Source organism: Pezoporus flaviventris, unplaced genomic scaffold (assembly GCF_033815535.1).
Source record: "Pezoporus flaviventris isolate CSIRO_AGI_PZ_B2104156 unplaced genomic scaffold, CSIRO_AGI_Pfla_v1 ptg000036l, whole genome shotgun sequence".
Lineage (NCBI taxonomy): Eukaryota > Metazoa > Chordata > Aves > Psittaciformes > Psittacidae > Pezoporus > Pezoporus flaviventris.
This window is the reverse complement of record NW_026892584.1, coordinates 26812329-27059214: the sequence shown is the minus strand read 5'-3', so window position 1 is coordinate 27059214 and position 246886 is coordinate 26812329. Positions and strand designations below refer to the sequence as shown.

The following is a 246886-nucleotide window of genomic DNA, read 5'->3' as shown; positions in this document are numbered from 1 at the left end:
CTTCAGTGTGCACTTGCAGCCCAGAAAGCCAACCATATCCTGGGCTGCATCAGGAGGAGAGTGACCAGCAGGTTGAAGGTGATCCAGCCCCTCTACTCTGCTCTTGTGAGACCTCACTTGGAGTATTGTGTGCAGTTCTGGTGTCCTCAACATAAAAAGGACATGGAACTGTTGGAACAAGTCCAGAGGAGGAGCATGAGGATGATCAGGGAACTGGAGCACCTCCTGTATGAAGATAGGCTGAGAAAGTTGGGGCTGTTCAGCCTGGAGAAGAGAAGGCTGCGTGGAGACCTCATAGCAGCCTTCCAGTATCTGAAGGGGGCTATAGGGATGCTGGGGAGGGACTCTGCATCAGGGACTGTAGAGATAGGACAAGGGGTAATGGGTTTAAACTCACACAGGGGAAGTTCAGTTTAGATATAAGGAAGTAGTTCTTTACTGTGAGGGTAGTGAGGCTCTGGAACAGGTTGCTCGAAGACACGGTAAATGCTCCATTCCTGGCAGTGTTCAAGGCAAGGTTGGACAGAGCCTTGGGTGACATGGTTTAGTGTGAGATGTCCCTGCCCATAGCAGGGAGTTGGAACTAGATGATCTTGAGGTCCTTTCCAACCCTAACTATTCTGTAATTCTATGAAATTTAGTTTCAGTTCTCTAACAGGTAGCCTAAAATGTATGCCTATTGTATTATAACTTTGGCACATGTTTTTCAAGTATATGTGATATGACAGCAACTACAGGTGAAGCCATACTGGCTCTTTTTCGTGAAGTGTGTCAGGCCTTTTAGGCCTACATTGTCAGTGACCTTTCTCTAGCCATGGCTTCATGCATAAAAGCATAAGAAATGCCTTATTGTGCACCTATGGCCTAACTGGACTGGTATTTCTGTCTCAGACAGTAACAGCAGGCAATGCTAGATGGGAAAGGGACATGGTCCTGACCATTTCATGTTGTGCATTCTCCTCATTCCTTCCCAGTGTCCACAGTCATTGGATTAGGATCATAAGGAGGTACACTTGTGCCCATTCCCTTACCTGTTTTGGAACTGTTGTCCATACATTAATCATCTTTGCATAGCATGCTCTTTTCATCTAGCCTGCTGATATTATTGGTCTCTTCAGTCCTACATGACCAGAAATTCACTACTTGCTGTGTTTGTAAAGGAAAGTTACTGCTTTTTTCTGTTTCAAACCTTGCACATACTTTGAGTGCGTGCCCAAACCTGTAGTATTGCAAGGTTTGGTGAGTAACAGTTCTGCTCCCACTTTCTCCACTGCCTTTGTGATTTCGTGGTTCTTAATTGTATCTCACCTACCCTGCCTGTCTCCAAATTAAGGAGAGAAATCTCTTCTTCTAATGCAGCTGCTCCATCCCCCAATTCCTGTTGTACAATTCATGTGCTTGCATGAAACAGCAGTGCTTAAATGTGGATACAAATCAGTCCCTCACTAGCTGCATTTCCCAGCTGTCTGTCACAAGGCAGAGTTGGCTGCCCAGTTAAAGCAGCCATAGCGATCACAGCATAACTTTTTCTTTTTTTTTTTTTTTTTAGCACCTTCTATTTGACCCTTTTTAAAGCTGTAGCAAGCAGATTCCAAGAACACTTGTGGGTTGAACTGCAGCAGCTCTCTGTATTTGTGGATGGAGACTGGCCAAGTCACAGCCATCCCCTGAAACCAGCTGTTACAAAGGGCCAGGTCCTCACTAGTTACATGTGCAGTTTCTGGTCATTTGGGTTATGGTGCTGTTCAGTCAACCTGTGCTTTTTGTGCTGATTGTTGCTTGTCTCAGTGCTGAATGTGTAGAGTCATTTCTTATTTCTTGGTAGTTAGTGTCCTTGCTGTATGTGACAGCATATACAGGGTGAGAATGTGGCCAGCTGCAGGGCAGATAGAAGTAGCACCCACACTGATTTAGGCTATGGCAGTGATGCACTCCATCTTGAGAAGAGGATCTTTAGAGGAATTTGGTGCTGCAGGGAGCATATATCATATCACCTATCTCTAAAAAGGGTGGAGGCCCCCTTCAAGTTGTGTGGTTATCATAAAATTGTCTCTTATATGTTACTCTTCTTGACTTCTGGAAGCTTACTATAGGTTAAGTTGTCTTGGTTTATTAAAAATAATGCAGAGACTCTTTTTAATCCTAAATTGATGAGTTATTTCTTTCACAGATGACTGAGTAGCTCTTCTTGAGACCCATGTTGAACAAAGATCCCTTTCCCAGTTTTAAGTCCTGTAACTGATTTAACAGGATAATGAAGGGAAGGCTAAAATGTTAAATTTTAATATATTGGTAAGAATTAAAGGGTGTAAAATAAAACATAAATAATACTTGGTCTAACTAAACATGTATGACTGTAGTGTCTGGTAAGCAGAAGACAGTGAACAGAAAATTTGCTATATTTTGTCTGTTTTAGAAAAGTAAAGACTTAAAAAATGGAGTGAGAGCAAGTGTTGTTTTTGGCTATTAATAAAAATCACTGAATGTGCCCATGTACTCTGAGCACTGATTTTGGCATAATCGTGTGGGAATAGTGTGAGTTACCATAGTTTTGTGTTGCAGTGCCCCAAATTGTGTAAGGTATGTGCCCCATTTTCTCTTGCAGGTTCTATACACAGAATGCTATGAAACCTGCAGCACTTTCTCAATACATTCTGTATTAGAGTGTCTTTCTCTCTCTTAATAAGAATGATACTTCCCACAGTTGATCTTCCATGTCTCTAGCTGCTGCATTTTCATTGCCAAGAATGTAACCTTGTTCATCCTTTGCATCAAATGGTGTCCTGAAAACTTCATAGGTCAAACTGAGTAATGACTGTATACCAGAATAAACTCTCACAGGCACCTAGTGAAGAACAAACACATACATGGTTGGTCCACTCTTGATCTCTCATCTCTTGTTCTCAAAACACTTTCTACAGACAATCTGAGGAACTAAAATTGTCACCATAAATAGTGGACTCAGCAGAGATACTGTTTTTATGGTGAATGATAATCTTTTTTCCCACTGTTGTGGTTTAAGCCCAGTCAGCAACTCAGCCATGCAGCCCTCGCTCACTCCCCCCCTTCCTCCCCCTGCTCCTGGATGGATGGGGAGGAGAATCGAACGAATGTAACTCCCACAGGTTGAGATAAGAGCAGTCCGGTAACTAAGGTATAACACAAATCACTACTGCTACCACCAATAATAATAATGATAAGGGAAATAACAAGGGAAGAGAATACAACCGCTCAGCACCCGCCGACTGATACCCAGCCCGACTGAGCAGTGATCTATCCCTTCTGGACAACTCCCCCAGTTGCTGTGGTATGGAATACCTCTTTGGTCAGGTGTCCTGCTCTGCTTCCTCCCAGCATCCCCTCCTCCCTGGCAGAGCATGAGACTCAGAAAGTCCTTGGTCAGACTAAACATTACTGGGCAACAACTAAAAACATCCATGTTATCAGTGCTATTCCCAGGCTGAAAGTCAAAACCACAGCACTGCACCAGCTACTAAGAAGGAGAAAAATGACTGCTACTGCTGAACGCACGACACACACTCTTACTGTTTCACACTAGAAATTATCTATCTCTTTTTGTGTAAAAAAAGCACACAACATTCTCCTTCACAGGTACCAGCTGCTTTTTCTCCTGGATGCTTTACCAGTGCCTATCTAAGTAAGCACAGAGATTTTGTTCTCAATATGTACTCAGGAAGGATTCCTGTTCTTGAAAGCTTTTTTTTTTTTTCCAATCATCATATTCAGGCTAATAAAAACTACTTTACACTGCTTTACAAACTCCTTTTACCATAATTTGCTGCTACAGCAATGCTAATGCTGGAAGGAAAAAAAGGTGACTCAGGGCAACTGCTCCCTCTGCTGAGTAATCCTCCTGCCAGAAGCTCTGCCCTTGCAGTATTCATTCAACTCTGCTTTCCCTGCAACACAGTTATGTTGTTGACTCTTGCTTCCTTGTGCATAGTAAAAAAGTCTCTGGGCTTTCAACAACAAAACACTGATTTCTTGGTCACACCAGTGAAAAAGAATAACATTTTAGTATTTATAAATATTAGCATGGAATTTGAGATTTCTTATAGTTATTTTGTTACAAAAGTGGTTTGAGTTTTCTGCATTTTGGTTTATAATAGCTGTGCTTGATGGGAAAAGGAAAAGTGAAAATGAAGGAAAAGGAAAAGGAAAAGGTCAGTTAGTGAAAATACTAACCCATGTCCCTGAGAATGTTGTTTTAGATTTACAGTGGTAAAATAACTTGTCAAGGTAGCTGAAAGGCTATTTTTACTCTATTTAAAAACTACAGTCTGATTTAAAGATTCTTTTATTGTTGTATCTGCCTCTTTCTGTTTCTGAATAACACCATTAGTGCCAGGCCTCCAGCTGGACTTTGTGCCATTGATCACAACCCTTTGAGCCTGACAGTTCAGCAAGTATTCAGTGCACCTCACAGTCCATTTATCTAGCCCATGCTTCATCAGATTCTGAGGCATTTTGAAGACTTGGTAAACACATGCCAATAGGAAAGCAAATCCTTGTTCTTGTAAGATCTATAATGTGTGTATTGTATATTATAGATCTTACAAAGTGTTTCTGCTGAATTAGTTTGATTTTCAGTTTGCAGAGGAATTCACAACTCCTGCTTTGCTATTTCTGCATGGATGAGGGCAGTGTCAGGTTTATTTTCTTATGAAGAGGAAAGTGATCCCTATTCCTTGCATAGCTGATTCAGTGAGTATTAATTCTACTGTTATATAAATTATTTGTACTTTGGGTAGCTAGGCCATCTCTAGAAATGTGTATAAACAATATTAATAGATCAATTTTGTGAGGATTTTGTCTCTACCTGTGAAAAACTTTTGTTTTGAACAGTTGCCCTTTTTGCCAGGATGGATTATGAGTGTATTCATGTGAGTGAACTCATATTACTGTATCACCCTGGTACAGTAGGGGCAGAGAGTTTTGCACATGCTCTTTCTGCAGAATAAATAGCACAAACTGAATTAGTTCAAGGTCCTGAACCTTTCTGAAGGTTCTTGCTTGGTGTCCTATCAATAGCACAAACTGAATTAGTTCAAGGTCCTGAAACTTTCTGAAGGTTCTCTCTTGGTGTCCTAATCTCTGTCTGGCGGAATTAAGAGCTGTTTCTGTGACCAGTATAACTAAGCAACAGTTAGATCTCAAAGAACCAGCTCATCCAGAATGTGTGTGGACTGTCCACACAGTTTGATGTTTTCCAAATGAATTTTTTATCATTTGCCCTGGTCCAGTCGATGAGATCATGCAGGTTGTCTCCAAAAGCCCTCACTGCTGCTTCTTAAGAGATTCTGAGGATTAAGTACACTGAATTGAGGTTTTCCATCTCCTTATCAGGGCTAGACGTGTGAAGTGTCTGGGCTTGAATTGACGCCTCAGGTCCACTTAACCCTTCTTTGTAGTTAGCAAAGTATTTGCCTGCCTTTGAGTGGTGCCCAACAAAACCAGGACCAGAAAGAACACCTTTCTGCCTGTTGTAACGTGCATTTCTTTGTCTCCAGGCTCTCCTCGCCCCCTTTTACATACTAATCTTAATCCTGAAGTTTTTGTCCTTTATGAACTTCATTATAAAACTACTTTATTCTTGAAATTATTTGTATTACAGTTGTGATTGTTTTAATTATGGAAAGCAGTGGACTAAGAGAAAATTGTGAGATTATAAGTGGTGGCCTAAAGCCAGAGAAGGAACTTTTCATTGGGAAGATTTGTACTGAAGGTTTCTATCACTTGTGACCAAGAATTGGTTTAGGAAAAAGTTAGGGTGAGTGGAATACTGAAGAAAATAAGGGAATTTGGGAAGGATTAGTAGTTTTCTTGTCAAAAGGGAGCTGAGAAATATGCAGCCTTAACTTTCTAGTCCTCCATATCAAGAAAAGAAAAATTTACTAATTTTTTCCAGGGAAAATATAAGCAGGACTATCCTGATTCTGCCCCCAAAATCAAACAACTTATCTTTATGTTTCAGTTTTTTCTCTGCAGTATGAGGATAGAGATATTGAGCAGTTTTTGTGAGGTGGTTTGAGAGCTGTAACTGTAAGTGCAAGCTAACACAGCAGTGCTTTCCTTTGATGCTGAATGCTGAGAGCATGATGCAGGACTAAGAAGTTGCTGGATAAATAATAGCATATGATGGTCACAGATAATGACATTTGTGATTTTATGCAATGTGATGTGATTTGTTTTCTTCTATGTTTTTTTTCCCATGGGGGAAAGCAGGCAACTGTTTTTTCCAGTGCTGAGATGTAATCTACAAAGCTGATTCTGACGAAAAATTAGCCCATGATCTCTTGATGAATGATCAAAACAGGTAACAAAATTCAGGTTATTTTCAAAGTTGTTTCTGTGGAATGATTTAAAAATGCCGGATTTTGAACTTGTTTTTAATCTCTTATTTAAATAATGAACTAAATAAAACCCCAATTGATTGACTTTACCTTTGTTTTCCTTTTATTATTAGTTGTTTTCCTAAAACAACAACAACAAAACAAAAAAACAAAGCAGACAAAACAACAGCAAACAAATCCACTGTAAACAATTCAATTTTTAGCTTTTACTCTGATATTCACAGGTCTGTTAGTACCTCTTGTCTCCTTGAGCTACTGCATGTAACAGTACAGTTCACATGGTATCATCTAATAGCTCTGCTTTTTCCTGGAAGTGTCAGATGTCCTGTGTGTTGGAAAAGCCCTTCCATGTGCGTGGATTCTGTAGGTATTTATGGATGTGGAGGTAGAAGTAGACACCAGAGACAGCAAGTCAAAGGGTAAAAGTATGTGCTGAGAGGTCATGTCTGAAAGTCTCCCAAAACCCGATAAACTCCAGAGATTAGTAATCCACAAGCATGGATAAATTAGCATGTGAGTCAGCCAAATCTGTTGAAAACCACCAGCAAACATCAGGATCCACAGTGGGATGTGTGACTCACACCACATCTGAGACGGCGTTGGCTGCTATCTGCAGACAGGAATTAGAGGTGTATATATGTACACACCAGTTGAAACAAGGGATGGCTTGAAGCACTTTCTGAATGTTTGCCTGGAAGACCTTGTTGTATCAATGCAATCTTCTGCTTCTGATGAAATGGCTGGGGTTGGCCTCTCAGCTGTTGCTCTAATCTGGTAACAACAACTTGGTGTGTTGGTGTGCACGTGACTGAGCTGCGTGAAGTAGATGTGTGTAGTAGTACACACTGTGTAGTTCTCTGCTATTAAAGTTAACAGCTTGATTTTATAATTCATAACAGATTTATTAACAAAAAAGTGTTGTAAATAGGAGTTGTGATCTCTGACTTCTTCCAGCTTGAAGCTCTGGCAGGGAAAGGAAAACTTTCAACATGTGCACTGAATAATCCAGAAACACAGATAAATCTGTGTAAGTTCCTCAACAATTCCTGGCAGGTAATGAGGCCAGACGCAGCCTGGAGGACTGGTCAGGGAACTTCAGCTGGCACAGACAGGGTCTGTATGTCATGGGTGAGGCCTGCCTGTACTTCATATATATTCATAAAATTAATTGTATACGCTTATTTATACTAGTCAGGTTACTTTCATGGGTGATACATTTCTTAGGTGCTCTGTGTATGTGTGGTTGGATTTGGCAATCTGAATTTTGGATAAAAAATACGTTAAAAATCTACGATAAAGTATTAATTTTTTCTTAAAATCTTAGTTTTATATTTTATTTATATATATTTATATATTTATATATTTATATGTTTATATTTATTATTATACCTGAAATATATTTGGCACAGGGTTTGCATATTCAAACTTTAAATAATTTATTAAAATACAGGCATTTTATTACTATTTAAAAATTTGATTATTGGATACCTAAATTGTGAGGACAAGAAGCAAGAATGATGTATTGGAAGACAGAAAGTTTTATATGAAAGGAAAGATACCATGAAGTGAAAATAGTGTTGGAATATGTATGAGAATAGACTGGAAGACATGGGCCTAAGCTGGCCACATTTGGGCAGTGGTAGATACTGTTCTCTTTTTCTCTGACTCTTACAGAGAAAACAGGAATTTTTTTTTCTGGAAACATGGAAACAGGAATATTAGACTGGAAACAGGAATATTAGATGCCTTCTTTCTCAGTTCCCAGGTGAGTTTCAACTGTCATTGTGTTAATGCATATGAAGAAAATAATCTCTCTTCACTTTCTGGCTAGCAATAGCAGGAGTAATTAAGGCATGAGGTTTTGTACAACAAATGCTAAAAATACTGGGTCAATGAAAATAGAAGGTTTTGTTCTTTTGTGAAGACTGGCAATATGCTTGTCATGAATAATGGTGTTTTACAGAAATGAAGGATTATTATGTAAATTTGTATTTGTCAGAGCTGCAAAATGGAGACTAAGTACCAACTATGCTGGCAGTGTTATACAGACCTTTGATTATAAAAGAAAGAATTCTGTAGAGCACACCAGTGCACAAGAGACAGGCTGGTTGGAGGAAAAGCTCAAGACTTTTATTAGCTGTAAAGGCAGTTTATTCAAAGAGGTGTTCAGCCTGCTGGGAATATCTATTTCACCCTAGGCATGCTTTTACTGTGTGCTTCACATAGGGCATAGTTTTAGCGGTCCCCTGAAAATTTTAAATCTGCATGAAACATGGCACAAGCTTGCAATGACAATAGGATGGCTTTTGGGAGATCATAGAGCAGCTTTTAATATTCAAGTGCTGTGACTGTGTATTCATCAAAAGAAAAAAATCTGTGGTGAAATCATTAGCCCTAACTTTTAATGGAAAAAGTAAAACCTGTTAGTTCTCGAGATCTTTACAGAAAGATTTGCATTGACTTTGAGGCAAGGATTTTGCTCAGTAATAAAACTAGTAACTAATTCAGGCTTTACTTTTGCTCAAAGGTGATCTAGCAAAGTAGAACACATCTCTCTACAATTCTCAGTATGATGCTTATAAAAAGCCATTTATGGGTTACCCTAAAATTTCAGGGAAACCAAAAAAGATCTGTTTTGTTTGCTAAAGATTTAATTTTCCTTTTACCATTACCAGCATAAATGTAAACACCTTTTGATTAGTGAATAAAGGAAAAGCTGATTTTCTTATTAGCTGTTTCTCTCTTCTTCAGTTCACCCTTTCGTGGATTAATCTAACACTAGAACCCAAAGCATCAAATGTGATATTAACTGGGGGAGGATGCTGTTTTCCTCATATTGCTCATTTATTGTAAACGTCAATGAAAAAGCCCTTATAGAATCCAGCTCTCAAGAAAAAGCCTTTCATTGACAAAAAGTCTAAGTTATTTCAGGATCTTCCCCCTGACTGATCAAGCCACTGCAGGAAATTGAGCAGGGATAAAACTCCTCACAGTGAGGAAGTACTTCCCTTGCTGTGTTCACCAGCTCAAAGACATTTAATGTGCGGCAGAACAGTGAGAAAGATAATGGTGTCTAAGAAAATCAAGTTAACTTCGTAAAGGGGCTCTAGGACAATCACGGGTTGCGTTGCCTTCTGTGATTGCTGCAGCTGACCTTCTCCTGGCCCTTACCTTATGCACTTCCTCCTTGAATAAAAAAATATCAGCTGCATACATATTCAAGAGAAAGGGTTAAATGTTTGTGCTACATTGTTTTTATTACCTAATATAAAATCTTCATAATCTACTTGAGACATAAGGGTCTAATATACTGTACTCATTAGAAGCAGAAAAAACCATATTTTTTCAACATTTGTTTCTGAATTCAAGTTCCTTGTCTTCCATGCTTGCAGGTTGAGTGTGCTAGTCCAAGAAATACGTGATGAGCACAAGGGAGGAAGAAGAGAACCGTTGACACCAAAATCACTGATTTGTTCCCTTCTCTTTGTTCCAGACCAAGCTTCATATCTAGAGAAATAATTTCTCTTCTGTCTTCCTTTGCAAATCAGATTCATACACGAAGCATTCTTTACTGATGCTCTTATCCTATCAGCTTCTCATCTGTAAGTTTGTGGTCCCCAAGACAGATGAGGATCTCGGTGCTGTGCATGTTGTTATGAATCAAAAGAACTTAAGGTCTGTAGGGGGTTAACCTGCTTTTACTAAAGGGAGGTGTTGTGGCAAATGTATGTTGGGTTTTTCCCATGTATTTCCCACATGATTGTGCTTTGATACTGGATACAAGCCCATGAAGAGCTAGGAAGGGTGGGAATTTGGTGACTTGATGATTTTTAATTTCTTCTGCTGTTGTGTGGGTCTGCAAAAAGAGAAAATCTCAGCAGAGCATGCTGGTCAGTAGCAAGGTGAAGTTTGGATAGGGTGAGGGGGCCCTTCCAAGTCTTGTGCTACCTGCTTGTCTGAGTTAAATGACACCTAACCTTGGTCAGGCCTGGAAGGACACTTTTTGTTCAAAAAAAGAAAAAAATGTACACGGTGATAAGACCATTTCCTTTCTCACAGCGTCTCCTTTAATGTCAGGCCTGAAATATGAAGTCATTAGGGGATATTAAAACAGTGCTGACAAACTAATTAACAAAAGACATTACGCCGGATGGGCTCAATTTATCCTTTTTAATGGTTCTTATAAATGGGTGCCGCCAATTAAAATTAATAAAGATTTACCAGCGATTGCCCAGCATACACTGTTAAGAAGCTTCACTGAAGGTCGCCTTAAAGTCAGCCTTGTCAAAGCTGCAAGTTCAGCTCCCAGTACTAAGCCATGCTGAGTTACTTTCGGTTATGTTTTCCCAGGCAGTTTCTCTTTCTTTACATTTGGCTGAAGTTTATATGTTTCTGTCTCTGCCTCTCTAAAACCTCATCCATCTGTTGGCTCTATTAAAAAATATCCCCCCGTGCACTATTAGATTTGTCACAGTTTTACAAAGAAGAATCTCAACAGACAGTATAATGAGAACTTTGTTCTTTCCAAAAAATCTGTCTGTTATGAAGAAATTCTTGACATATAGCTTTCTTTTTAAATGCCCCTTTATTTTATTGCTGTCGAATTAAAGTACAACAGTGTCCCTGCTTAGGGGCAGAGTACAGATGATCAAGAGTGCCCTGTGTGGCTGAAGCTTTGTTCAGCCTGAACCAGACTGAATTCTGCCAGGCCATGCTCTTATGGCTGCTGCGTTCCACCATGTTTGTTGCTCATGTTATGTGAACAAGTAAGTTTAGAGAGAGAGAGCCTTCATGTTGAAAGAATTTCATCCAGCTATGTGGGAAATTAAAACTCTAGCCTTTGATTGGACATTAAAAATATGAATTAGAATTACATCAAGGAAGAAGCCTGTTAATACTGCAGTGGTTAAGAATTGATGACAAATAGTAACTTCTTTGCAATTGGTGCACTAACATGAAAACAGCTTCATAGGCTAACTGTGCAGCCACTAGCCTTAGGTCATCTCTGAGGTTCTGCCCTCCATTTCCATTTTGTAAGGCTGTGGGACTTGTAAAGTGGCTGAATGCTATTATTTTCTCTTAGTTTCCTTGAAACAAATGCTGTCAGAAAGACTGCTGTTAAGTGGCTAGATGATGCAGCTGTAGCTTGTGCTGGGCTGTGTTGGCAGGTCTGTGCTGATTTCTCTCATGGGAATGTATTGACTGTAAGGGGCTGGAAACAGATTCTTTGGGAGGAGGTGGTAAATGTCCCCTTAAGAATGGAATGATTTGGCACAGTCTTTTGGTGTTGCTGCTGCTGTTTAAGGATTCCCCAGAAAGCAGCACTAAGGGACACCTACTATTGTCTTTTCATGCACATTCAGAACTAGCTCTCCAGTGTGAGATGGCAAGAACATGCTCACACTTTTGGAGAGTAGCAAACAGCTCCAGATTCATTAATCTTCAGTGCCTGGTAAATATGACTGCTGTATGCTGGAAAGGGGACACATGGTACCCTCTGTTCTGTTCTGTCATTTCTTTGTAAAAATACTGATGAAGTACAGTAAATTAACTGTTCAAAAAAGGAAAGAGATCCATGAGAGCAATGGTGAAGGCAGTGTTATGTGAGCTAGAGAAACAGCTCAACTGATTTTGTGGGGAACCACCTCTGATTGCCCACAACTGGGGCAAAGTGACCCTGCTGGGTCAGCTGATGAAACTCCAGGGAAATGAAAAGGATTAAATATGTAAGAACTTCAAGAGAGCTGAAACTTCATGTTGTCGTATAGCTGTAACTACTTCATTGGAGGTAGCTTCTTACTTTCTTTAATGTTGCCACCTCACTCCCCCACTTTTGAGTATACTAAGCACTTAGAGGAGATCTATGTAGTATATTCCAGAGGTGAACATGTTCTCCTTGTGAAGCTTAAAGGACAAGGTGAAAGCGAAAAGATTTTCAGATTTTCCAAAGGGGAAGAGAGGGAGGAGGTAGGAAGGAAAGAAAGAAGGAGAAACAAAAGGAATACATTGTAGGGAAGAATTGGAGAGAAAGCTAAACCAAAACGTTGTTACTGAGTAGAGGCTTTCAAATTGCTCTCAATCCCTGGTGGAATTTTAGTAACTCCTCTAGGTGAACTTTTTTTTTTTCCCTTCCCTCATTTACATGCAGTGTTCTTTGGCAGAAAGATACTTTATTTTTTCTGGTTAGAAGTATGACTTTGGATCTTGGAAGCAAGTTCTCTGCTCTATTGAAATATGTCAACTGCAAGATTATAGGTTTAGGAATGTGAATCTACCCAGGCGTTTTCCAGGAATGACTTGTGTGTTCATCCCGGCTCAATTTCCATATTTGTTATACTTGCTGTGTGAAAAGACATGAGACGTAAGTTTGGAGCACAGGCGAGATACAGTGGTATGGCAGCTGATGGAATCTGTGAAGTTGCGTATTCTGAGTAGAGAAAGACTAAATCTGTTACAGAGCCCTCAGAACTCCTCTTGAGTTGTCTGAATGCCTAAGAGCCCCTGTAACAGCAACATCTATGAGACCAGTTGCCCAAGGTAAATTCTCTGTTGGCTTGCCTGATAAGCTGATATTTAAGTTGATGACAAGAAGGTATTTTCACACCACTTCAGCACTGATTTTAGTAGTGTGCTGAGTCTGTTCTCTTCCCATTCCTCTTGGTTAAAGTCTTATTTTCTGTAGTGTTGAAAATATCCTTGGAATAAGTCTTTTGTTGAATCCAGTTCCTACTGTGTGTCATAGTACACTTAATGTCACAGGACTATAAATTGTTTACTGTCCCACAGGAAAATTTTGGCACAGCTATTAATGGCCGAGATCACAATCTTTGTAAATCTCCTTAAATGTCTTCTGCACCACCCTGTTGGATGGTAGAAAACCTTTATGCCTGTCATAGCTTTGTACTGTTTAAGGGTATTGTCCCCACATTTTTCAAGTACTGCTGCCAGTTGCCCCTCTTAATAGAAGATATTGGTAAATCTGTTTGGTACACCACTGAAGTTTGTCTGTGTAAGTTTGGGTATGAGTTCTGATCCTCCCATATGCCAATCAGACTTATGCACGATATGGTAAAGGAGTGTATCGGGGTGTATGTGTTGCAACCTGATTGCAGGCTACTAAGCTTTGCAGTTTCCTCAAACATTGCAGAGCTTTTGCCTGCACTCCTGATGTACAGTGCATTAATCGTGCCCTCCCTAATTTCTACTTCAAGATAAATCTCTTGCACTCCCATTATTTGGCTAATTGTCGTGGATTATGTGGCAGTCAGGTGCTCTTTGGCAGGGAAAGATTAATGGAGGACATTTCCTTTGTTTTGATTTCATTTGCTAATTGCTGTGTGGAGAGCTGGTTATGTTAATTCATCCTCTCTCCCTGTTAGATAGCAGGGTTTTGTTTAGCATGTGCTGGGGAAGAAGTAGGTTGTCAGGAGCCCTGAATGTTTCTTTGTCTTGCTCTGTAGATTCAGGGAGGGGGAAGAGGTCTTCAGGCAGTAGGCTGGTTTTGCCACTGGGTAGATGAAGTGCTTGTATGATTATGTGCTTTTCTATGTTTCCATGCACAGGAAGTACTAATTATAGGTGCACAAAATGAGTAATTTTCTGCGTTTTTGCTGGAGGCTGACTCATCTAGATGTTGGTCTCTTTGTATGTCTGTCAGACCTGTGGTAGAAAGTCAGAACTGTACTGAAAAACCTGCACCTTTTAACTGAGCATGTACATCACCACTCTGGCCACTGGACAAGGTGCAGGGTCAGAGCTTGTGAGCAGCTAAGGATCCGTGCTTCTCCGTCTCTGAACTGAATGGGTATTGAGTGCTGTTATTAGCTGTGTTTTTATTAGCTGATTTTAAAACCAACTGTGACCAAGTGTGCAGTTCTCTCAACTTCAGGTAGATGCTGAAGTCTGAGGGAACTTGCCAGGTAATTGAGCCATTCACACTTGTTAGCCAGAAAGGAACCCAAGCCAGTCACTGGTGACTGAAAATTGCTGCCATCTGTTGCTTGTTCTCTGACTTTTGCAAATTGTCTTGGATGTCAGTCTTTCCTGCTGAGACAGATGTTCCCATAGCACATATGTAGTCAGGGATTTGCAATAATTGCCTCTTTCCATTGACAGGTTCATCCAAAGCCACAAAAAAATCCACCTACACCATAGCATAGATGCCTCAGAACAGAGATTTTTATTGAAGTAATACCTGAAAGGCATAGTTGAGAGGAATCTGCCCAGTGTCTTCTATAACTTAATTGTTCTGTGAATAAATGAGACACCTCAGTCTCCAGAGTTGTCAGCTTGACAGTTTTTACTAGAACAAAATCCTTTTGGTTCAGTGGCTACAGCTATTAATACAGGGTCCAGACATAAACTCTTTATTATGGAAGACTGCCAGTCTTTCTACCAAGAAGGCTGTCAGCCGGTCCTTTTAGTCTGGGGAAGATGAGCAATCTGACCATCTTTAGGTCTGGTTGTTTCAAAGAACTTTAAATTGAGAACCAGAAAATCAACCCTGGATAGTGATAGAAATAATTGTGCTGAGATGTTTATGTTTCTGATAGTTTGCAGCAAAATAAAGGGGCGGGGTTTAGTTGTCTTTGGATTTATTAGCTCTAATTATTATTTACTTTTTAAATTCCTATTGAAGGCTTTCTCTTTTCACTTTATGAGAATATAGACAGGACCTCACTTTCCTGCTCTATACTAGTCATTATTTTTCTATTACCATGAGAGTATCTTGTCTCTTTGGTAAACTCCTCAGAAGGAAACAATTTGGGCCCTCTCACATTTTTTTTACTCTGTTGTTACTGCTGTTGTTTCAAGATAGGCTCCTCACACTAAGGTACCATCTATTTGTGCTCTGCATGCATATTTACATTTTTCTTTTTTGCATCCTTTTTCTTTTCCTTCCCACTGCTGTGAGCTTAGTGGTAAGATGTGCCTACAGCAGATCATCTTGGCTGACCAGTAAAATTATACCTCCTATAATGCCCATACTTGAAGCTAAATAACCATGTAATGTCCTATATGATTTTGGGCATCACTGGATTATAAACTAGGACTCTTCAAGCATTTCCTTAATCTTCTTTAGGAAAACCAGAATTTAGTGTTCAGAGTGCATGCTATATGCAAGCTGTCAAAGTTGCTTTGTGTAGCTCTCCAAACTCTATTTCATGTCTCCCAGAAGGATGCAGATTTTCAGGAGGCTGCCAGGAGGTTTTAAGATGCTGCCCTGTTCCAGGTCTCCCAGAAAATGGCTGGGCAGGCTCAGCTCGACTTTGTTATAAGTGGTTCCATGTGGAGCACTTGAACTCCTCTCATGTCAGGTTGACAAACTTCATCCTTGAGCAGGACTCTTGGTGTGAGGTCATTGCCTGGCATATGGAAAGTGGTCTTCACAAATCTCTTCATAGCTGCTGAGAGCTTTAGAAGTTACTGCTCATGGTCTAGCAGGCAAAATTGCTCTATTTTGCCGTATGTGTCACTGTTAGAATGTCTCTCTAATTGTAGATGAGGGTGGTGGAAACACAAAACGTTACAGGATGTTTCATGTTGGAAATTGAGATAGGTTGTGACTGAGTATGTTTTACAGTAAGTGTCTGAAAGAAGGCCCACTGTGAACCAAGTCATGTGGAAATTATTCCAAAACTTAATGTATTTTGCAATTCATAGTACTTATTATCAATGTCTCTCAAAGCACTTTCAGGAAAGGTTAATGTTGTGAGAAGTCTTTAACACAGAGGCTATTGTTTTGCATGGAATAAGCTCACAAAACCAGGGTAGGATGCTGAATTGGGCAAGGTGACTGGGAAATCCAGAGAAAAAAGTTGCTTAGGAAAAGGATGAGGCTCAGATCCTCAGATGATTAAACAGCCTATAAATGCATGGGGTATTCATTGCTCCAAGTAAACTGCCTGAACTTTGCCTGGCTCTTAATTCATGTCTAAACCCTGGCTATTGCTCCCTACTGTGATACCATCAATGAAGCAATCGCCAGGCTGGATAGGGAGGCTCTGTTCAGTATGAGAGAGCAATAGCATCAGCAGACCAGGATTTCTCTAGTGCTGAGTGTTAGAACAGTCAGAGGCCCATGAGGTCTCTTTTATAGCACTAGGAAATGACAATATTGCCATCATGATACTGAAGCCATCAGGGCTAAACATATGGTGGCTAGTGCTGCCTTGAAAAAGCAAAGTAAAAATGTGTCATGGGGTAACATGTTACTGCCAAGCAGTGACCTACCTCTTAGGCAGAAGTGACCTTTATTGTGCATGTGTATGTCCCCTGAAGATTGAGATGATAATATTTTTAGTGGGCATTAAGAGGTTGTTACTGGAAACAAGGGCTTGCATACAACAGTCATTTGGAAAGCTGTTCTTTGTGAAACATCAGTAGCAGCAGATTCACCAGAAGAGTGGAAATGAATTTCATAGGCCATAGAACTAAAAAGGACTGTGCTAAATATTGGGTCCAGTCCCTTGAAATTTCTGATAAACTTGAAAGCTGTGCAAAGAGAAAGGGGTCGGGACATTCAGCCACATGTCACTACTTTGCCAGCTGTTGTTAGTGCTAGTAATAGCTGAGTCCTCAGAATGACTTTCCTGAACTCTTAATCTTTTAATTAGCAGGAATTGATAACAAGGAGGTGACCTCCACAGACAGGGCAATAGAAATTATATTGAATACCAAGCAGAGAGGAGACTCATACACTATTTTAGAGTTGAATACTATTATTTAACAAATTTTCCATGCTGCAACGTTGTTCAGGCTGTGTCATTTCTCCTCTTAAAAAAAAAAACAACAGGTGGAGGACACTGGACTGCAGCCTTGAAATCCATCTATTGTATTATTAACACATTTGCTACAGGAACAGAGAATGATAACACCTGCGTACCCAAACTACACAGCCCTTTTATTTCTGCCCTGACCAGGAGAAATACTATCTGTAGCAATGGCAGGATGGAGTTGGCACGATCCCTCAGGCTCTTAGCAATGTCTGCTAACTGCACTGGATCTGTGGACCTCCTCTGCCTTCCTTCCTGATTCTGTGCTAAAATCTGCCTCTTCATTTCATGTAGAGATGACTCGCAGTAGTTGTTGAGAAGTCACTTGCATCTAAGCTTATGCCTTTGATGAAGTCAGTGCTGATTACCTAAAAATAAAATCCTGCTTCATCCATGATGGTTTGGACTGCCTTATCTTCCAAGCCTACTTTGGAAATAAATTGCTGAATAGAATGAAAGACTCATTTTCCTGTTGCTTGGCCCTTCTGATTTTCAGGTAGTCAGCAGATGTCAACAGCATTTGTATTGTCTTAGTCGTGATATCTCTTGAGTGTCTTCTGTCCAAGTGTGCATTCACTCCAATAAGCTTGTATTAAATAGTTTGCTCTGCTGTTTCCCAGAGGTGTCAGTCTGCCTAAGACTGGGGCTTTCTTCGTTACATGTGTGGCATGTAAGTCTGTGCAGTTTCTCTAGTGTTGCACCCTCTGGCAGCACAGAGGCACTGAGCTTTTTCGCAGGAAGTGAACTGGACATTCCGCTTCCCAAGTCAAAGAGGCCAGAGAGATTGGTATCTGCTGTTGCATCCTTGGAGATCATTGTAAACTAGCAACTTTGTAAAGCAGGCACCAGCTGATATTCCCTCAGAAAGGAAGGTAACCTATAGCTTTTTGACCAGTAGGAGGTACTGGCATTTATCTATTGATCCATGCTACTTCATCTGTAAGAGAACGTAGCAGAAAGAGATGTATTTTGCCTATCTTTCCCTCATCGAAAAGAAAAATCTGGGCAAGGAAACACAGGAATTATTATTGGGAATTATTATCAGGAAGTCTCCTCACTGGCAAAAGACCAGATATGGGGTCATGTGAAGTCATTCTATTTCCCAAACAGTGCTACTGTACCTACAGCTTTGTCTTAACGTGGCTATATATGGTTGTACAGCTGCTTAGTTCACACCACATCTCACTGGCTGCTGTCAGAGGGTGAGCTGATTCCTAAGGCTCAGTAGTATCTGTGCCTTGTAAGGCCAGAAGTGGAGAATGTATGGAAGGCTCCTTTATGTCATGGTATAGTGCCTTCCAAGGAATGTTGGCACTGAGAAGGCAGAAGGCTGACAGGGAGCTTGGTGATGTGTCTTTCATGGCAGGGTGTGAGGATGCTGGGTTGGAGTCCTGAAATGGATCTGTGGAGCCCTTGCTTTGCTGCCAACCCTATCAACCTGTGTTTTAAACAATTTTTAAAGCTGTGTTGCCTGCTTGTTTTTAGAAGAGAAAGCTAATTCCTCATCCTTCCTCCAGTGAGGTGAAAATGTGTGTGTTAGTTTTTCTTTTGATTTACTTATGCATAGCAGGTGAAACCACAAGGATGAGCCATGACCACATGGGGTCAGTCACTGCAGAACCACAGAAGATACTGACCCTTACTCTGAAAACTGTTACAGCTTACATGTAACTGAGCTGAGTCCTGTGAGAAAAGGATGATTTGCCACAAATTGTTTAAAGCACTTGAAGTTCCTTCCAGATCTATAAAAATATACAGAATTATCAATGGAGAATATGATGCCTATCTGTGCAAAGCCCAAGGTGATTAATACAGCCTGTGAGAAATAAATTAGAATGTGGCAGCTCAGCCTGAGATCCCCAAGGGGGAATAAGCAAAGCAGTCCCATAATTCCCCATAGTCTAAGAAGGAATTGCATTAAAAAACTAACTTTTTTGCAAATGAAATTTGAAATTCAGAATGCAGCCAGGCAGTGTCCTTAATAGGGACCAGAATGGTCATATCCATAGATTTTTATTTTTCTCCATGGGATGTTGCTGTCTGAGAATACTGTCATGTCCCAAGCTGAATTCTGAAATAGGGAGTTTGCAAGTGCATTTACTCAATCTGTAATTATTGATTTGGTTTCAGAGAGGAAAGTATGGTCAGTTAAATGACAGGCTGCATATACTTTCTATGACCTAAGGAAAGGCCATAGTAGCCCAAGCTCATTTCCTGAGTCTGTCCCCGGAAGGCTTTTTTTAATGACTGCCCTATCTTTGATGATTTCTGTGTTGTAATAAGGGACAAAAATGATTTCTTGTTGTCATACATGTTTTGTTAAGTTGCTTGAATCCTCAGAGAGAAAATTCCTCCAGTTGAGCAGCTGGCAGGTATCCAAATACAGACTGTAGCCAGAAGCACCACCCCAAGAACAGTACCTGTTCTTTCTGGGAAATGACAAATGCACATCCATCAGAACAGTGCATACAAAAGGCAGCCTGGAAAAAGTTAAGATCTGACTATAGCTGAAGCTTCCTTGCCCTTCAACAATTCTAAATGTATCATGCAAAATCAATTCTTCAACTTCCAATTCATCATAACCAACAAATTTTCTCTTGGGTAGATGCACCTCTTCCAGCTGGTTCAACAAACCCTACTGTTTGTAAACTGTTTATGGGTCATTTCCTTGACAGATCAATGTTCCTGTCATCAGTCCAGTGGAACAGGTTTACAGAAATAAAATATATGAACTGAAAAAAATTTAGTGATGACAGAGTAGGAAGAAGTACAAACTTATCTGAATGAGTCAAGAGAATCCCACAGACCTGTCAAACTAAGACTGGATGGATCAGCTATACCCTGAGAGAGAGAGTGCAAAGGAGCATAAAATATTCAGCAGAATTTTGCTCACAGACTTTAAGCCTAAAATTGAGAAATTGCTGCTGAAATATGTAGTGAAATGTTGAAACTTGTAAACATGTGGAATGGGGGTAAAGAGCAGGAGGAAAATAAGCCCTCTTATACTGTAAGAGGGTTATAAGGGAAAGAAACAGTAGATTATTCAGTAGGTGAGAAGGATGGTATTAGCTGAAGTTATCGCTATACCTAGTCAGTTTTTCCACTCACTTGGACAAAACATTGAAGAGAGAAAACCGTCTTTAAGGCTAACAGCATGACCTCAGTCTTCAGAAAAGACAGTGAAGAGCTCCCTGCAATCATGCTCTCAATGCACTTACTAATAAAGTAGCACAAACAAACATATTTAGGCTTAAGTTAAGCATTGGCTTGTGTTTGCATACAGATAATATGGGCAAAGGGCTCCCTAGATGAAGAATGTGGGGTATGCAGTAAAAGTAAATGGCTTCAACGTGGGATACTGGGTGTCTCTTTTTATAGAGCAAACTGTTTTGATTGGACAGCACTATCAGTAAAATATTTTTGACCTTGCTCCTTCAAACCTGGGCCCTCGGAGTCAGTTCTTGACTGTACTAGGCTCTGAAGAAGTTGCCTGATTTTCTGTGCTGATGTGCACCTGTTGTTTCAGCTGGGATAAAACGCAAGGTGGGCCACTGCTGGAAGCACCATAAGGCCTGCCATGAACCAATCCAACTAAACACTTCATTGTCATGAGCTCAGACAAAGAATGATGTAAAATCCAATATGTCTGCAGAGTAGCTACTGTATGATATTGTTTCTCTAGCACATTGATGCTCAGATGTCTCTGTTGCTGATTTGAACAGATTCAAAACAAAGCTTTTTCTCTAGAGCAGATACAGCACACTAAGGAATGAGTAAACTAGTAAGGTTGATATCTTCAGCCAAAATCAAACTTTCAGTGCTTAGATGCCCACTAAGTGAATTGATCCTTAAATTAGGGCAGATGTTTGCTAGAACGTATTCTCACTGTTGTTGGAGTCTATGGAGAAATGAAGATGGTTTCTGCTAACAGTTTGGGCACAAAAATAACAGTTCTTTGAAAGTAGTATTTCCGTCTGCTTGTAAATGAGGTATTGAACCTTTCATTAGAACACTATTTATGATCTAAAATATTAAATCCTTAACTGAGCAAAAATAGCACTACTTAGCCTGTTCAAATGTTTGACAGTTTAGGATTCAGAATCAAGAAATTTTTGGCAGCTGGAAGTTCTCCTCTGTATCCCGTTCTTGGAAGTGTATCAATTATACCTTTTCAGTGGATTTGAAAAATGCAGTACCTCACATTTTTTTCTTTGCTTAATCAAAATCATGTCTTTGAGTTGTATGATGGTATTTTTAATATTTAGAACTAATAAGTTCCTTTCAAAAGCCAGCTGTCTTAAAAGTGCATTTAATTGATTTCAAGGAATCCTTTTTAGTTTTAGCAGTCTTGTAAATCAGCCTGTCAGGTAGCAGAAGCTTAATTTCCAATGTGTTTATGTGCATAGATCTAAGGCCAAGAAGTTTTTCCTTGTCTTTCCTATGTGCCAGGGATTAGGAAGAATGTTGGTACTCAGTAAGATTTCTCATCTCTCTGCATTAAGGGAAGGAAATGGCCTCAGTATTTGCTTTTGTAACTAAACTTGTTTTTCTGTGTAGGAGTTTGAAAATCCATTGCAAATCAAGAATTTTCTCAGTGTTGAGCACCATTGTAACTCCAGGGAGATATATGTGATCCATCAGCTTCTTTCTCTGGTTCTTTGGGTTAACAAATTTCGCTAAAATCCAATTTCTTTGTTAAATTTTATTTCCACTCCAGGGGTTTGCAAAGGTACATGGATTCAAAGGTACATGGATTGAAGACAAACTGAGAAACAGGAGATGCGATTTTTAAATCTGGTTTAATCTTGTCATGGGCTTTTACATTTTTTACAAGGAAATACTAATTTTATTTTCATGTTCACCCTTGCCCTCTTTTTTTTTGGCAAACACATACAGGCTGGTATGCTACGTATGATACTACTCATGACCAGGAAGATTTACTATACCTGAACCAGTTTGAATTAAGCAGTGGTATAGTTTAATGTACAAACATTTAGGATCCTAATTTGTACTTTTTATTGTACTAGAAAATCATGGGTTCATTTTTGTCAGAAGATTAATTTGTGTCAGGATCTAATTGGACTGAAATTGGAATTCAATTACAATGCACAAATAGCTTTACTTTTTTTAATTAGCTATATATCCAGACTGTTGGAAGTAGTTTTACTTAAAGCTTAAGTAAATATGTTTTATTGAAATCTGGGTCTAAAAAAATCTATCTATGCCTAAGGAATTGAACAGTTTGTTTCTGTTTGTTAATATATCTCAGTGTTTTATACTAGTTTGATTTATACTCTCACACCTTATTTTTCCTTAATGTTTTGTAAAAGTAAAATGAGCTTTCCTGTTTTATCAGCTGTGGGTTGGTTTCTCAGCTTTCAGTGAACAAGTCTTTGAACTAGTTCAATAAACCAAAACATCTCCCTACACTAAGAAAAAAAGGGTCCTGTTGTCAAAATAAGGTTCTTGTTTAAACGAGCCATGAATGCAGAGGTTTGGGTAGTAGGTTATCTGGATTTAGTGGTTCCACTTAAAATGCCAAGTGAGAACTTGTACTGCTTGCTCTTTTCAAGTTGAATTTGAAGCAAATTATTTTTTAAAAACCAAAAGGGAATCTGCTTCTGCACGTCAGCTGCTGTAGTTTACAGTCCAACAGACATTTAAAGTGCGGAAATCGGTAGGTCATTCTACATGTCCTGTGACAAAAGCAGTGGCTGTTGGCAGGAGGAGCAGGTACAGAGTAGGTTACTTGTATATATGTTACTCTGAAAATGGTAAAAATGTAATCTCCTTCCTACTATTGCTGGAAGGTAGGTGTTCATGATTTCATTCTGTTCTTTCTGCCTGGGGGTGAGTGTATTTTCTTCTTAGCTACTTTTGCTTCTTTTTGTTATTTTGTTTGTTTGTTGTTTGTTTGGTTTGTTGGTTTTTTTTTTTTTTCTTGTAGAGCATGAGAACAGATTTAGGAATCCCACTGCACAATAGAAGTCTTGGTCTGGCCAAAAATTAGATTAGAATTCGGGGGTAGGGATTCAGGTAATAAATGGTATAAATGCTGCAAAACCCCAGCTTACAAACCAGCCCAGGACTGTTTTCTCCAGTGTCTCTTTAGCTACTGATAAAGAGTATTAAACTGATCCATACCAAGGGAGAGAGCCTGCTCAGATTTTCGTAATACGCGGTCTGCATTCTCTTTGTTTTGTGTCACCTGCCTGGTCGTCCTCTTGTGTTGTCTTAATACAACTAGCTCAACTTCGCTTTATTCTCGTTCTTCATAAATGTGTACTGCCAAACAGTTGATATCAGGTCCCAAAAGTGAATAGGCATGGACTAACCCCAGCAGATGGATGGCTGTCCCTCTGCTTCACACTAAAGTGCCTGGACCTCTGTCCTTGGGGTGCCTGCATTGTACTGTGAACCTACTCTTCCTTCTTTCTGTGCTCCACTTCTGTCCAGGCAGTGTCTTAGTTAGTGTGTCTAACTTTTTTTCCTCAGCTCCCTTTGAACTGTCTTATTTAATGTCTGGGGTCTATTTTCAGGTTGCTGTTCAGTCAGCAAAATTAATGAATTCATCCCGCTTTCCTTCCAGTTTGTCTTCGGTGTGTTCAAAGAGGAGGTTGAAGAAAACTGGTGGCTGGTGGCTTTTGCTCTTTCTATGACAAATAAATGCCTCCCATTTGCAAAAACATGTTCTCCTCTCCCTCTCTGCTCCCAGGGAAAAAGCGTGCTTCCTTTGCTGTGCTTCCTATGGGAGGGCAATTTGGAGGAGTCCACCCAAGACAGGATTTAGTTGTTGAAGCCTTTTCTCTTAAGTATTCCTTATTGCCATTTTTACTCTTGCCTGTGCTTAGAAACGGAGCAATCTTGTAGTTCTATACTTCTGCTCCTGGGGAGAAGCTGGAGGTCTCACTTTCCCAAAAGCTCCTAAATGACCTTAAAGAGTCCAAAGCGGCTGTTCCTAACAGACAGCTCTCGGGGCCAAAAGAGCTCTCCCGTCCGGGCAGGGAGGCTGGATCCTGCCGTTCAACATGGTGCCCACAGGGGGGCACCAAAACCTCACGGTTGGGGCGGCAGGGCTCGGCTCGGCGGGAGAGTTCGGAGGGCTGCTGCTGCTCTTTCCAGGAAGAGCTGCGGGGAGCGGGGTCCTTCCCTCAGTGCCGATGCCCCGGTGGAGCTTTACTTCCCTTGCTGGGGAGCTGTTAGAGGGTAGGAGGCCGGGCTGGTGGCAGGGAACACCTGGAGCACCTGGGGGTTTGTCACCTCCTAGGACGGTGGCTCATGCTCTGTTCGTGCCGCCCTGCTCCCTGCAGCCATCGAACCCGGGCTGCATTCGGATTTTGTTACTTACCTGGTGACAGGGAGGAGAGAAGCTGAGACAGGTGTCTTCCTTCCTTCCTGGTTTCTCATATGACTCCACACGGTACTTGGGTTCTGCCCTCTGTCACCATCATTCCACAGGGTACCGCAGCCTCCTGCCAATTGTTTTTGATGCATACTTGGTTTGATGCCACATTTAAAAACTCCTCTGAGATCTGGAAAAGCCTTTCAAAGTCCCATATTTTAACATTCCTATTCACCTAAGAATGGCAGAAACTCAGTGGAGCTGTCCCGGCTTTCAAGGGTATGAAACACAACTATTACATGTCAGTCATGGCACAGACTCATAGAAATATATGTGCTGGTCCTGATAGAAGTCTGTCCCATGTCACTCGTGTAGCTTAACAGGAAGACAGTTGGGAGAGCCTGATTCTGCACTGTCTCTGAATTTGGCAGGACAAATGAATTCACTACTCCAGGGACCAGTGAACACTGAAAGGTGCAGTGGAGACCTTTGAAAATCACTGTCTTGTGGTTTGCCTCCATTAAAGACCACCATTTTGCTAACTAAAGATGTAGGAAGTCCTTTCTGCCATCAGCTTAACATATAGCGCTAGCTGCATGGCAAGGTAGGATGAGTTACTGGTGGATGGTCATGTTAAAGGTGATAAAGGAATCCCTGAATACAGTTTGATCTTTCGCCTGTGTAACTGAGGGGGGAACTGATTATACCTTTACTTCACAGCAGAGATATTATATGGAAGACAAGCTAACATAAAATGTATTGATAAAAGGTCTTCTTGCATGAAAAAGTGTTGGGTGCTTAGGCTCCACAACTGATGCTCTGTCTTCAGTGATGTTGACCAGATAGTGCAGCTCGAAGCACTGACATTCCTACTTGTGCTGTGGAAAGGGCTAAGCTTGGAGCCGGCTTTAGTTGTGTGTACTCTTTGGCTTCTCAGATCTGAGCAGCTCTGTGGTTCATGAGAAAGCCTGGAGACACAAACGCATCTCTGGACACTAGCAGAGGGTGTAAAAAATAGCTGGCATGTTAGAAAGAGGCTTGGCAGTTGTGGTTATTTTGTGCATTGAAGAATATGTACTCATAGGTGCTTACAGAGAAGTTGCTAGCTCAAGTGATATTGTGAATGACCTCCTGTAACTTGTCAAAGTAGCCCTGACAGCTATTTGCTTTGCTTTCTGCCTCAGTGGAAGGTTTTGTTCCTGAACCCTTACTGTATAGACAGATAGTTACAGATGGACATGAAAACTATGAGTACTCAGCTGCAGCAGAGTGGATAGGGATCCTGAATTCCTTCTTTTCTGAGGAAAACGCCAAAAGAGCAGAGACTACGGCACTGAGAAGTGCGAAGGACCGGCTGTGGCTTCAGGCTTCCTATGGGAGCCACCTGATGACACCAGTTTTCATAGTTTTGAGGCTCCCATGGAACCAGAAAATTGGGAAACATGGTGAGAGTTTAGAGTGCAGAGCATAGGTCTGTGTTCAGGGGATGAATCTGACAGCAAACTATTTGGCAGCCTGGTGCATGAACCCTGACACTCTGCAGTCCTATAGTATCTTTCTCAGAGCACCGCAAATAGCTATGTTTTTAAATGTGCACTGCCCTATCAGCAGGTTCAGTCTTAAGTTTCAAATTGTTCGATGGGGGCCCCAAGACATAGAACTGGGTTGCATGATTGTTGTGAGGTCATACTAGTTTATGAGCTTCCATTTACTGGCTTAAAACTTTAAAGGTTTTACAAAGCTTCAGAGCTGAAATCCCTTTTCAGTTCTCTGGCTCTGTGATTTTTTGCCTTTACTTCTTTTTATGTAAACCAATTAAATCTCTAATGGGCACGTTTCTCTGTTTGTAGAAGATCACATAATCTAACCCATGGTGGGAAGAGACTTCCAAAGCTGTGCAAGCTAGACAAAATTCCTGCCGAGTCTTGTGTAGTTTGTTTAACCTCTGCAGAACCTGACACGTGCAAGAAATATTTTTGTCCTATATATGAAAAGGACAAAGTGCTTGTGTGTCACATGAAGATCCACAGGCTTTTTGAGTCCATTAGTTATCACATGGGAGTATTAAACAACATCCAAAACGAGAAAACCCTTTGAAATGAGCAAGTCAAAGGTCTCAGAAAATCTCTAAATTACTGATATTAGGTTTTGTTCCGTTTGGGAATTTCTTCACTATTTCAAAGACTGTGAGATCACCTGGAGAAGATTCACTCTGGTTATGCAATGGAAGCCAGCTAAAAGTGCTGTAATTTTCTATTAGTACTGTTTGGTGGTGCCTTGGGAGTGACTACATCATTACACATCTCTTCTCCTGTGCTTCTCCCATTCCCACCATGCTGCAACTGCATCCTGCCCTGCTTTTGTATGCCAGAAGTCAAAAAAGAACAAGGGAGTAATGGAAAATCTGATATGGAAGTCAGTTGCTAAAGAGTAGGGATATAATTAATGCCAGTCGGCACAGCTTTATGGAAACTAGGTCTTGTCAAACAAATTTGATCTCAAGAATGTAATCTCAAAGAATGGGTTGTTAAAGGCAATTGTGTAGATATGATGTACTTATACTTTCATAAGGTGTTTGATTTTGTACTGCATGATAGTCTGGCTAAAATCTTAGTGTTACATGATATCAGTAAAGTGCTTGTTAAATGGATTAAGAACTGGTTAGCCAAGAGCTCAAAGGCATCATTTGTGGGAAGTATCGCTGAATAAGAGAGTGTCCAGGGGATTTGGCAAGAACTGATATCAAGTTCAGTGCTATTCAACAGGTTTGTCTGTGATTTGGAAGGAACTAAAAACCATAGCTGAGTTTTAAGGTTTGCTGTGTCACCAGATAGGGTAATAAATAATGAGAAAAACTTTATATAAGGTGATTAGCATAACAAGGAAATCTAATTCTAAGCAAACATGTATTAGCAATCATGTACAATGTAAGACACTTGGGAGGAAGGACTGTACCTCAGTCCTCCATTCTGAAGCTATATATTAAAAAAAGGCTATTGCATTCCTTAGAGGTGACCACAGGAGCAGGAAGCGGGAGTGATTTTTAACCTACATGTATGGCATTGATGGAATAGTAGAATATAGCAGGTAGCTCTAGTACAGAGTTTTAAAAGGAAGTTGTAAAAAGTGAAGAGAGCACAGCAGAGGGATGCAGATGACTTGAAATAAGCAAATAGAGTTCAGTTTGTTGCATTTTTAAAAACATTGAGAATTGGCTTAGTGTAGAAGTACCTTCCTGGGGAAAAAGATGCCAGGTGAGCTTCTTCCCCACCACCATGATCAGAGGACCCTTTCACAACAACAGGAACCAACATCATCTGGAACCTAGGGCAGTTTATATTAAAAGTGCTAGTGTAGTTTATATGAAAAATAAGGCACATTTCTTTCAAAAGAACTATTTAATTTTGGGAAAACTTTAGGGATTTTTTTTGTTTTGCATATGCTCAGCAATTTATCCAGTGCATGAATGAATGAGTAAAATGATAAAGAGTTAAAATTACTCTAAGTGCTATTTTGTGGCCTCAAATATAAAGGAGGACATCCACCTGGCCTTCTGCCCTCAATTATGACTCTGAAGCAAACAACATGCTGAAGCATGTTGACTTAGTATCATATTTGTCCTCGCATCATACTGAGGTCTTAAGCAACCCTGCTGTGTCTCTGCCAGTATTAAAAAAGAACAATCTGGATGATGAGATGATGCACTCGTGTGTATGTATACATTCTCTCACTCTTTATATATGTAAATAACTTGCAAAAAACTATCATTCTTACATCTTGTCCTTCCAAGCCATGAGTGTGTTTCTGACCATGAGAAGAAGCCATCTGTTAGCAGCTTAGGCCATATTTCCAACTTGCAACCTTCAGTCAGCTAGCCAAGTCAGGCCAGCCTGCTGTGCTCTGCTGTATCTCAATCTCATTTTCTTGCCCCTCAACCTACACCTAGAGCTCTTGAACGTTCTGAAGAGTTTGTGTGTGGTCCATACTGCTCTAGATCCCTCTTCCTCAACCTTGAATGAAGGTAGGCTATCTCTAGCCTACCTGAAGTAGGCCTTCTCTACTGTGAGGAATCAATATGGGAAACTGTGGGAAAAGAGTGCCAAGGAAGTCTTAGTAGGTCCAAGTAGCAAAACGTCTGCTGTGTCCCCTTTCTTCACACCTATGGGTTTGCAGATTCAGGGGAGGGGAAAATACTGGAAACACTCAGAGGCTTTGGATGAAAATTAATTGGCAAAAGATGGGGAACAGCCAAACAGGCACAAGAAGATATAAGACACAGGGAGCAGAAAGAAGAGTACTAAGAGCTGAGGGGAGGGCCTTAGAGTAAGATTTCCTATGAGAAGATTTCAGGAGACTAAGCAAACCCATTTGCAACCAATGCTGCTGTTTTGGAAACCTGGGGGCTTACGTGTCCCCCTCATGAAAGGATTGCATAACCATCCCATTTCTTTCTCCTAATAGACAAGGGGTTATGTTCTCTCCTCCTTTTCTGTGCTTCCAATGGAGTTGGATTTGCTGAGCTGAGGCAACAGCCGATCCTGTTGTAAATACTAGACTGCTTTCCTGGCAGCACCCCTGCATTCCCACAGTGGTTATGGCCGGGGTCAGTGACCCTTGCAACCTCTTTGTGCCCTTTACCCTTGCCTTCTTTCTCTGTAATGGCACTACCACTGATTTAATAGCATTAATGTTTAAGCCTTTCTCCAATCATTCTGCTTCCATTGGCCCTCCTCTTTCATCTTAATTTGGCTGGAAGAAATGGCAGCTCCTTCTTGCTGTTTGCTAATGAACCTGCCTAGAGCAAATTTACAATTGGCAAGGAAAGTGATGCGTCTGTGGCAGAAAGCAAAACCTACCAGAGCCTCTGTAGTCCAAGACTTTTTCTCAGATTTCATTTTCTCAAATACAGTGAATTATTTTGTGATTCATATTTTTTTTTCTGTTCCATGTGTGATTAAATCAGCACTCTGTGAAGCTTTATCAGAGGAAAAGAAAATTCTCTAGCTTCTAAGATAGGCAGTATCCAGGTGGTCATGATTCTTATGTGGGGTCTGCAAATATTTGCTGGAGCAAATCTGAGCTGTACTTTTCTACAGGCTAGTGCTGTAGCAGCTGTAGGACTGAGTGCTTGCCAAAGGAGCACTTATTAATTCACAGAGTGAAAAAGTTCCAACAGGAAAGACTGTTCCCAGAAGAAGAAATTACATCAATCAAGGCATTTAGCTATGCTGGGGAAGAGCCAAGTTCAAGTCTTAGGTCCAGAAAAGTAGACCAGGATCTTGAGCCCAAATCTCTCATATCCCGTGTAGGTTTCCTTCTACACGCAGGCTTCTGTGTTGCCTAATGCAATTTAGGGAACTTTTCTATTGAAGGTTTCCTCATGACAGTGAGTTCCTGCAAAACATGCAAATTTCAACAAATTGAGCATTTCCCAACAAAGCTGGCTATGCCAAGGATAGAAAGGAAAACAAACAAACAAACATGAGCAGTTCTATGGACTAGGTGATGACAAGTAGGTAGAGAGGGCGATCATTTAATAGTTGCCCAAGCATGTGCAGACTTATGGTAGTTGCTTACGCTATGTCTCTCTTCAGTTCCTGCAGGTGTCTTCTGTCGTTGAGCTGCAGTGTGTGGGAAATGAAGACATTTTACTTGGAACCATAGGGAGGATTAACAGGGTCTCATCATTCTTTCCTGCACTGCAAAATGCCCCGCACCCTTTCCTTTGCCTGTTTCCTTTCTGAGTAGAGGAGGAATTGAGCTGTTGTTTGATGTGTGGTACTTTCATGTGTAGGCATGAACTTGTGGAGTTTGGCCTGTACGGCAGCAAGTACTGCCATTACATTTGCTCTGCTTTTTTCTGTTTTCAGTGCCATTGCTTTGGAGCAACTCCTGGGGCTGATTGTTTCAGATACATGGCCATCTCCCCTCTGTGCTCAGTTGGACCAGGGCTGTTAATCAGTGTTATCAAAAGACAGCTGAGTAGATCTTTAATTTACCACCTTTCACTTCCTAGAATTATTGTTATGCTTGCATGTAGCTGGAAGGATTTGTTTCCTCCAGATATTTGGTATTACTTCATGTAAGTGCAAGGTCAATTCTACACCCCTGGTTTTCATCCAGCTCCGCTATTGCTTCGAAAGCATTCTCAAATAGCTGTTTGCCCTTTGGAATGAGTTTGGCCCAGTCTATTGCTAGTGGACCTCTGGATCAGAATCACGGCTAGCACTGACAGGCCCCCTGGTCTTGGCAAAGAAGCCAGGGCTTGAACAGACCATCAGATAATTAGAAGCTACTGCAGTGACTTGCAATCAAAGAGCCTAAAGAAATGGATGCAGAGGGTCCTCTTGTACTCCTGGAAGTAATAACTCCAGAGGAGAGAAACTGGCTCTGAAGATGTTTCCTTTTCTGTGAGAGACACCCTTTGGCGTATTGTGTAGATCCTTCTGCCTAGAAGGTTGTCCTTGCTAGAAGACTTCATTGTATTGTAACCTATTTGTGTTTTATGCAAGAGAAATTTTTATAAAAATGTGAGAAATAGCACTATCCTGACTATGGGTTTAGGCCGCTGTTATGCAGAAAAGCGGGATGTGGCAATAAAAAACTTATTTTTTCTGCTATAAATGAGTGTGTCTGCAATCTTTAGCTATGTGTCTATTAAGCTTGGCATTGGCTGTAGAAATGGAATAGCACCTTGTCACTATGGTTGTTCTGCCTTTCAAGGGGGAAGATGATAGTAATTACCTGGTGATACATGATTCATTATGTGGAAGTAGGTGTTTCAAAACATTACGTGTTTGCTTCATCAATTGAGAAACACTGTGTTTGGCTGACACCAGTTGTACTGTACACTCTAGTAGCTCCTGATCATTCCTCCAAGCATGGAGTATCTGTGATAATCTTTTTGTTTCATTCTACCTTCTTTCAGCTTCTCAGCCTCCAAATACTCGTGCCTTTCTACATGGTGTGCTGGAAATGCTCTTTCCAAACTTCTTTACTAAACTCTTTAGGATGTTTGGGATCACTGTCAACACTCATGTCTTCTTATGAAGCCGTTAATGTAGGATTTTGAAGTTCAACAAGGACGTGGCATGGCATGACTCAACTGCAGTTTATTACTGCTTTCCAAATCTTCATTCTGACCCTCTTTTTTTTTATCTTTCCCATCATTTTGTATGTGTTCATGAGTTGAAAAGCTGTGCTTCTACCTGGAGAAAGATTGCACCTTTGCTTGGTTCAGTGGCAAAGCTAGAAAGCATAATGCCCAAGATGAGATTATAACTAATAATAAGTTCCTTCTTAGCTGCTTCAGCATTCTTTTCTTTGGGCTTCCACAGGATGTTCCGAGATGTCAAAGGTCAGGTATCAGTTCTCACAAAATAATGCTGCCAACCATAACTTTACCACTCCCTCTTAAAACTCAGTCTAAAGCCAGCTAAGAAAGGGTGTTTTGGGGCTATGAAAACAAAGTTCTTGTGCCTTCTTCTACTAATACTCTCATCTCCCCTGGCTAATCAGCTTTAAACAGCCAACTTAGCATATTCCTCCCTTGCTGAATTCCTGCACGATCTTTCTTTTTCTCCTGTTTTTATCTCACTCTCCTCATACTGCTGCTTCAGTGCAGTGCCATGGAGAGAGGTTTCTGGTGCTATTTGGAGCACTTCTTGGCCAGTTGCAGCCTTTTAAAGGCAGTTAAAGTGGCCTATAAATCATATATTGAAAGGTGTCTTCATAAATTGTACGTTTTGTTAATCCCATAGCCTCTAGCATGATCTGAGCTTCATATAGAGATCACAAATTATATAGTAAAGGTAAAAAGGATGATGTTGGTCTTGAAATATTCTGTCTACATGGTTGTTTCTTCCCCAATTCTTTTTAGAGTTCCTTGTACCTGAAAAATATTTATTAACATAATCACCTCCTCCTGTTTGTTAGTAGTTTGTAGTGCAGTTTGTTATCTGCAGCAGTCCTGTGCTACATTATTTCCTTTGCTGATAGTTTTGATTGAAATAGAAACTGCTGATGGATTTCTGCAAAGGGAAGACCTTTCCTCCCAAATAATGAGTATCACCTATGATAGAGACTTTGTTTTTACTTTAATTGGTGGTCTGTGACAAGGGAGTTAAACAGATTTCAGAACTGTAGTTCAAACAGGTATCTGAGTGATGAAAATTCAATGAGAAACTGGCTGTTGGTGAGTTACTGGGGAAAGGTCACTGTTGGCATTACTTCCTTCAGTACTCAGAGGACCACAGTGACAGAGCTTGGCAGACTTCAGGATTCTAGTTTAGATAAAATATGGACCTTTGCTCAGGAATGGTGTATCTAAATCAGCCAAGCAAGTCAGAGTAGTTTACTGCACTTGCCTGAGGTCACAAAGAAAGTCAGTATCGGAGATGGAGTATTGCAACTGCAGGCCTTTGCTCAGGCTGTGTGCCTCCAGTATAGAAACGTATAACCTGTCCAATCTTGTCTCCATGGGACAGTGTTAATATGATTAGCGAATGCTTCAGCTTTCCCATCAAACTGCTAGTGGGGACCTCTAACAGGGCAAAATCTGCACCATCCAACTCTATAGAAATTAACTGCAAGTTGAAAGATTAGATGATCATATTGTTATCTATCTTACATTCCACCATGAAAGGCATTAAGATACTAACACATCTCATCCTCTGAAATGCCACCTGGCATTTGAACAACATCATTCTTTGTGCATGTAGAATATTTTTCTCACATGGATCTTGCTGATTTCCTCTCATTCTCAATTCTCTCTGCTGATTGTCACATATCATTTCAAGAGCTAACCCCATCTCTGACTGCAGCTATTTGTTATCAGCTCCTTTGCCTTTACCACTTCCATTTGTAATTTAAACACCCTAATTTAATAGGTTTGTCTCATTATTTTGATTAATCATATTAACTCCTATTAATTAAGAGATGGATTTAGGTAATGACAGAGGTTAATATAGTCAGTTTTCTTTTTCCCTGGTTTTCCAGGGAAGGGGGGACATAGGGGTAGGAACAGAAAATCGAAAGACTAGAAAGAGTGAAAAAGAGAAACTGTTGGGGGAAGGGGGAATCTCAGTCAGCAATCAGAAATTCCCTGCTAATTGAATGTCTGATTTTATTAATGATGAAATTTATAAAGGTCCTTAAGAAAAGAAAAGAATTTAGCCAGTTCAGCAGTTAAGTGTGAATATTAACTAACTCCAAGATAAAAGTTAAAATATCCATTTTCTTTTCTCTAGTTCTTTAAATAAAAAGCTCTCTTTGACACTTCATCCCATTAGAGCTTTAGCTTCTTTTGCTATCCATTGCTAAATGCCTAGAGACTGTGCAGAGAATGTAATGTCCTGGATGGTTTAAGAAATGCTGACCTTGGAGGGCAGGAAGTTAATACATGGATCACCATAGTGCTTATTTTCCTTGATGCCTGCTCCCTAATACTGCTTTAGTAAGTGGAATAAGGGTTCCAGCTCTGCCCTATGCTCTGTATCTACTCCATCACTCTTGTTCCCTGAGGCTCAAGAAAAAATGAACTGCAAACAATGTCAGATTCAGACTGAACTTTGTGTAGTGTTCTGGGTTGCATTTCCATCTCAACAAAGGCATGGTGAATCCTTTGCTTACCGAAGTCCCTCCATGACAAGATCTCATGGTTATTACTCTTGGGCATGTCCAGCAGCAGACTGTTCCTAATTTGTCTCTTTCTTTTTCCTTAGTTGTACCAACTCTATAAAGGCATAATATCCCATTTGAGGAGGGGAAGCCTCCCAAAGCCTAGCCTATAGCCTAGCCCAATTGCCCTCATGCAAACTACAGTATGAGGGCAATCAGTGGAAAACACTATTATCCTGTGCTCCATGACATTTAAATCAACCTGCTTCAATGAACATTTGAACCAAAAGCCATTTTGGAGCTGAAGCTGGTTCGTAGTGAATTGTGGGGTAACTGTGCAAGACCCCAGAGTAAGCAGTTAACCTTTCTCCTTACCAGAAAAGAGGATTTTTCTGACAATGGTATACAAAATAAAGGGAGGTAACTGTATAGGTAGAAAAAAAACATTATTCAAACCCTAAATTAACAAATATGAGCAAAGAGTTTGTATAAATTGTCTCAAATCTAAGTAAAAAATAATTAGAACAAACTGTTACCAAAGAAGAACTTAACTGTGAGAGAACTTGACATCATTGTATATACTTTTCCAGTAAGTGTTGCTGTTGAAAAGTATTGCTCACATTCTGCCTTGTGAAAGACCGCCAGTAAGGTTTATAAGACCTTCTAGTTTAAAGTGCAATAAATAGGTTTAAAGACCTTCTAGTTTAAAGTGTAATAAATAAATAAATTACAAAAAGAAGCACCAAGAACATGTGGAACATTTCCTGTGAGGTCTTTGGAGAAATACTTTTTAAGTATGATCAATTGTAGTCATTGTATTTATGTTAACTCAGTAGAATATGTTGTCTGTGGAAGGACAGACAGTACCCATTGACTATCCAGATTTTGTGACTTCAGTACCTTCCCTTGCTCTCAGGTAAAAGTTTTACCTTGCTTTACCTTGCTTTAAGGTAAAGTTTGCAATGTAAACACTCATGTGAGTTTTTAATTTCACCCAGCTGGAGTCCTTATACCTAGCTTGACTGCCACTCAGGAGAAATTTTAATATAAATTCCAGAAGATGATTACTTTTCGGTGATCTGTGATGAAAATAGCAGAAGTCTAAAGCAGAATTTTTCCATAATCAGTATTTCAGTGTGGATGAATGAAACAGATTTCAGTTCAAAAGCCACTAGAGCAGTTGAAGTCTCATAAGACTGACTGACCTTTTTGTGACTTTGGTGAGAACATCAAAAAACAATTTTGTTTTTTCCATGATGTTTCATAACAGGTGAAAATATTCCACATTTAAGATTGTTGGCAGCTTGAGAATGCTGTCAGTCTGTTTCTATGATGTCAGAAAATGCTATAAAATTAACATCTTTTTTATTGTTGCTTTTTTTTTTCATCTCTGCTTAATATAAGCATGAGTCAACTAGGGAATCATTTCTATGCAAAATGACAGTTGACCTGAGCAGTGGATAACCACGAGTGAAAAATCCAGTTGGTGTTCCCAGTCTAGTATCTTTTGGCTTGTATACAGAAGTATAAATATGTAGGACTTGAATTAAAAAAGTACAAGGCTCAGAAGAGAGAAAATTCTAGGCATGTAACATTAAGGGACTTCAGAAATAGATGACTGGAAGCGTCTAAATGCAGTCTGACGTTATGAAATGACCCAACAAAATTTCTCTAAATTGGGAATTGGAACAATTCAGCTGGCAGTGTGTTTTTGTTCAGAGAGCTAAGGTCTTGTTCAAGTAGGGAAAGCCTCACAGGCAGACTTTGTCCCTCTGGAGTTTCCCTGCATGATTACCGACCCAATCACAGCTGCCTCTTTACCTGAGAGTATTCCTAAAACTCCAGCCTCTGAAATCCTACTTTTCCTGGAAGAATTCTCATTTTATTAAAAGCATGCAAATCTTTTATCTCTACAGAAGAGCTTGAAACAGTGGAATGTTAAAAGTTCAGAAAATGTAAAAGCCTGGTAGAAAAATCCCATGCTTGTATATGCATATATATAAAAATAAAATTTATATATAAAATACAACAGTACCTCATGATTTTTTAAGACAGTTTTGAGATTACTTTCAAACTATCAGTGATTTCAGTGGGGGTTTAGGTGGACAGACGATACAAGATAGAACATTTTCATTGTGGGATTGGGAGGACTGGACTGGCTCCTTTTTGGAGACTTTTAGTGGATAGAGTTTGAATTAGCATGTGTCTAAAGGGCAAGTTTGAATAAAAGAGTTTGACTTTAATGTTTTTGATTTTTTTCTCATACTTTTTTAAGTTTGAGGTATAGATCTTTTTAATTAACAGTAGACACACAAGCAGAGATTTGCATAGTACAAGTACTGAATAGGGAACAGCAGGTTGCAATACTAGCCTCTGACAAAAAATAAAGATAAAAAAATAGCATTACATAAAGATATGATACTTTTTTCAAAAAAAGCTGTGGTAGTTTAATTCTGATTTTACTTCTGTTGTATTATGCCAGACAAAAGTCAGTAGAATCGCTTTACAATGTACGGTAGCATGGGTTTGGAACTGTATCTTAAAATATTACATGCAAGTGTATACACACATCTTTGTGGGTGCACTGCATCTCTTTGTCTATGTATATTCAAGTGTATATATTTCATGGTTGCTGTCTGCATCATTCACTTCCAAACCCAGCATGCGTTCATTTTCATAACTTTTTGTTCTATTACAATATTAATGGGACTATCAATGGGAAAGGACAAGAGAAGCATTTTTAATGTTTATCTGACAGTTGCAAATTTCACTTGAGGTTGTTTACTGGGATCTGATTGTTGGCAAAGAGAAGTAGGAAAGGCAGCAAGATGAATGGGATCACAGAAAAAAGAGATGTATTTATGGGTCCTCTTAGCACCATCTAAGAGTAATAAAAAGTCCTGTCTTACCCCTCCTTTACTAAGTCTTAAGTTTTAAACAGCAAAAAAAAAAAAACAAACCAGGGATTGCTATTAACTTCTGTTTAATCCAGGCGGTCTGTTCAAACTGAATCACATTGCATTTAGATATGTGAAAGTTAGATGAAGGTCTCAGTGTATATATTTATTCTCATCCAGCGTATTTTCTCTAGTGGGGGAAATGACTGGGAATGAGAGCATTCATGGACTTGTGGGTGAACCTGCAATGTGATGACAAACTGTATACCAAATTGCTGTGGGAGCTTGCCTTGTTGTCCTTCAGTTCTAGGACTATCCCAGGTGAGGTTTATTTGTTATGGGTAGAGCTCAACCTCTTCTCAGTTTTGTTCTGCAGTTTTACAGACCCTAAGTTTTACAGATCCAGGCACTGCACCTCCAAATTTTCGGTGCTGTAAACATCACATCTGACAAAAAAAAAGACCCAACAAAACAAACAAAACCAAAAAGTCTTGGAATTCCGCTTGTATTTTTAGTTCATACTTCAAAAAATTTAAGTGCCAGTTTTTCAACTGGAAGTGTAGAGAGCCTAACTTTACCCCAGCCAGTGTTCAAGAAGAGAAAAAATTATAGACTATAAATACTACAAAAATGGTAGAATGATTGCATAAGAGTACTGTGTTCAGCTCTGGTTGGTTGCCTCTGTTACAGATTACTGCAGAAATACACAAATTTTAGAACTAGGTAGCAGGCTGAGTTTGGAAAAACAGGCTGTTTCATCTGAGGGAAAATCTTTGGAGAAGAGCATGGAAGTGTGAGGGGAAGGTTTAATTTTCCATGCAAACTGAAATGCAAAATAACTGGCTATGTAAATTTGAACTGTGAAATGCTTCTTACTGGGAATTGCAGCTCATGTTCCTCTCACTAGGCTGGGCTTTTTTTTGTGGATTAGGTGTGTAAGTTGACCAGCCCCTGAGAACCTTTGGTGAGAACTTAGACCCCCACTACAGAGCACTGTGGCAGATCTTTTTTTCTTTTTTTTTTTTTAATTAAAAAGTTTCCACAGGAAGCAAAAGCACTCCCAAAATTGTAATTGTGGCAAAGGTAATTGATTTGGGGGAAGGCTTGCAAGAGCTTTCAGTTGTCAGTATGTAAAATAGTTATTGTCACAGTTCATGAATTCTTACTGTGTTTTGAAATATCAGAATAAGAAAACAATAAATCTGTAAAGGAGCAGATATAAAACCCTTTGAAAAGAAATCAAACAGCTACACAACATGGGGCTCTTGGCTGTAATGGATGGGTTCTATCATTTGCTGTCTTTTGGCAAAGCAGTTCTCAGCCAGAGCTAGACTGTTTCGTCATGTGCTGAAATAGTGTGTTTGAAATATACATTTCACAGGTAGTGCACAGGAAAGCAGCTTTTGGATGGCTAAAGAGGGAATTTGACAATGAACCAGTCAACCAAACCAGTGACCTCCCTGAGATGCTTTTGTGAGCCTGCCTGATCTGTGAGCATTTGGGCTCGATGGTTTTGGTAGTGGCTTTCTTTTCTAGCATATGGTCCTGCTTTTTCTGGATCTCTCTCTTCCCTTTTCTATAGTTGGGAAGAGCTGTGCAGGCAGGTTGCATATAGTCATCCCTGCAGTCCAGCTGCTTTGAAAGCTGCCTTGTGGAAGCGAGGGAGGAGATTAGAAAATGCTTCATTGCTGCTTATGCCAGGGATCCCAGAGAGACACAGGCATTGGTGGAGTCCACACATCACTGCCCAGTAGCTACACTCACTGTTTATCAATTACAAGGACTAATTTCTATTTGGTGTTAGGTTTGGATTAATTACAGTGAGGTTCCTTTCAGTAGTTAGGTTAATTACAGCTGGGTATTCCCTGTTGTCACTGTCCCCAGAAGAGGGATCTGATCCTAGCTGTGTTTCCTGCCTGCAGAATTCAAATTTGAACCAGGACCAGGGCAGTCTGGACCAATGGTTTTATTTAGAAGCCGGTGGAGCAGCAACCATGTTGCACACATCTTTGTTACCTCAGGCTTCCCCATCGCCTTTAAAACAATCTAGATTTGGTGCATCCCTCTTTGGAGACACTCCTAATGCACTTTACACAACAGGCACTATAGGCTTAGCTATTCCCTTGCTTCTGGGCTCCACATGTAACTCTCGCCTACAGCGCCACTGCTGCTGGCTGCCTTAAAGGCTGGAGGCTCCATACTTGGAAGAGTCCTATACTTAAATAGTGAAATTGCTGTACAGTATCTGCACATCTATTAACTGACTGCTGGGGCCAAAACCACTGTAACTTCTCACAATTTTGCTGCAAACTGGCCTTTGGATTCCAGTTCTGTGTAGTATAACAGCCTCAGCAAGCTACCATCATAAAAGCAGTGTCAGCAGGGCCTTTATCTCTGGCATGCATCTGCCTACATCTTCAGTCCCGGTCATTGCATCTTTCTAAGCTGGTACCTCTGGGAAGGAGCTAGTGTGTCCTTTGGCCATGAACACAGCCGTATGCACAGGGTACAGCCCCATCTATTGGGCTAAGCACTAAACTGAAAGCCCAGAGTCTTTAGATACCCCTTTTAGTGCAGCTAAGTCACTTCACTGTCCAGCTTCTTACTCTAGGGAATGGAATTCAGCACCCTCTTGCAAAGCAAGGGCAAATGAGTGCAGCTGTTAGACTGGCAGAGTGAGAGGGAAAGGAGGATGTTGTGGGTGACCAAGAATATAAATGAGATTAGGTATTCAAATCCATTGATGGCTAATAAATGGAATGTTTTAAATGCAGACTTTGGCCTTATGAATTCTTTAAAGGACTGGGTGCTAGAAGAGTATACCTGGAGAAGGTGGCCTATTTTTCCTAAATATCTGGTGCTAGCTGTTGCTGTGACAGAATATCTGGTGTGATGGACTTTTGGTCTGTCTTTTAGTATGGACTCAATAATGCACATTTTGCTATGACAATCAATATGAACTCCAATCTTGAGAATGATGGTTAGTTAATAATGTTTAAAGCTATGAAAAGATCCTTCAGCAACTCTTCACTCCAGTTGTCTTTGCTCTGTCCTTGCAGCACTTCTACAAGTCTGTTTTCCTGCATTCCAACAAGTTAACAAGTACCAGGGCCTACATGGGGAGCCCAGGTCCTGCTCTCAGAATTGCTGGTAGGGACTTGCTTAACCTCTGATTATGCAATTCTGTTCTGAACCAATATCCTGCACTGATCTCTGATTATGCTGTGCTTTTGAGATTGCTGTGTTTCAGAGGCAGTTTAAGGCAGAGGTCCTTTTGTGCTGATACAAGAGCTGTTCTACAGCTCAACATCGTTGTTCTAGAATTTGACAGATGTGTTAATTATATTCTGTGTTCTCTAAGAGCTGTTACTGCAATACTCTTCACTTTCTGTCCTGACTGTTGCTGCCTGAGTTGTGAAGTAACCTGACACATATCTGTTTTAGAGGTGATAGTGTTTTAAAGGGAGGTGAAATGATTTTCATATGTGAACTCCAATGTATTTTTGAAATGAAACACTACATGTGCCTAGCAGTAGTAGATAATAGGACTTCTTTCAACCTCCATCTGAGCAACAAAGCTGCTGCCATTTTGGTGTTTTGTGTACAGCTGTGAAGTAAAACAGTATTTAGAAAAAACATGTATCCTGTATCAAAACTGTTAAGACATAAAATTAAGCAACTGGGGGCAAAGCTTCCCCAGAACTCCTCCCTGTTTTCAAAAATCCTAAGTAAGTTTAAATTTGAGCTATGGTGGTTGCTGATGGGTTAGGCTGGTAATATTCAGACTTGCTCCTGTGACTTTATGTGGCTGAGAAAGGAAGAAATTTTGAAGCTTAGAGAAGTTTTTTCCAGAAATCACATGCCTCTTTTGCCTTTCTGCTTGGGAAGAATGTAAATGTGAGTGTGTTTCCTGGTGATTGTCCAGGTGAGAGCCTCTTCGGCATTCCACCGAACGGCCACCTGTCTGCCTGTAATAAATGATGGCTATAAAGGGAAGTGATCGCAGCCATGATACAGCCAGAGGCATTTGTTTATATTCTTATAATATGTATCAGATTGAATGGAAATTATCATTTACAATTGACAAATGGAGAGTGGAGATAGTTGGTGGGTTTGAGGAAGCTTAGACAGATCTGGGCCAGCTGCAAACTTTCTTCAGTGAAGGCTGTCTGCAGAATGCAGGTGTCAAGCCAGCCAGTGATTAAAGATGAAGCCGGAGGCTTGCTTGTGTTAATGATACGCATAGCTTTTCATAGCAGCGCATAGTCAGTAAAGCCTCTTGCTGGTTTCTCAGAAAGGATCTTGATGGGTAGAGGCTACCATTTTGCCAAGGGAATGTGTAATTAAATGGGGGCCAAACCAGAGAAGTATGGGCTTGTCCCCAGCATCATAGTTCTGACATGTTCTGTTGCCCCTCACAGTCTGAGTGGTGTACAAGACCAGGATTGCTGAACCTAAGGAGAGCACGTCTGGCTGGGTGCAGAAGTGCTAGTATATGTTACAGTGACCATAATACTTTTGCGTGTACAGGGGAAAGGGGTATTCCTTGGATCTCTTTCAGATCAACTCCGCCTTATATGACTACTTTCCTGAATGGCTGCTACTACTTCTCCCTCTTGTCTGCATGTAGAATGGACAGAAGGCGAAGAACTGATCGGTGGCTTGAGAGAGAAAGTGCATTCAATCTGCAAGCAAGCTTAATGTTTTAAGCTCCCACTAACATTTGATCCTTTCTGGCAAGTTTTGGGAGAGATACTGGAACTAAAGAAAAATCTTGGACTGAAGATAGTAAAACAGTTTCTCAAGACAAATGACACTATCTCTGCTGCTTGGCATAAATATAAAACTAGACTGGACAAATCTCTAGAAAATATGCAGCTGGTAGAAGTGGTGAACTGTGTGCCCTTTATGAACTAGTTGTGGGAAGATCTTTCTGGATTCTACATGTGAAGACCTATTCCTGCAAATATCTGTAGTGATTTGCCATGTTCTTATTTCCTGTGTGAAGCTATTTGGAGGTGGGTTTGTTGAAAAAAATGAAGTGGGAGTGGCAATGGAAGAGAAGTGCAGATGAGAGTGCTCCCCTCTGAAGATATTCCATATAGGCCCAGCCACCAAGGGTGTTTAACCTTGAGTCTATGGCATACAGAACTGTCTTGAGTGAAAGCTCCATATAAAAGGGCCATCACATAGCAACTGCTAGAAGTGGGAATAGATCTGGTTATAAGTTGCCTTTCTGTTTGCCTTTCCCTTTCTGTGCTCTGCTTCCTGTTTACTGAAGTGCTGCCTTGTGCCTTGTAAGGGAGGCTACCCTCTAATTCTTGGAATCTTGCCCTAAATCTGACTTTTCAGTTTGGTAGAAAACATATGTCCCAGATCTCTGAGAACTCATTATTTCTGCTGGATGGTTAGTTCAGGGAGTGCTGCAGTCAACCCTGTGCGAGGACTTTCGACTTGGCAAGGAATGCTTGCTCTCTTAATTTTCTGCCCAGATACTGAATATTACTAGGGAAAGGGCTGCGTGAGTTAGGTAGCTCAAAACAAGGTTACAAAAAAACTTTTAAAAGAAGCCTCAGTTTCTTCCTAATGCCTTTGCTCTAGTGATGGCTGTTACTTTAGGTTTCCCCACCAGCAGAGGAAGCTATTAGATACAAATGAACTTTCATTTTTCTTAAGCTGCTACCAACTAAGATGCAAATGGTGTTTTGTCTGACTTGCATGGGACAGCAAACTGTTCTGACTGTAGACCCACTGGCTCTGGCTTGCTTCCCTGTCTTAGATTTTGTTTTACACCTCATATTTGTGCACTGTGAAGGCTCCTCTCCAGAGATCTGGCTTAGATAGAGCATACTACTCTTCTCACTGTTGCCCGCTCTTGCTAGGACAGACAGTTCCTTGCATAAGTTCATAAATCACATTATGTGATCAATACATCCTTTCCATATTAAAATTCCAATAATCAGCTTGCCTGAGCAAGTAGGAGACCAAACCTGGTCATACATACCTCAAATCCTGTTACATCTATCAACATGTTTAAGAATTTTGTCACAGATGCATTGTAAATTCTTTAGAGCAGTAATTCTGATGTGTTTCTGCTTGCAAAGCATCAGTCAACAGTAGGACATTGTGTTTATCCCTGTGCTCAGAATTATGTGTTTGTTTTAGCTTTAATGTCACAGCTGTGGGCTTGTATTCCTAGTTCTGTCACTGACTTCTGTGCCCTGGAGAACTCACTATTGGTCTCTGTACTGTACTTTTTGATGGGACAGCAATACTTTCTTCTGGAACCATTCAAAGTCTTCAGGCAAGAAGAACCACTCAATCAATGCTTTGTGAGTAAAACTGCTAGGCTCTATGATAAAGGAAAAACTCAAAAATCCTTTTGCTATTTTCTTAATATATTTTTATTTGGAAAAATTAAACTGTCTTTATTGTACAGCTTGCAACAGCAGAACTTCAACACCTGTTTTAAACCTGAAAGTTCTTACAGTAAAGGAAAAAAAAAAAGAACAACCAAACAACCCTCTTGGTTTTCTGTAGGGTTTTGTTGGTTTTGGTTTTGGTTTTTCTTTCCTCCTTAGCTTTACCACATTGTGTGTTTTACACTGACCAATTCTTGTCCTCTTTTTATCCAGAAAAGCACAGAATGATGTTTTGAGGGGAAATCTAAGGCAGTTTGAATTTATCCACTCAGTTCTGGTATTGAGAAGAGGCGGTGATGAGTAAAGAGTTAAGTTTGCTTAGATAAATGCAACTTTTGTCATGCTATCATAAATTAAGTCTGTTCAAATGTAACAATTAAATCAGGTATTGGCAGCAATTAGGTGTTATCTCCTAAATATATTTGTTGGGAGGTGCTGACATATACCTGTAATTGCAATGTGTGATGGGGTGGAGAAGAATGCCTTTTAAAAAACCTCCTAAAACAACAAAAACACGTAACAAAACAACCAACTCCTCCTGTTCTTTGGTGGTTCACTTGCTGATGTCTGATGGGACTTTATTCATCTGAAGGGCAGTGGTGTCGCATTTGACTGATATTTAAGTAATAAATTAATTTGCTGCAGCTTCAGTATAGCTGTGCTTATCTGCTTTAAAGTTTAGCTGAGCTTTGTCTTGTATGTGCTCACTTCATTCTCTTCTCCTAACTTAAGTTGAAAATGTCTACTACCATGTTCATTTGGGCATTCTGACTTTCATTCAGAGCGACACTGAGCTACAGAAACATCAAAAATGAAAGAGGTAATAGGCAATGACAGTACATCACAACAAAGTTATTTCATTAAATACTGAACTCATATTATTAAAGTTATGTGGGATACAGGAGGCTGATTATGTAGCTGCAACCTGGGTATTTTCACAGCTGCAAAGGTTTCCCCCTTGTATGAACTGCTCTGTCCTGGGTGGGGGCTTTCTTTTTCCAACCAGGACTTCTGTATACAGAATCCTGACCTTTACACCAGTCTGGGAGGTCCTTACTATTTCATAATCACATATGTACGAAAAGTGTTGTGGAGTATGCGGGGAATTGAAAAGGATCAAATTAGTGTATAGGGGATACAGTCAGTGAAGCTAAAAAATAAGTGTGAGCTTTTACAGTGCTAGTGAGAAGAGGCTGAGCATGGTTCTTCAGCATGCTTCCTAGAGGAAAGTATCTTAACTCTGCCCTTGGTAGGGAAAGTCCATCTCTGTCCTCTCTAGCCTCATTGACAAAATTAGTGGGAACTATGGCAGCATGCAGCAGCTGTAAAAGTCTGAATGAGAATTTACATAGCTTGGTGTCCTGTTTGACAATGGCACTATTGCATACTTCTGGGAGAACAGCAGTGCTTAGTAAGGCAGTAGTTTAGAGGCTTCCTGAGCCAAATGTTTCATGTTAACCACGGTGATGAAAGGTCCATACAAAGACCTCTCTCTGTAAGCACAGGCTGAACTGTATTTAGCAAAGCAAGAGGCAGAGCAATATGAATTAAATCTTTTTGTGATCCCTGAAACATACACAGAAGTGTAACCATAATACCTTCATCCAGCCCCAGAGCAGCTTGCTGTACAGCAGCAGTGCTCTGGCTGTTTTGGTGAACACGGATTAAAAATTCAAAGCTCATCTTCAAAATAGATGGGAAGGAGTTAGGTGAAACACTGTGACCTGGAAAAGGGAGGACCAGAAAATGCCATCTGTATGGGGCATTGTTCCAGACCAGAAGAGTTCTTGTTTGTTTGGTATAGGATTTGAATCACAGAAGGTACTTGATCTCACTCCATGAATGATTATTTGTCTTGTTATGGAGAGAAAAGGTAGCCTTGTTAATAAGGCTGCAGAGAGCCCTGCCATCATCTTCATCAAAAGTTTGGAGTTAATTATATCAGAGACCCTCCAAATTTTCTAGCTTTCTCAGAGCCCATGGCACTCATAGTTCCTATATGAAGCAGAACTAATTGTATATACCTGCCTTCCTTGCTCAGTACAGGGCTGTGGGGCCTGGAGTATGAAGGAACGTTTGTGTGTAGGCGGCTGGGCTGAAGATGTACAGTGGAGAAGGGATAATGCCTTAGATGCAGTACAGGAGCCTGCAGACTGGTCATGGTTGTGTAAGTTATAAGCCCAAATAGGAACAGGCTGTGTATAATCTCACCAACTCTCGGCAAGCTCAGTCGCAAATTCCTAGCAAGCCAGTGTTATTTAGAAAGAACACCAGCATCTATTTTGAAGAAAATAATACATCAGCCATTGCTTGTTAGACAAAGTGATAAAAACCCTACCGTAGCGTATGGGATTTCCTTTCTAACAGGTTTACTGCTTGCTGGCGTTCCCTTACCTTTTAAGGAGAATCAGGGCTTTGAGCTGTTTGTTGGATTTTGCATGTGTGCTATTGTCCTCTTCTTGCCCTTTTCCCACCTGCTGGTTTCTCTTCTCTGTATCTGGGCCTTCCAGGCTGATATATACCTGCAGCATGGATGTGGACACGTGCAGGTCTGGTATAAAGCTATCCCCTTTCCTCTCGACTCCTATAGCATGTGCCAAATATGTTAAGAATCAGTCGAGAAGACTGCTACAAAAATAATAGCACTGGTATTATCTCTGCTCCTCCTGCTCCTGTAGGGCTCCCTATGCAGCATTTATGCATTGTTGATAACAGGGTGGTGATCGCAAATCCTTCTATGATCCTTGGAAGAAGAGTCCCACTATGTGATGTTAGACATTTATCTTACTCTTGAGGATTTTTTCTGCCCTCTTACTGTCTCAGCTGTGTACTTATTCTCAGATTTCAGTCTAGAAGGTGACCTCTGCATTTTGCTCCATTGGTGGGTAGGGCACAAAGGGACCCTAGAGCACTGATGTCTCTTCCCTTTCTTTGCCTGGAGGTCCTGCATGCAGGTGACTCTTCTTCCTATACAGGACTGATGGCAGTTCCCTCTGGAATACATCAGTGCTGCCTCCATCCTGCATTGCTTGATATGAATGAGAGGTATAACATCTCTGGTCCTCCTTCTGTAACAGCTTTGCCCCATGTGAGGGGTGCGTCCCAGGGCAGTATCTCTCAACATATCCTTTGTGTTCTGGAACTGGCTTTTAGCAGTGCTAATTACCTTCCCTGTACTTTTCTGCTTTGGAACCACCACATGCCTTATATGGGTTAATGAATGAAGTACCCCATAACATCAATTTCTCTCATTATGCTTGTGCCAGGGAGATGAAGGAAACTAAACGTTATGATGGGAACTGACAACAACTAGTTGAAGTTGCATGCAGACAGCCAGCTCCATCTGCTATACAAAAGTGTACATTCAATCAGAGCTGGATAGCTTTTGGGTCCTGACTTCCAAACACTAGGTAATGCTTCCTGTTCTTGCCTCTTTTCACTTTGGCTCTTCCTTCTGCCCACCTGAACCAATTCCAAGAGGAGAGAGCTAATAACACAATAACTTGGGGTGGGACTCTTTCCACTGCAGCCTCTCCCCACCCCCACTCCTGTCCATACAAGATTGATAATGAAACCGATACCTTTCACCGGCATAATTTTCATATTTAATGAGCGTGACTCAGAAACTATTACATTAATTAGTCAAATCCCACAAACCGTTAATGGTGCACGCAGTAATTAATATTGTATTCAATTAAAAGCTGACCTGTTTCAGGTGCTTTCCCCTGGTTTGGGGGACTCTTTGCAGACAGCGTATGTTTCAGTGCCTGAGGCCAAGCCTTTTATTTTGTTCCAGTGGTGGGCAAGGGAGGTATTCTTTTTTTCCTGTTTTGTTTTTATAGGCTTTTTCTCCATGAACATATGTTGGTTCCTCCACCTCCCCACCCCCCATCTCTGAACGTGGCTGAGCTCACTATACAGACAACCTGCTTGCTGTGATTTATGGGTTAGCACAGTGCGGGGCTCACAGACTGGAAAATTTCCAGTTTACACAAGAATTCCCTGAAAAATGAGCTTGGTTAATTTCTTTCTTTCATTAATGAGTTTGAACTGTGGGATAATCTTTCTGAAACCCGCTACCCTTGCCTTCACAAACCCTGAGAAGCAAAAAAGGCTCCTGTTCTGCTTCCACAGGGCTCAAAATCGCATCTTTTAACTAGCTGTGGACAAAAATGTGTGATCAAAACTTACTTCTGAAACTTCTTTAAAGAGGTGGGGTTATTCTTACCTGAAGGTGAGGGGTGGAGGGCCTAGGTCCTAATATTAATATTTCAGACCTGCACATCTGAGTTAGCTCACTGCTGTATCCTGTGGAAGCCTGCAAGGTTGCGGCTTGTTGGATGTGCAGGAGCAGGGTGCAGTCTTTGAGATAAACCTTTGTGTCATAATGGCACCCTCCTATTCAGGTCTAGTTCAGTGGTCACCTAAGATCCACAGACGATATCCAGTAGTTTTCTGCGGTATTTCTTCTTGTTCAGTAGGAGGTGAGGATTTGTACATAGGTCCAGTCACAATGCCCCTGTCTGCTGATGTGATTTGAGGAGCACTGTATAGAGAGACCTCACAGCTGGGAGTTGTTGCTTGAAATCAGTTTGGGCCATTCCACCAGAATTATTAACAAACTTTTGTAAGACTTGTTTTTCAGTCATCTTTTTTCCCCCTGTTGCCCTGATCAAAGTAATGGTCTATTTCCAGGTGCTCTGCAGTGCCTCTATTCCCTGTTGAAGGGCTTGGAATAAGGTAGCTAATCCCTTCAGCAGATTTAGAGACCTTGTCTGGACTCTGTTCTGATATCCTCTCCCTATGTATTGACGTGCAAGGGGGTAGTACTTAATGCAGCCTTCGATCTTCTCACTAGAATTGAATAAAGAGGAGGTGTTATCACCCATCTGTGTCACAAAAGGAGGTATTGTCACCCATGTGTCTCACAAAAGTGGTGTCTTTAAATAAATATTAAAACAGGATTTGTAATAAAATCACTCTGCTTGCTTTGGAGCAATTTGGTATCTGCTCTGACCAAAGGCTTTTTCACTGAATCACTGCTCTCTGATCTCTTGGTTTCTGATGCCATGTTGCATTATTTTCACCAATAAATATGTTGCTATTCATACGAAGTTTCTGCAGAACAGAAGGGAAAAATACGCTTCTATTGAAAATATGCTATTGCTACAAAGACTTTGAGAAACCCATGAAACATCAGTGTGATTTCTTCCTAAATAAGTTGTCATCTTTTAAGAAAATAAGAAATTCTTTGAAACAAAATAATACAGATGCTTTATAAACAACTATTATCTTAAGTCAATAAAATGTACTGAGAAGAAATTTCATGTACTATCATTAAAGACTTTCACAGCAAATCTAGTAATGGTGTCCGCATACCAATGCCTCTTCATTAGTCCAGCTAAAATATTTATGTATCATTTGCCACACTTATGATGTCTCTCAGTCATTTTTTTGTTTGTTTGGGTTTGGTTTTTCGTTTGTTTGTGGACCTCTGAAGCACTTTTCCATGGTTGCGTGCACTCCTGTATACTGAGCCTTCTGACAATGACACTGCTTCTTGTAGATTTCTTTTGTGATTCTCTTGCGAGGATTTTGAGGGATCACGGCTGTCTGCAGACTGTAAGCTGAAAACTGTTAGTGTGGATGATGCAGGCATGCAGTATTTGACTTTAATGTTGTGTAGAGCAGGGAGAATGTTGCTTTCTGTTCATTGTCACGAATTATTATATACTATATTAAATACCTCAGAAGTACCAGCTGAGGAAAGTATTGCTAATCTTTTAAAGCCTGCACATGCTTCCTTTGGAAGGGCAGGTATCAAGTGGGGATGATTATGAAAATGAATGAAATGGCTGACTGGAAGTGCTGACATGAATACTTGTGTACTCTGAGCCAGTACCACTCAATTTTCACTGGGGGCCTGGAAATTTTAATGAGACCCATTCAACAAGGGTCAGTGGGCTGTTCACTGTTCTGCTCAGTTGGTTGCACACTGCATGTCACTGCTGTGGCTGTCACTGCAACACAGTGAGCACCTTGGGGCTGTGCTGGTGCTGAAAAGCATGGAAGCTCCCACAGGACCATGGTAAACATCCTGTGATTTTGAGATTGCAAGGGTCAGGCAAAACTTACTTGCAAAGTCCTTTCCCTTGTCATTGCTCTGAGTTATGTAAACAAGGAATGGACTGTTCAAATGACTGAAGAGAAGGTGGTTTGGAAATTCTTATCTAACTTCCAAAAGGCCTCTGCAAATCTCTGCTTGGAAAGCTGATGGGACTTGCTGAGTATTTGAAAAAATATAGGCTGTATTCTTGTACCACTGCTGGCAAGTACCTTGACAAGCATTTTGCCAGCCACAAAACATAAGTTGCCCGAGAAGCTGCAGGTTTAAGTGCTGCTAACATTCATACAGCAGGCAAAGGAAGAGCATGCTTGTTAATTCCTGAATACCTTTTTGTCATGGTTTAACCCCAGGTGGCAGCTGCTCAGTTACTCCCCCTTTGTTGAGATCGGGGAGAGACTTGGAAGAGTCAAAGTGGGAAAACTCATGTGTTAAGATCAAGACAGTTTAATAGGTAAAGCAAAAGCCATGCGTGCAAGCAAAGCAAAACATGGAATTCATTCATTCTTTTCCGTTGGCAGGCAGGTGTTCAGCCGTCTCAAGGAAAGCAGTGCTCCATCACCTGTAATGGTTACTTCAGAAGACAAATGCCATCACTCCAAACACCTGTCCCTTCCTCCTCCTTCCCCCAGCATTATATGGTGAGCGTGATATCATATGTTATGGAATATCTCTTTGGTCAACTGGGTTGAGCTGTCCTGGCTGCATCGCCTCCCAGTGTGTCTTTGTGCACTCCAGCCTACTTGGTGGGGTGGTGTGAAAAGCACTGTAATATAATGACCACATTGTTCATAGAATCTGCAATGCTTTGTGTTAAGCAGAGAGATCTTTAGCTTGGAAGGTTAGCTTACTTTGCCCTGATTTTTCTTAGTCAACATCACCAGTTCCTCAGGGAAAAACTCCAGCTCCTGAAAATAACACAAAATTCACTTGGTTTCCTCTAACCACATGGTCCAGCATAGTGACATAAGGAAGCAAAGTTGAGCGCATATTGAAGCGCTCCTGTCTTTCCTCTAGAGACCGAAGTTAATGGGGTGGCTTGTGGAATCCTCCTGGTGCACAGCAACACAGTCACTGAGTTGGCAGTTGTTTTTCTCCCATTATTAGGAAGTTTATTGTGCCTAAATGAAGGAAAAACTGATTTTTTTTTTTTGGGGGGGTGGGGAATGTAAAAAGTGCACATACTTCTTAACAGGAGTTCTCTAAATCTTGGTCACTGTACTTAAGTAGATTCAGCCTAAGTGTAAGCTCTAAGATAGGGGAGCAATATGCCTTTGAACATGTGCTAAAGCATTGAAGGTAAGGCAGCTAAACAGAGAGGAGAAACCGTGGCCTGAGTATTGCTTGATAAAATTGGGATGCAAGAAGAGAGAGAGTACTCTGCATATGGTCTTCTTTTCTTATCCTCATTTAGAAATAACCCAAAAAATAAGTAGGGGAATGTTTCTTCTGCCTAGATTCCTAGGACAGTCCTACTCCTTTAACTTGATTTGCAAATAAGAATAAATTCAAGTTAAACTGATTGACAATCTCTAGGGAGAATCAGAGAAATAAAATGTGATTCATCTCTTTTCCTGCCTAACAAAAAGACACTTTTAGATCAAATTACATTAGGACAGTAGCTGTCTGCATATTTTTTTTCTTTCTTTGTAGAAACACCCTCATTGAGGCTGCAAAAATATTGCAGTAAAGAGCTGAGAATATTACTTTGGTGAGTAACTAATTTGAAGAAATAATGAAAGCAGATGAAAACAAATAATCTGGATGTTTCTAGCTTTTAGTTTTTTGAATCTTTATCAGTTAGTCAACCACAAGTGATTTGGGTTGATATATTTATAAAAATGGGAAGGAACAAAGAATCTCACCTTAGGACATGGTACCACACCAAAGCAATTGTCTGCTATATCTGTTTGCAAATATGATGCTATTTTTTAGCAATGATGCTATTTTTTAGCAGCTCTACCAAAAATGCTTCTTAGAAAATCCTAAGGGGTAAAGCCCATGTACAGTTCCTAGCCTCAGTGCTTATCCATTGGAAAGGCAACAGGATTTTAAAAATTATTCAGATCTGAATATTATCCTTCTCCTTAAATCTATTTGCCTTGACATTTCTTTTTCTTCATACTAACTTTCTCTTGTAAGTGGCTGTTCTTGCTCCTACATCCATTGAGGTCTAGCTGGTCTAGGACTGCTGATTTATACCCAACAAGTTCTTCAGAGACCTGTGTGTCTTCACTGGTTCTGTCTGTAGGGAAAAGGGCATTTTTCTTTGCCACTATAATATCATGCTGAGCCCATTGTAGTTGAGCTTCTAGGGAGTTTCACGGGCATAATCAGACCTGTAAATCTGCTTATAATACATCCATACTGACAGTTATATAAATACAGACATGACTGCCAAAATGTGGTCATGCACAACCATAATGACACTTTAAGACCATAATGTTTCTATTACTAGTTAGCTATTTTCAGTAAAGCAAATCTATAGCTAAAGAACTTAATACTTTCTCATTCCTTTGCCTTATCTTTTCTGTTCTAGCTCCAGCCATTTGTTCCCTGGCTTCTTATAAAGCATAGTTCATTTTATCAGTGGATTCTTCATCACTTCTGTGGCTCACAGCCTTTTGCCTGATATCTGCTGAATCTTCTAGCCTGGAGCCCAGAGACTGCTCATTTTACTTTCTTACCAAGACTCCTGCAGGCCAAGTTCTGGCCTAATGGAAGATACCTGAATGTGCCCTATCTGTCAACATTCATGTACACCATGCTTCACTTGTTAGGAAAGTTACCCTTTCCTTCTGTTCCAGTTGAGGCTCTTCTCCATCATTTCTGTTGCTACACTTACATCATGCCATAGAGCAGCTGCTCTTGTTTCATTATGTACTCCTCTGGGACATTGCCTGTCCATTCTGCTTGCAATGGAAGTCACTGAAGTCTTGTCCCTGTTTGGGACTGAGCCAGGATTGTCAAGATGAGAGCAGTAGCTGTGATTCTCTTAGTTCACATTAAAAATAGCTGGGGAATTGCTATATTTTGATTATTTTTTTTCTTGTTCATAAAGAAGGTGCATAAAGCCTTATTTCTTGAATATAGAAAGGGCAAACAAAATGTAGGGGTTTTTTTTTGTCCTGGTAGGACTGGATAAATCCCAGCCCAGGTCAAAGCCATCTCACATCTTCATCCTGGCTCCCTCACCCTTTGCTTCCATGATTACCTTCAGCTGCTGCCATATATATCTCCACCAATGCAGTTTTTTACTACTGCATTTCATTTCCCTTGGAGACCTAAGCAAGAAGTAAACCAGATTCAAAAGATTGCCCTTTGTCACCTTGGATAGACATCTAAAGGTGCCAAATGTAGTGTCATCCAAGGTTAGTCTTGGAAAGTGACATTTGCCAGCAGCCTCAAGTACTGCCTAATATGTTGTATTCTTAAACTTTCTAGGAACTTTTTGGTACCGTAACATAAGAATCTTCATGTTGCCTCCATTTAGTCAGTGGAGATTGGATTAAAGAGCATAAGATTTGGCTTGTTGGTCATAGATACCTTTCAGAAAGCAGGAGATACCTGCACTTTTCTGTTCATAATGCCAGAGAGCTGCTTGTGAGGACAGTAGTGTTCATGCCTAAGGAAGGCAGTTGTGAACTCTGTGCATCTGTGTTTCTGTATATATGTGTGTGTGTCTCCATTTCCAGCACAGGAAAGAATCCAACAATATTTCACCTAAATGAGAAATGTTATTCTGCAGATTAAAGCCACGCAATGCCTGGTTTTGTCTTTATTTATGCCTTTCTATTTCCTTCTCTGCTGACATGGGTGCACATGCCGGGAAGCACTGAAGGACATAATTGGTGTTGTGAAAAATTATTGGGAAGCCAGGACGTTCCCTTGCAGTGATCCCCCCCTTCTCTTCCCCATCTGTCACCATCTAATGTGACAAAGTTTTTATCGGGCATTGAGGCAGAGGAGATTAAAAGTAAATACTGCAATCAGGAAGCAGCTGGGGGGAAAATGTAACACATTTCACACTAAGCTGAACCAGCTCATCAACTTAGCCTTGTATATCTATGGTGGAGGAGAGGGAGGGAGGGCTTGCAGGGGGATGGTGTGGTTCAACATCCTCCTCCACACTGGGAGTCTGAAGGGAATGGTGTGTTTTCCTATACAAATAGGACTCATGGCTTCTGGCACTTGCTTGCCTTGGTAAGGTAAATGCCCCAGGAGCACAGCAGTTTTCCACTTTCTTTTGTAACAGGCTTCTGTATAACACTGATTTCCCAGGCCCTGATTCATATATTTTTTGGACTCCCTTCCTGCTTTAATAGGGTCCTGGGTACTGTTATGTCTTATTTAGCTAGGAGGGCTTTAAAAGACATGTATCTCTGGATGTTGTGCGCTCCTATCACACCATCTCTGGGGAGCTGCAGGGTGTTGGCTGAATGAGAGGCACTGTCTACAGGCAGATACAATAATGTTTTAGACTCATGAAGCTGGATATTGAAATCTTTGATACACACTGGCCTAGGCACTGTTATCTTCTATCCTATGGTAGGATAGAATTATGATTTAATGATTATATGATCCAAACTGATCTGCTTGCAAAGACCAAGAAGCCTGAAAGTTTTGAGCCACATTGATTTATTCTTACTTGTGTCTGCAAAAAATTAAGGTCTTTGAGCCCTGGCAGTCATCATCTTCTTGCAAAGATTTAAAAATGCTTTATTTTCATTTCCAAAACTGCTGCCTATGTCTTCTTCCTTTTTTATAGTGCTGATGTGATGTGAGCTCAGAGCTGGTGAACAAGAGTAGACTGATGCATGCAGACAGCTGCCAGAATCTTCTCTTTATACTTGGGATAAATAAAGCTTTGGAAAGTGATGCAGGCTTCCCTGGCATCCCTGCCTCTGTGCATGTATCTCCTGCTATGGAGAGATGGGAAACTCCTAGATCAGGAGGATCTCAGTCTGTGGCAATTTTTGGTCCTTGGCTTTGCAGCTGAGTGACAGTAAAGGTCCTATCTATATCATTTATGCTGGCATTTTTGTAAGGTGGAAAGTTATTTTGCCAGGAAAGGAACTCTGACGCTGTTGCTTTCATTAATTTGACGTCATTTCCTTATTTTGCCATTACTTTTTGGCTTTCTTGTCACCTGTTTGTTAATGTTGATGAGATGTCCTGTTATCTTCAGTAAGTTTTCTAAGGCTCAAATATCATAAAATCTTTCCAGCTATTTGCTGAACTGTTAGATTGAACAGTGTCTTCTCAACTGGGATGAATTCCTTTTCCTGCGCTTGGTAATCTGTCAGGATTTCTGAAAGTATGGAGTTTGTTTCCAATCTAGTCTGATACTCATGTTGGCTTCGATCTCATGACTTAGTAATTCTTTGTTGGTTACAAACCCCACCAAATAGGACCGTTACAGAAGTGCATACTTTCTAAACACTGTTGGTAACAAAAGTGGAACCTGCAACATCTTCCAGTGTTAACTTAAAAAAATAATAATCCTGCCATTGGACTACTGGCAATGTGTATTTTGTCTGTACAACAGCCTGTACATTATTGGCTATGGAACTCCATTATCTCCATACTATGAAGGGAATGAGTGAAGGATTTAAAATAGGCAAAGGGTCATTACTATACTTTTCCCAGTATCAATGCATTCTGAAAAATAGGGAAGTTATGGAGACTCAATAACTGCTTGCTAGTGCTTGGCAGCTAAATTCTGATAACACTGTCTGCATCAAGCAAGTACCTACCCTCATTATGGAACTGCTTATTTGCCCTCCTCTTAATGCATTTACATGCTTTATCTTAGGTCTGTGGGCTTTGATCCAGTCTTCTGTGTCATTGTTTCTCCAAACATCTGAAGGCCATGGTCATCCTACAGACCAAAACTGTGAATCTTGCTCCTATTCTCACTCCCCTCCTATTGAAATCAAAGCCAGAAGGAGAAAAAGGACCCACACTGGCATGCAGAAAATAAGACACAAGAAGAATTAAATGAGGGAGGGGCTTGGGAAAAGTCCTAAATGGGTAGAGGAGGGTGTGCTGGAAATATCATGCTGGCCCTTGAAAACCTCCAAGGATGGAAATTTCAGTCTTTCTGGGTAACATTTTTCTCTGATTATTTATGATAAGAACTTTTTTCCTTATATGCAGTCAGAATCTCCCTTCTTGCAGTTAATTCCACAGTCTCTTGTTCTCCTGCCTCGTGCATTCATAAAGATCCTTGCTGCATTGTAACAGCCTCCTTTCAGGTGTCAGAAGGCTGTTTAGGGTTCCCCTCTTGCTAGGCAAGCCATTTGTATGAAAATGGTCTTAATTTTCTCACTTTGTGCAAAGACAAAGCATCTACTGTAAAGTTGAAGGTAAAATTGAAGTATTTGAAGTAAAAATGAGCTGAAATATAGCCACCACAAGGTATGAAAGCTATGCTGCTAAAACATGCTTGCATCACACCTTAGTGGTCCCATAAAATTAAAGAATATTTGATGTAGACTTCAGGCTGTAGTCCTCATCTTGCAGTTCTTTAACACCATGAGCGTCAGTGCATATGTCTTGAAGGGAAATGTCTTAGTGTTTGTGACATTTCTAGGTATTAGGAGGGAGATGTCTAAGAAAAAAATATACTCCATTTAAACCACATGCCAAATGCAGCTGTGTCAAATATAACTGAGGTCCCCACTTAAAATGTAGATGACTAATGCATTTAGAGAACTTCTGTCCTGTTCACTGAAGTGGGAGAGCAGTCTTCAGAGAGAGAAGACTATGGTTAGTGGGGTCTCATGCCCTAGGTTAGCATGCACCTGCCCCGCATCTGGCTGGCTTCAGCATTTACTGTCACATTCTCTATGTCTATACCACAAGAAATTCATAAGGCTTTTTGTGCTTCAACATCCCATTTGCCATCACGTTCACTGTAACCAGCTTACACTGAGATGAAATGGGCAGGATATTCACAATACAGGGAGAGATGAGGACATCTCTACTATAGCCTCATTAAAACCTCACGCACTTATTGTCCAGAATATTTTACTGGTATCAGGCAAGCTGCTCGAACTGACTGCAGCTATACAGGCCTGAACGTGTTATGAAACTTTTGGATAAATCCTCCCATGTTTTCTGTGTGATTCCCCCTACCCTTGCCTCAGGAATACAGGTTACGTGGAGTCTTTCAGGCTGATACTGTCAATCCTGCTGCTGGGTTTATTTTTCAAAATACTTTCAAAAAAGAAGGAATATTTTTTTCCTGTCTTAACTTTTGCCATCTTTTTTTTTATCTGATGTTAATAAAGAATCTAGCAAACAGTCCATAATGTAATAAAGGAGGAAAGTTTTTGTTCTCTCTCTTTTAATTTCTAACTATACTTATTGCTGCAGTATGTCAGCATGGTAAGTCAGACATGCCATGAAAGAAAAGGCAGTGTTCAAACCCTGAATTTTATATGTAATTCTAGCACTAAATTGATACCTTTTACCTTCAAATATCTATGAGCTATTTCCTTTTGAGTTCCCAGAGAAAAATTTCGTTTAAAATCCCATAGGAAACAGGTCTTCCACACAACTATTGGATAACTTGATGTGATTTTGTCTTTGATCAAAGTTATTTCAGAATTTCAGCCATTTAAGAAGTAATATGGCAGGGGAAAAAAGGGAACTTGGGAGCTTGTTCAGCCTCCACCCATTACATTGTGCCACTATATTTATTTGAGAATTTCTGCACTTGTTTTTATGCTTCTCATTTAACTCTCTTCCAAAGTCATGGAGCTCCTTTGAAGGTTTCAGACTGAGTAGAGAATGTGGAAAAAATACTTGAGGTGGTTACCTTTTGCATCAGTCATGAGTTCCCCACATCACTATAGCCCCCAGGCTTGGAAAATGTGGAGGCTAGGTTCCAGGAATCCTTTTTGCTAGTCGTCAAGGTGAGAACAACAGCAGCTGCTGAAGCCAGACACATATCTGGTGTATTTCCTTCCCCACCCTAAGTTAAATAGAGGAGAAGGCAACTGGGTAATTTGTTTCAAATCATTAGTGCAGAGCATTATGCAGTGGCTAAATATGTGCTCAAAATTATTGCCAGGAAGGTTGCTTGAGCCTTCCTCCTGTTTCATTCTTCTGCAACCCAGAAGAAACTCATGCAGCTTGTATTGATGGCTCTTGATGTTCAATTGCTAGTAGCTTTCTGTTTAATAGTGGGTTTTTTTAGTGGAAGTAACCAATTGTTTTTATCAGATTCTGCCTCGGGGTGCAGTCGTGAGCAATCAGGTTCACCTCTTACTTGTGTCCTCTCCAAGGCATGCTTTGCTGCAGGAAGCCCTGGTAGTAGTGCAAAAAGTAGATCTTTCCCAGGGTTAGGTGCTTGCTTTGCTACTAAAGATTCTGCCTTTTGGATAAGACGTAAAACTGAGGTTCTGAAGACTTGCATATTTTCATAAGTGCTCCCTGACTCTCTCCTAGGTGTATTAGAAAGAGTGCTTCTGCTTTGTTTGGGCAATACCAAGTACTGTGATGAAGTGCAAGTAACTCAATGGGATTTATACGAGCTTATGAAGCGGAGAATAAACCCCATAGTTTGCACAGTAAATCAATTTGTAAAGTGCTTTGGGATCTTTCTGGATGAAAGGCGCTATATAAATGTAAGCCATGACCATTCATCATTATTGAATATGAAATAGAGATATACACTCTATCAAGCTAGCAGCAATAGGCTTGGGCTCATGATTGCTCACAGGACCCAATCAGTCATCAGATCACGACATAATGCAGCTAGAATAAAAAAAGAAAACCCACAGCAAATCATTCCAAGCAATGCAATTAATGGACATCCAGTATAAATAGTGATCGCAGGCAGGGAGACTGGGCTTTTCCTGAGCAGTAGAGTTGATGCCAGAGCCATCCAGTGTGAAAGGGAATGACTTATCTAGTGTTAGCAGGGAAAGGAAAGACTCCTCTCCAGCAGTACACCATACAGATACTCACTTGAGCTAGACTAAAAAGACATTGTGTCTGTGCTTTCCAGAATTGGCTTTTCTTTTTTCCATTTGGGAAATGGAACAGAAAATGTTGGTTTTTTTTTCATAGAAGATGTTAGCCTTTGTTCTACATCACAGAGATGCTGTTCAGTTTTTACACCAAGATGCAGCCCAGCCACCTAACCCTGTCACATAACCTTGGCTGTCATCTGTAGCACATATGGCTCTTGCAATGCAATATGCAGAAAAATATGCAAGAATGCATAGGTTGCAAAGGTTGGGACCAGCCTGTCCCTTGCATGCCAGGATGTATAATGTGTTTCTGCTGCTCATCCTTGGTGACACTGACTGCCATAATGTACTCCATTTTATGCCAATTAAGTTGAAGTGTAGGCTGCTCCAGTACTGTGCCTCAAGAGCAGAGCAAACTGAGGGCTGTCTTCACTTGTGCAAGAGCTCTTTCTGTCTATATATTTGTCTTATGAGGAAAGACAATACCTGGTATGAGATTCCCCTCCTCCCCTCTTGAACTGTACTAATGTGTCTGTCTCTCAAGCAGCTGTGATGCTATGGGATATAATATTCTGCTATCATTTTCTGTTTGTTTGCTATTACCAAAGAGAGATTGAAATTTAATAAAATATAAGGTAGGGGGGTGAAAATTGGAATAATAAAGTGGGGGAGGGTATCGGTGATCCCATTACATAAAATCTGTCTTACTGCAGGTCAGCTTAAGAATGGGAAACTCCCCTCAGCTATTCTACTGCCATGGTCACCAAGCAGCAGTCTGCAGATTACATATGATCTATATATAGTGGGCTATATACAGGGCCCTATATCATCACCTGCAGCAGTCTTAATCTTGAGAGGTGTAGCCTGACATGTTCTGGAATCACTAGGTGGAGCAGATCCGGTGTCTCAGACACCCCTTCTGTCAGAGGTGCTGCTATTGCAATTCAATATCCCATCAGAAGTATGACTGTAGGATTGGGAGATGAAGGATCCTGAACAATCAGCCTGTAGTTCTGGTAAACCTTGTGCACAAGACCCTTTGTCAGTCATCAGCGTAGATGTTTTCACTCACACTTTCCCATAGCTTTAGAATCATGCGTGTGCTAATAGCAGATGAAACTCAGCTACTGCTTGGCCTGGTCAAAGTGAGGCAAAACCCCCAGCAATTAGAAGGATCATATCAGAGAAGTTACGGAAATTAGCTGCAGTCTGGCAGTGTATAGCTTGATGAGGTGCTTGGCTTGTAAAATAGGTAGCTTGGTTATAAGTGGGAAACAGCAAGTAGATCTCTAACCCATCTGACCACAGGGGAAATTGTATTCCTGCCCCTTCCACACCATGCCTGTCAGTGGAGATGGGAAGGGTGTCTGTGCTGCTTCTATTTTATTCATATGTGGGTGAATCTCTTGGTCTCCCCTGTCTCTGAAGGTTATGTCACAGGCTAATGGCAAAGCTCTTGCAAAGCCTTCTCAGACTGAATTGAGTCATGATCACAATGAGCAGTGTGTATTGAGCAAGCCATTAGCATTTTCTCTTCAGAGTTAATTAATTGGCAAATACCCATTCTAAGAGTATGTTTTCTCTTAATTTTTCCTACCTTCCTCAGGATGGAAATAACTTGCAAAGATCTTAGCCATAGCTATTTCTCTTGTGCTTGAAAGTGGTGTCATGTCAAATAATTCCAAGAACTTATGTTTGACAATAGATATTCTAGCTCTTTTCTGGTTTCCCATGCCACACACCTTTAAGATGCATCTCATATCCGTGCTCCATGCATGAAAATCCTCATAGATCTGCAGACTGTTGTTTTTCACCTCTGAAATTCTTGTCTTAGCATCACAATATTGCAATTGTTATTTCTAGCAGCAATCAATATCCTTTCAGTCAGGCTTTTAATAACTTCTTGATTAATTAATTAGTTAATGCAGCTAATTTTATAGGTTCTTGATTAAGTGATTAATCAAGTAATGTTTTTTTGCAGTACTTCTAAAAGTAAAGTGTGGTGTAAGTACTAAGCAATAGGTTATTACTAATTATTGGTTTTGTTTTAATACCGTCCTGATCAGCCAAATCCTACCAAATAGATTATTCAGACTGAATAATGCTAGATCTCCAAATGGAATTCTTTCCGTTTGCATGAGTGTTTGAGTGTGTTCTTCCTTTGAGTGGATGTTAGTTATATCTAAGGTCAGAACAAACAGAATAGATACCACAAATATATTTTGTTATTACACAGAGATAGTAGGTACAAGATAGAGTAACATAAAAAGTGAAAGAGGTAAAATTATCAACTCTCCATTAAAACTGCTATGTTACAGAAGCCTGTTGGCAGTATCTGCTTCTACAGTTTGTACATCTGTTGTTTAGGTTGTGTCCTCTTTCTTCGCCTTCTCTCTCTGTTCATTCAAACTCAGAGTGAGAAGATGGGGGGAGGAGGGTGCACCCATGCACACTCAACTCCTGGTCTTTCATCCACCCTTCAGACCCTGGCCTCTGCTCTGGACCAGGCACTTGGAACCAGATAACTTTCTTTTGCCCAGAGTTAGAGATTGTGGTGCAAGGATAAGTTCCTTACGGTTCCTTTGACTCTGACAATAGATACTTGTTCCTTGTTCACTTACCCCGCTAGACACCAGATAGTCAGTCTGTCCTTCTACATCTGGTGCATGAGGCTTCAGAGAAAGCAAAAGTTGTGGTATCTTACACAAATGTGTAAGCCACAGATACTGAGCTGGGAAAAAAAGTAAAGTAGGAGGTGGAGGAATACGATTATGCCTAAATACCTCCTAAATTGTTAGTTGCAAGCAAATTCAGGCACCCCCACAAACTGTCTATTTTCTGTTCTGCTCACAAGATATATTTACTGCCCTTGAATTACAAACTGCATGCTATTTGGTGATGTTGCTAAGGCGTATTGGAAAGTGAATGTTGGTTTTGAAAGAATTGTGGGCTAGAATCCACGTGACTAGAGAGCACTGCTGCAGAATAGGACCTGGGAGTCCTGACAGACAAGGTGAAGATCATTCAGTGGCTTGACTTTGAGGCAGTGAAGGTTGAGTGCATGCTAGGTTGAGTTGTCAGAATTGTGTTGAGCAAGTTGAGGACTGATTATTCCCCTCTATTTAGCAATTGTACACCTGTACCTGGAGTCCTGTGCCCATTTTTGGGCTGCCTAGTATAGGGAAGATATTGACAAACTGGAGCAAGTCCAGTGTACAGTTAAGGGACTGAAGCACATGAAATAAAAGGAGAAAGACCCCAGTTTATTCAGCTGAGGAAGAAAAAGCTAAGGGAGATCTAATAGCCTTCAACTGCCAAAGAGGTAGTTAAAAAGTAGACAGAGACAGTTTCTATTTGGAGGAGCGCAACAGAAGGATGAGAGGCAATGAATACAATCTGCAACAGGGGCGTTATAACAGTGTGGACAGAGAGGCTGTCTTCTTCACAATTTGCCCTGAACAGTCTGATCTATGTTCAAAGTTGGGCTTACTTTGAGCAGGGACTTGGACCAGATGACCTCCAGGATTCCTTTCCAATCTTAATTTTGTGATTCTAAGTGTGATCTGTAAGACAGCTAACACTATATTATGCAGTGAGTTAACCTGGAATGTAGCAGTCCAGAATAAAACTAGTTCCTTGCTTTAGCATAGAATTGGGCAAAGAACTGGATGAGGTACATGAGTTTTGGTGCTTTAGCCTTCTTTTGAACTGAATCAGAAGCATCTCCTGAAGAAAAGGCTCCCTTCACACAGCAGACCTTTTGTTTGGTATTATACGGTAGGTGTTTCCTGATAGATGATTACATGTGTATGAGCTGCCCTTATACATCTAGCTAATGATGAGTTTCAGTGGCATTAATTTAGGTCTAGAGGAGGCAAGTGTTCCTCTGTGGGTTTATTTGCACTTGATAACTACCTTGGAGAACTGAGCAGCATAAACGGGGGAGGGAGGGAGGGCATAATCAGAGATTGAAGTCCCTGCTCTGTAAACTGTCCTGCTGAACAGAGATTGCTGTGGATGTTGGGCTTGCAGTCAAACATTGTTTAATGTCTTGATTGTTTTCATGCAGCTTTATTCTGTCAGAGGGAGTATCAGTGTACCATAATCTTTCTTTAGTTCTCTGACTGAGAGAGCTTTTAGAAACAGAAATCCTGAAGGATTTCCTGTAGTTAGTGCTTAGTTTCAGGTAGCATGAGAAATGCATTTGTACTCTATTTTTGTGAGCCTATTTCCAAATGTCTGCTTATTTTTTCCTCATTTTATGCTTACCATTTTTAGAATAGTCTAGGTAAGACTTGATCTTCTGTCAGCTATGGCAAGCAGTACATACTGTGTCTTGGAATATTCAAATACTCATTGGTAAAACTTCCGGATGGGAGCCTGTGCTTCAGTGAAACAAGTTACCCATAGATACTGTAGAACTTCTATCCTTGGAAGTTGCCAAGAGTCAGCTAGACAAAGGCACAGCTGACATGTTCTAGTGGTAGTAGTAGTGCCTGTACATGTCCGGACTAGGTGTCCTCCAAGGGTCCCTTCCAAATGAGTTGATGGCTCACTGCGTCAGGACAAATCTTCCTCTCTCAAGACGTCTCTTCTCACAGGAGCAGCAGATCTGTGCACAGGGTAGTCAGGCATCTTCCATCAAACACAAGCTGCAAGGACCTCTTGAGCTGAGGCAGGCTCATTGTGCTGCCCCTTGAGACTGGGCTAGGCTTGCTTGAGAAGATGTAGTGTGCAGGGACTTCTATCTGCTTTCTGCTGTGAAGCTGGTGACTTGGTGCATCTACATATGGAGTCCATGAGGATGTCAAATGCTGACATGAGCATATTATGGCCGTGGGATTTGACTCAGGTTGGCTGGGGTGATCCTGTTGTGATATGTAAGTATATGTACACTGGCATGGCAGAGTTATGAGGCAATCAGTTTGCATTGAAATACATGCCAAGCAACCATATTGGGAAGCTCCCTCCAGGTAATCAGTTCAAAATAGTCTGGAATAAATTGCTACCTGTATGTCCACACTCCACCCTCACCCCTCAGCTGGAAATCATCTTGTATCACATTTTAAGGGAAAAGGTCTGACTTAGGCATTGCGCAGAAGCCAAAGCTTTTCTATGGCACATAGTATTTCTGGAATAATGAAGTTATTGGTCATAACTCAGAACCTTTTCCATTTATACCACAGCTCTTCCAACATTGATAGCAGGTAAGTTTTATGCCCACTTCGCATATTCCTTGGCCATGCTCTGAATGATCCTTGAAATGAAGTCCTGGGGCACCCCATACCCTAACAGGCTGTGTACACTGTTCCAGGATCTGCCCTGGGCTTTTGGAACTTTCTTCACTGGCATTCTCTTGTCTCTTTCAGAAGCTTGCCATGGGTGATGGTAGGGTCTGTTCTTGGTGTAGTGTGATAGATGCATCCAATTTGTTGCCCTCTGCTCTATACCACTAAGATTATTTTATATCTATTGCAAATATGTCCAATTGCAAATTGTAGTTACAGTTATATACAGGAAAGCCGAACATACTACAGTATACTACATTCTGTGATGTACAGGTATCTCAGAACATCCTGCATTAGCCCACTTCTCAGGGGCACTTCACTGTTGTGAAAGTTTTGGGAATGTTTGTGTTTCCTTTATAAAATTAATCTTTTTTTAAAAAAGAACCTAATTTTCCTGTGATATTGTCACAAGAGGGCAGAATAGGAGTTTGCACATCCAGTAACTTTTAGCGCAACTGAACAAATTGCTATGTTCCAGCTGAGCTGTGGTAAGAGCTGTGTGCACAACTAGCCTGCAGGAGACACGGGGTAATTTCACTTAACATTGCCTTCTGCTAGGTTAAGTCAAATGACTTTGTATTTATCACATGCCAGGAGCATGCATGTGATCAATTATCACAGTAAGATTATAAGCCTTTACTTCTTAAAGCTCAGTAACTTAATCCTCTATGTGAGCCCTAAAAGCTGTTTTCGTACCTTGAATAGGTATCTTCCTAGGTATTTTTAGAAAGCCGGAGTGCACTGGTAGTCAGAGTAGCACACTGCGCTCTCTGGAATGCTCTGAAGAGCCTGCAGCTCATTCCTCTGCTAAAAAAAGCTGCCTTTGGAAATCTGTGTGAGAGCAGTCCAGGCCTCTGAAAGTTCCCGAACATGAGTTACCTCCTCACAGCAGCTGGGTTACCTCTGCCATTGCAACAATCTCAGTTTAAGGGTGACTAGAGCTGTTGACTTAGATCTGTCTGGCTTTTTTTTTGATAATTGCAGAGTTTATTTTGAAATAGCTCACTTGCAAATGCATTCTGTCTCACTTAGATACTTAAAATGTTACAGAATTTTAATTACTAGGGAATTCAGTAATTGTCATTCAAAATAATTGTTGTGCTTTGGTTTTCCATTGATAGTGGACTTTGAAATGGTCTTTAATTTATGAAGAAACCAGTCAGAGGATTGGGATTAGTAAAGCACTCAGTGAGAAGTGCCTACTGAATGAGTCTGCATCAATTTGACCAACTTTTAAGATAGCTAAGTTAAATGGATACACATTTGTCTGTATATAGACAAGGCCTCAGACATGGTAGAGTTCATTTTAGAGTTAATTCTAGAGGTAGTTCAAAAAAGTGGACAACCCTGCAAGAGAATAAAGTTTCTCACCTTCTAACTGACTCTGCTAAAAAAAATCATCAGTGGCAGCACAGAATTGCATATCCTCTGCTTTCTGGGTGAGAGCTACGAGCATGCAGTCCAGTCAGGACATAAAATGTGCCCTGTGATGGCTGAGTCTTTACCAGCAGGTGACGCAGCTACAGGAAGTGCTGGATTTCATGGTTTCCTCGGTAAATACGCATGAAAGGGAGAACAAACAAAAAAGTGATTCAGTTTGTGAGCACACATCATGCCTGAGCCATTCAGGCTCCCAAATAACCACATCATAATGGATCAAATACAGCCTTCCTAAATTAACACCTCTTCGAGTTTGCTAAGCAGAACTGTAAGGCTCTAATATTAGCAGATTCTACAGTGCTACACGCACAACAGCTGTAAACATCTTTGGTCAAGAAGCATCTCTATGGAGACTACAAGTTCCACCATGAAATAGGGAAGACTGTTCAAAGAAAGGTGACTTGTTTGGTGGGATTTGTAGTGTCCGGGAACTGTGCCACGGTACAGAAGAGGAGTGTGTGAAGGCCACACTCCACTAATGGGAATCAGTCTTGAGCTCCCAGCAAGTTGCCCTAATTTGGGCAAAGTCTGGATGACCTCAGTCTGAATTGTTGAAATAGTTCAGCCTGTTTTCCCTTTCTCCTAGCTACTGCTGAGTACTTGAGGTGGCTCTGGCTTCCCTTCATAAGGACAGAGGAACCTGTGCTCTGTGTGTGTGAGCATGCATATGTGTGTGTCTGGCTGCCTGTCATTACAGCAGTAATGGAAATACTGCACGGATCACAACTCTCAATTAGCTCCTCAGGAGATTGCTGTGACAGCCAGTTACTGAACAGCAAAGCCTGAAGGAATGAATTAATTTGTAGTACACGGCAGTTAGAGTCATAGTGTTAGCAATGGAATAAGACAGCAGTAGACCCTTATTAGGCTCAGACTGTGTGATGCAAGAGACTGTTACCTGGGGGATGTCTCTCTTTTCTCTGTCACACCCCTCTAGGGTTAGGAAGGATCTTGGCCCATGAGTGAATGAGTTTAGAGCTCTCAGTTCAGTCCTTGGAGTCCCTGTCTGCCTGAGGCTGTTTGGCAGCCAGCAATGGGCTTTCATTCAACACAGACAAGGGCATGCTGCTCTCCTCCTGGCTTGGAGCCAGGCCAAAACCACTAAGTGAATGGTATTCAGGGGAGGTAAGGCTATCTTTCTGTCCTCTTCAAACAGCATCTCTCTTCCTTATTAGTTCACATAGCTGTATATCACAGAGGGTATCCTAAGGCTGCTGCACCAGGGGATACTAGTGTCTTGCCTTTGCAGTGTGACATTTATACACAGACATAGAGGAGCAAAATGTGCTCAGTAAAGTGTTCCTAGAAAAACTGGGAATCTTCACAGATGGCCTGAAGTTTGCTTCTGCCCACAAACAGCCACACATTCCCTGTACCCTGAAGTACCACACTATGGCCCAGCAATACAAATTTGGCTTTCCACTTTCTCATTTTTCAGATCTGCTGTCCAAAGTTTCAAAGGTCTGCAGTCTCTTATCTTGACATTCACAAAGCTGAATACAAAGCTAAGTCTTGTCTTTTATCAATTACATAATGACTTTTTCTTAAAACTTGTTTTAACATATTTTATAGAGATGGCTTCTTCGTGTGCAGAGTGGATTTGTCACAGTGGGACACCAGCCTTTCTCTCCCTTTGATCAACCACCTACTGAGAAGCAGTGCGAAGTCAATAGTTTTGGGCATGCTGCTTGTTTTAACTGGGACAGATCTGATCTCCAGAACTGTGATGTGCAGAGCTGGGAAGGAGTAACATGGAAAGCGAGGAATGTTCTCAGGGTAATCCTTGCAGAAGGTAAGAAACAAGAAAGGAATATTTCCTATGGACTGTTCCTCCAGTGACCAGGTGCTTGAGAACAGAACTTTACTGTGCTGATCTGGTAGGCTGAGGAATATGCTGAGTTCCACGTGGGAATAAATTACCTGTGTCTCAAGTTTTTTATGTTCTGGAAAGAAAGATGTCCGAGTGGGAAAGAAAAATAGTTTCAAGAGGAAAAGAGGAATAGTTCACTGACAATAAAATCCCTAAAGGTGGTTGTCCTCTGTTTATCTGCTAAAAAGGAGCAGCGCCAGCAAAGCCTTTTTATGCCATCCTGGTCTTCAGGCACAAGAGAAGTCTTTTCTTTTGAAGGAATTCCTGAGAGAGTAATTCAGTCTGTGGACCCTGCTTTGTCAACCAACAAATGGAGCAGTTAAGTTACCTTTGTTGACAGAAAGAAGGAAATCAAGAAGTCAAGTCCAGGCTCCTCTTAGCACTGGTATCCTCATAACATGAGATTCAGCAAAGTGGTTGTAAAAGGTTTTGCAGCTCTGGCAGTGCTTCTTGTCTGGGCAGCATTGCCTTGGTGTGCTTTTATTTTTCTTCACATTGGAGTGTGAACAGAAGCTGTTGTCTAAACAGTTGACATTTTCCTTTTTTGCAGTCTGTGGCTCTTCCTTGATCTTTGTGTCTGCTGCTTGTATTAACTGTCTTCTTGTCCCTCGCTGCACATTCTGGTCAGTAAGTGGTGCTCCCCCCTTCCTTCCTGCAGCTTCATTCTTTGTGCAGAGCTAAGAAGTGCTGACATACATTGCTGTGGCTTTCAGGTATGCCTCACCCAGACAGTATGTCATTCTTTGATGTAGTGTATTGATACAATAATGCTATTTCTAACTTGAACCCTAATGGTGTGGTTTTAATTACAACTTCCTGGTATTGTCCATACTGGAGATTTTATGTACTGCTACAGAGCTCCTTGAATAGGATCCTCTGTTGCAGGCCACCAGATGAGATGGGCCCCAGTTGGGTTTTCATGCATAATGTTGAAAGTGAAGAGGAGGAAGTTTATGTGGCTGGCATGGCTATAAGGAAACTAGAAATCTGAAGAAAATGAGACCTTGGGGTACAGCACTTTTGTTTGGATCTACACATCCTAGTGCAGTATTCTTGCCAACTAAAGAAGCATGTTTCTTTGCAGCGATATGTGAATTTGTTGGGATATGGGATGGACCTTTTCCACTGGCCCTTTACAGCCAGGCTCTTTTTAGCAATGTAATTCCACTGTGAATTCTGATGGCCATAGTCCAGATTTTTCCGCTCTTGATCGCTACTCTGCTGGGTTTTTTTGCCTGTATATAAATGATGGCACAGGGACCAAGGCAGAAGAAAATCTAGTCTTCTGTTTTGTCCTTAAGTGATGGTACAGTTTTTAGAAGTAGCAAATAGCTACCCAAATGGTTTTGTTACAGAGACAGGGAGTAAAACAAATGTGAAGAATAGGGGGGAAGAAATGGACCAAAGGAGGTGAGGCAAAGAAGATGGGAGTACAGAAAGACAGGAAAATTGATAAATAAAAAAAAAAGAGAAGTGACTAAAGCAAGAGAGGAGAGAAGGAGATTCTCTCCTGATTAGAATTCATGAACTCCATTCTTACATTAAGTCTATATATGACACCTGGCCTTTAATGTGAAGCTGCCTACGAGCATTAAAAATTAAAAGCAGAAGGTAGGATCCATCCATCTCGGGCAGCGCTGCTCCCCTCCTATCTGAGCTCTGCACAAAGCTATTACACATTGATAAATTATTTTGGGTAATAGCTGAGATATTACATTGTTTCTGAGTGAAGGTAAAATCTCTCCATGACATGGGCATTTATCAGGAGTGCATTTCATCCTATTTATTATGGCTGAGACGAGATCGCAGGCTGCGGGCAGAGCTGGCATGTCGTGCTGATCACCTCCCCCATCGCCTCCCTTCCCTCTGTCACTTGGATGATGGGATATTGATGGAGCTCATGACAAGTTAATTATTAACTAAAGATATGCAGTTCACCTCTGCCAGGGGAGGGGGCATAGAAGAGAGCAATGATAGTTCTTAAAAAAATAAATATATCCATAGTATCTCAGGATTCTTCTCTCCACCTTTATCTCACTTCTATCTGTGATATTTTACAACCCCCCAAATACATCAGGTAGGTTATTTGAATTCCAGTATGGTCTAGAAGGCCAACAGAAATGGAAGAACCTCTAAAAACTTAAGATCTTGTTCAAGAAAAGTTTCCACAGAAGTTTCTCTCCATTGGCTTGGCATTGGAAGTAAGTAGGGGCAAATTTTCACTGTCCACTGAGTAACAATGACTTCTCTGCCTCTTGAAAGGGCCAGAAAGCAGACCCACGGAATTTTGATTCAGGCCCATAAATGAATGCTTGCTTTCTTTGTAAAGAAGGGATATCCTGACATCCTCTGAATATTTTAGCTATTCCTTTCCATTGAGCGCTGGATGTTCCCCTGAAGGTCAGCTGGTTTTGCGGGACAGAGGGAAGAGGGCAATGGTCATAAAAACAATGCTTGCTTGCTTCTTCGTCTGAGCTTCTAGGCTAAACAAAATGAGTTTGCACCGAATGATGGACTGTGTCATATTTGCATCCTGGTAATCTTGCTCATTGAGAGAGACAGCTGCTGTATGTGAACCTTTGGGTTATAGTATCAGATACACTTAGGTATAACAAATGAGTTACTCAGTTGATTGGCTGCTGACTGAGTAGTCCTTCAGTCAGCAGCATTCACTTTGCAGTAACAGAGACAGTCAGTACTACCTCATGGCTGTGTACAAGGAGCTAGTGTCTCAGCCAAACTAGTGCCTTACTTATTTTGCAGAGAAAATGGCGGAGCATTGCATTGGGAAGTTTTCCTGTTGGCAGTCTCATCAGCAAGGCTGAGGTGTAAACGGTCCTCTGACTAATTCTGCAGTTTGTTGACTAGGTTGGAGACAAGTCAGTAAAAAAGCATTCAGATGACAGAGGCAACTAGTGTACCATTATAGGCTAAGCTGCTTCTGGTTTGTCCATAAGCTATCTTAGCAATTATGTTGGTCAGGTAGTTCTAGAAGAAAGAAGCCACTGCTGTAAGCCACCCTGACAGTGGCCATTTAGAAGATAATTGCAACGGAAGAAATCACAGTCTAACAAAGGAGTTATACTCTCCATATGGTCTATAGCAAGACCTGCCTAGTGAATTTTCACCACTTCAGAGTCCTTCAGGAAAAACTAAGTGTGTTTGGTTTTTAAAACCCAAGATGCTCTAGATGCCAGTTTAAAACTACAAGTGTGCTAAATTTCATGCAGGTTGGATTTGAAGCATTTAGCTCATTTAAGCCCCGTCTACCTCACTTCCCTGAAGAAAGCATAAGATTATTACTTCAGGATTATGGCCTGTAACCTTTGAAATTTTTCATAAAATGAAGTTTCTGCTTTTGTCCTGCTTATGTTTTCAAGTGCCATATCTGAAATGCCAAGTCAGCCGGGACCCAAAGGTAAAAGCAATAGGTCTCCCGTGGGCTTAAAAAAACTCCCACAAGATTGGTGTTTCTGCAACAAATTGGTCTCCCCAGAGAAAAACTTCAAATACTTCATTTTTTTCAACCTGAAGTATTCTGGAACTTGTGAAAGCTGCTGTGTGTTCTCTATTCTATTCTATTTCAATGCTCTCGTATTGAAATTGCTCTGTATAAAAGTAAAACTTTCAGTTTTCATTTACTTCAACCTTGGCTTTCTGAAATCTCTGAAGATCTAGCTGCTTGCTATCAAAGGTATGAGAAGAAGAGATGGGACTGGAATCGCAGGTACAGATAAAGTGAGCACAGTCTGAAACATGGTGGGTAGATCAACTACCTAAACTCCAAGTAAGAAACTGCCCATGACTCCAGTAAGGCTAATCTCTCTGTCCTTGTCTGGTCATAGTGATCAGTTTGCCCTCTACTTAATATAATGAAATATATAATAAAAATGTATTAACAACTGTGAACCACCCTCATCCCCTCTCCAAACCCCCCCCCGGGATCTTCCAAGGTTAGAGGATGTGCAGTATACTCACCTCAAAGAAAATGCACATTCACTACCTTTAAACTTTTATTGCACACCTTGTCTTTGCCTGTTGCTTCTCTTGTAGCTGCTTTTTAGTCTGGGCTTTGGACTGCAGTCCCTGCCTGCACATAGTAGCTGTGTTGACATCCCTAGAAAAATACTAATGGTGTAATACCTGGTGGACCTATTTGTCTTCCAAAAACACTTTTCTGGTGAATTTTATGATAAACACATCAGGCTTGTAAATTTGTGTTCAGGAGGTCTGGGCACTTACACTGTCTGTGACTCCTTCAAGGCAGAGACTCCATCATTGTTTCCAAGCAGCCTGCCCACCTACTGGTTTTGGTAATGACAGTGCTTATAGCTTTTCTCTAGTTTTTTACCTTACCTGGACTTTCCTCCTAAACACCTCATAACTCAAGCTGTAGTTATCTATTCAAAGAATGCCTCTTACACTAACAAAGGTAGTAACAGGAGTCCAGTGCTACCAGGTTGTTCATGTAGCGCACAGTTCTGTAGTAGTATGAATAAGGAGGCAATGGAGATGGGATTGCTCTGCTTGAACTTGGAGATCTTTACGTTTATAGAAGAAGCATTGAAAGCCCATACGAAAAAGGACTGTACTGAGAGACTGTAATATGAATAACTTTTGTTGAGGTCCATCTTCTCATTTGGAAAAGTACCTATCCATAACATTCATGTCCTCTGGCATAAAGATGATGATGTGTGGTTATACTACCTGCTGGCTACAGAAATGTAAGAAATATGAGTTATATTTACGTTAGCTTTACTATAATTAGCTCAATCTTGAATGTGGGTCAGTGTGATTTAACTGAACTGTACCTAGGAGAGTGTACTCAGGATGGTTGTAGAGGAGTGTCACAGAGCACACAGTAGCAGCAAATCAGACAGATACCATTCATCAGAATATGGCTCCTTCACAAGAGCTAGAGCTGAATGTGTGGTTTAACCAATGTTGTGTCCTGTAATATGTGATAGAATTTACACTGAGTGTAAGCTGCGTCAGGCAAGCAGCCTATTTGTTCAGCAAGGCTTTATGGCTGTGCTGCCCTATATGGGAGGTCATGTGTTGCTGTGATGTGTCAGATCTGGTGTCCTTTACTAACCTGATACCTTGTCTTTTGCTGTGACTGACACAACATGAGTTGAGAAGGTGCAGGGACTCCTGGCAGGGCATAGTTAAGAAACAGATGGACTGTGGGGTCACATCTGCTGAGACTGTATTCGTAGAAATTGACTTCTTGTTCGGGTGTGTGTCCACACCAACCAACATAAGTCTAGATATGTCCTTATACCTGCCTTATCCTTTTCAATTGTGCCTAGCTCCTGGCATTAGTAACAGCTGAGGTGAAGGTTGCACCAGCTAATTACTTTGTCAACTTTTAATTTCAGTGAATAACCCTTTCTTTTTATATTCTAGTTCTAGACTATTGTCGATAACAGGCCAACTCCTGGCTTGTCTGTTCTTATATTTTATTTCTCAGAATTCTCAGCAATTTGCTCTGCAAGTTTTTCTCACGTATAAAGGGAGGGAGCAGAAACCTAGCTGGTCTGTCTACTGTGGTACCTTTTGTCTTTTGTATTCCCTGAACAGACTGGCAAAACCACTTAATTCTTCAAATCTTTCCCTGTGATTCACTTCAGTATTCTGATGCTTTTAGGAGAAAAAAAAACAAAACAGGTGTCAATAGGAAACCTGATACTTATTAGTACTTATTTGTCCTGCAAGTTTTTATTGAAAGCGTGTCTTTATATGAGTTTATCTTAAAATCATCTACTCACTTGTGGCAAGTCTGTCTCTGTATGTCACCTCCTTTCTGTCACTTGCTTCAGTCTTGCCTGTTGTCTCACCTGAGTCTTCGTATGGATTTGAGTGGTAAACTGAATAGTGAGACCTTGAGCCTCTGGGAGGTGTGGTGGCTTTGGGTGGTACTGTAAAATAAATCATTCCTAGTCATAACCGAATGTGCTCTAGGCCAGAAATGTTGCTGCTTTCCGAATGTGGCAAACACATGCGCAAACGCTGGAAGCCAGGACATACCACTGTGCTCGTTCCGTATGCATGCAAGCACTGCACACACATGCACCTTCCCCCACCATAGCATAAATGGAAGATCATATTCCATATGCTCCCAGGTCAACCCTGAGAAACAGTTGAAGCAGCTCAGAGAAGCACACAGAAACTTAAAGAGTTAATCCCACAGTAATTGGAAGAGGGGGGGTGTGAACAGTGTAATGGAGGGGTGAAGAGTTCCCATAAACCCATTGCCTCAGCTCAGAGAACCTGCTAAGGGGCAGTGGTCAGAGAGAAACAGAAGGAGAGAGAGAGATATCAAGTGTAGTAATCAGAATGAAAAATGGAGCTCCGGTTACTTTAAACAAGAGCTAATTTATCACGAGAACGAGTGGATAAGTAGCTGAGTTTCAGGCGTTCAGTAAGTTCCCCGTTCTGCTCCAAAAATTATTCCACCCCTGTCTCCATGCTCCCATAAATCATCCCCTTCTTCACTTCTGCTCCGATTACCCATTACTCCTGCCTACTACACGCTTTCCCCTGCCCGACATAATCTGATGGGGCCCTGCCTTTTAATTTTACGAATGCTTTTTTTCTTCTTGCTTCTCAGCTTCCCGTCCCTGCTCCTCCCCTCCCCAGCTTCTTTCTACATCTTTGTTTCCCTTTTACCTCCTCACCTACTTTTTTCTTTTTTTAATGTGAAGAACAGGAGGGCAGTAATGCTTTCTGGCATCTCCCCCCATGAGGTTGACTGAGCTGAAGGAGAGGAATAGAAATTAATTATTTTCCCCAAGCTGAGCTCTCTTTGGATTTGTGAGTCCTGTCCCTAAGCACATGACAAATTCTAGATCCAGTACAGCTGTACCAAAGGTGAAAGTCTTGTTCTTGAGAGGATGTGTTGCTTTTTGTTGAGTCTTTGAAGCTAAACATTGTGTTTTACCATTTTCCCCTTTATCTTTATTGTACACAGAGCTTTTTTGAGCTGCACAGCTGCAGGCAGGAGAACTTTAATTTCTACTGCAGTGTGTTCTTTTTCTTCATATGCTTCACTAGTGCTAATGTTTGCACTGGAGCAGTTCTAGCCTGGCTGTCACACAAATATGGAGGCGCTGATATGGGCCCCAACCCTGAGAATTTAGACTAGATGCACAAAAGAAACTTTTGTTGCCTTCATTGATTCCATACACCAAACCAGCTTAAACCAAGCTTGCTGTAACAAGCAAATATCAGCATTAGGAGAATGTGTTGATTTTACTGATATAGCTATACCTTTCTAATATAAAAACCTTTGATACTACTTAAGGACTACTACGTAAGTCTGGTGAAGTATTTAGATGCTGTATGGATGTGCACATGGATTGCATATGCAAGAATCCTGAAACTGTATTTCAAGCTCAAAGAATTGACATGCAATAATACATTGTTTTGCTTATATATTGTTTCACAATATAAATTATTGCTGAATAATTGTACTAGCTGCAGTTCGAGCACTTGAAATCACTGTTTGTCATGTTTATCAGTTCAGCATAGAGGCAACAGATCTGTTTGATTTCAGTAAAATAGTTTTTGTAGGCTTCATTAATTGATTCTTAAATAGCCTGTGGATATTAAAAAAGGTTCAGGAGTGCTAACTTGCACAAATCTAATAGATGCTGGCAAATCCTAAGTTGGAAGAGCTATCCCAGCTGAAGAGAAAGGTTTACGCAGGTCATCAGTCTAATCTAATGTGCACAGAGCTGTTATTTCTACCTGTAAGATATTCAACCAAATTGTCATGAGGCTTACTGAATCTAAAAAGACAAAACTCCCTTGCCCTGCTGAGAACAGGGTAGGCAAAGTGACAGCTCTGCAGAGAAAGCAGCTGTCCAGAGCTGGGTTTTGTGCAGGATAATGGATGGAGGAGATGGATTACCAGGTGATAAATCACACAATGGAATTGGCTGGTGCCAGAACCCATGAGCAAGGAGATAGCTGGCATGCTCTGCAGTGGGTATGGCCATCTCCATCTGAGGAGCAGTAGCCTTTATGTATGAGTTAACAGGAGTTAATTATAGTGCAGCTTCTTGACATAAGGCCTTTAAAGCAAAACAAGGGTGGCAAAGGGAACACGTGAGTTTGTTTATTTGGTAGTTTATCATTTTTCTTTTCAGGGAAAGGGTAAAGGAAATCATCTGTGTTCTCATTTCCCCTCTTCATTCTCATTTTATCTTTATTTTCATTCTTTGAAGCCCTTAGTGTTATTTTCTGACCAAGAAGTATCACAGGCATCTTTCAGTAAAGAAATAAAGGAGCTAACTGAGCATGACACAAGTCATTCCTATCCCACATGATTCATATACACTCCTTCTGTCCTGTCAGGCAAAGAATGGTTGCTGGCACTCACTAAGTAACTCAGTAATCAATAATACTACTCCACATCACCCTAAGGACCAATGATACTCTGAGCTCTGTGTACACTGGGCTGGGCAATCTATACATAAGAGAGTGACTTGGAGTGGGTGGAAAATTGGCTTCATCCTACAGCATCTTCCTGTGGACCAAAAGACATTATGTTGGGCACTGTTAAGTGCATCCAAAAAAGTGTGCAGTGGTGGACTCCACATTTGAAATAATTTTCTAGGAAGAGCAATACAAGGCAATTCTTAATCCTACATGAAAATAAAGCCTAAAAAGAAAACCATGCTTCTGAGATGCAGGGGAAGCTGCTGGCTCAAGGTCAAAACTTGTCAAGGATGAAGTGTATTTTGTTTGCCTGTCTTTAATAATACTACTTTTTATCATTAAAAAAACAATGAAGAAAGAAGAATCTGTGCCATAAGGAAGGATACGTTGTTTTCAGGTGTTCAGCAGTGGGCTGACATAGCAGTGGAAACTGTTATAACAGAAACTGAATTATTCCTGACTTGGGAGTATCCCATTCTCTGCTGTGTACATCCTGTCTGTGTAGTCATGAAGATGACTGTGGTGATCCTCTTTTGCTAGAGCTGTGGAGGAAAGTTGCTGGCAAAGAATCAGAAAGGGAAGTTACACAAATGGTTCTTGTGCAAGGTGTTTCCAACATGTCCTATTTTCTGTAGCAAAAGTAGAGCTTGTGCAGCTCTCTAGCAGGCTCAGGAGGGGCTGGGAGCCCCCAGATTGTTAGTGAGAGCAAACCTTTCAATTCATTTTTTTTCAGGACAATAGTCCATAGACACATAAACTTCATCCCAAAGTTTTGGGTATAATCTCTAAAGCCTTGTGTGACTTGGGACTTCTTTAGTAATTGTAACCTGACACTGATGTTTTTAATAATGTAAAGGATTTTACTGAACATTGGCAAAGTCATCCATTATTTGTGGAATTAGCCCATAACTTGTTTCATGACTTGTAGGGCAACTGAGATTTCATGCATGTAGGGCAACTCTGTAATATGGTCACTGGGTTAGCATCTGAAACACCAGGGGCCTTGTTAGGCTCAACCTATATTTTTTAATATCATTTTGAAAAGGTAGTTCAATAGTAGACTAATCTTCCAGCTGGCTCCTCCCAGGCACCTGGCATATACCAAACCCGGACATGTCAGATCCGCTACCTTGCTATGCTATCACATTGTTAAAAACTCAGAGTGAGTGATTTAATGTTCAGAGATTTCTCTAGAAAACCCTACTATTTCACAGAAGTCTCTTTCTAGAGAAAGAGGCAGTCACCTTAGCTTGCCTTGAATCAGGCTTTTTTAAACTTACATTTTTAGATGCTCTGACAGCTCCACTGGCAGGCAAAGAGCTTTTAAAGATTTTCTTGTTGTTGGTTTCAGGCTTTGGATGCTAGAAATCACTGTTTGCTTCCTGCTTGTGTTTTTCTGGAAAAATACTGATATGGTATCAAGGCAGTAAGTAAACATGCATGGTCTGAGTCCAAGCAGAGGCACAGAATAGTCTGAAACCTGGCAGAGTTGTATAAGACTGCAAGCTGAGACTTCTGGGTTTGCCCTAAGTCATCTTTCTTTGAATCTTGTTAGGTAGCTTCCCCAGGGACCCCCTTACAAGAAACAAGGGCCCTGTATTCTCTTTACTACCTCCCAACCGTCTATGTGACACCAGCTGTCCTTTCCCTACTTGAAACAGTACTGACTGTTAGCTGGGAGCAAGAGCAAATCTGGGAGCTTTAGTGGTAGATTCCTACTGAGTCTGAGGTAGAATAATTTTTGTTTTTTTTTAACTCACAATTGATGTGGGGGAATGGTTGTAGCTGAGGCTTCCTTTGCAGAGCAACTATGGCAAGAGCAGCAGCCATCAATGCTTCTCCGTGCTGCCTGCTCTCCCTACTGTCACCCTGACTGTGACACCCCTTTTCTCAGGAGTTTGGAGAGAAGTTTTCTCCCTCCCAACCCATATGGGTGCATGTCTGTGCTCCAGAAACAGCTCTGAGAGTTTCCTATTTGGTCCACAGAAGGATGGTAGACCTTGCTGAAGTGACTGGATGTTTATGATACTATCACTGTGAGAAAGGATCCTTCCTATATCAAGGGATCTTCAGGCTATATTAATGTTTCATGCCACATCCTCTGTGTCTTGAAAGCAGTCTTAGTGAGGAAGGTTATCATGGGGCTTTTTAACCGATCCCCTCATATGTCCGTCACATCAAAGAAACCAATTAGGCTGTGCTGCCTGCTTGCCTAAACCTCCCTTAGAAGAGAAAGGAGCTGGCAGGTTTAGGGATGCACTGGGAGAGAGGGATTTCAGAATCCCTGCCTGGAAGACACTAGTATCCTTTTCAGTTCTGTTGTTTTTCAGTGACAGTGTCATTAGTGTAAAGGAACAGGAAGGACTTAACACTTGAGCTGCCTAAAGCATTCAGTTTGAATGACTCATATAATGCATTCAGTCTTTTCCTAACCCAGCACTTGTCAATTATTAATTAGCTGTCATTGAATTTTCCAAATAATACTGTATACTTCTGATTTTTCTGTGAGAAACTTCTATAGAGAAGCACACTTCAGTCCCCTGCAGGGGGAAGTGGAGTTAATGTGGGTTCTGAGGAAAGAGTTTCTTCAAGCATAGAGCAAGATGTGTGCTTGCAGAAGGTTTTAGGACAGTGAGGCACAGAGGGGCAAGTGGATTTCAGAAGTAATACTCTATTTTATTAAATTTTTTTCATTTAGCATTTTCTGGAAGTTGATTCTGGGATTTCTTACTTGTGTGACATGATGAATGCAAGTGTAACACTGACCTTTCTAGAGCAGCAGAGTTTGGCTCTGTTCTGAAAAGTGATGACAGTCTTTTATTAAAGGAGAGTACTGGGTTGCCCCAGATAATGGGGAAAATGGAAAATACATTTCTGAAAACTGTCTTTGAATATGTTACCTTCTTGTTAGCAGTTAGGTAGAGTTAACCTTACTCGCTCTGGAATCAAAAAGAAGCATTTGTGATCTTTTACTTTGTAATTCAATTGAGGCAGCAGGGCTGTAGGGAAGGGTGCAGGATTCTGTTCCTCCCTTACCAACTGAATGGGTCCAATCTGTGACTTCCCAGAACACACGTGGAGAGAGGCAGGAGAAGAATTGCATTATGTCTGTAGCGTTAGTCCAGGTGAGGCATTATTTAAGCAGTAGAACTTCTGTTACTGACAAAGCACAAGGAATCAGAATACAGCATAATTTTGTGAGACCTGGTAGAGTTTACTCATGACAAGTAAGGATAGCCTTATAAAACCAAGCACATTATGTTTGGAGTCATTTATTTCATTTATGGAAGTACAGGAGAGGCAAATAGATACGTGTTTACATTGCAGTATGTACATATATACATGCACTGATGGGCAAATATTTTCAATAGAAACCATTCACATGGTGCATCAGAGCCCAGCTATAGAGACCTTACAGGTCCTAAGGGGCTCATCTGTATCTTCTGCAGTAAAAGCCTTCTGGGCTTATGGCAACAGGCTTTCAACTTCTGGCAAGGAAAGATTTTAAGCCTGTGTAGCTTCCAGGGAAGTAGCTGGTACTCGATACTATTTTGCATTGAACCTTAGCTAGATTTTGGAGTACCCAGGCTATTTTTATTTATGTGCTTATTAATGAGGATGTTCTGGGTAGGTCTTTTTCATTCCTCTTAATGGATGTGCCTGGATTTTTATGGTAAAATATATCCTGTAGATTAACAGATGAATGTTTACTGCAATTACTTCAAATACTCCTTGTGATTCACAGTACAAAAATGTGATGATTTGGTTTACCAACAGTGTACCTAATTCAGCTTGCTTTCTTGAGTCTTTCCTGCTGTGTTAGGGCATTTCTCAGACCACCTACCAAGCTGCATTTTTATTAAATGCCTCCATCCCTAAGTGCTAGAAATCTGTCCTTTTTAATTCCAGGCACTAATATCTCTGGAGAATGCTTTTTTGTATTAGTTCAAAACAAGAAGAGGCTGGATTAAAAAAAAAAAATGGAGGAATACAAAGAGTCTGGTTATGCTGTTGAGGCCCTGAAGAGTGTGGAAGAAAATATAATATTGTAGTAAAGAGAGCACTGCATATCACCAGTGCTCTCTCCAACAAGGGGACAGAATTACCTACCTTTGTGCCATAAACCATACACTATTAGCAGGCAAGAGGGATTTTTCTCTAGCTTGTACAGTACGTTCGTTCTCTTAAAGGAAAAAGACCTGCACAACTGGAAAAGAAGATGGGATAAAAAGCAATGAGATAGCTGTCTCTGATAAGATAACTGGCTAGAGCTTGTTTATCACAAGCTCAGAAAATCATTAGATAAGGTGCCGCATGGTGATTAGCGGAGGAATCATAAGGGAGACTAAAGGCGGGGACAGCAACAGGTAGTGCTGAAAGTGGAAGTATTATGCTGAAAGGAGGCTTTTCTCAGGTCTTGTCTTCACCATTAATGACCTTGGCCAAATGACCAGTATGGTGCTGACGAAAGGTCCAAAACCAGGAGACATTTCCAGCATATAGATGCTTCCAGTAAAGAAATGGAACTATTGTACAATAGTCCAAAAGCCTGGTATGACCACTCCTGAAATAGCACATACAATTCACCAGTATCCCAGAAATACAGGTATGAATTGGAAGAGAACACAGAAAGGTACTAGGATGACCAGTGATATGGGGAATCTGCTTTACAGGGTATTAAGAGCTTTGCTAGTTCAGTCAGGCAAAATAAGGAAAGAGGGATATGATTTCTGTCTATAAATACATCAAACCACAAAACCCTCAAGAGAGAGAACAGCTATTTAAGCTTAAGGACAATGTTGGCACAAGAACAAATGGGTATAAATTGGCTGAGAATAAATTAGTCTGGAAATTAAATGAAGGTTTCTAACCATCAGAAAGAGAAGTGAGATTCTGTAACATCCTTCCAAGGGAAAAGAAACAGAATGGATTTTAAGATGGAGCCTGACCTTTTATGAAAGGACTTCTGCAATTATGCTGGTAGCAGGAAGAGAGTGGACTACATTACCAAGGAGTCTGTTCCAGTCTGTGCTCCCACCTTGCTCCCCTTCTCTCACCCTATGCCATGCCTCTTCTCTCTCTTGGTACTCTGAGTTCCACCTGCTCCTGCTCTAAAGGCACCATGGACCCCTTATCAGAATTCTGCATTGCAATAGGTTGTTTTTAATCCTCCCCATATCTCCCCTATTTTTTTTTCTTGCCAAGCTTGCTGGGCTGTAATGTTTCCCTTCGTGTAATCCATCACAGACACAATGTCGCTTGTGCAAATTAAAATGCACCTTGGAATAATAAAAAAGGGGCTTTTTTTTTTTTTTTCTTCCCAGCAGCAGTTCCTCAACACAAACCATTTGTCTCTGGGAAGAAATTCAAGAATGTTAACCCTGTGTGTGCTCCTGTGGGGTACCCAGCACCTCCTGTGGGAACAACACTTTATGGAGTGCTGTTCAGTGGAGCAAGCTGCCTTGAGCTGTGGACCTTGTAGACAGTTGGAACTGAAACCCACTTCTTTCCTCATGAACACATTGATGATAGGGTCCAGTGCAATAAATGAAAGGTCCTCTGTGTCTGGACAAAGAGGTGCAACTCAGGAAAACTACATAGCAAACCATGTGGTGATCCACAGAACTCGAACAAATAGTCTGAGTTGAGCATTGCACAGTGGGTCCTTTAGAAAGAATCTCTAGGAACTATTTGAGTGATAAAAGAGTCAGCAGGCTATTCCATACTGCTGTACAGTTATGGAGGCTATAATTGGCCTTTAGGTCAGGCACTGGTCACTTGTGATTTAGAAATAAAGCTACAATGAACTATTACCAAATGAATCCCATCCTTGCTGAGACAGTGCATGTAAAAGGTTAAGTCAAGGACAGGATTTTATTTCTTCCTTCTTTCATTTGGGAGGAGGGTGTGAATTTCTCCTCAGTGGCACATAAATTCTGTGAAGTTAAATATGCATTTTAAAAATCTGTTGTATGTGACAAGAAAGGTCCAGAATTGGACTGAGAGGAACTAGAGGAGATGAGTGCTTGGCTGTAGAGGATGGGGAATTGCACAGCTATCCTAGCTGGAATGACATGGGAATAGCAGTGGGGATGGTAGACCAAGACCAGCTGCATTCCCTGTGGAGGAGCACTGGTGCTTGGGTAGAAAATGCTTCCATAAGATCATCATTGAGGGACAAGACGTCTTTATGATTTGTGGTATAGGCTTTTGGCTTATGGCTTAGGCTTTCATATATCCTAGATTTTTCATATATCCTAGATTTTTCTCAGACACAGCTGGATATTTTTCTTACTTCCCTAACAACTGCTTCACCCAGACATTCACTCCCATCATGGGTGTTGTTTTATTTACAACCAGTAAAGATCTCAGTGGGTCACCTGAGATCCAACAGGACCAGTATTCCTTACTTTCAAACTCCTCTTTTGCTCCCAGTTTTCCAGTTCAGGAGCCTGCTAGGCTGTTCAGTGCATGACTTTATTGGGAATTAATGTTAGCATTGCTGCAGTAAGACTCATGTTGCTTTCCATATCAGGCATAGGTCTTGAAACATCCACTTTGACTTGGGGAGAAATCATGTCCCCAGACCCAGAGCTAGAGTAAGCCATGCAGAATGCAGAAAGACAGCTGATGTGTGAGGGGGAAAAAGGGCCAAGCCCACCATGAAAAATGCAATTCAAAGCTTCAGGTATCTGGCAGACAAGGTATCTTCGTTGTTATTAATCCTTATTTGAAATAGAAGGCCAGGAGTGGTTAAACAAATGGTCACATATCCAGCAGTGGAGAAATGCACAGACATGCTGAATATCATTAGTTAGGTTACCAGAGGAAGCTCTTTTTTCTTTGTGTGGCCTGATTTTGCCCTGACTAATTCCAGCAACCTCAGCCATTTTACTGTGCTATAGAGGCTGGGTGGGTGTCTGGAATTTACTTTGTAGAGCAGCAAATTCTACTTCTATAATGGGCTGCTCTACTCTTCATTTTCTTCAGGGGTCCCAAACAAATCACAAAATCCTAGGAGACTATTTCTTTTCAGTTTATTATTTTTTCCAGTTCTTCCTACTTTGAGCCTTGCTGTTTCCAAGCTTCATCCTTATCATCTGAAAAGAATTAATTCCAAGTTTGATCTCTGCTCAAAATTATTGGTGCCAAAGAAGTGGTGCTCTTTTCTTAGTGTCATTGTCTTCTTTAATCTCCTTCTTTTAATACAAATATAATTCAAGACCCATAATTTTTCTGGTAAACTTTCTATTTCCAGTAGGTGCATAGAAGATTTTAATTCCTTCAAGCCTCATTTCCAAATGAAACAAGGCTTGGGTGATCGCACTGTCTGTGACTGTACATATTTTTTCACTCATTCCTCACAATAACTTTTGAACCTCCCACCCCCAGTTTAATTTACCTGAAAGAGATGCAGAGATCTTAAATGTGCCAGTTCCCAACAGTTTCCCTGGACAGAGAAAACAGTTTTTCAGTGTCTGCACTAAAGGTTTCCTAACCTCATTCCTTGTTAGATGGACAAGACAGTGCTGCAAAAAGAGTGCCTAGCTGTGGGGAAAACTGAGTGGAGTTCACCTGTTTCTATGTGCAGCATAGTAAATTCAGCACAAGGCATAAATACATAGTGGGATTCATTCATTCTACTTCCCACAAAGGTACTTTTAATGGGTTCAGTGGATGGTTTCAGGATTCCCCAGACCTCTCATTTCTACCTGGTGTGTGAATTTGTACGTTCCTTTTTGCTGCCTTCTTCCAGGTTGGACTTAGATTTTCTACTGCATTTTGTCACATGAGACATCTCATTCATGCCTGACTGCAAAGGCCTTTTCCATTGAACTTTCCCATTTTCCCCATTTTGATGTGTTCTTCAGCATAGGGTGTATTTAGCAAAGCAATTAATTTTGTTTAAATTTCTGTGTCCGTGGCCACCCTTCATGGCAGGAGGGAATGCAGCCAGCAGTCCTCACAGCCAAAAGAAGACAAGCTCAAGCTGGTGTCGCAGAGCCTTCTTGCTTGATGTGGCCTACAGAGCTGTTTGCAGTGAGATGGGGAGGATGCCTACCTAGTTCATGGACAGCGTGGTGGTTAAGTATGTGAGTTGCTAGAGGGTTTAGATCATCTTGAGAGAGGACACTTCTTACAAAACAAAGAGATTGCAAACAATATGGAGAGTAGGGACTTGTGAAAGCCTGTTTGAATCTTTGCTGTGTTTGACCTTGGAAGTCAAATACACTTCCCTTACAGTGTCTCAATTTCCCCAGATGCAAGCCCAGAACAGTTAACAGCCGTCTATGTCCCTTGCCATTAGCAGAGGAAGATAGCAAGTGTTTGTCAGGGGAAGAATCATCAAGTATTATTACTCTTCTGTTAAGGAGAACTGGAGTTTAACAGGAATGATTTGCCAGCACCACTTAATATTGAGAAGAATGGTCTGCCAAGCCAGTAGTACTTGAGAGTCCTCCTGGCTACGTGCATATACGTTCACTGAGTGTCATGTTTTCTGTTTGATTGTATGCCCAAAGGGACAACTTTGGGCATAGAAGGAGATGACTGGGAGCTGGTAAAAGCAAAACCAGGCATGACACTCCATCTCATTCTTAATTCTGCACTGGCCATTAATCTTTTCCTCACTGCCAAGTCTTGGACTACAACAAAGACAGGAGGGCAACTACAATAATTCATTGAACCTGTTCTTCACGAAGACTGATAGAAGGAATTGCTTTTGCATCCTTGCCTTCACCAACTACTGTTATTGCTCTGGTGACCTCCTCCTGTGAAGAAGAGGTAAACCCCAGGAAGGGGGCTTTTTGCTCATCTGCAGGGAGGCAAAGCTTTCTGTGGAGTCTGAATCTGGGGGAACACTGAAGGGGATTAGATACTGTGGTCCTCATCTTCTGGACTGTTTGTTCCTTTCTGTGTTAAGCTAGTGCCCTCACAATACTCTTTGGTAACTACTAGGGCTGTGTGGGAAGAAGTCCAGCTAGGACTCTCCGGTCCACATCCTCTTACAGCATTGCTGCGCTGGCATCCAGCACTACCTGACATGACTCTATTGAATTTAGTGCACTGTGGAGCAGCTGCAGCTCTTAGCTAAGTGGAGAGAAATGACTAACCCTTTATCCCCTGTCCTCTTCTACAGGAACCCCGGGAAGATGAATTGGTCTGTTGACTCAGAGCAGAAGTAACTTGATAGTTGTGCACTTCTCTGGAAAGCAACTACACTGCCCTGTGCCCATGTCTTGTTATGTGCTGGCTTCATTGCTCTGACAGCATGAAAGATGTTTGGTTTTGTTCCTAATGCTGTTATCATTTATCATCCTCTTGTAAAGCCAGAACCTGCTGCTCACCAGCCCTTCCTCTATGCTAGGTTTTCTGCTCCACCCTCCACTCCTGCCCCAGCAGGAAAACAGCTTGTATGCCAGAAACAAACTGTCTTCCCACTGGGTACTAGCCCCAAAGTGACTGCTGTGATGTATGGTGATGGTTTGACTGGGTTTCGGCTCTTGAGCTTTGGAGAAGCAACTCCAGTCACAGAGTAGAGAGCTGATGGCAACTTTATCTGATAGCTGATCTTTATCCCATAGAGATGGTAGCTGGTCCTCGGTCTGGGGAACTCTCATACAGCTGGTGCCTGTGGAAGGACATAAGCATTCAAATGCTAGAGACAGAGAAAGGGATGTGGTGTGCAAAATCCCTACCCTTCAACTCATTGTAAGTCCCTCAAAGCTGCTTGGGCTGCCTGTGTCAAAACTGCCTGTGTCAGAGCTGTGGAATATATGGGGCTAGAACATAACTGAAAGAGCATCCTGCCATCTTCTGTCTTGTATCCATGTCCTAAAATAATCCTCGTAGTGGTTTAGAAGTGCATGCATTACAAATCTGCAGCTGGGTTGGTGGCACCATCTCTGATTTTAAGCTCCTTATGAACCAGGTTGACCTGCACTATTTAGGCGTTTTCTAGGAGAGCAAAAATTACTCTTCACTGACTGGCATATCTGGGCGGTACTTCTCATACAAACTCTGCAACTCTCTATTGCCTGCCAGATGGAAGTGCAATGCTGAGAACTTTTGGCTTAAGTCAGCTCCCTAACACAGCACCAGCTTTGCTCTTGCTAGGCTCAGAAGGATTTTGATATGGATTGGATTCCAAGCAGAAGCTTGTTGTGGTATGGAATCTTCCAGTAAGCAGAATGATCTCACTCCATGGGCAGGCTGTCATCATTGCCTATGCATCTGCCAGAGCTGCCAGCGTTAGACTCTTACTATCCTTATTTATAGAGCAATATAAATGTTCTAAGCACTTTACAGATACATAAAAGAGAAGATTCCCACTCAGCAAAGATCTGACAGTAACTCAGATGTACAGGAGTCATGGGACAATAACTCAAGTTCTGAGCAGAGCAGGCATGGTGGGAGAGGAGCTCAGGGCAGAAGTCTTTGCAACAGGACGCTGAGGGAAACTACTGGCAACAGTTTGATGCAGGAAGCAAGTGTGGCTGAGAGAGAAGCTGAGAGCTGGCAAGCTTAGGAGTTGACTAGGAAGAGAAGGGGAAAGAGTAAGCAGTAAAACTACTATCTGTGCATGGATGAAAAGCAAGCTAACTAGCAGTGCTCCATTCCTTTTCTGCTCGCAGCAGTGAAAACATCTGCTTTCTCCCCAGTCTCCTTCTCCTACTGCTCTTGCCGCTGAGAAAGAGAGGAAATAATGGTAATGACTATCATTAGCAGTACTTACTGTTCATCTGCCAGGAAGGGACTAGGGCTACATTTGCCAGAGAAGTCAACTTGTGGTTGGCACTACTCACTCCTGCCAGGGCCTTGCCTTCTTGGCCGGTGCCTGAAAACCATTCCCATGCAGTCACAGGTGTTTCCTCCTCAGTGGCTGTCAGGGCCTGTGCTGTAATGTGTCTCTGTCCTCCTTTATGATGTGCTAAGCAAATCCTTGCATGCTGTCTGCAACTGATTTCTGGTGTCAGCTTGTGAGTCCAGCTGTGACTATGTGTGTTCAGAGGCTGGAGGCAGGAGCAGAGTTGCATTTGATTTTTTTACCTCTATTTTATGGATCCATGTTCCCCTGTGAAGAGAAGTTACAGGCTGCAAGTCAGCAATGTTTCCTGTCCAAATCAGTGCGTGTCATCCGTGCTGACCTTCCTCTGCAAGCCTGCTGGTGATTGTGGAAGAGGGTTGCAAGGTTTTGCTTTTTTAGTCTGTGGTAATGGGCAATGACTGCTAGACAGAAAGACACCCTTGTCCTCCCCCGTCCCCTCCTCCTCTGACTTTGCTCCCTGCTTGGGGCTAAGCACTTCTGCTGCCTTTTATTAATCTTCTCCTGGGACAGCACCATCAGTGGCCCATCAGCATGCAACATGCCCTCAGTTACTAGCGTTAACTCGATTAGGGCAGTGAGGAGTGACTTACAGGGGAAACTCTTCTCCACAGGCAGTATTTGCATAAAGTGATTGATGCTGATATGTCCTCTAAACACATCCACATTTTGCATTTTAAACAAAGCAATTGCTGTAGAACTTCTCCCTGTCACTCAGTGGGATTCCCAGTGCCAGCACAGGACATACCTTCCCTTTCTTCAAATGGCCTCTCTTTCCCAAAGAGGACTCTCATGTGGGGTGAAGAGAAGGTCACTGACTCTACCTTATGTTTGGAGGAGAAGAGACAAAAGCTTGCTGTGTGTCTTTGCTTGTGAAGTTGCTTGTGGACAGTTCTGGGCTGCGTGGACAGTGTTGAACAGTCAATGGGCTTTCCACCAAGGTCAAGCTTGAATGGGATACATAGTGTGAAGCCTCCTGGGCTTCCTCCAAACAGCCTTTCCTGGTCAGGCTCCCCCCCCCCCCCCACACATACACCAGCATCTCTCTGTCTTGGGAATACATGAGCTGGCTGGCACCCATGCAGCACTAAATATATGTGTGTATTTTATTATGCATGTGTACAATATATATGTATGTATTATACGTATATATTATGTGTATACACACACATGTATATAAAAAAATCCACCTTGCAAATTGTCCAAAGCAGCAAAAGATTCCATGTTTTCCTCCAGCTTCTACTGGGATTTTTTTTTGGCAGGACGTGTCCAAGTGAACCTCTGATTTGGAGATAGTGTCCTGAGCCACTTCTTTCTCTAAGGAGAGTGTGCAAGGGTGCAAGGGAGGAAATGGGTGAGTTTAACTTCTGTTTGAAGGAAGAGGAGGAGGAACAGGATTGAACCTATGGTGATACTGCTGGTATTGCAGCTTTCTCTGCAAAGGCGGCAGTTGTTTTATCTTCTTTATTACACCCTAAATGTATCCTTTCTTCCATAGCAAAAGGAATGTGCCCAGAAAGTAACCCTCTTTGAACAGCAGCAGGGACTTACCTGTAATTTAGGCTGCAGGGTTCCTTGGAGCAGGCACTCGGTGCTCCCATTTGTCCATAGAGTGCAGGGATCACTGAGGAGGTTAAATAAATAAAAGTCATTTACGTAATACTGTCCAGAGGTCCCAGAAGGAGCATCTGCTAAATGGTGCAGGTGCTCTTTGGCTCCCAGGTGCTCCTGGCTTGCTGCACAGTGTGGGCTTAACACTTCCAACACAATTCAGAGGTTTGTTGGCACAGTGCTTGAGTGAGACCCAGAAAAGTTTCGCTTAGACTTAGTAGGAAATACCTGGTTTTCACCCATTTCTGTCATTAGTTTTTCATCTCTGTGCTTATCTCAGAGGACTTGCAATGTACTGCTGGTTGCCCATCTCGTGTCAGGAAATTTGTGGTTTTGGAAAACTAGGCTCTTTATCGTTGTGCTCGTGCGGTCTGGCTCCACGGATGTGGGAGCTCCATGGAGAAGGTGGCCCTTACATCTCCTGCCACACCATATTAATTCTGCAAATGTGACAACTTCAGCTTTGCAAAGATAATATATCGCCCATGTCTTGTTCTATTTAGTATTGTATTCAAATGGTCCACGCACTCAGCGATGCAGGCTGGGGAAATGGCTCTGCAGACTTCTTAGCCACTTGACTGGCAGCTGGCTTCCAGAAGTAATTATAGCTGTTCTGTGCTGAGGCACACCAAACCACTTGGGGATTAGTGAGGCATCAGGTGCACGGTGACTCAGAGGCAAGAACAGAGATGCTCCACTTCTCAGGCCATAATGGCCATAAGCTTTATAAATCCTAATATCCACTTGGACTTGGGACTAAAGTGAAAAGAGAGCATTGCAGTGACCTTGCAGAGGGTGCTCAAATTTTCCAGAGATCCAAACAGGGAAATTTAGACCTTAGGAGTTTGAAAGTGAATTGTATTGGCATCGTGTGGATACGTGGAAGCTAATGTCTACTCAGAAAAAAAATCTGGAACTCTCATTTCTTAGTCACAAAGGAAAACAAAGTTATGGAAGTTGCTAAATCAGAATGCTTAACAAAATGTGGAGTGGAATTAGAATAACAATTTAACTATGGTGGTGACCAAATAAACACTGAAGTTAGTTTGATCAAAGTGATATGGGTAATAAGTATGAATTATAGTCTAATGTGTTCATTTAATGTCACTGCTTGGTAGTGTTTGGTGCTTAGAGAATTAGGTGTTAGAAACACTAAGTGCTAAATGAATATGCAAAATAGATATAATAGTACAGGATCAGCATAATTCTTTGGTGCCTTCTTCAGAGTGGTGTTTCCAGACACCAGACTGCATGAAGAGATATTAGGTAAATATTTTATACTGAAGCACAAAAAATCCTGAACTAGTAAGGAGAGGATGGCTGGATGGGATTGCCTATTTCCAGGGAAAGAGTTTCCAGGCACAGAACCAAGACACCTGCTGGATCTGGATCATTCTTTTCAGCGTATCTTGCCAGGGAAACTGAAGTCCTAAAACTCCATCTGGTTCAGGCAATATATAAGGATTCATGTAGAAAACTCTGTTAAAACGTTCTTATGCTGCATGTTCTTCACATGGTAAAGCCATTCTTACAGGAGTTTAAGTGATTAGCCTCCTAGAATATGCAGTTCTCCTCTGTTAAGACTGGGACAAGTGAGGGACCAGTGCTGGATCACTAGGACATTGGGTATGATTTCTGCTATTGCTGCTTTTCTCTGGAGTACCTGCAATGGCAATACAGATATTACATGAATAAATACAAATACTGGCTTATGCAGTTTTTCCCAGGACAGAATTAGGTGGAATGGGGAAGGATGAAAAGCCATTTTTCTGTAGGACATAGCCAAATACAGAAGAGTAGCAAGGAATGATCTAAACAGGAGACTTAAGAATCAACAGGACTTTGAAGGTAGTGACGAGCAGTGGAAATAGGGCAAGATCATGGAGCAAAACTCAATCAGTTCTTTGTGCCAGTCCTTTCCTGTGATTCTAATTTTACTTGATAATTCAATCAATTTACCAGATTCAAAGTAAAGCTCAGTGGTCTGTGACCCCGTGCCTTTTTTAGAACAACTTACAGCATTTGCTACCCTTCATTACTCCAGTAGAGCAGTTGATTTTAATGAGAGAATTCATGGGTTTAGCAGTCCAGCCACTTCCATCCCAAAGCCCTGCAGTTCTCTTGGATGTACATGATACACTGTGCTGGTGATTTGTTATATTTTAGCAGCTGGTTCCTGCATATACTGTCCTGCCACTTCAGTCTCAGAAGGTGTCTCATCTTCATTACTTGGTAAGGGCAGTTCTAGGAGAGAGGTGTCTCCAGCAGGTCTCTCTCTGGTGCAGTTTGGCACAGAAAAGCGCTATTTTTTTGATAGCTGGGTAAGTACTTGCCTTTAAGGCCTGCTTTAAGGCTGGCTTCTCCAAGACAGACTTTCCTGTGTGCTGCAGCGACCCTTTCAGCCATCGCTTCTCCATAAAGAGTACAAGGAACACATACAGGTTGAGCTGCATTTCAAAGACAACCATAGTTTTTGCTGCTGTACCTCCTGCTGGGAAGCAGACCCAGAAGTTTCTTACCCTGAATCTAACATCCCTTATTCCCTCTGCTTTGGATTCTTTGCTCCCAGCTATCAAACCCCAGATTTAGGGGCATAGGTTGAATTCTGCTTCTCAGCCAAGAGATGATGATTCCCAGAGAACAGAGCATGTGGTGAGGGCATGAAAAATCTCTTGCTGATAGGAAACATACCTTTCAGCTTTTCTATTGGCTTTGAAGAGTGCGGGGCTCTGCCTGCCTTGTTCAGGCAGACTTTTCTCATCCCAAACAGTATTACTGTCCCATCTGGAAGTATGAAATATGCAGTGAAAACACATAAATGGCTGCCTGTCACCCCTCCTCTATGTGAGTCTGATCTAAGCTTCATTGATGTCTCCAGGAAGTTTTCAGCTTCATTGATGCTGAAGCTCTGAATTGACACATCCTCCTTTTCACTATGTCTTCCCCCCCCACCCCCTTTCCTTTACTATGGCTACTTGCAAATCAGGAGGAATCATCTAAGATTCACTGTAGGAAGCAAAGGAGCAGAGTAGTCACATTGCGAGCTAGGGTGAGGAACAAGGTGACATTAATGTTAGTGTCACTAATTGTTAATGGTTGCTTCTTTCCTCCTTTGCCAGGAGCATATTGGCCTCCCACCTGTGCAGTGCACTCTCACTGATGCAATGGCCGACGGTGAAGGTAGGGCAAAAATCTTCGTCATGGTTTTCTGCCAGGCTGACTAATGGGAAATAGGCAGTAAAGCTAGCTATGCCAACTAGTTGAGGAACAAACTGTATCATATACTTGGTTTCTTATACTTCTTACATAAACTCTTTTTCTTATACTTGCCCTTTTTCTCTCAGTCTTTACTCCTTGAAAGCTCAAAATACATCTAGGCACACAGGCAGGAACCTTTCTAGCCATGAGAAATGATCCAGGAGAAATAAGTGGTACCTATGGTGTGGACTGGCAGGGAAATAATATTATGCCCACATCTCCCCACTCCTGTTAAGAAGTGGAGGTTGGGGACTGTGAAGGGAGAAGAGAAACAGAAGAGCGATTATTTTTGTAATGTGCTTAGTAGCAGTAACTGTGAAGCATAAAGTTACCTGTAAAGGGTATTTGACTCCTCAGCCAAGTCTGAAGCACAGAGATGCTGCTTAATGTTCTTTTTGTGTTATCATTATATCATATTTTTCTCTTCTTTTTGTTCCAGAGGTACTACGTGTTCCCAACCTAATGGGTAGCTAGTTATCTGATGAGTGCTCATGGAAGAGATGATTATCTCATTTCTCAATCATGGCTGGGAAGTCACCAGGACACTTTTTGTGAAGGACATCTAGCCAGCTCTGCTCACCTTGTGAAGCATTGTCCCAGCACAGGTTCGCCCCTCTCCCTTGGCATATCACAGCTGAGTTGCAACTACTCGTAGACATAGCCCAGATAGATAGTTTCTGTTGCAGTTTCTGTTCTTTGACTCTTTTGATCTCTGAAAAGAGTAATGCTTCTCTGCCAGATGAACAGTTCATATAGGGCCAGACTCAGTGAAAAGGGCATTTGCTGTGATGACCTGTGTGAGAATAAATATAATCAGCAAAGTATGGAACCTGGTACCAAGGAGGTGACAACGTTTGCACTTAGCATGGTATCTCACTGACAATTTGGGGGTAATTTATTTATTCCTCCTATTGGGACAAGTAATACACACACGTGTCAGGCAGCTGTAGGTAGACTACTGCTGTCTTTGTTTGTGAGAATGTCCAGAGGGATGACAGGAGTAACTCAGCAACATATCCTGACATATAGGGCAATCACAAATTCCGGAATTAGCCGTTGATTCCCACTTTTGTGGACATGTTCCATGGAAAAAGCAATTGCTGTAACTCAGTTTGTGTTAATAACTATTTTGCCAAGTGCATGCAGCATCCGGACAATGCAGCTGTTCTAGCTCAGCACTGGCAGTACCACGTGTTGCTATGTGCTCCCCTGCCACATGGCCTTGCTGGCTTATGCAGGCAGGATATTGAGGTTCTTCTGCACTGTGCAGTTGAGCCTGAGGTGAGCGTGATATTTCGCTGGTCTGGCATGGCTTGTCTAATTAACTAAAGCTGCCACACAAGCTGCCGTGATCTACCCTGTGGACTGTGTCTCAGGCCTGTTCTTCATTCCTGTCTGCAAACATAAGCTTGAGCGTGAAGGGGAAGGATAACCTGGCCTGAATGGCAGTCACAGAGCAGTCATTTTGCAAAAGCTGTCCTGTAGCCCTCCCCCTGGTTTGGTGAGCATCACTTTTATGGCACTGCATTACTTGCAGGGCTGGAAAGGACATCTTAGCAGAGCCCCACCAATGAAAAACAGTAACACGGTTACCTGGGGTGACCCTCCTTCCAAGTGGAAGGTGTGCAGAACAGTGAGCTGGCTGCTACCCACAGGGACAGGGGTTTTTAAGGGAGCTGGAACAGTCCATCCTGCAAGGGGCTTGGAGCAGCTCGGTGTGGTCAGCAGCCACAGGGGACTGAATACTCATCGGTGGCCTCCCCACCCAGAGGGCAATGTGCCAGAAACACGACAAGAGGAGGAGGCAGGAGAAAGAGAGACTATCACAGCAGTGAAGGAGCAAAAATGTATCAAAGATTAAACAGGGCAACAAACTGGATCAGAGTAGGGGCCTCCTCTCATGGAGCTACAGTGGAAAGAAATGTGCAAAGCAGCAACAGCAATGTAGGATTTTCTGCAGCTAGAGAAAGTGAGCCTGAGCTAGAAGTGCTCAGGGCAGTGGAAGAGCTGGGGGATAGTGCCTTGAGAAGCTGATGCCTGCACTAATGCTTTTCCCATAAGTATCACTCCCTTCAGACTTTGCTGTACTTTCGTGATGTGATGACAAAAACAATGGGGGAAATGACAAAAACAACTGGGAGAAATGAGTGATTACCCCAGGCTTGGTACAAGAGTTCATTAGATTGAAAAATATCTGATGAAATTGTGCTTCCTAGGACTGACCCAAAGGATCATCAATTTGTAGTAGTATTAACCACTGACAAAAACTATAAACAACAGTTTAGTTAATGTGCTGGAGTTTAATAATGTAAATGCTAATACAGAATTACTTGCAGTGTTGTGATGGAAAAAAATTTACGGTGCTGGAAATGTAATTATTGAAGGTGACTGTAATTTTGGCTTCAGTTAAATCGTTTTCCTTCCAAATGTAACACTCTTCAGTGAGATCATTCATAACTTCTGTATTTATTTCACTTGGCTTAATTAGCACATAGTGTAAATTAACCCCTCTCAAAAACATGACTTATGTGCTGTGATTTAACCAATTTGTTAAATGCAGCCTTGTTTTGTGTTGATTCTTGCCAATTTAGGCAGTGATCTCAGTTTGCTTTGTCCTGGCTTCTCCTTCTCTGATCAGTGCCCTGCCTTTTATTATTCAACAATTGCAGTTACGTCAGGAGTGTATGATTAAGCTCATGGAAAATGTAGTGCTGGTTTCTTGAAATCAGGGAACAAGATGTAAAGTAATTTCATTCATCAAAATAATGCACTTGATTCCGGGACTTTTTTAGAATGGTCAATGTGCTGATTTTAATCATTTAGAAAAGCCTGGTATTTCTGAATTAAGCAAGCTGGGATTTCTAAACAGAAATCAGTTTCTTATTGCGTAATAGGAAGTAATACATTAAAAAAAATCTCTTATTTTATACATCAAGGAATGCCTTAAAATCTTTTCTTTCTAGAACAATCCTTTGTGTTATAAGAAAAGGAATATTATCAGAGAAAGGCCAAGGTGCCTTTTTAGTTTCCTCTGTTTGTTTCAGGTGGATGAAAGGGAGAAAAATGATCTGTTGGGGAAAAGGCCACATCTATGTAAAGAAGGAAGGATTCTAATCTGCTGTTGTTGTTATTGTTAGGAAAATATGGGTTAAAAAGGCTAATACCTTGTTTCTAAGCTATTTTGAAGGTAAATATGATCTCTAGTAGTGCTGTGAATGCAGAACTACAAGATGTAATGAGTGTGTATGTTTGTGTGTCGATAGCTACAGAAAGAGAGGTCTACATCTGTCACTGTATCTTAGATTGGTACTAGGTTTTTGACTTGTCTTTAAAGCATCAAGATCATGTGGTGGAAGGGAGCCATTTGCCTTCCTTATTGTCACATTTTCCTAACTTTGATTGGTGCATTGTATACCCAGGGAAGGAGTATCTGGCAGCTATACTTCTTCCCTGAAAAGAAACGACTGTGAGTGAAGTTGAAAGACCTAGAAGACTGTAAATGGTAAAGAGAAGTGAGCGGGGGACTGTTTGTTTTGTCTTCTAATACAAACTGTAGGAGCATGAAATAAATAGGATGAGCTTGATGGCGTGTTCAGAACAAGCAAAGGAGATACTTTTTTGGGCAGTGATCCATGAAACTCATTGCTGCAGGAGCTGAATGCTTGTTGTGGTTGAAAAAAGGGACTGGAGAAATTAATGTAAGAAAAATCATTGGGGTTGTTAAATGCAAAGGCCTCATCTCTAGCTCAGGTAGTCTTTGATCCTTAAATCACTGGCAGACTTACACCTCCTTGCCCTGTTTTTATGTTCCTCTCCGGTCATCTGCTGCTAGCCACTTTAACAGAGAGGGAGCACTGGCCTAAATGGGGCTGTGGTCTGAAGCAATAGAGCTGTTTCTGCATGTGCTGTGTGTGCTGCCAAGGGAAGGTTGCAGTCACCGTGTGGCTATTTAGATTTACGAGGGGCTCGGTGAAGTAGTGACAACTGAGTCGCGATGTATCAGTGGTACCTGTTGTCTTCTCAGTTTTTCTTATGAAAGATGGCTTGAGCCTTTGGCCAGTTACAATTTTGCCTCCTATTTACAATTATTTGGTTGATGCTACTCTCAGAGCTGAAGACTTTTCTAGCCTCTCAGGCCCTGTGGAAGAAAGCACACAAGGACCAGAAGCATGATGGGCCTCTCAGAGTTGACTAGCACTAATGTAAAGACTCACTGGCTGCAGTTCTTTTGGAGAAAGGCTGTTGGAGAATGGCTGGCAGCAATGTTTTGGATCAGGGTTGTCGTGTTTTGCCGAACCATCCTTGTGCTTTACAAACCCAGCTCCTCACAGTTGCTTATCAGTCTCTGTCTCTTCCAGCCACCCCAACACACTGCAGGGCTAATCCTGCTCCCTGTGCAGAGATGTTCAGGTTCTGCCACAGTGTCATTTCAGGTCATTGCAGTGGCACAGAAGGGCTTTGTAAAGAATCATCATAGATAGAATAGTTAGGGTTGGAAAGGACCTTAAGAACATCTAGTTCCAACCCCCCTGCCATGGGCAGGGACACCTCACAATAAACCATCTCACCCAAGGCTTTGTCCAACCTGATCTTGAACACTGCCAGGGATGGAGCACTCACAGCCTCCCTGGGTAACCCATTCCAGTGCCTCACCACCCTCACAGTAAAGAATTTCTTCCTTATATCCAATCTAAACTTCCCCTGTTTAAGTTTTAACCTCTTACCCCTTGTCCTGTCACTACAGTCTCTAATGAAGAGTCCCTCCCCAGCATCCCTATAGGCCCCCTTCAGACACTGGAAGGCTGCTATGAGGTCTCCATGCAGCCTTTTCTTCTCCAGGCTGAACAGCCCCAACTTTCTCAGCCTATCTTCATACAGGAGGTGCTCCAGTCCCCTGATCATCCTTGTGGCCCTCCTCTGGACTTGTTCCAACAGTTCCATGTCCTTTTTATGTTGAGGACACCAGAACTGCACACAGTACTCCAGGTGAGGTCTCACGAGAGCAGAGTAGAGGGGCAGGATCACATCTTTTGACCTGCTGGTCACGCTCCTTTTGATGCAGCCCAGGATATGGTTGGCTTTCTGGGCTGCGAGCGCACACTGAAGCTGGCTCATGTTCATTTTCTTATCAACCAAAAGAAAGCCAGGCACACAGCACAACCTCTCCTCTTCCTGGTACTGGGAAGTTGAACACTGAAGTTTTCACTACATTAGCTAATGTTTGCTTTGATTCCCTCTGTGATACCTTAGCCTGAAAGAGAAAAATCTTTTTGGTTTTCATTTTATTTCATGTTCAGGTAGCCACAGACAACTGCTGCAATCATTTTAGCATTTGGAGCTTAAGAACATATCCCAGCAGTTAAACGTGACTTTATCTTGGGGGAGAGAAATGTGTTTAGAGAACTCAGCATTGATTAGGTTCAACAAGAAAAAGTGCTGGGTCCTGCCTTTGGGTCACAATAATCCCATGCAACGCTACAGGCTTGAGGAAGAGTGGCTGGAAAACTGCTCATCAGAAAAGGACCTGGGGGAGCTGAACATGAACAGCTTGTTCCCAGGCAGCCAAGAAGGCCAACAGCTTCCTGGCCTGTATCAGCAATAGCGTGGCCAGCAGGGCCAGGGCAGTGATCATCCCCCTGTACTTGCATTGGTGAGGCTGCACCAGAATCCTGTGGTCAGTTCTGGGCCCCTCACTACAAGAGAGATACTGAGGTATCTGGAGTGGGTCCAGAAAAGGGCAACAAAGCTGGTGAAGGGTCTGGAGCACAAGTGTGGTGAGGAATGGCTGAGGGAACTGGGGTTATTTAGTCTGGAGAAGTGAGGGCTCAAGGGGGACATTATTGCTCTCAACAGCTACCTGAAAGGAGGATGGAGCCAGGAGGTGGCTGATCTCCCAGATAAGAAGTGATAGGACAAGAGGTAATGGTCTCAAGCTGCACCATTATATTACATGCATATATATATATATGTAAAATAATTCATATACATATACGTATGTATATATGTATATACATATATATATTATGTGTATATATATATATACACACATAATATACATATATATATGCAGCTGTAATATACTGGATATTAGGAAAAAATTCTTCACCAAATGGGTTTCCCAGGGAAGTGGTGGACTCACTGTCCCTGGTAGTATTTAAAAAACCTGTAGATGAGGCCCGTAGTGACACGGTGTAGTGGTGGACTCTGGGATAAGGGTTGGACTTGATGATCCTTCTTAAAGGTCTTTTCCAATGTAGTTGATCCTATGATTAGTAAAGAAATCTCCTTCCCTCTTCAGCTAATTGGACTGGAGAAAACAGAGTATTTTTCTAGAATTTCCTGTGAAGCTTTTCTGTAAGAAGAAATTTCAGGTGGCCCTCAGTTTCTCCCAATGCTCAGTGTGCTTACTATCAGGACACCCCCCACCTCTATTTCCAGTGTGAGTGAGTGAACAATAGTAAGGAATGTAAGGAAAGCCTTGAAAAACCTATGCAGTGCAGAAGGGTGCCCAGGATGTGTAAGGAAGACAGCTGCTACTTCAGAGTTAAGGGACTGAGGAAACCTTAAGTCCCATGAACGGTGTTTGAAGACACCAGTGGGGCCCGGGCTCACCACAGTCCTCTGGCTGCCCTTGCTGATCTCGTGACACCAGTAGCTCCAGCGCCACATAAACTTGTCAAAACTGCTGCCCTTTGCAAAGCCACAGAGTGGCTGTCCCTGTGCTATATTTAACTGAGGTAAAGTCTGCTCTAAAGTCCTACTGTGGTGGCTCATCTTGGTTTTTCATTCAAGCTCTTTTCTCTCCCACAGCCTTTCCTACTGGCCACCACTAATTCACAGCCATCGCCTCCTGAGGGCAGGCTGAGACACCTCTTGGTTGCCTGATGAGTGCCGCTGCCTGGAAAAAAGACCTCAGTGTTGGTTAAAAGTGAGACGTGGAGATGGTGGTGCTTACATGGGGGGTGACGCTGTCCGTGCTCAAAAGTCAGAGTCCTGGGGTGCTTGTTTCTCATGTCTCTACCCCAGTTACCACAGTGAGTTTCTTCTGCTTTCTGAAGCAGATATGAGCTTGCTCTCCTGCATTGCTTGACCACCATCAAAGCAAATGCCATGACTTCAGCACTTGCACCCGCTTTATAAGCAATGGATTCTGCTGTAATACTTGCAACACTCATGATGTCACTGTTGGGTTTCAGCCAGTGGTCTATTCTATGATTAGAAATTTTGTTTTTCACTGGAACAACTTCAAGGCTTTTTCATCACTAGCTCATCTTTATTCCTTGCACCAGTGAAGTGCAGAATGTAGGGAGAAAATGGGTGAGTGGAAAAAACAGACCAGTCCATGGCAGATGCTGACAACAACATGCCTGTCTGATGAGCTCCCAGCAATGCTTATCTTACAAAATTGGAGGAGCTTGCTGAGAATTTGTTTTCTGGCTATGGGCAAACACCAGATTAGTGCTTCTGAGCAGGCTGGGGCTCTCCTCCCATACTGCAGCATGCAAAATCCTGCCTTCTCCCACCCCAGCCTCTTCCGTGGGGTGGGGGAACCTCAAGGGACAGAACAGAGCAGCTCCTGAACGCAATAAACATTACTCTGCCTGGGTTAGTTTTTACATTCTGTGTTTTATTTCTGTTTTGTTTGAAATGACCTGTACCACAAGAATACAATTTATTTAACATTTTTTTCTTTTTCTCTTTTTCCTTTAGGAGCAGATAATAGTTAAGTAGATACTGGTTTACTTTTTACTTCACTGACTGTCTATAACTCTCTGCATCATTCTCACAGCCTCTGTTTCTCTGGCTTCTCCACATAACCCAGCCACAAGAACAACAGAGTGGCCTTTGGCCATATGATTGATTATAGCTTGTGGATACAAAGTGGAAGCTTTTTTTCTCAGCTCCGATTGGTAATAGAAGCTCAACAAGTTACATTCTAGGGTCTTTCTCAATGACTTTCCCCTCTAACAGCTGCTTACATGTTTCTGGTGCAGCATGTTTTATTTATTTGTACTAGGGTTTTTTTTAAAAAAAAGGATGACATAGTTTGCAAAGAGAAAAGAACACACACACACACACCCCCCGCCCCAGCACGAGCAATACTGCAAGGGTCTGATCACTGGGGGGCATTTCTTGTAGCTTCACAGTTTTGCCGCGAGGTGTAATGCCCAAGTTTCCCCAGAAACCTAATTCTGTGTGGTATTGTACCTTTTCTTTTAATTGATCCCCATGAAATTTGGTTTGCATTACAGGCCAGACACCACTGTTCCCAGAGAAGAATGTGCCCGAAACAGAAGAGCTGGTCACTTGGGAAGTATTGCCTTTTGTAGTAGCTGACAGGTATGCGGTTTCTGTTATCCGCACATGCAAATCAGAGGCTGGGGGTGCTTTACCATAGTTGCTGGACATGGGCTTCGTGCTTATTAGCTGTTACTGATACGCTTACTTACCTCTTCTGCTTTGCTTTGAGTCATAGAGCCCATTTATGTCCCAAGGCTCAAGCTCCATTATCTTTTACGCCATGAAGAAGGACAGCTATATGGTGCTGACTCTGTGACTCCTAGATTACAAATGAACAGCATAAAGAACACCAACCCATTTCCTAGTTCATGTCTCAACTTCCACACCCCCGGTATTAAGAGACTGTGAGTATTCAAAGACCAAAGCATTTGCTGACACCCCATTTCCTACTTCTAAGTTCACTGATAGGACTACACAACAATGTTCCTGTCCTCTGCAAGCCCAGCTTGCTGCGTAGCTGGACATACTCCTCAGTTGTGGCAGCGTGATAGTATTAGTGATGCACAGCAGATCAGAATAACTAACTGTGAAGAGATACGCATGATTCCTGCACTGGTGGAAGGGCCCAATAGAGCTGACCTGGTTCACAATTTAAGATAGTACAAGACTTTTAAGGGTTAAATCTAAATAGATGTTTCTGTCCCAGTTCCTGGGGGAGAGTTTGCATTCCTTGCTTAAAGAGATTAATGTGTGATAATTACTGTCTGATTCAGTTCCCATCCTATTTGAGAAGCAATGCAAAACATTTCCAGGCATATTATCTTCAAGAAGTGGGGGATATCCAGGAGGGCTCCAAGGTTATGCAACTGTGTTGGAGAAAGAAGGTCCTGGAAAAAGAAAAGTGTTTGGTATCTTCATACTGTTCTGCCAAGGCAGGAGTTGCCTCCATGCCACAGCCCTAGTCTAAATAGCCAGCATTCTCTGTGGGCTCGAAGCTAACTCTGCAGCTCTTCATTATCATTATTTAGTAGGTATCAGTAGGTAGTTCTCCCTCTGCATTCTGGAAAGCAGGCCTGGGGCCAAATACAACAAAGCTGGAAGAGCCTTTTTTCTTTGTAAGTATGTGACCTTTCCAGGCAGGGCCCAATAGAGTAAGAATTGCTTTTTAGGATCTTTTCTTCTATTTTGGGACAGCTGTCTTTGCACAGCAGGTCAGGACACAGTAGGCTGATGGCGAGCTGGGTAGGACTTGGCAGAGAAGCAACAGTGGTCAAATGAGTCAAACTTACAGGTGATAGTGCAACCCAGCACATTTGTGAGAGCATTTTTGCCAGAGTCAGAATTGTTGCCAGAATGCAGCACATAGCGAGCTGGCTCTCTAGTGATGGCGTGCATTTTGTTTTGGTCCCTCTCAGTCACAGATGGATACAGGCAACCAAAAGCCTCTCATTTTCTCACCAGCTCCCTTGCAGAGGCAGCTGGGGAGAGAAACACAAGTATCTGTTCAAAGCATAAGGGAGCTCTATAATTGCTACTGCTGTGATCATGGAAGCAGACGCAGCTCCCATGTGCCTTCTGCTCCTTAGGTCTCAGTTTACTAATGTGCCTGAAGCAAACTGAATTCCTTCAACAAGTGAGTACAAATTGAATAAAAGTAGCTACAATTGTGTAGTGTAGGAAAACTCAAAGGAGGTGGAACTGAACCAACTCAAGCGCCAGGCTACAAGAGCTGAAAGGTCTGCATCAGTTAGCGCCCCTCATCTCTGAGCTAGCCTGGGTGCTGTTCTGCAGCACTGACAGCCCTACTGGAACGCACTGTTCTCTAGAAGAAAACAGGCACCCAGTGCCTCCCTGATCACATGCCTCAACCCTGCTTTGGAGGGCTTCCTGCCAGGGGCAAGCTACTCCTCTGCCACACCATCTTTCTTCTGGGATAGCTAGGAAAGCTTGAGGGTAACAGAGGCAGTAAGCTAGTGGTGTCTCGAATGTGTATCAGAGGCTTTTTCTCAGTGGTACTGCCATGCCACTGACCACAAAACAGACAATACATTCAGGTTTCATCAGCTCAGGCTGGGTCAAAACTAAAGTGACCTCGAAAATAAAATCTTAGAGAATGCCAACAGCCAGTTTTGCAGTCACCCACATTCCCCTCTGGCTACTGGGAATGCAGCAAATCTAAACCAGGGCTTGGAGACAGCAGGAACCTGGTTACATGAGACAGGTAAATAAACATTCCCCCAATTCTCCCACCACCTTAAGGTCAAGTATTTGCTTTCCCATCAACGAGAAAACCTCTTACCAGGCCCAGGTATCATCTGTGCTAGCTCTTTTGCTGCTGTTGAGGATAATGGGATGAGGCAGGGGAAGACAGTAGTTGGGATATCAGGGGTTTCATGCCACCCTCTAATTTATTTCCATAGACTGCCACAAAAAAGCAATCTCTCAGGCTCAAGAGCTGCCTCCTCAAAAAAGCAGTGCCCTTGATTCCTAACTAGCATTTGGCAATAAGCCTAAGTCTCTGTGGAGGCAAAAAGCTATCACTTTAATGAGGTCTAGGAAAGCTCTGTTTTGGGGTGCATTTATACTTGGGCAGTAACCATGCAGACAAAGCCTTGTGTTCTCTGCCACAAGGAAGAAGTGGGAAATGGCACTCGGCTGACCTGGAGAGGCAGGTTTGATACACTATAGGGTGAAAAGTGTAGAAGAATTGTAGTTAGCACCACATAGGAGAGGATGCAGAGATTATCAAGTCAACCCAGCTCTGAGGCATCATATAGGGCTCTTTTTTCCTTGCCATTTGGGAAAGCAGACTTGAATTCTCTCAGGGACATATATCCTACCTCTTCAGGGGCCTGCAGGGATTGTACATGGGAGGGAGTAGCCAGGCGTAATGACACACTGTACAAGGTCGCAGAATATCTTACACAGTTAGGAGCATCTTTCCCGGTAAGAAGTGGGGCCTCTATGTACAAGTGTTAGCTGTTGCTAGAGGGGTGGCCTGGGAGCAGCCATTTTGATCAGCAGAGTTCCAGCAGTGCTCTTCTCCAAAGGAGCATCTGCTCTATGTAAGCGTCAGAAAGGTGACAAAAAGAAGGACCCTGGATGCTTCCCTTTCTATCTGACCCCTCACAACACCAGCAGATAATGTTTATATTGACTCTATTCTTCCTCTCTTCCTGCTTCTGTTCCCACTCCCCCTCAAGCACAGGCGGAGGGAGCTGGGGAGCAGGCGGCCTGGACAGTGCCGAGAGCATCACTGCTCAGTGGGGCTGAGCCCAGATGACCGCCTCAACAAGTGCAAGAGCATATTCTGGTACTTTCCACAGAGAAAAACAAAAACAAGAGAAACGGGTGACTGATTAAAAGTTTCCCCCTTCTGTACACGAGATTCTGCAGTCACGCTGGCAGATAGACATTAAATAATTCTTCCATAATAAATGACTGGAGATAAAAGCCGGCGGTGACTGCTGCTGCTGTTTGGACTGCTCCGTTGTCTGCATCTTTGTTTCTAGTTGTTTGTTCCCCGGCCACTGTCAGCTGGCGCTGGGGCTGTCAGACCTTTGCCTCTAACATTTCTAGGAAGAGTTTATGCATGGGAACCTTGCCCTGAAGTTTGATGCTGTAGAAGTGCTGCACAGCTTTGGCGGCCGTCTGCCGCAGGAGGGGCAAGGTCAGGAGCAGCTTGCCCGCTCGCCGGGGCTCCTCGTTGCGCTGACTCAGCTCGTAGTCCTGCAGGGCTTCATGGAGAAGGTCCTGGAGTTTCTGCACGGCATCCATGTCCTCTATGTGCATGGAATCTGCGGCGTGGAAGAAAAGACAGCAAACAGACAACTCAGACATGAGGAACAAGAAAGGAAATCCTTTATGGTCCTGGAGCTAAAGATGCTTTCTTTCCTTCTCTTTCTTTTCTGTTGTTTTGGTTTGGGTTTGGGGTGGTGGGATTTTTTTGTTGTTTGTTTGAGGGTTTTTTGGGTGTGTGCGTACTTTGTTTTGTTTCTTAAGGGGAAAAAAATGCACCTTGCTGACAGGTGTTGGTGCTGCTGCAGTGATGTTTGGCATCAGCCCAACGAGTTGGCTGCAGCAGTGCAGGGACAGTAAGGTTGCTGGGGTAGGTGACACATTGTGCCCTGCATGCTGCTGAGTTTGCCAGCTACCCCAAAGCTGTTCAGGGGTCAGCCAGGGGCCTTTGTGACTTGCACATTCACTTGCCCTCCATGCTCCTTATGGGCAGAGTCACCCTGCAAGGGGCAGCAGCTGCTGTGCTGCCTCTTGGGAGCAATCTCATTAAGAATAATTAACACTGCTATAGCGCTTCATCTGTCTAAACGGCCTAATTGCCGTGCAGCTGCTCAGGGTGTCAGCAAGACAGAAAAGCCCCAGTAGGTCACAACCAGTGTGCCCAAGGGTGTTGCCAGCCCCACCTTTGTGCATATGCTGCTGTTTTCAAAGACCGCCAGCAGCTGCTCAGGGAGCTTCCTGCTTCACTGAAGGAAACCCACACGTCTTGCAAGGCCCCTTCCCTTAGGCTGCCAGTTAGATTTCTTCAAGCTGCTGGAGGGGCAAGCAGGGTTTGCAAGGCTAGCACAGCTCCTTAGCGTGTCGCTGAGGCAAAGGTGAGCCAGTCTGGGTTTGAACTGGGAAACCCAAGTTGAACACAGGTTGCTAAACTCATAGGTAAGTCAGAGTGACAGAGGGCAGCACCAAAGATCAGAGGCTAGATTAGAGAAGCTAACTGTCACTGAAGCTTTTCTTCCTTTTCATCTCGCTGATACTTGCTTCTTTCTTACAACCTTGACAGAGCTGGAGACACTACTGCCTTGTCATCATTGTTTAGAGACTTTTAATTGATACTGAACGCACTGATCAAGTTTCCTGCCATGGGACAATGAATCCAAAGGCAGCAGCAAAGGGCCACCATGGCAAGCACACATGCACGTGCACTGTCTGCCACTGCAGCTGGACTTTGCAATGCAGCAGTGCTCTGGCTCAGCCACACACACAACACAAATGTGAGGACATGGGCTCCTCAGTGTGACAGCAGTGAAAGAGAGGAAGGCTGGCCGAAGCATCAAAATCTCTCTAGAGATATGTGTCATCTCTATGGAGAGTGCAACACAAATACTGTGAATTTCATACATGTACAGTAAATGCTATTTATCATGCACAATTTAGAAAGCATTACAACAGTTGGGAAAATATTATGTCTAGCAAGAAAGCTGTTTAAGAAGCTGTTTAGAAAGAATGCACTAATTAGAGTATATTAAAGGGTTGTATTTCCAAGAAGCCTACTAAGAAAGGATTGTTCTTGCTGCATTTGCTTTTTGTATTCAAGAGATCAGGCAAAGAAGTTCAGAGCAGGTCATCACAGTGGCCTGAGCTAGCCATAGAGCTTGATTCTGAAATGTAGGGAGGGAGAAGCATGTTGCCAAGTCAGTCTGGCAACTTCTCCCAGCCAGGTAGCATCTCTGGAAAATTTCCATGCACCATCCAGGAGAAGTGAGTGGGACCTGTTTCCTGCCAAGTTGCAAAGGTAATTTTTGAGACTGGAAGTATCAAGAGCTGGAGCTTGGAGAGAAATATCCTCCAGTCTTTCTGTTTAATGTCCTCCCAGGTGGGGGAAAAAGTAATCACAGCCCATCAGAGTTTGCAGATTCCAGTGGTGCTAGAAGCACCTGGCAATGAGCCAAGCTTCAGGTCCAAGTGGGTGCTCTGGTTTTGGGTACTGATGTAGCTGAACGGCAAAGAGAATCCCTCCTGCCACCTGACTTCTGTAAGGTGAGGAGACTTAACAGCACTACATAACTAAATGTACCCAGGGAGAGCAATTGGGAAAATAAAGATCAAAGCCTGCCCCACTTCCCTCCTCTTTGCTGAAAGCAGCTCAGAATCAGCAGCTGACTGCAAAAAATACCAGTGCAGGATTAATTTCCCTGCAATTCACCAGTGAGCTGGTGTCGATGGCATTGATAAACTGTTAATTACAAAATCAATAGCTATGAATTTTTACAGCTGGTGGAGCACTGAGGTGGAAGGAGGTTGCCCAACTATGTCCCTGAGGGTCAGCTGGCCTAAAAGTTAGGCTTCATGTCAGGAGCCCCTCTCCAACACTGCTGACATGGGGTACAGGGCAGGTGTGAGATGGACAAGGCTCACTGCCTCCTCACCTAACTCTTTTTCTTGCAGCTTCTGGCTGGAGCAGGAGGAGCCAGGATGTTGCAGGACCTGTTAGTACAGAATTTGCTACATATCCCCTTGCTAGATCCAGATCTTGCTCCCTCCATCTCAGAATTTAAATACATGGGGAAAAAAAAGGGAAATAACATTTGGCCGGTATGGGATTTCCTTAAATGAACATGTGCTGTATGCTAACCTGGAGGGCTCTTCAATACACAGGTTGATCAATTTGTTTCATGAAGAAAAAGGACCTTGGAATGCCTAGGAAGGGACTGCTGGCTCTGAAGGGTAACAGTTTATATAGCACCCCTACTCTGTCAAAAAATTGTGTGATCATATTGTTGGGACTTGCCTGCTTGTCTGGGCATTAACAATTCATTTCTCAGCTCTCTAAAATGCACTTACTAAAGACAGAGGTCATCTGAATTATCTTTGCGTGTCCCAGCAGGTGTGTCCTTGGTGCATTACACTGAGGACTCGGAGATCAGCCACAGCTCTGGCAAGGTCAGCCTATTGTCAGCTTCTCCTCTAGCAAAGAGCAAGTAAGCTCCCACTTCTGTTTTCATTTGTTTTAATTCCTAGAAACAAAGGGTCAATACACACAGGGCTGCATGGAAGAGAGGAAAGTCCCTAGAAGCATGAGCAATTACACCCAGCAGGGATAAGGGAAATTCAGGAATTTATATAGGAGGCAAGACAGAAAGGAGGTCTAGGCAGCACAGGTGCTAATGTAAGTGATCAGCTTTAAACTGTGTGTCTGACCCAAGGGAGCTGAGAGGTAGTCTGCATTCCATTCCTACTGTTTTAGGAATTAGCTGTTTGCATGCAAGCACATACATGCAGGCTCTGCAAGTGTACTCCATGTCAAAAACATGGTAAAAAAAATAACTTATTTTAAAAGAATGTGAAGGCTGAATGTGACAGCTACATTAGAAAAATACACTTGCTCTATTCTAGCTCCCTTATGTGTGTGTTGTGAGAGGCTTTAATTACGTGAAAAATGAGATCTTGTGCTTTACTTTCATATGTTTCAATACAAATAACAAAGCAGGAACAAAGCAGGATTTTTGTGGATTATACTCCTACACAGATGCACTAGGAGAAACCAGTCAAGTCAGAATGGCTTTTCTCATCCAGTTGAGAACATGCATTGTCCTGTGCCTCCTAACCATTACCTTGGCTACTTTACTTCCACAGTGCTGGAAGGAGAACCCCAAACCACTTGACAAATGTTGGTTGTTCTGGTCTGTCTTTGCTTAGTGTTTCTCCACTCCCAATACAGACTGTCCTTTAAGGTTTACCCTAGGTTTAATCCTGAAAGCACAGTGAGCAACATCAGCAGACAGTGCTACTATTGCACTGTGAAGGACATGACAGTACCAAGGCTCAGGTTCTGCAGCATCTCTGCCCTTAGCATGGGCCAGATAAATGCCCTGGTGTGGCACTTACTTACCCTGTCATCCTGTCACAACCACTACCTTAGCACTTCAGCCTCTCTGAGGAGTCCTTCTCCCTGTTTAATTCTGTGACCTTCCTGTTAGACAGGAGGCAGATCCTTTAACAGGAGTTGATTACATCACCACAAGCTACCATCCCACAAAGAGAGGCCAGCCTTGGCCATCTGCCCATCCTGGTTCAGTGGCAAAGTGAAGGCAGCAATTAGAGCTAAAAAAGCAATATATAAGAAACTGAAAAAGGGAACTAGATAGCAATTCATATGGATCAGAATTTATGAAGTATAGAAAATCGATAAGGGAAGTGAAGGACATTGGAGGAAAATCCATGGCTGGAGGGCTAAGGACAATAAAGAAGTTTTATAAATACTTAAGAAATAGAAGAAAAATGACCATTTGTAGGGTGGCTCTTTTCACCTGGAGATGATTAAACTGTTAACAGCAGTGCAAAGGAGACAGAAGTCCTCAGTGAGGATGTCTGTCCCATTTAGAAAAAAAGCAGCATTATGTAGCAATGCTGTATGAAAATTATTAAGACTTCTTAGTCTGTCCTATATACAAGAAGATTTAGACATCTGTTAGGTACAAACTTCACAGAAATCAGCAGAGCTGGATAACTTGGCTTGAAGAGTTCTAAACTTGCTGGCTGAGGCCCAGATAGGGCAGATTAATGATTTACAAGTTTTGGTATTTTCAAGCAATTCAAGATGACTGGAAAAGTTCTAATGATGTATGTATTCTCCTAGGTATTACCTGATGATTTCCATGCTAGCCTGATGTGAACCAGGGCAACATAAAGAAAAAAAAAAAGACAGACGTTTGATTAAGACTTATAAAATGGCATTTAAAAGACACAGAGATGTGGCATGCACTTAGGGACATGATTTAGTGGCAGACATGGCAGTGCTAAGTTAATGGATGGACTCAATGATCTTAAGGGTCTTTTCCAACTTCAGTGATTCTATGATTCTGAATGATTCTGTGATTCTACTGACAGTCAACACGATACTTTGGAATACAGGTCTTGTCAGACAAACACGTTTTCATTCTCTGATGAGATTACAAGTTTGGTTGATAAAGTTAACTTCATAGCTGTAATAGACTTAGGCTTTTATAAGGCACTTGGCTTAGCACCACAGGGCATTCTCATTAAAAAATTAGCACTATGCAGTATCAATAAAGCACACTTTCAATTGATTAGTAACTGGCTAGATGACAGATCTCAAAGTAGCTATCAGTGGTGAATCACCCCTGAAGGAGGAGTTTTCTAGTGGAAATCCACGGGGTCAGTGAAAGAAACAGATGCCACTCAACATTTTTATCAATGAGTAGTAAGTAATTTCTTTTTTCTTTTAAATTGCTGCTGCTAAGATGTATGGATGGCAAAGAGGATCAGGATGGTGTAAAACAGTAGGGATAGGGCAGCCGCACACACTCTGGACCACTTGCTTACACTTGCAGTAATGTATCTATAGCCAAGGAATGTGTCTATGGAACTGCAACTTTATCGAGTCAAGCAGTCAGGTGGAAGAAGACCTGGGGGTCACAGCACACAGCTCAACAAAGACCAGTATCTAGAAGGTGAACTCAGGCAAAGTGACATTAAAAATATGGTGCCAAGGAATCTTTTTTTTTTTTTTTTGCTGTGGGTTTTTGGGGGGGGGGAATTGTGTGTTGTTGTTTTTTTTTTTTAACTGAGAAAACTATTAATTCTTAGAGTGAGCTACCATGAAAGATGGAGATTCCCCCTCTTCTAATCCCTTCAGCTTCACACGGGGTGTGTTTCTGGAAGGTGACTTTAGTCAACACAGATACTGGATTCACTGCTGGGCTGCAAGGGTGAATTCTGTGACCTGCATGATGCAGTTTGAAAGATCTGATGCGAGACAATGAGACTCAAGGGATGTAGAGGGAGCCCTCGTCACACAGTAGCTTTAGCAGTTTCCCTTTTGGAAGGGAATCCTGAGCAAATAGCTATCTGGCTTTGCGCGACAGCAGTGCAGTACCCAGCACCTCTTGTCTCCCCTACAGCCTGCTAGATTGAGAGCTGCAGCCCTCCCCAGACTGAGATGGAGGGCACTCGGTGGAGAGCCCTGGCCTTTCTCATCCTCTTCACAAGAGGAAACAGAACAGGCAACATAGGCTTATGCTCTACCATCCAGATCCATGCTGTCTCCCAGTTTAAGGGAGATTCAGTGTCTGTGGTCACTGAACATTTCTAGGACAGGACTGGGGAGCCCAAATCCCACAGCTTTTTGTGGGATTCGAAACTGGGACCAAGGTTTCCCTGTTTGCTGTAGCTGACCAACTGAACACTACTGAAGTGGATGCAGGGGCATCCTACATCCCCTTTTCTGAGCTCATGGCACTGGAATCAGCTCACTAGTGGAGAAAGGCTTCACAGGCTTTCTTTTACTGCCAGAAACCAGCAGCCACCCCATGATTTCCACTCTCTAATACAGAGCCAGAGCACAGTTTAGGCTCTAGCAGCAATAAGCCTAATTTCTCTCTGCTCTCCAGCTTAGGTCCTGCTCTGTGGACAGAGAGGAGCTTTGAGGATGTTGCATGACACAGGCAGAGCACAGTCTCGAGCAGCAGTCTCTAGTTTCCTCCCAGGCTAGATAACAGTGTGGGCCTTGACTCCCTGATTGTAACGGTGACTGGGCTGGGGCTGTACCTGAGTTGGCAAGGGCCAGAGCTTTGAGTGTGACAAACTCCTCCTTTTCCACCTTGAGCTTCTTGTAGCGGCGCACCAGCTGTAGGATGGCCAGGTAAAGCTCCAGCAGCCCCGTCAGGCGAGAGTGCTCTTCATCCATGATGTAGTCCTCAGCATAGACAAGTTTGTCTTCATATGGCAGGGAACGGTACACAATGCCCAGGATGAGGATTTCCATCCAGGCGCTCTGCAGGAGGCTCATCTGGTCCCCAAGGGAGAGGTTGGAGAACCCTGAGAGGGCAAAGGACAAAGGACAAACACAGACAAATGGGTATGAAGCAGAGCCTCAAGGAGCCTGGGGTCCTTAGTTTCCCTGGGATTCATCCCAAGCACTCTCCTGCTGCTGTCAAAAATAATTTATAAAAGATTATTAAAGTGACCCTGTCTCTGTGGCAATCAGCACACATGGAACTTACTCTTCTCTTTGCTCCTATGCCCACCCACAAGAGTTCTGATGATCAGACTGTTTATGGCAACCCAAGGTTAACGACAACCTCTTTTCAATCATCTCTGCTTCTTTTATAGCAGCAACTGTTTTGTACCACATCGTCCTGCTCACTGTTCCTCTGTGGTTTTGTACCGCAGCCTATTTAATCTGCCCCAGCTGACCAAAGAGCAGAAAACAGCTACACACGGCAGAAAAGAGGGCTTCCGATGGGGTAGGAGGGAATGACAGAGGCTTCTGATGGGATAGGAGGGAATGACAAAGGCTTTAATTACAAGCATACCACAATCTCTCATTTGGTCAACGTGAGAGAAGGTCCTGCCACAACAGAGCACTGGAATGTATTCAATCCGTAAGCAAAAACTTTTTCTATTCCTCATCACTCCCTGAGCTCCACGCCATCAGCTTTCTGCACATCACAGACAACCATCTTACCCAGTGTCGAAAATATCTTTATGGTGCCATACAAGGACCTAATAAACCTGGCAGCAACAGAATCAGCACCCAGCAGTGAAGCAAGTCTTTCTTCTCAAGTACAGAGAGAGCAAGCACAATCTCAAGACAGACCCTGACAGCCCCAGTGCCCACTTGAGAAAGTGGAGAGGCCGAAACACAAGGGCACTGTCTGCCTTCAGGGGTAAAAAGATAAAGTGTGTGGGAAAGCAAGCTGTTACATCCTATGTACCAGGTACCCTTGCAGGCCAGACCATGAAAGATCCTGGGAGATGGGCATTGTGCCATAGCCATTACAGAGAGGGATTTCAAGCACAGTGTGTTCGTCCCATCTAGGCAGCTCCTGCCCACCACTGACAGGCAGGGACTGCACCTTTTGGCAGCTCCTTTTATCTAAAGATTCCCAGGGCTGTGAGAGAAGAGGACCACCAGGCACCCCTCAGCTGTGGAAGGAGGGGGGGAGATGTTCCACCAACCTCCCCTGCCAGTTTTCTCCCCAGGGGGAGCCTCAGGGCTCACCAAGAGGCCTGCACACTCATTAGCCCCTGTGCAGGAGCCTCCCAGCCCCACTGTCTGTGTGCTAGACTCAGCAGGACTCCTTCATCCCACAGCCCTCCCTGCTCACAGTTCTTGGCCCCGCATCGCATCAGGGCCTTCATAGCCAGCCACCATGATGATCATTTGATGTCTCTTGTTATCAAGTTGGCAATTAACAAAAGAGCTGATGATTGCTATATTGACCAACTGTGGGTTTTTTTTTCTATCTTCGCTATCTCAGCTGGGGAAGGGAAGGCAGAAGGGTGGGTTAGTGGTATTTATTTATCACTACGCCATGTTTTGTGTTTGTGTTGCCAGGGGAAGCAAAGGGTGATAATGGCCTGGCAGCCCTTGGACATCCAATTTCCCTTATCAGGCCACTGAATAGAAAAGAGGCCCCAGGCCACATTAATTAACAGATACCAATCAGCTGTCACGTGTTGTGTGTGCAAGGTCTGAGGGGAGCAGTAGGTGGGAGGGAAGAATCAATAAACCATTGGGGGGGGAGAGCCAGAGGGAACAGCTAAAGAGGAGTCCAGGCTCCTAGGGAGAAGAGACGCAAATCCAGCTCCATGGCTGTAAGACTGATCCTTGTACAGCACAGCCGGTGCTCCATGTAGTCCTACACCTGGTGAATACCACACCTTACTCAGACTGTGAATACTTCAGGGGTGCCTTGTCCTTTGCCTTGCCTTTCTGCCCCTTACCTCCTGGAGCTGGTATGTGCTGCTCCTGAATGTAGCCCTCCTGACTAAGTCCAAGTGTAGGCTGACACAGCTCAAAGGCTTGGGATTCTGTCTCCCTAGGTCTTCTCGTTGCAGAAGGGAACTGATAAAATCAGCCCTGAGACAGGGTGAGTGGTGCTGTGCACAGCCACTGTCACTCTCCAGCACCTGGAATCTCTTCTTTGGTCACCCTTCTCCTAGCTCTGACCGTGCAGAACAGCCCAGCATTTACACTGCTGCTTGAAGTCCAGTTTCTGGGTCAGTCACGTGGCCTTTCTGCATCTTCATTCCCCATCTGGATTACAAAAGGGGTTATGCCATCGCCTCCCTGCACTCTGCCAATAAAATTTGTTAAAGATTGAGAAACAGTCATGTAGTATAGAGTGAGAAGATCCACGACAGACATGGCTGACACTTTATCTGCTAGAGAATAAAGTAGGAAAATGTATTTAACCCTCGCAGTAGCATCTCTGTTAATCACTCTTTCCCAGAGGCAGCTACGGTAGGTGGGAACTGCAGAAGAAAGACCATGCTTTGTCCTGTGCCAGGGAGAACAGAAGAGCCAGCTGCAGTTGCCCTACCCACCTGGGAAAGCCCTTTGCCAGAAGCACTCCCAGGTAGCCAAGGACTCCAGCTCCAGCAGGAGGGCATGAAGGAGGGAGCGCTGCAGTGCCAAGCCTTGACTGGAAACATCTGACAGAATCGGGACCCTTTTCCTCCAGTGTTTACACATGTAGAATGCAAGGGCTGGAGAACTGTGCCCGTATCATTGCAGTCAGCACAGACAAGGGAAGACCATACAACCTGGAGTCTTCCACACTAAGAATCTCGACATCAGGAAAGGTAAATGCTAATTTCACCTGGCCAAAACCACTGGCTTGCTATTACAGGTTTATAAGACTGGAGAACCTCTAGTGAAACTCAAATGCTGCACCATCTTACAGCTTCCAGGGACTGATAAAATCCATTGCATTCCCAAGCTGTTTGATGGCACAGCATCCAGAAAGTGTCCTCAGTGATCTGTTTCTTGCTGCTTTTCTTAGGTGTGATCCTGAAAGGTGACGAATGCTCCACTGCCATCCCTAGGCTCCCAAAAAGAAGAGACTCTGTATCTAGCAGAGAGCTGCACGCATGTTTCCCTCCTTGCCAGTTTGAGAAGAGCTGCTTTATTTGCAATAGCTGATGTGACATTCAGGGGTTTTATTTTTTGTCTTTTTTCTTTTTTTCTTTTTTTTATTCCCGTGGTTTGGCAGTGGGAGCTCACAGAATTAAAAAAAAAAAAAAAGTCACATAATTTGTGGCAAGTGGAGTTCATAATCTGTTAATTTATTATCATTTCTGTCATCCTGGAGGGCCATTAGCAGAGGTAATAAAGGGAGATGTAATTATAGGATCTGAGGCCACTCCAGACACAGCTGCTGTCACTCCACTTGCCATATTTCATTCTGTGCTAGTACTATCGTCTTCCTAGTGAGAACAGCACAACAGCTACCCTGGGAGAGCCTTCATCGTCACCCCTTGAGAGAAGTCTTGTCTCCCTGCAGCAAGCACGAAGAAAAGGTAGATGTTCAAAGACAATTAGCACAGGGGGGAGGGTGGGTAGCAAGGAGGGGGCCTCACACAGAAGGGGATAACTCCACATTGGCTAAGCATGGCTTTTGAGCTAATGGTTAATAAGGCTATTGAGCTAATAATACTTGCTAAACACCATTAAATCATGCTTTCTTGTTGTCATAGAAGAGTATCTTTAACTGATTATATTTGCTAACACTGTGGGGCGCAAGTTTGTGCTGACACCTGGGATCCTGAAGGGTTGGTATGATTTTAACATCACACTGGTTTTTACTGATCCCAGTGTGAGTATATGGCAGGAATCTGTGACTTGGTCTTTTCTCCATCCCCCTCTCTCCAAGAGTTTATGAACACAGGAAGCAATTTTGTTTTGCTCAAATTCCTGGGAAGGCAGAAGTACAGGGCATGGATAATCTAAACACCTGGCAGCCTCCTGGCCCTGCCCTGTTCTGCCCCCTTGCTGCCTAACTCAGTATGTTTTATATTTGTTTCAGAACTGCAGAGTATTTTGTTCCAATTTTATGAACAGTCTTTTATTATGTTTTTTTCTGAGTATTGCTCCCTTGTGTAACAATCCCTAAGCTCCTGTGCACACAGTCCTGTTATAATACTGCTGCTGCTCTGAACTGTGCCAGGCTGATGGCTATTACCATGTTGCAGGGCCTTTGACAGGAAAGGAAAATACAAAAAGCAAGCTGAGATAATGGCAGGTATGTCCTGCCTTTCAGAAAAGAGAGAAAGAGCCCCTTTAACAGTGCAGGAGTAATTTCTACTACACTCCTGTTCATGGCAGGCTGGAAAACTGTATGAACTTGGAGCTGAGCATCCCATGCTCATTCCACAGCTGCAAGCTAGAGAACTCCAGCAGGGCATGCTGTGTGAACAGACACAGCCAAGGTTAGAACATACAACAGCACCTCACTGGACAGCTGTAACAGCTAATTGCATTGTATTAAAACCATTCCTGTTAACACCCCAAGTTCTGGGTTAGTAGAGCAATCCATGCTGAGTTCCTTAATCACCATTGTAACCCCACTTGTGATGAATCAGCCCCAGATGGATTTTGGCACTAGTGACGGGTATAATCCCTGCAGATACTGCAGATCTCATGTAAGAAGGGCACCACTGAGATTAACCTCTACTCAGAAACACTGTCCTGAAAAAGTTTTTCCAGACTTCATAGTCCCACCACATAATTAATAGTCCATGTTCCATCTAGCCCAGGAAACCACTAACCCTTGACTCACAGGAGAAATGCTCCCTCTGAAAGAGAAGCAGCGACCAAAAAGCCAAAAGAGGAGCCACGAAGAAAGAGAAACAAAATACATGGGAGATGTAAACTGTCTGATCACTCATGGTGAGATGCCTCATCAGACAAGGAAGAACTTAAGGCCAAGAACCAAATCAAGAGAACACAAACCCATGCAGTGGAAGACACGGACAATGTGCAATATGGGTTAAATCCTGTGATCCTATGGCTGAGCCTCAGATACTCTCCTGACACAAGAAAGTGGGACAGAAGACAGGAGATAACTGTAGTGACCTGTTCACACTAATCTTCTGAAGCAGTCTTTGGAAAGCAGCCATGTAAACCTCAAGGACATCCCCTAAGCTCCCTGGCCAACCTTTTCCACAAGCCAATCTAACCTATCTTTGTTTTGTTTTGTTTTCGCAGGGGTGGGAGAGAACTAGAGAAAGAGGGGAATTTTCCCTTTCCAGATCAAATCTTTGTCCCCAGAACCCCCTTGAGGGCCATGTCTGCTCCTTCAGCCTGGGTCCATCCTACCTGCAGGCGTGAGACATTTGCTATGTCACTCAATCGTACAGGCACTTATTGGGTATAGTCAGTGAGTCTTCTGAGGCCAGTCACATTGCAAGTAAGTTGCCCTCATTATTTGTCAGCACAGAAGCCTGGAGATTCACTGGAAATAGGGAGTATGTCCTGCATCCCAATGGGACTTGTTCTGTGATGAGTCCAGTACGAGGAAAGCTTTCCTGAGTCTGGGCAAGAATGTCCACTACAGGCAGGGTAGGTATCTGCTTTATCATTAGCAGTCTGGTCACTGCTGTAACATTTATTCATCGACAAATGCAACAGACCTAGCAGTGCAAAATCACTAAGCCCACCATACCGTCCCAAGGTCTGTTTCCCAAGTGCTTTTGCTGTGCCACACAATGCCAGGTAAAACAGAGAACTTTATCATATAATCTCAAAGCCTTCTGCATAATCCCAGGGAACACACACATACAGTCATAAATTTATGCACCTACTGGAGTTTGTTACCAATGAGAGCCCACCACAAGCAGTAATTTCCACCCATCACTGTACATAAAAATCTGATGCACAGTGATAAATAATAGCTCCCTTCGCTGCTCATACTTACACCCTTGTAATTCCCACAGTTTACCTGGGATGTGCTTAGCCCAGCCAATGATCACCACCAGCTCTCTGTCTGCCAGGTCACAGAGGGTTGTCAGGGCTTTGATGTCACTCTCCGGCATGGTTGGATCAGGCATGGCATAAATCTTCTCTGGCTCAGCCACCAGCAAATGGGAGACGATCTTAGTCACTGCATTTTTCAAAGAAGAAGTTGTTGTATCTCTCACGACATAAGGTGTCATAACAGCCCTTTCCAGAAGGACCTTCCTTGGATAAGACATGACTATAGAGCCCATAAGACCTTAGAAATGGTTTTGGCCACAACAGGAGAATACTTCACTGCAGATACACAGGCTGTTATGATCTGCCTGTTACAAACCAGCTCTGTACAGGGATGACAAGCTATAGCAAGAAGCTACTATAAGGTTGTCAGCCATTGTCTTGTAGGTCCAACAAGGGACAGAGAAGGCGTGAATAAGCAGCTGGTGGACTGTGGAAAAGTTTAGAGAACTATGGGTGGGTAGTATGGAAGGGAGAAATCAGCATAGGGCCAGTTTTGTTAACATTGCTTGGATACAGGAAAAGATCAGAGTATCACTAAATGGATTTACATAATCTCATAGAAAAGGTCTGGTATTTATGAATACAGTACCCGGGCTGTACCTCAGCTATACCTAGTTTACCTCTGCACTATGATCATTAGAAAAAAATCCCAGTGCCGGTGACTGACACGGCAATCAGAAGCGACAACTGCTCCACTGTACGTTTTGGGAAACAAATAAAAAGAAACCTAATGGTTGCTCAGAGGACCTCAATTCAAGACCAATACATACATGGTTTTTTAGCTGGGGGAGGGATCTGTAAGCTCAGATAAGTGCTGCTCTCAGAATCCAGTCTCCTTTTGTATTTCTGACGGCCTCCACGGACTCGATCCAGACGAACACCTGCAGGTAAAATAAGATAAATCCTCATGATTCCTTAGTGCCATAGGGAACCTTGACATGCAGATGCTAGAAATTGCTAAGTAAGACATTCCCCACACCCTGGGGAGCTTCCCTCTCCCAAACACTTGAGATCTCAGCTGAAACCAGCAATCCCAATAATACCAGCTAGACTGCCTCCAGCTCTAACTATGCTGCTGGGAGCATTACTTTTATTCAAAACATTAATGAAGACATAAATTAACCTATTCAAACTCTTGAATCACCATCAGTTTGGATGGGCAAATGAAAAGCTTCAGACTTCAATGCCCTCTAGGTGATCTTGCTTAAAAAAAAAGCACCTTTAAATATCAATCAGACCTGCAGTTATAAAAATAAGCTTTTAGATTGTTCTTAAAAATGAGGAGTTAAATGTTCTGTGGCCTCTCAGTGTTTGTATTTGAAAACGTGACCTATAGCAAATAGATTATGAGCTATGAATTCATCAAAGATGTTTCAGCCTTGATCAAGTAAGGCAACTGCAAGAAAAGTAGAACCAAAATAAATAGAAGCAACCTCTACTACAAGCAACGATAAAGCTGAAGTAGGGGGTCACTGAAGAATTTGTTTCAACTCTTTCAAAATACAGTGAATCAAACTGCAAACAGCAGATTGAAAACAGTTCCCAGTGACTGGGAAGCATCAGTGATTGTCACCATGCAAAGAACCATAGCAGCATCAATAGAACAGGAGCAGCAGCTGAACTGCTGTATTAGTACAACATACTATGTTAAAAACAAATAGTGAAAAGAGCCATAAGTATTTGTCCAATTGTAGGTTATTTCTGGCCAGCCATATGATCTCTGGTAATCGGTCTTGTGAAACTGGGGTAACAGTCTTGCTGGGAGAAAAAGCTGTTGCAAAAAAAACCCCAAATTTTCAAGGTAAATGTAGAAGCATTCAAATAGAATAAAAATATAAATTTACGCTATGCAAGTACTTCCTTAGAAACACATGAGTTTATCCAGTCTGCTCACAGGAATCAATTATGTGATACAATTACTAATCCCAGTAAGGCATTAATATTTTGCAATCAATCCACTACATAAACACAAACAACTAAAAGCAAACACTCTGAATCAGCATTGAAGTGATGCTTTTTGAACAACTTGTACACCTGAAAAAGCCTGCAGTCTGCTGACAGGTCTGTCATACTGTGCACTTCAATACCATTCGCTTACGACAACACAGGAAAGAGAAAGGTTTTACTGTACACTCACACCAGCCCTGCTTGCACCGCATGAAACCATTACCTGTTACACCATCTAGATCCTGATACTCTTCATGGCTGCAGCATTCAAATCGGTTTGACTTACAGACAGTACCAAGAGCCCCCCAACAGCAATACCAACCAGGCCAGCAGCACTCACAGTCAAAATCTCACTGGCAGTAGCAACACCTGCATGGAGGTCTAGGTTGCATTACCTATAAACTGTGGTGTCTGGGGACAGAGGCGTAGAGTCATGGTGCTGTTAACACTGTGTAGATGCTTCCTTTTAAGAGTCCTGCTGCTCCCACTGAGCAGGAAAAGCAGGAATGAGCAGGCCTGGAGCTCTACAGAGTAAGGGAACTGCTGCAAGTGGCTGCTATGAGAGACCAGCAGACATTGAGAAAAAGACATGAAGCTGAATAGGTGAACTCAGATCAAACTGAGTGATTACCTTCCCCTGCCCCATTTTCTATTTTTCACCCAGTGTGAAGAATTCGCTGACATCCCTAAGTACCATCCTCCTCCATCGTTACATGCTACTGTTTCTGAAAAGGTTGCCTATCGCAACAGGTAGCACTGTGGGCAATACTCCTTCCTGGGAGCCCAAACGTATTCCAGAGAGTGATTTCAGAAAGGGCATCAAGGGAATCCCGAACTTGAGATTATCTAGGGAGATTCCTGAGAAACAGCACTAATAAAGTCCTGAACGAAGCAGGAAACTTTCATTTCCATCCATGATTTCTTTCCTGCTGTAAGTGTACCGTGGTTTCCTAAGAAAGAAGACCTCTACTCCATTCTCTGTTGAATCAATGACATCTACCTATAAGCTAGGAGAGTAGGGAGAGATACAAATTTCAGGAACTGTCAGTAAACCAAGCAACCAGGTATGAAAATTAAAAGGGCCTGTTCAAATATTATGGAGGAATCCAGAACAGGTTGCAGGAATTCAGCCCCTAATCTCAGCTCCCCAGGACCTTCCTAGAAGAAAGGTCATAGAAGAATCCAGTCCCCCCCACCAGCGGCCCTGATGTCAGTGCGGGGAGATGCCATTCTCAGCCCAGGAGAAACCAATACAGAGCCCTCCGGGATGCTTTCACCGTGCAGTTTGATAAGCAGTGGGGAGGGAAGACTGGGAGGAGTAGGGAGGAAATGGGGAAGGAGCTCATTTCTTTCTCCCAAGGAGAAGCATGCCATCTTCCAGTGCTTGGCAGAGGGATGGCTGCACAGGTTGTAGCAGTATTAGGGACCCTCAATCAGATTATAAGGACACAAAGGAGTTAAGTGCATTAAAAAAAGATAAGAGAGATGCAGAGAGATTTACCCTCCATCCCTCCTTCCTTCACTGAGCAGACAGAGGTCTGTTTGCCCAAGGACTTCAGCTTGTTAATTTTGAACAAGTGTTTGTCCTCCTCTTGTTCCCCATCCTGTGCAACACTCCTTGAGGCAAATGTTTTCAACCAGCATTTGCAGAGCCACTGCCCTACCCTGTCATCATCGCTCAGCTGCAGAGCTGGTGAACAGGCTGACCCCTGCGTAGCGCATCCCAGTGCTAGTTGCTGAGTCCAGCAACCTGTAGGTGCTATAGCAAACAAAAGCATTTCAGTCTGAGTCCCTGAGTGTGACACTCCAGACATAAGCATCATGGCAGAATCCCTGCCCCAAAGATCTGACAGCCTAAAGGGTCATACCTAGATGGAAGGGAAGGGCATGCACAAAATCAGGACCTGGTACTGAGCTGTGGTATTCAGGTGGCTTGTTAATACCTGCTGTTCTACTTTGATTTCCTCAGTGGCTGATTTTAAGATAGGCAATCTGGTTACAATGCGGCTGTGAAGGGACAGTAAAGGATATTAAAATAGAGTAGGTTAACTCAAGAGAAACAGCATGAAGGAAAGCACTAAGCAGAGAAGAAACTGAGAGGTATGTAAACTAAGGTATGAATGGAAGTGAGAGAGTGTAAGGAGAAGGGAGATGAGAGAGAGAGGGCTGGAGCAAGGCTGAGTGGTACATACACTGTAACCCAAAGGGTAGATTTCACACCAAACGTGCAGCCTCCTGAGCTTTAACTGCAAGGTGCAGTGGCCACTTACAAGATGCAGCTGGTCCATACTGAAGACTCTTACATAGGATTTGGTGCCACGGCGTCACAAGACAGCTGCAAGAAAAAGCAGTTGCCTTCCAGCTCCTGGACATAACCATTTCTCATATGGATCACAACTCGCCACTTCCCAAGAGAGAAGGCACCCATCCTACAGAATTGTCACCATAAGCATTCCTGGACCTCCTTTCTTCACAGTATCAGCAAGGAGGGGCTGCTAGAACAGTAATGAAAGGAGTGCTTACATACACAATGTGACATGCAACAGTACAGGGCAAAGTTTAGGAAGTATCAACCCTTGATAACCTACCTTTCTATCAGCTGCTTCTTCACCAAATGAGGGCTATTTGTGCTGGAAATATCCCTCTCCTCTTCCTCCCCTGTTCTGATGTTGCTGATGTTCATTGAATTTCGTTATCTTTTGATTGACCCTGCATAAGAGTTCTGGCACCCCATCTGACCTAGGTGCTGACCCCGGTGTCTGCCACAGGGACTGAGTCTTGGCTCACTGGCAGCACACTCTCAGCTCCCAGCCTGCCTGAGCCCCCTCTGATCTAGCAGGGAGCAGGACTTGTGCGGGATTTCTCAGCTCACCGTCCCGCCCGGGGTAGAGATGTCAGTTTTCTAAGCGTCCTGTGGGTGCCAGTCGTGTTCCAAGTGCTCTTGCAGCGAGGTCTGTGCCAGCACCAAGCCTCTGCAGTGGTAGAGCTGATCTGCTGATCTATTCAAGCTCCCTGCATTTCTCGGACATGCCCCTCAGAGAGACGTCTGCCGACAAGTTTGGGATCAGATGTTCCCTTGCTGACTTGATAACATCAGGCTTTCGGGTTTTTTTCTTAATGGAAGTAAAATAATTCCAGCTTTTTTTAAAAGCTGGACCCAGGCCGAGTCTGTCGGAAGTAAAAATAGCCGAGTATGCAGAGGCGACAGCACACAGTCAGGTTTAGTTTCTGTTTTATTTTCTGAGGACTAAAAATACTCTTAAAAGCTCTGTGAAGCTAAGCCCTGGCCGGTAGGAAATGCAGTTTAGGCCCAATATCAGCTGTCACGTCAAATTACTGGCCTCACCTCACTTTCCATCGAGTCCTATCACATGGCCATGTATTGATAGGAACAGAAAGATCTATCTTGCCAAAAGAACTAGTGGAGGAGCCAAGGTACAGGGTTTGCATGGTACAGTATGTGTCTAGATCAAGGAGGACACAACTGAAAGGAACATATGGCAAGTGCTGGCCAGAGAGCAATGCCCCTGGGGCTGCTTCTGCTGAGCCTCCCCATATATCAGCCAGGTCCTGTGGCCACTGCCCATCTGACCCTTGAGCTGCAGTTTCTGCATCAGTGCAGCCTGCTTGCTCTCCCAGGGTCTGAGTTGGGGTGGTGCTCTGTAGCTAACAGAGATGCCCCTATCCCCAGTAGCTGATATCTAAAGTACATGGATTGGCACTGCCCAAAGAAACTGGAAGGAGTAGGCTGAAAGCAGAGAAGAAAGAAAGGGAGAAGGATTATGCCCAAGGTGTCTCCTACAGAATTTCTGTCTCCCTATTTGCTCTGAACTTCAGGAGAGACAACAGGGTGTGGTGATGGGATGAGTGAGCCAGGAGGAGGCCCATCTAGGAAACAGCAGTGATGACCATAAAAGTTAGGCTTGCCAAGATGGGGAAAGAAACAGACTATAGGGAAAAGCATCCCTGTCTGAGAGTGAAGAGGCTGCAACCCTGCAACCTGACTGGCTCTTTCACTACTCTGAGATTCCAGCATGGGAAGGGAAAAATAACTCTTTATACCATTAGGCTCTCATACTGCTGCAAAAAGAGGTCAGCCCCTGCAAAATCTCCTGATAGATGACTGGTGTAATTACCCAACACATTTGAAACACAGAAAAACAACTTGAGGGTCACAGCATGGCCATTAAACCACAGCAACTGGCATGATGCAGGTCAGCAATCTTGGGAATGACGCTTGCAATGGAAGGGTGGAGAACTAGCCTGGGGAGGGAGGCAGTGGAGTTAAAAAAAATCCATCTCCTGTGTTACAAGGGCCTACAGAGAGATTAGATCAGTTCAAGCAGGACGTTGCAGCCTCCTCCATCTTTGATGTTTTGAGGGATATGCTGTTGCGTAGGAATGCTTCTTTACTGTCTCTCTGGTTAAAGAGTCCCTGGACTCAGAGGGACAGGTTAGCCCTGTGATGTCTGATATACCTAGTACCAGAGGCCCACTAACTTTCCAAGTAGTAGTGTTCAGAGCTAAATCTCCAAAGAGGTATTCACTGCCTAAAGGGACCTGCAGCCCTGGGTGTGATTTAACTCAGCTTACTTTAGACTTTGATAGCTCCCTTCTGTGCATCTGGGCTCCCCTGACAGGCAACAGAGAGAAGCTGGCACCTCCACATTCATCTCACAGGTCAGACAGGTCAGGAGTCATGATGGATATTTCTCTCCATTGGCTACCAAGAGAACCCCTGCAGGGTTAAACTAATGCTTTCTCTAGCTCAGTTTTCTGCCTCAGTCTATTTAGGTAGAGCGTATGAGCCTTTTGGAACTGGTAAAGGAGCGTAAGGATGGATCACGAAACAAATTTTTAGGTAAGCAACACAATGGAGAGGGCCTCACCACTGCAGGGAGAGAGGCCCACTTTCAATGGAGATCCACAGAGGTGAGGGAATTAGAACCACCAACACAGCATGCTGCTGCCTTGGCCAGCCTCTTAGAGCAACCTTGCAGTGTCACCTCAGCAGCGGCTTTTCCAACAGTAAGAACTAGTGTCCACTTTTTATTTAATTCTTCAATTTAGAACAGCTGTGCCAGTCAATTCTGAGTAAAGACCCTCCTAGGATACCCTGCAGCCCAAGGGCTGGCACAGTCTTCAAAAGTGAGTCAGGGAAAGTCACACCCCACTCTTGCCACCCCACTCTTGCTCACCTCAGGGGACCATAGAATCATAAAATGGTTTGGGCTGGAAGGGACCTTAAAGATCATCTAGTTCCAACCCCACTGCCATGGGCAGGGACAACTTCCACTAAACCAGGTTGCCAAAATCCCTATCCAGCCTGGCCTTACAATGTTGTCAGAACTGCCTAAAAGCTTGTAACACAATGATTGGGATTTAAACACCCCTGGATGGTTGCAGCTTTTATCAGCTTCCTCTTTTCCGTACACATTATAACAGCACTGAGCATAATTCCTGGTGACAGAATGAACAAAGTGTTTACCATAAACCTGTGTGGAGGTGATGCCTTACTCAACAGCTTTACATCGATGGAGCCTGGACTTCATGTTTGACAGAATGGGGATTTAGTTAGTTATGGTAAGAACCTAAACAGATTAATAAAGGAATGGGAGGAACCAAACTAAACAGATTTATAATCCATTGGATATGGGAGAAGATGTGAGGAGGGTCCTGGATGCACCAGTCTTATGGCCAGAAGAAAGATACCAAGTGCCAGTAGCCCAGTGTGTACTTTGTGGACTGTCCATCCACTGGAAGCCTCCTCTTTGGAGAATTACCATCACCCTGCCAAAGGCAGCAATGCTCGATGTCACGCCACCACACAGCCCAGCCCCAGCCACATTGCAAATGCTCAATTCATGCCTTGGAAAATAGTTAAATGTGGATGATACAGACATCAAGATGCCACTCACTGCACTTGGAGATCCTGTTTCAAAGGACAGGGGGTTGCCTGTCTCTTTTTAAACATAGGGGTATTTTAGAGAAAGAAAAATAATTTTTCTTTCTCTTCTTTCATTTGGATGCCTCCAATAGTGAATATTTCTGGCACCGGCTGGAGGCAGAATACGCTATAAATACAAAGCCATTAAATCACATGCAGCAGCAACCTGATCAGGGCTGCCTTTTAATTTCCTGACATGAGCTGGCCACTAACCCAATTACCCAGAATCCCCGGAGGAGCCCTCATCCTTCCCAGGAAGCACAAAGCAAAAACCTGAGCATATTGTAGGGATGTCAGCTGAGCTTTCACTGAAATCAAATACCTTTTTGAGAACACATGGTCTGGGAGCAGGGATGAGAGCAGGAGGGAAAGCGGAGAGGTTGCTGGAAACACTTTGCTCCATTGAGAGATTCTTTCACTTGAAAACAGAAATGAAACACCCTCCATTTGGTTATGTTGCCAAAAAGGAGCTCAGCTGTTGATTCATATATCTGGATTTTAGTGAAGGATGAAGGCAAAGTTACTAAGCGGAAGTAATTTGGGATTGCCAGTGCTTGGAATCCCTTGTTTAGATACTAGATTTATAGTATCTTATAGCACCCAATTTATAACATCACAGAGACAGGCCTGCCCAGGGTGAGAGACTTGTTTAATTGGGAAACATCTGTACCATCAGCCCCTGGCTACAGCTGGTAAGGGAAAAAGTTAGGCGAGTTAGGAGTTATGCCTAGCAGAGTTAGGAGTAAACATTAGGAAAGTATCACTGGCTACATCGTTTCCTACTCAGCCAGGGTCTTAAACAAGAGGAGCATGGATTTAAGAGACAGCCACTTCTGAAATCTGGAGATTACAGGCTTGCCATCTTTATAGTGGGGACCACCTCCAACATTCACACAGATGCAGGCCCTTAGGCAGCACAGAAGTTAATCAGCTTGTTGTAAGTTCCTCATAGGCAAGGTATTCCCAAAGACACCAGAGACAGGGTGGCTCTCTGCAGTCCTCAGTCCCTGTGATGTTTGGGGGGGAAGTAGGCAGACCTTATGAGTGAGCTGGGCCTGGGAAGAAGGAGAAGTGGGAGGAAGGTGATTTTATTTTGTTTTTATTTCTCAATATCCTCCTCTCCTCTCATAAATTTTTTTTTTTAAATTTGTCCACGACGATAATTCCTGAGTGATCTCCCTGACTTTACCTCAACCCACGGACTTCTTCGTAGTATTTTCTCCCCTGTCCTGCTGAGAAGGCAGTCTGAAAGTGCAACTTTGTGTGGCACTCGGCCAGACAAGGTCAACCCACCACACTGACATACAAAGAAGGACTGACATCACTGTCCTCTTCATGGTGCAGTTCTGCAAGGTGACACACAGGACTGTGACTTCAGAGAGGCAGCAGAGGTGTGGAGGGCAAGGCTGTGAGGTCATGTTTAACCAGCCGATGTCCAAAATCAAACCTCTGAGCCCATTTGCAGAAGCCGTGTGTCACCTGAAATTACATCTACCTCTAGATGACAAACAAATTGCTGTAAAACTGAAAGGCCATGGGTGGCTAGAGCGTGAATGGCAAGGCTATATTCTCCCCAAAACTGACAAGGTATATTGAGGTTTTAAAAGAGACCTGCTAAACCACTGAAATTTCTCTATCCATCATTCTTGAGAGCCAGAGAGATCTAGATCTACTTTGTAGAGCCCAGAGCTAAAGAGCTACGTTTTGGTCATTGGGAGCACAAGACAGAGAGTGCTGGGAGTAGAGGGGCTATGGGGTGGTCAGAGACAAGGATGTCCAGCTCTGCACAATGCCTCTCCTCTGCAAGTTGCAGGGCATGTTTTCCTTCACTGGTCATCCACACTGGCCAGGCATGTTTGTAGATATCATCTTCTTCATTTGGGGTCAGCAGTACCACAGGGTGCTCAGGTTTCCCTAAGTTTTGCAGAGAAGGGGCCATGCACTTCTATTGGATGAAGTTGTGAAGAAGCCTCATCTCCCACTGCCCGCAGGCTGGTGCTACAGCAAGGACAAGAGCAGCACAGCACAGATTTTCTAGGAATGTTGCCTCTTCACAGGTCATTGGGACTGGAGTCTGCTGGAATCCTGGACTCCAGATTCAGCAGCTTCCTATCTGAGCCTGCTAGTGAGGGGCTAATTAATGCTCTCTGGGGGCACACTCAAGATGGAAGGGGAAAGAGAGACACAAGCAGCCAGACAGGCCAACACTTCAGACATCTGAGCCAGCTGGGCTCCGTGGGCAGAGCTTTCTGCCTGCCACTTTCCCCAGCGAGTCTGGCCAGCTCTGCAGTGTCACGCCAGGAGAACCTGAGACAGCAAAGCTCTGATGTCCGTGCAGTTCCCTTGTTGCAATGCATTGATCAGAGCTCTCTTAAAGAAAGTGGCCTGGATATCTGAGACACCTATTGATTGCTCCACTGGCTCTCTTCCTGCCCTGATCTTCATTCACGCGGCGCTGCCTGAATAACTTGCACTTTTGTGTTAGGGGCAGTCTCCCCAGATCTTGAAGGGCTACATTCAAAGGGGCAGTCCCTACAGGGAGGAGAGAAGATGTCTGGTGACCCCTTATATGTACTCCCAGGGGGAGGGCCTGTGTCTCTTTGGCAGCAGCAACTGAGCATTTAAAGTGTAAGGCAGAAGCTTGAAGTCATGTTTTCCTGATTCTGCCATCTCTGAATAGTGGTGCCTTCTGCCTGAAGAACAGGCTTATGCCTATGCCCAGTGGGCAGGAGATTGTATGAACATCATGTATGATGACAATGACCAGGAAAACCCTTCCCCCCTTAATGAGAAGAAATCATGAAGCCCTAAATTAGGTACTAATGGAGTATTATACTCTTCTTCAGAGGAAGGACAGTTTCTTTACCCAGAAATGTCCCCACTAAGTTACCAACTCAGTGCAAAGGACAAGAAGAAACCTGTTAAGAGAAGAAGTAGTTTCTAGATCTTGCCTTTAATCACAAGACTGTTCTTCTCCAAACCTCTGGTAATCAAGGAGGCTAAAGACCCTGTCTTAGCAACCTTCTGCCACAGATGAAGCCAAGGGAAAGAGAAGTACAACACAGTAAAGCAGAAAAGGGAACTACTGAAAGGGAAAAAAAATAATCCTAGCTCAAGTATCAAGACACATCTTGTCCTAACAAGTGCTGGGGGACTCCAGAACATGCTCTCTGGGGAAACCAAGACATCAGGGATTTAAAAAACAAAATTAAACTACAAGAACTGTACAGCTGGGAACGTTCCTGCCCTGGCAAAGAAAAGGGATGGATGAGCTAATAGGATGACAGATCAGAGATGAAAAAGACCAATGAACCTTTTCTAATCCAAAATCCCTTGTCAATTCTGCATTTTTGAGGTTGTCAAACAATTATGGATTTGTTCTTTCCAGAAATTCCTGGGTCTGTGAAGACCAAAGACGGTAAACCCATTTCCCCCCCTTTTTGGATTTTGCTTTTAGAGATGTGTACTGATTGAATTAGTACTTTGTGCTTCCACCAGACTTCACATAAAGTTAACTAATCAGTCTTCACAATCCTTTTGCAAAGCAAAGCAGTATGACCCTTATTTCCTATCTTGGGAAACTGAGCAATAAAGAAAGCACAAAGGAAAAAAGATGCTTGCCCCACATTACTTCCCCACTCTGTGTTAGGATGTGGGAGTACTATTTGCAGATTGCCAGTGGAGTCTCCTCGCTGCTCTTGATATTGTCATGTGTTCCTGCATCCCATTACTATCAATAAATCTTTATACTGTATATTCCACAGCTCTAAATATTATGGGCATATTCCACAGCTCTAAATATTATGGGCATGTATTATGGATACACTAATATCAATAGCAAGCCATCCTTCCCCAGTGGCTTTAATGATGCCAAGTCAATCCCTATATGAATAACTAAATATACCTCAGCACAAAAGCACTTGTAGAGTCAAATTTCAGGTTGCCATGTATAGTATCCCATGAGGTTCAGGCACAGCATGGTGTGAGTGAACCTACATTGCTTTCCAGCCTGATTCTGGTCTGGAAGGAGTTAACTATTTTCACATAACTTGGAGTCTAAGCCACAGAACGCTTCACAAGAACCTGCTCTGGACTGTGCCAAACTCCCAAAACTGGAAGCAGAGGATGCCCTGGCCACACAGTCAAACATGCCAGTGCAGGCTTCTGTGGCTCTGCTCCCCCAGCTGCCTGCTCTGAGAAGCTCAAATGCTTGGATGCAGGGCAGCAAGGACACAGGCAGCCAGCAAGCCTGGACCCATGCTGCTGCTCTGCAGTGTGACTGGAGCCACTTAAAAGCTCAGGCTTTTCAGGTTGGTTTATGGGATTAGTATGAGCAGCCTAGAGTGCATTACCAAACTGCGCTCCCACTAATGCCAGTGTCAGTAGTGTGGACTGGCATGTGGGTAAGGGGATATATCCCCTTCATGAACTACCACATGTAGAGAAACAGGTTTCCAGTGGTCCCTATCTAGGTCCAAAAGTAGGTGCCTCCCTCCCAGCAGTGGATCATGATCCTCTGAGTCTACAATCTCTACACCTCAGGGAGAGCCAGACTACACAAACCTGCACCACCTCTGCTTGGTTACTGGGGTGCTCTAGCAGGAAGATATTTAACCACAGAAACTACACATCCATCAAAGAACAGAACAGGGTTTAACATCTAATCTACATTCTTAACAATACTGGCTGCCATCAACTTGCCTCTCAAGAAACGAGAGCACCCTAGTGCAAAGCAATACACGTTCAAGTGACACTGTACAATTTATCACCAGCTGCTATGAAGATATGACCTGGAAGCAAGCTGCAAGCTGGCATCTTGGCTCCAGCATACAGGACTTGTGCAGATCACAACCAGCTGCTGTTCCTTGTGGTTAAACTGAGGGGACTGTGCTCTGCCAGGTACAGAAATGCAGAGTTACATGCAATGCTTCTCCTTCCTTCCCCTTCCTCTCCCCTTGCTGCCTCTCTCAGAGGGACCCAAGGGAAACAAAGCTTTGTAGTCAATCTATAAGAATATGTTTAATTGCCACTGAATTCCCTGTGGTCCACCTTGAATGGACAAGGACTGGGGAGGGCAGTGGGGGGAGGAAAAGCAGCACAAGAAAGAAGCTGAACACTGGTTGGAGAGTGGAGAGTGTTGAACATATCAACAGGCTGAGCAGAGCGCAGGCTGGGTGTGCAGGGCAGGGGACACTCAGCTCTCAGACAAACCTCTGCCCATCTTCGAATAGTCTCCCAAGTGGGAATATGGGCAGATTTTTGTTGCACACTGTGCTATAGCTCTGCATTAACTCCATCCTTACTTTACAAAGCCCAGCGAAGCCAGTCATGTTCACACAAAGGGCAAAATGACCTCAACACTGCAAAATGAACTGGGGAAAAAGAAGTGAAACACCTTCCAGCCTGGGGTTCCTCTGGGAAAGTCTGGCACCACCAGTTTTTTTCAAATTTGCATGTATTAGAAGTAATATCCTATCATGAGGGTGCTGACTAGAATCCTTCTCCCTGGACTGCTCTCTTGGTCCCTGCACATCCTGACTATTTTACAAAGCCCCTAAAAACACACCTTTGGAAAGCCAGAGAGGGCAGCATGCAGTTAGCCTAAGAGATCCTGCAAGGCCTGGAGTCTCAGGTGCTATTGGGACAGAGAACAATTCTCAGTCTGACTCTGTCTTACCTTCTTTTAGCATCCCCACTTTGAGGCATTTCATGAAGCGACAGGCCTGACAGGACTTGCGCCTCCGTTTCGTGATCTCACATTCGTTCGTGGCTGGGCAGCTGTATTCAATATTCCCTGCAATCAAACACAGAGATGGTCACCCAAGAACCATGTTATCCCCAGTGATTCAGGGACAAGTTGCAGTGGCCCAGATATTCCCACCACCATCAATCTGTATACGCTGTATGTTTGCTCACTCATTTGCACACACATACTCTGAGACCACAGCTGGCTGATGATGGCTCTTAGAGAGCCCAGCACTAAGTAGAACACATTTGAAGAAAAAACAATACTGCTCTAAGTATTGGGAGAAACCTGTCCATCCAAGGGGCTGACTCCAATGCTGGGCTTTCAGATGCAATATCCCCTCCAGGTACACCATCATCCCTTGTGCTGCATCCTTTATAACCTGGCCTGTTCCCTGAAGTCCAGGGCTTAGAGTGGGAACAGTTCAGGTATTAGCAGCATTCCCTTTGTGGCCAGTCTTGCTCCATGTCTGTAGGATGGATGTTACCTGCCCTTTCTTGCCTTGCCTGGGGAAGCAGGGAACTCAGGGATGACATTTTGTCCTTTGCTTCCTCCTGCCTGCTGGCATACTACAGGTAGCAGGGAAGCAGTAGGTCTGGATTGAGAGGATGGATAACATGCCCTGTAAAATGCACAGTTTCTCTAGGCAAATCTTTCCAGTTTTACTTTATTAGTCCTTGTGCATCTGTGTCTCATCCCTCTCCAAAGAGCATCAGCATTTCTTTCCTCATTCCTTTCCACTTATGATCACTTCACAACATTGCCTCTGAGACAAAACAGGGGAAGCAGCATCACAAATTTATTTCTGGTCACATAATATTTTATCATAAGCCAAGAAAGTAACTGAAATACAGACACAAGGGTCTGACATGAGGATATAAGTGCTGGATCACAGTGTGAGGTAGCAATTATTTAGTCCTAGAAGACAACAAACAGAAATGAATGTTTACATCCTGCCATTCATTTTGGAGGTGATATTTCTGAAGAGGGCTATTCAATGTTTTCTGTGGAGCAGGACTGGAAATCTAAGCTTGTCAGTGATGCATTGACAATAACAATACATTTAAGGCAGTCTAACTACTGGGTAAATCAGGCAGCTCAGAAAAGGATTTCTAAGCTCTACAGTCAGTTCAGAAAAATGAAAAAGTTGGTTTGGAGGTTTAGAGCAAGAAATTGAGACTCAAGAGTTCAAGCAGAACTGTAGGAAGGAATGTAGGTAAGAGCCAAGAGAACACGCAGTATGGAATTGCGAATGTTCCATCCCTGGCAGTGTTCAAGGCCAGGTTGGATGGAGTCTTGGGTGAGATGGTTTATTGTGAGGTGTCCCTGCCCATGGCAGGGTGGTTGGAACTAGATGATCTTCGGGTCCTTTCCAACCCTAACTATTCTATGATTCTATGACTTTGGATATCATCAGATTAGAAGTAGAGCTCACAGTTTAGTAGCACTGGGACAGGACGTGATTTTTGTTCCTACTTCTGGAATGGATTTCTATGTTCTTGCGCAAGACCCTTCCATCCTCTAAAGACCGACAATCTGATACATACCAATCTCTGGGCGTGGTGATTAGACTATGGGGCTAACTAAGCAGTTGGAAAGCCCATTGGGAATCTGAATCAAAAGACAGAGCACAGATTCAAAAGGAAGACAGTACTCACTATGCTTGGCCCATGCTGTGTGAAATCCCAGGAGCACACAACCCCAAAGCCCAAGGTGATCCACCTGCTAGTTATAAACCTTCTACCTCTTGCCCTTGTTTTATCACAAGACTTGCAAATTTTCCCTAAAGCTTCAGCCCAGCCATCCCATTCTTCACCATTAATTATCTCCTTCCAAAATGCAGTTTGTCTGCAGGAGCAGAGTGTGCTGCACAAGTTGCTTCTATTCAGACTGTACTTCGTCATTGAGCAGCACCTGAATTTCAATAACTAGCAATGTATCAACATTCTCAGAGAGCTGGAAATTGAGATTCAGGCTTAATCTCAAGGTAATAAACAAACTCCTGCTTTAGACACACAGCTCCAGCACATTACAAGACCGATGAGTACAGAGGCCCTTACCTCATGATCAGACACTTGCTGTGCCCCACACAGGAAGGAACAGAGCAGGAACAAACCTGGGAGAACACTCCAACGCAGTCTCAATTTGGAAAATTTTACCTTAGTTTCAGTGCCCACGTTTCTCACCAAAGCCAGGACCAGATTTCTGGGAAGATGTAAGACTTCATGTTTCGTGGTCTCATGGCCAAAAATTTGCCCCCTAACAGACACTACACCAAGGGCACTGAGCCCTTACAGCAGCGGAAGGCAGTGACAGCCCCCATCTGGCAGCTCAAGCTCTATCTACCCTGCATCAAGCAGATCTCCCACTTTCCCCAAGCCTCCAGTCCATGGACCCCTTGACAAGTGAAGTACTGGAAATGGTTTACAAAACCTACCTCACAACTAAATGTGCTAGTGTCAGAGTAGGTGTAGGTACTGGTTACCATATACATACTGTTTGTACAGCTTAAAAAAAGCAGTTCTCAAAGGTACTTCTGTACTAGGATCATGACTGTTAAAGGAGCAGAGCCAGAGGAGAGCGGCAGTGGGCAAAATTCCCTTCCTGGGTGGCAAAGCAGTGGCCACCACGTTGTGCAGCATCCATGTGGTTTGCTGGTAAGCACAGCTGAAAAAACACACCCACTCACCATGCTTATTGTCTTCACACTGAACATAGGCTCATATACCCCTTCCACACACTGTGCCCACAGTATCACAGTATCACAGTATGTTAGAGATTGGAAGGGACCTCGAAAGATCAGCTAGTCCAATCCCCCTGCCGGAGCAGGAACACCTAGATAATGTTACACAGGAATGTGTCCAGGTGGGTTTTGAATGTCTCCAGGGAAGGAGACTCCACAACCTCCCTGGGCAGCCTGTTCCAGTGTTCCGTCACCCTCACTGAGAAGAAGTTTCTTCTCAAGTTTAAGTGGAACCTCTTGTGTTCCAGTTTGTACCCATTACCCCTTGTCCTATCATTGTTTGCCACTGAGTAGAGCCTGGCTCCGTCCTCGTGACACTCCCCCTTTATATATTTATAGACACTGATAAGGTCACCCCTCAGTCTCCTCTTCTCCAAACTATAGAGACCCAGCTCCCTCAGTCTTTCCTCATAAGGGAGATGCTCCACTCCCTTAATCATCTTCGTTGCCCTGCGCTGGACTCTCTCCAGCAGCTCCCTGTCCTTCTTGAACTGAGGGGCCCAGAACTGGACACAATACTCCAGATGCGGTCTCACCAGGGCAGAGTAGAGGGGAAGGAGGACCTCTCTCGACCTACTAACCACCCCCCTTCTAATACACCCCAGGATGCCATTGGCCTTCTTAGCCACAAGGGCACAGTGTTGGCTCATGGTCATCCTGTCGTCCACTAGGACCCCCAGGTCCCTCTCCCCTACACTGCTCTCTAACAGGTCGGCCCAGTCTAAAGGAAAAAAAGAAAGCACCAGTAGCTGTGTCTTACAGCCCACTTTACAGGTGCAAATGCTAGAGGTGAGACCTGCTGTACCCTCTTCATACAAAACAATGCTTCCAAAGTAAATGAGGTTTTATATTAGGCCCCACCCATAACATGCTCTGCATTTCATGGGTTGAGAGCTACAGCTGGGGGCAGTATCTGCCATTACTGCAGGAAACAGGGACATCACCAGAGAAGGCACAATCAGCATTACCCAAGCAGAACTCATCCAAGAAAAACTATCATCTCCAAACTTTAACAAAGTTCTCTGACTTTTGTGTGTGTGTGTTTGTCTCAATTTCTTTTATGCGTCCTGGGGCTGGCTGCCAGCACAGTGAGCTGCTCACAGCTCCCTGTAATTTCTGTAAGTGCCCTGTGATAAAGTGATGAGATTAACTCATCGAAATTCCAGCAGCCTCCCAGTGGCTGGCGGTCACACCACCAGCCCAGCTGCCAGTGCAGGGTGCTCCAAGAGAGCTTCCTCTTCACTGCAGCAGCTTGGGCTGCTGCAAGACCCTGCAGAAAAGCATCAACACACAAAGATGCACACGGACAAGTCTGTATGCAAGTATAAAATTCAAGTCAAGGCTCTGTGTGTCATGAACCGTAGATTACGTGACCCAGAAGGGCAGAAAACAGGATAATCTAATAGACAAGGCCTTAGTTTGAAGTGTTGCTTATTAGAAGAGAAATCCTCAACTTAGTCAATATTTGATGTGAAAATCTGCTAGGACCTGACTGATTCCACAGAATAAGATTTACCAAAAAAAGATGGCTTCAATAAATCAAGTGGTAGGTGACCAAATCAGGGTTTGGAGTTGTTCCAAGCCTTCGTATGTAGCCTTGCAGGGCAAATCACTTCCTCTCTGTGTCCTAGTTTGTTCATCTGCAAAACAAAACAAGCACCAAACCTGCCTTCTGGGGAGATTGTAAGTCTTGATTCATTAGTGTTTAACTGTACTTTAAACCCTTTAGATGAAAGACGCTAAGAAACAGCCAAGGACTATTAAAGTGACATCATATTTTTACCCTATTTTCTGTAAAATTAGACCTCTGACCATTAAACAATTTGGAACATATTTTCCAGTGCACAAATAGTGAGAGCACCTGAAAGCTGCATCCCAGAGCCTGGTCATTGAGAGACCCCATAGCCACTATACCTCTCTGGAAAGAAGAAGATGCCTCCCTGAGCTTGGGGAGGCAGTAAAGTCCCACCCAGCTCCTGCTTAAGTTATGGACAGGACTTCTCTGAGAAGTTGAGCTCAGAATTAATAAAGCACTGAGAGTACAAGCTGCTCCCTGTTTATTGATCGCGCCTTTCTACAAGGAAACACAGGGAAGATTATAAACAAGTAGCCAATCAAGTTTTTAAAGCTAAAGCATTTTCAGCTTCTGTTTTCTGAAGAAAACTCATCTCTCCTCTTTTTCTGGTTTATTCTTCATTGTTTTGCACCATTCTTTCCCTCTACTCTTCTTTTCTTGCTTACTCTCTCCTGCTTTGCACTGCTGCACACAGAATTCTCATCCCTTCCTTTGGGTGACTCAAACAGAGGGCCAGATGACTGCATGCAGCTTTTCCTGAATTTCAGGGGAAAACCCAGACTCAGATATATCTGCTATTAAGTTCCAAATTCCATTCATTCAAGTCATATCTTTCACCCCAGTGATATGACACAGCATGCTGTGGTTGCAACAAGTGGCATGGTGCCATTCTCTGCTGCGCCCCCCCCCCCCCCCAGCCAGAGGGCTGAGAGCAGGAATTCCCAGGGAAATCCATCTCATAGGCACCTCCGCTCATGCATGTGTTTCCTTTTATTCCAATTTTTGTAACAATTATTACACTGCCCTCACAGCTTTGAAGGGTTTTGTTTGGAATTTGATTGGTTGGTTTGTTTTACAATAATTGCTTGCAATATTCCATAGTCTTGGGAAGATCCCACCAGACAGTCAGTGTAATGCCTCCATGGAACAGCTCTTCTGCTTGACTTGGACAGCCTACAGGAGAAAGCAACCTTATTTTTAATCAGCCGCTAGCTGTGATGACACTGTCATTTCAGTACCCACAAGCTTTTGTCCTGAATCCTTTTTATCTCTATTTCTGAAGGTAAACAGATCATTTGGGTGTCTCAGTGAAAAGGGACCTGAAAACTGTAAAAAGGCCCTTGGTGAGTGCAGTGCCAGATCAGCAGTTACTCTGCCCTCAGCAGCACCAGTCTGACCTCCTGTACCAGAATAGGGAACACTGATAATATGCATGGAGTGGATTCTCTATTACCTTCCACTTAAACTTCCACTTTAACAGGCATCAGAGCCTGAGTCCTGGAGTGAGAGGTACTTTGTGAAAATCAGAGGAAAATCTCTCCAATGATCTGCATGAGGTAAGGGGGGGGGGGGGGGGGGGGGAGTAGGGGTGGTATTTTTTAAGTTACAGTTTTCAAAGAAAAGGATTCAGACATTGAACCTGTAAATCTGTATTTAGGCACTTGAATAAGTGACCTGATTTTCAGTAGGGCTGTCCTATGCTTCCAGGTGCCTGAGTATATACACACATCAGCAGAAGCTCCCATTTTTGGAAAGGAGAATAATAAGAATCAACTTCCCCCCAGTAACTTCCCCCCATCCCCCCCCCAAAAAAAAACAACCCCAAACCCAACTACCTACCACAAAACACAATCAAAGAAAAAATCCCAACAAAAACCAAAACCAAAACCCTTCTCACCCTAGTACACATGTTTATCACTTGCAGGAAAATGAGACTTTGGAAAAGCAGGTGAGATAAGCCCCAGTACATGGATTAACCAAAATTTTACTTCATGCAGCTTATATAGTAAGTAAAAAAGAAACGTGAGGAGCAAGACTTCAGGACCCTTGACACTATGAGAGGAAAAGGGGGTAGCTATAGGTGTAACACCAGCACTGTTTGCCTATTCAGGGTGGCACACCTAGCTTGAGCTCCACAAAAGAGGACTTAGACATTTCAAACAACCTCACTGAAATCCGCCTCCAGTTTGCAAGAGGATGAAGGAGATGGGTCCTGAGGCTCTCTATCTACTGGCAGCAAGTTTGCCTGTGGGGTTTCTGACACAGAAATATTTTACCAAAGTTCCTCAGAAAACATCCTTCTGCATGGAGTTCTCTGTACAGATGCACTGAGGCAAAAAGAAAACACAAGGCTAACAGAGTTGAGCTGCACTGGAGATGGTTTTCTGAATCCAAATGCTAGAGCTGTGAACAGTAAGCAGCATTCAGGCATTAGACCGAGGGAATGCTGCACGGTACCTGGTTAAGCTTCAAAAGTTTTTTGAAAGCTCAGAACACCTCCTGGACTTTTGCTGTGAACTCCCACCTGAAAAGTAGCAGGCACATTTCTGAGAAGGACAGAAGGACAGAACAGTGCCTGCCTGCCATGGCTGCTAGGGATACAAAAACCCTCCCTTCTGTATTTCACAGGCACTTTGCTGATCCTGTGGATGGTAATCCTCTTCTGCTCAGGAAAATGCTCAGACTCTCTTAACTGTTCCTCCCTTCCCAGGTACAACTCTAACCACCATAATAATTACCAGGAAGTCCTAGAAGACAACAGGTTTTGTTACAAGCCTGTTATAAATCCCTACAAGTCTTCTGAGCCATACTGTCCGTATTTGAAGCCCCTTACTGATGTAAGGGCACACCAGCACAGCAGTTGTGTTGCTGTACTCATTGAGTTGGAAGCTTTCAAGATTCAAGCAGGGAAATCACAGATGCAGGCATTTCGCCTGATACACATCCTGCCTATTCAGAAGATAATGGTAAATATGTCTCTTCTTTCTGACTCTCCAATCACCAGTTCTCTCCAATATCACTCCGTGCAAGTTCTGTTGCATCACATTACGGGTAAGTTCCAAGAACAAACAAAGATCAGGGAGAGAAACCTTAATTCTTTATTTTGCTGAGCTTTAAGCTTTTATTTTATATTAATGGGTCATTTTAGAAATAGCCTTAATTTTCACCATTTGAATATGAAAAATAGATGAAGGGTAGTCACAAATATGTTGAATAATAAAGGACTCTTATGGTTACATAGAACTGTTACTAGTTAATATTCAGAATAGGCAAAACCAGTTGTAACAACTAATGAACTAAAGATAACAGCAATATATTTGATTGATACAAAATGCTTTATATATTGAACAAACTAGTAAAAGCAGGAATAGAGTTAGATTAGAACTTGTATCCAGTAGGAAATCCAGCATTTGCCTTTGTCCTAAATTTGGATAAATGGATTAGTTAGGATTTCCATGGGATATAATTCAGAAAGCTTTAATTCAGAACGATCCAAAGTATGTTATCTTTTATGTAACAGACCCATTCCATTCAGCTAATATAAAATTATTGGTTTCAAGTCATAGCATGGTTTGGCTTGGAAGGAATCTTAAAGATCATCTGGTTCCAACCACTTTGCCATGGGCAGGGACACCGTCCACCACACCAGGTTGCTCAAAGCCTCATTCAACCTGACCTTAAACACCTCCAGGGATGGGGCATCCACAACTTCTCTGGGCAACCTGATCCAGTATCTCACCACCTTCACAGTAAAGAATATTTTCCTAATATCTAATCTAAATCTAGACTCTTTCAGTTTAAAGCCATTCCCCCTTTCCTTGTCTCTACATGCTCTTGTAAAAAGTCCCTCTCCAGATTTCAATAGGCCCCCTTTAGGTGCTCAAAGGCTGCTCTAAGGTCTCTCCAGACCCACCCTTCCCCAGGCTGAACAAGCCCAACTCCCTCAGCCTGTCTTCGTAGGAGAGGTGGTCCAGGCTCTCTTAAGCACTAAAAGCAGCACACTTCAACATGCACAAAACTCAGATTCTCTCCTGCCTTAGCTAGATTGCACCTTTGAAAATATTCACACTAAGTCAGGTGATGCTCATGGCACGTATTTTTATGGGGGACAATGCTGCAGACTGCCACTAGAATATAACAGGACCCAGAGCACAGTTCCCACAAAGCAATGCGACGATGCAGGAAGAGGATTCAATTTTTGTCAGACAGCCTAGCTTCATAGTAGGTCAGAATTTATGACTCTCACTCAAAGCACGTGAAGTTCAGCCCTGAATATGGGCTGAATACATGTTCATGTAACATGTTCAGAGAGAAAGGCCTGCAGCCCAATGGCATGTGCTATCATCTCATCTCAGGTTTTCAACTTTCCATCTCAAGCATTGCCAGTGCTGCAAAGTGGAAATGGCACACAAGCTTCCAGGTCTTGATCCTTCTCTTGGGCTACGTAACATAACAGGAGAGAGGTCACAAGTATGACCTCCCCAAAACCTGTGGGACAGGTTAGGATGTGCTGTGTGATCCTAGCTTACTTCAGCAAAACCAAACATTTCAATTCAGCTTGAAGTGAATCAACAGCTTGAATTTTCCTCACTTCTTTTTTATTCCAAAAATCTTTTTTTTTTTTTTTTTTTTTTGGGGGGGGGGGAGGGGGGTGGAATGTGACACAGTACAAATTCTGCTTTCCTTTGGAAAAATGTTGCAAATGAAAAACTCCCCCACAGCAACAGTAGTGACCTCAGAGATAACCAGCCATGCCCATGGTGGCTTTCAACCTATCTCCTCCCTCATCACTTGCAAGGCACCAGCTCTCATGCTGTCCAGGACAGCCTGGCCTCACCTGGCTAAGGGGGAAAGTGAGTAGCAGAGCTGTCAGGCTCAAAAAAGATCTGCAGCTTGGATGTCCGTTCTTCCTACTGCTGTAGCAGCAGCAGGAGCGGAGAGGCTACTGCAGGATCCTCCTGCCTCAAGAGATGCAGGTTTTACCTGGGTCAATGCAGCTAAAAAAACAACGGGCAGACTGGGTCATTTGTACTAGGGGAGGAGGGTACTTGAAGAGGAGATTTAGTGCAAAGATCTGCTTCATGATCAGCGTTAGCTAGATAGGGCTGTGGTAGTGTCGTCATCCAGGACAGATTTAGACCCATTTTCTAGCAGCATACACACCTATTACTTAATAAACTTACCAAATATAGGGCCAGCAGATTAAGTACTCTTATAATAGTCACTGTTTTTTCAGCTTTCGTAGGCACAGAGAAGTGAAGTGGCTGGTCAAAGACCACAAAAGCCTGATGAATTTACCTACTGCATCTCCTGAGCATCTGGGAAATCCTGGAGTCATAGCTCCATCCCTGTGCTCAAACCATTAAATCAACACCATTCCCAGGCACCAGAATCACATCAAGTCTTTTGATACTCGCAGGGGATACAATCGTGTAACATACACATCTACATGCTTTCTGCACACCCTACATCAATGGTAGTCAGCCTGGATGAAGATTTTCCTACTTCTTCAGTTAGATACTTAACATGTGTACTGAATATAATACAGTTGCAGGATGAACACCTTAAGGAAATGCTTCTGCCACTCTCTCTTTTATGTGATCCTTAAACCCTTTTTCCCTGCATACCCAGGGCTGCGCTTGGATATTGCACGCACTTCAGCAGAACCCTGGGAATGGTGCATTTTCTTGAATCAACCAAACTCTGCAGCCCTGTTTGCTGCCTGCTCCACTGGGCTCAGCCTTCAGCTCCATTGCTGAAATTTCTTACCCTTGGGCACTGCACACTCGTCTCTCCCACTCCTGGGAATAAAAGCATTTCTGGTACCTCAGTTGCCAGCCAAAGCTGATGACAAGGTGAGAGAAATCTCCACTTACTCCTTTCCCCCATCTGTTACATGTTAGGAGGCAATCAATTAGGGAACCACAGGGAGAATATAGCTGTGCTGGGGAGACGGGGTTGTAGAGAAGTGCTCTCCCTTCTTGGGATCAAGTCAGGTGATGTTATCACCCATGCTCATACTTGTTTCAGGCAGTGCTGCCCTGCATTATTTTCTTTTGAATTTCTCTGAAAACTCTTCAAAAGTTCCCAGGTCTTTTTTTACCTCTCTAGGTTAGGCCTCTCTTCTGCTCTGCCACAGAGGTGCTCCAGTATCGATCCCACAAGGGGTTAGTTTTTCAGTCTCTTCCTGTATAAGCAGCTCCTAGGGCTTTGCTTCAGAGTACTACTCTGTCTCTCCTTTAGCACCTGAATGTGCCAAAACGAAACACTGGGAATGGGTCCAAGCAGTGGAGGAGGGACAGAGTCAGTGCTGACAGTCAGAAGTGCAAGTAAAAGTTCACATTCAACCACAGGAGATTCAGCAATGACAGATCACAGAAACCCTGCCAGGGTACAACAGGCCAATGCCCTAGAGATGACCATGCTTTCCACACAGCATAATGAAAGAAGAAGAGTCAGTGGGGCAACACAAAGTGATTATTCCCACAGCTGGACAACAATGAGGAGAGACATTTAGAATCTATGAAATTAAGCTAGAAATAGTGAATTCTGCAGAGACCTGGGCTGAACTGCACCCTATACTACTCTGTCCACTCCAGAGTTGAATATCCCAAGTGACAGAGAGTAGTCAGGCCCACTCAATGAACAAAAAATGAATGCTCTCCCCACATGTGCCTTTCTTTCATCTCACAGGAGGCAAGCAAGTGTTGCCATGGTGGATTTATCCCAGCCAACTGCCAAGTACACACAAAGCTGCTTGCTCACTGGACATCTGTACAGTAAACCCATCGTGGGTGGGTAAACTCAATGCATTTTCCACTGGAAGGTGAAAACTTTTCCCAGTTAAAGACTGTAGGAAGGAAAGGCTTTGCTCACACAGGGCCCGCTTATGTAAGTACACCCAAGCATCTATAGATATTGGAGCTTGCCTGGAGGGACTCCTTCTTTTGGCTTTACTGTAACTGTGTGAGTGCTCATCTGCAGCACACCTATGCAGTCAGGACACAGTCATACGCCTCACATGTGAACTGTACATGTAGGTGCAATGCACTGCAATTCATCTACACACACATGCACCAAGGTTTTCAAAACCACCCGAGGAATTCCTCATCCTTAGTAAGACTGACAAAACCTGGGTATCTCTATCTCCTTCAGTATCTAATTTTTTTATGTTTAAATAACTTGCATCTTAATGAAAAGGGCTGTTGCAACTAACCAAGGAGGAACACAGGACTGACTCTCATACAAGTGCCTGTCCAGTCTTGTGGTGAGGTCTATATGGAGTCCACGGCCACACATTAAGACTGGCAGGACAGAGTGAGAAACTTTCTATTCCTGCAATGCTGGAGCTTTCACTTCAAGGTGCAGACATCTATGACAAGAAGCCACCTCTAGGCAGGAGCACATACTCTTCAAATGGGCCTCAAAAAAAACATCTTTAGAGTGCAAAGCATTTCCCTTCCAGGCCTCACTCCACTAGCAGCCACATTATCAGGGTATCAGTGCCACTAGACCAGACACCCAGATCTGGTAGCCAGTCAGGCTATGCTAGGCAAAGGTTCCTACCATGACAAAACCTAACTTCAGGTCCACGTTGATTTGGAAGGACCAGAGCTGAGCAGGAGGAAAGAGGGAGCATACAAAAGGATGGAGTTTCAGGTCCATTACATGCACCCTCTCCTTCCCCTTTTTATATGACATGGAAATATCACAGTCTCAGCAACGTCTGGGGCTGCCTCCCTTTTTGCTATGAAACAGACCTATCAGTTTCCCTCCCTTCCCACCATACCTTGAATAGTCCTTTTGAAGAAGGCTTTGCATGCCTCACAGGAAGCCACACCGTAGTGGTACCCAGAAGCAATGTCCCCGCACACCAGGCACAGCCGCTTGGGGATTGCATTGAGCATGTACTCGCACTTGGTGGGCGAGTCCTCCATGATGGCGCTGGCGCAGTCATCGTAACGCTTGCGGCAGGACCCACCGCCAATCCCTGTGCCATTGAACATGGGTGGTGAGTCTAGGCCATTGGGGTGGCCACCCATGGCGATGCCGTAGCCACCGCTAGCATCGGAGGAGCCACTTGGACTGTGGTGGCTGATGGCGTCGATGCCAGAAGATGGGCTGGAGGGCTCGGTCTTGATGAAGGACCCACAGCTGGAGGAGAGGTGCCGCTCCTCCGTCGCCATTCTGCCAAGCAGCCTGCAGGGAGAGAGCAAAGGCACTCAGAGACCTCCTGGCCAAACCCAGCTCCAGGTTGGTCAAAAGAGATCTCTCCTTTTCCCACCTCAGTCCAGCTCCCGTTGGCTCAGGCTGTTCAACCCCACCCTGGTTCTTCTCCTTCAGGAGTATCAGTACAACTCAGTAAAAACAGCATTCCTATTACCCACAAATTCACAGTAGAATAAAGACAAGGCTATTCATGTAGACCATGATTTCAGGCTGTTCAAAGGCTGCAGTGCTGCGAAGGGGCATCAGTGCTGATGAGGCACAATCTACCCAGAGCACAATCTAACCCTGGGACAGCAGAAAGAAATGAGCCTGTCTGTGGTAGACCTAGTGAAAAAGATGTTTGTTTAGTTCAGAATGTGCTGCCCTGGCTCTAAGCAAAGAGTTCAAAAGCAGACCCTGCAGAAAGGACTTGCTCAGATTGGATTTTCTTTAGTAATACAGAAGTAGTTGATTAATTTTCATGCTGGATTTCCCCTTCCCTCTCCCCTCCCCCTTCACTATCACCACTAAAAGAGGAGCTTAGAAACTGATGGAAAATCATCTAATCAAAAGTTTCATGCAGCTTAATCTTAAATCTTTATCTTTCTTCTATTTACTAGTATAGGGCTTTTGCATGGAGATGCTTCTCTCATATTCCCATTTCTTAAAAGAGAGGTTTATGTTCTTAAGTATACAGAAAGGACTGCATCTTTACCAGATTTGAGACTCTTACTTAGAATCACAGAATGGTTAGGGTTGGAAAGGACCTTCAGATCATGTAGTTCCAAACCATCTGTCAGGGGCAGGGATGCTTCACACTACATCATGTAGTCCAAGGCTCTGTCCAGCCTAGCCTTGAACACTGCCGGGGATGGAGCATTTACCACTTCTTTGGGCAACCTGCTCCAGTGGCTCACCACCTTCACAGTAAAGAACTTACTTTAGTTAAAAAAATAAAGTTAAATAAAGAATAATAATAATAAAAAAGTTTAATAAAACTACTTATTTTAGTGAGATAGTCTTACTCTTTACATAAATGTTCAGTCTTTTTTTCAGAACACAGCTATTTTTATGACATCTTATGGCAATGAGTTCCAGGGATTACTTTTGTGGTGTATAAACAAACAAAAAAAACCCCCACTTTTATATGCCTATACTGTATTTGCAGCCTTTCAGGCTCCCTGAACATCTCCTGGCACTCGTCAGGAAATGTACTTCTGCCATGTTCTCCTCATTCAGCTCTTTGCTATCTATATAATTGTTCTTCACGCAGAAGTTTTTGCAGACCTCTTGTCTGCTTCATCATCTATCTCTGAACTTCCTCTTGTCTGGCTATTTCTGTTCAGTCCAGAGCAGAGTTCAATGAGCCAGCTCCTCAGCAGCATGAAACTGGCACTGCTCCATCACTTCTCCAGCTGAAGGTCTGGACAGTGGTCACACCATCAATTACTTACTGAATTTACCATATTTTCAATGTTATTTTCAACCTATTATATAACTCCTTACACTGTTTCCTTTTTTTTTTGTTTTGTCTTTAAATTGAAATCTAAATTGTTACCATTTCTTCAACAGAGAATATCAGCAAGTTGCTTATTGCAATCCCCAGATCTGTTTCTGTGTTGCTGCAGTTAATTTAGAATCCATTAAGACGTATGAAAGATCAAATTAATGCCTTCTGATGTGCAATGTTTTCCAATAGGCAACAGCGCATTTTATCTACCACTGTGCTGTCCATGCATCCAGCTTTATTAGGATCCTCTGGAGTTTTCCAGTCTTTCCTGATAATTTGATGTCACCTGCAGTCTCATTGTTCATCCACATCCCAGATCATTAACACATGGATCAAACACCACAACACTGATCTTTGTGGGTGATTCATGTTAACCTTTATGATGCTGAAAATTGACTTCTCTTTCTTTTCTGGGTAGGGTATGCCTACCTTTCCTTTTCTGTCTCAGACACTTTTTAATTGATAATAGTATTAACCTGAGAGGTTAAATTTTCCCTTAAGCAAGATAGTTTTTCAAAGGCTTTTAAGAAAACCTAAATACATTCATTTTCCTGATGACATGTCCAAAGAATTCTGACTGACTGGAGATGCTTGAATTTTCTTCTTGGAAGCTCTGCTGGTTTAAAGTTACCATACCACAGTCATGTGGGTAACTTCTATTTCAGTTTCAGCCTATTTACCTGGTGTTTGTGGCAACTCCTTCTGCCAAAAGGTCAAACCTGTCAGGAGACAGGACAAAACATTCTGTGATACAGCAAGGCTGGAGTGCACGTGTATATATATATATATATCACATCTCTGTGTCTGTTGATATGAATGTGGATGTTTGATATGCAGCAACTTCACAGTCCTGCATCCTTATGATTTCATTTGACCCACGTATCTCCTAATTTTCCCTTCTCTGTTTCATCCTCGATGTTTGACTTCATCTCCTACCTCTGGAATCGATCAGCTAAGTTTGTTATTTGGCAAGACTCTTGACCTTGAGAGTATGGGCAGGCATCTCACGTTCCTCAGCTGTTTTGTGTGGTGTTACTTGAGAGGAATCCAGAAGCTGGTTCCTCTCAGAGACAGTGTGATGAGCTGATGAATGCCCATACTTTGCTCAGAGGGTCATACTGGACTAGAGGCCATGGAGCAGTTACAGGAATAATTGCTGCAGGTGCATTCATCTTTAATCCTACAGGGCACCTAGACAGATTGCAGATCTCTTGGTGTAATGCCAACTGACTGTGTGGATGAAGATGAAGTTTTGCTAGTTGAGACCAGATCTTAGCATCTCATAGTAAAGCTGCTGTGCTGGCCAGATGCTGGGACTTTTCCCTACCTGAGAAGTACATTTGTAGTAAAAATCTGAAGATCATTGGGCGCAATAACATGAACTGGGCACAAAATGGAAGGCAAAACCACCATAAAACACTGTTCTGCACTGTGGAACTCCACATTAAAAGGAGTTGGAATGCTAAAGGCAGACAGAGGACACCACTATGATAAAGGCATGACAAGGAGGTGAGCTGTACTATCAGATTCAGTCAGCAGAGTTCAAATCCCAGTTTCTGTCTCCTAAAAAGCCCAGAATTCCCAGAGAACCTCAAGAGGACCCACTAAGGTACTTCCCCTCCATAAAAAAAAAATAAAGAGGGGAGATCAGTCTCCTAGGACCAAGGCACTTCTCAACTCAAAACCTCAATTAAGGAGCCTTCCTCCCCAAGGAAGGCAAACAGTGACAGTGACTGTCTGATTGCAAATCAAGGATAGCAACAAACCCCCTACACCCTCACAGCTGAGGATGCTCCTGTTCCCTTCCAGGAGACGGTAATACACAGTGAGTTCTGGTTAGATGTGAACATGAGCTTTAGAGGCAAAAGTCCTAAACACCAAGACAGATCAAAGAGCATAGCTAAGGTGACTCCAGCCATTTCAGTCCTTGAATTACTCTTTTCTGGTCTCTGGTGCAATTTGCATAGTTGATTATTGCTGGGCAATACACACTGAGTTAAGCCTCACTAGCTCTGACTTTCTGCAAGTCTCATGGAGATCCTGTGGTGATTTTTAAACAGGTTCAAGAGTGTCCCCTGGCAATGAAATACAACATCTTGAACTTCAAGAACAGCTAAATGTTTCTTGCAAAGAGTTCAAAGTGATGAACAGCCATTTTGCTCATCTCTAGTTACCTTAATAGGAATGTAAAAGGAGAGAGACTTGATCCAACTCTCCTCCATGCTGGCACAGGAAACTCCGTTACTATTTCGGTGCCTGTGTAACAGGCTTAGAAGTTCTAAATGTTTCGTTCTTTTCACCTTTCCTCATCATAGGTCATTCCCTCTAATCCCTTTAGCATCTTTGTGGCCCTTCTCTGGACTTCTTCCAACTTGCCTGGGTCTCTCTTGCAGCAAGGTGCCCTGAATCACACAGTGCAATGCCACAGCAGTACAGGGAAGAGTCACTCTAGAAAGCACACAGCCAGGCAGACGTATGGACCAACTAAGCAGTAGCTTTGCCAGACATCAGGCTGCACTTCAGCTCACACCATTTGATAGCCACTGTCTCATTGGGACCTCTCTGAATATAAGCTGCTTTTGCTACCATATTCTACACAACATGAAATTTGGAGATTCTCCTTGTTCCAAAGTAGATCCAGTATCATCTTTAAATCACACACTGCCAATTGTCACTTGTTTTACCAAAGCCTGTTGATAATACTAATCTATTCATCCTAGCTCTTCTTTTTTCTACTTTGTTTTTTTTTCTTCTATCTTTCAGTCCTGTCAACTGTAAAGTTGAGAACTTTGCATTTTCCTCCAGGTTGCTAATGAATATTTAAAGTCAAAACACTGCCCTTTTGGACACCACCTTTGCAGAAGGATAAAGAATGTCTCTAACCCTTCTGTTTACACCCTGTCAGCTAATCCATGATTCATTTCACAGGATTTGTATCAAAACCAATTTGATCTAATTTCCCTAATCAGATCTTGCACAGCTTTGTGTCAAAAGCCCATGCACTGTCCAGAGACAGTCTATCCATTGCATTCCTTTTATCCACTAATTATCTAATTGTATCAAGAGAGGTTATTGTCTGCTGTACTCCTGTTTCATAAACCCACTGCTGCTTATCACTAACAATGTTGTTAGCCTTTATGTGCCTGTAACAGCCCTCAGACAGGCATGCTCCAACCTCAGTGATTCTGGATGTAAATACTCAGGTTTAGACCAAGTCAAGATTGCACTTAAGGTTTTTATCCATTAGTGTTATCGCCCTCAGGCAGTGATGGTAGGTTAACGTTACAAGTTCCACCAATTCTTCTCCAGCCTTTCATCTTTTGCCATTTCTCTGTAATGCCTGGACTGCTTACGAGTTTGATGCTCTCTCGAGAACAGCAGCAAAACTAAGAGAAGGAAAGACTGCCAGATGGACAGGACCAGAAAGGGACATTAGCGTTATAAAATCAAGGCAGTAAATATTGCCCCAAATTTTTTTATTTTTCAGCTTCAAGGATTACAAGTTAGGGATCAGTGCAGCTAAGGCTAATTTACTGCACATCATTTGAGGTTATTTTTGCCAGGAACGGTCATTTGTAGCTATGCTCACCTCTTTACTGACCCACTTCTGGGTATGCCAACCATAGGAATTCAGTACTCTTTATCTACAGGTCTTCACCTGACTCAAGAGAAATATGGTCCACCACTTACACGTGCTTAGCAAGATAGCCAGAACAATATCCAACTTTGTAACTGAAGGCAACTTTTCCCCACAAGAAGAATTCTCTATTGGCTAAAGGGATCCATAATTCAGTAACTTAATACCATCTGAGCATCTAAGTGCAAAACCAAATATGTGACCCTGTACCTTCTCCAGACAGCGCTACCTATTCCAAACTGGATCAAGGGCAGTTTAGAGGCAACACTGCTGAGCTTCTCCAGTGGCTGATCCTCATCATGTGATCTTCAATAGGAAAGGCAAGGACAGCTCAGTACAATACTCCAGTTTCTGGAAGGAAGGTAAGAAATGGGCACCGGAAGTTCTGCCATGTAGGCTACCCAGTCCCTTCACCAGTATTTTCTGATAAAATCACAAACTCACCAACGCAACTTGAGGGAGGTTTCCACAGTAAGACTAAAGTTGTCATTAAAAGGAATGCTGAAATATAGCTATAGGACTAGTATCAGCTGAGGGAAGGGGAGAAAGAGAGAACACTCAGGCCTTCCTCAGGCAAAACCTTCTCTATTCTGGGCACAAGTTGAAATATAAAACATCAGAAATGGGATTTTTTTTGGTGTTCTCACAGCTGGATATGGATTCCAGGCAAAATAAAACCGTTATTTTTTTAAAGTCCTTTCAGATTTACCATAAAATTGAAAACCCCTGCAGGTGAGATGCTTGTACAGTTTTGTAACTTCCAGGTGCCCTATGGCTGTGCTTGTGGAACTGCAATTTAGTCCTAAAGTCCAAGAAGAAGGAGTCCTCACAGCAGACTCAAATTTTACTGACAAAACCTGAGAAGACTACCAGCATAAACCTGCTCACTTCAGACCCCATCTTGTGACAAAAGTACACTTTGGATTGCACAGACGTTTTTAAACCAACCATGCAAGACAAAAGAAGCTTTGATCTGCAGAAACACCAATGATTTAAACAGAGATAAAACATCCAACCTCTTCTTTGCTACAGGCTTATTTTTGCTATCAGTATTTGTTAGCCCAGATGATACAAACCTGCACTGCATGTGTAAATGAGATGTACGTATCATGCCATGATGCTATTTGGGCATTGCATCCTTTGTGGGCCACTTAAGAGAGCTTTGCAACTCACAGCTGACGAGCAATGTAGATCAGCTTCTCAAACACTGCCTGCAACTCCAGTAACAAGCCAAATTTTGTCAGGCAGGGTTTTTTTTTAGATGCAGAAGACAGAAATAAATGTTTTCCAAGTGACAGGCTAGACGTGACAGCTGTAACAGCAGCCACAGTAATTTTAGGTCACATATGCAAAGAGATAATGTCATGGAGCTGAGGTGCGCACGCCTGCTGGCTGACCCGCTCTTACCATGGACAGCTCCCACATAGCCTCATCCCTGCCTCTCTGCTTCGAGGACACCCACCATATACCGAGGGAGGCATGGGGTCAGCACCACACTGGTTTCTCCTGCTTTTCTGATTCAAATGGACTTCAAGCGAGAGAGACATCATCTAGAGGTTTCTCATCTTTACTGATAGCTCTTCTCCATACAACAGTCTGAGAAGAATGGGATCTACCAATGTGCCACCTTATCCCTGTACAGCAGATAACTAGGGATAACTCAGCCATACTATCCACAGTCCAGGAAGCTTTTCTGGGATTATTCCATCATACAGGAACATACCCTATTCCCAGGAGAAACTTGCACAAATACTACATGCTTGTCTTTGGAACAAACATAAACCATAGCTTAGCAAAAGGCTGATGAGCTTGCTCTCTAATTTGGAGTGGGAAGCATTGTGTGACTTCTGCTCCATAGCACGAATACCAACTTGTAGTTCACAAACCTGGACTGCCAGGTGGTAACAAGGTCCACCTGTCAGTATGTCATTCTAAAAGAGCTACAACATCCCAATTCCAATTACAATGATTTTCTGTTGGGTTTGGTTTTGCTGGACACCTGGACCTGGCTTATTTTGTAAAAAGGAATCACACTTGGCCTACTTTCATCTTTGTTCTGAAGAGAGATCTACGTATTTTTTATTTGCTTTATAATTTGATGGTGAGCCAGGGGAAGAACTTTTGAGTCATGAGGCTGAAGAAGCTAAACTGAAAATACGTAAACAAGCCATCAAAGTCTCACAGCTCCCCAGCTGTGAGAGCCTATCTAGAGACCTGTCTCCAGAGGTCAGTTCCCTGGTATTCCTGAAAAGAACTGGGTTATATGAAATCTACTGAAGTGTCATTAGATAAAACCAGTTCTGCCTTGTAGACTGAAGGAACATATTCCTTGCACAGCAGGAAAGATGGAGACCCAAGTAGGTTCTTCTGCAAGCTAAGGAGTTAGAGAGAGCAAGAGCTCATATTCTGGCTCTCACACAAAAAGTATTTGCTTCTCTAATGCCCAGGAGATATTTTATCTCTTTGACCCATTGCATAACCAGAGCCCAGTTACGTACCATAGATCTTCCCTAGCCGAAGTTAGCTCATGCTGATGAAAGCTGCCACAACAAACTGGAGGCCACTTAATAAATAGAAGAGGTTTCTCATGGGCAGAAGACATTATGGATTTCCTACTAGCCCTCATCTCTCTCCTCATTATTGTAATGCCTCTCCACCTTTAGGACACTCTTGTTAGTAAAAGATAAGAAGCAGTACACAGAGGAAGTGACAATTAATCTGGAGGTGTGACACACATTATCAGTTCACTCTCTTATTAACGCATTTGCCTTTTGAAGGTACCTTGCCCTCTGGTACGCTAATTCAGAGTGAATTGCTTTAGTACCTGAGCTCATGTTTCTTGCTTATACTTACTATTTCTATCACAACAAAACAAGGACCAGGACTGACTTGCTGTTTGCTATATATCCAAATTCTGCCACCACCCATCGCTCTGTTTCACATTTCCACTTTCTTCCCCACTCTTTCTACACCTAGAGGACTGCTCACATGTGTTCAATAACTTTGCCTGCATACAGCAAAGCTGCAACTCAATCCCTGCTGAAATACTCAGCTAGACCTTCATTTCTTCTTGAATGCCTTTCTTTATACTCTGCCTATCTAGGACACTTATAATCTCTCTCTCTCTTAGTACCCTCAGTGTCCTTCATACACTTGTGAAAGAGATCCATGCAACAACATGTTCAGTAAAGCACACTTCAAACAGTTCTACATCAGAATTTTGCTTCCACCTTTTCAGCTGGGCAAGCAGTAGAAAACTTCCAGCACTGCCATTCATATCACATTTATTTTTGCATCCCAACCTGATCCCTCATCTCATCTCACATAGACCTTTTTTTTTCACTCAGTACCCCTTTTAGCATTTCTGAGAGAAAACTGCCACCAGTGCAAATTCTTCAGCCTGCACTTCCTTGCATTTCAAGATACCCATTGAAGGCACTTCCCCCTTCAACCTTGCCTACAATTCATGATGAACAATGGCAGGGGGAAAAAAAGAGAGGTATTGCTTAATTCCAAGTGTTTGAGGAAGGAGTTAAGATGGGAGATACTTACAAATCAAGGACATCATCCTAGAAACAAACGTGAAAATAGACTTAACATTTCTTTAAGAATACGAGTTTACTGAGAGAGGACTCTAGATTTATTCAGACAAAATCTGAGCTTGTGTGTTCTCCAGCCTGAATCCACTTGGGAATTCTCTGAGTTAGACCTGTTAATGTTTTTGGAGGTTTCTGTTTCTTACACTTCAAACTTGCAGTTGTAGTGGAAAATGGGTTTTGCCTAATTCCACCTGTAGCTCTCAGAGAAATCTATAATTAAGTGCCTCATCAGACAGATCCTGAAAAACTGACTTAAATTAGTTCCACATATATATCAGGATGGAAAATAATGATAGGCAATTAGTGCTTTTCAATTTGAAATGTGGCTCTCTGGGAAGCCTTTCTAAGATGATATGGTAACAAAGCAAGATAACAGTGTGAGAGGAAGCACTGGATCTGGCATAGCGGAGATGTCCCAGAACCATTGGGAAAGTGTAGAAGTGGGAGTGAGCTGGGCTGTCAGTGAGGACAGAGGCACAAGAGGAGAATTGCATGGGGTCAAGGACAGAAAAGAAACATGTGCTACACAGTGAGGCTAAGATACAGTGCTTGAACAAGCAGAGAAAGGGAGTACATGAGAGACGTAACTGTAGACCAGGCTCCTCTCAAACTAGCGAACATCACAGGTGTGAGGAGAACAGGCAATAGATGGAAACACCGAGTTTCCTTCTGAACAACTTAGGCTGCTGTAGCATACAGGATTATCTTTATCTACCTATTTAAGATAACCTCAAGGTTCAGTGTTGCTGAGTCTTTAAAAACTCACCTTTGGTAGGTATTTAGCAGATCTCTTGCCACACACTGCATATATTAAGCAGTCAGATGTAGCTGACCCAAATTCCAGCTTCAAACCCTAATGACTTATCCTAAAGCCACTTCATTCATCCATCTTCCAGACTGTTTGTCCCCATTTCATTCGACTGACAAAGTAGCTTTGAGTTCACCCAATCCCAGACCTACCTGGGGCCTCACGTTGTCCTGCTTTATTTGCCTGAACCAAGAAATGAGGAGCAGACTACAGCCAACAAGCCACTCTTTAGACAGAAAACAGTGTAGCAGAACAAGCATATAATTTTCTCCAACACTGTGCATAACTTGCACATACATTTATATAGATAAAAATACCCAACTACAAATAAACAAAAAACCCAAACAATCCACCCCAAACAATTTCTAAAGTAAAATAGTTTTAAATTACCTCCATTTTCCTCCCAAACTGGCATGACTGTTTGAAAATTCAACTAAATGTGATTACATAAAAAACCCACAAAAATATTTCTTTCTGTTGTGGTGCACAGATTATCTCCTCATCCCTGGAAGTTTTTTCTTTTCCTTATTATTACTTTGGGACAAGAAAGAAAAAAAAACAACCAAACAAACAAACGCAAGCTTGCAAGATCTTCAGCCTCAGTTTCACATCCTGTTCCCTCTGTTTAGCGTCCCTACTAATGGACAAGCAGAAGCTAACAGACAGACACAGCTATACAACTGCGTCTACACTTTCATTTAGCACCTTTCTGAGATAGGCTTAAAAGTTACATAGCTTTGTTCAGTAGGGTATCTGTGTATAGCAGGTACACATGCGTATAATAAGTGTATTGTGCAACATACACGAACGCCTTCCTCACACACACCCTTCCACATCTCTTCTTTCCTAATTATGTGGATGCACCTAGATACCATTCCAGCAGCTTTGCTATTGAAGCCAAGCTATGACTTCATATTTCCAGATCATCACCGTGAGTGTTCAGACCCTTATAGCAATTTAATGCACTAAAGCAAAGCCAAAGAATCAAAAAAAACACACTAACTCAGCAACATCACCCATAGTGTGCATTTGAGTCACAGCCCATGTGTCTACCAGAAGCATGAGAAGGAGAAGACCTCAAGTGATTTTATGTATGTCTGCACTCTGTCTGATCTTATATTAAGAACTGTTTGTTCTCTGTCCAGAGGTCTGGAATCCTTTGTAGGCACTGCTAGGAGTGGGGCTGCCCTCTTAAAGGAAGGGATCCAAAATGAAGCAATCCAAAATGACTGCCCAATGTGACCCAGGCCAAACCAGCTCACCCTGCCGGCATGTCCTCCCTGCTGCGCTTGTTCCCTTTGCCCTTGGAATGCTATCACTTGTTATCATGCTGACTTCTCCAGATGGGGCATTTTGGCTATTGATCTGATAAATAAACAGCCTGCTCGCTCGATCAAAATGTTATTTTGCATTTCAATTACTGTTCACTAATGCAACCTTCATCCCGCCAAGAGTGCTGCTGGCAATGACACTCGACCTGGCACAGGCGCTTGCAAGCAAATTCGGCAGCGCCTGCTGCAAGCACCTAACGGGATTACCAGCCTCCATTAGATGCAAAGAGGAGATGGACAGACAGTACTGGGCTGAAGGGGAACAGACGTGTGAAGAACAGAAGATGCAGGCAACCTGCACAAGCAGCGGGAATAGGCAGAAGCACAGATTCATTTACAAGATTTTGCCAAATATTTTGATGGTGGGAGATCTTGGAAGCTAAATACATTCCTTCCAGTAGACAACCCCAACAAGCTCATTACTGATAGACTGAACTCTATGGGTGTGAGCCATGCAAGTGTTCAGAGCAATGGGAAATGAAAATCTATGTCTGGCAACAAGCCAGCAGTGAGCACTGCAAACCCATCAGGGCAAACAGAGTCATTTCTAAAGCAAGTTCTGGAGCCTAGCTCCACCAGGGTTCAGTAGGCCCTAGAGCTTGATGCAGGATGCTATGTATAAACTAGGAGGGAGGATACTCTCCTAGGCCTCGCTGGATTCTTTAATACAGTGGAAATGTGACTGCCTTTAGAGAATCTGGTAGTGATACAGTAAGAAAGGGGGATCCAGAGGTGTTGGTAAGAGATGATCTTTGGCAGCTATTGGTCTCTGTTTACACCAGGGAATCCTTTGCCAAATCCCCCAACTGGTTTCACTTAAACCCTGTCTACAATGGGAAACACAGCACAAATACCAAGTCAGTGAACAGCCACCTGCAGTAAGGTCAGGCATGACCATATGGTTATGATACAGCTTCTAGTCCCATTGCCTGGTGGCTGGTTTTTGCACCAGACTCCTATTGCATGATGCAGAATGCACCTTGGCCCCTTCTGCTTTTTCCACCTAATTCCTAAATGAAGTGTAACACGTATCACAAAATAACACAACTATTTACCAAAGCACACAAATAGTTGTCAATGCTTTCACCACGCCCTACGTAGTGTGTCTGTGCTGGACTTCACTCCCAGGAGACAAGGAAATATAAATGGTCAAGAAAATGCATTTCTCTCAGTTTTTAGAGATCCTTTGACAAAGATCCTGAACAAATTTCTCACATTTCATTACCAGACAGCATCCAGACTGAAACCGCCAGTCATCCATGAGTTAAAAATAAACAGACCTGTGTAACACCCTGACATTACATAAGCGAAATGCTAAGTATAACACACTGAATGAGATCAATGTGATGCATAAAGGCAGGATCTATAACTCCACATACACTTCATCTGCTCTGTGTGCCCAGCCTCCCAGTTTCCTCTGCCCTTGGCAAACTAAGCCTGTTTTCCACAGCCATCTCTCTCTGGCCAGGTCTACGGTATAGACCTTGCTCTCCCAGACCTTCTCTGTGTCCACCTTCCTGAGCCCACTCTTGGGAACAGTTTCTGGGAAACCACTCTACACCTACATCACACCACCAGACATCCATGCCCTAAACATAGCCTAAAGGCCCATATACATGTCATGACTACTAGTCACTGGGTGTGTATTTATGACACACTCGCAGGCCCTTGTTCTCATGGGTGACTTCAACCACCCTGACGTCTGTTGGAAGGATGGTACGGCCCGGCACAAACAATCCAGGAGGTTCCTCGATTGTGTGGAAGACAATTTCCTTCTACAAGTAATAGAGGAGCCGACAAGGAGAGGTGCCATGCTTGACCTCGTGCTAAAAAAACAGGGAAGGGCTCATTGGAAATGTGACACTCCAGGGCAACCTTGGGTGCAGCGATCACGAGATGGTAGAGTTCAGGATCCTCAGGACAGTGAGAAGAGCATGCAGCAAGCTCACTGCCCTGGACTTCGAAAGAGCAGACTTTGGCCTCTTCAGGAACCTGCTTAGTAAGGTTCCATGGGATACAGCCCTAGAGGGCAGGGGGGCCCAAGACTGTTGGTTGATATTCAAGGATCACCTCCTGCAAGCTCAGGAGTGCTGCATCCCAACCAGAAGGAAGTGCAGCAGGAGGGCCAGGAGACCTCCTTGGATGGATAAGGAGCTCCTGAGGAAAATTCAAATGAAAAAAGAGGCTTATAATAAGTGGAAGCAAGGACAGGTGGCATGGGAAGAGTACAGGAATGTTGTCCAGGAAGCTAGGGACCAGGTTAGGAAAGCTAAAGCCCAGTTAGAATTAAACTTAGTTAGAGGTATTAAAGATAACAGGAAGGGATTATACAGGCATGTAGCAAATAAAAAACAGACTAGGGAGAATGCAGGCCCCCTCAGGAAGCTCTCAGGAGAACTGGCTACACAGGATTTGGAGAAGGCTGAGGTTCTGAATGACTTCTTTGCCTCGGACTTCACTGGCAAAGGCTCTGACCACACCACCCAAGTCTTGGAAGGCAGACACAGGGACTGTGAGAATGAAGACCTTGCGCCCACTGTAGGAGAGGATCTGGTTCGAGACCATCTTAAAAATCTGAATGTGCACAAGTCCGTGGGTCCTGATGAAATCCATCCGCGGGTCCTGAAGGAGCTGGTGAATGAAGTTGCGAAGCCGCTGGCCATCATATTTGAGAAATCATGGCAGTCAGGTGAAGTTCCCGATGACTGGAAAAAGGGAAATATAACCCCCATTTTCAAGAAAAGGAAAATGGATGACCCAGGGAATTACAGACCAGTCAGTCTCATCTCTGTGCCTGGCAAAATCTTGGAGCAGATTCTCCTGGAAGGCATGCTAAGGTACATGAAGAAAAACAAGGTGCTTGGTGACAGCCAGCATGGCTTCACTAAGGGGAAATCCTGCCTGACCAATTTGGTGGCCTTCTATGATGGGGCTACGGAACTCATGGACAGGGGTAGAGCAGTTGATGCCATCTACCTGGACTTGTACAAAGCGTTCGACACTGTCCCACACAACATCCTTGTCTCTAAATTGGAGAGACATCAATGTGATGGATGGACCACTCGGTGGATAAAGAACTGGCTGGATGGCCGCACACAAAGAGTTGTGGTTAATGGCTCAATGTCCAGCTGGAGACCAGTAATGAGTGGCGTCCCCCAGGGATCGGTGTTGGGACCGGTCTTGTTCACCATCTTCGTCGCTGACATGGACAGTGGGATTGAGTGCACCCTCAGCAAGTTTGCCGATGACACCAAGCTGTGTGGTTCGGTTGATACCCTGGAAGGAAGGAATGCCATCCAGAGGGACCTTGACACGCTTGTGAGGTGGGCTGATGCCAACCTTATGAAGTTTAACCATGCCAAGTGCAAGGTCCTACACCTGGGTTGGAGCAATCCCAGGCACACCGACAGGTTGGGCAGAGAAGAGATTCAGAGCAGCCCTGCGGAGAGAGACTTGGGGGTGTTGGTTGCTGAGAAAATGAACACGGGCCGGCAGTGTGCACTTGCAGCCCAGAAAGCCTACCGTATCCTGGGCTGCATCAAAAGGAGCGTAACCAGCAGGTCAAAGGAGGTGATCCTGCCCCTCTACTCTGCTCTCGTGAAACCTCACTTGGAGTATTGTGTGCAGTTCTGGTGTCCTCAACATAAAAAGGACATGGAACTGTTGGAACAAGTCCAGAGGAGGGCCATGAGGATGATCAGGGGACTGCAGCACCTCCCGTATGAAGACAGGCTGAGGAAGTTGGGGCTGTTCATCCTGGAGAAGAGAAGGCTGCATGGAGACCTCATAGCAGCCTTCCAGTATCTGAAGGGGGGCTACAGGGATGCTGGGGAGGGACTCTTCGTTAGGGACTGTAGTGACAGGACAAGGGGTAAGAGGTTAAAACTTAAACAGGGGAAGTTTAGATTGGATATAAGGAGGAAATTCTTTCCTGTTAGGGTGGTGAGGCACTGGAATGGGTTGCCCAGGGAGGTTGTGAATGCTCCATCCCTGGCAGTGTTCAAGGCCAGGTTGGACAAGGCCTTGGGTGATATGATTTAGCGTAAGGTGTCCCTGCCCACGGCAGGGGGGTCGCAACTAGATGATCTTAAGGTCCTTTCCAACCCTAATTATTCTATGGTTCTATGATTCTACACAGGGCAGTGACATACAGCATACTGAGCCCTTAAATTGCAGCCAAAAATGTCCTTAATTCCAGACTCAACATTACTCTTCTTTGGACTTCAGCAAGTCATTGCAGATAACCATGACATTGCTTCCTCAAGTGAAAAGCAGGCACATGGTCCTGAATGACCTGCATCTCAGGAACACTGTGACAGTTAATCAGCAACTGTGATTGAAAGAATGGAGTGTGCAGATGAGTTTGCTGAACAGAAGGACAGATAAACCCCATGCTCTCATGGTGGTCTCTGTTCCAGATTATCAGCAGAATTTGAACCTCTTTCTTCAGCACTGCAGCTTAGAGATCTGTCTGTTTAAGTAGCTTGGGTAGCCAGTGTTTTCCTGCATGCAAGCCAGCCAGAAGAATACAACATTGGCTTCACAAACCTGGCTGTATTACGCAGACCAATTCTGGCCTCCTCCTACATCAGCATGAACTTTAAGCCCAGTCCCCTGTGACCCAGTCGACAGAATAACCTTATTTCTAATACTGCCTAATCCTGTCTCCGTCTCCTTAGGTGCTATTTCACACACCAACTGCCTCCTGACCACGTTTCCATACAACCCATTTTTCCATCCTCCTTTGCAGTTACACTTCACTACAAATTTTTAGTCAAAAATTAATTTTGTTAAAAAATGCTATTCTGTCCCATTACAGAACTAAGTGAATTTTGGCTATGTTTTGTACTGCAAGATTTCCAAAACAACTCTAATGAAAATGCGATGTTTAATTTTGCTTTGTTTCTAGCACTTTGTTTAGCCTGTCATGTGCTGCCTCATATGTTCTCTGACTGACCAATTATGCATTGGTTCAAGAACATTGAACCGGAACAAAATATTGAAAGCTTCCTCAAAATAAATTTTACTGGAATTTCCACTCTGCTTAAAATTTCAGGCTGCAGCCAGATTTGGGATGAAATAACATTCTGAAACAACAAATATTCTGTGAAACAAGGTTCTAATTTTCATGTTGCTCCCCTCCCTGTACATCCCACATTGATCTCTGCTTGTGCTTCCCTCAGCAGGTGTCTCTTTATACACTTTCAGAAACACGTATGTCCTAATGTACACAGAAATTTTTTGACACTTCATGCTATCCTCTTTAACCAGGCAGCATAAAGAGACAGATACTGGCAAACAAACTACATCAAAAACACCTGAAAAGGTGGAACTCTAAATAAATGTTCTGGAAATTCAGGAGTACCACAGAGGCTGTGCCATCAACTCATACAATGATCATCCTGCATTACTCAGGGATTAACCATGTGTCAAGAAGCATCCCACAGCCAAAAATCAACCTCTCTGTTTTGTAAGCTGAGTGCTGCTGGAGAAACCCAGCTCTGCTTTTTTATCTGGTGCCATTTAAGCTTTACCCCATTCCTTCTGCATCACAGTGAAATCACTGCTGGCATGTGATCAGAAGCTCCTAAACCCTGGCTCCCTATCAACTTACAAAAATTGACCTAGGCACTTTATCCACTTTGATGAGAGCTTGAATGAAACTTCTTTCTCATTCACTCACAGCAAAGAGAGCTACTTCTTAGCACCTCTGTAAGCCACAAAACACTGCTTCATTTTGCTGAGGAAAAACTGTTGGAATTGAGTATAAATAACTTACCTGCCACCTGAACCCAGTGTTTTGTAGCTACAGTGGAAATAAATCACAAGTAATATTCTATCTCTTCATTTGAGCCTTGATTCAACTACTGTTGAAATTAAATCATGATTTCTATTGATCTGAACAGGAACTGGATCTCAGGTCCTGAAGAGTCATCTGAATGTTGAACACTGCAGCTATCCCATGCCCTTCACTACATTTCTGGAGACTTATCTTCTAGTGTTAATGTACTCCTTCTTCAAATGCACTTTATTTCAAATGTTCCTGGGAAGAAAAGCAAGATGAACAAATCTTTCCCAATACAGGGCTTTCTCAGAAATCCCCACTTCCTCTAATAAACGGTCTTCTCCTGCCAGTCACACTGCACAGATTGATGGCCCTATCCAACCATTGTATATCATGGGGTACAGTGGCTCCATTCATCCATACATCGCCATCTCTGGGTGACATTCATTAGCCTGAACATCCTTTGGAAGCCCGTTTGCTGCCAGCAGTGACAGACTTGTCCCCTATGCACTTCACCCCAGAGAGGAAATTCAGCAACAAGCTCCCTAAAAAGATCTCTCTAATAGGGATTCATTTATTTATTTCCTTGGATTCATCCTAAGCAGATAAACAGCCTAAGCTCTAGGTGCCTTTGACAACTGTTCTGCTTGCAAAGAGGAGGTAAATTCTGCCTATGTTCAAGCAATTTTCTCATTTCCCACTTTCCCACCCTGGAAACAGCATTATTCTCTAAACAGGATGAATTTAAGGAACCCAAGCTGGAAATCAAAACAGCTACAAGTAGCAAAACCATCTCCCATGCTACACGGACCACCTCCCCCGAGAGAATTCCACTCCACAGGTTTAACAGCAGCTACTTGGTAGGAAAATCACTGCTCATCCCAGCTACACCTGAACTGCCTGTGGTGACTTCCTTAGGTACTGGCTGCAGTGCTGCTCGCCACCTGGTATTCACAGCAAATCTGGTACAAAACAGGCTGGATCAACAAGGGAGCCACAGGGAGTAGACTATAGTGCTGGGAGAGGTTGCTCCTGACTGTGCACAAGGCTGGTGCAAACACAAACATTAATGTTTGTTTTCCTATTTTTTTTTTTTTTTGTGCATAATTTAGCTGAGGTGTTTAAGTTCCTGACAAATCTGCCAGGGCTTTAAAGTCCCTCTGTCCCTGCAGAACTGCTTGGTACAGTTTCAAGCTATGACTTGTTGAGAGAGTGCCTTTTGATATGTTCCTTCCAAATACTAAAAGGAAACTGCCAAATTTGGTACAGTGAAAGCCTCACACAACCACAATATGACTATCCAAAGCAACTCATGGCCTGAAACCCTGCTAAACGGATATGAAACCAGTCAGACAACGGACAAAGCTGCAAACATGAAGCACATTTCCTGCAAACCTATAGTCTTTGATCAGTTTGGCAGACTAAAAGATTGAAGTTTTGTCCAGCTTCAACCCTGAACAGTGGGAAACATATCTGTTTAGCAAAAGCACTGGCTTGCAAACCAGAGACATTACAGAGGTTTTGTGAACTTCCACCAATCCAGATAAATGAACTTTGGTCACAACTAGTTAAAAACTGGTAAGAAGGCATATTTAGAAAAGCCACTCTGCATTACAACCTCCTGTTTCACGTTGTGTTTGGAGAAGCAGGAGCTGAAGTAGCTGGAGAGAACGAAGGGGAGTTATGGATTCTGGTGTACCCCATCAGAGCAGTGTTTATTCTAATCAATCAACTGAAAAAATAGCAGCTGAGAGTAATTATTAACAATCAAGTAAAATTGGATTATTTCTCTGCACTGCATCATTGTCTGGATGGGGAGGGTGGTGCAGAAATAAAGTTCATCAGAGCAAGCTACTGAAATAAAATTGCTGACCTCAGCAGTTCATCAAAGGAGGTAAAAAGGAACCTCAACTAAGCATACGGTGTGCTCTCTGCAGAGCACGAGGGCTAACAAAAGTAATTATTGGAAGGTGGCTGAGCTTAAGCATTTGAATCCAGTTGCATATCCAAATGACACGAGTAAGACCTACTGCCAAAGCCTTCAATTTCTGAGGTTTCTGTTTTTGTGATTCCCCATTCCTGACAGTCAGCTCTGTCTTCCAAAATGCAATGCTTGAGAGGAAGGGGCTCAAATCTTCTCCAAAAATGTTGTGCCGTCTGTGCAGCTGTGGTCTTGGCTGACTTTGTACTCATGCAGTGCAATGGAAATATATCATAAAGGACCAGTATACCAAACAGTTTGCAATATACTCAAGTCAGTAATTTTGATGTTTCTCTGCCTAAAACAACCATGATGTGGCATTGCACAGTCATATTCTCAAGCACACACATGTAGGCTTATGTAAGTACTTTGCAAACACAATTTAGGAGCCTTCATTTGAAAATGCAAGTCAGACACTATATTAATGGCCAGACTAGGTATAAACCAGTAAAACTTCCCTGGCAAAAAATTGAATTGTACCAATTTACAAAATTTAGACAGCAAGTCTTAGAACACCATACTCCTGCCATGACGAAATACTACCCAGCTGCAAGGGGAATCACTGAAGGAGGCAGAACTTGACACTCTTCTGACATCTGTGTCTGCAAGACTTCAGCCATAAAACTGAATTAACACAGCAAACATTTTGTGTTTAACAGCTTACTAATTACATTTTCAAATAAAATATTTACTTCTATCTTGAGTATTTCTATAGCACCCAACAGAATCTAAGATGAGTTACTCCCCCATTTACTTTAATAATTTCTTAAATTAAAATAATCCTTTATTTAAAATGGATGGGAGGAATCTGGAGAGTTTCTCTGCCCTCCTTCCCCTCTTCCCCAACTGGATCATACCAAATGCTACAGAAACCCCCCAGTACATACCATACAGGGATAGGGGATCTGAAGAGTAAAGGTTAGCTAGAAAAGAGGCAGTGGCTATACGTATCTACACCATGAACCCCAAGTTTGGCTTTTACATATCACGTGCAGCAAAACACTGCTGTCATTGTCCCACTGCAAACACTGACTTCTTCTGGCGTACACTTTTTCTGTTTCAGGAAGTAAGAAGTAAAGAAGGACAGACATGTGGTGTTCAAGGCCAGGTTGGATGGAGTCTTGGGTGACATGGTTTAGCACGAGGTGTCCCTGCCCATGGCAGGGGGGTTGGAACTAGATGATCTTAAGGTCCTTTCCAACCCAAACCATTCTATGATTCTATGATTAACATTTTACTTTGAGTTGGATCAGTCCTGAAAAGATTTGGTAGTGTGGGTCATTGTCCAAAAGCAAACTATTGCTTCTGCAATGCTAGTGTGTGCTACAGGCATCAGAGCAGGGAGCAGGATGAAGAAATGGGGAGAGGACAAACAGTTCTGGATAAACAGCGCCTCAAGTTCTCTCTGTTTTCATGGGAAGAAAGGGTTAAGCCTGCTTTGAGGTTCACTTTGTTCTTCATGGTTTGTGCAAGGCCAGCAATCAATCAATCTTCTCCCTTTCCTCCCTTCTTTTGTTTCCTGGGAACCACTGCAGGAATATCATGCCCAGGATCTTGTTTAAATCCACAAGTCTTTTCTGTCAAGTCAATTCTTCCCATCGTCCCCAAGACCCCCCCCACGACACCCCCTCCCTCTCTCCCCGAAAAGGGCCCTTCTGAGCTCGTTTTGCTAATGTATTCTCAAACCAAATTAGGGGCTCTGAGTCTCGGTGAAGTTCGTGAGTTAGTTGCTGCGATGCACTGAATTAAAGATACCATCTCGGACTCAAATCAGATTAGAGCCCACACACACACATGCAAAAGCCCACTTTCTAATCAATTTTATAGAGGGCCTTCAGCAGAGATACACTAATGGTATTGAGCTAAGATCTTTAAACTAAGTCTGCAAGAAGTCTGCGGAGATAAAATGCACACTGTATTAAAGAGAAAGCTCTTCACTGTGTCCTTCCCACCAAGAATCCTGTGCAGACTGGAAGAGCATCTCAAAATAGGTCTCCTGAACCTGAGAGGTTCCCTCCCACCCTCCTTTCTTGTCTTCCTCCTTCAGACCTTTAAGTCCTTTCTTTCATTCACTTCTTCTCAAGCTGCAGCAGAAAGTTTCTGCACAGAGGCAGAGGAGATAGGGGAGCTACAGAGCCCTGGTATGTGTTGGGAATTAGACATGATATGAACACGTGAGCCCTTTTAGGCCTGCCCCATGAATCTGTAAGAAGTGGGCAAGGTGGACAATCAGCTGACCACGTTCAAGGGGAGATCCTACTTCAATAGAGGTTCCTTGCAGTCATACAAAAGATGCCAGGAACTGCACTGGTGCTTGGCACATGTAGCTGGGATGCCACAACAGCCACGTCCTGACAGAGATGTGACTGAGTGTACAGCAAAGGGCTCCCTTTAGAAAGAAGCAGCTGCGCACACCCAGCATCTTCATATCCTTCTGTCATCTCTCTGCTTAGCAGTCAAAGTTCTGATCTAGAGCAGCGGTGTTTCCCTCCCTTGGAACCAACATTCTGGTTCAAAATGTGGCACACAGGGAAAGAAGAGCAAGAAGACAAGAAAAAATGTTAGGCAAGATTGCCCACAAAAGGTGACTATGACTACGAAGGGGAGGCAGAGAAGAATTTATAAAAGAAGCTGCAACCAATGATTTAACAGCCTGGCTGTTGCTCAGTCACCAACAACTAGTAGTTTGCAAAGTTTTCTGTGTCAGACTGGGAATTAATCTTCTGTTCTGTTTTAATATTTTCAGTGAGAGCACCTCAGAACATTTCACACACATTAGCCAAATCTCAGAACCCAACATCAATCCCTATCTACTTTCTAAGATGGCATTTCATAGAATCATAGAATAGGGCTGGAAAGGACACCAAGATCAAGTTCCAACCCCTCTGCCATGGGCAGGGACACCTCACATAAACCATCTCACCCAAGGCCTCGTCCAACCTGGCCTTGAACACTGCCAGGGATGGAGCATTCACAACCTCCCTGGACAGCCCATTCCAGTGCCTCACCACCCTCACAGTAAAGAATTTCCTCCTTATATCCAATCTAAACTTCCCCTGTTTAAGTTTTAACCCGTTCCCCCTTGTCCTATCACTAACATTTCTAACAAAAGAATGAGACGACATTTGCTAAGGTGACAGAAAATCTGCCTCAACAAAAATCACTTCAAAAATTTAACTTCCTCTTTACTCTGAGGAAATACACTGCTTTGACCCTCAAAAGTTGTCAGATGATCAGAATGTTCTTAATTTCTAGAACTCTGTTTGGCAAATTGAATTGGGACATTGCGCACATGCAGCAGACTCCCCTGCAAACCCTGATCAAAAGCCCCCAACCAAAACCAAAACCAAATGTCAATCACAAAATTAATTTCTCTGACCAAAATCTAGCTAACATACACAGAAGCCTAACAATGCACTAGGAGAGACCACCTGAACTTTCACAGGGCCAACCTTCCGCAGAGGGAGCCTTCCCCTTGGTTTTTTGATAGGTAGCAGTTTCAAGAGCTTGAAAGCACACAAGCGGCCTCATGCTGCAGAAGGCCTATACTGTTTAAGTGGCTGCAGCAACAATTTTGCAGGAGCTTGAGCTCTGTTCGCTGTGAACACAGAACACGGAGACTCACAGGCGCCTTTTCAGTGCAGAGCTGCAGCACACAGAGACCGTGATCCCCAGCCTGCTGTGCTCTTCCTTCAATTGCGTAGCTCAGAGTAAGGCCTGTAGTTTGTATGAGCTGCTCCTCCATATTTACTGCACACATGCATGCAGGATGCAATCCAAAGGCTGTATGAAAATACCAAGTGCCCTTCTAACCACAACCACCATCCACATCAGTCACCCCCTCACCAGCTTTCTCTTAAGTAAGTAAGGGGATCTCAGCAAGAGAACTGACAGATGTGGGGTCTGACTGCCCTACACAGAAGCCTTGCTGAGCAAAATTTCTCAGAGCTCAGCTGTGTCCACTCTCCCTGAGACAGCTTGAGGCCTCACACAACTGTGGAGTTTTACAACGGGCATGTGCTGAGGATGATGCCAGTTTTCAATGCAATTAACCTTTCCAGCCTAATGAAATGGTTCTATTGGCTGCGGTGGCAGCGAGGAGCCCCTTGACTCTGGCAGGCTCCTGAGGATGGGTTATTGAGGTTGTGGAACATTACTGCTCCACTTCTATTTGCAGGCTGCAGCTAATCAATGCCAGACCTGAAAGGAGTAGGCAATGCCAGCCCCAGCATCATACTCCAACATCATATCGATCCCTGGGAAAGGGGACTTGGGTCTTCGCCCATTGATCTGCTGTGTCACAGGCAGAGTTCTTCCAGGAACATACCCCGGGCAGCAGAAGCATACAGCCGGGAGAAAGGGGAAAATTCCTTAGATGGGAAGGAATAAAGTCTACCCCAGAGGCGATACAAATGCAGCAGCAAACTGCCCTGTTTTAGGAAGAACCAGATACGGGATGGAGCCTGGGGCTTCTGAGTTTGTTTGTTCTCCTTAGCTGGAATAAGAAAAGCACAACAGCCCTCCCAAGTGTGGGTGACAACTGCTGTACCCTGAGGGCTGACGCTTTTGAGTCACTTTCCTCCTTTCTAGATGTTGAGTTTTGGGAAGCGATTGTGATGGGGAAAGGGCAGGGTACAAATCTACTAATTAGGTGATAACAGCTCAAACATGCACTTCATGTGGAGAAAGGAAGGGACAGGTACCTTTGTCTCCTACATCAAGCAGCCCTGACAATATAACCTGAAGGGATTTCAATCTCAGAATTCTGGAGAAGTACAAACCTGATCCACATTTGCCTATAAATTTGTCCCGCAGTGCTCAGTCCACCCCACTTCCTTAATTTCAAACCTGCCACAGAGGTATCACCAAACTCAAGCACCCAAAATTCTAGAACCTAAATTACACACTTGAAAAAATATCAAAATATTTTTAGGATATTTATATTTTAATATCAGGAAATTCTGCAAACAGAAAATAATGTTTGTTTTCTGCATCTGTTTCGGTTTTCTGGGTTACTTGCATGCTCTCAAACTTCCTTTTGCAATGCTAAGGACAAGAAATTTGCATTAAGAAACAAAATCATAACTGGAGCATCATTTTACTTCAACAAAGGTCTCTTACCATATATTGCAAAACTACAGGCTCCTTCTTTCTCCATCTTTAATGCTTTTCGTCTTTCAATAAAGCTTACTTTTGTGTGCACTGTTCAGCATCATTATTTTCACACACCTTCCTTATTCTCTTTTACAAACTGTTGCTATATTTTTAAAATACCCAGTGTATCTTTCAAACACAGATTTGGCTCAAACTTCAAAAATTAGAATTCTTTTCAGTGTTCTAGTGTGCTAAAAATATAACCAGGACACATTCGGGACTCAACTCCATGTCCTGCACGAAACACTGGCTCCTTTTTACATACTCAGTCACTTAAAAATAAAGGGAAGAAGAGCTACCAACGAGCTGGCCTTAGGAGTTTTGAGATGTGTTGTCTATGTGCACCTTCCACTTGGAGACTTTCCTGCTTTGTGTGTAGATCTGCTTCCCACAGACCTCAATATTCCAAGGCAGAGATGCAGGATACAGAACATGCATATGGAAAACACACTGAAAACACACTGAAATTTGTTTCTCGTTAACATCTTTATCAGTGTTGGGCTATGCACATTCTGTGTGACATCCAGTAATATCTACTGCACCTGGAGGTCAGTCTAAAACCTTCTATTACACAAGACAACAATCTCCGGATGGAAGTCACTAAAGATTTTTTAGCTTTTGGCTGTAAGAAAGAGGAGCTGAAGAAACTTACTTACACCTCTGCACATGAAAAGACAAAAAGCCTCCTCATATCTGGCATGTTCAGTGATGTCTCTGCTCTCAAAGGGTGATTTCCCTCCTACCATTACAGAAAGAGACTGTCACATTTTAGCTCTAGTGGGTATTTCAGGACGGCTAGAACTGAAACCAACATAAGAGAAAAGGATGTTCTACAATCCCAACCAAAACACTTTACGCTTGTAAGTGTTGCACTTCAGGGTCAATGATGTGTGGTCCCATTTTCCTGTAAAAGTAAGGGAAGGCTGTTGAATGGCAGCTTGTCACAATAAAGGTAGGTGCTGCTGGTGGTGGCAGTTTCCAAGCAGGTGAAGATAATAATTTTAATGTTGAAACCAAAGCAGTGAAGGAGGGAACAAGGAAGTAAAATTCTGTTGTGGATACCACTAAGGTTTGCTTGGATCTGAACAGAGCCATACAGTTGCAGACCACTTCAGACAGATTGATGAACAGAGACTATTTGAAGACCCTCAGTACAGACACTTCCAGTGTCAATGTCAAATGCTTCCAAGAGCTATGGATGCACTTCACTTACTGGTAGGGACATAATACCACAGAAAAACCCCAAAATTCTTTTTAACAAAAAACACCTTAACAACTCCAAAATCTTCTCTGTTTGCTCCAAAACTGACACTATATTTGAAGAGTTTTTAGGATTTTTCTTCCTTTATGATGTATGTTTGCTCTGATTTTATCTGTTTTAAGAGAAAGATAATCTTTCAGAAATGACAACTATACAAGGGCAACTCCATTTGATTTCAGCACAATTAGGAAAAGAAAAGAATCAATTTTCCCAAGTTAAAATTTTACCACTGCTTTGGGGAAAAAAAAAAATAAAAAAAAAGTCCTAGAGATAATCCCTGCTCTCTGGGAACATGAACCAGACAGCAGAACAACGGCCCAGACAGAAGAAACATACACCTGAGTGTTTGCATAAGGGGGCACAGGGAAAGGTTCCCCCTGCCAGTCCAGAAAGCATTAACTCTGCACTCTGTGAGTACCACAGCTAGGGTTTGGGGAGTTGTGCTGCCATCTTCAGGGATGCTCTCAGCTTTCTATGACCCAAAATCGCAAACGAAGGAAAACAGAAAGGGGCGAGCTTCCACAAAAAGTAAGAGAAAAAGGAGATATCGGCTCCACTCTCTTCCCTCCAAGATTGCTGGTTGCCTTGTCTTGACTACCTCATAGAGAACCACAGAAATTAAAACTGGGAAAGCCGTATAAAACCTGAGCAATCCAAATGCATCGTCAGGCTGCAGTAAAATTAACTAATCATTGGTGTTTAGCCCTGTCTGATTTCTCTCTCTTCTAATACAGAGTGGAATTGGATTATTCACTGAGCCTGGATGGCAGATGCTCAGTTGATGCTAACTAACCATCCCCTTTACAAAGCAATTTCAAAGAGACAAAGTGAGAGACCCTGACATCTTGCCACAGGGCTGAATTAAAATGAAACAGTTAATTGTGTGCCCATAGGGTTCTCAAAGCCCTGTTTTGCAAGAACAAATCACAGGTATTCCAAAACCTCACGTATATGTTACTCTTCCTCAGACAACACAGCAAGGTTTGAGATGCTGTGGGGACATGTGCTGCGTAATAACAAAAGTAAATTGAAGAGGACAAACTAGATTCTCCTTGTTTCTGACCTAGTGGACATGCTCTTATCTTGAATAATTTTCAAATGCTTTTTGATGTGTGCAACTCTCCCTTTTATTCACTACAGCCTATTCCACATTGCTGTGAATTCTTTGTCTCTTCTCTGCATTCTTACCTTGTTACACATACCTTACATTTTTCAAATTGCTTTATGGGGTCCTGGCCACAGGGCCCTCACGGATCAAATATTGCACAACAAAATACGACCCATTAATACTGTGTTTTCAAGTTGAAAATCATGTCTGTTCCCCAGCTGCTATGCTGAGACAGGACTTTCTTTGCTGGTCATAACACTGACTGAATGGGAACCACATTCTTCAGATCTCTATTGCCCTCTGTCCTCACTATCCCCATGCCCTCAGTAAACACAACTGCTTCATCTTCTCAATTCATCTACAGTGACAAAATAGGAAATAATATTTTTATTCAAATTAAGTGCCGAGTATTTGCCCCTACATAGGTCAGTATAATTGCTGAAGGTTACAGATTCAAAACAGTACTATTGTGTTCTATTAGCAACCTGTTTTTGTTTAAAGCTTTTGGCTTTGCATTTAATTTCACCTAGGACAGTTATTACCTCACAAAATTGAAGAGTTCCTTTTCTATCCACTCAGGCCACTGTAAAAAAAAAATATTAAAAAATTATGATTTACAGTGAGTAAGAAGTCATGGGCAGCATCTTTCACCCACAAGGACTTCAAACTGCTACTCAAAATTGTATGCACATTACAGGATCGTTTCATCCCGTCTCTAAAGCCTAACACAGCAGCTTTTCTGCATCATACAGCCAGAGTTTAAGTGAAAAAAGGTCTGTCCTGTTGGAATTATAATGGAAAATAAGGAATAATGTAATTGTCTGAACTGAAATTTAATCAGAACACTGGTATCCACCAAATAACCAGTACTGCAATGCCACGATGGGTGTCAGGGGCACACATACAACTCTGGTGCCAGTTTGAGGTGCCAGCTCTCAGAGCAAACTGTTTTTCATCAGCGACATCAGCTCTTGCCCTGCCTTCCACATTTGTTTGCTTGCCTCCTACCCAGCTTTGCTAGCCTGCAAGAACAGGCAGGACCATGATTTAGCATAAGTGCGAATGGAAAATGAAGGACAAAGTAAATTGTTTGCTTGTAACTCTAGAGAATCTTAACCAAAAACTTGACTTAACAGAGTAGAAGGCTATCACTTTGCTGATGGATTATTTTAAAGCCATATCACAAAATCTAATAGTCTCTTCTCACACTGTCCTAGCCATTTCTGTGATCCACTCAGCTTGGTCCGTCTGTTTTGCTCATCTTTCAAATACATACCTGCTTTCCCCCATGCCAACCCTCACTTCAGTCAACCAACTGGCTGACATTGTCTCACAGCCAGTGCCTATGACACATTCCTCTGCAAGACCTACATCTACTGAAAACGCTGGCAGAACTCAACTCACTAATGATGGGCGAGATGTGCAGCAAAGCACTCATGCTCTGTCTTTTCAAAATCTTTACAAAACATAAACACACAGTCTATAAAATTGGACAGATTGTTTTTCTTTCCTCCGTGCTGGCTTGGTCTGGAAGAAAGAACAGAAGTAGCAAACCCTTTATTTTTCCAGCTTTCTGTCTGCTGTCTTGGTGCCTTCTCTGCTGATCTCTTTCCTTTCCCTATTCATGCCACACTTTCAAGGGCAGAACAGTTTTTCACTGCGCCTGTGACAGCAGGTAGCACACCACAGCCTGGGCCCTAGAAGCAGGCATTCCTGATACCATCCGGGGGTGAACCTTCAAATCTGCTGCTCTGTGCCTCCAAATCTCTGCAATGGCTCACAAAAGGAGATGCAGGGGTGCTGGGGAGGTGTGTGCCACACCAGCGTGTAGATGCTGCTGTAGAAGAGGGTATGAAAGGCAAGCTCCGGAGGTAACAGCAGTGGCTACTGTAGGCCACCATGGAGGAACATGAGCAGAGCTGGCAGGAGACAGCTTATCCGTGCTGTGCTTTGGTCTCTGCAGTGATCTCAGCCTCTCACTTTCCCAAGTGCTAAATTCACACAAAAATGTTTTTTTTTAAACCCACCACAGGCGATTAAGCTGTGATCTAGATTAATTAGCTGCCATATTTCATTTTTAAAATCAGAACTGGCCTGTGCTGACACCAGGGAAACTTATTTTTACTCATACCTAGCTGCCTCTGATTTTTCATGCTGCCTAGAACAGAACGGCTGCTCCCAGCCTCACTCACCCATGCCAGGCAGCTGCACGCACCCATTGCTGGAAGTAACTCTGCAGCACCCCTGGGAATGGGTAGTGGGCTGAGCATGGGGGGCCAGGGATCTCCTAATGAAAATGCTGACCCTGGTGTAAGCCACACGCCCCAAGTAGCATTGCTTTAGTGTTGAAAACAAAAGATTGATGAATTGTGTAATGTACTTCTACTGCTGCTAATTTTTCTGAGTGCTGGTGTTTGGTGTCTCTTGGAGGCTAACAGGCCCCTTTAGCCACAAAGCAATATTTACTCCATCCTGGCAGCTGGGCTGCTGGAGGCAAAAGATGTGCCCTTGCTCCCCGAGTGATAAGCAAACGTCAGAATGCACATCAGGGAAAGGACACATCTGACAGAGTTCAGTATCACTGCATGGAAGCACGGTTTACCTTCTACCTCCTATTCTTGTGAAGATCATCCATTTTGCACCTTTAAATCCCTGCAGAAAGCAGGCGATAGGCAACAACCTTGTTTAAACAACGTCACAGACTGTCTTTTCAAAAACTAATTTCTGAGGTGCTAGACTTTCCTGCCCAGCACTTCATTACTCCTTGTCCATTAAAATAGCAGCTCCTCAGATCAAATGCTGTTCAACCAACCTCTACAAACTACCTTTCAGTCTTGACGACACTTTAAATAAGCATTGGCTCAATAACCCCAGTCCCAAACCTACATCTCCTCCTGGAATCAGGAATTCTGTCACAGATTTAATATGTTCATTCAGCCAGTTCACACTCCTGTTAGGTTGTTTTATGTGATACCGTTACAGGCGGAGTTCTAACAGCACCTTCCTCAGGCCAAGAAGATGCTTCAAAACCCTGTTCAGCAAGAAGCACTTCCTGAAACTGGAGCTTCATGGGAGATACCCTTGCTTGCTTTAGTATGGATGGACACACACAAGATGTGTGTATGGGATGCATGCATAAGGCACATAATGTGAGGTAGCAAATCCATTTACATCAAGAAGTACAAGACACACCATGTAACCCTCCATATGTTCATTGACATATAAAGTATCTGTGTGAGTATTGACACAAAGTATCCCTCAAGAACAGGCAAAACACAGACTCTTCCTTCCCTTCCCCATCTCTATATACACCTGCTAGAGCAAGGACTGCTGCGCAAATGTGAAGAACCACAAGAACAGCCACAAAGCAATGCCACCAGCCCATGAACATCTCAAGCAGAAGAGGTGCTGTCATGTGCTGTTCTCTGTTCCCTCCCTCTCACTCAGCAGAAAGGACCTCCAATAAATACGGAAGTTGGGAGAAAATTAAACCATCTCTGGCATCATACTGCCAAGAGCCAACAAGGAAGCAACAGGTAACACCCTTAATCCTGCAACACAACACAAAGGCTTGAAACCACATTAATAGCCAGCAGTGGCCAGTAGAACAGGATAGAAAATGTTTAAAAATTGGTTAGTGGTGCTCAGCTCCCCCCTTTTCCAGCTCACTGACTGCGAGGTTTTTCTCCAGGGGATAGTCTGCAATATCTCTATCAAAATGAAAAAATCACCCAAGTTTTCACCACTCCTATGCCAAGCCAGTGTTTATCGTATTTACCCCAACTGATGCACAGGACTCCACTACCATCCCACCTCACAGCAATGTGTCATTCCTGCCTTCTCTGCTCCCTTGGAGCAGAAGTGCAGCACAGGCCTCCTACCAGCTGCTAATGTGCATCTTCCTTCTCTAGTTGCAGGGATGCTAAACACACTGTAATAAATCTTCTCATCCCAAGGAAACAGTTCTCTTTCTTCAGGCCCCATGACATTACACACTGCAGGTCTTTCCAATGTCAAAAGCTCCATTTCAAAGCTCCTCTGCTCTCTGCAATATCCTGCTGCCCTATGTCTCATCACCTCTCCCCAGTGCAATTTGCTCCCAGCACTAAGGAGCTTTCAGGTTCCCCACAATGGGTACAGGAAGCAGGCTCTGCTTCCAGCCAGTGATAGGGACCACAATGGGGCTGTCAAGTGGATAGGACTTGGGTGTTTCTGTGGGCAGGTTTTACATATGTGACTCTTTCTCACCTCACAAGGATGTTGCTGACAACTTTCACCTTGTAGTAGCAGAGATACAAAAAAGGACAGTCTGCAGATCTGAAGGAAAGCCCATTTTCAGTGCAGAGGCCATACAGCACATACTGAATTAAAAAGCTAGGTGATAAACCAAGTGGCAGTTTTGCACGGTTTGACCTCAGTTTTTAAGCAAACTCTCATTCAGTTTTAGCAACAGAAACGTGTGCATGTGCTAGCAAAATCTTTCTTCCTCCTCTGTGATCTCTCTCTCCTAAAACTGTTGTATTCAAATTCCAGGTTTCTGCAGGAAGAAATAGCTGGGTGTTTTCAGTGTATGTTCAGTAAGTTAAATAAAAAAAGTGGTGAGAAACAGATGTTTCCTATCATACTTCAGACAAAAACCTTAGTCACATAGCAAGTGCAGCCACAGTGACCGGGCTGTTGCCCTCAGCTTTTCAGTCACCATGACTCTGTTACAATCTGATCTTAACCTCCGTGACACAGGTTCTACCCTTGCTTGTCTTCCTCCAGCTCACCATCTCCAATCAAACACAGCTCCAACAGCGTCCACTGGAAGTATACTGTTTACAACCCAAAATGCTCAAGATCATTCTGAACCACCAACTCTCCTCTGGATCTCTTGTCTAAAGCAGTGGAGCTTTGCCTGGCATTGCTTTTTGTATTTCCATGCAGCATCGGCATTCTGAAGATAATACAGAATCAGATGATGCAGAACTTAAGATTTCCTACACACAGGGGAATATCAAGGAGGTTTTGCTTAAGGCACGGTTTGTTACATTTGCCTTCCACTTTTTTTTTTATTTTATCTATTGCTATAAAAATGCAATTGCTCCTCAGCTTGATGGCAATATATAGATAACTTAAAAGGAGCTTGAAATAGAGCAGGGTCTCTTCTCCCCACCTATCTTGTTCTAGTCTTCCTTCTCCTTTGCACAGGCCTTCTTCCATGGGTTTCATCCTCATGAATTTGGCAAAGGACATTCTCATCTCAAGCTCTCTGGAATTCACCACACGCAGGAACGTTTCTTTGGACTCCTGCTTTACTCACCTCTGCTCTGGTTTTATCCGAATAATATTCTTTGCAACTTCAGTGAATTCAACTTCACCTCCTCTCACACCTCATTTGGCATTTTGTCTTCTGTGCATTTTAGTAATGCATCAAACTTTTCCCCAGTTACCACTATGTAGCCTTCTCTAACATACTCCAAAATAATTCCCAAAGGGCTGAAAAAATCATTTCATGCATTAGAAGCATGAAACCTGAAATCCAGAAGAAACAGAAGGTGATCTGCGGCACTAACAGCACCAGGCAAAGTTTTACAGAAGGAAAATGACTAGTTTCTGTCCTTCCCATACAAAGCTTTACCGTGTTTGTGTCCCTTTCAATATGATTTCTTATACTGATTCCAGGTATATCTTCCTCTATTATGATGTTAAGCTGAATGGCCTAATATTAAGCTTGTGCCAGTTTAACACTCGCGCACCCCACCTGATTTTCACAGTTACTTGTCATTTACACAACTAAAAACAACAGCAGATTCAGATCCAAAGTACCTTTGAATACAGCTTTAAAAATCCAAGTTCCCAAACATGCTCAAAGCTGTTAGATGGCTTCTTCATCTTGTGGCTTCTGCTTGTCTAGTTTCCCATATAAATTCTTAACACCAGCCTCTTCCCTCAACATCAGTGACAGAATTTCACGGTTGCTATTTGTTCCCAGAAGATGGAAGTAACCTGATATAAATTACCTATTGCTGCAAGTGAAACAGAACCTGTTAGCACAGTAGTTGCTTCTAGAAGACAGCAAGTATTGACTACATTATTACAGGCAGAAGGTTTTCTGTCATGGTAGAAATCATTTTAATATGACAACCTCCTTAAAAATTTTTCCCTATGGCTATTTCCCCAGTTCAGTAGTCCACATCATGAACAGCGCCAAATCCTTACCCTGACTCTCGCAATGGTGATGTACCTAAAATCAGTAAGACGACTCCGATGTCATTTTCCCATAAGAAAGCAGAAACAATGAGGATTGAGAAGAGAGGCCAAAATAACGGCAACCCCCAAATTACTGGATTGTTACTTGTTAAATCTGCATTTAATTATTGTTTACTGCTATTAATTTACACTGTTAAGGGAAGAACCCTGATAACCTAGCTACTTACTAAGAAAAAGAGGATATTTGCAATAAATACCTCTTTATTTGTATTTATCATACTGTGATGTGGACAAGCTAGACTCATATATGTAAGATGAGAAACTGCTATATCTCCTGATGAGACACAATAGATGCTCTTGATGAGCTGACTGCAAATTTAAGACAACATACCTGACATTTTTAACTCAGGATGCAGGAGCCTCGCAATTCAAATCCCAACGATGCAGTTATACACCCAGCTGACAATCACCTACACAAGTGACATTAAGACATACTGCCAGGGAACCAGGTGGGGGATACTTCTCTTCCACATAGGTTTAACACACATGTACCTAAAATTTCCTATATGTCCCTTTATTAAGAAAAGGCTGTCAAACTAGAGTTATAACACAACATAAAACAACTGGGTGAACTCAAGTATGAGTAAAAAAACCTCAAGGGGCACAATATGAGGGCATGAACTGAAAAGTAGAAAGGTCTGCCTGAACACAGGAAATAATGTTTCACTGTGAGGGGTGACCAATACTTGCACAAGTTTCCCAGAGAGGGTGTGGAGTCTCTCATCTTAGAGATACTCAAAAGTTGCCCTGGACATGGTCCTGAGCAGCCAGCTGTAGGTGGCCCTGCTTGAGCAGAGGAGTTGGACCAGATGGCCTCCTGAGATTGCTTCCAACCTCAGCCACTCTATGATTCTATGAGAATTCTAAATTGCTTCATTTAGGAAACAGTGTGTAAATGCACAAAAGATTCTCACACATAAAGAAAATGTGTTTCTCAAAGACTGCCTGAAACTCATATGGGAAACACTAAGGTTTCTCTTGACTCATCAGGCTTCTTTACCATGAGATCTCCACAGACAGTGGAATTGCTCTTCAGGGGCTGTGGTGACAGTGTCCAAACATGTACTAGTAAGATGCAAAAGGGAGCGTGCAGAGTAGGACCTGTGAGGGATGACAGAGAGTCTACCTGGAGGCTACATGGAAACTCCCTCTTAATGCAGTAATGAGAGCACTGCCAAGATGCCCAGGAGAGACCTGCATGTACTTTTTAGAGGACAGAGGAATCTGGATGTTCTCAGGAGCTGGCCTGTAAACAGAAAGGTGCGATGGCTGCTCTCCAGGCAGGCCCTGCAGCCCCTTCCACAGCAGCAAGGTGCCCGGCGCACTGTCAGCAGATCCCTGCAGATGGCTGCAGAGCTCTTCCAGCTCCTACCTGTGCTAGAGCAATGGGCAGGTAGAGTCAAAGCCACTGGACAGTCCCTCACTGACGGAAGCAAAACTACTGACCTTTTAATAGAAGGACACTTCTCTCTATGCTGCCTTTATTTCTACCCAAATCTACCAGCCAGTCACCTGCAGGCTGTACCTGATTGTCTCTAACCTCCCAAAAATCCTACATTTGCAAGTTTTCACACAACAGCTAAGACAGAGTTGCCGTGGCTTTTAGGCGTGACAGCAAATTCCTCTTACAGGAGGAGAATTTGTTGCTTAAGATACTTCCTCACCAAGGATCTGTAATCCTAAGAAGCTCTTACAGAGCAGTTATTTGAAGATATATCTATTCCTCCTCCTGCCTATGGCAGCCATATCCTCTTCCTCATTTCCCCAGACCTCCATTTAACTGAGCTGAATGGCTCACTGGTGCAGAAGGGCAGTCTTCTTCCCATACCATATGTCAGGCTCAAGCACCATCACAACAAGCCACCTTTGTTCACTGGCTTTCCATAAACTGTAGGTCTAGCTTCGACACATTTTTGAAAAAAGAAAAAAAAAAAAAAAAAAAAAGAGATCTCCTTCACTCTGAATGCCCTCACTCCTCCAAAGCCGTACCTCCTACTTCCTTCTCCCCCTCTCCAGTGCTACACAGAGATATATGTAGGGACAAGCCACAAAAATCTGGGTGCAAATCATTCCTCTATCTCAAGGGGATTGTGAGTTATTCTGCGCTTACGTTCTATCAGTTACATGCTCTGAGCACAAGATGACCTGACATCTCTTACTGTGCTATAGACAGTGCCCCACCACAGGCATGCTGACAGTCGGTACAATTTGGTGCCCAAGTCACATCACCTTCCCTGAAAATCCCAGCTGTGGTGAGGTAGCACGAACCATTTCTTTATTGTGTGTATTTACCTGGTCCCTTTTCAATCTACACATCTGAATCAAATAAATTATCTCCTAAGAGGGAATCAAGAACTTGTAATAGACACCAGGTGCCCAACCTCTTTTAATCCGCCCAACATGAGACTCGTTAGTCATCAGGATAACAATCCTATTTGCAAATCAGCTACCTTTATCAGATAACCAACCGGACCAAGTACAATATCTATTAGTCCAACAACATCACCACCAAGATATATAACTGCTTCTGTACAAAACCCTTTCTTCTAATCCTTCTTAAACTCAACAAGACTGATAGTTTTTTATTATTCATGAATTAATTTTTAACTCTTGTTCCAACAGGGGAATTGAATCTATAACATTTTGCAGAGACTGAAGCAAAGTAATAGTATGCTGAAAAAGCAGGCCAGCCAAAAGCAGGAATTTTTTCTTCATTCAACCAACAATTAAAGGAGCGGGGGAGGTTGCATCTGTTTTCTCCTAAACACCTGAGGGGAAAATTCTAAGGAAAATTACTGTTTTAAAACATGTATAAATACCATATTTGTGAGAGCTTTTGTTTTTTGTTTCATAATTATGCTATTTTAAAAAGGCTGTGGAATTAAATCTGTTAATATCTTTAAAAGTAAGTCCATGTTAGAATAGGAACTCAAGAGGAGAAATTTCGATGGGGACAGTCAGTATCATTAGAGAAGTAATGATCACAGACAGCGATTAGGGCTTATAGTTCCTCCTGCAATGACAGTCCCCTAGCTGTAATTGCTAGAAGAAAAGGCACTGCTCTGTTTTAAAATAAAACAACTCTTTGAAAAGAATAAAAAAAGAACGGTCAGAAACACTACGGTATTGAAATAAAAAAATTAAGTATCTCATCGTCAGATAACCTTCTAAGCAAGGGATTCTGTAAGGGGAAGCACATGATATTTTGTGCCTTCCTAAACCCAAATCACACTGAAAAAAAAAAAATCCAAAATAACAAAAATAAAAAAGAAATTCCAAACCACTGACTTTTCTGGCTCTGGCACATGAGCCCAGCTTTATCTGGACAACGTTACAGCTAGATCTATTTTCTGCACACCGTTTTTCAAATTCCTCTCTGATACTTTAAATAAAGAAATTCTCAGTTTCTCTTTAAAAATCACAAATTTTAATACGCATTGATTTGACAAGTGCAGTTTATTTGTAGCACCTAATCCTATATGACCCATGATTATATATGCTCCAAGAGAAACAAATTTTTTTAAGCAGAAATGTTACATATCGTATACTTGTACAGCATTCTACATTTACAGAACACCTTCTATGCAAGGCTATGAAGAGATTTACAAACTTTAATTAATAAAGACTCAGGCAAACCTTGCGATGAAGACAGCCATACCTGTCGTTATTTTGTTATACATTTACACGCAAATACAAGCAGAGAAATATGCACCCATATACAGAAAGACTTGCATACGCACACAAAGAGACATTGATTGTATGAGTAACTGTTTAAGTGAAGCAGTACACTGTGCAATATCAAATGAACATGTGGTTATATATAAAATTATGTACTTCATATACATACATTCTGTTAACTTACAGAATATGCACAATTATGTAAAATTAAGTGCATACACACACACTGATATACATCCATCACGTACTTGCAGGTCTCTGAATGCAAGAAAACTCTTTCTCTTGCACTTTTGACTCATTTTAGTTCTCTACAGTGTGTTTGGTGCCACTACACAGCTTGTATCAATTATTCCAAAGGAATTGCTTCTGGCATCATCTATGTAAAGTAATACATATGGACACATCAATACACTTAAACACAATTTTTAAAAGGTCATGTTTGCTACAATCTATTAAGGCAAAAAGAACCCACCAGAAGTAAAGTCAACACCCTTCACATAGCCCAAGCCCTCAAAAGCAAGTTCCCGTGCTGGGATTTCCTTGGCTTTGAATGTGAGCCTCGACTGCATCAGCCAGCCGTGGTCCCCTCCCTGCCACAGCCCCTGGTGAGGCTGCATTGCAGACTGCACATCATCACTTGGAAGTCGCTGCTCAATACGGTGAGGTGTACAGAGAACCCTGATCCACCCAGGTATCTCTGCAGTACTGATGAATCTGATAACAAAAATTGCCTACTAGACAGTGCCATGCAATAGGCACTGATACTTTTAGTCTTTAGTTTTTTTAGGAAAATATTTTCAGTATCTCCCTGTACCATTAGTCCCTTAGTCTACAAAAATGACTGAAACAGCCTTAATCAACAGAAATACAAAAACTAGGAAGAAATGGAATTAAACTTTTAGAGCTAAAAGTAGAAGCAGCATCATGTATACTGAATTTGTGTGTTCTAAAGAATTAAATCGCTTTTCCTCCTCTACTGGGCTTTCTGAACTGTTAGAGCTAGATAGCAATCGCATGCCATACACAGGCCAGAAACAAAGAAAAATAAAATGACAGCAACTCCTCAAAATTACCATATAAATCAAAAGATTGTTTAAAAAAATAAAAAGTATGAAGAAACTGTACCCACTGAATATGCATATCAGCTAATTCTGGTTATGTGCACCAAAAGAAATTCAAAACCAAATCCCTGAAATCAGTAGCACCTTATGTTCTCCGCTGTTATGATGCCACATCTGGGAAAAACTCATCTAGATAAGCATGATTTCTTAACTCAGGAAACAAATAATATGTTTGATAATGAAAAACTTGTCAGATTGACTGAATAAAAGCAGAAACAACACAGAAGACTTTAGAACAATTAGATCTGTTGAAGAATAATTCTTTAGTGTCCTTATTTTCAGCTGTTTAATTTTTCTAATATTTAAAATGGTGTAAATCTTGGTGAGAAATTCGGGTTGTAACTATTCGTGTCATCACATTTAAATGTACTTCCAGCAACTGATGGAAAAAAATCACATTTCTGTCTTATTTTTACCCAAGTGCTTACACATCCTTAAAATTATCATCTCCATATGCAAAATCATAACTGGAGAATTGAACATTTTTTAAAAGCTGTTCTTTTGACCTTTCTCTTGAGTAAAAGGACAGGGAGACAATACACTCACCAGCATTGTTCACAGTGACGGCTCCATCACCCGAGATTGAGGGCCATTATTACTAAAGGGAACTTTAAAGTGCCAGGAGAAAAAGGGGGGCAAACCTAGAAAATAACACTTCTAAATATGCTGTATGTACAAAAAGCCTTTCAGAACAGTAGACAGAGCACCAAGAAATCTTCATCTAAAAACAGCTGCAGTAAAACACTGACAATGAATTCAAAACAAAAAGGTGCTATGAGAAACTGCCTCCTGTTATGCAGGATGCTCTAAGCTGGAGGTCCCACTTCCATCCCCCACGTTACAAGCTATTCTAATTTAAGTAAAATATATGAGCCTGCAAATACAAGGTAAATCCAACATAATTTCTGGGAATGGAAAAGGAGAATCTGGACTGAAGGAAAAGGTTCTCATCAAAGGCTCTTATTCTACCAAGAAGAAACCAGAACAGGCTTCCTTTTCCTTCCAAGCCTTCAACAGGACGCAGTATTTGTGAAATGCCCTTACAGTCATGACAAAAAATTGTATGAAAACAGCTCTCTACATTTATGCTATCTCATTTCACATACATGAAAATGCAAGAATGAAAACTGTCCAAAACAAATGCAGTCCTATCACAAATTTTATTGCAATTTAAGTCCTATCTTGAAAACAAATAAGAAAACAAATAAGAGACAATATTCACATGAAAAAGCAAAATAGCTCCCTTTGCTTCATATGCATACTTAAATTTGTGAATTTAAGAACGGATTCTGTATTGTTCACGAAATCCTTACGAATCAGGAATATTGTTTGTAGGATGACAAAGTCATCCTAAGGGTGACTAGACTGAGTTTTGCCAGGATTCCACAAAATTAACAGGATTTCTTACATATTTACTCCTCCCCCATTCAAAAAGGGAGTGCAAGAAAATTCCAGCTCAGCAGGGACAGAGAGCCATTGCAGGTTGTGTGATAACAGCTTGCCACCTGCTTTTCGCAAGTTGTCTTTGCGAAGTGCAAGGGGCACTGAGTAGTAACGTTGCCTGTGGTGATAGGAAGGCACTGAACAGCTCAGTATGCAAAAGCACTTACTGGTACACAGTGCTCTTCACAAAGGGCATTGCAGAATGCTTCCCAGACTGTCAGAAGTGCTAGGAGAGAAAATATTAGTGTGCCTGTCGCAGGAGGAACATAAGCACTTGCCATCGCAATAAAAGAAGGTGTAAGCAAATACAGGCACAATGCTGCTTATAGCCAACAAAAAAAAAAAACAAACAAAAAAGGAAGTGGGGGAGGAAACTTAGCAGCAGTCACACTAGAAGGAGCATTTCTTTGCAGGAACAGCAAGGGTTAACAGTGGCATACAAGCTCTGGTCCAGTCAAGATAGGGTCAAATGATGTGCACTGAAAGTTTCAAGTCCTCAATCCCCCAGAGCTTGTTTGCTAATTACATTTGCAATTACAAACATGAGAAATATATTACTATACAGTGTGTTCCACCTTGAGCAGGCATGTTTCTTCTCATGGACAGTCACACCCAGCAGCCAGACTCTCAAGCACTGTAAGAATCAAAGTGCACTATGTTCCAGCTGCAAGGATCATTTTGTGGAAATCTCTACTGCTCTGAAGAGACAGGGCAAAGCCTTAGAAAGAGGCAGCATAGCAAGGATAAAAAACAAAGTATAAAAACACAAAGTATAATTTACTACAGTTTAACTGCTAAGAAGTAAAACTCACGAGGTCAATAGCTATTACTAATATATAATAGTAAATTATGTTCTGCTCCCAATGACAGGCACAAAGCACTTTACACATGCAAGCTACATGGAGATGACTGCATTCACAACTCCAATGGAGCCGATACTGGGAAGGCAGAAAGAAATCAAGATTTTCCATTCAGGTTTTTTTTTCTGGCAAGGTCACCATAGCCGAATGCTACTAGTATCTTCTTTGTTAAGTCCGTTCACTGAACAACCAACCAATTCATAGTTTGCCCTGGAAGCTCTGATCTTTCTCTTCTCCACACACACCCCTCCTCTCCGCGCCCCCCCCCCCCCCCCCCCCCCCCCCTTCAGTTACTATAGCAGCATTACCTTGGAACCTCGCTGCTGGGTACTGGACATATGCTAAATTTACCTGCTCATACCGCACAGACTAAAAATTCTGTTGTGCGCCCTGGCTGTAAAGTTACTCTCAGTAGCTCTGTGAACTAAAGAACGGGTCTCATTGGTAAGAACAGCCCAGTCCCTGAAACGTACAGTGGAACTGTTGATGTGCAACACTAGCAGCTGCTAGGGCTCCCAACTCCTAAACTGAGGAGCACAAGCTTGAAGGAGAAGTTGGGGAAAAGATTTGGGCTTTTATATCCAAGCTTTGACACTACCTTTTTCTCCTTTTACTATTTCTTTCTTTAATTAAATCTCTCTTAGGCATTTTAAACTCTGGAGAAATTCTACTGTGCCCCGACAGAACCTGTAAAGTTCATAGTCTCATTTATTTTACTCCCTTCTTCCATTCCATAACAGGGTTTCTATCCATTGATCCCTGGAAAATTTAGTAAAGACACCAAATGACACAATGCACCAAAGTTCTTACTGAACTGAAATTACTTGAAGAATACAGGTGTTTTCAAACAACATGAAATTCAGAGCAGTAGTAAGCACAGGGAGTAACAGCAGAAAGGGCAGAGCGCAGAGCAACATTGTCCTGGAGAAGAAGAAAACGGCATGTGAAATCTCTGTCACAGCAACTTTCTCTGATGCAATCTCTCCAAAGTCTTTCCCCTCTCAGGCTAAATGCAATATTTATTGATTAATTCAAATCAATAAAAGGAAAAAATCCTATTTTTTAAATATATTGATCTTTCCATATTTCTCAATAATTGATAATGATTAGATCATCTTTACTTTTACAAGTGGAATTGGAAGAGGAGGGAAAAGTTAATACAAATACTTTAAAGGTACCAATTTCCTAATCAGCCTTGTGCTCAATAAGCTTAGCGTACCAAGACCCCATTCTATGATGGGAACCTCATCAGGAACCTATCAACTAGGCCATTTCTCTTCCAGAGTTTTTGTAATTTATTCTGTCAATAAAACAAACAACTTCCTCCCCATTCATTCCAATTAAGTCCTCCCTATCCCAGCCTTTCAGAAATACTCCAAGCAGACAGTTGCATCAGCTTCTCTGACTCAGATTTCCTCCCGTTCACGGAATATGGAGATTTCCAGTAACCTCTGAAATCAAGTCACATTTCCTCAGTCTGTGCATTAGAGTCAGTGACAACAACTTTGTTAATTCTCTGCTGCAGAGTCCAGAATTCACTTCTTCATTGACTTCCAATGTTATACTTTTCCACCTCTCTAGCAAATTTATCACTTATTCCTTTCAACTTTATCCTTCTGTTCATAAAATAATTTTTATCAGATTAGTGACTCAGGTGTCTGTCTCATACACCAGAAGAAAGAGTGTAAGAGACATAGCATCTGGCAGGATGCTCTCATTTGCCAATGATTTTATCTTCCCTTCTTGACGGTTCCTTGGTCAGTTTCTGTCTGTCATACAGAACATTAGTTAGAAATTACAATTTTGTAGTCCTATCAATATTTCTAGTGGCAACTGCAACTAAGCAGAAAAAAAATTCTCTGAGATATGGAAGTTAATACAGAAAAGTAAAAATGCCGTCTTTCTCCTTTCAAACAGACTTAGATTTGCTCATGAGAGACACACCACCAATATTCAGTATGACCATACATATGTATGTGCATATATAACCAAACATTTATAGATGTAAACATGTGTTTGTGTGTGAATGTAATCACATCTTTGATATGTCAGAGTGTACATTTGTGGGGTCTGCACACACATTCCCTTCCCGCTGTACTGCAGACAGACGTTGTCACTACAGTGCAACTAATGTATTCTCACCATATGCCCTCACCTGAGAGTAAAACTGCAGGTACAAATCATTACTTTTGTTAGTTTCCCAATTCAAACTCGTACGAAAGCCTCTTCCTTGAAGCTGCATCACCTACCCCAGGAATAATTCTCCCAAAGGTCGGTACCAAAAGGTAGTAAGCGGTTGCTAAACAGTGGATTCCTACACAAGAAATGAAATGCATATGTTGCCTAAGGACACATGCACACAGGAGCAAAATTACAAAGAAGGATTTTCGTACTCTCCATGCAAGATCCTGCAGTGAGGGAACCGCACAACCCCCTGACCAGAACTTTCGCAGGTTCCTGGTGTCATCTCTCACATCAACACACGCAAGCAAAGGAAAGGCAACTTTCACTGCTTCAGGAAGAGTAGGATAGGGACAATAAATCCTTTGCTTAGCTCTTGTTTAGACCATTCCTGGGTCTGACTGTTACAAATATTTTCTCCTTAATCTCCAAGGTGGAGACACCTCTTCTCTCTTTTGCCTTGTTCATTCTCTGTCTCTCAACAACTGTAAGGTGAAATACAGTTTCCAGGTAACTGTATGGATCACGTATTGAGTGCCCACATCCACTTCCCTTCTTACCTTCTACATGTCCTCCTATTTTTTTTCCTATAGCTTAACAAACAACTAAATGAGAAGAGGCAGCTTGCAATATTTTTAAATTAATTCCTAACTTAAGGTTCAATTTGACAAAAATTGCTGTCCACATAATTAAAAGAAGTATTATCTTGCTTAAAGGAAAATAACTTCAAATTTTTCCAATGGCTAGCAGCCGGAAAAGTAAATCAGTACAATAGGAATGATATGTTCACACAGCAAGGTAGCGATACCGGCACAAGTACAATACCTGTATTTACATTGCATGTTCTCAATATAATTGTGTTACAGTGAGAGAAAAATGACTTTTATCCTCAGATGCAGGAATGCAATCTGAAATCTAACCTTAATAAAACCAGAATGCAAATCAAATCAGTACCTGACACACTGCAAGTACACTTTAAATACACTGTAATTTTAAGGCTTATCACCTCTTTTCCTTCTCTCAGTAACTTTTCTCAGATAAAGCCATACTTCCGTGCATTGCTGTACATCTTTAATTAATTAATTAATCAATAAATAAGGAGGTTGAAAAACAGAGGCTGAGATACGTTAAATGATATTTGTCTGTCTCTTCTACCCTCAACAGTGTTAAGGAGCAGGTTAGCTGGCACACAGAACCAAGGCAAGCACTTCTCTAAACAAAGAGCTCCCAAACAGTTTCTCATCTCAAAAAGCAGCACCCTCTGTCTACTGTAAAGCCGCAGGGGCTCAGTGGCATTTCCCCCAGGGCCACCTTCATCTGTCTACTCACTGTCCATAGAGTTGCAAATACAGGTAAGGTGCACTTGACATTACTGAAAGCTGACAGCTCATGGAAAAGTAAAAGGGGTAAACAGTAACATAAAGTGCAGATTACTTATTACTATTTTCATGTTGGTTTGAGTACCTTTTCTTAATTTCAAAAGCAGACAAATCAAAAGGGAAAAGTTAAGAGACACCATAGGAAGTGATGAAGATGTAGCAGTGTTTTGTTGGGTTTTTGGTTTTGTTTTTTTTTTTTTAATTAAGGTAAAGGCACCTTCTATTTTTGCCTTAACATGAAAAGACTCCCAGCAGCATACAGAATACATTTCCCTTAAGAAACTGTTTGTTTATTTTTAATTCAAAATGGAGCAGCCACAAGTGAAGCACCAGTGGGAAAAAGAAAATCACATGGGTTAGATTATTAATTTCTATTAACAACACTAAGTCTCATCTTAATGAAACTGCTGGAAGCAGGGGATTAAAGGAAGAAGAAATGAGTGTAAGGACAGATGGAATATCAGGAAACAAGAAACAAAGACAAATAAGACAGCTGTAATGAGGAAAGACAGGTAAGTATCATTGTGGGTTTTCTGTTTGGCTTTAATTGTTTTAATTTTACTAAATACAATGTGTTCTTAAAAGCAATGAAATAGGCAAAACTACTTCACTCCTACGTTTGATGCCACCACAGAACCTGCGTAGGTGACACAGGGATTAATATCAAACACACAAAAGGGGACTCTGCTCAGGGTGAGACATTCATCCGAGAGGAGAAATGCATTTAAAACTAACAGCTCCAGTTAGCTGGATGCAAATGCCGAGAAGATTTTGCCTTGTTTCCTAACTTCCCCAAAAGGATCAAACCAAAGTTAACATGCTGAAGTGATTTTGAACACAGCATTACCAGGCACAGCCCACTTCGGAATACAAAGAGCAGTAGCAGGTGCTAAGGTATTCGCCACCGGTCCCAGGTCGGGATGTCTGCTTGCCAGCCCTCCGACTCAGTCCACTCTTTCCCCGAGCAGGCTATCCGAACAGTAAGCTGTGGGAAACTGAATTTCCATAGGGCATTTCAGGTGAAAAACCGTACTTCTTGAAAATAGAGACAGTGCTTTAATGGATCTGCTTTGTGTCATTTTATATGCACATCTCTTTACAGACACCTAGTAATTCATCTAATAAAAATCCTATCACTGACGGAAAGTAAAACTGCGCAGAAAGGACTGCCAGTGCTGTTAGCTGCCTGTTCCTAGGAGATGAAGCATTAGAGGGAGAAGTTACAAGGCAAGAAAGAAACACAGCAACACGCCGACACCCTCCCCCCCACACCCCGAGCGCTCGCTCCTCAGCGGACCTTGCCGCACCTGCCCGCGCAGAGGTGCGCGCTGCGCCCGCGGCCGCTCGGATGCACCCGGTCCATTTGGTGCCCTGCGGGAGGGAAGCTGGCGGCTCTGCGGCAGGGAAGCAGCGGGACCGCGGGGTCGCTGCCCCGTCCCACCCGCAGCGGGACGCAGCGCCAATCGCAGCCCGCCTCTGGCCCGCCCCGGTCCCGGCGCGGCGCGGCACACTCACTGGTTGTGGTAGCCGAGCGGGTCGGAGATGCACAGCTCGGAAATGTCCATCAGTCCAGTTTGAGCATTCCCGGTTGGAGAGGAGAAAAAAAAAACAAGAAAAAGAAAGAAAGGGGAAATAAAAAATGAAAGAAAAAGAACGAGAGAACTAAACTGCAGCGGCCGGGGAGGGCGCGGAACCCCGAGAACAGAAGCCGGACAGAGCCGGGTGGCGGGGCAGAGGCGGCGGGAGGCGGCGCCGCTCCGCTCTGATCCCGCACCCGCGTGCGGACACACTGACGGCGGCAGGAGGCGGGCGGAACGCAGGACACGGCCACGGGGGATTTCGCCGCCCCGAGCCCCGCTGTAGCTTTAACGCCGAGAGACGGATGAAGACGGCAGGGCGGCTATTGGCTCCTGCGCAGGGGCTGGGCTTGGAGCGTGGCTGGGGGAGGCACGGCCAAGGGGGCCGCCGGACACAGACCCGGCAGCGCAGCGCGTCCGGCAGCCCCGAGCGGCCCCAGCTCCCCCGGGATAGTCGGCAGGGCGTCCCGGACTGGGGCCGGAGGAGTTGGGGTGCACTGCGGGCCGCAGGCCGAGCTGACCCTGGCACCGCAGCTGGGACGGCGGCGACGGCGGCAGCGCGGGTGACATCAATTCGCGGCTCCAGCCCAGTCCCACCACGGGAACCATCGCAGCGGCAGCGCACGCTCTTCCCGCTTAACCACTGATCTGCTTCTCGTGGGCCCGGCTGTAGAGTTTAGGGTTAAGGTGAAGGGTGCACCATGGGCTACTTACATGGGCAGGCCGTGTGCCGCTTTGCACACGCCCGCCCCAGGCACCGGTACACTCAGAGACACGACTCCACACACACGCACTCCGCGCACATGCATAGATCCACGTCTCACGCGGACAAAGCCTAATTGCTGTGCTCCGACTCCCGCTTCCCCATACACATGCAAACTAACGCAGGCAGAAAAGTGCCCGAGTCCCATTTCAAAGCAGTGTAATTCAGTGCAGCCTAGGAAACCCAGCAAGTAAGGTCAGAATCAGATATTCAGGATAACAGCACATACTCCCAGGCACAGAACCCATAGATACAGACCCTCAGAGATCTTCACAAACATCAGAACTAGCACACACAACCAGCCGCACAAAAGACAGTTTCAAAGCTCTGCATATATCCTGGCTGTTGTTGGAGTCAGTGTACTTTCGCAATTCCCATTCACATTCCCATACTCATACAGTTCCACTGCCTATCTACAGCAGCGTTTCAGTACCTGTCTGAAGATCACTTTCCATATCAGCAGTTGAGCCTCTCAGGCACACGCAGTCTTGCACAGGAAGCCTGACTCACAGAGCTGTCCTTACAGGGTCTAGCTGTCCACTGCTCAAATATGTCAAAATACTCTCAACAGTTAAACAAGACATAGAGGCCTTTTTAAAAGGAAAACACACACACACATCTGGATAAAAGCTTCATTCTCTTATGTCAGGCAAATAAAAAGGAAAAAGTAGGAACTAAAAGGATATTTCTTAATACCAACCCCAGTTGAGGTTGATATTATATCAACCCTAATTTGAGGCAAGACTGTACACCGCCAGGAGAAGCAAAGGGCAGACTAGAGCTTTTCAGATGAGATGGCACAGAAGAAAATGCAGTGTGGTTCAGCTATAAAGATGGCAATAAATGCTAAGATTAGGCTAAAACTTTTCACACTATCAGTATTCTACAAATACTATCAGAAATACTATCAGTATTTGTAGAAACTTAAGAAGATTCAAAAAAAGAAGAATGGCCAAAATTGACAGCCAGTATATGCCATCCTTGCTTTATTGAAGTCTATCAGTGCGACTTGCTCGCTACCTCCTCTACCTGAGATGTCATACAAACTGTGTGCCCCAGTGCATACCCAGGCTGTGTCAGGACAAACTGTGATTCTGATCAACTATCCTTTAGACAGAACAGCTTAAAGATGTCAAAACAGAGGTGTTTTATGGTGAAAGAGACACCTGAAGATGGCAGAGAAATCATGTTAGTTTAGAACATCAGGAGACACAGCAAAGTCTCATTAACAGTTTTAATGCAGCAGAATCTGATTGCTTGAATTTTGCAGGTGACACAGTTAAAACAGTTAATTAATACAAATGGAGCATATATATACATACACCTTTGTTTACCTAAGTGATCAGCCCAGCAGAAACTCTAAGATGCTTTAACTGTTGAAGATAGAAGACAATCTTTTGTAGGGCCCGAGATTGTAAGCAAGGAGTCTCACATTGACCATACGGTAGAACATCTGACCCAAGCAGAAGCAAGAAGGATAAAAACAGCACCGGTGTGCTTCTAACAGAAATCTGAGGTCAGAGAGAAACTCACTGATGACCTAGCTGCCCACTGAAGAAGATTCCTGATGCACAGTAGCAAGAGGGGCTGTAAGAGGCAGACAGGGTCAGGGCCTGGGCAGGCTACAGTTCAAGAGCAGAACATCTGCAGTGAGCCGATTTTGATGGAAAACAATTTTCTCCAGAAAGAGGCACCCTGGCTGGATCCTGTGCAAAGACTAACCCTGGTGTGGGCCCTTGATGAATGGGAGACCATGGTGGCAACAGCCTGGCAGGCAGGTTCTGCTCACCCAATAGCCCATGTTTTCATTTCGTACTTTAACTTCTATTTAGGCTGAGGTTAGGCAAGCAGGGAGCCATGTGATTGCTGGGCACAAGGTCCACAGAGCTGAATTAACTGATCTAAACAGTACAATGGTGAGTTTGTACTCTAGAAATGGGCTGCTGCTGACAGAGAACTGCCTGGGTAAGGTGGGTATTTAGAGTGGTGCAGAAATGTAACATTAATCTCTTCTGACTCAGTGCAGATGGACAAATGAAGCTTCCTCTGCCTTGACAATAGCTGTGCAGAGGCCTGGCTCTTCCTTTCTGAGACAGATAGAAAGGAATAGCCTCTGCCTGATCTGCCAACCTGAATTTCCCAAGTAAGAGGACTAGAGTCCTGCAGGCTGATTGTGGAACTTCAGGAGCCTTCACCTTTTGAAAACCCCTTCACACACCAGTGCTCACTGAGCTCTTCTCACAGTTTTTGCCAATTTCTCTTTCCCCCAAAGAATAAAGAAGGAAACACTGATCACAACATCCTTCTGATAGGTATGTTTTTTAAAAAAGTACTAGGACTGCAAGATTAAGCTACTAGATCTCAAGCCCAAAACCTCAGTTTGGGTAAATACAAGGCAGAACTGCACATGCAACAGCAGCACTGGGTTGCTTTGTAAGCATGGCCTTTGTTTGCCGTCCCTACCAAATCCTGCCCTGAACTGCTGCTCTCTTATTGTGGGAGGGGCAGCAGCAGTCCTGGCCACACCATCCACGGCCTCTGAGCAGAGCATGTCCACAGGTGCTCCAGTGTGTGATAACTTTCATAAGGCAACCTCTGGCTTTTGAGGTTACCAGTTCTCCTCACACTCAATCAAGATGCAGAGCAACAACTTTCCATCATGAAATGATGGAAATGAGCATTAGCCTCAGACAGACCACAGTTGGAGTGGTATAGGTGATGGAACATTAGGCAATATCAGTTCTTTGAGACACGCAATCCCACTCCTCAGAAAGCACTGCGAAGACATTTGCTGCCTCTTCCAAGAGATGACGGATACTTTCTTTGGAGACTTTCCCCCAATCCTTTAATGACTAATCTGTTGATAGATTAATTTTTTACTTTTTTAAACTTTTATCATGGCATAATGATCAACTTTCCAGCAAGCTGACTGATTGACTGACAGAAATTTCATTTTCTCTAATATAGGAGTAACCAGCAAATCATGCCAAACAAACTTGATTTCACTTGTTGATAAGGCTAGTTTTTTTGTGAATAAGGAAAATGCAACAGAGGGAGAGATCTAGTTACTTTGGAATTTTTTCCCTTTATGAAGGCCCTATTATTGTGTTCTCACAAGGAAGCCAGTGAAGTGGTATCTGCATGGGGCAGAAAATGCACATAGTAATTAGAAGACCTAAGATGGGCAGAAGGGACTTCTGTACACACATTCTTATCTTGCCTGGAGAGGAAGGATGAGTTCAATGACAAGATAACTTTCCCAGCCCGTCTCCCTTAAGGAAACAGTTAGGGGTCATTGTGATAAATTTAGAAGACAACCCTTTCACACTTGAGGCCAATAGTATTGCTTGGATTTGACACAAGTCACTGTTGCATGCCCTGATCCCTCTGCTTTGCAAGGCTAGTGTAGCCCTGAAGAAAAACTTAGGTCCCCTGAGCACAGGTCCATGAGCGCTGGTAGGGTTTCACCACTCCCACATATATCCCCTTCCACAGCAAATAGCTATGCCAGATACAGACTTCATCTATGAGACCAAAACAGCCTTTTTTTAATTTTGGCTCTAGTCCATTTTCCCTTACTGCACCCAAAAAACCAGTTTGCTCTGCCCATCAAAGGCAATGTCTTACTTCCTACTAAACTCCAACAGATTTCCTCCCTCACACACTCCCCCCCCCCCCCCCCAAAAAAAATGGACTTAAGAACAATATGCTTCCATCTAAAAGGTATCACCACCATCACTTCTTAAACTCAACATCTACTTAAGCAGGAAATAGTTTCTATGTTGTAATTTTTATATAACTGCCTACCTGAATGCTCTTCAAGCATTTCCTAGTCTTTAAAACGTGTTATAATTCTCAACCTACAGACTACCAAGTGGTATCATAAAGAGGTTATGTGGCTTGCCCCAGATCAATCTGCACAAATCTGTAGCAGAGCAAGAGTCTGAATACAAGTGTCCCAACCCTTCCTGTACTGCTTTGAATGAGAATTCTCTGTCACAATTAATTTCTGTGCTTGGATATAACAGTCTTAGAAGCTGTGAGATAAGACAAACATAGTCCCTACACTGCCAATGAAAAGTCAAGACTTTCTTTTAATAACCTGTATTTCGTAAGGGCAGTGCTGTTTTGTGTCCTTCCATACCTGCTTTTTTCTTACTAGCAGGACTCTATTCCAGAGTAGAATTCATTCCTGATGAAATCTTAGGTGAACCTACACATGCGGATGCATACACACACAAAGACAAACCAGGTGAAGCCACACTAACTTTTGTAAAATTCAAAACAAGGCATTACAGTAAGAGGCAGGCACAGAGTATTTTACCAAATGGGAAAGAATAAAGACAATGGGAAGTGAGATACCATTTTCCAGATTTTGGGAGAACTTGAGGTAAGAAACATAAAGAGACGCAGGAGAAATTATGTAGCTGGGATTATGCCTTCTGCTCCCTTTTGCATCATCAGCTAGCTGGATATTTGATAGGAACTTCCATCCTCCTTGCCCAGAAAAACTGCAGTGTACTTGCTTGCATGTTTTGCCGATCCTCAGTTGGTCTTTGCCTAACTCTTGTTTAACTGAGCAGTCAGAAACCTTCCTCAAAAAAAAACAGGTAATTAGAGAAGTAGTGAGGGAGATCAGAAAAAGAGGGGATGCTTGTTCATTTCTCTAATTTGGGAAGATGATATGCTGTTTTTCTCTCTAAGCCCATGCATTCTCAGGACCCTAATATTCACAGTACCAGCATAGTCACTAAACGGATCAAAAGAAGTATCTGTCTTGTCATGACAAATAGGTTACTGTTATGCTGCAAGCAAAGAATTAACATTTTTGGCATGTGCAATTTGAATACTATGACATGACAACAGCGCATAAGTGTGCAATTTCCTCTTAGCTGGGTTGTTTAAGTAGGTAACAGAGTCTTCCAGCAAAGTGATGTAGGCAATTAAAGAAGCAAAGCAGTGAAAGGACTTTTTTCATGTAGGGTATAACGGATGAAGAAAGCAAGGATTAAAGACCATCCTTTCTCTTCAGGAACCTCCATCTGGCCTCATCTGGGCACAGTCAATAGAAGACTTATTGACTTCACCAGGTCAGCCAGGCCAAATGCAGAGGAGCTCACTCACAGTGGATCTATGCAAAAGTATTTAACAGTGAGATGAATCTGCAGGTCCCAAGTGACATTAGGAAACCTGATGCACAACAGTCTAGAAAAAGCAGAGATCATCTGATGATCAGGACTGCTCTCCTGGTCACCTTCTCCAGCCTCAGAATATTCCAGTTTCTAACAGTAAGGGGCTACAGGCTTTGGCTAGTGTCAGACCTCTAGAGCTGGCTTCCTTCTGACACGCTCTATCAGTAGCACAACTGCAAGTCTCCTCTGCTCTGCATCTCCAAACACCTAAACACATGACCATTTTGAAAATTCGTTCTCTACCAATTTCAGTGTTTGGACAACAACACAGATTTTTTTTCACAACTCCCTCTTGTGTTTATTTATTATTTGAACTACATTTATTTCACTTTCTGGACAAGAGCAAATTGTAGTGACACATTATCCAATTAGACAGCTTTGCCAGAAAGCCCTATCCCAAGCTTCTTAACATACTTCTAACTTCTGAATTCCATCAACTGTATCTCATTCAGATACCTGCAGTAAAACACATTAGGAAATCACTGCTCTGTCTACAAGTCATTAACATTCAAACACTATGCCTATGGATCACTAATGATCGTGGTTTTGCAGTACTTTTTCAAACAAGAAATGGAAAATGAAAAGCAATCCTTGCCTATACCACAAAACCTCATTTAGAAGAGGCAGGGTAACTCAGGACCATATAAGCACATCTGCATTAGCACATATGTATGCACATACAGTATCAAGAAGGTAGCCAGTCACAAGGAGATGGATGCTGGTTACCAGAAAAAAAAAAGCTTTTCTATGTAAAGAGAAGGCCAGGCTTCACTAGCTCAGTCCTCCTTCTGTTATGCAGCACTGTGTACTCCAAAATATAGCAATGTCTCTCATGTGGAATATACATCACTGGATTTTAAAAAAAAATACCTTCATCCTTCAAAGTCACATGTTGCCAGCTCGACCAGTCCTGTGGCAGCATTAGAAAAGATTACTTTGAGTACCATTGTTAAGGCAAACTCAAATCTCAGTCCCATGGGGTCTGAGGGTGACTTTGGTGCTGCAGACTCCTAGCAACAGGTCCCCTTGGTCTCCACAGGGCTTACAAAGTAAACTCCAGGTTTGGTCTTTTGCTCATCAGGTGTTCGTTCAACACCTTTATTTTAGCAATGATCAAAGATTACTACTGCCTCCCCAGTCTGCTCCTCTGGTGAACATACCCATCTTCCATTAAATATTTACAGTCAGTTGAACTCAGTAGTACTCAACTAATCTTCTAGACCTTGCCCCTCAACATTTGGCAGTATTTCATAACTCATGTAGTCAGCAACTCAGCAAAGAGTAGGCCTTTATGATACAACCTTCAGAAGCTGTTGCTAGCAGATTCAACATAGGAACCACACAATCTGGGGACAGCACTGCTCCTTGTTAAGACCACTGCTTTTTCTGAGTAACAAGAAATTAGAAGCATGACAGGAGGATGATGATAGGAGAGAGACTGCCACTGCTTCACATGCAGAGGTCTGCCAAACAGTCAATGACATAGCACCCAGGAGGGCCCTCCCTTGTTTGTGAGGGGGAAGGTACCAGGCAAGTCTAGCTTGAGAGACCACTTTGCTTCCAGGGATTCATTTCAAGAGGAGAGTCATTAAAATCCTTGGTCAAGCAGGGTGTTTAAAACAAACATAAAATGTAGGTGATTAGCACTGATTAGCCAGCAATCGTTTGGTTTGAATCAGCCTATTTAGCATTATAGCCATAGGAATGGCATTTGCATTCCAACCAGCTAGACTAGTGCCTCTACCGAAGGCACTATGGGACCCTCATTGGCCTGCAGCACAAGGCTGTACTATGACACATCATACAGGTTACCTGATCAGCACTGCAAGGATGTTCAGAAAATGTCTTGCATGTCCTGCTGCCCAGCAGGCATGTTCTGCCTGAGGTAGCAGTACTAATACTTCCAGAAATACAGAATACTTCTGCATAGACAAACCTAGATGACACCTATCAGATGAGCAATAAATATCTCCAGGACTTGCACTAAGAAACAAAGCGAGCACCTCTAGATTTAGCTATATATTTGCTATGTAGAGACCACTTTTATTTTAGCTACTACAATCCCTCTCTACAAAGTACAAGTGCACCAATACAAGCCCTAAATATCTGGCAAGCTGTCAAGTGCCCATTAATGTGATGCCGTAGGTCAGCTGAACAGACAGGTGAGAACCTACATTCCTAACTTATGTTCCCAAATGTTTACCTACACACTGAGGGGCAAAGGGTAAGCAAGCACTTAGGTGTCACAGTGATTAGCTCTCCCAGTAGTAAAAGAGACCCCCAAAGGTTCTGTGTCTTAGAGTGGTGTAAGAGTTATTAGATGTCTGCAGGATGTCCACAAGCATCACATGTGTCCAGTGCTCTCAAGCAATGCTAGTTGCAGTACCCTGGGAGGTGCCCTGTAGAGGTTTGTCAAAACAAGGCATGGGGCAGCCTGGTAGAACCTGTAAACTGTAGCTTCACCTGCACTGCTATACTCCTTCACCTCAGCCAAAACTATTGAAACACCATATAAATAGTCCCCAAAACCATCTCGCTAAAGAAATTTTTCTTCCAAAAACAGCAGGAGAAGCTGGGTCATCAGATGAGGGTGAAATTGGTTTAAAAGCCATTAAGAAAGCAACCTAGGCATTCAGGAGCAATCACAGCTGCTTGGACTGATCAGGAGAGACAGAAGGAATTACTTATTTATGGACTTCCTGCTCTCCCTGAGCGGGTGTCTCTGCTAGGGAAGCTTTAAGAGGAGTAGGGAGCAGGAGGAAGGTGCTGCTTGGAATCCTCCAGAGGTTTTCCTGGCCTAGGCCTCAGGAGAGTTAAAGACAGTTCATGCCCAAAGAATTCAGAAGCCATCAACTTGTCTTTCTCAGAGCAGGAAAAGCTAGAAGGAGCATCACACAGGTCTCTGCTGGGATAGAGCACACAGAGAGCCCACAGCTCCCAGGTTGCCATGCAAGCTTTGCACAGTTTACGGTAAGATCCCTCCAGAGCAGCAGTGCTTGAGAACACAGCCATTTCTCTCTTCTTGTGGTTCAGCTGCTTCCCTTTAAACACAGATCAAGTGTCTCTAGGGACTCAGCAAGCATTTAACAGACCTGCCTGATGGAAGGACCTCCAATGAGAAAACCAAGACCTGAAACTCCCAATAGACATTCTTAATCCAGTCCACAGCTGATAAAGCAACCCTGAAGTTACATGCAGATCCTAACTGCACAGAAAGCACACCAGTCTAGTCTGTATCCAAACCTCATCCAAACATCCTAAATTTAAGGGGGAGGGAAGGACTAGCAGATTAAACAGGAGGAAGTATATGAATTTTAAAAGTCAGCATGGAAATACAGAATTCTTGATACTGTATGAAGAATTTCTTTTCAAGATATAGTACTCTCTTTGCTGATGCAATTTCTTATTGTTTCCTCAAACTGGAGAATAAAGAGGAGTTATTCCCTAAAATCACAGTGTTCCGTTCAGTATTCAGAGTTGACCCTTCACCACTAGCTAAAAATGAGTTGCAGAGACAGGCAGATCTGCCATCTACCCTTTTGTTCTGGCTCTGGTCAGAGGGCCACACAGGGGAACCTGAAGACTACCAACCACCACTAGAATTTGTTACTGGAAGATGCTGTAGAAGAGTAGCATTACAGAAGGGTCACTGATGGAGACTGAACAGATAATGTGAGTGGTACAGGTTGCACTGTGTCAATTTGTGTCTCCCTGCAATTCATTACCGATGAGATGCCAGCAATTGAGATGAAAAGGGCAGGAGCAGACAGCAAACTACTGCTTTAAACACATCTCATTCAACATTCCCAGTTTATTCCTGTTTTCTCTCTGTCTGTATATCTTGCATTACTCCCCAGCAATTCTTCCTTATTTCTGGTCTCAAATCAGTATGCTGTTTTGTGCCATTTAAGCTACTGCAAAACCAGCTGTGGCAGCAAAATAACTCATTAATGCATAAACTGCTTTGGGAAACCTTTGAAAGGGACAGGACTGAAGAACAAAAAGTATCATCTTTGTCAAGATTAGTGATCCACAATAGCCTCAATATCAAAAAGGCACAAAGTCTAGCCACAAGTGTTTTGGTGAGCCTTAACTTAGACTGCCGTCTCCTTAGTCTGCTCCTCGCTACACATAAAGTGATTTCTGCTACTTGTAAATATATAAAAACAGGTTTGTTTTCCCAGTCTATGGTCCTCCAAACAAAGGTCTTATTTGGCCTCTCATGAACCTTCCTTTACTACCCATTCATAGACAGGTTATATTTTTAGGGTTTGTTTAATCTTTGTTTCCCACTATGTGAAGAATTATTAAACACTGGTAACTACTTAGCCCTGGCAGGTGACTGCTCCAGAGAGGGTTGCATCTCCCAGGGAACTAGAACACAGGCTGCCTGGGGAGCTGTTATGCTTTGACCCATTGACTTGTGGCTTGAAAATCACAGAATCATAGAGTAGTTAGGGTTGGAAAGGACCTTAAGATCATCTAGTTGCAGCCCCCCTGCCATGGGCAGGGACACCTCACACTAAACCATGTCACCCAAGGCTCTGTCCAGCCTGGCCTTGAATACCGCCACGGGTGGAGCATTCACAACTTCCTTGGGCAACCCATTCCAGTGCCTCACCACCCTAACAGGAAAGAACTTCCTCCTTATATCCAATCTAAAGTTCCCCTGTTTAAGTTTTAATCTGTTACCCCTTGTCCTATACCTACAGTCCCTAATGAAGAGTCCCTCCCCAGCATCCCTATAGCCCCCCTTCAGATACTGGAAGGCTTCTATGAGGTCTCCACGCAGCCTTCTCTTCTCCAGGCTGAACAGCCCCAATTTTCTCAGCCTGTCTTCATATGGGAGGTGCTCTCCAGTGCCCTGATCATCCTTGTGGCCCTCCTCTGGACTTGTTCCAACAGTTCCATGTCCTTTTTATGTTGAGGACACCAGAACTGCACACAATACTCCAAGTGAGATCTTACAAGAGCAGAGTAGAGGGGCAGGATCACCTCCTTCGACCTGCTGGTCACGCTCCTTTTGATGCAGCCCATGATACGGTTGCCTTTCTGGGCTGCACGCGTCCACTGAAGCCAGCTCCTGTTAAGCTTCTCATAGACCAACACCCCTAAGGTCTTCTACCCAGAGCTTCTCTGAATCTCTCCTCTGCCCAACCTGTAGGTGTGCCTGGGATTGCTCCAACCCACGTGTAGGACCTTGCAGGGCCAAACCAAATACACTGCTAATTCATAAGTGCTGGGTTATTCATTGTGTGCTTTAACACACATTGTTTGGGAAATTCAATTCATCCATTAATTTGTTAAATACAATGCTTTAGGTTCTAAAATCCTCTGAAGTCTGCAGTGTCCTTTACCCCTTCATGCTCATTTGCCTTTTTTATTTCCCTTTCAACTTGCCAAAATTAAAAAAAAAAAAAAAAAAAGGCCATTTTGACTCTGTTCCCAGCCAGGCGACCTTGCTTTCAGAGGCTGGCACACCAGCTTCCCCCACCGCAATGGTCAAGTTACAAAAATATAAAGATTTGCTTCCTTGTGAATCACTTCCCATTGAGATTTTTCAGTCACAATAATTTCTGTAGCATTTCTGTGCTTTCACAGTGTCAGTTTTGCAGAAATACAAGCACTTCACCTGCACCTATTTACATGCATTTGACAGCCAGGAGGAGGCTTCTTTTTCCCACAAAGGCAAGTGCAGGCCTCTGCACAGATACCAAATGCCTTCGTACTGCTGCAATCATAGGTGTTCCCCAATGGCATTTGGTATTAGTGATGCCCAGCGTTCACCTCCTCTCCTCAAGGCTTTCTTTGCATGAGAATGTCGCTGCAGTGTAATTCAAGGTACAATTTGAAATAGATTAACTGAAACTGGTGCAAAAGGCACTAATTAGCATTGAAACGAAACCTGTTTAGACATCTAATGAGCAAAAATGAAGCATCCTCAAACTGGCAGGAGAGCATCCACAGTTTGAATTTTCACTAGTTTAAATAGATTGTTTTAAAATTGATGATACTTGAAGTGCACAGCTTCCTTGCATAGAAAAGGTCTTCTCTGGACTGAGGAAACAGCAGCACTTGTAAAATAAATGACTGCCTGTGCAAGGGTGCAACAGCCATTAATGACTACCACAGAGCATCGGGGAGAAGAGGATGAGGAAATAGGGTCAGTTGCTTGCACACAGCTTGTTAGGAAATACTGTATTCAAACTGACTAGCAATAAGCAGCCAGGAAAAGGCATCCAGAAGTGACAGCCAACTAACTGAAGTTTCAGGGATATTCCGATATACTCAGGATCCTCCCTTGACTGAAACCATAAGGGGGAAAAAAAACCCACCTGTGGGTTTTCTGACATTTTCTGACACTCATACAGCATGCACATTACTTAAGGTTGCAGATCTCTTAGCCAGCAGAGGATGCAGATTAGTTACTGTAAAGTGAACACTGCACAGAGCAAGGAAGCACGTCTTGCAGCACTCCTGCCCTACATCCCTACCATCCGCAGCAGCCCACAGAGCCTTGCTAACAAGAAAACCCTCTTGGAAGATGCAGCAGCCTTTGTGGGAGGCTGGGGCCAGAATCCACTCATGTCAAACAGCTCTGTGGACCAGGATGTGACTGCGGCTGGCGAAACATGTTAGCTAATGAAGATTGAGTCAGGCAGGCAGAGATGATCCTCTCAGCCTGTTAATCCACTTAGGGAAGGAGAAGGGAAACCTGAGCTGAATTCCTGTGCCCCCTGCAAGGGACTGTACTGTGCCGGCTTTAGCATCTAGGCAGAGCAAAGTCAGCCATAGCTGAACTGGGGAGAGCTCTGGGTGCAAGACTAGTGCTTTTGGGAGAAAGGAGTAGGAGCAGAGGCAGGGAACAGCAATCCCCAAGAAGAGAGCCAGGGTCGGATGTTGTGTCCGCTGAGAACTAATGGAGCAAATTGAAGTTTACTTGCCTTCTCACCAGAAGAAAGCAAGAAGAGGCTCAATGAGAGCTTTTGCCCAACAGCAGAGCAGGGAGAACACACACACCTTTCATGCTTTTCACAGGGCAAAAAGGCTTCCCGTGAGGTCAACTGGAATTCCTGGGTTAGAAAGTCAGAGCCAGCGTTTACACCTCGAACACCCATTCCACCAGCACCAACTCCCGCTCTGTTTAACTGGCAGTTTGCGATCATGATGGGTGCCAATCCCAGGAAATGTCAGATTATCCTTAACCACTAGAGGGTGCTCCCCATCTCAAAGACGGAGTCAATGTCACAGATGCACCCAGACAGGTAGAGGAGCAATCATGGAATCTGAGTAAGGGGGAAATTAGAAAATTAATAATAAATAATAATTAACCAATCTGATCCTGAGCCTCACCAATGTTTCCCCATCCCTCCTGGCTGGGCAAGGGAAGGCCCTCTGACCCATTTGTCCTCTGCATCATGCTCAGTCAGGTGATATTTCTCACATTAGTGATTAAATCACTTTTATTCTTTTCGCCTACATTGTGTATCCAGAGCAGCAAATAAACATTTTTCCATTTGCCAGGCCTGTATGTAAAGAGCAAGACTCTGATTTGTCTGCCTCTGAGCACTATTAGGATCACATCCAACTTTTGCCATGCCAAGGCCTGACTTACTCTGCTGCACTGCCACAGGAGCATGGGGGCCACTAGTCCATATGTTCACGTTAATTTTCCCCACTCTGTCCTAACACAGTTTTCCAGAGAGCAAAGTACCTGTTGCGCAGAGATGCCTCAGGATGGTGTTTTCAAAACATCAGTTTTGGAGCACTAACACTACCTGTCAACAAGACACCTGTAGGGAAAGACTGTTCACTTTGTTAATGCAGTGCTCCCACAGCCTCTGCCATCAAAGGGAAGCAAAGGCGTCCAACTGAGGTTGCACGCTCAGGAGCTGTGCACCTGGCAACACGCCACCTTGGGCCTCAGCTTCCCGTTTGTATAGGTTAGAAGTAATACCCCAGAGTTGCATCACATGTGAAGAACAAAGCAGTTAGGATTAAATCATAATGATTATATTGCACCCTGAGATTCAGAAAAGAATGAGTTTAAAGCATGCCAAGTAAAACCAGGCGCCTATGCAAAACAGACTAGCTCTGCTGATGTGTCTGGCATAACATCTGTTTGTCCCAGCCCCTGCTTACTTTGATAGTCCAGGTCTGCATATCCCATGGGGAAACCAGCTCTCATTGATGGCTGCCACCCAGCACACGTGCTGCATCTTGCTGTCTGAACAAGAACAGATTGTTGTATTTTTTTTCATTGCTCCTTTCTCTCTCCTTTGGACAGTAGTGCCAGGTCCTGTCCAAGGGGATTTTTGTCAAAGTTCCTGCTCTTGGGTACCCTGGCATCACTTTTTCTTCTGTCCTCTTTAAATCATGCAATACATTTGTCTGAAGAAAATGTTAAATTGAGCAATTAAACCACTGAACAAAAGGACACATAGTCTCTTACACAGGTTAAAATGTGTTCGATAGGTTTGGATTACTTAATTTCCAGAATGAACCATTATCTGCAGCAAATGTGGGAGCCAGTGCTTTCCTAGTCATCAACTGGCCAACAGTCATCCTCGAGGGGAGCACCACATCATACTGTCTAAATAGGCCAATTAATACTCTTCATATTTGAGTTTGTGAATGGCGAAGAGAAGGGGAAAATATAAGAGGAAAATATTTTATGGTATGTTTCTTAGACATTTGCAACAGACAATTTTACTTCCTACAAACCCTATGTCAGGGGTATGTGTCACAGCTCCGCTTCTTGAGCTATTCATAACATTCTGCCTTGGAATTATAGCAAATACCAGGTATGCTTTGGGAAGGTTAACCAGCATTTGCACCTTCACCATACCAGCACCGTTTTCAACTTTTCAACTTGATGGGTTTTAACACTACTCCATTACCATTACGCTCATTATACATTTATTCCTAAACATGCACATAATCAGTCATCAAAAAAGTGGCTATTTAGAATCAGATATTTTGACCACTACATTTCTGCATACTTTTGCTAGGAGCTTAAACTTTGCCATTCTTCCTCCACCCATTTACAGAAAAGACTTTTAAAGTCATTTCGTAGCCCTAGTGACATTCTCCTCTCTTGCATATTGCTGTATGGGAAAATTACTGTGGCTTTTATTGTTTTAATTACTGCTAGCAGGTTGTAAGTTCTCAAATATCCCCAAGTCCTTCATTGTTATGAACAGCAACACCCAAGCGCCAATTCTGCTCATGATGGCAAATTTCAGGGTCAGTTCTGCCTCCTTCACTCACAGCAATCTGCACCTCAGTGGAGGTTACAACTTCTGGAATACGTAATATATAAGATAAGCAGGTTTTGACTACCTGCAATTAGTTGATCTGCAACTACATGAAATGGCAACACTTACTCCAAATGGAGAGGCTGGGACAACACCATCTTACAGCAGATAAATGTGTGAAGCATGACAGGACCCGTGAAACAAAGACAAACAAAAAATGTGTATGTTAAATAGGACAGACTACAAATGAAGTCAAGTATTAGGAAATGCAGTTGTGTTTACTTGTGAGAAATACTCTTAGCTCTCATGTACATATGCATTATTTTATAGCCCTTAATTACATGATCATATTTTTTCACAGTACCCCATCTCACACTGCACTTAGAAGGGATTGTTCCCATGTACCGAGCAGCTAGTTGAGATGCTGGTTTCTGTTCATTGTTCAGTGTGTGGCCCCAGGCCTTATTTACCGCATATTATTCAAACCTAACTCTACAGATATATTAATTTCCTTATGTGTTTTTCTATGGGCTTATCATTACATTGTCCAAGAGCTTCACCAGCCCAAGATCATTTATTTTTCATACTTCTCTATGAGGGGAGGGGGTATTTTTATTCCCATTTTACAGGTGAATGACCGAAGACTGTATTAAAAGGCATTTGCCAATTCTGGGTGCCCATTCTGAGACACCAGCAGCCTGAGTGATCTGTGCTTGTATAGAACTTTGGGTTCAGTGGATTCCTGTTCATTTGCATCTGTATGCACTCAGTGTTTCTGTAAAGCAGTTCCTCTGGGATCTAAAAGGTCCCCTATAAAATAAGGAACACACAATTAAATAACCACTGGCATAACAGCTGCTTTAAGAACCCTGAAACCTATTATACAAAAATGATCACAGAAAAAAAGTCAACTGGCAGGTTAGAATGTCACTGCTTCAGCTATAAAAACTTCCCTTTCTCTTCTGCAATCTCCTTGTCTCACTCAGTACACACCTGACAAATGAGGCAGGGGTCCTACAGATGGTCTTTTTCATTGTGCAACTCTGATTTATCTCAGAGCATGTCCATCGTATGCAGTGAATGAGGCAGGGGTCCTGTGGAAGAAACAGCACACAGTGACATAGCTAAAACATAGAGTTGTATAAGACACGCAGTTGGCTAAACAGAAGTGCACACAGAGAATAACTGGTCTTTCCCCAGTTTTCAGTTCTTGTATAAGCACCTTTCAAAGTACCCTTTTCACAGAGTTTGTTGTTTATTTTACAGTGAACAAACTCTCTCATGATGTATCACGAGGACACTTTGGTGGATTATCAGAAGAGATGAATTTATCACAGGGACCACTACAACCAAAGTAGTGGAGTAAATGGCTGCAAGGGTAACTTAACTGCCTTTGTAAAGATTAACATGAGGGGCATGAAACACTGGGTGTATTTCAGACACCAGTGACAGCTGAGGAATAACAATACAGAGGCTCTTCCAACAATTCAATCCAAGTCATGCCTCTTGCTCTCTTCTCTCGCAGACCAATACAGCCAACTTCCTTCTCTTCACTGCCTTTACCTTCTCACCCCAACCTTTTCCTTTGCTCTCATCTAACTCCTCCAGACTCCATTCTTCCACATTCCACAGTCCAGCCTCCTTGTTCAACAGCTGTTTATAATTATTTGCTTCCCTTCTTCACTTTTTTGCCCACCTCCCCTTGACTTGTCTTTCCATTACTGTTTTGTTGGCCCACTTATTGACACTACCTCTGTTATGGCACAGCCCCTTCTGTCCCTGCAGCCTGGCTCCAGAACACAAGCTGATTTAGAGCTTTGCGAAGAGGAATCTTCTTGATTTGTTTTTAAATGGAAGGTAGGCATAATTCAAGAATATGCCATACTTTCTTTTTTTTTTTTTAAAGTTGGTTTTGATAAAGATTTCCACAAAACAAGTCTATCAAAGGCATAAAAATATTTACAGCAATGATTAAAGCTTGGCAGTGGTATGAACAACTGGAACTAAACTTCACAGGAAGCACTAGTAAAAAATGATGGTGCTACTAGACCATTGTACATGGCAGTGAAAATGAAGACAAAAATTAAAGAAATTGGTTAAGCAAAAAAGCTGCTACTGCCATCTTTTCAAGACTTACTGTGGTTGGGTACATTAGCATTTGGATGTCAGGCCTTTCAAGGAAAGTGCAGTGCTTGTACTCCTTTGAACACTCTCCTGGTAGCTTATAGATGCCAGTGCTTATCTGATGTATGCACTTGCACCCATCTCAAGTTTGCATCAGCTGGATGCATGATCATATACATCTTAACGTTTCACAGAGTCACAGAAAATAGGGATAGGACCAGGTCAGGTGGTTGGTGCATCACTACATCCCAGCAGAGGATCAGCTATAGCAGCATTATTTTTGACAGATTTTTCTTCTAACCTATTCTGAAAATCTTTCAGCACATCTCGAAGTCTGTTCTAATGCTCCCATATCACAGCTAATAGAAGTTTGTAACATCAAACTGAAATCTCCCACATTGCAACCATAGCCCATTTATTTCCAGTTCTAACAACAGACATAGCAAATGGCTTAACCACTTCCTCCAGGACAAAGCCGCTTACTGTTTGAAGACACATCCCCCAGACCTTGCCTAGTATCTAGATTTCCACACAGAAACATTAACCTGCCTAACAGAAATAAATTAGCACTCCAGTCTCTCTAACTTCATTCATGGGCCTCCAAGTTCAGCAGCTGGAAGGCCACAGATTTTGTATGAACACCTACAACAAGGAACAAAGTTGCAACTAGCAGGCTGGGTTGTGACCGATAACAAGCAAACTTCGCTTCTAGGGGACTCCAAGGGAGTCAGTAGTAACATGTCACTAATGCCTCACTACAGTTACCAAAAATAAAATCAATAAACAAACATGTGTCAGCCCTTCACTGAGGCAAGTCTCCAGCTGGATTCCATTTTTCACTCATTCAAGATCTTGAGCTGAAATTTTGGGAAACTTGAGAAAATACCTGTTGATAAATTATGGCTATCATATATTACATTCAGTGTACTACTAGCTAGAGCAGCAAAATTTCTTAGCTGTCCTTGACAAACCTGAGAGTTGTGCCTATGATCCTGACTTCCAGTACTGTACCTTGAGCACCAATTTCTTCTACTGACCTGCAATGAAGACCTGCCAGATTTCATATGAAACAGCTGTCAGGAAACTGGAAGTTCACATCCTTGGTGTAGGTGGGTATGAGTGTGTACAGAATGGCTGGAGTTGTTACTAGAAATGTAACTAGAAATGTTACAGGACTTAATATTATTTCAATAATACAGATTTGCCTCCAGTGTTACAGTGAGCTCTCAGGGAAGCCAGGGGCCATTCTGTGCAGATAGGAAACAGAGGGCCCTTCTCTACCATAAGTGTTGTGATGGGAGGAGGCGTACTGGCAGCTCAAAGGCACGTGCGACTGCATGCAACTCTGTACTGTGTATTTGCACAACTGCTGGAGAGCACATCCGTTGGTGATGTTATACACAGGCTTTGGCCAACAGTAAATAAGACAGTGGATTTTGATTCATGAGGGATGACAGGAAATCTATAACATGTGGGTTCTATAATCTGCTCACTACTGCGTAGCAAAATGAAAGAACAACAGTCCAATTACCAAGTCCTTGCTGATCCCAAGATCTTGTTCTGCTCAGAGCAGTTGGATTCTGTTGGCACTAAGGGAAAACAAGCTCTTTGCACAGGCTGTCTTCCATACTGGGATAGCAACAGTATTTTGGAAGCACCAGACTTCAACACAGCCGAAATCAGAGATGATCATGAAGATCAGAGCAAGTTTCTGGACAGTGACAGGCTGCTGAGCTCAGTTTGCCAAAGGACTGCCCATGTGGAAACCGACTTCTGCACTCCACTGCAGATATTATCCCATGTCCCTAACACCTGGTTGAGCCAGGAAGCAGTGATCCACCACTGCTGTCTGACCCAACCACTTGGATTGGTAGGGACTGTGAACAGCATTTCCCTGTGATAACACAAACAAATCAGGATGGAGCTCCACAAAAATGAAAAACAGGGCTGTGATCCAGCAGGACACAGCAGTTGGGTTACAAACAGTGTCCAAAACCACCTTAAGGTGAATGAGTCAAAAGCTGGAAGGAGATGTGGATTCTGGGGCCAGGCAGAGGAGGGATGGGTGAAGATATGATTCAGGTGGAGAGCTGGCCCATGGGGGAGCAGGGGGAAAGTCTGTGACAGCAGCAGCCACAGAGTAGACCGCTTTCACACTGCCAATGCTGAGGACACATAGAGAAGAAGGTTTCTTTTTGACAAAATAGCAATGGTGGCAGCTGGAGAGAGGAGGACTGCCAGTTCCAGACAGAAGGAAAAGGAAATAATTTTGCTTCCTACTGTGCAGTGTCAGAAAACCCACAGGGCTGCCCAAGGTAGGGACAGCACAGGACAGCTCAGCTGAGCATCCTGGAAGCTTAGAGGAGATAGTTCTCTCATTTCTCTCTAACCAGACTTACAGTTTTCATTCCTTGTGTCTCTGGCCCTTACCACTTAACACCTTTCAAATCGATTTATCTTCTTCCCCTTAGGAAAGGGGCAAGGGGAGCCTTTCTCTGGCAACAGGTAAACAGTGTGGCAGGGTGGGGAGGGGGGAACAATTTCCGCTCAATCCTTAGCAACTGCTGCCTTTGCTGAACGCACGCTCTGGGGACTGACGTTCTTTCCCTTCTTCCCCCTGCAACTATTCCTGCTGCCACCTCCCCTCCCTTGTTATCTGTCAGTAAACAGTAATTAAAGAAGTGGCCTGCCTGATAGAGCTCCCTCCTGCCCTCACACAGTGCTGCCCTCTCGGACGTGTCTAATTAAAATCCTGATGAGAAGATGAAGAAATCCCAGCAGCTGGAAGTCTGCTGACTCTCCCTGCTCTCGGCCTCTTCATTACTGACGACGAGGAAGAGAGATATAAAGGACCCCGGGAAATACCCTGAAAGACCAATCGATACAACCTTTTGTGGAACATGACGGACCACTCAGGACTGCCTTTTGAACTGTGTGGATAATGAGGATGCTGGAACGTGGCTCACTGCATGGGGCTGATGGGGCTGGACTCCCCCACTAGTCCTGCTACATTGCTGCTCCCAGGAACAGCACACCGGGCCCCTGCAGCTTAGCAGCCACTCACACTGCACAGTGAATTTATACAATTATGATATCTGGGGCACTTGCCCGTCCCCCACCAACCCAAGCTCCTGAAATCATTGCTTGTAGTGCCAGAATACTGTCAAACCTCTAACTGCTCCATAATTTCTGTGCAAACACAGAGCACACATGTGTGTACATACACTGCAAAATGCTGAGAACCAGCACAAACCTTCCCTAAATGAAACTAACAACACATGCGATGTGCATACTGCTGTATTTTCATGGACACTCATTCATGGGAACAGTGCATTTTCACTGCTTTCCCAGGATTTTGTGCTAAGGTAAAATTTTTGGTATGCACAAAATGAAACAGCAAAGGTTTACATCATTGTGAATCACCATAACTATATTTAGACACACTTCATTTCATGCAAATACATCCACTAAATATTCCTGTGTTTTTTTCTAATGTGAGATCAGCTTTACATGGAAATAAGACCATTTTCACCAGCAAACTCATATTTATCCAAAGCACCAAAGATGTCATTGCTCTTAGTTTCGAGATGAAATAGAGATGGAAGTAGATCTACTATGCCATCTAAAGTTTGAAAGTGCATCTCAAACACCTGCCTCCATATCCCTTTCGAGCAAGCCCACTGGAGGCACAGTGACCCTGGGATTTAGGATTATGTACAAGAATGGGAGCACATACATGGTTGCAAATACAAGTGCATTCTGTATGTGCATGAGAGAAGTGCATGTTCCATGTGTGGAATCAATGAAAGAGTGATCTGCCTGAGCTCACACCTCCTGCTTCACAAACCACTACTGCTCATGCAATCAGCACCAGTCCAGCAACTGTTGGTGCTCTTTTCAGAGTCCCAGCTAGGTCCTTTGTATGCAGTTTATTCAATAAAGATTAAGTTGTCTTCTTTCCAACTTCACCAATTTTAATTACTTTTCCAGATCATTAAAAAAAAAAAAACAACCAAACAAAAAACCCCACACAACCACCCCCCAAAAAAAAAGCTTGAAAAATGTCTCCCAGAAGTCTCATAAAGCAAAACCTCCTATATTTATTATTATTTTCCAAGTTGCCATAATCCTGCCAGAATATTCGCTTTGTCAACCCAGGCCCAAAGAGAAACCAAGTAATAAATAATTCCTGGACTGGTTTAAGACTGATTTAAACTTGCCAAAAACCCCAAACCATCTCAAAACAAAAACCCCAAACCATCTCAAAACAAACAGTCCATAGTAAAACATAATCAGTAACAGCAAGAAGCAATCAACCAAATGCAGAAGCAACAGACTCAATGGTTAAAGCTTAGGAGTGCTATTGCAAAGGGATTTTGGAGAGACCCTTGGAAAAGACAAGAGTGGCAGCAGAAGGGAGGTCCTGCTGGGAATGATGGCAGAAGCACTGCTGCTGGGAAGCTCACAGCCTCTCATGGCCCTGCAGCCTCCTTTGGCAAGAGATGTTGTTGTACAGAGGAAGGCAGCAGTGGTGGATGCACAGAGCTTTCTGTGCAATCCCTGCCTGTCCCAGTACCTGTACTTGATGGAATGACACATTGCTGCGGCAGCTAATAAATAGAAGTAATTTGATTAGCTTTCCCTAACTAGCGATAAGATCCTGACAAACCCTTTTTAATGCGTTTCTGGAGCAGGATGAAATTGTTTCATTTGGCGAGCAGGGCCCCACGGGAGTTGCCTCCAAGCTCCTTTAGTGAGAGGTAAAAATATGCCAATCATTAATGAGGGGAGAATTACAGAGACTTTAATGCAATCAGAAAAGAGGAGCCCTGAGGCAGCTGGGGAATAAAACCTGCCCTTAAATCAGAGGCAGGCAGCCAGAGCATGGAAATAAAGGCATACACAAGCATGTACATGCACACACACGTAACTACCACACACACAGAGACCATGTAGATCTGCTGTAAATGCACTGAGAGTTTTGCCTGGGCAACAAACACCTATCTCAGCAAATTATATCCATCTTCCCCAAAAAGCATTTGTAAAACCACAGCAAGCTATATCCATTTCGCAGCCCCCTCCCCCCACGAGGAGGGGACCACTGCCCATTCAATCTCCACCCTTTCACACATACATACAGATGCACACACAGAATCGCAGTTTTCGACATTTCAAACCAAAGCCTTTTGTGGAGGAGGCATATTAGCTGCTTGGGTGTCAAGCAGCAGCTGTGAGACCGCTTTGCCAAGTGGAAGGTACCTCTCGCGGGCCAGACTTGCTGCATGAACACAACATGTACAAACCCCTCACTATGTCCTCCAGCCTTGACACGCCAGAGGCAGCATCTCCTGTGGATGTTGAAAAGCAACCCCTCCTATCCCCTCCCCAGCCACTTCAGTGAATTCCCTTCCTCAGGTGAAACAGCTCTTGCATAAATCATGTAACTTTCATTCCTACACAGAACTCTTTAGGCTGCTGGCATCTCCCCTGGCACTGCGGCAGTCAGGAGCTGGGGCAGACACTAGTGGCCCAGCTGGCTCTCATTTTGCAGGTGTCCTTTCACAAACTTCTTCTTCAATAGAAGGAGTCCCATCTTTCTGCAGCAATGGTCTAACCCCAGCCTGCACAATACAGACAGCTGCATCAGCACAGACCATCCCAGAAAATGTTAGTTCCCAGCTTAATGGGATAAAAACCAGGACCAGAGTTTTCTCATGCCTCTTCCAGATACCTCACCTTGTTTACTTGAAAATAATGAGCAAGAGTACTGGGATATCAAACACTAGCCACCTTTCCACTGCTAGATACACAAAACATGATGCTACAAAGGGAAGGCATGCAGTACTTCAGCCCTTTTCCCTAGTTTTGGCTAGCACTAACATGTAGGGTAACAACTGAACAGCTCCTGAGAACTCCAAGAGGAAAGTCAGTACATGCTTCTGGCCTTAATATACACTTGAGGGGATGAGAGAAAAGTATTTCTTCCTCCCATAACTCCTGCATTATAGTAAGAATCTGTGGCACCCCTGCCCTCTGCTAGATGGAATTACTGTCGTGCTTAGTGTACACTCCAAGTCCTGTATTGATAAAGCTAAGCTGCTGCTTTTTCTGCCAAAGAGATGTATTAGACAACTCTGCCACAAAAAGGCTGTGTTTCCGCACCATATTTTCATATACACTAGACAACTGTTGGACTAAAACACTGTTGTGACTATTAGCAATTTAACCCTACAGACAAAGCAGTTACAGAGTCACCAAAAACAGAATGAAGGGCAAATAAAGAGGGACCTGTCCTGAGACATGGTGCTTGAAGCTTAGCAGGTAAGTTAGGGTACAGAGCTGGAATTTCTCAAATATGTATCAAGCACAGAGCTACATGTCCCACTACTAAATGATTGCAGAATACTTAGCCCCAGGCCAAAGGGGCTCCATGTCCCTCAAAAGCAACTCCTACTGTTTACTTGAACAATGTAATGATGGGCTCCCAAAGAAGTACAGCAAAGTTCTCTGTGGATGAATGTTCAGAATGCAAAGCACCTCAGAGGGTAAAGAAAACCTCTGGGTTCTCCCAGATTCTCTCAAAAGCTGTGTCTCTAAGACTGAAAGGATCAATGCAGACTTATTGTTAAGCACATCACTTAGCCAGACTGTATTCTTGAAAGTCAGAGAAATCATGTCCCAGAAACACAAACAAGTGAGAAGACCCTATCACAGAAACCATCCAAGACTGCAAAAACTAGCTACCAGGAAATTCAGCATGGCTACAGCACTATGGTCTCTAACATCTAGAAATTTTATTTCTAGCTCTTTTTGAACCAAGGCCAGTTTCGATCCAAAGCTCCAGTCAAATTCAGTGATTTCCTCAGGTCAAGATCTTCAGGCTATTCAAGACAGTTATTAGATAACCCTCCATGGATCCATTTCTAGCAGTGATCCAGGCTGTGCTATGGTCATAGCCCAACCTAGCTTGAATGGTGGCATTCAAGCACAGCAGCCTTGTGCAACTGCCCCGGAGCAGCAGGCAGAGGTCTGAGATGGTGTCACACCCTGTGGTTTCACACACAGGCCTGCCTTGCTGCAAACAACTCCTTCTCATTCTGGTTTGTTATGATTAAAAATGCACATCACCCAGCGAAGCCTTGGAGTGGAACCCAGCTGGAAATTGGATCATTAATATTCCTTCTCATGCCCATTGCCACAATTTCTTAACTCTCCTCAAGCAATTGCCAACAGTGCAACTATTAGGGTCTCAGACTAAAAGTGAAGTCAAGGCTAAACTGCTCAGTGTTACTCCAGCCCATCACCCTTGCCCATATCCAAGCATTCCATCAACCTTATGCCAGCATGCTGTATATCAGATGACTTTCATTTTGAACTTTGAACTCCCTGTCCCCAGTTTATCTACCAAAAGGTCTTTAAGATTCATTGCCTCTTGAACTGACAGGAAAAGGATTCAAGATGATCCTTATCCCTGAGCAGTTGGAAACACAAGAAAAGAAAACAATTTGTTCCAAAAGTCTAGCCACTGCATGGATCTAACTCTAGGTCACTACACTTTCCACAGTTAAAAGTGTTCTCAAAGGGCTAGAGGGATAAATGCAACAAGAGTAGGACATACCACATGATGGAGAATCCCACAAATGTACAAATGGGATATCTTCATTTCTAGCAGACAGGGTTACCCACATGAGTTCACCTCAACCCTATGTGCTGTTACTGCTGCAATTCATTAACTGGGCAAGCTGTGGGAGATGTGCAATTCCCCCATGACTGCTACAATCATCCTTCAAAAAGGGTCCAGGAGCATAGAAATGGCACAAGACACACAGCAAGTGATGGAAATCCTTCACAGTAGCCATTGTGCACACACTCATTGGCCTGTTTGACGTTTCCTCGCTATATGGTATTTACATTAGACAACAAGAAGCACAACACAACTAGGACTACAGCACTGATCATGGGAAAATAAAAATCAGAAGACATTTTTCTCTTGGGACTCTAGTATCAGCACTGTGGACCCCACACAGACATTAGTACCAGGCAGAGGAAGTTTGGTCTTGCTTGTTAGCTCACTGAGCTCACATTCCTTTGGCTGCTGGCAGCACAGCCTCCAAGGGGTTGAATCTCTGGTCAAGAGGAAGAGAAGACAAGAGGAGGAAAAACCTGCTAGACAGCAACTAGCACACAGCAGCTGGGAAAACAGCACTGGTCACAAGTATCAGGACATCAACTATAAATTCTGCTCTAAACACCTATTAATACTCCATTGCCCATCCCACTACCCCCAAACATCTACTACCAGTAAGCATTTTGCATCTCAGGTGGCTAAGCTCTTCGGGAAGCAAAGGATCTGTTACGTAGTATTGAAATGCCCGTTAGGCTGAGGACTTACTCCATGTGCCTCTCCGTACCACAGGTGCAGCACAAATCACTCCAGAATGAAGTATTCACGAATACAGTGGCATAATTTAATGTTAAACTGCTCCTGCCACACACAGATATGTATGTTTGGTACTTGCACTTTGATGTCACTGTTTATTTTTATGTAAGAAATACTAATTTTCAGTGAAAAAAACTTTGACAGTAAAATTCATAGCTACGTTAGCAGCCATCTCAGTGCAGAAACATGAACCATGATAGTCTCAGCGATGAGCACAATGAACATACATAGCAGTAACAGCTCAAAGGAATTTGGAAAAGGAGCTGTCCTAACAGGTACAGTAGCCAAGACCCTGCCACAACAATGTGAGATAAGCTCAAAGAACCAGGGGATCTGGAAATATATGACTGACCTTACCTACTTTAAACACATACACATTTCAAAACCAAAACCCTAATGAACCTACTGTGCCACACCACAGACATTTCCCTTCAAGTAAGAGGAAGTAACCACCATCACCACCTATTCACTTTAGCAGCTCCAGCACCTGCTGACATCTCAGCCTAGCAGTCAGCTCACAAGTTCAGAGCCTTGGTTGCTACTGAAAGCCAACAGAGCTCCAGCAAAGTCAAAACAGTCATCCACATGAAGACAGGTAAGTCTTTAAAGATATTCTAAAGAGACAATAGATAAGAACAAAGCTCTGCCACAGGATTTGCCACCTCCTGGCTCCACTGAAGAAATACAGCACACAATCTCCACATAAGGACTGGCGACTTCTTGTGCATCGCTAAAAGCCACAAACTGCTGGGTGTGGGCAGCTCAGTCATTCGACCTTATTGCAATCTTGCGTGTCAACTTTTCCTTCCTGGACTGAGAGACTAACCCTCAGTCTCCCTCATCCACTAAGCCCCAGCCTCCCCGGCCATCCTGGGGACAAGTTACATACCTTTCCAGATGTCCCTCTCTGTGAACATGACAAGGGCAAAGCAGAAGGGTGCCCTCAGCAGTCTTGCTCAGGGAATGCTGGCTGCCATGCCAGAAATTAACATCATCCTCAAATTATTGGGGGGGGGGGTCAGACAGAAAAATCTTGAATAGTTTCTCCTTTCTTGCCAATTGTTCCCATCTTCTACCTCAATTCTGGCTGGATTCCCCCTTCCCCCTGTCCTCAGCTAGCACCGCCAGGCTCAGTCCTCCTCACCCTAGCCCCCCCTCCCCAAGGACAAGCAAAGTTATTACAATAATGAATTAGCCAGGCTGCTTACTGCTGCCAGTGGCGAAGGCAATTATCCCACTCCACGTCCCCAGCCACCGCTCAGCTCCCTCATAAAGAGAGACTTTTGGGGCCGCTTTGTGCTTTGATTGGAAATGAAGAGATTGCTAATTAGGGAACCCCTGCTGGGATCGGGCTGGCAGGAACAATGGTGAAACGGACGGAGCACACGTCCATTTAGAGAGGGGGGGAGAAGAGAGAGATGTGAGCTTCTCTGTAATGTAGTGCATCCTCTATTCATACTATAAACAACAGGGCAGACAATTTTATAGAGCTTTTCACCTTTTAAAGCATGCTAATTTGTTTATAGGAAGCGATAATTTGGTGTGTGTTTGCATAGGTCAATGCCTGTAGTTTCTGTGTGCAGCATGGGTTGACGCATGCGTGCATACATATACACAACTGTATCCAGAGGCATTTTCTTAAAGAGTGTATATACACAGCCGACCATATATTTCTTGTTATTCTCTGGGCAGCATGCATCAATCCTGCACTAACAGAGAAAGGTGCTTAGAAAAGCCTGTTGATGAGTATTAACACAGAATTTTGATACCTGAATTCACAAATCGCTGAAGTTGAAAATGACTTACCAAATTAGTCAGTTCACCTGAGGCTTTGCCCAGCAACCACTTCCATTGCTTTGCCCAAGTGATTTAACTGACAACTGGACCTCCAGGAGGAGAAAAAAGTCACCATTAACACAATATTTTCTTAAACTCATCCTTAAATGTCTTCTCAGTTCAACTGCTCTAACTGTCCGGAGGATCACAGGAGCTAAATCCACTTTTCCCAGATCATGAATTGTGCAAAAAAAAATTAGAAAATATCTTTCTTGCAGTGCAAAGGCACATCTGGACAACTTCATAAAACTGCACCAGCAGCCCTTCTATACATTGCTCTTGTTTCGAGCTGTAGTCACTTTTTAACTCTTGTCAAAGAAAAAAATACCTCCCCCAATATATCAAGTTGCAAATCATACCATTTATAAATTACAGCCTGTCAACAAAAGCAAATGCCTCACCTTTTTGTGCAAAGCTGAAAGAAAGCAGTTGGAACCTATCCTACATTGCTCAGTTAACTAATTCCATCAGGGAAGCACCCAAGTACCATGTTAAAATTGAAAATACAGTTTTCAACCAGGTATTTGGCTTGCCATGCAGAAAATTTGCATGGTGTTGATTAGTCCAATGTACTACACACTACCTGACTTACATAAGCTAAAGCAAACTTCAAATTTTAAGCTTGAATTTACATTTCAGAATTCCTTCACAGAGACTGAAGCATTTGAATATACAAGTGTGCTTTTCCCTGGAAACGTTTTCAGTAAAGCACAAGTCTTAACAGAGATAGAACACTAAAGGGTGGAATTAGAGAACACTGAAAATGACTTTCAAATTCACAGACTATTTTTCACCCCACTGTTTGCTCACTTGTAGTGTTTATATCCTTCAAACAGTTGTAGGTAGTTTTCATGTTCCCTTCTTAGTCATCACTTAGCCAAGCTCCACATATTTAGGTCTTTTGATCTTCCCTCATAAAAACAATCCCTCCAGCTCTGTTATCATTTTTGTTGTTCTTCTCTTACTACCTTCCAAGTTTCCTCTGCATTTTTTGCTGCTAGTGCCCAGAGCTGTGAATCTTACCAGAACAGTACCAAGCAAGAACACTACCTCATTGCGTCCTGCCTGCATAAAATACAATCAAATCTCATAAAAAGGCCAACATTTGCAAACTGCCCACTTTTCCTCCTTGGTCTGCCAGCTCAGACTGGACTTGCCTGTTGCTACCATTAACCCATGCTTTCTCATTCAGTTCTCCATTGTGCTCCACTTTTAACTGATGGGAATATTTCCCCCCATGTAGGTACAGCTGGAAAGTAAAACCTACTGCTAGAACCATGCTCAGAGCTGTTTTAGGTTACTGAAAACCCAGTAGTTACCTGTTGCATATACAAAACCTGAACACTTAAAAGCAAGGACACATCTACCTAACTACATTGAGTGCCAAATTGTAATATGGTGTACAGTGGCAGAGCTCATTTGGTTTCACCGCAGCTGCACTGGTTTACACCAGCTGAGAAGCTATATCCATAAATCTTAGACTGTCCATATCACAAACAATCAAATTATTCAGAGAAAGTACAAAGAAGGGTATATTTCACTCCAGCAGCTGCAATTCTGATGCATGAAGACTTGTTACCTTGATTTCATAATCCAAGTATGTTCTTTTTCCCTGGATACAGCTATAGTGAATGTACAAGCAATCCAATGTATCTACCAACTGGTTCTAGAATTCTTTGGTAAAGCACTTAAAATTTCTCTCTTGATAATCAAATTCTAATTTAATGAGAATGAATAAAGCTCATGGTAAAATTATAAATATACAGGCCACCTGCATTTGAGACTGATGAATGGCTTTCATTACTACATCCATTCACAGGGTCTGATTTTGACTAGCTGTGATATCCTAGCAAAGGGGAGTGAAAGGAAGTGGCCTTCTCATGGCATTATAGCAGGTAGGTCGGGGGAGACGTTGGGAGAGATATTCCAATGTTCTAAAATCCTGCAAGACTGAAAAAATCCCATTCCCTCTCAGATTTACTCTCTCACGCCCCTAACAACAGGCTACTAGTTCTGGCCTTGTGTGCGAGCCTCTTTCAGAGCACAACTTCCTTGAAGTAACTATTCTTAACATCCATTCCTTTGCAAAGCTGGGAAAATATGAATGTAGAAGATTTCTTCCCCAGATTCTTAACAGGTGGCCCAGAGAAGTGGTAAATGCTCCATCCCTGGCAGTGCTCAAGGCCAAGTTGGACAGAGACTTGGGTGACATGGTCTAGTGTGAGGCGTCCTTGCCCATGACAGGGGTGTTGGAACTAGATGATCTTAAGGTGCTTTCCAACCATTACTTTTCTACCATTTTGTGATTCTTCCTGAGAAACATCTACATTCTGCCACATACACTATGGGGAAGCCCAAAGGCTTTTAGAGCACACCGAGTTTCTTTCTCTGAGAGATTTTACTATATTTATTTCAAAATTACCATAGAAAGAATCACATATCTTCCTCCCCTCTACAGAATTCTAGATTTTCTTTCAATTTCATACAAATAACATACATATGTTACATTCAAAGAGCATAAAACTACATTGTTCTTGCCTGTTTGTTTCTTTTAGGTGTTTAACTTTTAAAAATCAGATTGCAGAAAAATTGAGTCTCTCTACATAGGCTGCAGAATCTTACTAATCCACCTCTGTTGCTGAAAGAGATCCCACCGTCCTTCCCATCTGAGCTACCTGTGTCTTGCCTCCTCCCTTGTGTTAACACCTGTTTGTACAGCTTAGAATGAGGAGCTGACGCGAGTTAAAAATGCCAAAATGTGAGTTTAATTCAAACTGACCACAAGCAGGATTATGTTAAATCCAGGTGTACATAAATACCTGTACCTGCCATATGACCCCTACATTACAACAGTTGTGAAAGTTGTGTACCATTAGCAATATCAAATGGTTTCTTAAAAGCACTCATACATGGGGTATTTTTCTTTGAAAACTTGCCTTTTCCTGTAGGTAAAGGATGACGTGGTTGAGATGGAATAAGATTGAGAGACATAAATCACTAACTGAAAAGCATGGTGCTATCAAACTAATGCCTGTTTGAAACAAAGTCTATCCAGTGAGAGATCTGAGAAGCATAATAAATTTAATTCCAATAATAGGCTAAGGGGTGACCTGATCTAATTGTAAATGGGGGAAAAGTTAATAGTGGAAAGTTCTTTAATCTAGCTTTAAAAGGATGTAAGACAAGACTATTCCTGATATCCAAAACTAGACAAATTTCACTTAGCAATAAAGACATTTTTAAACAGTAGGAACTGGCCATTGGGACAACTTGCCATGAGGCATGCTGGATAATCTATCACAATGTCTTTAAATCAAGATTTTATGTCTCTCTAGAAGACATTGATGTTAAGAAGCTGCCCAGCTAAGTGCATGAGTTACTAGGTGGATTTTAATGGCCTGTGCTATGCAGTTAGCCCTAGAGCATTAGAGTGGTATGGGTCTGCCTGAAATCTGTTTAGATTCCTTGTGGTTCTTTAAGGATTATAGAAAGCAAGACAAATGTGCAAAGACAGCATCTGCTTTGGTCTGCTGAAACTATTCACTAAGAAGTGTTTGTGCTGTACCTACTATCCAATACTCATTTGTTTCCAATGAGTTTCAATTAAGAGACATCATACAGGGTTTTCAGAAGGCAATTTCTTACATATTATAGTAACCTTGCTACGAAAACTACTCATTTTTGCCAGACAATATATGCTTCATCTACCAAAATGTACAAAATGTATACAAAGAATGTTTAAAGGCTAATGGCAAGGGCTGTGCAGTGCATGAATCATAAACCAGAGGAAAAATGGTCAGTTAAATATGCTCATGTCTTAGATTTGGTAATCTCTGGGGTGGGAAGCAAGGCAATTGAGATTTATATTTTTAAAGATCTCCTTGTTTTGAAATTTCATCCAAGCTTCAGAAAGTAAATTGCCAGTGAGAACAAATACTATAAACCCAGTTCATCATGGTTAGAAAATGAGTGAAGAGAATTGTTTGTCAACCAGTCAATCCCGATGCGTTTGCCTCACTATCCAGGTTTGCCTTCACTACTACAGTATATATTTTCGATATCGGTGCACTAGAAGCCTGAAGTCAAACTGTGAACTCTTCTGTAACACACGCTCATAAACGGGAGAGGAAGATCTTTGTTCTTCCAGTGTCTCACACGCTCTGGCTAACCAAACATTGTTCTACTTTTAACAGATAAATCCATCATTTAATTTCAACTGAACATAGCCATGTTCCATCAGAAGAGACTCTGTCATAGTACTGGGGAAAATATTTTTCTATTCTTCTCTATTACATGTCAATTTACTACTTTATTGCCTACTGAAGGCTTCTTAAAGGCACACACTGTTCTCCAATCCCCTCTCTGATTCGTGTCATAGCAGGCTGTTGTTAAAACCTGATCATCTGTCCTTTCTGCAACATTTCTCAAGCCTCAGCTTCTGAAACAGTGTTAGAAAAACACAGTTTCCTACTACAACTTACTGCCCCTTGGCTCTCAGTAAGGAAAACCTGTATTGCCTTTTCTCTAAAGGGATCACACGAGCCTTTTCATCCTGCCAGATTTTACCTTTCCATAGGGGTGACCCAAGGACTAATTATGTTCATCCCATCACTCATTTGGAAAGGCAAAGAACTTACAATAAGAAAAAGAAACTGTACATCCATTGAATATTTTCTAGAGTTTTCTTCACTCTGAAACACTTAAATATTCTAGCTGAATTCAGTGAAGTGCTGGGGTTTTTTTAATCACTTTATGAAAAAACTGTCCTTGTCCAGGCTTGAAAATGTCTTCCTACCCCCAAAGGACTGCTACCTGTGACTGGCCTTGCACCCTGTCCTAAAAGACAGGTGTAAGACAAAGAAAGGAATCACTAAACTCAAAACATAAAACCTCAATAGAACCACAATAAAGATAATACAGTAGCTCAAGAGACTTATGCAAGGCTGTAGCAAGGGAAAAAAAAAAAAGCCTACTGGAGGCAAGGAGGACTTAGAGACAGAACTTGCATCCAAAAAGTGTTGAAGAGTGGAAACAGTGTGGAAGTAACTGGGCAACACAGAATCATAAAATTACATAGGTTGAAAAAGACCTTTAAGATCATTGAGTCCAACCATTAACCGAGCACCGCCAAGTCCACATGAGAGAGAACTAGAGAGAAAGGAAATTAAAAAATAATTTAAATTGATAACTGGGAAAATTTCATAGCAGAAGGAATTGAGCTGTAGAACTGTTATCCCCAGAAGTGAACAGGAATGGAAGAAAGCTGTGCAAACAAAGTAAATCAAACAGAAGAAAAAGAACTGAATAACCCAAGAAGCTTTCTCCACTGCTGACTGCTGTGATTGCACAATCTGGAGCAGCTGGTAAACTTAGGAGAAGTGTAGCTACTATTACAAAATATCCATAGAAAATGGAGGATCTATACCTCCCCCCGTATCAGTAGCATGTTACTGACAGAAATGGTTTTCCATGCTCAGAAAAGATTACAGGCTTCCCCTTTAAGGAACATGTAAGCATGGGAGCGTTTTTTCTTCTCTAATAACGGGAGAAGGAAGTGAAGGAGGTCAGAGTCCTGTAGACCTCTCTGCACTCCCTGTGGTCTAGTTTAGGAGACTTAAAAGGATTCAGATTAACTGGGGTGGCTTTGTTGATTACATGCAGAGAGGAAAATGACCCCATGTGGTGTTTCCAGGACAGCTGCTCCATTGGTGAAACACTGCTGCATTCCAGAAATAAACTCCAGTCAAAATCAGCAGCTTGAGTCCTCTCTGCAGAAACGTGCCTCTACCAAAGTTGCAGCAGTTCCCAGATGAATGGGAAGCCAGCAGCACAAATTCCTGCTTGGCTCTGCTTTGAAATATAAAATAGTACAAAAAGACATTTATACAATATTAAAAACTCAGTGTTCATAGTCACATAATTGTCAGGCTGGAAACAAAAAGGGAAAATTGGGAATATTTCTGGCTGGGATTGAGAGCTAAAACTAGCACAGTTCCCCAACACTCCAGGCCTGTCATGAGCTTTTCAGCATTGAGTGCCTATTGGGACTTCAGTGTAAGAGATTCTGGTTTTCATTCCCATGTGGGTCAGCACCTACCAATGCAAAGTGTTGAAACATGCAAAAGATGACCATCGACATTTGAAGCAAGATAGGAGGCAATGTTGTTCCTTGCCTAGCCTCTTCTAGCTCCCCAAAGTTAATGCAGTGCTGTCTTCTCACTATGGAGGTGAATTCTGAGCCATGAAAGTAAATTTGCTCAGAAGCCCCAAGGCATTAATGTTTTACTAAAGACATACATTAAGCAGCAAAAGTACATGAGACAGCTTCCAAGTTTACACAGTTTTACAACTACAGGTTTAGAGGTGACTGCATTGGAGAAGGCCCATGAAATCTGAGGGGCGGAGGCTGGAGCCAAAACACTAAGCTACAGTTTCCAACAGGTAACAGGTCACTTTCTCAGTACTCTGGGCTCACAGGGTAGATGTCACACAAGAAGCAGGCTGCACAAATGTTTGTGGCCCTTCCTCTTTCTCACACTGAACAATCATCTTATAAGCAAAACACCTTGCTCTTTTCCAAATGCCTTCTCTGTCCAGTGAAACCTGGTAAGGTATTCCCAGATGCTCCATGGCAGAAGGAAGGTATTGCAGGCACATCGCTCACAGATGGGAAAGATGAAGCCAGACGCCAGAAGCCATTGTAGAAGTTATAAGGAACAAATATCAGCATAGCAAAGGGCCTGCTGGGTGTTAAAATTTACTTGAAGAATCTTCCACCAACTGGTGATACAGCAGTGCAATGCTCCTGTGACTCAACATATCACCAAGCCAAAAGCCATCAGGTGACAAAACCTTCTGCAGACCTATGCATTGCAGAGCAGAGGATGTTATACACTGAAACAAATTCGTGGCTGTTGCATAATGTTGTCTTAAATAACTGAAAGCTTCTTCTAACCTATTGCCTCTTTCCCTTTAGGCCTACTTCTGCCCTGCAAATTCCACCACAAGAGCCACTCAGCTAAGTGGGAAAGAACACAGTACCAATCAGAAAGGATAAATTCAGGAAGCATCATTTCAGCTTAGCTCAGCCTCACTCCCTGGCTGCATTCTTGTATTCTACAGCTACTTTCACAGTGGCATAGCTTATCAATCCTAGGGACTTTCACAGCTTTAGAATCACTGCCTATAACAGCAGAAAAACATTCGGGGTAAGCAACATCAGGCATCCCAAAATACAGACACTGCGTGTCTGTAATAGAGTATCATGTAAACAAGTAATTTGGCTATCCACAAAGAGTGACAACACCAGTTCCAGTTGCAAGAGAAGCTGTGAGGACAGTATACCAGGTCAAGTTAAGAAGTTACCAAGTCCCATATTCTATCTCTGATATCAGATACTAGCACATGCTCAAGGAAAGACTGTAAGAAAGAATGTGTTCCCTTCTCTGCACCTTGCTGCACCTTTGCAGACTGCACAATCAGTATCTTGGCAGCTTGTGGTTTAGGCTGCTCCCTCTAGACCATAACATATACTTGCCACTTGATGAGTCCACACTTTCCAGAAATTCCTCGATATCTTTCTGAATCCATAACTTTGCCATTGAATGATGCAGAGGTCAGTAAGTCCCACAGTTTAACTTTGTGTTATATGGAAAAAATACTTTCTTTAGCTTATTTAAAGCATTGTTTTGTTTTGGGTTTGTTGTTTGTTTTTTTTTTTTTTTAAGATAAAAGGATGACTACAGCACTGAAAAGAAGGGGAAAACGCACATACAAGTATAAAGATATCAAGAACATGTAGCAGAGTTCTCACCTAAGGAAGTGAAGGTGAAATTTTGCAAAGCAAAGAATTAGGCAGGTTTTACACACAAAAATAGAGACCTATGCTCTTTTTTTGTTGTTGTTGTCTTTTTGTTAAGTGCACAGCAAGTAAAGCCACCTACACTCCAAACAAGCCACACTTGCAACAGGGCATTACCACAAATATCTCTCTCAGTTACCTTCATCTTTCTTCTAGCCACAGACTTAATGTCTGACTCTACCACCTGGTAGTCTCTTATCTTGAATCCATTCAGAAGCTCTTTCAGTCAGAAGCTATCTTATGGCTAAATGCAGCAGCCCCAGCAGCAGGGAAAAGTGTCATGATACAAACAATGAGGGCAAAATGGAAGTAAGAGCCAAAACTGACTGTACAACTTGTAGCAACAGTCTGAGAGCTAGTTAAAAAGAAGTGGAACAATCACAGCATGAGATTTATTAAGTAGTAGATAATAATTTTACATTACATAATACACAATGTCACATACTGTATTAAACCCAGTATTGTGAGCCTCATATGTTCAACTACTGATCAAGTCCCAAAATAAACATAATTATGTTCTTTATGATACACTGGTGGTTATTCTTATCACCCCCTTTATATATATATATAAAAGTTGGCATTGCTTTTTACTTGTTTGCTGAACCCTTGTGGTTTAGACACTTTTCTCCCTTTAAAGCAAACTGCAATGTTTCTCATCATTTGCTTTCACATGGTGGAGATATAAAGTCAAACATCAAGCACAGCAATAAAGTTGTTGGTAACATCAAAGAGGATGAAGTATAGAAATGATATACAGGGTAATTAAATGGCTAAGTTATTTGTGTATCTCTGTATGTAAGCTGGCCAGACTTAATAAGGCAGCTTTGCACAACAGCTTTTTGGCTTTGTGCAAGATTTTGCAATGCCCTCCAAATGGTCCCAAGGTTTCCTGGCCTTCTGACCTGGTTATGGGAAGCTGCAGAGACCTGCCTGAGATTCCTCAAAAACCCAGCACATCCACAAAGAGAAAGGGTGCAAGTGCAAAACAGAGAGAATAGGAGATAGGGAGCATGATGAGCAAGCTGCCCTTTCATTTCTATAGGTAAGAGTTCAAATCTTGTCACTATCAGCAACGGTCCAGTTGACAGTGTGAGCAAAGCCCAGTTCAGAAACTGATGCCTCAGGAGCAACCATGTGAGGGCTCTCTCACACCCCACTGTGCTACAAGTACAACTAAGAGCCCCAAAACAGGCCAGAACATATGCTCCCCTACCCCTCACAGGCCTGTGGTTGCTGAAGCACCTAGCAGTTCCTTAGGGTTAACAATCTGCATGCTGTGCTGTGTTCTTTAGACATATTTCATGCATCTATAGGGGTGGTGTAGCTAAGCAGACAAAAAAGCACTGCTCTTCCAGCAGCTCCTATAGCAGGTAGAGGTTTCTCCTTCTGCCACCCTGAGGCCAGAAAGAAATGCCTGACTTCTCAAGGAAGGTTTGGAGCTTCGGTGCTAATCAGGTGGGATGTTTCATCATCTACCCCCACCAGCTCACACAGGTGGCCATAAGTTAGCACTGGGCTCACAGGATCAAAAATGCTCAACCACCCTGTTCCAACTTGCAAGCAAGACCAACCAGGGGTGACTGCCAACTCATCAGAAAGGTAAACTTAGGCAGAAGGATGGGAGAGATAGTTACCCTGTCACAAGACAGCCTGAGGCTTCACAGAATGGTACAGACCAAAACACTGCCAGCAAAAGCTCAGTATAGTAATTCACAAGGTACCAGTTACAGCCCATCTCCATTAAGCAGTATAAAATAACAACACTTGCTGAGCTACCTCTCTGCACATGCACCTCTCCCTGGGAGCAGACATACAAGTGGTAAATTCAACACATCTAGCACAGGGCTCTTCTGGAATGGGTTTGCAACAGAGCCGCTCTTCCTTTGCAGTATCCTAGGTAAACAGAGGATGTTGCTGGTACAAAGTGCCTCAAAGTGGCAGGAACAGCATTATTGCTTCAGTGCTGTTTCCTGAAGGATCAATAAGCCAAGACAATCAATTATTCTGGCTAGTTCTTATTCCCCAGGAGAAGCTGTGGCTCTCATCTCCCATCATTTAACCCTTCACAAACACAGCAACAGCCCTATTAATTCTGTCCTTAAACATGCATTCCATGAGCCTATGTGCCAGAAGAGTCTACAGAGCTGAATGTAGCCAGGCGAACATGGTATTGCATTGTATAGCCTATTACTTCAGCACAGCAAAACCATGTCTGTGTACAGCCCTTTGAGCACATGGAGATACCCTTGCATCTGTTTTCTTTGATTTGGATACAGGGTCCCAAAAAAACAGTTCTCTATCCCCACTATCTCTCTGTGCAGTATATTTCTCTATGCAGAGAGTATAAAGCGTTCCCAGAGCACCAGCTGACACTCACAGAAGGGATCTGCACAGGCAATAGACGGCATGGACAGTCATTACAGAGTCACAAGAGTAAAGCCTATTTAGATACACACAAAAATGAAGTTTAATCCTATATAGGAAAAAGAGAGTAAGAGGAATGGACAGAAAGCTCAGGAAGAATGGAAGAATCACATGATTATCTGCAATGTAAAAAAGAGAATAGGGACTACTGAGGACAAAACACAGGATTGCACTCAGAACCTGCCGTAACACAAGGAATTTTGCTGTGATCATTCAATTCTCCATAGATCTTGGAGAACAGGCAAACAGGAACCCCATTTAAGATGGTCAAAACACATCAGTGAAGGGACTCAGACTGAATAGAGAATCTGTATCAGAGATAGAATTAAAGAACAACAGTGAAACAAACAACTTGGTATAAAGATTGGCCATGAATACATTAAGCTGTACACAGAAATTTCCACCTAAAAAGCAGTGGGGGTTGAGACAGGCTTCTAGATTGATTTTGGGGCAAAGCATTAAAGAGGATGCTGACGCAAGGAATCCCTTCCTAGCTTATGTTTTACTCACAAAATCCTCATTGTCCTCCCCCATGCAAAGACAGCACTAAGCAATAGTTATAATGCAAGTGCTGCCATACTCTCAGCACTACAGAACGTAGGTCCAAAAAGTATGACAGAGAAAATCATATTCACATCAGCTCTTCACCAGTTTACACGAGTTCACATCACCAATACAGAAAGCTTGAAATCCTCTGTTTTAGGCCATGGAGTCACAATGGAACAGGGAAGAACTTATTTAAATGGAAGCATTAGAAAGATCTGCCAATGAGAGTAACTGCAATTTATTAAATTCCAGAAGACCTGTGGAAAAAGAAAGGAAGGCCTGAGGATGGAGAACAAAGCAAACAAAAATAAAGCTGTCTGGCAAGCCTGGTGGCAGGCATACCCTCTCTTCTCACCCAGAAAGTCACCCTCTAGGTCCTGTGAGCTTTAGAGGGATGTCAATGAAATGCTTATGTTTTAGTATATGGCTACAAGTCATTTGCTTAAGCCTACTACAAAGAGGTGATCATGAGAGGCTGGGGAAACAAGAATTTCTGGAGTACATTTCCTGCTGATCCAGCAGACACAATTACGAAGAGAAAGAGAACCCATTCTGAGAACAGCATGAAACTCTTGTGAGCAGGATCATTCGTATCTCACATGCTTGAGGGAAAGAAAAGGGCAGCAACTCCTTAATGAATAAAAATAGCCACTTATGCTTCCCTCTCACACATGTTGGACATATGCTTTCCAGTATCCAAACAACAAGATTTAGTTGCAAGTTTTATCCCATTGGAAAAGGTAATTTCTCCTAAAGACACACCCCTTTCTCCAGAGACTTTAAAGAGTCCTGAGACTTTAGAACTGTGGCTACTTTCAAGTTATAACCTCAACTAAACGTGGTGATTTGAAGAGCGGCAGTAGTTCCTTCCCCAAAATTCCTACACTACTATAAAATCAACATGACAAGAAGACAACAAGAACACAGTAGCTTTCTATTTAGCTTGTGGAAAAGTTGAAAATCAGCTTTGAGTTCCCTAGCTCTTCATAAACTGTATATGCCAGGCTAAGCTGTACTGAAATGCAGCCACCTTCAGGGTAAACAGCAGCAGGTCATTCAAAGGATTCAGCATAGCACTGGAAAGGACAAAAAGAGAAGGAAGGGTATTTTTCCCGAAAGGTCAGCAGGGGAAATATAAACTGCAAGGCCATGGCCACCGCATGATAGTGCAGGAGAGGAAAAGGCTGAGGCAAACAGAAAGGACACTGGGATGGCAAGGGAAAGGAAGGCAGGAAATAGTGTTGTTATACAGTGTTTAGCTCAGCCACAGAAAGCTCCTGTCTCAAAGTGATGTGCTATAGGTGTCAGTTATTAGAGGGAACAAGCACAAATATTATGTATTCAAAATGCACTTAATGAAGTACACCCTAGCTGATGGTGCTCTCCTCAGCAGGTCAGGCACAGAGCAGAGAATGGGTCTCAGGCATTCACATCAGGTCGCAGTTTTAAATAATTTTTAAACTAGGGCAAGGTGCCAATGCTTACCTCAAGGTGCTGCACCCAGACAGACATGTCAGCAAAAACACCAAGTTCAGTGCATACAGGATGACCATCAATACACATTGCTCCAGAACGAAACAGAAACTTACTTTTTTTTGCCAAAGTTTACCACTTTTGAGCAATAAACCCAGAGCTTCCTCTCAACAAGAGTCACCAAGATCAGATTCAGACATAATGTGTAGGACAACACCATGGAATGTTATACTAGGAGTAAGCTAGCCTTCTATCTGCTTGTCTTACCAAACCAAGAAAACCTTTTTGGTGGCATGGACCAAATGTATTTAAAAACAAAGAAAAGCCCAACAACCCCAAAACAAACAAACAAACAAAAAAAGACAAACTTGGGTAACTCTTGTTGCCAGCACAAAATCCTCTTGCTTTCAAGCTATGCACCTGTGTCAGTGATTTGCAGTTTTTGCCATGGGCAAATGAGTCATTTGAGATTTATATAAGATTATTCTCTGTAGATCTTGGAGTACTTTTGGTGGCACTCATGCATCATTTTACAGGCGGGGAAACTGAGGAACATGGACTTGGCCATGTGTTGGAAGACAGCAGGTTTCTATACCCATTCCTCTTCAGGACCTCTTTACAGAAGAAAGGCAGGATCGTGGCACAGCCTTGATTTTGTGCAGGTCACCCACCACAGGCACATTTTCTAAATCCAAGCTCTGAGCCAAAAAAAAAAAAAAAAAAAAAAAAAAAAGGACTGCTGGCTAGTTCACAACACAGCAGGCCTTTAGCAACTCAGAGGCCCTCTGCTTGCTGCAGGCAGGCAGGCAGGCCTGCTCTTTTCCAGTAACAGCAGGGTCTACCCAAGCATGTATGATGAACTCATCACAAAAGCAATCAGGCATTAATTTGGTCAATCATTCCTGTGACAGCGAATCCAGTTCTCAACTACAACAAGGCAAGAATCCAGCTAAACTGAAGGACAGAAATAAATGCCTCAAAAGATACCAGTCAACATAACAGAAGAAGAACAATTTAGATATTGACCTATCCACACTTTTTTTTTAAAGAAAAGGCTACCCAAGATTTAAGTAGGAACAAAAATAAAAAGCATTAAAAATTTAAATCGGGTTTTCCAGGCACTAATAAAAAAAAGGCAGCCCACCCTCCAATCCTTCTTATTTAGAATATTTATGTGGAGTTTCTATTAGGCTGCTGCATGCCTTGCGTGTATCCTGCTTCACTAAAGAAGAGCCTTTTTAAAGCATCACTTGACTTTGTTTTAAATATCTTGCTACGGTTTCCATTTTAGCTCTGTGAGATGATTATTTTCTCTCACCAAACTGAAGTTATGCAGCAGTTGAAAATGCTGATGGCTTAACTGGTTTCTTTTTTTTTTTTTCCTCCCTTCTCCTCGACACAGCAACCCTGAGGGGTTTTAACTCTTTCTGCAGCATTGAAATCCTGCTTTTGGAGTTCAATGTTTAACTCGCGCTGGGAGACTCATAAATATTCGGAGTCACTCTCTCCCTCTCTGTTTGATTAGGAAATGAGCCTTTAACTCAATGTAATCCCCAAGCCATTAACAAAAAAGCCCTCAACAGCTCCACTATTAGAATTTCACTCCTAACCCACAGAGGATTGAATTAGATTAACATAACTACCCGAAATCTGAGTTTATTTTCTGTGCCAGATAGAAATGTGTCTTCAGGAAAGAAAAAGAAGAGAGGAGGAGAGCAAGCATAGCATAATGAAATGTAAAAATAGAGAGGTGAGAAATAGACGGACAGATGTACAGGTGAAGCTATAAAAGACGTTGAGATAGCTCGCTACACAATCTTTAATAACTGGCTGCTGGGGGTTTTATTCAGAAGGCCCCTAAAAACACAGAACCGTTTCAAGAAGAGTATTCTTTTTTTTTTTTCCTGCTGGTGTTTAATCCCTATTCTCAGGGATTTACAGGAAGACACCTGAGCATGTGCTTCAGACACCTGTGCAGCAGATTTGGCAGAGGTTTTATTTATAAGGGGTGCTATACTCAGCAATGAAAGGAGGGGCTTGAAGAGGAGACTCTGCATGTCAATCATTACTTTGCAGTCAAAGAAACAAATAAACTAGGACAAAATGAAAATTGTTTGTTGTTTAAGGAATAAAAAAAAAAATAAATTCATGCAACAGCCCTGTGACAAACTACACTGTACAGAGTAAGTCAGTTTGGAGGCTGGTAAACACTTACTCCACAAAACATGAAATATTAGTGAAAAAACTAAATAACAAATACTTCCACATAAGGCATCAAAGTCTTCCCTCTAACCGCAGGTAACTCCCTACCTCCAAATAAAAGTGGTCCCATAAACCATTGATTGGTATGCTACAGGACAGTAGATGCTTAGATACTTTTTCCAAATACAGTAATAAAAAGATATGGCAGGTTTAACAGGGAAAAAGACCCACATGCAGTTAAAATAGAAGGATAAAGTCCAGCAATTACGATGACATAACTATTGAACAGTCCAAACAAATTCTTAAGACTAAATTTTTTCTAGCTTTATACTTGAAGGACTACTTCAGGAGTGCTTGGATGTCTGCAAAAATTTATAGTAAATCAGTTTTTGCAGTAATTCCCAAGCATAGTCATGCTGATATTTCTGTTTATGTAAGAAGAAAAAGATTCATTTTTCAAGTGATAACATGTCTCTTGGTTTTCAATTTTAGGGGAACCTCAGACCAGCTATCTGATAGATTCCTTGTTAGTTAGTTGTTAGAGTCAGCAACTTTATTTCTTTAATGTCTTTCAGGAAAATCTGCTCTCCCTTTATTACACAATAACGATTGTCACAAAGAGGCAATAAATGTAATATCATGCCAAAACAAACAGAAAAGGGAGTTAAATAATTCAACTACATTCATTTTTAAGTAAAGCAAAAAGCCTTAATAATGAAAATGAAGCTTCCTATGATAAGAATGGTCAGGTTAACATTTTTTTTTTTTATTTGGGGGAGGGGAGCTTCATAGCAAGCAGTGGATTGTAACCATTATTCTGGGCACTATTTGTGTATATACATCCACCACGTTTATCCACACTTTCCTAAAAGCCTTTCTTATATCTAGCATTCTAGCTGAAGGATGGAGTATTTATATCAATCGCTAAAAACTCAGACAGAATTAATTTGCTGCCAGGATTTTTTGTCTCTAGAACTTGAGTTAAAAACTTTGAGTATTATAAAATGTACAGCAAAGAAATGCAAAATAAAGAAATTATGAGCAAGCTCACTTGCCACCTTTCTACAGTCAGTCCAAGCAACTCAGCTATCATGTATGCTTTAGGACTTGATATTTTACCTATGAAACAGCTCTGGTTTTATTATTCTATTTTTATGAGACACTTGTTCCTCCAAATTATTTTAAGTTCAGCTTCATTTGATTTGTTGTTACTTTCAAAAATGGTAATTGTGGGGAAGAAAAGTTTTTAGAACACAGATTCAGTTATAAATTTATATTAAAATGTTTAGCACAGCAAAATTAAAAATTGTGATATTGGCATTTTGGGAAGTAAACATTATAAATACAATAAATGAAGGAAATATTTCTATACTTAAAAAAAAATACAAAATCTAAATTTTGTAATACCGATAGCCCAAAACTCAGGCAAAAATATGAAACAAGAAAAACCTCTTTGTGCTGAAAGCTATCAATAAAAAACAATTTCTGACTAATTATTGTCTTCCCTCTCTTCATATTCCTGTTAACTAAAATACTCTAAAAATACAATGTTGTTCAAACATTTTGCATTTTGTCTGCTTTAAAGCAAACAGCTCATTGGCAATGAGAGAGTAAGTTCCTTCTCTGACTACCACTGTGCCGACTTTACAAAGACTTGCACCCCTCTTTTGTCACTGAAGACTTTGGTTGCTGTGGGACTTTTAAAATTAAAGAAACGTCAACTGCTCAATGATAAATGCATTCAGTAAAAGCAAAATTTAATTTCATCTCCATGCTAACAGAAGTCTGATGTGAAGCTGGGGAGGGGGGGGGATTGTTTGTTTTTTTTTTTAATAGAGGAAAGGGTGTTGCTTGGTTCTTTTAAGACAGGACTGCTGAAGTTTCCAGGTTTGCCTTTACCAGCATGGGATAAATAGCACCTGTCCTTGGTAAGCCCTTAAGCAGTGTTACATTATACATTGACCTTTTTGGAATGCCAGCAAACCTGACCCTTTCTATTCCCAAAACAAAACTGTTCCACGCAAACTTTCATTTGCTTATTTCCAGAGAAAAAGCCACTCTCAAATAGTGAAACTGACTGATTTCTACAAAGTTCTGAACCAACTCCTCTGCTTGTGGGTCATGCTGACCTTCCTTTGACAGTGTGAAAATAGAAAAAAAAATACTACCTTTAACCATACTGAGATGCTGCCTTAATTTTTAGCCCAGCTAAAAGGATTGGTTCAGAGCAACATTTGGATTAAAAAAGCCCAGAACAAAAAACAACCCCATAAATGCAGTAAAAGGTAGAAGTTCACTACTTACATGCTGCAGGCTGAGAGATAAAGCTCGAGGCTGGAGTAGAATTTCCCTTGCCCTCAGGTGTTTCTAATTGCTGATTAAATATCTTTTGGTTCCGCCTGCACCAGCCGACAGTCCCCTCTGCGTCTCTGCCTCTCTTTGTGACTAGGACACAGTACTCTGAGTCCCAACCTATAAATAGATCCCAGCTCTGTGATTGATATAACAGGCAGCTGACAAAAAAAAAAAAAAAAAAGAGAGAGAGAAAGAAAGAAAGAGAAGAAAAAAAAAAAAAAAAGAAGAAGAAGAAATAACCAGGTCTTAAGCAAAGCAGCAGAAGCTGGGCTTTTAACTGTGCACTGTACCCAGGGAGGAGTCCCCCACAGTCACCCGTGGGCATCAGAAAGAGAAAGTGCAAGGCAATTACTTTCCTAGCAGCGTTAGAGCAACTTGAGGCATGTAAGGCAAATGAACAAAATTTAGTGCACAGAGAGGGAAAGCACAATTGGCAGACTGCATCCAACTCTTTTGTAGTTTAGCACAAATAAATGCCATTTTAAAAACAAGCTGGGGATTCTGACAGAATGAGAGTTCAGAGTTAAGTTCTGGGGGTTGGTCCAGGCATGCTTGTATTTCTGCTGCAGAATAAACTAGGGCTAGTGGGTAGGTTAGCAATTTAACAGCTCAGCAGTCTACTTAGGGTCTCTGGCCACAAATACTATTTGATGAGGCTGTTCCTGAAAACAAAATTGAGGGCATAGATGGTACCTCCCCTATTGACTCAGCAGAAGTTACTTAGCTTTTAGGGACCTGAACCATCGTTCCTGCTCATGTCCTTGACTGCCAGGAGAAAACTGATGAGTTACAGGTATCAGCAGAGCAGTTTTGCAGAGGCTGAGCTGAGAGCCCACCATCTGGGCAATGACTTGAGAGAATGCATCAGGAATGCTTCTGCTGCCCTGGTCCCCATTAATTGACAGGGGTAATGGTCCTTGGTTTTTCCATATCTAACCTCTACAGATTCTCCTGTTAGATCCATAGTCAGGCAAGGCCAAAAGCTTTTCCAGGAGGCAGCTGGTTCTCCAAGCTTTCATCAACTCCTAGATATTTATGATTTGCAGCAGAACCTTAATTGCTATGCAGTTTCACAGCATACAATCTTAAAGGCAAGGCAGGTCTTGATGAACACCAGGATAGGTAATAAGAGGGAGAACAGTAGGCAGAGAGAGGAAAAACAGTTTTTGCTACACTTGTACAACGGCAGTATCTCCTACAATCATCCCCAGCACCATGCTCAGCTCTGCAGGCAAAAGTACTAGTACTATTATAGAAAGAGAACCAGATTCACCAGCCATCTTTTCAACACATTGCTAGGCTTGCTTGAGCTGAGATGGTAAAGAAATGCTCATAAAGCATTCTGATGGTAAAGAAACTCATAAAAAGCAGGATAAAATCCTCAGGCATCAAGCCCATGCCGAACTCTATGGTTCTTTGGCTCAGTGGCTAACAGTACCTGAACTATTTAAGCTAGTTTAGGCATGTCTGCACTACACTGCAGCTGCTGCTCTTGCTGGAGTAGTTAGTTTAACAGGAGCAGTTATCCTAAAGCAAGGCAAGGACCCACCACATCACAGCCAAGGTCTCAGCTCAACTGCAGCTATTGATCATGTGGGGAGATAAAATAATTTCCTCTTTTGGGGCCAAATCCTGATGCATGCATAACTCGCCTCTTGACAATATACTTTGTGTCTAAGCTGGTAGGATTTAGTCAATGAAATGGCCTTCTTGCAGAACAGGGGTCTGATGAAGCACTGGACAAAGACTCTTGAAATTTAGACATTTTCCTTAGTTGAGCTAGTGCCCTTTGTGAAGTCTGGCTTGTCACTTTACCACAGCTTTAAAAAAAACAGAGATAACAATACTTAACACTGCACTTCAAAGCACTTTGATGTCCACAGATGAAGAACTACAAATGTCTGAGCTCCAATGAAAAAACACACCCTCAATTCCCCACCAGATTTTGATCCTTCACCTAGTTGAATCAGATCTTGGATAAAAAATTACATGACCACTTGAATTTCTGCTCTCTCATTTGGGCTGGTTAGTACATGGTGTTTTGGGCTTTGATATTGAGAACTGTAAACCATTTTACACTTCCCACTGCCATCAGAAGGAATTTTAGAAGCTCAGTACACAGAATAATCAGGCTGAGGCGTGGTAGAGCAAGGTCACAAAACAGGGGCATCTAAATTCAACAGTCATTTTTGAAAAATTCAGCTTTAACAAATGCATAGTTACACAGATCCTGAACATGTTACCACTGTCAGACTGTTCTTTGCCTGTTGACTACTGCGGACAGTAGTTCTTCAACAGTACTCCATCAAGCCCTGTGTTGTATAGAGCAGCACCATCCCTTCCCCATTACGCTCCTATGAGCCAAACTAAAGCTCATAGTGTAGTCTAAATCACAAGGACACTTTGGGCACATCTCAATCAAGTAGCTGCAAAGCGCTATTCAGTTTTCAGCTCCAGGTCCAGGTCCAGTGCTTACAACTGGCATCCCATACCTACAGTGGTGCAAAACCCAGGCATACATTATTCCCCCATCCTTCCACTTTCTGCCTGGAGGATTAAGGGATGAGGACTTGCTAGCATGTGACAGCTAGTACAGATGAACCCTGAATGGAGTCAGCATTCCTCCATTCTTCGTCTCTGCCTTTACACAGCAGTATGTATGACCTTAGTTGATCCCCACTGGGATACACAGCAATCCAGAAAAGATCTGCTTTAGGTAAAACTTCAAAACCAGATCCTGCATCTACACTGCCAGCACCCCTATGCACAAAAAACACTTAATTCCAGTCTCCAGACTTAGGGTGAGGCAGGGAAAGAATCCAACAGTAGAGGCCATAACCCTGGATGCCCACTTCGAAACACTACGACAAAGCAAATAAAAAAGCCCAAACAAAGAAAACCCCAGAAAAATATCAACATCAGTGGCTTATAGGCTGTATAAAGGCTCAACTCTTTCCTTGATAAAGTGCAAATGCAGCTTTACCATCTTTTCTACTTGTTGTCTGCAAAGCTGTCTTTCTAAATGTTTCTTGCTAGGGCCACTTTCACCATAAGCCTGTATTCAGTCTCAGATTCTATGGCAGAGGTAAAAGTTCAGTGCTTAATTTTCTTCAAACACAAAAAGTTTGAGCTTTGCACTTAGAAATCTAAGCAGAATTTGCTGCATATAAGCTATTACAGAAGAATGCAATATATACTTTCCTTCTAATGACAAAATCAAACAAAAATTCACAACTACCTTTTGTAGATAGCAACACAGCAAAACCAGTTGAAGCTTGGAATACTGATCCAATCAGAGTAATCTTCCAATTCCCCCCACCCTCATTAAATCACATCTTTGTCCTCTTTTCCTGTGTCCCTTCTCACAGAAGCAACTATTAAGGTGCTTCTGTGCACATCTGATCAATGTGCCATAAGTTTAGAGCTCAGAACCAGTGCTGCTTTGGTATCAGAAATACAGATATAAGTTTTAACAGATAAACTGAAAGTCAGCTCTGCATTTTCAAAGGCTAGCCATCGACTAAGAAGAACAATTGTAACACACAACAAAAAGTTTCTTTGGCAGAGTCACACTACTTTGAAAGTCTCACAAACCCAACATTCCAGGACAGCTGTATTAATGCCCTGTTGCATTTACTGAGGTGTGAATTGCACAGACTTCAAACAGGGACTAGGTAAACACAAAAAAAGATACTATGGAATGATAACTCTTTTCACATAAAGTAAATGAATGTCAAAAAAGCCCTCTTCCAAGATTTTAAAAATAACAAGATAAGGAATAAAAGATAAACAAAGGGAAAAATTTTAGTAGCAACTCTTTTCTAGAAGCTTGGCACACACAGTACAACTGTTTGATCTGATTTAAGATGTAGTTAAATATACTATGTATTTTGATACTAAGCATGTACTCTGAAAAACTGCATGCTGGTTTTACTGCTAGGAGTTTAGCTGGTTAATTTCCTTATTTGATTTTAATGCTGAAAACTTCATATTACTTCAGTGTTCTTTTTCTGTGCAACCAATATCGGCAGCAGGATATTTATGGCACATGCTGAACCCAAAGTCCATACATACCATCTAATTCTTCCATGTACCCTTTAGGATGGTGCATGCCATACTGTCTCTGCCATCACCACAGAAAGCCACACTGCTTGGTTAATACACTTGTAAGTTTCAGTCCTTCTTTAGTTTCTATATATTTTGATATTCTTCAGGAATGTGAAGAGTTACCACACAAGAATTACCAAGTTTTTAACAGAAGTCACCTACCTGGCCATTCCAGGTGAAAATGTTACCACCCTCCAGCTGCCTGCCAGCTGGAGATTAGGACTCCGAAAGCTCTTTGGCAGTAGGGAATCTGCAAAAACTTTTTAACCGCCTCAAGCAAAGCATGTCAGGTTAGGACTAAGGAACTTTCATGGATTAGGGGAAAGAGACTCCAAATCTATTCTTCCATTTTCAGAGCTGCAGGCAGAGAAAAATCTTCACTTGGCACAGGTGCTTGCAGAGTTAGGCTATGGAGAGGCACCATCTGTGGCTGCTCAGCAGAGGAATGGCATTGGTCTTAACCAGAACAAGAGCAAGCACAGGAGAATGCTACTCTCCCTTGTTTTTCTGAGTCCACCAGTAATAACAATGTGCTAATGAAAAATAGCTTGGCTTGAGCATTCAGAAGCTATCCAGAGTGAGCATTCAGTTCTACACACACACACGGAAAGAAAATTTGTGAGGATTTAACTCAAGCCTGCAAGCAGTAGGACAATCACGTGCTGTATTGCATTTAAACACACAAGCTTTGCAGTCTACCACATACAGTATGACAAAAAAATTCCTTCTATCCTTACCTCATTTAGATCCCTGCTAAACTTCCGCTTCTACTGCAGAGCCTGTTCCTAAAAGAGCTTCTATGTTTACAACCAGCAAAAAGCAGTGAAATGGAATAAGAGTTCTTGGATGTACTCCTGCCTAAATTGTGTAAACACGATATTCTCTCACTGGAAACCACCATCATCTTCTTCCAATCACATGCTGCAATGTGTTCCACCAGCATCTGGCTGTCAATTCCATCATTTGGGGCAGATACCTTTTATGCTTTCAGCTTCTTGTGGATGTTTTGCAGAAACTCATCGCTGTTGTTGTATCACTTGTTTAGGACCTTGTTTAGCACCAGCAAGTCCACACCTGTGCTGGCAGGGCATTAGCTGTGCACTCAGACAAATCTCAGCCCAGCAGCCTAAGGTCATCTTCAGGCAAGAGATACAGTTTTGTGCTCTCAGTGACCTTGGCCATGGTGGGGAGGGAGAGGAAGCAGGGTAACTGTCACACTAAAGCTCAGAGCAATTTTGAAACTAGAATGAGGACAGACTTAAATCAGTTCTGGTGCCAGATCAAATAGAGACCAGGACTGCCAGAAAAAGGTTTCCCTTTGTTTTTTTGTTTTTGTTTTTCTTTTAATTCAGATTCCTTCAGACAACTTCTACAAAACCCAAACAACTACATTATAACCACAGACAGGCCTAACCATGATGTCTGGCTCCAGATCTAAACCTCTTACAGTCAGACTGTTAGCTCGACTCCTCAGAAGGATCATCACCCTTTTCCAAACGCCCAGTGTGTCACGGGGGTTATTACCATTCCCTCTTCTCCTCTCCAAGGGGAGGATCCATACTCCGTGTGTCTTGCGCAAATAAAACGTATTTTTAAAAAGTAAAAATGAAGGCAAACAACTGATGAAGTTCCTCAAAGGAAGGGGATGTTTATGGCTGCAGACACCCACAGGAGGAGTAAGTTTTTCCAGAAGCCCTTCATGTGCAAGCTGTGGGGTTTTAGGGCTGCTCATCTGCTTCCATACCTGCTGAGAACACGCCTGCAGGTCGGCACAACCCAACAGAGCTCTCACGAGAAAAGTGAGGTGCCACACAAGCTCCTCAGCCTCAAAAGTGAGGAAATAAGTACTGAGAAATTCTGCAGTGGGTCCCTCGTGAGCCCACTCCAAACCAACACCACTGATCTCCCATCCTGCCTCATCTCCCAGTTGATTGTGTCTGAAGAGCCCTTACCCCTGCCCTGAGGTTGGGACCCTCTCTCGTCTGAAGGAGAGGGCGCAGCTCTCACTCCCCAAATACCACTAGCCAAGCGTTACTCAGCGTATCTGCACCAGGTGTCTGTAGTGAGGTGCTGGCTGCAGGGTGGCCCCTGTGAGGAGAGGCTGGGCTGCCCTGTGCCAGACACAGCCTGTTCCAGCCAACTCCAGCTGACCCACCACAGGGCATGGCTGAGCCCCTCCGCTGAGATGGCGGTGCCTCTGGCGAAGCGTGTTTGTTTAAGAGAGGACAGGCAGTGAGGACTGAGAAACGGTAGACACTTAGAGCAGGAGGAGGGCCAGAGGCGCTCCAGGTGCCGAAGCACACAGTCTGCTGCAGAAAGCACAGTGGAGCAGGTGGATATTTCCTGGAGGCGCTGCAGCTCACAGCGGGCCAAGGTCAGCCCACCACAGTAAAACAAATTCTGCATGTTCAGTACCATTCCCTCTGCATCGTAGACACAGGCAAGCAAGTGCTCCCAGCCAGGCGATCTCTGCCTGGCACTGCCAGGGCTCCTGTGCCAGGCAGGGTATGCCGCAGGGACTGAAAGGAGGGGACAAGCCACCAAAAAGAACCCTGAACACTACTGGAAACTGTCTTGTTACTGTGGGAGAGACTATTCTCACAGATCACAACAAAACCCTACCTACAACTCCTGACAACCCATATTTGGGAGGCACTTGAAGGCACACATGACTTTCATGGACACAGCAATGCGTGTGCAACTTCCTCTCTGGCAGTGAAGTTCTGCCACCATATCACTCCCTCACTGTGCATAAAACCAAACATGAAATGGCAGCCTAAACATTACCCTCACAGAAGCTTCTTCAGCACATAAACCTAAGGCAAGGTTCACTTGCACTGTGAGGGGAACTGGGATCTGTGTTTCCAGCTAATGTCTCTCAGTTCTGTGCCATTTAAAATAACTTCTGAGCCCACTCTGTGGCTGCCAGGCCCTTGGCTGAAAGATGTAAGCCCTTGTAATGTGTTGAACAGGCACAGACCCAGGTAAAATTCCCCCTCCCTTGTCTCTTTTTCTTTAGGCTAACCATAGCAAGCTTCTGCTGAACTTTCACTCAGCTCCATCTTAGTGAATAGGTGAGGTGGTTTCTCCCTCTTTATCACAATTCTGCTGCAGTCTCCTCTGCCTTCTCACCCCATCACCTCAAGTCCTTCTTCATCTTAGAGTTGCCAGTCACCTCTGAAAGCTCTCCCGACCCAGACCCTTCCCACCCTGCAGCCTTGAGCACCTCAAAACTCAGAGCATTTTCCTCTCCAAAAGAATGGAGAGGGAGAAGGGGAGAAGGGAAGGAGCCTTTTCTTTAAAAGTAGTTACCCATATTTGCAAGAAAGGATTCTGCAAAAGGATTTAGTGTTCCCTTCCTCTGTTCCCCAGTCAGAAACTGAGCTCCCTGGCACTAAGCTCATCCCAGGTGAAGAAGCACAGCTACAGCACATAACATAGGGAGGACAAGCTGCTGGGCCTCTCATGTTGCTGCCGAGCTTTACTGCTTGTTTCAGGCACTCAGGATTTCGTCTGAGGATGCTCTGCACTAAGAGGACACAAAGGAAGGGCGTGTGCGCGCACACACACACAGACACACACAGACACACGCTGTCCCAGCAGAGGAGCGGAAGAGCCAGGACAATGTGCCCTGAAATGCAAGGCAGCTGCCCCCTCAACCAACCACTGCTGCTAGTCAACAGCCTGCCAGGCTGAGGAGGAGCCAAAAGCCCAGCTGTTTCTCTACCAACAGTCTTGCCAAGTGGCACAGACAGCATCCCCCTCTGAGGTCCTGATGGGAAGCACATGGTGCCTCCTCCCTTTCTCTTCCCCCACCCCTCCTTCTGCCCCCCCCCCCCCCCCCCCCCCCCAACTTCTGGTTGGCACCAACAAAGGTGCCCTGCAGTTCACTGCAGATATTCAAAGCTGCTAGAACCTGAGCTGGAGCTCAGGTATAGCACACCCTATAGCAAAAATTGTCCTCTATCCTCCCTTCCTCTTCCCCACCCCCTACTCCCTGTAAAAAGATGTCACATTCACTGAGGCTTAACAGTGAGGAGGGAAAAAAAAGTTAAATCCTTAACCTCAAGTGGATTTACCCAAGGCCCCTTGGAAACAGCTGCTTGAGGAAGGTTTCTGTCAAGTCCGTGCTTCAGGTGCAGACATTTGGTTGCTCAGTCCATTGCTGCTGCTTTAGTCTGTGCTCTTGCCACACCTGGACCTGTCCTCGCCTGGAATAACCAGTCCCTTCCATTACTTCTGCCTAGGGCCCTGCTGCTGCTGGGAGGTGAGGCCCAGCTCCTCACCGGTCCCCTCCCTCAAGGAATGTGTCACTAGCGTGACACACACTTGCTCACACATGGCCTGGCTGTGACTCCCCACTGAGCACAGAGTAGAAGATCTAAAGCAGTCACAGTAGCTTCTTCCCTGACATGCTGTGTACCATGCAGCTCTCCTGCTCTCACAAGCTTGGAAAAACAAAACAAAACAAAATACAACATAACCACCATGAAACCACAACTTTATTTCCTCTGTGCAACATTAAGCTGTGAAAAAAGTGGTGGATTCAGTCGTCTGCACCTTTGCAAGGCAGGACAGATGCATCAAAGCGCTTTGCAGCCAGGTAACAGAAACTCCAGGAGAAGCAGCCCCAGTTTTATGTCACACAGCACTTAAGGATACTTTAGCAAAGCGGAGTTACACAGGGCTACTTCAGCATGCTCTAAATGACCTGGTCTGGATTTTGGCAGAAAGATAGCCTCATTCATATGGACTTTATATCCAGATGAGAACCAGGCTATATAAATTCAATTTGAGAATACCATGAGACTCTAAGTTATCACTGCATGGTGCTCCCCTGCGCCCTGTAAATATGCCTTAAGTAGCAGAGACAAGAACAGAAACTTTCTCTTGAATACATCTGGTGACTTGCCATTCGATCCTGGGATTCATTTGCCTGATGAAACCCCATGGAAACCTGCAAGCAGGCTGCCTTCTGCTTTTTGAAAGCCCGTTCTTCAGAGCTGTTGTGCTACATCTCTGCCATTGTTCTGGAGAAGTTTCTTTTTGCCATGTTATCAGGTGACAGAACTCACATTTTTAAATTTATAGAAATAGGATGTTAGAAAAAGTAGAGAGCATGGAAATTTTTTCATGTCTCCTTCTTAAGTTTCCAAAGAAGACCCCTTATGTTTCAAAAAAGTTATTTTCTTTACTTTCTCACTGATCACTAGCTTGCATCCAGGCAGAAATCAAGGCTCTAATTTGGAGGCAGGTGGACTGCTGGTTGTAACCACAGGGCATTTCATATTTCCTGTCTGTATCAGCAAATTCCCCAATAAAACACTTTCCTAAAGCTTGGTTGTTCTTTAATGAAATCTAACAAAAAACTGAGTTCTGGACGAATTATTTGGAAGTCTTCTATGTTAACTACAATTGTTCTGAGTGGTGGCATTAATTTGGAGTAATTGTTATTCACTCCAGAAAACTGTCATCAAAGAGCAAACAACCAAACGAGACCTGACACACAATATCAGGAAGCAGCCCCCTGCCCTGAACTGTGCAGTGATTCCCTCCTTCAAAAGTGATTTCTTCAGCCAAGTTCTCTATAAATGGAAACTCTTGTTTCACCTCCTTTTTCAGAATGTGTGAGTCTGTGTAGAGAAACTGCTTCGATATTGCTACATTATGCTTTCAAAATGTTACCTGTTCCCCTTGCAAGCATTGTTAAGTGAGTCATGAAAATGGGCAGCCTCAGAGGTCCATGTAAAGGCAAGACTGCAAAGAAAAAACATGCAACCATTACCTTCATTTCGTGGTACAGAGCAAGCAAAAAGTAAGGAAGTGCCCTGACAAAAATGTCTTTAAGGCTGTGCCATGACAGGGATGACTACATAGTTACTGTTCATCTTTGAGAGTCAGTGTTCCCAGATGCCTCAGAAATGATAATTTTTACTACAACTAATTACAGACACTGTGGTGACTCCCCAGCCAGACTTGTAGCCCTTTTATGTTATTGCTGTTATTATTATTATTATAATAAGCAGCATTCAGTACCAGGCCCTTTGACACTAAACACCATGCATGTGTAAATAAGCAAATATGGCCTCCACTGCAAATACTTTGTAATTTGAGGCCTGTTCCACATTAATTTTTGTATAAATGGAACTATCCCACTTCACAGGAATGATTTTATAAGAATATTGCACTGGACAAAGTTATATAACTATAACCACGTTTATGTTAGTCTAGCTTACATCTCCAAAGAAGTTATGCTGAACTATGTCCTACCAAAGTAATATTCATGCACCACTTTACCTATACTGGGATCCAAGATCACAGTGAAACCAGTGCTCAGATAGGCTAATACGAGGAAAACTGGGGCACATATATTAGAGGGCAGAAGATACAGTCTGTACAGACCACAGCAATTTCACAGCTGCATCTCAACTTACCTCCTGAAAGAATCTTCTATTGAAAATTTTGGGTGCTCATTGCCTTCTCAGGTACCTGAAACAAAGATGCCTTTTTTTCCAGTGGCTTTCTCTGTTGTGTTTGATAGGCTTTTTAACTGCATTATCCTGAAACTGCAATGTTACTTACTTGTTATTAAATTTCAGGGAAATCACATGCATTAGCAGTGTTATGAATGTCCAGAAAGAAGGAAGCTTATTCCTTACTAGTCACTAGAGAATCTATAAGGTACATTGACCAAACAGTGGATCCTCTGATGCACACATAGTAAGATGCGAGCCTCAACTGAACTCTTCTGTAATTGGGGCATTTGAACAGTCCCTGTCCCATGTGGATTTCCTGGACTCTAAATAAGAGTGAGCTCTTTCTGCCGTCTTTCCCTAAGGGATAATAATAAGGCCTTCCTTCTCTACCTGTCACCTATTTCATGAAACTTGCATGAATTTAATACCTTTCAGACTCCTGATTGGGTGTGAAATGTGTTGAAATTAGATAACAGGTTCAGAAGTTAGACAAACTCATCAAGCGTGATCATATATGCGGTATTCCCTTAGAATAGCAGGCCTAACAATAAATTCCAGTTAAACTGACAAAGCATTTTTCGAAGGAACATCATGTTGTGATATAATCTGTATTTCATTTTCTTTAAAAACAAAGCCAACTGGAAAAACCCGACCAAACAAATAAACACACCCCATTTAAAACCGAAAAGAGCTGGATATGGAATCAGGAGCCCTCACCTGTACAGTGCTCAGCTTCATCCTGCTTCACTCTTCTTCTGCCACCATACCCCTCTTTGTGTTACACATAGCATAGGAAGACGACATGCAAGAGCTCCATGAGTGCTCCTGGATTCTATGATTGGTGGCAGATTTAGGGACAAGAGCTTCCTTGGCCCCCAGCAGATGTGCTTGCTTTAACAGCAATCTTTCATGTGCTGATGAATTGTCACTGTCGTGCACAAACCCCTAGAATTGAAAGCAAAGTTGTCCTTCTAGTTTTAGTCCCTCTTTTTACCAATTTCTCTGTTTCAAACCACCTGTGCTCACTCTGGATCTCTTAGGGAGCTTGAGGATTTGAAGTGATGATGGTAGACTGCAACCTGGATAGCTTTTGTCCTGTGCTGTGTTGCTCCAAGGAGGCTGGGTAGGTCCATGCTCAGAATCCAGCTTCCTATTAGACAGGTTTTTTGAAAGAAAATGCAGCATACAGCTACGTTCTCTAGAGTGAGATCTCAGGGTAAATAGGTCTGGATTGTGTTAGTCCCACATGAGGTATCAATGCTATGCCTTTGTCTTAACAGTCCACTCCTCCCCCTTTGCAAACTCAAAACACTTTCTCTGAATAATCACAACCGCACTGATTTCTTCTCTCTGCAAGGGAGCCTGGAGCCTGCACTGATATTTTTAGGTAACCCACTTGCTCAGTTTTCTTTCCCCTCTGTGAACAGATCCTTTGCTTATTCTAATTCATACTGCCACAAACGTTCCTTGTCTCTTTCTTGTTCTGGCACTCTCTCAGAACTGTAAATGCAGCACCTACTGCTTAGATAGAGAGCTATGCTATCACTGTATGCTGGTTTTTGTGTATGGGCTCTTCCAGGGCTGTACACATGATGACCGGAAGTACAGAGTAGAGACTGCAATGAGACCTTGATAAAATTAGTAAGTGGTTGAAGTATTATATAGGAAGCCAAGCAAAAATTCTAATTAGTATTTTTATGATTATTCATCAAACCCAATAAAGATCCCATTCCAAAGGAAGGGGTAAGAGACCCAGACAGCAAAGGAAGGTAACCTACAACTAAAGAAGTTTCACATCCAAATTCTTTCCTATTTCATAGTGACTGTTGGCATAAAATATTGCTACTCTGACATGAGGAGGCTTTGGTGACAAGTTTGTGGAAGCAGGAACAACAAAACCAGTGACAAGGCAGGAGAGGATCAGTCAGTCCTTGTGGCTGTGTCCAATCCATGCTGCTGCTGTCTCAAAGGAGTTGCCCCTATGGTTCTAACCATATCCTGGTTTCATGTGTCCCATCTTCTACTTCAGGAATCTTAGGAATGTTTTTTTACACATACTTCTTCTTTCAGCCTGTGCACTTTGTCCTACCTGACTACTTTTTTTCCTCTTGCTTTCCGTTCTTGTTCCCAGTCTTTCCATTTCCCTTTCCTTTTTATTTTGCCCACAAACAACCCCCTTCCCCAGCATGTCAACAGCAGTGGGAAGTAACCTAATTAATAGCTCCTTGATAGCCTACCCCACACGAGCACAGACCCATCCCCCCAGTATCCCACTGGCAATTCAACAGCCCTCTCTCAAGAAGGAAAATATTTCCATACTAATTAAGAACAACATTGGGTATTTCTGGGCGGAAGGATCAGGGATTCCCATCTGGGCCTAGATCTCTTGAGCTGACAGCAACTGTACCTCAAAGCACATTTTCTTTTCCAAATCTTTGTAACATTAACTGTTTACACTGCTCTCTGTATCAAACATCTTTGTCAGCCTGGCTTGTATGTTAGGTAGTAGCTCTGCAATTGAGTTAAGGCCGTATTCCTGCAGCACTCAGCCTGTGTGTCTCTCTTTCAGCACATGGCACTTGTTCATAAACCTACATTGCTTCCCTTCTCTATTCTTCAGCAGGATTAATGTGAGCCAAGGACCTTTCCATGTTGTGGTTCTCAAAGGACACAGATGCTACTAGGTCCATTTGAAAGGTCTCTGCTACTTGACATCCCCTGACACCCACTTCACTGTCTCTGGTTCTGCCACAACCACTTGTAAAAAAATCAAGTGCTGTTTTTGAAGTGTATATCTAGAGAGGGGTAGTTCTCAGTACTGACTGACCTGCAACACAGATTTTTTTTCTATATGTAGCAGGATAGTCCCATTTCTGTCTTCATGCAGGAAAAGGGAAAGGTAGGAAATGCTTCACTAATGACTGTGTTCAGAGATAGACTTCCAGAGAACAGAAGGAACACACATGAATTTTGCTATCCCATCTTGTAATCACCCAAAAGGGAGAGTTTTGTCTCCTTACTCTAGAGGTGACCTGAGATAACACAACTAGTTGCTTTCCTTGCATCACAGGACAGCAAAAGAATGAAAATTGAATACAGAAAAGTGTGGGAAACATTGGTGCTTCTGAAAAAATGCAGAAAAATACAGCTCTTCCCAGTGAGAAAAAACATTAGAGGTCCTATACCACTTATCAGCTCCTTAAAGCTATGAGAAATAAGCAAGAGTATTTCCTAGAAGCCCTATAACAGATAGCATTGTATTAAGGGACACCAATACTGATGTGAGTCTGCCAGACCCTATTCCACACATTCAGCAGGCTGTCCCCACAGACTGTTGAAGTAGCAGAAACACCAGCAGCAGCTACAGAAAGGTTCACTGCAAGCAGGAAGCAGCCCACAGGCATGGGTGCTTCTCCTACACAGAGTGAATTGGAAAAAAGACTTTCAGATAAGCATTCAGACAAAATAAATGCACAAGGAGCACATTTACTAAGCAGTGGGCCAGGGAAAGACATCTTCAAAGCACAGTAATAAGGAAGGAACTGTAAAACAGAATAAAGAAGGGAGATATGTGAGGTACCTCGACTTATCCTATCACTGCAGTACTGCCAGTGCAGCTTCCACTGCATCATATACTCCATGTGTCCATTTCCCCTGCCAGCCTTCTTCTGAAGAGGCTTTTATCCCCCAGCTGCTGCCCAAGCTTCTGTACATGACCACTGTCCTCTGTGCCTGCCTAGACACAGTCTTGCCCATTCTTCCCCACCTCCACAAACATCCTTGTACAGCAAAGCTTTAGACAGAAAAGCATACATTTCCATCCACAAGGCTGAAAGAAAAAAGTATGGAAGGAATGAAGGAAAAAAGAACCCCTCTTAAAGGAGGGGGAAGAAGGATGGAGACAGAGGCAAATAGGAGGGAGAGTGAGAGGGGCCATAAATTCCCTTCTAATTCCAAATAATTCCGATTACACGGATGAGTAGTTTTCAATCAGAAAGATAATCTCAAAGATAGATGGCAGGATAATTGCTCGTCGGCGCGACGTAAATATTGTGTCGTTTCTATTAATCTCAGCGAATCGGGTGTCAGGGTTGTCACTCATTCATCAAAACAAATTAAAAAAAACATATTAAAAAAAAAAAGAGAGATGCTGGAGGGAGGGGGATGTGTATCCAATAAGCAGCTGAAGGCATGCAAGGTAATGAATGCTGCTTACATGCTGTTTGTATTTTTTGGTTTATAAATGCTGAAGGTAACTCAGGCAGTAGGTCTTTATTAACCTCTCGGTAGGGACTGCAAGGGACACCGCTGCATGCAGAACAGAGCAGTAAGGCTGCAGAACGGGACTGTGATTGCACAACAGGGAGGAGGTGGACAGTACGCCCCAGATATTTGGGTTGAATTGTCTGGGCATTAATGATAAGCAGGAGGTCCTTCAGAATCACAGTACCTGTGAGAAAGGACATGGATCACAGCATAAAACAAAGGCAGAACCTCTATCTGCCATGTATAGGAGTGGGCAGGGAATGGAGAGTGATGTGGGAAGGTCAGCAAGCAGAGCACACAGTACTCCTTGGTGCAATTTCTCTACTGGCTGCCCCACTGCTGATATTGCATTCCCAGGCATTAAGCACCCCCCTCTCCCTCCCTTGCAACCTCCCTGGCCTCAGGTACCTTCCTCACAGTCCTTTGGTCCTCTGGCCAGACACTGACTAGAGTACTAGCTTACTTCACCTTATCCAGCGAGACTGATCCCCCTAAGCACTTTCCCAGAACTCGCCTTCTCTCCTGGGACCTCTCACTTGATGAGAGAGTGCGCTGGTCTGGGTCCTATAGGTAACAACTTGTGCCACCCATTGATCAGTCACTAGTGTTTCCCCACTGACTCCACAGAGAAGTTCCTTGGGAAGACCCTCATGCCACTCTCAAATCCATTTCCTGAGGACTAATACCTCTTTCTCC

General features: G+C 42.8%; 1 protein-coding gene and 1 long non-coding RNA gene across 11 annotated transcripts; one reads left to right on the top strand and one right to left on the bottom strand.

The window, feature by feature from the left end:
- The first annotated feature begins 5120 nt into the window (after positions 1–5120).
- Positions 5121–95398, top strand: LOC133274444 (uncharacterized). 2 transcript variants are annotated; one of them, XR_009745148.1, is made up of 3 exons: positions 5121–6337; positions 50078–50193; positions 91713–95398. It is a non-coding gene; the product is annotated as an uncharacterized LOC133274444 (long non-coding RNA). The 2 variants fall into 2 exon arrangements; XR_009745147.1 differs by lacking the exon at positions 91713–95398 and adding an exon at positions 66837–70147.
- A 6375-nt stretch (positions 95399–101773) lies between these two features.
- On the bottom strand, positions 101774–239004 carry ESRRB (estrogen related receptor beta). Of its 9 annotated transcripts, none has more exons than XM_061463648.1 (10): positions 236186–236753; positions 231291–231458; positions 203074–203174; positions 200966–201050; positions 141782–142191; positions 129605–129721; positions 116804–116914; positions 115999–116160; positions 109820–110089; positions 101774–103311 (listed from the first exon to the last, which is right to left on the bottom strand). In XM_061463648.1, exons 4-10 carry the CDS (start codon positions 201040–201042, stop codon positions 103067–103069), a joined length of 1392 nt encoding a protein of 463 aa, XP_061319632.1. In that variant the 5' UTR covers positions 201043–201050; positions 203074–203174; positions 231291–231458; positions 236186–236753; the 3' UTR covers positions 101774–103066. The 9 variants fall into 9 exon arrangements, with proteins under 9 accessions (XP_061319632.1, XP_061319635.1, XP_061319634.1 ...); XM_061463651.1 differs by lacking the exon at positions 200966–201050 and adding an exon at positions 214451–214530 and having other exon boundaries at positions 236186–236752; XM_061463650.1 differs by lacking the exon at positions 200966–201050 and having other exon boundaries at positions 236186–236752.
- Positions 239005–246886: the final 7882 nt, after the last annotated feature.

Excerpts from the sequence above, each read along its gene's own strand:
- ESRRB (XM_061463647.1), bottom strand. The coding sequence starts at position 199,989 with ATGATCGCAAACTGCCAGTTAAACAGAGCGGGAGTTGGTGCTGGTGGA. Across the intron at positions 142,192-199,843 it reads CCCTGTGAAAAGCATGAAAG|GCTGCTTGGCAGAATGGCGA; the intron begins GTGTGTGTGTTC and ends CTCTCCCTGCAG. Across the intron at positions 129,722-141,781 it reads CTTCAAAAGGACTATTCAAG|GGAATATTGAATACAGCTGC; the intron begins GTATGGTGGGAA and ends GTTTGATTGCAG.